The sequence below is a fragment of the Scleropages formosus genome, chromosome 21 (genome assembly GCF_900964775.1).
Source record: "Scleropages formosus chromosome 21, fSclFor1.1, whole genome shotgun sequence".
In the NCBI taxonomy this organism is placed as follows: domain Eukaryota; kingdom Metazoa; phylum Chordata; class Actinopteri; order Osteoglossiformes; family Osteoglossidae; genus Scleropages; species Scleropages formosus.
This window is the reverse complement of record NC_041826.1, coordinates 20523196-20754111: the sequence shown is the minus strand read 5'-3', so window position 1 is coordinate 20754111 and position 230916 is coordinate 20523196. Positions and strand designations below refer to the sequence as shown.

Here is a 230916-nt window from a genome sequence, read left to right as displayed (position 1 = left end):
GAAAGAGAAATACAAGAAGCGAGTGCAGAAACAAGACAGTGCAGTACACAGGCTTGCAACAACGTACACAATATATAATGTATGCTATAATAGGATTTACATAAAATAATATAAACACAGGAAAGGCTATACAGGACATGCCATTTAACCGTGATCTACAACAATTAATACTTTTCACGTGCATTTTGGCTGATCCGGTGTATCTTAGTAGGTGTTCCGGGTGTTTTCAATTGAAACCCTTGGGTAGCTGCATTAAATCGACTTGAAGTCTTATGTACCTACAGGATCTTGTACATCTTTCTCTCACTTGTATAAGTGGGAAAGAGCTGAAATCTTGTAGGTGATGTGTATCTTGGTTCTTCGGTACCGTTTAGTCTCCGGTCACAGAGCCCGCAGGAACAGCTCCTCCTGCCCACCTCCTTCACCACCAAGGATGACCAACTGAGGCTCCTGGAGAAGGGACTGACATCCATCCCCACAGCAAGAAGAACCCAAAAGAGAGAATGGGGGGGAAATGCAGCACTGTCACAGAAGGCTAAAACTGGCAGTCCATTGAGGGGGGGGAGGGCAGAACTGGCCCATTACCCTTCATACCTCTGTTTACCTGGCAGCCAAAAATTGAAAAAAAGCAAATCCCACACTCACAGAGACACTTTTCAGTAGGACCTGGCCATAATGCAGAGCCTCAACACTGGGGAATGCAGGGAAAGTAAAAACATGGTAGGAGAAAAAAAAGCCCGGAAAGAGGTATAATAAAAAAAATTTTAAAAAAAGTATAGAAAATAGTGCCATGAGTGGTTTGAAAGGCCGACGGCTTCGGAACGAGGATGACCACAGAAATCTGGACACAGGTAATAAACAGGTGAGACAACACCTACGGGATGGGACCAAAAAGCAAGTTCCCCCCAGACCCCATCAGACCGAGGATATTATACCTGCTCCCAAAAATTCACATAAACCCTGAAATACCGTATATGAAGTCCAGAGAATCATGCAGAATTGCTCAATACATGGAATTTTTTCTAAACCGCTGTTCCACTATACGTGAAAGACACACACATGGACTTGTCAACAAAGTCAAACCTACAATAGTCAACTTATAAAGAGATACCGATGAGCTAAAAAAGCCCAGTTGGGTGCTGCGGTAGCGAACGGTGACTGAGCCACTGGTGACGTCCTGCTCTTGACCCAGAAAAACTCCGATCGCTCCATCCTGAGCCGGACCGATCGGTACCATGGGTTCGTGCGGGACCATCTCCGGTAACCCTCTCAATCCCTCCAGCTTCCACTCCAGGACAGGTGTGGCTCCATGTAGCGCTTGAAGGTGCCGTCGAGTCTGTCGTGTTGGTCGAGACCGACCCCCCAGGACACGACACGACCGGTTCGCGTCAGTAAACCAATGGACTCGCGAACATCTACTAGACCAAGGCGAGCGGTTGGTCAGCCCGGAATCGAGCTGTCCAGCTGGGGGAGTAACTGCAATCCTGACGTTCTGAAACCCGATCTGACTTCTCAGTCCAAATTTAGGAGTGCGGAAAAGCGTTGGGCTCGGCTCGCCTTGTTAGCGGCTCTGCAAAGATGGATATTTTTATAAAGAGCCTTCGTTTCTCTTCCTACGTCGTCCGCGGCCTGGAGTAGAATTCGCGAAGGACACGCGGTAAGTACCGCGGACAATCAGCCAAGGACATCGATCCACATCTCGACAGCAGAACGTCATGTTCCGTCAAAAGATCTAAATTAAGTATCAGTATTTATGTTTGCATGAGTCCTGAAGTGCGGTTGGGTACTACAGCTAGATGTTTTACCACGGTACTCGCGAGGAATCGCAAGGGACCCTTGAAGGACTGAGTTCTGCGCAAGATTCGATGTTCATTTCCTCAAACCCTTCAAGACATGCAGTTCAACATCTTAGCTTAGCAAGCTCTTGGTTCCGGGTACCACACTAAAACTGGGGTTATTACTGTGCTGACTTTACCATAGTAACCGTACCAGAACTTTGGCTGATCTCTCAGCTCCCAGTAGTTTACGAACTCTTACAAAGCGCTCACGGCAACGTGAGGAAGGCGACAAAGTTCTCCAAAGCTGTCATTTCGATGGGTGCCACACAAAGACCACGGCATCACCAAGGGTCAGAACGACCATAACGATGCACAAGGGCCTGACGGAAGCAACCAGGACTGAGAGCGTGGTATTGTTGGGGTAAAACCCAGCAGCCTTCCAGAGACAAGTTCACATTATAGATGAAAATTCACAGCAAAAATGAGGCTCTTGAGACCAGTAGTTGTGTGGCTGAGAACCCAACTGATGTGAGGAGCTCTTCAACTCAGTTTTCATCTGTTGTGCAACCAGTTTCAGCAGTTTTGCCGTTGGGCGGGGGTCATGAAAGAAGCGGTCTTGCACTCGGGGGAGGCTGCTGAACGACGGGAGCCGTACACCACTGAGTCGGCGAACGATCTGCTCGAGACGCACGTCTACAGGCACCCGACAGAGACGCCATCAGGTGAGGACACGTCGACATCATGGGCGTCGCTACCAGAGCAAAAGCTACGCCAAGCGTCCGCACAGCTCCAGACAAATGATACCGACCCCCCCCGCATCCAGCATCCGCACATGACACTTCCTGGCTCCCGACCCACAGCGAGCCTCTCTGTTCCCACGCTGATCGCATGCTCCGCTGGACACGATGCCAGGCGCGGTACATTTCTACTTTGCTGGCACAGAGCAACAATCCGCGGTGATTTTTAGGGGCTGGGAAACATCAGCCTCCTTTGAGCAGTTGTGACAACGATGAGAAATAGAGGTTTATGTAAGAAAAGAAAGGGGGGCGCAGTGGGTTGGACCGGGTCCTGCTCTCCGGTGGGTCTCGGGTTCAACTCCCACTTGGGGTGCCTTGCGGCGGACTGGTGTCCCGTCCTGGGTGTGTCCCCTCCCCCTCCGGCCTTACGCCCTGTGTTGTCGGGTAGGCTCCGGTTCCCCGTGACCCCGTATGGGACAAGCGGTTCGGAAGTGTGTGCGTATAAGAAGAAGTTTTTCAGCAAAAATGTTATGCTTAAAATACTGAATGGCTTATTAGCATTAAATACTTTTGCATACAGCACATGACTGCTGAAAGGGGACGTTCCGTGTTCCTGACGTGGTCCTGAAGACGGCCCAGTGGCACAGGAAGCAGCGCTACAGTCTCACAGTGTCTGGTTGGTGCGAGAGGATGTGGATTCGATCCCTGCTCAGTCTGTATAGAGTTTGCAGGTTCTCCCTATGGCTGTGTGGGTTTCCTCTGGGTGCTCTGGTTTCCTCCCACAGTCCAAAGACATGCTTGTTCAGGTTCATCAACAGAGTGTGAGCGAAAGCAAGTGTTCTACTGATGTATGGATGAGTGACCCAGTGTAAGTAGTGTACCAAGCAGTGTAAGTCACTGTGGTGAATAAGGTGGGTGGGCTCATAACACTACGGAGTATCCACTGGAAGTTGTAAATTCCAGGTGTAAGAAGAAATGATTGCTTTTCCACCTTCGCTCTCGCCGAGAGGCTCCGCTCTGCCCCACCCCGTTTGGTGAAAGGCTCTTGTTTAGCGCGGCAAACGAACCGAACGGCGACATTTGACGGCGGAAATCCTTCACTCCTCGCGCTTCTGAGATTTGCTACAATTTGCTTTAACAGACGGGCTGCACGCAGGGCGACGCCCCAGGCGCCGCACTCGACACTCAACCATCTGTCGGCGACGTCCTTGCGCTTCCGCTTATCGCATCTGTTACAAATCCCAGATGCGTCCGACCCGATGAACAGATTCACGCTGGAAGGTTCATCCTGTGGATGTGTTGACCCCCCCGCCGACTCCGTGTTCCGTCATCTTTGCGCATCGCAGTTGAGAAACGAGAGTTACTAAGTCTCCTGCCGTCCCCGAGATGAACCGTGTACTCTTGGAGATGTCCTCTGGCGTCACCTTGAAAGACTCACTGCATCATGTCCCAGTTCTGCCAGAACCTACTCCCTTGGGCCATCACTCGGCAGTGTTAAAAATAGGCAGCCTGCGCTGACTCTGCAACACTAATTTCACTTGTGTGCGTGTGTGTGTGTGTGTGTGTGTGTGTGTGTTCTTTCAGGACGACACCCTGTGTCGGGGGGCGATGACGTTGTCTTGAGCCTCGTCCAAGGTGCTGCCCCCATCACACCAGGTGTGGTCCCCGATGTCTTGGTTCGGGGAACGAGGGAGAGCCGAGGAGTCCCCGGCGCGGGTGAGAGTCGACCGCAGCCATCGCTCGGCCGCTGCCGATCTCATCCTCGGTTCCGATTAAAAACGAAACGTAAAAACGGGACCCGAGCCGTCGGGACGTTGACCGAGGACGGCAGGAAGCCGTACGCTGCGCGCCGCCGCATTCCCCTTACCTTGCTCGCGCTCCTCCGCAGGGGTCCCGGCCCCCCTCCTTCAGCTCCCGAGCCCAGACGCCCCGGCGGGGTGCGAGGCGGGCGAGAGTAGCGGACGGCGCCGCGGTCGCTCCGGTCTCCTCCTCGCGTTCCTGCTCCTTGCGGCCGTGGCGCTGATCGCCATCCTGGCCCTGTGCTCCTACGCCGCCCGCCTGATAGGTACCGAACGCTCGGCTCACGGAACACCCGCTCAGTCCACGATCACGCAGCTCAGGCCTCCAAACGGTCGGTGCCTACCGAGCTTTCGGTGCCCGAACACATCGGAAAGCATCGTCAGCTAAATTACTCCAAAAAATAAATTTGAAAATTAAACGCGGTACAGTTTTCATCATGTAAAATTACATTTTTTTTTTTTTACGAGGACCGGAGGTGGGGAAGTCATCCTTCGAAATAACCGCTTAATTATTACGCTCTCTAGTGACGTTTTCTGTCGTATTCAGTGACAGGAAACTAACACTAAGTCAAAAACAAAAACAAAAAAAATAAGGGAAGGTGTGAAATGGCAGTGCAATCAAACACTGGCTTCTCATGGTAAAAAATAAAGTGTTTTCAACACCGTGGTAAACTCACCCCCTAAACGCCAAGGAGTGCGGCAGTTACGGCTGCTGTGTTTCAGCGCAAAGGTTGCAGGTTCAAATCCCACCTCCAGCTGTAGTACCCCTGAGCAAGGTACTTACCCTAAATTGCTCCGGTAAAATTACCACGATATATAAATGGGTAAATAGTAGTAAGTACCTTAAAAGTGTGAGACGATGCCTTGATAATTTAGTTCTCGCAGATGAGCTCGTGTCGTGCTCCGCTCAAGTGGGATATTTCCCGTTTCGTGACGTTCAGCCCGAACTGCGGAGAGGATGGGGACGTTCTGGAGCGGAGACGTGGAAAAGAAGTACCTCGACGAGATGAGGCGGTGGACGGCTTTAGCGGCGCGGCTCCTCAACGGCTCGGCAGGGGACACCGCGCAGTGAGCAGCATCGCGGCGTTGGGTCTCGGCGAGACGAGAAGACCTGCTGGGTTCTGCACAGGGCCTGTAGAATGTGTCCCTGGGGCCAGTGCTGGGATTAGTGGAGGTGTGATGGGGGGGGGGGGTCATTGCATCATTAAAACACCTGCAATTAAATCTGATTAGACATCTTTCATTAAATCTCTCTCTGTCACTCATACACTCACTCACACACACACACGGAGTGACTTGCACCAGTAAGTACCATGGCGGGTGGCGTCGTGGTCACGCCAGTCGCCTTCCGCTCGAAGGGCTCCCCCCTTGATCGAGGCATTTGCCCCGAATCGCTCCTGCAAAATGCACAGCTGCGCAACACGGTAAATCGCTGCAAGGAGCTCGGCGCCCAACACCGTGCGTCGCTGTGGAGAAAAGCGGCAACTAGATGAAAAAATCGGGTTCCGAGCAGCAGGGAGCAGGAGAGCGAAGAATCCGCCGTCCACAGAGATCCCACCGTGGTAAAGTTTACAGTGGTAGAGCGCTGGGGTTTTACCGCTTCCTCTTTTCCTTCCTTCAGAGGTGCAGTTGTAGCCTTTTACTTTACCAGCAGATGGCAAAATTTCACCACTGAAATTCCATACTTCAAATTTACTCTGTTTCCTTCTTCATCACAAGTTTCCCAGAAACTAACAAGGTTTATGAATGGGGGGGTGGGGGTTGGGGGGGGGGGGGTTGCCTTCTTTTGCTTTGATGGGGAAACATATTGACACCACGAGTCTATAGCCTGTATTGTTAATCAGAAATGTTTCAATTTGCTTCTTATGTCAATAAACATTCTGCAGAGTCGCTACCTACTGCTGATCAGTCGCCCTGAGAATAAATGATCCATTATGGGTTCAACGCTCTTTCTTACTCAAGTGGGCTTTCGGCAACAATGAAAGTCGAACCCGGGACAGAAAGGAAATTTTAAAAAAAAGAGTGACCTTTCGGTGACCTTTCTCCCCTCCGGGTCTCTTCATCTTCATCGCTCGCCGGGGGCCGGGGGACTGCCCAACGCGTGTAGGATTACGGAACGTAAAAACTTCACCGTAGAATGAGTTCTAGGACATCTGCAGGGCTGTGGGTTCGAATGCGTCTGAGTCTATGTGAGGGTGCACGTTGCCTCCGAGTGCGCGTGTGCCTGCGACACTTCCAGGTGCTCTGGTTTCCTATCACACCCCAAAAACATGTTTCAGGTGGCCTGGTGACACTAAATTGCCTGTAGTGCGTCAGTGTGTGTGTAATGTCATGCTGACGCTGTACCCTCCCAGGTACCTTCAATCTTAGATAGGCTCCTGACTAGCAGGACCCTGCCCTGGACAAAAGGTCACAGGTGATGGATGCCTGATTATTATTTATGGAAAGTGCGGTAACAAAATACAGCATTTCCCTCAATTCACACCAATAAATTACTCACCTCTGAAATAAAAAGAGCGCAAAGGGCGAAAGCAAACAAAGCGAGACACCACGTCTGAGCCACAGGAGGAAAGCGATCGGTCATCAGTTTCAATCATTCCCGACCGCAGGGACGGCCGCGCGTGCCGCCTCGCCTCGTCCTCAGACGACCCCTGTGAAATCCCGCGGGGCGTAACCGCGGCCACGTTCACCGGAGGACACGATTATATATTTACACACCACCTTCAACCATGTGCACCAGATTAGCCAAGGTCACTTAAGGGAAGGTGACATTATGTGGGGGGGGGTGATGCGCACAAAGGCTCGGCTCCGTATGTCACATATCGTTTCACGCTTCGAAAAAGGCCTCCGTGGCCTTCATTACAGGCTCAATAGGAGCGACGAGCGATGAGCGATGAGTCACCGGGGACTGTCCTCTGATGTGCCAAGCGTCTCTTCAATACACACCTTGTATTTTAGTCATTTGAAAATACGGTGACAGCGCTTATCGAATTACGTCCTCCGTCTGCCACTCTGTGTCACTTTTCCCGTTAAGTTGCGCTGGGTGGTTCTCGCTCTTAATCGTGTCACAGTAGCGGGACGGGGTCACCTACCTCTATCACGCCACTGGTAGCTTAAGGTCCTGCTCCATGCCCCTCCCACTGTTCACTTGGCTTTACCCGTCTCAGGTGGGTACCCTCCGGGCGCTCCTTCTCCTCAGAGCCTAGAACCCTGAGCCGAGCCATCGCTACCTCTCATCCGGGGCTGTTCAACCGGGGGTCCGTGCCCCCCACCCCACGGTCTTCAGGGTGTCTGTGAATCACAGGCTTTTTAATACAATAACACTACGAAGCTAAATGAAAGTTAAAGCAAAAAAAATATATATATCACTATAGTGATACTTTCTATGACATAATTCTATGTGAAGGTGTTTGGTGAAATAAATTCCGTGCAAAACGTGGGCATTTTTTTCAGGTCGGGGTGCGTAGCTTTCATCGGACTCTTAAAGGGCCCCCGTGGCCCAGGGAAGGTGCAGATCCTCAGCTCTATTTGTCGCTCGAACCCGAGTCCGGAGACCTGACCCTAACAGCTACTGCGATGCCAACGCTGGGCCTTTATGTGAGGGATTCTTTAACTTTCCACCTTCACACCTCACCTGAAAGTGAATTTAATGTTTACCTCCCGTTTCCTTCCCAAAATTAATCAAGGAACCAACTGGAATTGATTTTCCGGGAGAAACTTCTCACCTTCTCCGGATGCCCTCTGCACCTTCCCTGGGGAGGGACAGCCCCACAGGGTAAGAACCCCTGCTTTGCATCATCCTAACCATTTTCTACATCAGTCTTTTAAAGAAAACCTGTATTGAACTGAAACGGTTACCAGAACCCTAACCCTAAACCCCAAACCCTAAGCCTTGGCCAAGCCTTAGCTCAACTCCATCATCCAGAGACCTGAGTCTGAAAATTCCTCTCATGCAAAAATTAATTTTTCCCCTTATTCTATCATATCTCTGGACCAAATTTCGACAGTCTTCCCCTATCAGTAAAAGTCACCGTATTCCTAATCCCCGTCACTCAAAAAAAAAAAACTGCATTTAAAATGCTCATCATGAAAATAATCTACTAATCCATGAATAATAATGTATAATAATCCATAAATAATAAAAACTCCATAAATAATTGCTCAATAAACTAGGATTCCAGTCCAGCTCGGTCGTCAGTCCTGAAACACCATTCAGTTCATCGCTCTCAAAAAACACTCCAGAGCCTCACAGAGGCAGTGTAAAATACGGTATTCTGAAGGTACAGCGGCACATTCAAACACTGAGAGTGAAAGACTCTTCCATTGACCTCTGACCTCTCGCCTCTTAATTGCCCTCCACAGGTCCACGCAACCGATGCTTCCTAATTACTCTGTTTCGCGGCGATACTTCACCTCATAAATCATAACTTAAAGGGCAGGAGAGTGCATGGTTATTTCCTCCCTTTTAGTGGCTTCCAGGTATCGAACACAACGTACCCGAGGGCTCCTTTGTCAAGGAGACAAGGCTGGACGATGAACCGGAGAGGAGAACGATCCATCACAGCCCAGCACCATGGGTTCACTGCTATGGGGCAGCTGGTAGAGTAGTAGTAGGTGTGATGGACTAGGGTTCTAAAGGTTGCAGGTTCAAATCCCACCCCTAGTTATAGTAGTCTTGAGCAGGGTACTTAACTTAAATTGCTCCAGTAAAATTACCCAGCTAAGTACCTTAACACTATAAGTCACTTTGGAGAAAAGTGTCAGCTAAATGTGAATGTCCAGGAGGGGTGTGTAGTAGAAACACACCTGGAGCAAAAATAAGTGAACCCCGGTGTGTAAATTATAATCATTTCTTCATTTTATATATCTCTTTTAATATCTTATACAAGAATAAAGACCATCCCTATAGGGTTCACATACTTTTAAGGCGCACTGTAAAGTATGGAAAAATTATCCACCTTATATTTGGCTTTTTGTATTTATTTCCAAGAGATTTAAGAGGTAAATTAATTTGAGTAAAAATACTACGCAGTACAGATGCTCCTCGACAAACGGTGGGGTTTCGTTCCGATAAACCCATCGTAAGTGGAAAAATCGTTAAGCGGAAAAAGACAACAGTTGCGCACTTACCGAACATCAAAGCCTAGATTACCCTACCGTAACCGTGCTCAGAACACTTACCGTAGTCTACAGCTGGGCAAATTTAAGCAGGAGACACACATGGGCGTTTAGTAGACATGATGGGATGGGAAAACGCAAAACAAAAAACGCTGTAAACACAGTATCGCTCGTTTACGCTCGTTGGCGTGATCACTACAGAGACCGCGATCGCGGTCGAGCGGATGCTGAAGCGGAGAGCATCGTACCGCACATCGCAAGCCTGGAAACGGATCGAAACTCAAAAGTCCAACTACGGATTCGAACGCGTATCGCTATCGCACCATCGTAACTTTGGAAAAATCGGAAGTCGAATCACCGTTAATCGAGAAGCATCTCTTATTATGCACTGGTTCATCGGGTAAAGCTCGTGCCTCGCAGCCGTTTCACACTTTCAAGCAGCACCGTACATTCGTTTAGCGTCCTCGTTCCGGCAACGCGGACATGCGAGGCCGGTAATTACGCAGAATAAATAGGATAACTACACGGAATAAATAAACTGTAGGGAGGTGATCGGGAACCGTCTATTCTGAGCGTTATGCACCTACTCGTGCGATGAACATCGGTGCATATAGTGGAAAGAAACTAAGTTTACTTCACACGTCTCCAACTACTGCATCTCTCCTTCTCCTAATGTAACGCACACATTGTATTTCTCCGAGATGCACGTCGCTTTGGAGAAAAGCGTCTGCTAAATGAATAAATGTAAATAGAAATAAAATATGAAGGAGATGGCTTTCTGCAGCAATCCTAATGTGGTCAGGGTACAATCAAGCTGTTCGGTCAACAGGACCAACGTCGGGCGCAGGAAGGTTCGCCAGGTCCTTAATATGATGGCTCAAAGAAGCCCCCCCGCCAAGTTCACACACTCCCACAGTGAGAACGTGGAGCAGGTCTCATACGTAGAGGTGTGACAGTGTCACCTCATGGCATGAGGACGGGCCCCCCCCCCAGTGTGACTACTCACTAATGAGTCTTCACATTATATGTAACTAAAAAGACTCTCCTCCTATATCTCCACTCAGCACACTTTCGTTCGGAACTTCATTAGAGGTCAACGTATCCGTCATCCGAGCCCAATTAACATCCACGTTTAAATATACTTCCAGCGAAACTGGAAAGGCGTCTCTGATGTTATCACGAGCGCAAAAGATGAAGATGAAACACGTTACATAAATTAAAACGGATTACAGAGGCCCCACGCTACCTCTGGGTTATGTTTGACACGTCTGAGGGTTAACACTACAAACGAAAAAGAGCAAACAAAGCAGTATTTGATAGGGAATTTTCTAAGCAGGGTAAGCCTTGTGAATAATTTTGAGTTATATTACATATGAACCCATAGGTCTGTGTCCCACAGTCTCACTACAGACAAAAGTTCCCATTTATGAGCAGCCAGGACCACAGAAGAAGGTACGAGACGACAGCAGCAAACAAAGCTTTCTCCCTCTTACTTATTCCTTTTCTCATTATTTATTCGATCCCATCCATCCTCAAGGCCGCTTAGTCCTTCTAGGGTCACGTTGGCAATAGGGAGAACAGAGAAGCCCAGATGTCCTTGTCCATCGTAACTTCCTCCAGCTCAACCCGGGGGATCCCCAGCCGCTCCCAGGCCAACTGGGAGATATAATCCCTCCAGCGGGTCTTGGGCCGACCTCGGGGTCCCAGTTGGCCGTGCCCAGTATACCTCCAAAAGGGAGGTGCCCAGGAGGCATCCGTACCAGATGCCCGAACCACCTCAACTGGCTCCTCTCAATGTGGAGGAGTAGCGGCTCTACTCCGAGTTCCTCCCGCATGTCCGAACTCCTCACCCTGGGAGAGAGAATCCCAACATCCTGCCGAGAAAACTTATTTCAGCCGTTTGTATCCGTGATCTTATTCTTTCGGTTGTTACCCAGAGTTCTTGACCATAGGTGAAGGTAGGGACGTAGACCAACCGGTAAATAGAGAGCTTTGCCTTATGGCTCAGCTCCCCCTTCACCGCTACAGTCCGGTACAGCGACCGCATTACTGCTGCTCCCAGTGTGCGGCCGATCTCACGCTCCCTTCTTCCCTCACTCGTGAACAAGACCCCAAGATACCTAAACTCCTCCACCTGGGGCAAATTCTCTCCCCTTATCTGGAGGGGGCATGCCATCCGTTTCCGTGAGAGAACCACGGACTCAGACTTGGAGGTGCTGATCCCCACACCAACCGCTTCGCACTCAGCTGCAAACCATTCCAGTGTGTAATAGAGGAATCCGTGCCAAAAGGACATCACGATCTGCAAAAAAGCACACGCGTCACCTTCCGGCCCCCACATAGAATGCCCTCCTGACCTTGGCTGTGCCTTGATATCCTGTTCATGAAAACCACAAAGAGGAGTGGGGACAAGGCACAACCTAGGTGGAATCCAGCACCCACATTGAACGGGCTTGACTTAATGCCCAGTATGCGGACACAGCTCTCGCTCCGTATGTACAGAGACCGAACGGCCTGCAGCAGTGACCCCGGCCCCCCATACTCCCGAAGCACCTCCCACAGAATTTCTCGAGGCACGCAGTCGTAGGCCTTCTCCAATTTTACAAAGCACACGTAGACCAGATTAGTGAACTCCCATGCCCCCTCAATTATCTGTGAGAGGGTAAAAAGCTGGTCCCCTGTTCTATGGCCAGAACAGAATCTGCATTCTTCCGCTTCAGTCTGAAGTTCAACTAGTGGCTGGAGCCTCCTTTCCAGCACCCTCGTATAGACTTTCCCAGGGGGGCTGAGAAGTGCGATACCCCGATAGTTGGCACACACTCTCCGGTCCCCTTTCTTAAAGATAGGGACCACCACCCCAATTTGCCAATCCAAAGGCACTTTCCCCAAGGTTTACTCAATCCCTCATTATTTATTCCACCCCTCATTATTTTCTCTTATTCTCCGGCACTGTCAATGCATCTTTGTACTTGTATGTATGCATGTATGTATGTATGCTGTGTTTTTTTCGGTCTACTTTACACTATGAGCCATTGGGAACCGAAGCCAAATTCCTTGTATGCGTGCACACGCTTGGCCAAATAAATCGCACTGAGATGTCAACATGGGTCATCAATGTTGCTGTTCAAACTATGGCCTCGGGTTCCAGACAAAATCTGGATTTTTTTTTTTTTTTCCCTCTGTATTGATGCTGGGTTTTCACCTAACAAGCAAGGAAACAACATTTAACAGACATCGCTTTGTGAGAAACATAACAGTGGCAATGGAAATCGAGGAAGATTTAGCCGAAACCCGCAAGCAAATGTTTAATTCTTTTGTATTAATTTTCACTTTATTGCCTGGTGCATTATTTAGCTGCAGAAGAATCCAGTTCCATGAATTCAGGGTTGATTTACTCAGACAAACAGGCTGAACACTTGGCCATAGGAGGGGTAGGCAAACACCCGGGGCCCATCCCCCATCTCCCACCCCCAGCAGTAGGACACACCCACGAAGAGCTCTTGTACAATAAGCAGTCTTTGCAATTGATTGCAGGCATTTTATTGCCCACCCCCCGTTGCTCCAAAGGATGTTACTGTAATTAAAATGCGGGGTGCCTGCTGTGACTATAGAGTAAAGCAACAGAGTGGAAAAGTAGGCAATGCAAAGGCCCATAATGCATTGCACCAGTGCAGAACATGCACATATGGGCCAAACTGCTAATGATCATTCCTGATTATGACAGGAATGACTGACCACATAGCAGTGACCCCCACTGCTAGGACACCACCTATTTTCCACACTTCAGGGAAGCATTTTGAGTCGCTGCGGTTAAAGGCACCTGTTAAATAAATGCAAATAAATATAAGCAGCACATGCACCCCAAGAACAGAGTAACTAAAAAGGACATGCAAGTGCGGTCTTGGAATTTACTGCTATAATACCTGAAAAATATAACATAAAATCTGGCACTAGTATGCCTGCTGACACTTCTTAACTGAATGCTTGTGTTTGTGAAGCTGTTACCCAAGACAATGGGTGGCTGTTATGAAGAATCCAAAATTCAGAGAATTTTCTTTTCAAATATTTACAGAAACTTCACACTCACAACTGTTAACTGACTGATTCGGCTCCATCACAGGGTAGTCACACCCACACTCCAGGCAATCCGGAGGCACCATTTAACCTGAAACATGTGTTTGGACTGCGGGAGGAAACCAGAGCACGCAAAAATACACAAACGCTACACAGACCGAGGCCTGTTTGAACCCGTGCCTCAACATGGGTGAACACCATGCAGGTTTAAAGAAATGAACATGAGAGAAAACGTCAATTATGAAAACAGAAGTCCCGTTTCCAGCAAACGTACTTAATCTTTTTTTTTTCCCCTACTGGTTCTGTATACATAAAATGTGCAAATCAAGGAGGACTTCTTGGAAAGATGTCAGCAGACAAAAAGGATCCTTATGGGAAATGGTGGGTCTATTGTGAGCTCTGATGGCAGAAGCCATTGGTGAAAGTTATTGATTGAAGGGATTAAACTGTGTTCTTTTGTCTGCAACTATGAGGAAGGGGACAAAGTCAGAGGGCCTGGAGGAGACAAATGGGAGGACAACTTCCTGGAAAGAGCAAGAGAGCCTCCTCATGTACATTAAGCAGAGATGGGCTTTTGGATGGACCGCTCCGCGTAGCGCATCATCGTGATTTTCTTTGTGCCCGATTCTTTCCGTGCGTCTTCGGTTTTAGCAGGAATTCAGCACATCTCCTCAACACTAAAAGTGCAACTCACAAAGCCTCGGAACAGCAAACCTCGCAACTCTTTTCTTGCGCCATGAGCACAAAAAGGTACCCATGCCAAGCCTCAGTGATTTTTGGAAATGTTTTTCCTGGACTCATTTAACAATTAATTTCACAACTTACAGGCTTAAGGTTACAATTATTTACCCATTTATACAGCTGGGTATTTTTTTTTTTTTTTTTAATTGGAGAAATTTAGGGTAAGTACCTTGCTCAAGGATACTATACCTGGAGGTGAGATCAAACCTGCAACCTTTGGATCCAAAGGCAATAGTTCTAACCACTGCGCTACCAGCTGTCCCAGGGGTTCACAACAGATTCATAACTTACCTAATTATGAATCTGTTGTGAACACCTGCTTTCCATAATGAGGCTGGGCAGCTGCTCAACAGTCAGCCATTTTCATTATAATGTACTTGAAAGCAGCCCCAAAATCTTATTTAACAAAGCACACAATTTTTAGTCAAGAAAAAGTAATGCATGCCCATACATGTCCCATACTTGGGTAAAATGTTAGAGGGCACTCAAACCTTGGTATTTTCTCAGACACATTTATGCTAACAGCCATTTAACACACAAAGTCAAAGATGCTGCTTTTGCCACCCAGGGACTCATGCATAAAAACAGACAAACCTGTAATTAGTTGTCCTAAGAATGGCCACTAAAATAGTTCTCAGAGAAGAGAGCTGCTTAGCAACAGCGGATGCCACGACAACCACATGGTCACCTGGAGAACACAGATCGGAGGTGAAGAGTGTTGTACCTCATATGGACATTCAGTCCTCCACCTCTAAGAGGTGTCTCATTAAATTGAACTGTCTGGTAAGTACTGAGCAATATGAATCTCATTCAATTACCTATCACTCCCATTTCCTGTACAGCTTCCCAGCCATTTTCTTATGTTTGATGATATATTGTAGTGTCAAAAACAAACAGTTCTGCAGATCTGTAAAGTCAAATTTCATTTCTACACACAAGTGTCAGTAGTCCAGGCAAGTCCACTTATAGACAGGGCTGCCAAAACTCAAGCAAGGAAAAGAGATGCTAGTCATATGTTGATTTTTTAATGGGTCTGTATGTAGTTTGAGTCCCTATACAATTTAATTTCTCTTACTGAACCATTCTTCATTATTCATAATGAGCATGACCACAAGCAACTGTCCAAGTTTCACTTGTTTGGCTCCTACATTAGACATTCATCATATCAATTTTAATTTCTCATCAACTGGGATAGAAGAATAAATACGATACAATGCGTGAGTAGTGCCAATAATTCAACTGCATTAATCACATTATTTGTCCCAAAACATGCTCAGAAGTCTAACAATTTTGAGACTTATGTCCAGTCAGGCAACAGCTTCATAAAATACCAGGTGCAAAAGCAAAGCATATAAATAACAACATCAAATTTAAAAATTAGGCATGCACAAATGGCAGGTTATCCCACCCATTGCGCAATCTCCATGGTCAGGTTAAATTCTGATGAAGAGTGTCATGTGTTGGTTCACGTAATTCAAGCTTCATGCCGGGGATAAGGAGTTCTTCAGTGACTTACATCACTGTCTAAAAAAGGATTCTCCAAAAGCTTTTAAACCCAAAGGACATCTCATTCTTGGGGATAGGAAGGGACGTGTGAAAATAAAACATCTGAACGATTGCCCCTGGTGTCTCTTTATACAGAATCTGGGGCATCTCTAGTAGTTTACATGGGGGGAAAAAAGAACATGAAAGTCTCAAAATATCAAAAATCCCAGGAAACGCAGTTCCTATATAGTAAGGATTTTGTTTCTTCTCCGAGTTACAGTCAGTGTTTATCATTATATCCGTCAGAACACAACTGTTTCCAGCAGCTGCACTGGAAATATCTCCTACCTTCCTGTGACGTAACTATGGCCTCGATCTAAAAGAAACCACTAGATAAACAACTATGCAAGATGGCAATTTCACTTCATTGGCTGTTTTTTTTTTTTTTAAATCTTTGCCTCATCTCAGATAAAAATAACTCCTTCCCCCTCCATCCTGGCTACTGTCACAGCCAACACACAGAGGAGATGTGAGCTACAGGGAATAAAACACAAGGTGCTCTCTCTCTCTCTCGCCCACCCCAGTTGTGGGTAACACACAGTGATGCTGCTGTCCTCTGAGTAATATTTATGGTGACCAACACTTGAGAACAGGCCTTCTCCATAGAAACTGTCAGGTCCTACATTTAAAAAAAAAAAAAAAAAAAAACTAAATATGTCAAGCAGCCATGAGTGAACCTAGAACTTCTCAGAAGAGGAGCTTCTTAAGGTTTACCCTGCATTATAGACTTGACAGGGATCACAGGTTATCAACAGATTTAAGTGTAAGAAAGCATAGCGTAAGCCGTTCTATAAAACAGCAGTTTGTACAGGAAGCGAGCAACACAACACATGTGCCTTCGATGTCCACATTTGGTTGCCTTTGTGTTCGTGAAGATAAGTCAAGCCAAGGCTCTATTTGGCACCGCGGAGCTGCTTTTCAACCATTCGCACCTGACTGGTGTTCCAGGAACCTCCTCCTGATCTGCTCCAGGAAACAGTAAAATGACACAACAAAGCAATGCCCACAATGTCAATATTTATAAGGCCTCTGTCAATACAGTTTAATAAAGCTTTTCCTCAACGTGTGGGACATGTCAGTGCATTTCAGCAAAACCCATACTCTTCCCATCCTCCATGGTACACAGTGATCCTCAAGATGTGCCCATCGGAGTTGCACGAATCTGACTTTGAGGCCTTTCATAGTCTCAATAAACTTTATCTAAAGTTTTACCATCAAAACAAATTATGTCCAAGTTACAATAATTTGCCTTGCAAAAGGTTTTTCAGGAACTCGTTACCTCTGTAAGGTGAGTGAAGACCGTACAGTGTCCAGACAGAATACCTTTCCAACCTGAAAGGACAACGAACTTCAAATCCTCCTCTCCATGACACTAATGACTGGCCGGTAAGAGAGGTGTCCATTTTCCATTTATCCCAGGTCCACTAATGCATTTCACTGCCATTATCACAAAGTGCTCTCATTGTGACTGTTTGGAGCTCAGGTCCAGCTGCGCAGGTCCTGTAATAGAAGTACAGTCATTTGGCTGAAAAGGAACAAACCATCAAAGTACGTGGCTGTGGTGTTCATTCTTAGAGAGCCCTAGAGAATTGTAAGAAAATCCTCCATACCACTTCTGCACTTCACTTCCCCAACCATAGGAACACCTTCTCATAAAACTGAACGATCAGCTTGACAAGGGTCAGAACCCGCCTCGGGGCGCCCGGCACTGTGGCCCTCCCCTCTGATGTCGGCAGGAGTTCTGACTCAGCGTCCTACGGTGGGTCTGCTACACGGGCCCTTTTATTACTTAATCCCGAGAGGTGAACCCAGGCATTAACCTAATGCTTGACAATCCTCACTGCTGCACCCAGGATTCAGTCTAAGCACTGAAGTGCAAACTGGGGCTCCTTTTACTTACACTAATGGTCCATGTAAAGCACTCGTTAAACTTTAAAAACTCAGTCAGCATAAACAAACATTCTCACCTGAGATCCCAAAAAAAAAAAAAGTCTGTCCTTCTGGCCTTCGAACCTGATTTTGCGATAGCTCAGGACAACTACGCAGCACATACCTGCAGTCTCTTCTTCATTTGCGGACCGCAAAGAATCTTCACACCGCTGCTTTATAGAAGAAATAATTCCAGACTGGAAGCCATTCAAGACTGAAGCAAAGTTGGTTGTATTTTTCCCTCCAAAAACAGGACAAATGAAGGCCTTTGTAAAGTAACACACACGCATATATCAGGATACTGCCCAGAGCAGGGATGCATTTATATTACTTGCATATATAAGAATATACTTTGGTTAATGTGCAACGTACAGTTCTGTACACACAAGGTCACTTGAGTTATTCTGACTTTGCCGGACCGAGCCCACGCTCTCGGCAGTGGCAAACAGGGCCTTTTCACGGCCAACCTGGACTAGTGTAACACCATCAACCATCTCCTGCTCCATTCACATAAAAACCTTCACAAAACTCAAACTACGTGGGATATTTTGGACCGGGAGCGAAACGCTCCAGTTCACACAAACAAGTAAACGACTGACCATTTCGAAATATCCACACCTAGATTTGAGTGCTTTGTGCTTTCATTTATTTAATGAGCTGGAAAACTCAAATCTGCCACAGTATTTCCCTTAGGTTACAATGCCCAAAAAAAACCAGACTCTAGGTGGTGGCTGGCATTTGGACACTGGCACTGCGGGTCAGGAGGCCACACAGAGAAGCCAAAGGGCAGCATCACTGCTTATGCTGCCATACAGGAAAGAGGGGAGGGGGAAAAAAAGGAAAAAAAAAAAATTATGTAGCTATTGTCACCCTTTTTACTTCCGAAGAAAGAGTATAAAAAGGAAAGAGAAGTATCCTTTATCCACCTTTCTTCCAAAAGCTCTTACAAGGAAAAAAAAAACTGAAAAATTACAATAAACTATGACTGTTTCAAATGTGTGTAGAAAAAAAACATTCTATCAGACTCATTTTGAATGGTCACCAACTGGTAACTTGCTCACATTTCATTCGCAAATAGATGTCTACAAACTAAATCGTGTTTTTATAAAAGGGTATTCAGTAACAACGACAAATTAAAAAAAAAAAAAAAAAAAAAAAAAAAAACTTATGGAGCGTGCCGAGCGGCCCACAGGTGTCACCTGCTGTTCATCAGTACCAAAAGGCTGACGGAGCTCCTGGAAAGGCTGAAAGCAGAGAACCGGGTCCACTGTGTGATGCACATGGCAGCCAGAACCATGCTCTTCTGTAGCAATGGCTGCCAACAAGGCCATTTCTTCATGTGTCAAAACAGAGAACTGACCATCTCTGCAAGATGTCCCGGTATTGCAGAAGGTGTCTAACATGTTAAAAACAAGGGAGAACATTTAACAGGTGCTGTAAAAGGGGCGGGAGCCTCTTGCTGCCTTTTTATGACCTGACCAGCTTAAAACCTTGACCCGTGTCCAGTACAGCTGGGGGGAACCAGGACAGTTTGAGTCGACGGAAGCAGCGCAGGCAGGAGCCACACAGCCACAGCAGGTTGAGTCCCCCGCACCAGTTGGCCAGGTGCACCAGTGGGTAGGTGGCCTGTGGGAAGTGGGCCTTCCAGTGCTTGGCGACATCGCTGCCTGTGGGCAGATGCAGAGTGTAGTCGCTCCAGCACTTCGACACACCATAGATGGCCGCCACGCCGCGGCCTCTCTCTGACCAGCGGATGTCGCTGTTGGGGTTGCAGTTGTACTCAACCCACTCAGCTGTGAAATCCCCAAGCTGTGGGGCAGAGGAGCCCTCGACATCTCTAAAGTGAACGAGCTCAGCGCCCTGCACCGCCACGTGAAGCTCCTCCACCTTCCGCACTTCTCTTACCCACGGCTCCGCGTTCTCACTGTCCAGCACCACGATGAGCCGTGAGCAGAAGCCCGCGTTTTTCTCCTTCCACCATTCCAGGAGCTGCTCCAGACGTAGAGTATCGCCCCCTGGTGGAACGAGACAGTGGGTCATCACAAAAGTCTCACTTTTCGCTGCACCTCATTTTTATACTTGGCCCAAGCGCCTCTTCAGCAAGTGCAATTAACATCCTTCTGCTATACAGCCCACATCCTTAGCCAGTACACAGGTGTCCTAGACCCAAGTATGCCTTAACTAATATCACACTGTTGTTTCTGCCAGGGGTAAAGCTCAGCAAACCGATGGGTTCTACCTCCTTGGAATAAGGCTGGAAAAGCTGTCTGGCACAGATTCCACACTGCAGTTTATAAACCTATGTCGGCAGGCCAGAAATCACAAATGGTCATAGTGGGAGACAGACTTGTGGTCCTTCAAATTAAAAGCAGGTGTAGCGGAACAACATATTTTGGTGCATCTATGTGATCAACACCTTGATTGTTCAGATAAACAAGGCTGAGATAAAAGCAGCACAAACTGTGTCCTCCACTGAGCCACAAGACAGTGACAAACATCCAAAGTTAAAAAGAGGTGGACTTAAGCCGCCAGAGTTTTCCTTTGGCTCTGCAACAGCCTTAGGAGTTTGAGTTCCTTTCCTCACCTACTTACTGGGCTTTCTTCCCAACAGTAACTTTTAATCATATTTCAAGCTAATTGTGTGTACATCTCTGATTGTCACAAATGCCAACTGTTTCTTACGTGGGGAATAAATAAAATAAATGGAACTCACCCGACAACAACACAAGAGAAGACAAATGGCTTTACTTTGGTAAACAAATTTTGGTTTATATTCTGGGAACGCCACTGAAAGGAGTGACATGCTCAAATATTTACGGTGCAAAACTGAATTCCAAAAAAAGCTCTACCTGCGAGATCTTCCAGTGAAAGGTACAATGGAATGGAATGGAATGGAATGCAGCAGCATACTCTCCCCACCTGTCAGGGCCCAGTCTCCAGACCGCAGGGTGTGTCCACTGTAGTAGATGATGTAAGTGTCGTGGCGGGGGCCATCAGCTGTGCGCTGCTCCAGTAAGCCACGCAGCTTGGCCTGCAGAGTCTCCACAGATACGCCGCCTGCAGAGTAGTCGCAGCCGTATGTCTCAATCATGTGATGAGAGAAGAAGCGCTGAATGTTGTTCAGCATGCCTGTGGTGCGTAGGTTCAACTCCTGCACTAGGTCTGGAGGCAGCAGGGTAGGCTGGCCATCAATGCTGTGCGGAAGGCGAAGGAAAGAGAATGAGACAACAGGTCATCTCTTTTCAAGACATTGCATGGCTTTGGAGCCATAGAAAGCTGTTCAGTGAGGCAGTACAGCCCCTAACATGTCCTTAAGTCCAGATGAACCCTGAGAACAGCTTTTTGGTTCAAATTTGCACCACTCTGAAATGACTCGCATTCAATCCAGGGCTGAACCCATAGCGCTTCATGCTGTCGCTGCACAAGTAGCAGCGGACATCTCAATAACGGTCTTCTAGTGAACAAAATCCAAAAAGATTAACCGATGAAGGTACTCTTTTACTCCTACTGGCAGTGCCGAAACCTATCCCAAAACATTAGGCAGCACTAATTCAGTGTGATGACCTTCTGTCACCTGTCAATTTTAAAAGATGGCAACTGCCTGCCTTTCTGCAAACCTGGGTGCTCTTCTGGGTTCTCTAATCAATGACACCACGAAATGAAGGCACCGAGTGCCATGGTGTGTCTTGATGAACCCCATCATGCACTAGAACAGAAGTCAATGAGGTGCCACTACTCAGGAGCTGCTGCTAATGCCATGCAAAGACAAGAGGCTTCTGCTATCCAGTACAACAAAGAGGCAACATCTCCCAACAGTAATCCAACAGAACACCTGGACATCACAGAAATCTAGTGCATATCCAGCTGTAGCATCTTTCCAGAGACATAAATGAACTTGTATACAGCCATTTTTTTGACCTGTCACTTTAAAAGTCAAAACAGCAGAGCCAGTAATTCAAAAGCTAGTTTCTGTGATGCTGACCAGAACCTACAGCATAAAATAGAGTTAACACATACGGCGGGCCATTCAGATCCTTTAGGAGAGAAGTGTAAGAAATCCTGGGGGCTGAGCAACAGCACACCAAAGGGGGCAGTGGACAGGGCCGTACCTGCAGGAGCTGGTGGGAATGACCAAGGCGTAGCCCACACACGTGCCCCCGAGGCAGTTCCCCATCTCGTGGAAGAGGCTGTAGGTCAGGGACTCCAAGGCCAAGACGATGAGAAAGACACTCATGAAGGTACCGTGGTTGGACTGCAGGGGAACACAGTCTATTTAATGGGTTCACATGGTAAAGCATCTGTCAATATACAGTTTGTAAGAGCTGCAATTATAATTGGTCAAAAAAAAAGATTTTATATTTTGTTTACCAAACTAAAAAAAACAAAAAAAATTAAAATAATTAATTTAACTTAAAAATATTACAGCACAAGTATTAAATCACAGTGACATAGTGCTACAGGCAAGAGGGTTTCAAACAAAAGAAAACTGTTGTTCTACCCAGATTTAACTTTTCTCCATATATACAGGTGATGCTTATTTGGCTTTAACAAAAGGACATTTCTACATTTCAATTAACCTATTTAAACTTGTGCAGGAAAAACACTTCACAAACTGCACAGCTTCAATGCCCCATCCTGGTCCTGGTCCTTGACCTGTCTGTAGCGGTTAACGCTCCTGTATTTGCAAAACACTTTAAACCACAAAGCTGGCAGAGCACATCACCCTGCAGCCTCACCACACTTGATGTGGTGTCTTTCAGAGAAGTCCTGCAGCAGGCAGACCGCTGGAGAGCCTGACACACTGCGTGCCTCAACTCCCATCTTCTTGTCTGTCCTGTTTTTGCAGCCAGTCTCCATACTTCTGATTTAACAGCTTGGCACGGAAGCAACGGCACGTGATGTGACCCAACCAGAAAGACAGCCTGCCAGCTCTTGTTGCATTTATCTTATAACTGTCTCCCAGACAAGGAAGTTCTCGTTGCCCGACACCAGCTGTTTCCCAGCAACCCTTTCACCTCTCTACCTGGGCCACCAAAAACGTCCCCTCCCATCTGTCCCACTATCAATTTTCTGTCCTTCCTCATCTCCACTCAGCCACAACCTTGCCTGCAAACTGTTTTTTCCTCAGTCAAAGCCCACTTTTATTTATTTCTGATTTATTTTTCTTTTAAAAGTTCATCCTTATTTCAACCCTGGGCCCCACACCAGACACAGTCTGGTAGGTCAGCCCAGGCTACATCCAGTCCTGGAGGGATGTACCACCAGGTTTACGCTCCAGATCTGCAGGAAGACAATGCTGTAACCAGAAGCACATAGTTGTCTTGACTGAACCGCTTTGAGCAGCTAGAGAACCTTTTCTGCGGGCCAAGCTACTAGCAGGGGGGCTCAGCAGGAGCAGCTCTGCCACACAGGAGTGGAGGATTGGTTGCCTTAGAAGAACTGGCAGTGCCCAGTTACACAGGGGATGAAGAGCCATTATCATTTCCATTAGCTAAGCACACAGAGAACAAGTTCTTTGGCCTCACCTGCCACGATACGGCCCCCAGGATAGCCGTGGACAACAGGCTGAAGAAGAGCAGACGTGTGGAGATGAGACAGAAGTGACGCATGCCCCGGGACGCCATCACTCTGTCCAGGCTCCGGCTTTCGCAGCGCTGAGTGCTGAATACGCGCTGGCAGTCGTTCAGCTTGGTGTGGAAACCCCACAGCGTGACCACAAAGACCACATGGCAGACCAGCCAGAAAACGCTCGAGGCAATCCAGGCAGGAATCACCAGGTACCACTGCTCCAGCTGGCCCAGCTTGAAGGCAGAGAGGACCAGGAAGGCAAACTCCACGAGGGTGAGCGGCAGGAGCGAGAGCCTGCGCCACAAGCGGCCGCGCATCAAGAAAGGCAGCCAGCGTTCGGTGACCGACAGTCCGCTGAAGTACATGTCCAGCAGGGGCTCGCAGATCAGTCGGCCCAAATAGCAGGCCAGACCAAGCGCGTTTGAGGAGACATCCAGCGAGCCGAAGAGCAAGCAGGCGATGCCAACGAAGCAGGCGAGGTTCGGGATGGCAAAGAAGGACTTCATCCGCAAGTTGGCGATGAGCGCGGCCAAGGCCACCGCCAGGAGAATGATGCTGAGGGACTGACGCAACAGCAGCGTGGTGCTGGCCACCGAGAAGCCCACGAGCTCCAGGAACTCGGCAGAGGTCAGCAGGGCCGGTCGGAACTTCACGCAGCCACAGATCCGCACCGCCAGGGCCCACAGGCCCCGGAGCAGCACGCTGGCCAAGAGCAGGTAACCGGTGGCCTGCTCCTTCACATCGCTCGCCAGGGAGGGGCTACTGAGAAAGCAGAGAAGGCCCAACAAGAAGCCGAACCACAGGTGGAGCAGGCTCGCGCTGGCTGTTTCCATGGTGAAATAGTAGCACAGGATGCTGGCGATCCCCAAGACCAAAAGGCCCAAGATGAAAACGACGAGGATCACGGCTTCAGCTGTCTTCTCCCACCGCACGTAAAGGCCTAGGCAGATGGCCACGAGGAGGATGAGGTTGGACAGGAAGCCGAGGCAGCGCAGCGAGGAACGCGCGCCGACCTCGCGGTTCAGCTCCTGCAGTCGCGTCATCGCTGCATGGAGAGAGTGGCTCACAATGTAGCGCAAAGACCTGCACATGAACGTGGAGGAGCAGCAGCAGCTTGGTACATCCGGGAAATGTCCACAGGGAGCGGAGGGCAGCCGCGCACACGCTCCGCTCACAGAGGCATTCTTCAACGACCTTCAGCAACTGCAGAGATGACACGAACAGTGGAAAAGGTCAAAACCCAGTGTAGAGTCTTTTAAAGACTACTCATTTCATTACCATTTTACTTTTATTTAATCCAGCGCTTGAAAGGGTCCGGTCTAAACTGCCTGGACATGATTGCAAGAAATGTGGCGCAACTGCTGACCACTGGCAAAAGCACGATGGTCCAGAGAGCAAGACGTAATTCAAATAAAGCCACTGACCTCCACAGTGCTAAGCAGTGGACGGAAGCAGAAGCAGACGGCTGCGGACAAAGCTAAATAGGGGTGGACGGAGGACGCAGACAGGTATAGGATGTAAGACAATAAGTAGACAGAGAGAGAGAGAGAGAGAGTAGTGGACAGAGGTGGATGGAAGATGCACCGAGATATATAGTTGCAGATAGGGGGGCGAACGAAGGTGGACAGCAGTAGACAAGAGATAGACAAAGGTGGACACAAACCGAGGTAGAAAGTGGTTCACCTTGGATGCAGACAGATATACATTAATTGTAAACAGGGCTGGACAGAGGTGGACAAAGGCAGATGAGATGGACAGAATTAGATGTATGTAGAAACTGGGGGACAGAGGATGAGAACAGAGATATATAATTGTAAATGGGGCTGGACAAAGGTGGAAAGTGGTGGACAAAAAGTGGAGAGAGTCAGACTGCATGTAGACAGTGGTGGACAGAGGATCCAGACAGAGATATATAGCAGTAGATGGGGCTGGACAGACATGGAAAGTGGTGGATAAAGGTAGACAACAGATGGACAAAGGTGGACACGCAGCAATGGACAGATATACATAGTTGAGGATGGGGCTGGAATGAAGCAGAAAGTGGTGGACAAAGATAGAAAAGAAAAGGACAAAGGCGGGCAGAGTCAGAAGTACAGAGGATGAAGACAGAGATATTTGGGCTGGACAGAGATGGAAGCTCTTCTTTCCACTCTCGGTGAGGACACAACAACGTGACTGCCACTGCTCGAAAAGCCGTTTAGCAGCGGTATTATAAACAAACCAATCAGTTAACTAAAATAAATGAAGAAATAAATAAGATAAAGATAAAAAGGAAGACCAGAGCAGACGGGTGAGTGGAACCGAACGAACGGCGAGCGGCTCCGCTCCGCTCCTCTCCGCTCTCTCTCTCTCTCTCTCTCTCTCTCTTCCTCATTTCACACACAGCCTGAAAATCTCACAGGCGCCGCCCAAAGTCGAGCTGTAGTTTTAGCCACGTAAAAAAAATTACTTACAGTGCACACTGGACTTATACAAAGCACTTTACTGCTGAAGCCACATCATCGGTGCCTAACATGTCATGTCTGTCGCCGATCGATCCGCAAATTTTTTTTTTTTCTTTCCGAAACCTGAGGCGGTTTTGCCAGCGTGTGTTTTGTCACGCGCAGCGCACTTAAAAATTCAACCGACTTATTGTTCGACAAGTGCTACAATGTTACCTCTCACGACACGTACTAAAGTTTGAGGAGGAATTCCGCACTTTTCAGTTGGAAAACTTTGAGGTTCCAAATCGCCATGACTGCCGAGCGCCGACTACGGTGGGCAGCGCGGGACAAACCGTGCGGCGGGACGGGCGTCACTCAGTCACTTCTTCTTTCTTTTTACGACACCGCAGCGACTGACGATCACTGTTTGTCGGTCAATATATATTTATTATATATATATAAAATATTTGTACAGCCACCACCTCGATTTATAGCTTTAATAACGACGGACTACAAGCTCAAAAGTGCTAGAAACTTTACCTTTGTTTCAATATTTAAGAAACTGAAAGTTTCTTTAAAAGTGTGTGACAGGATATGAGCCGTATTTTAGCTATATTTACTTTACCTACGCTTGTCCGCGTAAATACGTCAGAAACTGGCAGTTATATTGTAGTTAATATAGTATTACGAGGAATATAAAATGTTTCTGTTCATCTATCAGCCTCTCCCCTACTTACGACCGACCGTAAATATGGCCAAAAAATACCATATAAATGAAAAAAATAAAGAAAAAAATATATGTAAATATAAAAATTACGCTTGGTCGTACGTCCGGCAGTGCTAACGGCTGCGTGCATACAATACGCTTTTACATTTCCACAAAATGCTTTAAGATTATGAAACTAAAAAATTGTATTTTTAAAAAAAAATGATACAGTAAGGAATGATATACTACTGTAATGTGGTGAAGTCATAAAAAGACTAAGATGAGGTAGAAATGAAAAAGATTTTTTCTTTAATCAACCAGTGATTTAAAACCTTAATTCATTAAAAAATTAGATTGAGAACTTTTATAACATAGAAAATAAAAATGAAATTTTAACAAAAGAATCTTAAAAGGTGAAAAAAAAAAAAACTACAGAATCATACAAAAATGTCAAAGTTGGTTAATAAAAAAATTAGATAATTATGACAGAAACTGAGTAGAATTAAAGAATGTTGTCCAGGTCCAAGACAGTCAGAACAGAACTCGGAAGCATGTCGGGGAATGGTTGTACGTGGTTAGGTGAAAAAGTGTTGGTCATGTCCCTTTTACTTTAGCTCCCCACCCCCAAAGTTCATACTTTGTTTAAAAGTCTATAATGCGAACCATAAATCTGCATAGCAGATGCAAAATAAAATTTTTTTAAAAAAAAAAGCCATGCTGATTTGTGACAGTGTGACCTGCCCTGCTATGTGTTGTGTCCCTCATCGCGGTACGCTGGAATGAGCAGTACCCACAATGCCATGTGTGCAGAGAGGAGACAATAAGCCACACAGCAAAGTGCATTCACAGTCATTTATAAAAGGAGAAACACAACGCGAGGAGCACCTCTGTGCCCAGTGGCAATCACAGTCTGTTTACACATAGAATGGAGTCGGTCATGCACAGTGGAACACGCAGAGCAAAGAAATGTGAATTAACCTTGTTTCACCTCCCATCAGTAAACCCACTACGGTTCAGAACCAACCGCCCACAGAGGAGAGAGAGAGGGGGGAGAAAAAAAAAAAAAAAAAAAAACCACACACTCACACATTACATTGTAAAATATCCTTACTATTAAAGGTCAATGCAAATAACCAAATGCAGAGTAAATGCAATCCAGAAAAGAAACTATTAATTCATCTTGAGAATCATATGATCCATGTCCATTTTGTGCTGGCCCTGTAGAACCATACAGTTGTTCAAACATGAGCAAGAAAACAGGAAAAAGGAGTAAACACACACACAGACTGGGTTTAAAAAGGCACCTTATATAATGGCCCACGTACTAATGTCAACCTTCAGCCAAAAAGAAGGCTGTTTCTGAAAATGTTATCAGGCCATTTCCTCTACTTACATTTTACCCAGAAAAAAAAAGCAAACATCTGGACTTTACAGTTTTGGCACCACTGAGCAGGAAAACAAATCCGACAATCACAAACAAGTACACACTTTTCAAAGGTATATTGTAACAAGTGCAACATTAATTTGTTTTGCTAGTGTTATTAAGAACAATAACAAAGCTAATGCAGAACATTATAAGGTGCAGTACTGTACTTCTTTAAGGTCACCACAAGCTTTTTCAAAAAAATGCACTCAAAAGAAAATCAGCTATTATTGAGACCAGACAGCATATTAGTGCAAAACCTCACTGAGGTAAAAGTATTGTAAAGAAGTACAAGACACTGACTACAGGACACAATGCAATTTTTAGAAATGCATTCATATCAAAAGAACTTTTGGCTGACAGGAGCATCTGCATGAAAGTGCAGTTTGAGATTTCAAATGTCTAATCGAGGGAAAGCTGAGCATGAATGAATACAATCACTAAATATTCAATAATCAATTACAGAATGTTAAGCTTGACTGAAAAACATCCTTTCAAAAACAGGCGAGAAAGATACTTTACAATGACCAAATTTCACACCTGAATTCAAACTCAAGACTTGTTTGTCTTCAGCCATCAGTAACTGTATCTAAAAACTGGTTGCCTGAAAACAAAACAGCAAAACAAGACTGCCTGAAGTTTTTTCCATCCCACCACAGCCAAGTAACCTTAATCAGAGGGATGAAAGGGATAAACTGTTTTTCCCCAAATTAACCTGCAGTCATGTTTTTAGAAAGTAAAAGATTAAAATCACACAAAACCTGCCAATCAAATATCCAGCAGCCAAAAGGTCTCATTTTAAAAAAGGCGTTGTCTTTAAAACGGCCAACACCATTTTGTTCAGAAGCGAACTGACAACTCTTATCAGTCAAGAAAATTTAACAGAGCCATAGGCAACAAGAGTAACTTCTTCAGGAAGTTGATGGCCACCCCGACAGAACTGCCCCCCCCCTCCCCCACTTCCACCAATAGCAAAGGCTGCTAAGTTGCTTCTTTCAGACAAGAGGCTCCAAAAGCCCTCAGGGTCACAACCACATTCATCATGTTTGTAATATGATGTGTTTTAAGAAGTTCTGATAAAAGGTAAATGAAAGCAAGAAGCAAACATTAAGGAGCAGGCTAATATTCTACTGTACGGGCATCCTGGACAACCAATCTTTCATTCAAAAGGCGTCCCCTCTCTCACTTACCTCTGTGTGTGTGTGTGTGTGTGTGTGTGTGTGTGTGTGTGAGAGAGAGACAATATCATATTTGGAAAAAAATAAACCTATCTGTGTAAACATCCTTATCTCTCTGTGCAAACGGCACTGATTTTATAGACAAAGAGAATATGGAACACATTTAATGTGGGCAGCCTAGCTCTGCAGCAGGACAGGGTCATCCAGCTCATGGAAGGGTGCGGAACTGCTTTGGCTCTCCCCAGAGTCCGAGTCGTAGGGCGCATCCGGGAGCTCGGCAAAGCAGCGTGCCAGCTGGTCGTCCTCGAACCCGGAGCGCACTGGCACAGGCACATCAGAGTAGTCTTCCTCGTCGGCGTTGTTGAAGTCCTGTGGGATGTACAGCATCTCAGGGTAGTTGCGGCTCACCAGGTCACTGGTGGTCTTGAGCGAAACCTTGCGGAAGGCCATGAGGTGCATGTGGGAGAACTTGACGTATCTGTAGCGCTTAAAGCCCAACGACTCCACGGCCACGCGCCAGCTGCGCATCATGAGCGCGTGCCGGTTCTGGTGCGATGAGTCAGGCGTGATGACCAGCAGCAGGCCGTGTAGCGCCAGCAACTCGTGGGCCTTCTTGCAGCAGATCCAGCGCTGGTAGGGCGAGGGGAAATAGGAGAGCAGGAGCGAGAAGACGACCACGTGGAATAGCTCAGCAGGCAGGGCATCGATAGGACTGCGCAGCTGCAGCAGGAAGGCATTCGTATCATCTGGTGCCAACTGCAGGGGTGGCTGCAGCTGCAGGTTGAGAAAGTCGCACTTGTGTACGCTCTGGGGAAATCCAAAAGTGCGAAAAAGGAGTACTTCACGTTATTCACGTGCCCAGCAAAAGCTTTCAAGAAAAGAAAACACTGACAGCATATAATTCAACATTTTAAACCAATCATGCATTTAACTGAAGCGTATGAATACCTGTTGTGATCGGACAAGATTCCTCACCTTAGAAGGTGAAGTTTTAGAAATTGTTCTCTTATCCTTTAGACCCTTCCCTGTTTCCCACTGTGTACACATCAGAAAGAACAGACAGACACTATTTTCTTTATAAAACTTAGTCTGCCCTCCTCCACTTTCTCCCTCAATCCGAAAGGAACATTTTAAAATGAAAGGAAGGTATTTAATTTTAAAATGTTTACTTTCGAGAATTTTAGCACGCAACATTTCAAACGCAAGGTGAAAACGTTCCTTTCTAACAAACTATACAGACCTCGGTATACTGAAATGCATTATTTATTTGATTTTTAAAATGAGGATAATATCCCTGTTCATTAGTTCTGATAAAGACTTGTCAGGAAGTCCCCGCATCCTCAGACCCGGCTTAGGCAGGAGGTGGTCTGGGGTTACCAAACCCCCGGGTAGGGAAAGGCGTGATTTTGTTTAAATCTACCACATCAGCATCATGTTGGATCAAATCTAATTTCCTGTTTTACAGCTCAGGTGTGACCAAAGATGTAAAGAACAGTGTGTAGTCACAGGAGAGAATAACTAGCCACACACATGCAAAGACACACAGTGTTGCCATGGCAGGTTCGACTCCCGATTAAAAGGACACACAACAGGCGTTATTTTGCGTGTCATGTTACATGTTCTCATCAGTGTTTGCTGCCCTACTACCCATCTCTTGAACTGCACATATTCATCTGCATTGACTCTCACTCCAGCATCCTGTGCTTTGCAGGTGATCCAAAAAAAAAAAAAAAAAAAAAAAAAAAAAAAAAAAAAAAAACTACTACTACAAGTAAAATAGCCTCAACATCCAGCTAAGAAAATGGTTTACAAACTATCTTCTAAACCAAACTACAAAGCCTTCTCACAGACAGTGTTTTAGCCTATGAATTTCAGATTCTGATTTATGAAACAACCAGTGGTATTTTTGACTGCATTATGTCTGGCATACAACATTCACAGCTGAGAATATAATTCTACTCCATATGTTCTGAATTACAAAATTAAGAGTAAGGTATTCCTGTTTGGAAGTGAATTACAGCTCTTGGTCCTTTCTAAATTAATGCAAATTGATCTGGACAAGCAGCATAAAGAGCTTTTCAAGAAAGCTTCAATCAGCTGGAAGAGCTTAAAGGAAAATGTGGAAAGCAGAAAAAAGCACTATTGGGACACCTTGCTTCATCCATGTGGACCACTCCAAACACACTGAACAAACAAACACATTTTGTTGTTGGAAAATGTTTTGTCACATTACTGACATAAATTACATTCGCTCCATAATGTTTTTTTTATGACAGACACCTATTTTTAAAGGCATTTCGCATCCATGGCTTCATGTTCCAAGAAAAAATGCAGGAACCATCACCTAAAAAGCTCAGTCCCATCCATCCTGCATCCTGAATTTTATTAAAAGAGAATTTTCTTCTACAAAATTTACAATATAAATAAGAGATTAAAGAGCTGAATGTCAGAAAATGCAGAAGACATACATATAGTCAGAGGCACAGGAGTATACAGATGCTTAATGTTTTAGTATCTCTATGAAATCAGTTGGATCAATGAGCATGTGGAAGTTACGCAGTCGACCATGTGCTCCACATATCATGTGTGATAACCAAAAACCAAATCATCCAATCCGTCACACGATGAAGAATCTTGCCATGGTACAGTTCAGTCAAGACTGCTTTGGTGTGACAGTGAGTACAGCACATGTAAGAGAAGTGATGAGTGTTAAACTGGAAGTAAAGCTTGTTGCGCTGCGTAAGACGCAATCTGCCTGTCCTGTCAGCTTGGGAAAGAGTGCAGGTCCAAAGGAGGAGCACTCATCACTCTCTGGGACTGTTTGTAGCCTCGACCTTCCTGCCATTTGTTACTGAGACAGACCATTAGGCCGCTTCATAGCTCAAAACGTAAACAAATTTCTAAAAAAAAGGGGGTGAAATTGATGGCGTTATCACTTCCATCCAAGCAGTCCATTTCTCCAGCACAAACACCTGTCAGTGCATCGGCCTGCTTGTCATTTGTGTTGGTGCCTGAGGGCTAAAGGAGCTTCACAGCTCTTTTCAGTCTCAACCAACAGAAGGAAGCATGGTCATGGTGGGACGACTACAGACAACTCATATGTCACGCCAGACCTTAACTAAAATCTGAAATACAAAAGAAATCCAGTATTTTACTTTAAAACCGTGTATATAGCCAAGTTCGTAAGTCGGTAGATAGTTAAACGCATGAAGGTTGCGTGGGCAAAGAGGTTAGCGCTTCAAGTCTGGCAGAACGAATCAAGTGCCGTGTGGATTCTGAGCTCAGCTGACCCAAGCTCGTGTCCAGAGCCATCCCCTCTTCTCTGGCCCCGACAAACTTAATTTTGTCCAGTACTTAGGTCAGGTCTTCCACTCATTCAGCATCTATGCCAGGCAAAGGCAGACCGACTGAGTCTAGTGGTCCCTCTACAGCACAACCTTTGGCCTCTCGCTGCACTCTTCCATATGCTAGCACCTCCAAGCCAAGAGCCCCCTGAGCCATGAAAGCAGAAAATGTTTGGTTGGAGAGTTTCAGCAGGACATATTACCCCCATACTTCACTCACAATCAGAGCCACACACCAGCATGACGGGTAATGTTGATTTCCAAAAATGCCACTGCGTTGTTTTGCTGAGAAACGTGCATTTATATGCAAAAGAGGCGCTTTGCTGAGTTACTAACACAAATCTTGGTTTTGTTTCCCCCTCCTCGGTTGCCTCTCACTCTGTCCTACACTTAGTTTTGACTGTGTATCAAGGTCAATATGCAACTTGTTGCATATCTGTGCTTTTTGTATTATTTTGTTAACCTGACAGCAAAAGTACTGTTTTAAAAAAAAAAAAAAAAACTAATACGAACCAAGTTTTGATGTGTTCATTTGAAAATCGCAGGTGAAATTTCAAATATGTCCCATAGATCAAACATTAAAATAAACCAGAGTCAAAGAAAGGACCATACCTCAACTGCAGGCACAATGTCAATGCCGACAGTAACAAATTCATCAAACTTCAGGAAGGGGTTAAAACAGCTGCCAACATCCAGTAAACGAACCTTCCCTGATTGATGGTTCATCCTGGAAGACAGGGACACAGATCACAAGTCATTGCCATGTCTGGAAAAAACTAAATTAAAAAAGCATATCTATTCAGACGCAGAACAACTGTGAAAGGCCAAAATGACAAAATAAAAAAAAAAAAAAAAAAATATGGTAAGCAGTTGAGGAAGCAGCAGCAGCAGCAATGGATGGACATGGGCGACAGACAGAGGTTCAGAGTGGCTGAGGGGTATGTGCGTAGAGCGGGATGGGGCTCTCCTCATCCACACCAAAAACTAACCCACCAGTGTCCACAGGTCAGGAAACCCAACACGCGACTCACCTTGGTTGTGTCAATCAGAACCTGTCCGGGTGGTTCACAGATATGTGTAACATATTAAAAAATTAACCTCCACGGTCCAGTGCTAAGGTAGAGTTCCAGAAGCTACAGTCAATGCCCTTGGGTTGGGACAAGAGCTTAAGCATCCAGACTGATAACCCCTAACCCCAACTAACTAGGCAAAGTATGACTCCATTCTCTGACTTCCTTGTGCCATATCAACCAGTTATTTTGTCTCAAACAAAATTTCTCTTTATACACAACAAAGCACACTTTTCCAACATAAGTCTCCACAACATTGAGATCACATTTGAATTCAGCTGGCACCGTATAATTTTCTGGCTTTTCTGCCTTATGACGATACAATATCAATCACAAATTATGGCTGAATGGAAAATCTAACAGAACAGATTCCTAAAGATGTCTTCCAACTGTGCAATCATAGGCCTCCTTCTTTCCTGTCTGAGTCATTTTAGTGCAGCTTGGAGTCTTTGGACGGATCTTCAAAGGACCAACAATCCCATCTGAGTCAGCATCAGTGATGTAAGCGACTACAATAAAGAACTGGGAATAAAGAAGCACTGCCTCTGTGTGTGTGTGTGTGTGTGTGTGTGTGTGTGTGTGAGAGCATAAAACTTTAACCCACTGAAATTCCACTGGGTTGCAGCAGCATAAAATATGCAACATATACAGACTAATGCACAACATACATACATATAGTGACAAAGACATAAATAAGTAGACAAGTAAATAAATAAGAATATTTACACAAAAGTCAAATGGGGTGGTGTAGTGAGACAGGCATTTGCATGCATACATAATATATAAATTATAAATATATAGATTATAGACACACAGAGAGAGATGCACATAAAATTTGTACATTATTGTAGGGTACAAAGTAGAACTTAAAACTGCTTTGGATAAAAAAAATTGTCAAACTTTTTTATTTGGTTAAAATTCAGTAGTCAGTTAATATTTTATATATTAATTCTTTTTATAAGAATGTAAGAACTGCGCATATGAAATAACCCGATTTGTACCTAATCATACAGTATAATGTCCTTTCTCATGTCCTGCCCCATTTCTAGCTGAGGATCTGGATGTCAGCCCAGCTAGGTGTAAATCACTGGGAGGATTTAGTCGCTCTGAAAGTGGTGAGATGCCAGGCCCTTGCAACACATGGTGGTGTGGACTGGAGTGGGCTGACGTGGCGCAGCAGGAGTCTGCCATCCATTCTCACCTCTCGTCACCTTGACAGCCACACAGCCCACACTTTTGAATATGCCCTGGCCATCAAACCCCAGATGAGAACAAATCCCTGACTATCACCAAATGCCATTTAATTTAACATCATCATTAGTCATACCCAGTGGAGCTGGAAACAGCACTTTTTACAAAAATTAAAGACAAATAAGTGTCCCTTTCTAACGAATCAGATTAAGGTTTCGGTTATGTACAAAATCCATTCGCTTAAGATAGTGTCTCCTACAGTGTCCTTACAATTTTTTTTTAGTCTCCAGATATCTAGCAGCACTTAAATCTGCTGTCAAACACATTACAATCAAATGCACAAATCTTAAGAGTCAGTTCAAAACACTTGAGGTAATTAGACTGCACTGCAAAACACTGAAACTAACATGATGGAGTGTCACCATGACAACCTCTATTACAGGATTCCTACAATGGCTTTTAAAACCCTGTATGATTAAGCACATCCTTAGCTGCCGAAGCTTCACAGGATGAAAACGCTACTCGTAACCAAAAGGGACTTGCTATTCTGATGAAGTACATCAGTCCTGATACACACAACATCAGAAGGCCAACCACAATTCAAACACTACTAATTATACACTCATATGTAAACATATGGCACTAACACCTGTAGAGAGAAACTGCAACTTGTAACATCAAGCAAAGGGGTACAGAGATCATACGAAAAAAGATCCACCAATTGCTAAACACAGGCATCAAGGGTAAGTGTAGAATAAGGACCAAGCAATGATGACCTCATCTTACCTGGGATCATTAATTCTCACATTTCTTCACTTTGCTTTACTCCTGAATAAAAAAATATTTCCCCACTTATACAGCTGGGTAATTTTACGAGAACAATTTTAGGCAAGTACCTTGCTCAAGGGTACTACATATATTCAATTTAGCAGACGCTTTTCTCCAAAGCGACGTACATCTCAGAGAAATACAATGTGTGCATTACATTAGGAGAAAGAGAGACACTTGCAGACGTGTGATTCTTAGTTTGTCTCCTTCCACTTTATGCATCGATGTTCATTGCATGAGTAGGTGCATAAAACTCAGAACAGATGAATCCTGATCACCTTCCTACCATTTTTTTTAAAAAGGTACACAAACATTTACACACAATACAGGAGTAGCAGTTGCGTAAAGGCTTAACTGGGCATGATCATAAAATTACGGTGCATGAACATTTACACTATATATGAAGTACTACTGCTGGAGGTGTGATTCGAACGCGTGACCTTCGGGTCTAGAGGCAGCAGCTCTAACCACTACGTGACCAGCTTGTCACATAAAAAATGGAAGCTAACCTCTTAAATAATAAAAGTATGATAAACAGCGAGATAATGACTAAACTGATGAGATGAAATGTTAGAAAAGGAACCTGCATCCCAGAGGAAGTAAGGACACGGAATGGAGTCTGCAGCCCCTCTTACAGCACAGGCTGATTTTCTCTGTCAGACATATTGACAAACCCTATCAGTTTATTTAATCTTTTTTTTTCTTTTTAAAAGCAAGAACTTAGAGAGAAAAAAAAAACGAACAAATCCGTCTGCCAATATTTCCGGCATGATTTATACCATCTCAGTTGTAAGAAACTAGAGCACCGCATTTGCTCCAGAAAAACATAATACGAGTTCGATCTCTCATTTCAGAGGTGCATATGGCTTTACAATTTCATTCCAAAAATGACTGCCAGGCATTTGAGTTTATTGGTAGCCTTGGAAACGACAGTTAACAATTCATCAAAGGAGCCATGGAAATGTCAAATGCTGAACATGCAACTCATCAGTAAAGACCCTGCAGAACTGCTATTAGTAACACTTAGGCACACTTTGTGAAAGTGGACTCATCAAAGTGACAAAAAAAAATGACGACGTTAACATTCGGTCAAGGGGCTTGATTGAACAAGAGGTCGACTGTGGTGGGAACCGTAAGTACTGTGGGGGTTGGGGGGGGGATAGTGACAGCAGTTGTCCGGCAATTCTGTTGATGACTGAGCGCGAACACATAAACAAGTCATTTCAATAACATCAGCCACACACTCGTCGGGCGACTGCACTTCTCACACACATCTCTTCCTGGAACACAATCCCCAGTCCAGCTTTTGATGTTGAAATAAACATCCACACAACAGCTGTACAGCTACACTATTTCACTGATGAGGGCAACCTGTGCGTGTCCTTTTAGAGAGTGCTGTCTGCACCCCAGACGAGCTGCGGGTGCGAGAGGGAGGAGAACAGATGGAGGACGCGGACTTTGTGCGGAGGCCATGCTACGAGGCATTTCCAAGTCACTCGCTCGGGACTAACCCATCTCCCAAGCGTTGCCTCCCATGCTGTTTTGCCCCCTATTTCTTCCCATCTACTTCTCTCAGTCAATTGTCCTTTATGTGCCACTTCTAGACACAGTGAAGAAAGCTGATGAATTAAAAAAATAATAAACTGGTTCCTCATATGCAGTAAAATGCTAAACCAAAAACATTTTGCTCCACTGGCTTTCACGCCTTTAATGTTTATGTCAGGAAAATGGAAAAACAATAATGACCAAGGCAGCGAGATGGACTGCAAACAGATGGCAAAAACAAAAAAGTAACGCACTGAATCAAAGCTACCGACCTATAATACAAACTCCATTATCCTGTGAGAAGTACCTGTTACTTGGCTGCCAAGTCAGTCAGTCCTTTACATCTCATCAATGCGAATACTGTTATTCATAGACTAATTACACAACACAGGTACAAAATGAACTGTGTAACTGACAGTCACGATAAGGACAAGAAAATGCTTTGTTATCTTTCAGCCCATCATAGTCATTCCAAGTAAAAAATGTCAAAGGCATACCGCATGACTCAGCTCAAGGCGAAGTGATGAGTACCGAATGAGCTGTAGCACATCTGCCCGACACACTGCTCCACACTATGAAAATGACCCACGTGTTGGGCGCCCGTGGTCCAGATCAGCCACACGTCCAGGAAAGGCTCGAAGGGCACGTCCTCCCACGTGCGGGGCTCAGAAGGCAACGTGAGCCGAGAACAAAAGGCAAGCCCTAACCTGAACACCAACGCCAACCCAAACATCAACCCTGATTTCCACACCATTCATAGCTCCAACCTCAACAGCAGCAATGAACCCAAATAAATAAATTATCAATCCACCCCTGCAACAACCCCAAGGTGAATAAACATTCCAGAAGTCAAGGATGACCCCTCCCAGGTCCAATGTACAACTGCTAGAAGCTTACGGAGAGGGACTAGGTGAAGAGCTTCACAGCACCACCGACGGGTCAAGAGGACAGAGGAGCCAGTGTCATTCAGAGCTCCACGGCTCACTGTCACAGCATGTGAGAATAACACAGTATGCATGTCCCAGGATTGAAACTTAATCATGTGTATGAATCATAACTATTACATTTTGCTCCATCCTACATGAACTCCCTCTTAGTAAGTTGATTTAAAACCAAACCTTTTTTTTTTAATTGGCCTTTTGAAATAATATCGGTGAACAGATTACGGTTAATCGGTGTCATGCTGTTAGAGGCAACGCTGTTTACGTACACACGCTCACCAGGGGCAAGCCATACCATGTGGTACACAGCATCGAGCCAAGCACTTGACGTGGTGCCCCCCCCACACACCCCTCCACTCCGAATGTATAGCTCCCCTCCTCCCCAGGGATTCGCAAGCACAGCCACATGGTACAGCAGACAGCCGTCATACAAAATCCAAGCCCACCGGGCAAAGTCTATTAATTTGTAAAGCTGTGCTGGAAATGGGATGTAGTGTTCTATTACCTTGGGAAAGACGCGTGGGGGTTAACGTTCGTGTTGAAATTTCTAAATGACGGGGTTAGTTCTTGTGGAAGCAGGAAAATCGATAGGGGATTTCAGGGATTGTGTGGAAAAGAATTTTTGTGGGGGTTTTGGTGTGGAAAATGACTGTTGGGAGAAGGAGTAGCATTTGTGTGGAATTAAACAACTGGATGGCAAGCTGTGTTTGTGTGGAAATGAAGAGTCTGGAAAGCTTCTTCACTTTGTAGCGGGAGCAGCAATGCGCAGAGATGCACAGTCGCCTGCAGAGCTCTGACCCACCCACACACTGCAGAAAAACCCCACCCAGACTATTTCAGGAGTCCTGTCTGAATATTACATAAAGGCAACTGTAACAAGACTGTCAGACCAGCACTGGGTTAATGTGTGCAAAATTAGAGAGGGAATTTTGAGAAAGAAAAGAAGGGGGGGGGGGGGGGGGAGAGAAAACTACAGTGCTTCAAAAGTTACCTTATGATTAATGATCATCTAAATTCACAGGACTTTAATATTTTATGAACTTTTCTCTCAGGAAAAAAAGAAAAAAGATTCTACCTCTCTGAATGCAGCTTCATAAAACCACCAATGAAGGGCAAAATCATATCGTAGTCAAAATGTAAATGAATACTTGGCTTGTGCGGTTTCACATTTATCTGACGTTTTTCTCCAAAACGACTTACAAGTTCAAGCTAATTACAATTATTTAGCTATTCATACAGGTGGGTAATTTTACTGGAGCAACTTAAGTACCTTGCTCAAGGGAACTACAACTGGAGATGGGACTCGAACCTGCAACTTTTGGGTCCAAAGGCAGCAGCACTAACCACAATGGCACCAAACTATTTTCCTTCTTTAAGAAAATTTGCTTATCTTCCTCCAGGAAGAAAAACACAGCTTTGTTTTTATTTATTTTTTTTTTTTTTTAACAGTGTGCGAGTGTCACGGAGTGTGTGTGTTTCACTGATGCGTGGATGAGTAACCCCTTGTATAAGTAGTGTCCCTAGCAATGTAGTCACCTTGGTGAATAAGGTGTGTGGGCTAGTAACACTACATAGTATCCATTGTTAAGTCGCTTTGGACAAAAGCATCTGCTAAGTGAATAAATGTAAATGTTAACAAAATTAATAAAAACATCTTTAAAAGAAATGAACAGCAGAAGCCCAGTATTTTTCTCAGTGTAAACCAACAGGAAATGAATGTGAGACGACTGCACTTTTGGGGCCCGTAGAAGCTTTTGTGTGCGAGGTACCTGTGGGACTCGTCTTGCTGACAGTGCGGAGCTGCGACCGTTGCGCTCCCCGAGTGTCTGGCGCTCTTCTCGTCTTTCTCCAGGGCCCTCTTCAACCCTCCACCTTGGAAGTACTCCTGACAGACACTGCGGAAGGAGAAACACACGCGCACTCACACAAACGCGCCTGTGTATCACGCTGGGACATCACGCAGACTCCGCTTAACGCCACGACCGAAACCTAACCCCGGCCAAAACAAAACAAATCTTGAAACCAAGATTGATAAAGTTTGTTAGTTTTGGCATTCTCGCCTCCTTTACACAGTTTATATTGTGAGAACAAGAATTTCAAAAGCTCAGTAAGATATTAAAAAGCGCAGGGATATGCGCGCACACAGCAATTTGTGAAAGTCATGCTGCATAAGGAAAGCAGAAACAGATACGACGCTGCTTAATAAGTGAAGCCCAAATTGCATTCATTAAACCAAGTAGGTTAAGTAGCATCAGGTGTGTAAATCATTTATTCATTTCACAGGCTTAACATTTAGATTTCACATATTTATTTTTATATTTTTTTATACAAGAATGACGACCATCTCTATAGGGTTCACATACTTTCAAGCATAACTGTACATAAATTGGAATCTGGAGGGCTGAACCAGCCCAATTTCTCCTTTATAACATATTTACCCAAATTTCAACTAAAGTGTAACTGAACAATTAAAAAAAAAACAGTGATAACTTGTCAGCTCACACTGCATCTTGACTAACTACCTACATGCTGCCAGTTACCCAGTTCTTAATTTATATTAATTAATTTAGCTGACACTTTTCGCCAAAGCGACTTACAATGATAAGGTAACTACAATTATTTACCCATTTACACAGCCGGGTAATTTTTACTAGAGCAATTTTAGGGTAAGTACCTTGCTCAAGGGTACTACAGCCAAAGGTGAAATTTGAACATGTGACCTTTGGATCTAAAGGCAGCGGCTCTAACCACTATGCTACTAGCTGTCCCGTATAATTTACACTACATCAAAATTCATATAATACAATAGAAAGCAAGTCTGGCCAAGTAATTTTGGAAATCACCATTCGGCAGTACGGTAGGGAAAAATGACTACGTTAATGAACAAGATGAAAAGGGCGGGGTGCAGCCTTAATGTTTTTTTTTTTTTTTTTTTTTTTTTAGCTCCCACGTCTGTTTGCCGATATGGCATTCATGCTTTAATCGGACACCTACGTCGCTCAGTTTCTTTTAATGACATTTCCAATGGCAGTCTGGGTAACACACCCCCAGAAAACCCCCGTGAGTCCTGCATGTGTCTGTTTTCGTTGTGACTGAGCGCACCTACGGCACCATTCGATGCGCCCTTCGCCTTCGCAGCTCCGCGCCCAGTGGTGGTCAGCCAGGTTCTTCATCGCCAGGGCGTACTCGCTGAGGGTCTCCTCATCCTCACAATGTTCACGCCAGATCTTCTCAAAGTCTCCCACTGTGAAGAGACAGGACCAGAGTCACTGGCAGAGCTCCATAACCTCAAACCAGACAGCTGAGAAACTAGCAATTTAACTAAATTAGCATTAACTGGACCAGGTCAGTCCCAGCTCAGAGCAGACCTGTACTATTCCCTAGACCAGCGGAGTACAGAGCACATAGGAGTGGCAAATTTAAAATAAACCGAGTGAGATCTTACATTTATTCCATTTAGCTAATGCTTTTCTCCAAAGCAACTTAAAATGTTAAGCTACTTATTTAACCATTTACACATCTGGGTAATTTTTACTGGAGCAATTTAGGCCAAGTACCTTTCTCAAGGGTATTACAACTGGGGGTGAGATTCAAACGTGCAACCTTCGGGTCTAAAGATGGCTCTAACCACAACGCTACCAGCTGCCCCCGCTGACAATTAAATCTGAATTATTTACACAGAAATATATGAGTTATCAGCATCATCCATGACCATAAGCTCAGGTATGCTCGTAAAAACCGTAGATATGCAAAATTAACATGGTACCAAAGCTACTGCCCAGTCCTACAAGTCATGCTGTACTTGGAGTTGCAGGTAAATGAACGAGCATTAAACATCTCGCTGAGAAAACAGCTTAGAACAACCACAGCCAACCAGGCACAACTCTTAAGACAAGACCCTCAAGGCATTTCACCCAGACGCGTGAGCACCAGCGAGACACTCGGCACCACCAGCTATACACACTCTTTAATCCTGCAGCTCAAGGCATCCCATGAGGCAAACACAGCCAGGTCACCGTAAAAACAGCAGCAGAACCAGGAAATACGTGGTAAACCCCATACACCATCACTGCACCTACTTGGATTACTGAGCCCCAAGATGAATTCTGGTTCTTTTCAAAGGTCGGTTTGATCCTCGATGTCTCGGGATCCTAGGCGTGAAACTCCGTGCTGACGTGGTAGGGAGCAGCACCTTACAATCCACTGATGTCTCCTGTTTAAACCCTGTTCTTTAAGAAACCACTTCACCCAAAATCAACAACAACCTCTTAAGAACCATTCATCTGCAGAGCACCAGCTTGCCCCGGAGAACACGTGAGCCAAGTAAGGCTCTCGGTAGCAGACGGAAAATACTACATCAGACTCTCAAAAGCAAAAAATGACAACATCAACATAACCATCAGTAAGAAGAACAAACAACAGTGGTCTTCCACATGAATACTGCAGCACCATGCCAAGTTAACTAGATCATGCCTTACTTATCATCTAATCATGGGTTTTTTTTTTTGCCCCCCTGAAAAGACCCACTGTGCAAAGTCTTGTTTTCGCAAAGCGAGAAAGCCCTGTGGTCATCCGGAAGTCAGAATCACTGGAGGGAGGGGGGCGGGGCTGCAGCACGGGGAACCGATGAACTCCGAGGTCACATTTGCCTCCATCAAGGAATAAACAGACTTGTGTTTTAAATAAATAAATAACTTGGAAGTGTATGTCGAGATTTTAGAAACTGTAAAATTCCAACTCTGAAGAACATTTTCCCCACACAGTAACTTACTGTAAGCAGTTATTGGAAAATTAGTATTTGTAACGTTTTAAAAAAATCCTGTAAAAAGATCATATTTTTCATGTACAAAGTCATGGACACATTACATAAACAAGAATCGGGTGCCAAGTGGACCATAGCAGTGACTGCAACGGTGTGCTTCAGCCTTAGAAGCGGAGAGCTTACAAGGTTCTGAGTTAATGCCCTGGTGGGTCAGTCGGTCGACTTGGCTGGCATTGTCTCGGGCATGGACAAATGGGGGAGAGCCAGGCGAAACGGGCCATTTCAGGACCCGGGTGCCGGCAAGGAGCTGCTTTTCATTGATGGCCACAGTGCAGAAAGAGCACAGATGACATTTCGCTGTCTAACTGCTTGGCATCAAGCCCAGCACCACACACACGAAACACAGCTCTTTCACGGATAAAACTTTTTTTTCTTACTTCTCCAAAACAAAAAAACCTTGAAACCTAACTAAGCGAGGCTAAGGACCTTACTTGGTTTTTTTTCTTTGCCCAGGTGCGAAAGAACATGAGAGCGCAGGTGACAGAAGAGGAAAAATAAAAATCAGCATGTGCTTCTCTGGGAGATGTACAGAAGACCTCTAAATTAAAATGGTCAGAAAGGGGATGAAAACACAACTGAATTGTGTTCCTGTCATGGGTAGTTGGAGGAATAACGCACACACACACAAAAAAAAAAAAAAAAAAAACCCACACGCTTTCAGCTGTCACTCACTTTTACTGGGTTTGTTTTATTATTTTTTTCCAACAAGGAGCAGGACCCAAGTCTTTTTCAATAAGAAGAGAACTGACATTCATCATACTTATCTAGCAGCAGGGTTCAACGCATTCTGTCATAAAACTGCATCGATCTGCAACACAGAAATGGCATTACAAAGTGAGCAGAACCATAATATATTTTAATAGTCATGGGTCACATTCTCACTTTGTATTATTTCTTTGACCTATAGAGCAACCAATTACCTTGCATAAAACAAAGCAACGCAGCATGTTTACCAGTATTTTTGCACAGTTGGGTATCTTTTTTGCTGTGTTAACCATTAGTTAATATCATCATTTCACTGAAGGAATATTCCATTTCTAGGAAACATTAATATACACTAGAGCGCAACTGTGGAACACTTGAGCTGTGGTTTGAAGCACGGTCGCCTTCACATAAGAAATAACCATATAACATGATCCGAGACAGATGCATGTGATTAACTGTTTTTCCCAGTTAACTTCATTGTGTGCCAAATAAGTAGGACAACAATCTGCGAGCACCACACATGCACGTTAAAGCCTTATTACTTAGCATGGCAGGAAAGCATGATTAGACCGAATCACAAAACATGTCATTTAAATTTAAACTGCCCCCAGAGAGCAAAACTGTTCCCATCAGCTGATGCTTTAAAAAAAAAAAAAAAAAAAGCATGAACAATGTGCATCTCCTGAAGCCCAACATGATGTGCTCTCTAAACACACGCAACCGCAGTGTTGTGGAATATAACATGTCTTGCGAAGATGGTTGTCTTGGCTCAGCAGGACTTGTGTCATCTGTGCTACAATGGAGGGAGAAGATGCTAGTTAGACTGGAGAGCAATCATTTTTATTTCAAAATAAAAGGTTTCTCCACTTATCAGGTCTTACATCACGTACAAGACTGGTTGTCATAGCAGTGAGAAACAGGTGCTCCTAATCTTCAACTCCCTTAGAGCCAAGGTCATCATTCATAGCAAAGAGTCGGACAACCTTCCTGCGCTGCTTATCATCGAACCTCTAAACAAGTCGATAGAAACGGAACAAGATATTTACCCTTTCTCTAAGTACCAACACTCTTTCACACAAAGCGCACAAACTCCGTGGGACTGCCACTCATTCCCTCCTCTTAGACACAGACATGGATATTTGCACTTGCTGATTAGCTGCGGTTTCAGTCATATCTGTATTTGGACTAGGGCCTTGTTGAATGAAACAAACACAAAGAGCTTTTAATTCATCTCAACTAGAGTTGATCACAAGAACTTATCAAGAAACAACCTCGTATCGCGTATCAATGATACCACAACGAGCTCATTTCATAACTGAAGGAAGCATTTAACTGAAAAGGACATCTCTAGATATTCAGCATGAACATCTTCAGAAAGCAAGAACCTAGTTATACGACTATTATCAATATGCAATTACACTCAGATTTTTTTCCCCTGTAAGACTTTCTCTCAAAGTATCCTCAACATTCTCTCTGTAAAGGCAGAGGAGAGGGGAGGAAAAAAAAAATAGAAAAAAATTCTCCTCTGGATTGAACATGAAAGTGGCCCTCTCAAACAGCACAAAGCAAGCAGAACTCCAGCAATACTCACACTGCAGCCATGTAAAGTCCTGGCTATTCCAATAAAACTTCTGCATCTTGAAACAAGAGGTTCGGACCTCATGAGGAACGAACATGTTTTCTCGGAGAATTTAAACTAAGAACACCAAGTTCAAAGCACATAAAATACTGCTATGTAGGTCATGGGATTGAGAGCCAGAGCTGACCTACATGTTTTCACTTTGCCCCAAGACTGCCTCATGTTTTTCAAGACTGACCTAGAGGCACTGAGCTAATAGCGTTACACTCAGCAAATGTTATTAGGACAACAAAAACAGACAAAACAATGACTCCTTCACAAATGAAATAAGCAGGTAGCTTCATTTTGCAGCAAACATGAGACTGTTTCTAAAGACCTTGCTCACCATTCCACGTCAGACTTTTTAAACAGTCTATTATTGGAATAGAGTAAGCACAAACTTTCTTCTTACATTGTTAAATTTAGGCTAAACTTCTACTTATTTATATAAAGAAATTGTTTTGTTTTTCTTGGCCTCTTCTATGCTGCTGCTGCTAACAGTGTCAGGACCCCCATAACATATTCAGTGTCTGCAGTGTAACCTCTTCACGAAACCTTTCTCCATGAAGGGCCTGGTGTACATAAATTAATTTTTAAGAAATGACTTCATAAATTAAACTTAACCTGATAGGGTGCAGGGGGGTGCGGTGGCGCAGTGGGTTGGACCAGGTCCTGCTCTCCAGTTGGTCTGGGGTTCGAGTCCAGCTTGGGGTGCCTTGCGACGGACTGGCATCCCATCCTGGGTGTGTCCCCTCCCCCTCCGGCATTGCACCGAGTTGCCAGGTTAGGCTCTGGTTCCCCGCGACCCCGTATGGGACAAGCGGTTCAGAAGATATGTGTGTGTGTGTGTGTGTGTGTGTGTGTGTGTGTGTGTGTGTGTGTGAGAGAAAGAGAGAGATAGGGTGCATGGACTAGCTTGAGGAAGATAAAGGCTATAGTTCACATTGAAATAAATGAATATTAAGAAAATTAAATCGCTGTGCCTGTCACAGTCTCTCTGGCCCAATTTTCAAAAGCAGTCCAAGTTGTGAGCCTTGACCGGGTGCTGCAGACATATGAATGACAATCCGGACTGATCAAAAATAAGTGGCATTAATAGACGGACCAGATGTGTGACAAACCAGATATCGGGGAAATGAGGATGTGTATTCATTAAGAACGTTGTTCTCAAAAACAACACAAAATTAAGGCTACAAAAAAAGTGCGCTTCACAACAGACAAAGAGCTTCAGGAACAAAGAAATGAATGAAAACTTTATTAACCTCAAAGAAAATGATACGAGGTAACACAAGCATACATACAACAATGGTGACAAACAGAATGACAAACTAAAAGACTGGAATCACACCAGAAATATAAATAAATAAGGGTAAATAAAAAAAAAAAAAAAAAGCAGTTAGAGGCAATATACAAAAATTACATTTCACTTAAACGTAACTCACACTTCCAAAAACCAATGCGGGAAAGCAGCATGGCACACTAGTCATCTGTCAGTGCAGTATTCACCCAAATTCTCACTTTAGGTCGCTAATATTTTCTTTCATCTGCCTCCCTTGTCCTCCAGCCTGTATCTCAGACTTATCTACAACACACCTCTCACAATGTCAGCAACTGCAGTGTTCATGAGCTTTTATCTGGAGAAAGGTTTTTTTTTTTTTTTTAAAAAAAAAAAAAAAAAAAACAAGAATTCTTCTGACAGATAAGGACCGGACCTTGGGATTTGTGGATTATCAGCTTAGCTGGGCTGGCAGAACGCCATTCGGAAGGCCGCCTGGCCCATGTTTGGAACACCGCACCAACAAAGTTACATGCAGACACATGGAAGAAAGTGACGCAGATGCCTGGGCCACAGCTCGGCAGAGTGTGGAGTCAATTCAGCTGGGAATGATCACGCACATCAACTAAATGAATCAATATGTACTTTAATGCACGAACTGATGCTGCCAAACTACTCCAAAAGTTCATGAAGTCAAAATTTGCCTTAACGTTTTATTTAGAGGACACCTTTGCCAAAAGGTCCATCTATTATCAACAACCATTTGTTTGTCCAGTGCAGGGCTGCAGTGGTCCAGAGCCTATGTTGGCAGCACAGGAAATGCCCTGGATAGAACGCCAGTCCACTGCAGGACCATCACAGATACATGCACCCACACTAAGGACAAATTAGACTCACCAACTCACCTAAATCATGTCTCTTTGGACCATGGGAGGAAACCAGAGCTCCTGGAGGGAACGCACACAGACACAGGGAGAACATGGGAAAGCAGGCAAACTCCACACTGACAGACAAATCCACTTTGGAGCCCTCGGCACTGAAGCTGCCTCCGCCACCACAATGCTGCCCTTTGTCCAAGGTGACTTACAATATTATACAAGCAGCTTTACAGTAATTTTGACAATTTTGTCCAGGTACCACTTACTTTGACAGCATTCTCCAAGTCCACTGGAACTGAGAAATGCCAGAGGTTGTGTTCCGCTTGGTATTTAGAAGGGCAAGAGCCCTAGTTTGTGATTCTGACATCAGATGACAGTGCAAACTGCCCACTGACCTAGATTTACTTGTGTGGTGCTGTGCACTTCTAAAAACTAGAATACACCATCTACACTTTCCCCCCTGCAACCAAAAAATTTACGAGTACCTCATCTAATCCCTCCTTGTGTACACGAACGAACAAAAAAAAAAAAAAAAAACCCTTTTTTCAAAAGCAGTTTGCCAGTTTTTTTTTTTCCCTTTCAGTAGTTTACCCATTCAAACGTTAATTGCATAATATGATGGGAAAATCTCACCTCAACTCATTAATTCATTCAGACACTTTTTCCAAAGCAATTTGGAATGAACACTCCATTACGTTTTAGCTGACACCTTTTCATCCAGGTATCTCAGTGCAGACAATGTAAGATACACAACAGCACAGTACACTACCTACAGTTAATCACTCAACACACACGGGGCAATTAAGAGTCACCAATTCAACCAAAACACATGTTGGAGTGTGTGAAGAAACCAGAGCACCGAGGAACCTCACAGGAACACAGTAATGCGGAAACTCCACACAGACTGAGCGGGGATGGAACCCACTTTCTCTCGGACCATCCAGGCACCGAGAAACATTTCTGATCGGATTTGATTTGCGAAAATCACGCCTCAACAAAACCAAGAAGGCGCCAATAAAATGACCAACGCGCAAACATTTGAAATTCCCCAGTCGGTGAACAATTTATGATCCTTACAATCTAGGCGGGGATTTCAGTGAGCTTTACAATCCAAAGCAGCTTGCGATCATTTCCAAAATCTTCTTAAAATTAACTGTTAACACTGACAGTCAACCAATTAACCAGACATAAGAATATATTTCACTGCAAAAGGAGCAACAGTATCATTTATCATAAAAGAGGTTCTTAACCTTTTCTAGGCCACAGATTCTTAAAAAAAAAAAAAAAAAAGGCTACTCTGGGGCCTTTTTTTCAAATGATGATGAACTCTGAGGAACCCCTGCAAGAAGAAAAAAAAAAAAAAATTGAAAAAAATATTGTACTCAGTCAGTCTTCTGATCCCCTTCCAACAGAATATGCTGCCGACAGTAACACAGCACGTTAACATTTCAACTTAGTTAGTGGTATTTTTCAAAGCAGGCCTGCGCAGCTTCATCATGAGCACATATTAATCATATTAATAATGAAGAAGGCCTGATAAAGGGAGGAGGTAGAAAATAGATCCACTCTGGGTTGCATAATATAAGATTACGAAAAACTCCATCGGAACCCGAGCACAATTGAATTATCACAACGATCACCCACAACACAAGCAGGTCGGTCCAGACCCAAAACAAAACACACACACCGTTCACACCCACACCACCTGAGAGTGTGAGAACGAAATAGTACATGATGAGTGCAGCACTGTTTCAAACTGTTAGTGTTTGTGTCCAGCCTCAGACAGTCAGACTAGAAAGAAACACACGACACGGTCACGGTGGTGACGGACCTCAGTCACGTCGTCAGCTCTGAGGCGGCTGGTTCCCAACACTAAGTTCTACCTCAGCTGGTTGTCATGCGGCTAAGCGCAGTTGTGGGTCGAAAAACAGCCCGCGTTTCGTCTGAGCAGCACAGCAGCTAGGCTATCTATTCCTCACCACGGGGCCTAGTCTATCAGTGATGATGTGTGTGTGAGAGAGAGGCTGTCGCGAGTTCCTCCTCCGCTACCTTCTCTGTATTTCCTGCGCAGCTTTCTGTGGACGCCCTTGACCACACCGGAGAGCTTCTCCTGCTCCAGCTTGCTGCTCGACGGCCCCGCAGACGCGGCTACGCGCACCGGCTCGCGCTCGCCTTCCCGCTTCCCGAACTGCGCACTACCTACGAGCTCCATGGCATCGCACCGCTCCCGCTTCCGGTGCCGGCGCTCAGCACCGGAGAAGCAGCAACGGTGCTCCTCATTGGCTGCTTCTCACAGCGTGCGGCACGCGACTGGCAGCCGGGCAACCAATAGGCGAGCTTGGAGGGGAAGAGGCGGGGGGCACGCTGTGCGGCAGCGCCTGCAGGCCTGTAGCGCGTGTGGTCTCGACCGCTGCAGCCGAGGACGCGCCTTCACCCGTTAATTCATTGAGCCCCGGAAAATAAAACCAGCAAGTGCGGCCGAAAGCCAAAACTGACAGCTTTCGGAGCAAACATTATGTCCGTACAATATTACTGTCCTCGACTATGTATACTTCTTGAAAAGCAAGTGACAGGTTGCTTGTTGAATGGTTGTTCGCCGGTTGGTCACGTGTGCGGTGAGCTGTCAAAAAAGTACCTCAAAATCCACCGTGTTTGGGAATTGTGAAGGGATGGGCCACATTGCCTCATTAATGTATGCTTGCTGACATTTTCTCCGCTATTGTCTTGCCTGTTTTTCCTCATTATCTTTTGTGTGCATTGGAACATCCATCCTGTCCTGGTCAGGGTCAAGTGGGTCCAGAGCCTATCTCAGAATCACTGGGCAGAAGTCCAAGGAGAACATTTACATTTGTTCATTTAGCTGACTCTTTTCTCCAAAGGAACTTACAGTTATTCACCCATTTATACAGCTGGGTAATTTAACTGGAGCAATTTAGGGTAAGTACCTTGCTCAAGGGTACTACAGCCAGAGGGGGGGATCAAACATGCGACCTTTTGGAGCCAAAGGCAGTGGCTCTAACCACTATGCTATCAGCTGTCCCTTAGGTACACCCTGGAGGGGATGCCAGTCCATTGCAAGGTAGCCACACACACTACAAGCAGTTTATTTATGCCTGAACTGTATGTCCTTGGACTGTGGGAGGAAACCCATGCAGACACGGGAGAACATTTAAACTGTACACAAACTGAGCTGCATGTCAGCCTACGCCTGAACAGCCTAGGCACTGTGAGGGGGCCATTGATATGCTTTCACGAGCCTGAATGTACTGAGATTTGCATTGTGTAGGCTGTGGAGGGCCCAAATTCTGTCAACAAAACACCAGTTGAAAAATGTTTTATCCATGATCATTAATCATCAATATTCCCAGCATCCTCACATTATTTTCCATTTACCCACCCTCCCACTGTTTGACATATCAGCCAGTGGTGCTGTTATGCCTGTTTACCACATAGTAATGTTATGGGATTCCAGAAAAAGGTTTCAGGAAAAGGTTTTGAACAAAATTGTGATAATTATGAAACAATGGTAAGGATGAACAGAAATTTTTGTTGGTATAAGGAACAGAATCCGACAAATAGAGAAACACCATACTGTACGTCATTGTCTTCTGAGGGAGGGTGATGACTACCTTGGGATTAATAACCCCACAATCATGTTAGTCCCACAGTCCAAAAACACTAAAATCGTACCGTATATGAATAAAAATCAATTTGCAAAGATAGCTCTTCTCAAGAAAACATTTATTTTGCTACTTTTAAATTGATGTTACATTTTTACATTACATAGTTTTATTTTCCACTTGATTAATGGTAATTAAAAAAATAGTTTGATATATTTTATCAACTGGATGAATTGGAATAATGCCTTCATGCTAACAAACGTGACTCCGTTTGGAGTTTTCAAATTTGTCTGAGAAAGGAAAAAGAAAAACAGAAGTTGTTTGAGAAAGTAAACTCTTGACTAGTGTTCAAATACATATTCTGAATTTATTTGTTCATAATGTAACGTTTCTTAGGTGTAGCCATGGCATCTTCTTAGAAACTCAAGAAATTCTGAAAAATTCTTAGAAATTCAAGCCTGAATTCCTTTAATAAGATCTTTCAATCAAGCTGAAATTAAACGGACAGTATCTTTTTAATGCTTGAACTAAGTATAGCAGCGATAGTTGAATCCTTCAAATAGAGGAAGCTGATAACCACTCCCAAAGGATTTATTTTCACAATGAACAAAAACCTGGATTGCTTTTCAGTACAATGGGTATTAAAAAACCTCAAAATTATTGACATGATGTTTTGGCAAGTATTCAGTGAGACCTACAGAGATGCTTTTCTGCAAAGCAACTTATAGTGAGCTGCTTGCAGTGATTTACCCATTTACACAGCTGAGTCATTTTTTTGTTGAAGCAATGCAAAGTAAATTTCTGGCTCAAAGGTACCACTGCAGGAATGCAGATTTGAACTTGAGTAAAGGCAACAGCTTCTACTTCTACACTACCCGCGGTCTCCACACGTACAACGTCTACAGCCCTTCGTCCCATGGCGAGCTGGAGCCTAACCCGGCAACACAGGGCGCAAGGCTGGAGGAGGAGGGGACGCACCCAGGACGGGACGCCAGTTCACCGCAAGGCACCCAAAGCGGGACTCGAACCCCAGCCCCACCAGAGAGCAGGCCCCAGCAAAACCCGCTGTACCCCTGCTGCCCCCAGTTTATGTTAATTGTGTGGATGAGTTATACATATGTTTTTCTTTAAACACACAGCATTAGCACTCGCGAAAAACACAGATGGACAACACTTCATTATTTAATCTCTTACTTTCTAGCTCTAAAAATACCTAACACTAGAAAACATGTTCCCACACTTTATAGATACAGCTATCTATTCTGCCAGACTGGTATAATATCAGTTCATTATCAGTGAACCAAGAATTTTGCTCTGGATATGAGAAGCTATTATCAACACGCAATCAGATTCCTGTTCAACTTTCAAATGACCTAAATATTTCTTTTTTTTTTTCTGCTGACTGAATATATTCAGATCTCTATTCCACACGACACAGAGCGCCTGAGAAAAAAAAAAAGACTCCCACTATTTAAGATGGTAATCTCCTCAGCAGCGTCGTATGGCTTCCTCTTTCTCTGTACTCGCCGTCAATTTCTGCTTCATTTTGTTAATCCTTTTGCTTTCCGCGATGCCATATTGAAGCAGTGATTTTATAATTGGGACCTTTCGGATTTGCTACACGTATGAGATTTTTTGTGTGTAAGAGAGGGTGGGAAAATGCATCTTATAAGAAATTTGCCAGGATGAAAACATGTGCCCATGGATGGTACTGTGGAAGTCATTCATAAACAAACATCAACGAGGGATCCTCTGGTTTCGCAGATGCACCATACCTAGTGCTAATGAGGTGCAACGAAGCCCTGCGGGGATGACCACCTGCCCTCTTGAGCTCCTCGACACAGCGCAGCCCGCTTGCTCATTGCAGGTGGCAGTTTGTGGAGGATGCAACCGTGCAATGACTGTATAAGTCCTTGGGGGGGGGGGGGCTATGGAAGCCCCTCTGTGCAGCACGGGGTCCAGACAAAACCCCCTCTATGAAAAACAAAGTAGGAGAAAACCTTAATTAAATAAAAAAAAATTACAAAAGCCCCGTTTTTTTCTGTTTTTTACACTTTAATGCCATTTAATACCCATATAATTGGAAGAGAAAATATAAATTAAGTAATTTAATACTGAAGTAATCCTAAAAATATTATCTTTCTCTGCTAAACTGTTGTAAAACAGTGAGCTGTATATTTATAATGCATGCATTAATGTGTGCTACAATACAGTACTTATGTCTTCCTTATTGCAGTCTCATTATATAATAAATGTAGTATTTATTTTTTTAAAAAAATTAATTACTTGGAAGGTGATCAGGAATCGTTTAGGGATTTTCATCATGGTCTTTTTTTTTTTTATATTGAAAGACCTGCTCTCTATGTTGTCATTTTGTTTCAGTTTAGTAGATGTAGTAAAAGAACACCAGGTTTTGATTTTCAGCTATCCCCCTCACACTCAGAACTGCTGAATCCCCGTCTACATGTAAAAAGGGTCTTAAAACTCACCTCTTCCAGACTCGCTTTTCCCATCATCTCTTAAGTTCATATAAGGTGTAAGTGTTCATGCTCTATAACTTTGAGCTCATAACTGTTAAAAAACGGATGAACCTTCACACAGTTGCTTGTGTTATTTTTTTAAAAACACATTATATATTAGGAATGTGATTAGGAATTGTCGGTTATTGCAATAAACCTTTATGCACCTACTCGTGTGATGAACGTCGGTTCATATGGTGGAAAGAAGCAAAAAAACTGCACTTAAGAATCACACGTCTGCATCTAAGTGTCTCTTCCTGCTAATGTAATGAACACGTTGGATTCTCTATGAGATGTACATCGCTTTGGAGAAAAGTGTCCGATAAATGAATAAATGTAAAATGTAAATGTAGTGTTTTAAAATTCGGAAAAGTCTTCATAAACTACAAATCATCAGAAGAATAAAAATTTGGTTAATTATTTGTCCGAAGGGGGTGTTGTCCTACACTGGGAAATAAACAGCTCTGAGACAAAGTCTTGATGCGGGAGGGAAAACAGCACCTCCAGTGGCCCCTGGAGGAACTGCACGGCACTTACCCTTTGTACCGCTAATTTTAAAGCCAGATGAGATGAATCCCCTCCGCTAGGCGTGATAAATCTAATGCAAATGATCACAGCTCCCTTCTTTAATCCTACATTAGAGAGAAATGTTGTTAAAATATTCAAGGGAAACCTTTGAAGCTTCATCCGCAGTTAGCCGCTTTATATTTAAAGCCAGACTATTCTTCTAAAGCCAAGAGAATGGCGAATTGAAAAATGTTTGGCTATTACTGACAGGACTTGTCTCGCTCTCTTCGTTTAAATGCTCCTGGGAGTGTCTGACAGATCATTTGCACTCAGCGGTCGGAACCTTCCACAATGGGCACCGAACCATCCTGGCGATACGTACAGGAACATTTTCTTAATGAGGACTTAAAGGGGCTGTGGTTTCTCTTAGTTATAGGAGTCTAATTCCACTTTTACATCAGCCTTGCATATTCCAGCAAGCTTTTTAGTAGATATAACATTCATAATCAGCAAAAATAAATAAATAAAAATACAACATAAGACCTGACTGCTTAAAGGAACCTTTCTGTTGTTTGATTACAAAAATCTATGCTATCATTCCCTATATAGCTTGGTCATGAACAACATAAAAAAAACCCTACAATAACAATAGTGAGACACACCAAGTGTTTCAAACACAAGTGATTTTTTTTGTCCCTCGCTGCTGTCATCTGGCTATATCCTGGCTAAATCTAGTACATTTATATTGCCCAGACACGATGACCGCTTGTGTCCAAGTAGGGTTTTAACGGTGGTGGTTGAACTCTTCTTCCGAAGACATTGAATGGAGGCAGGAACTCCTTTGAGCAACTTATTAACATTTCCACACTTTCATAACAAAAGCAGCTACTGTATATTTACATTTACATTTATTAATCTAGCAGACACTTTTCCCCAAAGCAATGCACATCTCATAAACTATATATATATATACTCCCTCCCTACCTCCTCTCTCATGTTGACAGTCTTTACCAATCATAACTATTGATTAAGGTAAATATGAACCACAACTGAAAAAGCAAATTGATTAGTTTTTTAATTAATTCAGCTTATGTTTTTCCAGGAAGCAAACTAAAGTCTCAAGCTGCTTAGTTATTTACCCCTTCATACAGTAAGATCATTTTTACTGTCTCAGTTCAGGGTAAGTACCTTATTAAATGGGTACTGCAGCAGAACCAGGATTAGAGGGTTCTTTCAGTGCAATGTGGTGGTACTAACAAATACACCAGCTGTTGCCCCTTAATATTATATTTTAGAAAAAAAAAGATAAACGTGTCAATACTAACTCAAAGCTTTTATGGTAAGAGAAACCTTATACTACAGTAAATAAAGACTTAATTACACAATCTCCATCTCGAAATGAACACCATTTAATGTCGAGGGTACAGCAGCGATGCCGCAGTGTCTCCGATGGCGACGTGTACGTACGATCTGCAGACTGAATGACGCAGTCGACGATCTTGCGAACTTCATTTCTTTCTATCACAAACAACCGTGAACCCAGCTATGAAAATGTCTGTCCAAGATGTACCCCGCCTCACACCCTCTGCTTCCAGGACAGGCTCCGAGACCCCGTATCGGGACAAGCGGTGATCGATAATGTATGAAGGCAGCTCTTTAGGCCTCCGATTGTTTCATAATGTTAAGATAGACACATCCCCAAGTACCGTAACATTAAATGATGATTTTTCCTTCGGCTTTCAAAAATTCGTTCCTCTTAAGGAGGGACTCAGATGTGTTTTCTGTAATATTAATTCATTTAGACATTGATTCTGACTGCCGCACAAAGCTGAAATCTTGCAGCAAGAATGCAGACAGACCGATCGGAATTGCTGAAATCCGCGAGCAACACCCGCCGATCGATAACTGTTAAACACCGCTGCTGACGGGACTCTAATTGCAGGTGTGGTAGTGCCGCGATACCTGCACTGAGCACTTTTCATCAACCTATGCTTTTCTTGGCCCGGAAGGTAACATGAATCAAATGTAAACCACTGGCAGCGTTAGGTCACCTGTAGCTGTTTAATACTCTAATTTTTCATCCCTATTTTTCATGGCTGGGATTGTATTTAGCCACATCCTCTGTATTTAATCTCAGAAAAAAAAAAAAAAAAAAAAAAAAAAATCTTAGAGCTGCAAGCCAATGGAAAAATTCAAAACAACTATTATTTTACAAATACCAGCATTTACATTTTTTTTTTTCATAACACACGAATTTACAGTGCAGGGAAACAGTTACATTATACATAAATTTTGGTCACGCAATAAACAAACACACATATGGTAAAATATTCCTTTTACTCAGACTGTCTTTACATTTCTCTTCTCATTGAAAAAAAAAACTGATATAGTTGATAAGGGCACCATTACTTTGTTCTGCATTTCATCTACAGGTCATTCAGTCCTTCCCTTTATTGCACAGCAACACCAACAGAACTGAATACACCCATACACATACACGTTGTTGCCCTATGTGGGTAAATAAAGTACAAACAAAAATCAGGGATGCGGCTCTTCTACACACACACACACACACACACACACACACACACACATTTTCAGAACCGCTTGTCCCATACCGGGTCGCAGGGAACCGGAGCCTAACCTGGCAACACAGGGCATGAGGCTGGAGGGGACACACCCAGGACAGGACGCCAGTCCATCGCAAGGCACCCCAAGCGGGACTCGAACTCCAGCCCCACCAGAGAGCAGGACCCGGTCCAACCCACTGCACCCCCCACAGCTCTTATAATGAAAAAAAAAAATCCATACTGTTACAAAATGAACACCAATAATGGTGCCCAAAAAACAGGGAGAACTGCATAAAAAATACCACCATGACCAGGCAACCATTCCCACCCTGGGCAAGCTGCCTTATATAAGAGTCTTAATTGTCTCTTTAATTTAGGGCAGCTGGTCGTCACTCTTTGTGAGAACTGGCACACAATGGGCCTTGGGTAGTGCACTGTCAAGTGTTTCTCTGCCCCTGTACCACGTTTATACCTTCAGCTGTCTCACAACATATAGGAACAGTATAAAAAGTGTCAATATTCTTCTAATCAAGTAACTGAACCTACACAAAAAAAAAAAAAGTAGTGTGTGAGTGACAGAGAGTGTCTGTGTGTGTGTTCCACTGATGTTTGGATGAGTGACCCAGTGTAAGTAGTGTATCTAGCAGTGTAAGTCACCGCGGTGAATAAGGTGTGTGGGCTGGTAACACTACATAGTATCCGTCTATAATTCTTCCATGTGTATAACCTATATATTTTTGGGCATATACTGGTGATCTGGTTAAGAAGGAACCAATTTTGTCACCGGAAGGTAAAATTAGATTTAGCAGGGAGAATTTTCCACCGCATCTTTTAAGGACAGTTCTACTATTACCGAGTAACTTCAGGAAACAGGAGAAGCGCATTCTTTTCTCAGTCATTAGGCAAGGTACATTTGTCTGTAGCCCATTTTCTCTCTGGACTTGTTTAGCACGAAAAGCATCACCATGCAACGTTGCGCTTGAACATGCAGTTTGTCCACAGGAAAAACAAATATAAAAAGAGAAATCAGAGAGCGGAGTCCCCGGGTTGCCTCTCAGCCCGCTGCGCTGGGCCTCTTTTCATCAGCCTGGAACACCCAGACGCTGACTTTCCACTTCTCCTCGGATTACCCAACCCGTAGAGATGATGATATTCCGCTTCGTCACGACTCGCGCCTGGACGCGAATGCGACGCAAAGGTACGGTATGTAACGTACCGCCCAAACCCTCAGTAATCCGGCACGCGGACGTACGTTTCGATAAGCGCGAGAACCCGAGTCGAGACCGACATCCACAACGCGTTCTATTTGAGAATTCAAAGTGCCGTCGAGTCGGAATCGGCTTGTACGTTCTCTCTGCGGGTAAGCGAAGCATTTCCAAACGGCATCTCGAGCCCCGGTCAGCGAGGCTGGCGCAGCCAGGTTGTTACCATAAACAGGGTAACAACCCAGCTGCGGCCTGGCTCCCATCTAGTGCACTTACTCTTCCTTTGTGTCAGCAGGGCAGCTCACCTGCTCTTTAAACGGATCGAGATCCCGCCGCACCAACCAAGGAGCACGCGACGCGTCACGAAGGGAGCCGATGTCTTTCGGCCTCATCTATGACTCGACGCCCTCGCATTTCGCGGCGAACAGATTTATTTTCGTCGGGATACGAAGGCATAAGAGCAGTCACGAGACGGGCGGACACAGAGCACACCGATAAATAGTTTGCCATGATATGAAGCGGCATTTTAAGGATTTTAAATAAGCTTTGTGAAGTTTCAATTTCACTGTAGTTTTTTTTTTTTTTTGGGGGGGGGATTTCGTTTTAAAAAAACAGACTGGTACATTCCGGTTAATCTGACGATGAGCTGTGCGGATGTGTCTACGAGAGGAGCGAAAATTCCGTTTGGGCCAATATAGCGACGAAACGCAATCCAATCAGCAAAAAGACGACAATCGAAGACGACAGGCAAAATGGGGATCCGTTGCACGCGCTCAGACGAGATGTTAACGGGAAAATATTGCTCTGGGTTTATAAATAAACATTTCACCATATACACATGGATGAGAATTTCTGGCAGCGAAAAAAAAAAAAAAAAAAAAACCCACAATATCACAACCGTACACTGCTTTGTTTCTAATGTGTGGTCGATTGAATGGAAACCGTGGCAAGTGTGTCAGAAGTGTAGGAGGAGCATTTTAAATCCCGAATTAATCGACACGAAGTTTTCAGTAGCTTGGCCTTGGCTTGGAAACCCAGGAGCTTCAGCTGAGATTGCCTTCAGCAGACATTTGTGGGCCACAGATGTTGTGGATGCGACTTGTCTAATTATTCTACCAACAGACATTATGCAGCGGATTAGAAACAGCAAACTGGGGTGAGAAGTAGCACAGAGGGCTTCGGAATGCCACGTGGAGGAATGTTCACGATCGCATTTTTCACCGTTTCTCGCCCTTCGACCCACGAGAGCACCTCGTGCCGCAAGATACGGATTTCTTGGCGCGAATGAAAAAAAGTAAGATTTTGAAAATGTCAGATTTTATTTTCAAAAAAATGTAAGCAACATATTACACAAGTATCGTTTTGCAAATGCAATCTCACGTCCAACTGTACCACCCATATCCGGACCTTCAAAATGAAAGACTTGCACGCTTACACTCTAACTACCTGTAAATACAAAAAAAAGGAAAAAATAATAAGGAATAAATATCAAAACGGCCACAAGAGAAAAAGTAACTGGAAACAATCAGTAGAGAGCAAATCTACAGAAAGTAAAAACAAGACAGTGTGCCTTTGATACAAGGTTCTTTTTTTTTTTTACTTTTTTTTTTTCTTACAAATTGTGCAATATTCCGTACTAAGGCTCTGGTCTCAACATGAAAAACGTCCAGCGCATAGCAACACCCCCAAGCTCCCGTGTCTGAAGTACACTAGTGCAGGTACGTATGTACACTCGGATGGGAAAGGACACCGGGGCAGGTAAGTAGACTAGTGCGCACACAATACAAACACTAGGGCAGGTACTGAGAGCAATGCAGGTAAAAACCAGCAAGTACAACTGGGCAGGTAAGTGCACTAGTGTTGGTATATATGCCACAGCAGGTAAAGAAGGGTACATACACTACTGCAGGTACACACAGCAGTGCAGGTGCGTACAGAAGGAAAGGTACGTTGAAGTAACTACGTCAGGGTAGGCAATTAAGATCAGCAAAAAGCTAAGGGTAACTACATCCGTTACATCAGGGCCAGTAAGTGCACTACTGGTGCAGGAATGTACTTTAGGACAGGTGAGTGTATGCGAGTACACACAGAGGGGTATGCCGACCGGGCCAGACAAGTACAGTAGGACAGGTAAGGGTTGGCAAGCAGGCTAGGACAGGTAAGTGACATTAGGACATCCGCAAAGGTAAGAACAATAGTAGAAGTAAGTACACTAGTGCAGGTACATACACCAGAGCAGGTAAGTGCACCAGGCCCAGGTAAATGTAGGTAAGTACACTCGGGCAGGTAGGTACACTAGTGCAGACAGCACACTTTACTAAGAATTAGAGCAGCGCTGCTGTGTTGGAGTTCAGAGTGGAAAAGTCTTAAAACAGCCTTGTACTTCTGAGTGTTGCTAAAGAGCTCTTTATACCTACAGTTTTCTCCATAAAAAGAAAAAAAAAAAAAAAAAAAACTATATTATAACCTTTAAGGCAAGAATACCCAGAGCTGTCTCACCAAGACTGTAACTACACTTCTGTCATTTGGTACAGAAATAGACAAATATGATACATTAAACAATTATTCACTGAGGGTTTTTTTTTTTTTTTTCCCGGTTTATTTTGGATTTTTTTTTCGTTTTTCCCCCCAAAATCAAAGTTCTACCTGGACATCATCAGTCTGTTTCCGTACAGAAATTGTAGAGAAAAAATAACGATGTCGGTCAGTCAAAGGGGAAACGTGACTAATAAATTTACAATAAGGAGGTTCTAATTAATGTTGCAGTTTTAACAGCACACAATGTTATCCCTTTAAATCCCCCAAAATAAAAGTAACACTTACATTGATTTTTATTCCTCCCGTGAAGGTGTATTCCAACTGTGTTGGCCACCAAGGACAGGCTTTGCTTTACTCACAGCCAATGAAACGTCTGTTGTGAAATAAAGCATTCGCTGTTCTGATTGACACAGAACACAAAAAGTTGTTCTTTCTATGCAACAAGTGACCACAAAAATCCTCTCTATGTCTCCTCTTTAGTGCAACTTTTAAAAGTGAAACAAATCCAATGATTTCTCAGAGGTATTTGCTAATTTCTTTATTTCTTTTTAACTCACGTTAGTCATTAAATATCCAGCGGATGAAGGGTCAAGCCGTCCGAGTTGGCCTTTTTCTCCTGTTTTTTTTTTTTTCCCCCCCCATGACCTTCCACAGCAATGGTTTACTAGAACATAAACGCAGGGCTTTCTACTGCCTCTACTTAGACATGTCTTCACACCCTCCAAACTCTTCACAATGTCTAAACCGTAATTTTTTTTTTTTCCCCCCCTAGTATTTTGAAGTGAGTGATAACACAGTCCACCTGCTGCCTTCCATAGCGAAGAGGGGAGGAGTAGGGAAAACAACAGAGATCAATAACAGGAATCTAAACCCTCATATAACACAGTAGGGTTCCCTCGGCAACCTGGATTTCCTGCAGTAGAGCAGTGTGGTGCTGAAGCAGCGGCGCAGCTCACGGTTGGAGAAGATGCAGATGAATGGGTTGACTCCGGCCTGGGCAAAGCTCATCCAGACGGCAGCTGTCAGGTAACCCCCAGGCACAGCCAAACCCCTAGCAAACACCCTCCAGTAGCATGCCACCAGGTAGGGTCCCCAAAGGATCAGGAAAAAGAAGGTCATGGCGTAGAACATCCTGCTGATCCTCTTCTCCGTCTTGAACTCGTCCAGCACCAGCAAGCGCCTTCGGCCTGCCGGGTTGGTGTTCTGTCGGATTCCCAGCAAAGTGGGCGGAGTCGGACCCCTCCCGAAGCCAGCCAGCCAATTGGCGGCGGCCTGACCGCTGGCCCCGGGGCCGTGAAAGGTCCAGTTCTGGCTCACGGCCGGCACGAACTGGACGGGCTTCATCTTCCGCCGGTCATGGACAAAGAAGATCAGCTTGAGGTAGACGAGCTGGGTGGCCAGGAGGATGAGGGCCAGGAGCAGCATGAAGCCCAAGGAGTCGTTGGCCCTGAAGGACCGGTGCTGGAACGTGCACTGGTCCTCCTCGCGGATGAAGGAGTAAGTCCCCACGTCCAGCACGGGAGGGAAGGCCATGGCCACCGACAGCGTCCACACCATGCAAATGACGGCTAAGCAGGTCCAGAAGGTGAGCCTCTTCGTGTAGAAGCGGTGGTGGGCGATGGCCAAATAGCGGGTCACGCTGACACAAAACAGCATGAAGGCGGTGTGGAAGCAGGAGAGGACGCCCAGGAAAGCGATCACTTTGCAGGTGAGCGTGCCGTACGTCCACGCCGACCCGTTCTTGACGGACGTGAAGACAAAGGGAAAACAGATAGCGGACCGCAACACGTCTGAAGCGCAGAGGTCTAGGAGAAAGTAATAGGGGGCTCGGTGAAGGCTCTTGTCTTTCACAAGCAGGATAGAGATCAGGAGGTTTCCCACCACGCCAATACCAATAATGAAGCCCAGGGAGGTCAGCTTGAGGAACGTGACAAGAGGAGAGACATTCTGCAAGACGTTGTGGTCACCTGCATGGCTAAAGTTCGCCATAGATAGAAGGATCATAAAGATTATCGCTTCAGTCAAGTTTCATGATCTCGAGGCACGAGGAAAAGACAGATCCATCGGCGCCGGTCTTCGGAAACACCACCCAGCCTGGGAAGCGGTCTCTCTTCTAAGGCATCCTTTGTTCTTTTGTTTCATCGCACCTAAATCCCTGGAAAAAGATGACCCACCAATCAGAATGGTCTCTCACACACACCAAACTGCTTTCATTTATTATGTTGTCGGGCTACATCGGGTGTGCCACAGCTGCATAAAGACGATCATTCTCATCATTTCTCTCCTTTTTTTTTTTCTTTTTTTTTTACGTGCCCCTTTCTGGAGGGTGGCATATTGCATTTAAAATGGTAGAGCCTTAATGCAGGGCGACAGCTCCGACTCGCACCGGCAGCTTCCCGGGCTCAGCAGAAACACCTCCATCCATCCGGCATCGGTCCGGACCGCAATCGCCGCCGCCGTCTGCGCACCAACACGATGTCGACGAACAAACATCCGCGCGTTGTTATACAACGAGTAAAACATTTACATAATCACTTATTCGCGCTGCTGGAAAGGTTGGGATTTTTTTTTTCGCCCCCCCAACCCCCCACCGCCGCCACGCAGAGCCCAATGCGAGCGCAGCGCTGCGCAGGGCTGCGCAGCGCAGCGCAGCGCAGCGCAGACAGAAAATGGGGCTTAACCCGGTTTGATGGCACGGCGGCGGGCTCTGGGTCTCACAGCCAGGCATCCTGCGGGTCTGCGCGCATCCAGCCATGAGACGCGTCTGGAAAACTCCTCCGCTCCCCTCCACGGATAGAATAGATACTGAGAGATACACAGTTTTACCCTGCTCTTACCGTGCTCTGCCTCTGGGATACTCGGCGCCCCGAACAAAAGCAATCCGGGCACAGACCCCTCGGGAGGAGAGCAGAATAAAACTTGCCAGCATAATTTAAAAAAAAAAGAAAAAAAAAAAAAAAACATTCGTCGGTGATAAACGATTCGTCAAGTATTGCTTATTAATTTTTACTTCAGGGTCTCAACTGCATTTACTATTTCACTTGCTCAATTCTTAACAGCGACGCACACACATCATGACATACCACCCCGGTTTCCAAGTACTAATCGCAGTCGAGCATAATGTAGGAAAATAACTGTTCCCTTAATCTTTTATTATTATTATTATTATTATCATCATTGTTAATTTATCGCCCGTACACTCTTTCATTAGATAAAATGAAAAAGAATTATTATAACTGCGAATGAGACTTGAATTTCGTTATGCGACGACGTACATGATGATTATTCTCGTGACGCTGCTGCTCGGTGTCTCAACTAATAAAACGCGGCGCCGAGACGCGCGCGCGGTGACAAAACGTCCATTAAGGCGAACAATTTGTACGCGCGAGGCAGCGACGCACTGACTGCGATTTATGGCACATTTTTTCCCCCCCAAGGCCGACGGATTGAAACGACAGCCCTCATCATGATATTAATTAAAATCATACCTGTTGATTTTCCTCTTCGATTCCCTGGCGGTTTTTTTAATATTTGCAAAAGCCACTTTGCCGGGGGTGGGGGGGGGGGAATGGCAAAAAAAAAAATAAAAAAAAAAAAAGAAGAAAAAAAACCACACACACACACAGACACACACTCACACACACAGCTTGGTTTTGTTGCCCGTTGCCTTTCCTCGCACTGTGAATATACAGTAAACGGTGCGCAGGGCGCATGCGCGCTACTCCTGTTTGTGATCCGAGCCGCGTCTCGTCTCGTGCTACAGCGGCACGCTCTCTCCCGGCAACATCTGCTGCGCGCGGGGGCAGCGGCAGCCCTACATTTCCTCATCAATTATACAGCCGGGCTTGTGTCACCTGGCCGGTCCCTCTCCCTACAAGTGGCCCGAAACGGGGTCAGTTCATTCTCACATCCGCTTATTTGCACAATATACACGGATGTAGATCATTAAAAGCACGTTTTTTCACCTTTCCGTGGGGGGGGGACGACGACGAAGCGGACCTTTTACAGCGATCGTGAATAGAGATGAAGTGAAAGCGAACAGGGAGGGATCACGGGACCGGCGTATGAAAACGGACCCGATTCATCCAGGCGTTGCAATTTTTCATCCACGTGCGCTCCTTCTCCTTCTCCGCAGCGCGAGAGCGATCCTTCCCGTCTCACAGTGCTGCTCCAGCGCTGAGCACCTGTATGGGAGGCCCCTCCTGGCCCACGTGAGCTCAGAGAATCACGCTTTCACGCAATTGCTTTGCAAGTTATAGGATTCGCTTGAAAAGCGCATTACGGAAATCAAGTCGACAGAGGGCTAATCGCAGGTAGGGACAATCCACGCCAGTATGGCAAAACCAAAAGTTCTCATGGGCACCTTTCGGGTGTGGAAGCACCTATAGGGGATGTGAGGGGTACCTGCTGCGTGTGGAAGCACCTGTAGGGGACGTGAGGGGTACCTGCTGGGTGTGGAAGCACCTGTAGGGGACCTGAGGGGTACCTTTCGGGTGTGGAAGCACCTATAGGGGATGTGAGGGGTACCTGCTCGGTATGGAAGCACCTGTAGGGGACGTGAGGGGTACCTGCTGGGTGTGGAAGCACCTGTAGGGGACCTGAGGGGTACCTTTCGGGTGTGGAAGCACCTGTAGGGGACCTGAGGGGTACCTGTCAGGTTTGGAAGCACCTGTAGGTATATGAGGAGTACCTGTCAGGTATACAGGTACATGTCAGGATACAGAAGCACCTGTGGGGCCATGAGGGCTACACGTTGGGATACAGAAGCACATTTAGGGATATGAGGGGTACCTGTCAGGGTATAGAAGCACCTGTAAGGTCATAAGGGGTACACAGTGGGGTACAGAAGAACCTGTAGGAATATGACGGATACCCGTCAGGTGTAGAAGTACCTGTAGATACGGGAGCACCTGTAGGTACACGAGGGGTAACCATCAGGGTACGACAGAACCCATGGGGTATACGGGAAAACTGGTTAACAACAAGGAGCGTATTGTTTGACAGTTGGATTTTGCGAAAGATTTAACAGTTAATAAAAAATTACGAGTGCAGTTTTTTAACAAAAATCATCAGTGCAGTTATATATTTATCAAGGAATTCCAAGAAATGCAAACTTAAATGCCTAGCAGAGCAAATGCTTAACAAGAGGGGAGGAAAAAAAAAAAAAAAAAAAAAAACATCAAGAGAGGCAATGTCGCTAAAAAGCCAGTCCAAGAAGGACCTGTCACAGCTGTCCACGAGGGATGGAATGAAGATCGTGTCCATGAGACTTTTCCAGAAACAACTCATTTCGACGACTAGTCCGGAGCACAGGCGAGCGATGGATTAGAACGTACACCTATTACCTTCATATCAGGTTCCATCGTATGAGTTCATGAAGAGTCCCAAACAGAAAAGTGTCATTAAAGACCATTATTATTTAGGTACAATATTTCAGAGGAAATCAAATCAAATCAAATCAAATCAGCAAGAAAAGGCCCAGTTTGTGTAAATGCAATAAGTTGTCTGTTGCTGCTAAGATGAGAACTGGCAAGAAAGTGCAAAACGCCGCAGTGGGTTTAAGGAGCGGTCAAGAAAGAGAAGAGGCCTTTTACAGGAAATGGAATTACCCGTACAGTGCGCTCGTGCTCGCGCTCTTCAGAGGCGCTATGGACACGCGCACACACACCGCCACGTCTCATCTCCACATGATGGGAGCGCAGTGCGGGCCGTGTTTCGAGGGAAAGATCGTTTCAGCGCGGAGAGTCTCGAGGACAGGTGACGGGTGGGACACGCGGGTCAGTCAGCGGAGGAGGAAGCGAGCGCGAGGCGAATTGGGGGGGGGTGTAAATCGGGTCACCGCGTTCGTCGTAACTCGACAAGACAGAGCCCACGTCCACGGAGCTCCACGCCGTCCCACGATGTGTCCCAATGGCGACGGAGTCCCTCCGTCAGTGTCGTTCGATGGAAACCTCTTCCCCCCCCCCTCTCTGGCTCGTGTCGTGGGTGTGTTCCGCTCGCTGCGTCACGTGGGACGACGTTCATCTTGTTCTTCCCGCTTCCTCCTCCGGTCTCTTCGTGGTCGGGGCATGAAATCCTTTTTCCATTAGGGCTCCGTCTTGGGAGGAGGGGGAGGGTCACCGTGGAGCCCGCGGCGCGGGTGTCTCTCTGCAGCCGGCGCTCCACGGAACACACGCGCGCGCGCGCGCTCCCGCCGCCGCCGCCGCCGGCGCCGCCGGGCCGTAAGCGTAGCATCGAGCGAGGCCGCGGGCGGGGCGCACCGAGTCAGCGCGCTGCTCAGTCACTCACACTCACAGGCGGCCGTCCCTCGACCGGGCGTACCAGCCCAGGCAGGCGCAGAAGCCCAGCACGGCGATGACCACCCCTATGAGCAGAGCCACGGCGTCGCCGCCGTCCAGCGCGTCCGCGCCCGGCACGAGCGAGAGCACGAGCGCCAGTAGCGCGCAGAGCAGCGCGCGGGGAGCCATGTTGTTCCAGCGCCCGTCAGATGACGCGAGTGACGCAGAAGTCAGGTGATCGCGGCGCGCGGCCGGCGGAGGGGTCGGGGAGCGCGCGTGCGCAGCGGCACGCCTCGAGCCCGCGCTCCGTCGCTCCGGCAGGGGAGGCCGCGGCGCGCGCGTTCACGGAGCTTTGCTACTGTCAGCGTTTGTTTGCGTGACGTGGACGCTGAGTAGAGCGGAATGGACTCGACTGGACTGGACTGGATGGGACTGAACTGCACTGGACGTGACAGGACGGAATGGGACTGGACTGGACTGGACGGGATGGGGTGGGACTGGACTGGACGGGATGGGGTGGGACTGGACCAGACTGCACTGCACTGGGCGGGACGGGACCGGACTGCAGTGGACTGGATGGGACTGGACCGGACTGGACCAGATTCGACTAGATTGGACTGCACTGTCTGGACGGGACTGGGGTGGGACTGCACTGCACTGGACGTGACAGGACGGAATGGGACTGGACATGGACTGGACGGGATGGGATGGGGTGGGACTGGACCGGACCGGACTGGACCAGACTGCACTGCACTGCACTGCACTGGGACGGGACTGGACTGCAGTGGACTGGATGGGACTGGACCGGACTGGACCAGATTCGACTAGATTGGACTGCACTGGACGGGACTGGGGTGGGACTGGACCGAACGGGACAGGACTGGACCACCTGTAGCCATTCTAGCAGCGCAGTGCTGCGCCGCCCTCAGCCAGTGGACCGTCGTGATGGCGCCTCCTGGATTTACCATCATTTCAGATTAGGAAGCAGGAGTGTCTGTATTGAACACCCGCACAGATATTTATTCTCTTACATTCTGACACAAAACCTGTCCGGATAAAAACGTGCTTTTAAAGAAATCTCCTCTCGCCACGTGTTCTGCAAACTTTCGAAATGAACGTTCGATGAAGAAGGGGGAAAAGTTCACCCACCTCTTCTGAAACGCCCTCATTTCGCAGAGCTGGAGGTGGCAACTCCATTGAGGGACCTTGTGTGTGTGTGTGTGTGTGTGTGTGTGTGTCTTGTCCAAGGCAACTTGCAGTGTTAAATAATCACCTTCATTATGATTTGCCCATTTTTGCAGCACGGTATTCTTACTGCACCACTTCAGGCTAAGTATCTTGATCAACACAACTGCAGCGAGCGGGATTCGAACCCTAACCTTTCAGGCTGCAAGGTGACATGTCTGATCATTATGCCACTTTACACACTCAGACACTAAACTTATTACCATCTGAAACTCTTTTGTATTCATTCCAGATTATATTTAAATCGCTCGACAGCCTGTTTGTAGCACCTGCGGGGCTGGGGTGACAGTTTTGTTCCTACGGCACAAATCGTTTGAAAAGGTTTATCTGCATTCTGTAAGAGGAGAAAAATATTTTTCAGCGTATTATCGTGTGCTCAGAGGCTACTTTTTTACTCTGGTTAACTTCTTTTTTTACACTGGTTCAGATCTGACGCGCTGTCGCATTTTTTCTCCCTATTTTTGCACGCAGTGATATGAGTTGATCAGCATCAACTTTATGAGAAGTCCAGGAACCCATTATTACGCTGACAAAGCAAGTGTCCGTGAGTTTGCATGTTCTCCCTGTGTCTGTGTGGGTTTCCTCCGGGTGCTCTGGTTTCCCCCCACACTCCAAAGACATGCCGTTCGCGTTTACCCATAGTGTGTGAGCGACAGAAAGCGTGTTCCACTGATGTATGGATGAGTGACGTAGTGTATCTAGCAGTGTAAGACACCGCGGTGAATAATGTGTGTGGGCTGATAACACTACATAGAGTTCACTGGAAGTTGCTTTGGAGAAAAGTATCTGCTAAGTAAATAAATATAATGTGGTGTCACAATATGTGTTCGTGACTCTTGGAGCGAAACACAGGAGCAGCTTGTGTTTTATGTCAGCGTCACATATGTTTTTAATCCATTTGTCAGCAGCATCCATATGGCTTTTCGCAGGAGCTCCCAGAATTTCCGTTTTTTACTGTATTGCCGTCTCATTTGAGGGCTACTGGGAGAATCGGGGATTACATTGTCTTACGACTGCATTGAGCGTGTGTGTTTCGATCATCCTTGGGCTGTTTTTGTGTTCGCTTCATATATAGCCCACGCATTCTGGTTTCTTACTGGGATCTGCTCGTTTTCTGCCACGGCTCTGAAACGATTTTACCTCCTGGGTTTACGGCTTTAAATTCTCATAATGTCTCACGTTAAGTTCCTCAGCGGGGACTTTTGTCCAGAATAACGTACAGCTGACAGGGACGAGAGCGAGTTGCAGTCTCCGAAGAATTCCCTTTCGCGGGGCCGGCGGGGGACCGGCGTTCCAGGGTATCGGCGCGTGTTTCCGAACAGGCGATGACTAATTTTCTCACCCAAACACAGTGACCAGCTTGGCACTTCAGTTGCCTTTGTGACTTGTAGTGACAGAGTCATCTACTGTCTTTAAAACGGAACAAAAAGCATCCGCTGAAAAGACGAATTATATATTGCAAAGAGTTCTTTAGAAGAAGGTGAGAAAAGGGCTGCCTTACATTACATTTATTCATTAACTGATTCTTTTCTCCAAAGTGACTGACAGTGTTAGTCCACCTACAGTTATTTACCCATTTATACAGCTGGGTCATTTTACGGGAGCAATTTTAGGGTAAGTACCTTGCTCGAGGGTGCAATATGTAGAGTTGGGATTCAAACCTGCAACCTTTGGGTCCCAAGGCAAAAGCGCTAGCTACTACAGTACGATCTGTCTGCTTAAAATAAAAGCATCGGTGCTTTTGTTGTGAGTCTTTAAAACTTCTATAACGTTTTTCTTCAGAGTGACATGACTGGTATACCCAGCTGTGACCTTTTTTTTTTTTTTTAACCACGACCTTAATGACAAGGACCTGGCAGCAGTGCGAATGGGTAGTGGTGCACATTTTTACAGCGTAACTCAGCTAGCACATGGGTTTGATCCCTGCTCAGTCTGTGTGGCGTTTGCATGTTCTCCCCCTGTCTGCGTGGGTTTCCTCTGAGTGCTCTGGTTTCCTCTCACACTCCAAAGACATGCTGTTCAGTTTCCCCATAGTGTGTGACAGAGAGAGAGAGAGAGAGTGAGAGTGAGTGTGTTCATTCCACTGATGTATGGATGAGGGACCCAGTCTAAGTAGTGGCTGATAACACTACATAGAGTTCACTGGAAGTCGCTTTGGAGAAAAGCGTCTGCTAAAAAAATAAATCTAATTATGACGGTATGAACGATATGGTTTGTCTTCATTTATTGTGATGATACTAGTTTTAGGCACAATATTTATCACCTGTTTCCAGGCCCAGTTGGCAGGAAATGTAACATCTGGTTGCCTAAATGGGATTAGACGAAATCATTTCATCCAGCAGCTCTGGCACTAACTGTGTCAATAAAACATATGTCATCAGCTGCTGCGCATGTGTGTGTTGCTGACCTTCGACTCCTGCTGCCCACCTGGGTGTTTGGTACCGTGAAGTGGTGCGGCATTTCCGCCTGGAGGTGCAGGGAGCGTTTCTGCTGCTATTTCTAAAGACTCAAGTTTTTCCAGACTCACACTATCTTATTGTGTTTATTTCTGCAATCTGTTACAGTTTATATCATATTTACACTCTAAAAACAAACCCACACTAGACATGACAGGTTTTTTGTTGTCATGACAACTTAACATGAAAAGTGGTTATTTTAGATAGTATCCATCAGTGTCGGTGCACAAAACCAGATGTGTATTTCATAGGTTTAAAAAAGAAACAAATTAATTTCATGAATAATTGCAGATTTTATTTGAGTGCATAGCATGCTTGTAGATTTTTTGTATACCTTGTGTCAGTGCAGGAATATGCACATTAATGTGAATTAGAGATGCAAAGGAGATGTGATCTAATTTCGCTGTATTGCTATTGAAAGTTACTGCTGTAGGTTCATAGAAGATCAATCCTCTTGCAGCCTCGACCAAATATGACCCGTAGTGTTTGATGGCTATGGCCGCAGACTTTTTAAACTGTGAGTAACCGGTTACAATAAAGTCTCCTCTAAATTCTCATTTTGCAGATTATTTAAGGAAATCACCAGACAGAGATTTCACTACTTCTTAAAGTAGGAAAAATACATTTTGCACATTCAGAAATATTTCAGATTAATGACAGCTACAGACCCACAAGCCAAAAACTTTTAGTAATTGCTATCATTAAATCAAACATTCAAAATCCAAATTTAGTCTATAATCAATATGAAATTGGCAGAATGATGCTTTCATCAATACGTTTTCACATGTACAGTAAGTTCTTCTAAAAGCTCAGATTGGTTATACAGAAAATTACAGCCCTGACTACACTTCATTGGATAATATCTACTTTATCCATAGACAAGAAAGCTATGTTATAGATGCAATAACCTACTTAGATTATACAGGTCGCCCCCGACTTACGATGCGGTGACGTCCTGCAACACCCATCGGAAGTGGAAAATATCGTAAAACGAAAATGGATTTAATACACTTAATACACACCTCTGTGTGACAGACTGGGAAATGCGGATCGCTGGCGCTGCTCAGCATCGCAAGAGTATTGTACCGCGTATCACTTGTCCGGGGGAAAAAAAAAATCATAATTCAAAGTATGGTTTCTACTGAATGTCTATCACCATCTCACCATCGTAAAGTCGAAAAAAATCGTAAGTCGAACCACCGTAAGTCGGGGGCAACCTGTATTGCATTCTGCAATGCTGGACTGTGCCAGGCCTTTGACCTTCTCCTCTGCTCATAGCAATGTGGGCATCGGCGAGGCTTCCCTAACTGCTCTACTCAGTCATCGCAGATCCGCCGTCTCTGTAAAGTCTGGCTAGCGTACGTTGGCCCCGCTCAGCTGGACTCGGCCAGTTGGCCCCGGTCTGCTGGCTCCATTCAGTCAGCCCCGCTCACATGGCCCTGTTCAGTCACACTTGCTCAGGTGGTTCCATCTCATTCAGATTTGCTCAGCCAGATTCACTCACCTGACTCCACTCAGCGGAACTTGTTCAGGTGAATTTGCTCATCCAGACTTGCTCACCTGCCTCTGCTCTGCCTGACTCACTCAGAGAGCCCAGACTCATTGGCCTCATTCAGTCAGACTTGCTCGGTTGGCTCTTCACGCACCTCCTCCAGGATTGTGTTGACCAGAACTCTAAACACCCTTTCATGTATTATAATAACACATTAACCATAACAGGCCCACAGACATCAATTTCTGTAGTGAAGCATCTCTTCCAGCTGAATATAATCCACCTTCTTGAAATTATCCTCTGAAATGTGGCCCTTCCTATTATTGTAACAATATCACTCAAATTACTGAGGGAAAGTAAAGACAGACATGTTGATCATCCCTTTAAGGGTCTTTCAAGTGAATCACAATGACTGAAAGGGCTGTAATTGGCATTGAACTCTTGTTTTTTATCTTTGTGCAAATCATTTTTCTTTTTAATTTTTTGAGGACAGGCTATGCAGTTGACCCATAAACCAGCAGGCTGACCGTGCAACAAATGTTTAATTTTGACCAACTGCACTGTCATTAACTGTGAATTTAAGTGTTGCTGACAAGAGTTCAAGGCTTTTTTTGTGTCATTGGTGTGAACTCACTGGTTCCTAAGCTCACAGACCTTTTCTTCATGTCGCTCCTTTTGTCTCGCTGTTCACTGCAATATTCTGTAGGAGCTGAAAATAGACCATTCAGATACATCAATAAGTATTACTATGGTAACTCAAGCTCCTATGGAAAGTTGGTGTTTTACCTCTTCACTGTTGCCCATTGACTTGAAACGAAGACTTTCTACAAAAAGCTGGATCAGCACCTGCCTAGCAACTGGGGAGGAGCACAGGTGGAAGGTATGGCATGTAAGGAGCATAACCATCCCCACCTCTGGGACCATTGGCAGCACCTGGCTGATGAGGGTCACTTGCGGTGATGCTGTCTAAGTTGGAAATCAGCACTGTAGCAATTCTCCTGTGGATCTCAGACCTAAAGCAGATGCTGTTTTTACATCTTGTTTATTTTCTATTTTAATGAAATCTGTTAGTCCACCCCATACCAGCTCACGCCTGGTAACTTCTCTGAACTGGGCATGAGCATCGTGCCAAAGGCAGCAATTGGGATCTGTCAGCCAGAAAAATACTTTAGTACACACACATGCATTCAGTAAAACATTTAATTTATACCACGAATACCATGAATTAGGTCTCTGGTAGTGGTACTCATCGGTACAAAAAGAAATAGTTTCAGTTCAGGCTGTTTCACATTGTGCCTTTGACTCCTACAGTCAGCTGATTGGTTTGTGCCTGATCTGATCATTGTTAGAAATACAGGAGGGAGGGAGGCACTGCGTCTTGTTATGAGACCGAAAACAAGCAGATGAGTCAGCACAGCCAGCACGACTCAGCCCTTCAGAGAACCGAACAGCACTTTTTGTCCAAGCTGTCAAAAAGTCATCGTATCACCGACCCACCGTGCGTCTGTTGTTAAACGGCTGCCTGATGTGCAGCAAGAATTGCATCTGTGATTTATAGGGACAGAGGGGGGGAGTGCAGGGACATGGTAGTATGGTGGTATGGTGGCGTAGTGGGTTTGGCCTGTGCCTGCCCTCTAGTGGGTCTGGAGTTCGAGTCCTGGTTTCGGTGCCTTGTGATGGACTGGCGTTCTGTCCGGGGTGTGTCCCCTCCCCCTGCATCCTGTGTTGCCAGGTTAGGCTCAGGTTTGCCACCACCCTGCTTGGGACAAGTGGTTTCAGACAGTGTGTGTGTGTGATTTCTAGGGACACGGCCACAGTCTGGATATATTGTGTTTTCAGGTGACGTGACGACTGGGATTTTAGTTAGTGATACATCTGCTTCGAGTTCAAAGGCAGATTGAATATCAGATCCACCAGATCCTACGTTCCTCTCCAGAACAGACCGGAATCAAAGGACTTATTGAGTAGAACTTACCAGAAAGTTTGGCAAAACCCCTTGTCTTCCCCTCTCACCAATCTCTCCCCACTGGTGTTCTGCAGGGTTCAGTGCCAGGCTCCTTCCTCTTGTGCATCTACATTGTTTTCACTAGACTTCTCCATTTCCTCTTCTATCATTGTTGGCTGATGATTTTCAGTCCTTCTTCTCATGTCCCCTAACCACCACAAATGTATCCTCTGTTATTGCAGCTTGCCTCTAAGACACCTGTGCTTGGATGACTGACTGCCTTCTACAATTCAGTTTGTTCAAGAGTGAGATCTTCCATCTTCAAGCAACAGTGAAGCCATATCCAGATTCTGCAGATACCTCCTGTGTAGCATTTGCAGGATCTGCCTAAATTTCACAACACTCTTTACACAGCTCCTGGTTGAGGCCATGGTGATACCTTCTTTGAACTACCACAACTCTCTCTTGTTCCTCCTTTTTGGATGTGTTGAAAATATACTTTTTCCCAGGGAACCAGTTACTTCCCCAAAGACTACAGTCCCTTGTAGAGATCTCTGGGCACGTTCAGTCAGAGCCTGTCCTAGAGATGCTCACAATTAAACACAGTATAAATGAGCTCACAATAGTGCGTGAACAAACATGGTAGGAGATGCAAGTATCTCCAAGCTTACTGATAGAGAGAGGAGTGAAACCTCACGAATCTGCAGCACTAAGAAAGGTACAGTATGTGGTGTATCGATGAAGGAAGCTCGTCAGCTGAAGTCTCAGGAAAGGAAAGATTACAGAATTAGGCAAATAGCTTCCGTAAAATGGTCAGTGGAGGAGAACCATGTTGGCCAGCTTTGTTATGAAGGCATGGATTAATATTATTCCTGTGTCCCGCTCTTTGCGATCTGATTTTGGCCTAGCCTATGTAAGCAATTCGACATTCTCTCATCACTTTGGTCCCAACTGCACCACCAAGCAATGCTCTTTGTGAGACTAATGGAAGGAGAAAAGGCCAAGTAGCTCAGCAAATGGATGATGCTTTCTTCACTTAACAGCATTGCATAGAAAATGTATATAATTAGTGCATCTGCAATAATAAAATGTAGCAATTACTCCATAATGAAAATGGCACAGCGTTGCAGCATGTGTGCTCAGAATTTCCAGCATGAGCTATAATGAGAGAAAATTCATGTAAGGCTGAATTACCACAAAAGTCTCAGTGAAGTGGATCTGGAACCTGGAGCTACAGGGAACACAGGCATCGAATGTGACAGCTTTGTGGCTGAAGCTCTGCCTGTGTTTTGGGTGATGTCAGAGAGGGGTGTAGGCAGCACTTTCAGAGGATTCAGAGTCTAGTCCAGCTGTCAGTCAAACATAGTTCAGGATCAATGAGTGGAACCCTTGGTCACCAACCTGTTCTGGTGGATTGAAACCATAGGCCTGTCCTGCTCCTCCATGTCCTCCATGCTACCGATCTTCTCTGTACATCATTTACAACGTTGGGTCCAAAAACAAAGCCACTAATGCACAGACAAGATCGCAGACTTTCTAGGGCAACCAGAACAATGAGGCAGCACAGCACAGGAAAACCATGAGGCACAACTGAAGAGCTGACATCTCTGACCAGGTACCGTTCATGTTTGTCTTGCAACGATGGATGGCTGCCAGCTGGACACTGGGTTCAAATGAAAGTGGAGCGTCTCCATAAATCAAACGACACATTTCAGATGAAACACGCAAATCAAACGGATGCGGTATGTTTCAGCCAACATCGCAAGGACCAGGCTGTCAGCTGTGGTGGCGGCCCATTGATCTACTAAATGTGCGTTAATGGTCACTTATGCTGCACTGACTTTGGAACAGAGACAAGGTTTCTCATCGAGCAACTTAGCGCAAATCTGCATTTACCCACACTGCTGTGCGTGAGGCTACGGCAAATGTATGGGAGCATGCATGGATTAGTGTGGGTGGCACACCTCTGTCAGGACTGAAGGGTTGCCATAGTGACACTCTTTGCATCGTGCCGGTAGGAGCAAGATGCTTGCACGCGCTGCTCCACAGAAGGCATGTTTGCTGAAATACCTTTGTTTGGCCAGGTGAGCCAATGACGCAGATGCTGTAAAAACAAACAGCTTAAATTAGAAATGTTGCATTTTCAAGGTTGAGCTCCTCTCTGGTTGGTCTCAACTTAAAATGGGCTAATGAACGAACTTTTGAAAAGGTATCAAAAGACTTGTTTCTGATGCTGCTGAATGGAAAGAAGTATTCAAAAGAATCCTAAAGCTTTGACACAACAGAACACGGCACAAACGAAACAGGAGGAAAACTGGGTGTTCTTTGGTGTATTTGAATCCACCACACAACTGCAGTCCTTCTGCCAGCAGTAGCTCAGTAGCTGTGTGTGGACAGCTGGTAGCTTTGGACCCAGAGGTCACCAGTTTGGTCCCCACCTCTGGCTGTAGTACCCTTGTGCAAGGTACTTACTCTAAATTGCTCTGGTAAATTACCCAGCTGTATAAATGGGTGAATAATTGTAAGGTGCTTTGGAGAAAAGCATCAGCTAAATGAATAAATGTAAATGCGTCAGTGCAAGGCCCTGGTGACCTGTATCAGGTCTGCTGAACACAAGTGCATTGGACCCATTCAATAAGGAGAGACAGAAATTATCTAAATGAACAGCAAATCCACTGTTTCAAGGAGCAATTACTGACATATTAATTTCTCTTTGAGACAAAAACCTGGGGATGGTCTTGAAGCAACCAAAATGACAGTGCAACAGAAATTATTTAAAATGCTTATTTTCTGCTGTGAATGCTAAACTGGCATTGCATTTAAAAACAGCTGCTTACAATATACTAATTTGCATAACATTACCATTAATTCAAATTTAAGAACAAGTGCTTGTGAGATAAAAGTCAATCATCTAGACAGACTGTTAATCACAGGACCACAATTGTCCCACATTCCACCACTTCTTGTCTAACTGATGTACGGGGAGCGAACAAATGTATTAGGATGCATACGCTTGAACACTGGCCTTCTCTGTCTTTCTGACATCTCGAACAGGTTCTCCACTGGGCTTCCCAGCAGGGCCCTTGTGCCTCCCCTTTCACTGACACACCTCTCAAGCTTGTCCTTTAGGATTGTGACTGTTTCTGTGCACCACATACCCAAACTACAGACACATTTTCCTGTTTTTAAGAAGACTCTTTTTTTAGCACTTCAGATTGTAAAGCATTTCCAATTGTAAGACTTGCAATGATGACCATCTTACATGTTCTGAAAAGCATCAAGAAAGCATGCAGCTCCTAGGCTAGATGTTCTGCACTGAAGCGTCTCCAAACATTTTAGTAACTCAAGTTGGCCTGGATGAATCTCTTTTAATTTGGATTATCCTGCAACGTATAATTAGAGCTGAAAAAAAAGGTCAAAAGAAGGCGTGGGTGCAGGGAAATGGGATGTATGTCGGCTCTCTCCATCATCAGGACTGTGAACCAGAAAGGCTAAGGGGTCATGCTAACTTCTTACCTTAGAGGTTTGATGTAGAGGACTTCTACTGCCATGTTACTAACTAGTGATCCTGACTCTCTTTTCGAGACAGGCCTCTCGGCAAGACCTCAATGAGCTCCTTCCTGAATGCCCTGTTGAGTTTTAAGCGTCTCACCAATCAGCACTAACATATGTCCACACTTTGGACCAATAAAACATGACAGGCTTCAGCAGTTGCTGTCCGACCTGAAGGCAGGAAGGTATGCAGACGTAGCACTCTCAGGGTACATCAGCGAGGCTAAAAAACGCAACGAAGAACTCAGTGACTTAAATGGTCCTGTGAAAGCACGACTGTGTAACTGTAATGGATGGTCTGAAAATCACAGGCCTTCGTCAATTTCTTTCCTACAAAATGAGGCTTTACCCCCTTCCGAAAAACAGCGGTTGCTCTGCTGTGCGCTATTCTCTGCTCTGCCTCCACAAATGGTTTGTCTGCCTAATGAGGCAAGTCTTCCCCGCCTGGAGAGCAAGTGCTTGGCCAGCATCCACCATGTTTCAGGCGCTGCACCCCGCTGTCAGCCGCTCCAGCTCCCTCGTACCGCAAGAGAACAGTAAAGCCTGCTTTTAATTACGTTCGGCTTCCACAGCCCTCAGCCCCGCGCTGGGCGTAAGGAGAGCAAATGCCACATCGATCTGGCACTGACCAAGGACATCAGTACAAATGTTCAGCTGTTTGCAGAAGCTTGAGGAAGATGGGAGGAGGTCAGGTGGAAGAGCAGCAGCGAGGTGCTGTGTGCCAAATTTGGGATGAGCCACTGTGCTCTCTAAACAGTTCTGCATTTGTGCCAGAAGGATACGAACACAAAGAGCAATACGTGCTCAGTACCCAGGAGATGTGAACATTTATCGAAGCCGGCAGCGTGCACAAACTTCACAAAGCTCATGCGGTATGCACATACTCCGGACCGCGTGAATTAACGCGCAGAGCTGCGTTCAGGTCCACACTCCTTGCTCAGACACGTTATGAACTCTCGAACATACTTGGCAACACTGATGCTAATGGTCTTCCGAGGACAACAGAGCCACGATGAGAAAACAGCGAGCGGAGAAAGCGTGCTGGAACTCTGAATCGACCCCGTCTGTCCACAGACCTCGTGACACCAGGACTCCACGCCATGTGGTGGATTGAAAGTGAAGTCGTGTTGTTTTTAATCCCAATTCTCAGTGGCACTTTAAAAGGGGGGTAAAAAGCCAGATGGGGCATGGCCTGGATATTCTCAGAGCCACGCTATCGACAGAATAGGTAGATTGATGATCATCCTACGTTCACCCTCCCCTGGTTTGACTAAAGGGAAGAATGCATTCACCTGTTTCCTGTGACATCACAGCAGGTTGCGGGATCAAACGAGGCTGTAATCCTACAAGCAATCAACTGATAGATGGGCTGTGCCCCACAGGCTCAGCGAAAGGGGCTGTGAGGCGGTGCTGTTGCCTTGTCGACTCGCATCAGGGACCGAAGGCCTGCGTAGGAGACACCTCGGTACGATTCACTCGACAGTTCTCGCTGCAGGGACGGAACGGATGGGGGGCAGGGCGCTCCCTCTACATCACTGTCAGTCAGCGCTGGGCCGATAAAATTCCATGCATAACACGAATTCTCCGTGTTCTCCCTGGAGGTGATGCTGTGGCAGACTGCCTTCCTCACATCCTCTCCGTCTTCACTTTATCTCTACTCCTTCTCCAAGGGGCACGGCTCAGTGTCTCCACATTGCCGGTAGGATTGTGGACTCCACCATTCTCTACTCAACAGTGATCCCAGGGGCCACAAAGAAGCCGCGCTCTACAGTTATCTAGATAGCTCCAGGTGAGTGATTTTACATGGGAGATGAACTGACCAGTACGACAGACACATCAAGCTCACAGTCAACCGAAGCGGCCTTATTTCAACACCAAAAACACCAACTAACACCAGTTAACCAAAAACCAATTCATATAGCATCTACTATGAATGCAGCACCCAGGGAAAGTTACTGCATGTCAGGATTCCGGCATCATGAAATTGGAGAAACTGCCATAATTTCAGCTGGGGGACATGTGAAGTGACAGAATCCGTTAAAATGAAAACGGGCCCCAGGGGCGACTGAGAAAGACGTAACCCAGATCTGTGCTCCGACAAGCCGGTGGGCGCAGACTGACGCCCCGGTCCATGGCACAGAGGTGCTGGAGACATTCTCTTTCTCCTGTCCCATCAGCTCCCAAGTACAGATGTGGAGGCATCTGGGCTTTTAGGCACACTGGCTTTGTTCAGTAGCTCAATCTAATCTCATAAAAGCATTAAATTGCACTAAAGAATTCTAAACAACAACAATCCAAGAAACCTCAAACTCCTTTCTACATGATGTTACTATCATGAATCTCGTGGGCAGCACAGCAAGTAGCGCTGCTGTCTCACAGTGCCTGGGTGGTGCGAGAGGACATGGGTTCGATCCCCACTCAGTCTTTGTGGAGTTTGCATGTTGTCTGCATGGGTTTCTTCTGGGTGCTCTGGTTTCCTCCCACAGTCCAAAGAAATGCTGTTCAGGTTCACCTATAGTGAGTGAGAGAGAGTGTGTGTGTTCCACTGATGTATAAATGGAGTGACCCAGTGTAAACAGTGTATCTAGCAGTGTAAGTCACTGCAATGAATAAGGTGTGTGGGCTGATAACACTACATAGAGTTCACTGGAAGTCACGTTGGACAAAAACATCTGCTAAATAAATCAATGTAAAATGCTATGGTACGAAGACAAACCGCTCCTCCCTGCTTGGCAAAGAAATACTTTAAAATACATTTTTCTGTAAGCATGCAGATGACAAAAGTGTCAAAAGGAATTTCTCAAACTTAAAGAACTCACACTTGATGGTTTGCATTGCAGCTCCAGTGAATTCTGGACTAGTATCTGGAAGTTACTAGAAGCGCTGTATGATCATAGCTGTGCTATAATATTGTCATCTTTTGACCAAGCCCTCGCTCCACGTACATGGACATATTTGCTCATATTTGCTTTTCCTCGCTGTTCTCTCTCTGTTTATCCGTCTATGTGTCCATCCGTCCATCTGTACGCTGTTTTGTGACCTTGTTGTGCGCGGTTTATAAAAACCAAAACAAAAACAGAATTCTAAAACCTGCTATGAGAAGGCGCTTTATCCTTTTACACAGGGAGGGATGAGTAGTTTACTCGGACCGAGGTGATACTGAGGACACATTTTGTGCCTGAGAGCAGTTTGTGCTTGAAAGTACGAACGACCTTCTTCTCGAGGCGCCCGTTCAAGAAAAAAATGGCGGCGGCGCGCGCTGAGTCACAGGTTCCCCCCTTCGCGCTGCAGGGAGAGCCGCGCGCGCGCGCTCCGCAGCCTCGTTCCCAGCGCACCGGAAGCCCAAATCCAGTGTTGCAGCACCACCTGCTGGTCACAAGCAGGTTTGCATTTCGGTCAATTGGGCCTCGGAGTCCAGCCGCTGCTTGAGTGACTGATGATTTTACTTTCTCCGCAGAGCAGGAAAAAAAGAGCAATAAACATCATCGAGTTCACGGGAGCAATTCATACTCAGGCCAAAAGAAGCGTGCGCTGGTTAAATGGTGGTATTATGCGCATTGGTCCTCGAGAATCCGTATCTATCTGCTGGTGGAGTGCATTTTTGTGTTTTTTTTTTTTTTTTCCCCCAAGTTGTGCATCAACTAAATGGAGAGAATCTGCTAAAGAAACACACACACACACACACACACACACACACACACACACTATCTGAACCACTTGTCCCATACAGGGTCGCGGGGAGCCAGAGCCTAACCCGGCAACACAGGGTGTAAGGCTGGAGGGGGAGGCGACACACCCAGGATGGGACGCCAGTCCATCACAAGGCACACCAAGCGGGACTCGAACCCCAGACCCACCAGAGAGCAGGACCTGGTCCAATCCACTGCTCCACCGCACCCTCCTAAACAAATACATGTTACAGTAAAATGTAAAATGCCTCTTGGTTTGCTTGTTAAAAACAATGACTTCACTAAGCCAGAGTCACATTTTGCCCGGACCATATATGATGAAGCAGTCCTGCTTGGCCACTAAAACAGCAGAATGGTTTCTAAATTACAGTATTTTGAACCGAATCTGGTGTAGCTCACAGCTCTGTATATAATTTTAGTAATATCAGCAGAGATATTACTGCTCCTGTCAATCATTGAAACATTTCCCTCAAGTCTGAGCAGGTACAGTCATGTGCTGAGAGGCACGACATTGTTTCAAAGGCTTTGGAAGGAGCTAAAAATGTGTTCCCAGCTGGATCTTCTGCGGAGTCTGCTCCTGAAAATAACCCTGTCCTGTGGGCAGCTCTCAGCTGAAACGTTATTTATAGACCGTGATCTCACAGCCGACTCCTTTTGTTCTCATCTGGAGCGGGTTCTCGTTTCCCGACCTGATGATCATCGTTACCGTCATTGCAATTTGGCGGAAGGTTTTATTCGGTGAAATCTTCACGGCTTATAATTTAGATCCATTCATAGAGTTAGATATTTCAGGGAAACGGCGTCAGGTTAAGAACTTAACTCAAGGGTAGAGTAGCGGACCGGCTCTTGGAAAGGGGCGATATTTCGATGCAAGTTCCAAGCTGCTAACCACCACTTGAGAACAGTACAAGAGCCTCTCTGGGAATTCATTTGCAGCAAAAACGTAGTGTGAAATTTCATTCGACCTGAATGAAACCAGTCGTTTATCAGAGTAAAGTCCGACACCTGTGTCCACACGCTTATCTGTTTTTTTGCACCTGGACAATCGTAGTCAGTCTGGATGCCTTCCACCAGGCATTCTTTAAGCAGCAAAGGAATGGAAGTCAAACTCGGCTGAATAAACAGTGCATTTGAATGCGAAAGAAAGGATAATATTTGACTACATGCATGTATGTGGGCCTTGAAAACAGATCCTGGGTATTAGTGAGCGATAAATGATAAATGAGGGTTTGTTCCACGCCCAGCTTGCTTCATCTTGTTGCTTTGTCATTTTGCTTTCAGTTGAGTTCTTTTCCAGCAGGACACAAGCGCAATGCTAGCAGTATTAATTTCTGTAATTATTTAAATAAATATTGCATAGTACTCACCTTTGAGCTGACGTGTTGACACCTCCTCAGGATTCATGACTGCAGTAAAGATGCCTAAAATTAATTAAGTATGAACAAAAGTCAGTACAGAGGATTTTTCGTGCACCTAATGCAGAGAAATCCACAAAGAAAAAAAAAAAATCTGGACTGATTCAGCATGTTCCAGAAAGTGTAACACAGAAAAACCAAAATTCTGTGATTTCCGATGGTTCGGTCAAAGATTTAGAATGTAGGGTGCAAGTTTGATAAGTATTTCAAAGTTTTGAGCATACAGAGCCAAGGTTTTTGTTATAAGGCCAAAACCTTGGAAAAAAACTCAAAACCTTGAAAATATTTCACGATTTTATTGATGAGATAATGTCCTCATAAATTAAAAAAACAAAACAACTGTAAAAACAAATATGAACGAAAGTAAAACGTTCCTGTTTGAGACAGATATAAAGGTACCACAGAACACTGTAAAACAAGAGCAGAACATGTAGTTATTTTATAGGATTTTACTTTAATAATTAGTACCATTGATCCATTCAGCTACTGGTCCTCTAAACATCATTCCTCCTCTGGTCATTTTCTTGGTTTCTCTATTTCTTTCTGCTTAAATTATTACAAACAATGTGCGACAAGGTACAAAACAGGGTACATAACAGGGCAATCACACACTCTCGCTGACAAACATGCACACACTCAGGATAATTTGCAGTAGCAAAGTTCACGCAAAACACACGTCTGTGGGAGAAACTGAAGCACATATGAGATCACGGTGAGAAGATACAAACAGTCTGAGCTGCAGTAAAACCCGTGCCCAAACTCACAGGCCAGGAACTGTGAGTCTCCAGCACTGCTGATGGTGCCGTCCTGGACTGCGGTTTATACATGTGGTAAAAAGAGCCATTAAAGACTAAAGGTGTCGTTGAATCTAGGGCCACGTAAAATTATTCCTTCATGTGACGATCAATTACCTGTAAAACAGACCTCTGTGTTATACTGCTGTGCTCTTTTTACCAATGGGTTGCAGCAACAGCAGCACCACACGGTGGCCAGTCTTGGAACTTTTTGACTGTTCCACATACAGTATATTAATGCAGCATCATATCTTTCTCATGTCTAAAATTGTCAAAGAACCCACATATTTTGGAGAGAATAGGTCAGAACAGACAAATACGTGCTTTGAAAAAAGGACCTAAAAACATTGCTAGCTGTTTGTTTTTATGTTCATATGTGATAATGAAAGCACATTTTGATATTTTGCATATATGTGAAGTGTTTCTAAGTCACATGCTTGTAACAACATGCTTAACGGGAATAAATGTGTTCTATTTTATTAGCATTGGCTAAATAGAGTTGATATAGTAATGTTCCTTTTAAGCTTTGCTCAGATTTAATTGAAATAACATTTCATTGTTTATCGCAGTTTGACTTCTCCGAACTCGTATTTAATGAAATTTGTTTATACAGTAAATTGCTTTCGGTTTTGTATTTTTTATCTTAAACTGACTTTCCGAATTTTTCAGCTCAGAAAAGAAAAAAAAATCACAAATAAAATTATTTTTTTATATAATTTCCTTCGAGATGAGATTTCTTCTCCACACTATGAATTTTACTGTCAAAAGAAACCAATTTTTCCTCCACATTCGCTCTCCTTTGGACCTTCATAACACTCCATGAAGCACAAACATGAACCAACCCTGAAGAAGAAAACAAACTGTCACAAAAGATAAAGAAGGCTCTTTTATATGGTGCTGTACTCTACTGTATTCTGTCAGCTCCTTTCAACCTGTCCTTCTCCCCATGGCAGCATAACCAGTACACAGAAAACAGGTACAGTGCAAAACAGGCAAAGAAGTCATAATAATAAGCTGTCACAAGGAAGAGAGACGACAGAAGCCCACAGAGAAGCAGTCGTGAAAAATCGCGAGTGGTGAATGAATCTCTCCACCGTAGCAGATCTCTTATGAGGTCACATCCTTCTTTAGACCTTCCTGGTTTCCTCAGAGATGAACCTTCTCGTTCCTCCTCCTCGGTGTCACACTCTTCATTCAGGGACTCGCTGATTGAGGACAAGGCCATAAGTGACAACCTGCCTCTGCTTATTGAGGGCCTTTGGCCAGCAGACAACAGCATATCCTTTTGGTGTCCAGTGACTACGTGGGAGGTGTTATGGAGGGTCTTCACCCTTAGCAGGTGTTGCTCCATCTCGTCGTCACTGAGCGAATCAGGGGAACTGCCATCCTCCTCCTCCTCCTCCTCCTCCATCTCTCTGCCCAGATCATCCATTCCTGCAATGATGTTCTCTCCATTTCCCCTCATCAGTCCTTCTCTCTTCTTGGTGTCCTGTTGCTCTTCTCTGCACAGCATCTCCCCAACATGGATATTTACCTTATCTCTAAGCATAGCTCCTTCATCCATACTCATCTCTTCATTTTTATGCACCATTTCATTGGCAATGCCCTCAACTTTATGTCTTTCTCTGCTTTTTCTTTCATGCACATGGATATCGTTGAGTCTGAATATGTCTTCCCTCCCTTCATTGTCCTTATTTAAATATTCTTTATTATTTGCATGTTCATCCCCTCCGAAGAAAATGTAATCACTTTTATAAGCATATTCTTCTTTTATACTGCATGTTGTTTCCCTCTCTATGTGGAAATTAACCTCCTTTTCTTGTAACATATCCCTGTCACTTTCCTTTCCATTTTCCTTTGGAATATATTGATATATTTTTGGTTCTTCTTCAGCATCTTCTTCTACGTCTTCATCTTCTCTGCAGAATACTTCTGCTGTTTCATACAGTTGGCATGCCTCTTCCATAAATACTCCTTCTCGTTCTTTTCCCTCTTCATGCACACGGTCTTCCTTTTCCCCATAGACCTCTCTGTCTCCTTCCTCAAGATCTTCTCTTTTCAGCGATACATCCACTCCTACATCTCCGCTTTCTGTTATTTCGTTCCTTTCTCTTTTTTCTTGGTCATTCATGAGTGACTTCTCTTTCCCATGACTTTCTTTGTCTACGGATGTCTCTTTTTCCCCTTCCGCCTCTTCTAAAAATGATTTCTCTTTATCCTCCTTGAGTGCCACTTCAATTGCTGTTAGAAACTCTTTCTGTGTATTTATTATTCCTTCCACATGTATTAAAACTAGGCTTTGTAGTCTGGGCACCTCTTTTTCTCTTTCCTTGTGTTTTTCCTCTCCTTTCACTTTGTTCTTTATATCTTTGGGTTCTTTATTTTCTTTTTCCTCACCAATATGTTCCTTATTTTGCTCTACAAGAGCTATGCTGTTGGACAGAGGTCTATCTGAAGTGTTCTTTGGCTCCTGACATGTTTTGAAGACACCGGCGGCTGACTCGTCAGCCGACTCATCCACATCCACTTTTACCTCTAATGAATTTTCTATTAATTCATCAGCATTATTTGCGAAGGTGTCCTCTGTATTCCCGCCGCTGTATCTGTCTACACTCAGTGACTGGCCAGTGGCGTTCTGGTCCTCAGGCTCATAAACAGGAAACGCCAGCATATCTGTTGGCCCCTCTTTATCACTGTCTGTCAAATGACCACAGTGATGATCAATACTCAAAGCATTGGTTTGGGTGATACACAACTGACTCTCATCTTCCATTTCCTCAGATCCTTCCCCTTCCTCCTCTTCATCTTCCCCAAAATCCAGATTCTCAGTTTCCACTCTGCAGAACGCCTGCTGGTAGAGAGGTGCCACAAATGTCTCAAAGGTAAAGGGAGGGTCAATGCTATAGATGTTGCTGTCAGATGGCAGCGTCGTCTTAGCTGTATTGTCACTGGTGATTCTGCTGTCTTGTGTGCATAGTTCCCTGTTAGTATCACTGCTGATGTCACTCCTTGTATTTGTGCCCCACTCTCTTACCTGCTGGACATTAGAGGTTCTGAGTTCAGGGGGACCTTCATCTGACTGGTCACCTAAAGGCACCTGATTAGCCCATGAACTGCACCTGATTGGCTGACAAAATACATCTGGGTTGCTGACTAACCGCATCTGACTGGTTCCGCCACACTGGACTCCTGAGCCTAGATGGTGCCCCAGAGATTCAGGAACTTCACATGTCACTGCACTAGACATTGTGTCTATCCCCTTGGCACAAGTAAGTGCCTCCCATGGACCACTTCCTGCTAGTTTGAGGATTTCACCTTGTGGGACATCAGGAGAGGCATCCTCTTGCTGTTTATTTACAGAACCATTCCAGATGTCACCGGCTCCCAGCTCTAACACCGCTGTTCTCTCGTCCTCTCTTTCTGGGGGCAGCGGAGGAGTGGTTTCACATAACAGTGTCAGCTCCTTGCCACTTGTTTCCGCTGCTATGTCTTTGTTTTCCCCGGCAGCCAGCATCTCCCTTTGGGCAAAATATTCTCGTATCTGGGCGAGACGGGCTGCACGGCGCTGGCTCCTCCTACGGCAGTTCAGGTTATTATCCACCTGTCAGTCAAAGAGGAGGGAAGAAGAGATACACTGCTGAACAATACCCAAAATTTCCTTTATATACAAAGGCCCTGTTGCTTCAAAGAAGGAAAGACTGAATACATACACAGAATATAAAATATAAAAGGGTGCAGGATACAGACAGAATATAAAATATGAAACAGTGCGGGATGCAGACACAAAATATGAAATGTGCTTGTATATGAAATATAATGAGATGCACTTGCACATATTGTTGGAAAACCAACACCAGTATGGAACAAGGGCACGTGTCATGTGATATAACATTCTTTTCAAGAGCCTTTTATCCTCTTTAATTTTAGCCTTGCGCCACAGAACCCAGTACCGGATCTGTATCTGCGGGCTGCTGAACTCTGAAGAATTCGGCCGTTCATCTTATGTTGCGATGGCACGAACGTTTGTTGCATTTTTCGCCATTTTTGTCAATAAATACGCTAGATGTTCAGAGCCTATTTCCAAATCAAGGAGAGCAGCTTTTGGCAGCTACTGAAAGTGAGTACAATGTTTGTGACAGTTTTAAAGCATGCGTGTAGTGGTATGTTCCCCCCACTGGGCTCCCCCAGCTCAGGTCATGAGACATTCTTCCAGAAAGGTCACTGTGGTTCACAGCATCCCCCACCCCCACCCCTACCCTATCCCCCTTGCATTACAGTTAACACACAGGCCTCAGATGCCTGGCTCTTGACATTTGCAGACCAGAGTGCTCCATTCCCATCAACCCCCTGAGTGTGCAGTCACCGGATAGCGTCACGCTGTCGATGGCGCACAGCTGGAAAATGATCACACGGTTCCTAATATATATATCATTATCTTCATGCAAGTATCTTGCTCAGGCCTAGAAGAAAAGCAAATATTCACATGACATTTGTAATCTTTATTGATAATTTTTCTATACTTTATTGAGTTTATCATCTACATTTACGAGGGATAAAGTGTTAGGTGTATGGACTGTCTTGTCTGTGAGGAGAATGCACTGTTATAATGTAAAGGTTAGAAAAAAATTGCAGATGACCTAACTGCAATATTTTGAATATTTTTGTTACAAAGCCTCATCCATTGCTTTCCTGTCATACCCACCTCCTCCTTTACCCATCCATACCTACACACACAAAAAACACACACACGCACTGTCTGAACCGCTTGTCCCATACAGGGTACCAGGGAGCCAGGGCCTAACCCGGTAACACAGGGTGTAAGGCTGGGCTGAGGAGGGAGGGGACACACCCAGGACGGGACACCAGTCCATCACAAGGCACCCCAAGCGAGACTCGAACCCCGGACCCACCGGAGAGGAGGACGAGGTCCAACCCACTGCGCCACCGCGCCCCCCGCATGAAAAACAATCAAATTAAAAAAAACAACACACAATAACACGTGTACAATACAAACAAGCATATTGCTGTGATAAGGCCTGTACAAGATCACGCTCACCTTTGTTTGCTGATCTTCATCATCCTGAATAACCTCTGAAAGTTGTATTTCCAGCATTTCTTTGGCGGCCAGTACTTTGTTATCTTTGGGCTCATCTGGAAGAAAAAAAATCTTCCATGATTACAGAAAAATGGCCTCGTGGATTAAAATGGTTGGAATCTCAAAGCGAGTGCTTACCTTGAATTGCAGCAAACAGTGTGGGTGGACATGCATCTGATGGAGGTTCCTTGCTGTACATAAATTGAAAAAATTGAAAACTGAGAAAAAAACTTCAGTAATCAAAAGACTTTAAATTCATCAATCATTGTGCTGCTGCAGGTTCTTTGATATGAGTGATGAATATATCAAAGATATTGAATGGTCAGGAAGCACTCATAAACGGAGTTCTTCCAGATGACATTTCCCATGCTCTTTAACTGAGCTTAAATCTTAGAGCAGTTGTTTATGGTATTCTCACTATGTGCACGTGCTTCTGTCATAAATGCCAGAGACAAGCTGTTGGCACCATTCGTAAACCAGGAAAAAAGATGTATTCCACTTCCTTTGACATAGAACATGTAGCTTTGTTAAATCCTGCGGCGGCTCCTGTTTCCACGCAGCGCAGAGAATATTGGGTTAAATAAGCGGACCACTAAGTAATCCTTTATCCCACTAATCTAATATGCAATGTTATTAATAATCAATACATGCGTGGATGAACACTCACATCAAAATTATCTTAACATTTGTAATCAATCATACATGCATATTGATTGATACGAACACCAAACCTGACCCATAATTTAACCTAACATTACAGATGCATGTCATCTATTATATTAATATAGTTACTATTGTCCTGGATTCTTAAGTGAATATTAAGTTGTTCTAAGAGCTTTTGCAATGCACTTGCACATATCTCATGGCATCATGTCTACATGTCTACACACCTGTAGGAATGACCGACACGTTGCAGAAACCAAAATGCGTTCAGAAAACTAGGCCTCACCTGACCGCTTTCAAACAGCTTCTCTTGGGCCGGTCGGGGACGTCTGTCTGTTGAAGTCTGTCCATCGTCTCCTCTTTCTTCTTACAGAACAACACATAATTCATCCCTCTGTTGTTTGCCCAGAAAGTGCCGACTGGCGTCTCATACCGGAGACAGAACTCAACTCTGGCTCCCTCTCTCTCGAATGGAGGCACCAGGGTGAGCCTGAAGGAGAATCGATCTGTCTGGCCATTGCTAGAACCAGGCACAAACTCTGCCAGCAGGTCAAAGTGGCTGGTCCAGCTGTCGAGCGTGGTGCGCACATACACTGTCTTGTGGAAGCAGAGGTTCAGCACCTGGACAAGCCCCCTCAGCGTGGTGGACCCTGGAAGCAGCTCCACGCTTTCCAGCTCTACCTTCTGCTCCCAAAGTATCTTTGCGAGTTCAGTCTCAGAGTTCGGCAATGTGAACAGGCATGACAGGGAGTACTCTTCTTGTGCTTGGGCCTCACCCTCTATGGGGTCAAAAGCTGAGGGGGTTGGCACGACCCAGGCGTCAAACTCCTTGACCGATACGAGATTCAGGCCGAAGGCGTCGGCGAAGGAGACCCTCCTGGACTGGGTGGGTGGTGGCCCCAGGTCCGAGTCATCTGACGAAGAGGAGCTCTTCCTTCGAGGAAGTGGGGAGGATTTGGGTTTGATTCCACCGACCAGGTCATCCTCGTCCCAATCCCAAGAGTTGGGGTCCACCACCTCCAGGAGGCAGGTGTCACCAGCCTGTCGTGGTACTCCTCCGTGCTCCATGGGGCTGAGTGAAACACGCTGTACAGGAGGCACCGCTCTACTGACATTTGAAACTTGTGGACCGAACAGCCGAGATCAAGTTACAGTCAACATTGTGCAAAGAGACTTGGCTATAAATAGTTTCGATGGCTTTTACACTGCGGCTCTCTGAGCGCTCTGGCCTCTCTCTTAGGTTATGAATCATTCTTCTGCTTTAATTAATTAATAAACTAATTAATTAACAAACAATAACAATGCTTCCTAAACTAAACAATTTCACTGCAGGACCAGGAAGAGTATGTACGCTATCTCAGACTGATTTGTGTGTATATTTTGCAATGCAAATCTAAAGATTACACACATTCATCAGCAAAGTTTATCAACGAAACACTATTTGTTACAAGATGACGTTGATAGAATAGTTTAGAGTGCGAGTACGGTCAGATGTGTGGAAATATCGGCACGCTCACATACTCAGCTCAGCTTATCTCAGGCACGACTTTAACTGCACTTTATCGCCATCCACTAATAAATATACAATATTTGAATCCTGAACTTCTTACTTAGAGCTGCTCTTGCGTAACTCTGTGTTTGCCAAGACGTTGCTGGAGATACTGACAAAAGGTGATATTCAGCCTCAGAACACACAGACAGCTTTGTCAACACGGCCAGTTCACCGTGTAAACGTCTGGACTGTGTGAAGCAAGAGGTATAAAAGTGAAGCCCTCGCTAGCGAAGAAGCCCACAAGGTTTACGGCGATGACTCTTACGGGATAGATAGGAGAGCAGTTAAAGCTCGGCTGTCAAACTTCCCCCGGTGAGAATCCCGGCAATGGAGGAAGAGGCAGAATTCAAGAGGACTGGCTTCATTAGCAAGGACAGCTCTTCGGGGCAGGGCGATCAGCGCGAATCTGGTGAAAACGCGATGTGGCCGGAGTGCGACGGGGGAGACCCGGCAGTGAAGCCCGCCCTGTCCTACATCGCACTGATCGCCACGGTAATCCTGTCCTCCCCGCAGCAGCGTCTCAACCTGGCCTCCATCTACCGGGACATCCAGGAGCGCTTCCCTTACTTCAGGGCCCGGGGGCAGGGCTGGAAGAACAGCGTGCGCCACAACCTGTCGCTCAACGACTGCTTCGTCAAGCTGGGCCGCTGCGAAGATGGGAAGGGCAGCTACTGGGGGGTGCACCCTGCCCACCGGGCTGGCTTCCTGCGAGGCGACTTCCGACAGCACAGGAAGGCCGGACGCAGCCGCCTGCAGAGGGCACTGCAGGGTACGGCCAGAGTGACACTTTCTCCGTGCTCCTTTCTGCCCCAGTGCGCCATGGGAACGTACTCGTACAACCCCTCCGTCGTGACGGCTCCGGGACCCTGCTGCGAGCGTCCGAGCTGTACGCTGTTCTCCTGGAGGTCTCCGGAGCCCTTCCTGGGTGGGGTGGGGGAGCCGTGCTGTGGCCTGTACCTCCGACGCCCCCTCCCTCTCCCCGCCTGGCAGTGGGCTCAGTCTGCCTTCGCCGATGCAGGCTACTCCTGCTCATGGTCCTCAGGTCCCTGTTTCCCCCTCTGAGACAGCAGGATGAAGGGCGTCACCGGCGGTCTTCAACCCATTTACATATTTAGTAAGAGTGAAAAATGTCTGTTTGATAATTTTCTTCATTTTGATTTGAATGTCTGCCAAATATATACAGGCAACTCGAGATAATCTAGTAGTGCATAAGTAAAAATACAAATACAGTATGTATACACAGTGCTGCTTCAAAGTATATGAACCCAACAGGGATGGTCATTATTCGTGCATAAAATATTAAACTAATTAGCAAACATGCTTCCTCGGATGCCACAGTGTTGAGCCCACCTTGCTGCTGCTTGACAGGTGGTCTCCGTGCCAATGGATTCGGGCTCAGACGGGCTGAAGACCATTAGTGAGGACACGGTGAGAGCAGCAACTGGGCTGATGATGAAGGGCAATATTGTAAATGTGCCATCAACATTTTTTGCTAAAAATGACATGTGACAAACAGCTCTTACCAGTCTTCCTTCTTACATGGTACGGTCAGTAAATTCTGAGACAGAATGCTGTGTGGCACTGCTGTGCTGCATGCGCCAGCTGTATCAGGCATACAGCAGTATATTTAGATGATGTGATGCTGTGTAGAGGAAAGTAATTTTCATTATTACTATTAATTGTACTGGTTTTTATTAAGACACTGTCAAATATTTGCCCCAATAAAAAATTGCTTATAATGTTTCATAAGACTGGATAATTTTAACAACACCTTTAACATCACAAATAACATAATTTACACACTGGAATGAACAGATGTTACATTGAACAGGCTTCTTACTTTATTGTTTATTAAGCGGGTGTGAAGATAATGTGTTATGCTCGTTTTCTTATTTTTGATACTTTATTGTTGTGCATAAATTGAAAGCTGGATGTCTTCTAACTGCATGCACAGAGAGAAACTCCTACGGGTAGCAGATTAAGGTTGGTAATTTATTATACGAAATACCTTTCAATTGTTTCCTTTTGCTCGCAGAAGAATCTAAACAAACTTGTGCCACGAAAAAATATCTGTGAACAAATACGCAATGAACAGCATCCGGCATGGACTTTCAATATGTTTGTGACCAGAAATTATGTGTAGTATGTCACCAATGTACAGGCAAACAGGTAAAGTAAAATAATGATAAAAAATGTTCTTCATACTAACAGGACAAGCATCACAATAACATAAAGACAGTTCTGCAGGAGTGGATGAAATTTTGCAACGCGTGAAAAATTATTTAAGAATTAGCGGCGGCTGCAGGTGGCATAGCGGTTAGTGACATGTACTTTTAACCAGGGTGATGGGAGTGGTAGTGGTAAAAGAGGCCTTGATGCTGTTCCTTTGACCAAGATATTTAATTGGAACATTCCAGTAAAATGTTCAGCAGAATAAATGGGCAAAATTCTATGTCTTACTCATTAATTCTTAGGGACAGCTGGTACCCTAGTGGTTAGAATTAGTGCTTTTATACCCAAAGGTCATAGGTGCAATTCCTACGTGCAGCTGTAGGACCCTTGAGCAAGGTAGTTACCCTAAAAAAAGTTCCAGTAAATTTGCCCATCTGCGTAAATGGCTTTAAAAAAAAGGAACCTGACATTGAAAGTCGCTTTGGAGAAAAGCAGCAGCTAAATGGATAAATGTGTCACATGAGCGAACCATCAGACGCCTGACTAATGTAAGAATATTTTCGTACATAAAACAAAGCGCCACTAGATGGCGACAAACCCCAGGTTTTCAGCCCTGCGCGACTCGTCGCTCGTTGTTCGCTCTGCGCCCGGCGGAGACGTTGCAGCGCCGTTTGCCAACCTGCGGAAAAAAAAGGAGAAAAATCCGCAATACATTCATCAAAGTAAACAATTTTAGTATCTTGCTTTAGCCATTTTGGGGAGCAAACAGAAGAACAAAACTAGGCTCATGCGAACTCTTAGTATGTAATGTATAGAATATATATAATAGGAACTGCGACTGTTTTTTTTATCAATGTACTTTCTCACAAATCAAGAGCTTGTTTGGTCACCAGCGGCACAACAGACTCATCATTCATTGTGTTACCAGAATTATCTGTGTGTCGTGTGGGTGATTGTATTTTTATTTGGCTGTTTCCAAAATCTAAAACAAAATCACTAAATTTTACTGATGGCTAAACATGAAAGATAAAAAGCAAAAAAAAAAAAAATTCCTCAGCACCGCACACGTTCGCTGCTGCATATGCATATATTAAAATGACCTTTGTCTGATAAGCAAAACACAATCTAGTCATCTTTCGGTCTTCTTTTGTTGTTTCATCATAATTTTTACCAAATAAGTATCCATCCACATATTTGTCCACACAAACTTAGAAATAAACATTTGTTGGCTAGTCCTGCAACAAACTGTAAGAGGCATAGATGGATAAATAAAATATGTGTAATGATAGGACAAATATATACATATCTATATTATATATAACTGTAAAAATGTAAATACTGTATGTAAGTAATTGCCAGGTAACTGCAGTAAACTGTTAAAAGGAAGGTATGACGGTTCCCAAAGCTGCCGCAAGGTGGCGGTGTAAAACCACCAAGACTCGTGTATCGCAGCAGCTTTTGGGCACTAATTTTTTTTTTTTCTTCAATAAACCTGAATCTCCATTTCTATTTTGCAAGTCTGACAGTGATGGAATGTACAAATTTCCAGCGTAGCTCAAAATACTGTTATTCCATTTCATTACTTTTTCAAATAAATGTGGCCATACGTCTCGCATTTGTTCTGCGTAACATAGTTTCATAACAAAAAAAAAGACTATTGTCATTTTTAGTGCGAATTACATTAGGTCTAGTAATTATTGCATCAATAACACTCCCAAGTTTTAATAAAAGTCTCGCAAACAAACCTAAAAATAGATCAAAATTAAGCAAGAATTTTGAAGAATTACTTTCTAGTACATTTCTAAATCGGGCATTTTTGTGTCTGAGCGCCAAAACATCACAGACATTGGCTTTTTGCACATATTCGTGTACATTTCCACAGAAATATTATTCGACTCCCGTTTTTTTCTTCAGAGTAACAACGACACGAAAAAATGCACACGAGAAGCCAACGTTAAAATACATCCAAAATCAGAATGAAACCGCATTACGGTGAGGGAATTACACTTCTTACTGTGATTCTACTTATTCGTTATGGTCAATAATAACAATTAAAAGACATTCTTTGCTTTTTGTCGAGCTCTGATCGATTAGAAATATTTTCAATGTATAGAAGTTGCTTGGGAAGGGTCGTTATTAATACGGGGAGCGTGTCGAGTGTCGTGTGTGTGTGTGTGTGTGTGTGTGTGTGTGTGTGTGTGTGTGTGTGTGTGTGTGTGTGTGTCACCGTGTGTGTCCTTCTTGTGAACTTTCACCTCCTGAACCTGTCCGGGGCGGGTGTCTCTTCTCTCGCTCACGGCCGGTAAAAACCGCACTTCGGCACAGTTTTAAAAAAGTGACACAGTTAAAATCGAATGTACGCGTAGCCGAGTTTCCTAACGAAAAAGTGAAAGCTGCTGGAATGAGAGTTTTCACTACGACAAACGCATCTTTTACAACGACACACACACCACACGCGTCGGTGGGGGGCTTTGATCTGATTTTTAGGATGTTTCCTGTCAAAATGCGAGGTTATTGAGAAAAGATACAGGTAGAGAGCCTATACATTTTATTCATTTTTTTTTTTTAAATGGTGTTAAAAAAACAATTACGTTGACGAAGAAACGCGAGCGCTTTTGGAACGAAAGGCGGGAGGCGCGCGACGAAGCAGCCGGTGGGCGCGGGACACCTGTGAATGTGTAACCGCGCGCGGGGCCTCGTGTCCGCCCTCGCGCCCGTTCACCTTCACCCGGGCAAACAACGCGGCGGCGCGAGAGCTCGGCGCGCGAGACGCGGCGCGGAAAACCCCGAGAACCCGGCCAATGACGGGCACAAAGTCCAATCCTTTTGGTGTAAACCGTTTGCGCGAGATAAATAATATTTTGCAAACTAATACCCAGGCTTTGAAGTACTAACGAACATTCACAGCGGGTGACACGCGACAAGCAGTAAGTGAGAAGCTCAAATAGGGGCGGGTGTCCTGGCGTTAGGGGTAAAAAGTGGACACACTGTGGACAAACACACGACCGGTCGTGTCCTCCGGCTCATTCGAAGTTCACCGAACACGGCGGTGTGTCGGGTGGGCAACACGAATCTCAACATTAACTTCTCGTTCATGATTCAACGAGAGACCAGACCGGCGGGCCGTTCCCGTACGAGTTGCGCGTGCACGAGTACATTGAGCGTTTCTCCCTTCTGCACCACTGCTGCGTGTGAGTGTGAGTGTGTGTGTCTGTGTTCGCTTTCTGGCCATTTTCTTTACTAGAAAACTTATTTGAGGGACAAAGAGCTCGTGTCATTATCGCAGCCGTAAAGAAATAGCTGCGACGGTTAACAACCACTGGCACTGCTATTAAAGAGGGCAAAGCTTGACCGACCATAAGTTTATGCGAGAAAAAGACAAAACAAACAACTTGAAAAGACTTTTTGTTTACATAGCAGGTGGACGTGACGTAATCTCGGGTCGCGGAACTCCAAAAAATAACAAATATCCGAGTCCGCGCGCGTGCCTCCCCCGGGGGCCGTATTCTAATAAGCTAGTCCCAAACACTTCACAGAATACATTTTGATATATCGAATCCTAATGCAAAAACACGCTACATCTTCCTTCTCCGAGTCATGTGAGAGCAATCTAACAGGAGTTAGTGTATAGTTTTTTTTTCTGTTGCATTAATAATAACAGCAGCGGTTGCTGAAGAAGGGCAGCGCGAGACAACGCAACGTGCATCTCCGGCGAGTGCAGCTCCAGCGGAGGAATATCATACATAGTTGTTATTTATTCTTCGTCTTGTTGTTCGTTTTCTGTTTTTTTTTTTTTTTTTTTTTTTCCCTCCTCCACACAACCTGCACTCTTAACGCGTGAGCCCTTCCAAACACAAGAAAGTCACGACTTGTTACCACCTGGCGGCTTCGTTCTTTTTATTTCATTCGGGAAATATCCGCGCATTTCGGTAAGTTTGCTCTGCGTTGCTGAGCTTCTTCTTTCTTTCTTTTTTTTTTTTTCCCTTTCCCCTCACACTTTCACTCTGTTCTTAACCGATGCAAACTTGGCTCGCGGAGAGAGCGCGCGTGCGAGAAGCGGCGCCGTGCAGCACGAGTCGAGCCTCTCGTCCGCGAGCCGCTAGCCCGCCCGCCTGCCCGCCTGCCCGGGCTCCCCGGACCCGCACCCGCACCCGCACCGCTCCTCTCGCGCCGTGTCCTCGCACCGTCACCGTGTCACCGCGCCACCGCGCCGACTTCACTTACACTCTTATTTTCACACTATCCACACTCCGTGCATTTTCTCCTCCTCTTTTTCTTGTGTCTTCGAGCTATATTGTTGAAACGCCGTACTAGATAGATAAAGACACCGCAGTGTGTGACACATTTTAACCGGATTGCTTTTCAAAATATTCCCACATCTTCACTGTTTTTTTCTTTTTTGGGGGGGAGGGGGGGTAATAACACAGTCTACTACACCACCATGGAAACAAAACTCGGAATGGTAACACTTGGGAGGTGTTGGTTTCGCGTAGTGATGTCTGTCTGTGACTGAGTGTTCGGGGGAAGCGAGTGTCGGGCTGGACGGCGGTGTGTCGCGGGGCTGCCGGGCTGTGCTCTAGGTTCGGTTCGGTTCGGTTCGACTGGCTGCAGGTCCGAACCTCAGCAGCTCCCTTCCTTTCCTTCCCAGCAGCATCATCGCCGGGGCTGACTCGGCGTGCGGAGCTCTTCCTTCCCCTCCTTTTCTCCGCACAACCGAGACTCCTTTTTTAAAATATAATAAATGAAGCGCATTTATGGACGGATATTTTCCTTCATCCTCCTTCCTTCCTTCCTTCCTTGTTGCACAGATTTAAGGTTTCGAGCTTCGTCAGCGGACAGTCAGTCAGTCCGAGGAGCGCAAACACCTCCTCCTAGTTGTGTGTCTGCAGCGAAAACTTTCCTTTTCTTTAACTCTTATTTATTATATTTGTCTACCCCCCCTCCCCTTCCTTTTTTAACTATTTTGAAAGATGATTGAAAATAAGCGGATGACTTGTGAGACGGAAAAGAGCTCCCGCGCGTAGTGCTGCTGAGGTGTCGTGTGAGATTATTATTATTATTATTATTATTATTCTTGTTATTATTACTGTTATTATATTTTAATAAGAGCTCCGTTGTTCGTGTGCATCGCGTTACGAGGGGAGACCGCGGCTCGCAGCCCTTCGCCACCCCCTTACACATCACTAAAATACATTTCCTTATCTCATTTTTATTGTTAATGTTGTTGTTATTGTTATTATTTTACAAATATAAACGGGGCGACACTGTAGATGACGGCTGGCTGAGGAGTTTCTCTTGTGCTGCAGCCCAGAGAGTCACACACTCCATGGACGTGGAAAAAAAAAAAAGGTACACATTATTAAGTGTTAAGGTGCATGTGTGTGTGTGTCACACCAACTCAATTTAAAATTTAAATACACACATTTTCCTTGTGTGTGATGTACATGATCAGACTGTTTCTCTTCATTTTAGCTCTTGGCTGACTATTATTATAAGGAGTAGCCCATAATAAAAATGGTTGTCAGTAGTATAATAATCATAATGCTGGCTTAATTTGTTATTAAATGCGCTGAAGAAGGAGAAACGGCTTACCTTCGGGTTCTTGGTGTCTTCAGTTGCCACCCTTTAAGGGAAAAGTTTAAAGTGGTACCAGAATGTGGGCAGTGGATTTTTAATCAGTGAATCAGAAGCTCTTGACCTCTTCCTTATGTGCGGGGGGCTTTAGTGGTAAGTTTACACTGAGCCAGTGCGAACGGTCTCGGCTCCCCGACCTGGTCTTTGTGACCCAATCTCTCATCACCGGTCAGTTTTGCCCGTTCAGGTGACCGGGGTTAAATCACGGTATTAAACCAACGCTGCACAGGTTCCTTTGGTGCGAGGGGCTTCAAGTGCAGGTGTGTTCGATGGCTTCTTACAGCACGTCGCACTTATTTATTTATTTCCAAAGTCTGGAAAGCATAAAACACCTTTAGTGCTTACTTTATTGGTCCTTTAAAAATCTTTCTGTACTTGGAAATTGTACCTTTGCTGCCCAAGACTGTACTCACCAGGTGCCTTTGATTGTGAAACTGCAGCTAGAGAGCTCATTTGTTGAATGGAATTCGCTTAATATTTCACTAGTGACCTGCTTTAGACAAATGATCAGTCCGCCTTTGAAATTTAGTTAAAACATTTCCTTTTTTTTAATTGAACCAACTGTTTATTGCTGCGATGTTTTATTGTGTTTTTTTTAACATGAGGGCACCCAGTTTTTTTGCATATGGTTTTGCTTCGCTGTCAGACACCCAACAAGTGTTTAGTTTTTTTAAAAAATGTTTTTTTCCCCCCCTTTCACTTGCAGAAGGGCTAAACTGATGTGTACGTATGCCGAATGTCCTGGAGAAGTGTGCTGGACAACTCGAGCTCTAAAACTGTACATGAGGTTTCCTTGGTACCATTCGATGAAGCATACATTGTTTTCGGGGAAGTTTCCTTTGTTTGACTTGGGCCTTTTTTGTTTCTTGGTACAAATGGTGTTCACCACTGCTGCTCTGGGCAAGAAGCTTGCTTCTTTTCATCCAGTGAACCCCAAATTCCCTCATCCTTTCTTTTTTTCTTAACCACCACCCCATCCCCCAACACCTTTTTTCATAAAACGGACTGCTTATTCAACCTTAGAGGTGTCAGTGGTGTGAAATTTTAAAAGGGGATCTGGTGTTCCATAGTTTGTTGTGTTAAAACATCGTGGCACGTGTGATATTCTGTTGTTTTAATGTATTGGTGTGGGGTGGAAAATAAACTCAGGTATGAAACCTCATAGCAATTAAACTGGAAATTGTCCTGTTTTTATCACTGGGAACTTCATAGAAATGTTTCCATGACAACCTCCATGCTAGTTAAGGCAACCGGAGGTGATCAACAGTTTATTTTTTTTTCCCCCCAGTAAGAATGGAATTTGTGTTGACAGTTCTGGCCTTTATTGGTACTTTGGTACCATGTGAAAGTATTTGTTTACCATATCATATGCTGTTAGCTGTCAGCCTGGGATAGATTGACTTCTTTTGATGAAAGACTTTATTACACGCTTAGGCAGCTTCTGCACTTTAATTATCCACATAAGCGTAATAATGCTTTGTGTGCCTCACTGCATTTACAATGACAACTTCTCTGACTTACACACTCTGGATTACTTCTTAAGTCTGACTTTTTTCTTCTTTTTTTTTTTTACCCTTTTTACCAAAGTGCTGTAATCTTGGCCATTTATGCCTACTTGTTATGCATGCGCACTTAGACTGGGGGTATGTTTTTCCAGAATGGGTTATATGGGTTATTTTTTTTAAATTTATACCAGGTTTTTGTTATTTTAGTTAAATATAAGGTAAAATGTTTACATGTAAAATACAGTAAGGTTTTTGTAGGATAATTAAAAGAACTGGTCTCAGTGCTGCTTGGCCAGAATATTTAAGGCATGGTAAATTTGTGACATTGTCAGAAGGGAGTCGTGCAGTGCAGTGACAGGTCACACAAATTCATTATTGTGTCTGTCATCGCCACGCCAGGCGCAAGAGAGACAGAATACAGGCATTGCAGACCTTCAGTGTTAACATCATGTAAGTAAAGATTTTATTGGAATATTGCTCTGTTGTCAGTACTAGAGAAGTCAGAGGGAACTGAAATATGAATTTGTTTCGTGCTGTAATTTTACATAACAGTGCACCTAGTATATGGTCGCTAGCAAAACGTTTCCTCTGCAGTTCCTGTTGGATCGATTTTTTCGAACTGATAATGAAATGGCCAAATTTGGCTAAGGAGCTTAATGAACAGTGCCACATGTATTAAGTGTGAAAGAGGGGAACTGCACCTTTGTCTCTGTCATCGGTGAACGCCCCGTGTGCTTCGTGATGAAATGTTGACGTGTTTCTCCGAGTAACGACAAGACCGTGCCTTTATTTGCACCACTGAACTTGAATAATTATTTTGCTAAATATATTTGTTAGTTTTGCAATTGGAGGTCTGTAGACCAACTCTTACCTGTGACAAGTATTGTTGCAGGAGCTGTAAATTGACTCGATGAGAAAAGACCTCCAGTTAATTCCCAAGTAATAAATGTGAAAGATGTATTTAGCAGTGCGCATCCATAGTGCATCGTTGTCTGCATTTTGGAAGGGAATGGACCTGCAATGTGAATTTTCATTGCTGCGAGTGCTTTGTGTGTGTGTGTGTGTGTGTGTGTGTGTGTGTGTGTGTGTGTGTGTGTGTGTGTGTGTGTTGTTTTGGGCAACACAGGACATCTAGGTTTATGTTGACTAACAGCAGCATTAAGCCACGTCACCTCCCAGTTAGTGTGAACTGATGGGAAGTCATGTAATGACCTTGTTGTCCTGGAGAATAAAGGTCAAGTGAATGGCCCTTATTAGGCTGATTTATGAACGTCAAATGGAAACTCCCAGGGTTCATTTATTTATTGTTGGTTTTTTTTTTTTTTTTTATTTCTGTGTGTCCCAAGGCCCCTTTAATGCATATTTTAATATCAAACCTCTTAAGTAGCTGTTCCCATACTCGCTGAGACCCTTAACTGCGCAGACGGTACTACTACTGAGGTCTTAATTAATCGGTTGGCATGGGGAGGAGAGGCGTGTGTGAGCCTCACAAGCCCGCTGCTGGTGGGTAGTCGCCACGTCAAGGCACAGATCCACAGGCTTCTTAGGATTTCACGTTTCTCTTTCTCCCTCCTCGGGTTATCTTGTTTTGCCTGTGCTTTTTTTTTTTTTTTTTTTTTTCTTTTCTATAAATTGAATCTTGTCAGGGTGTGAAAGGGAGATTAGTGCAGGAATCGTTAGCTGTTTGATGTACAGCTGGGGGGGGGGCAAACAAGTTTACGCTGAGCAAAATGAGTCCTCAAAACAAAAACAAAACCTGTTTAAAAACTGAGTCAAGTTCAGAGAGTAGCACCCAAAGGGCCATTCCCACAGGGCTACCTCAAACATGCAGATCGTGGTAGACTGTGGTAGACTGTGGTATATGACCCTGCTCTTTCTATCTGCAGCACTAGATGAGTTCTTCTGGCATCTCCTGGTAGCTCTGCTGTTCTGGACTAACAGCATCTCATTATGAAGTCTCCTTTGTGACATAAGAAAGGCGGTTTAAATACATAACATTAGTCAGCTCAGTGAAGTTTGTTGCCTTTCAAAGTCGCTCAGTCAGTTCACTGGAGCTTCAGCTGGTCTGTTCAGACACCAGGCTTTTATTTTTTTCTTTAAAAAATTTCTTTTAAATTCTTTTTTCTGTTTTTAATGAACCTGACATGAACCGATTTATAGCTTGTCTTCAAAAATTGTTGGCACCTTGTGATTTAAAGGTGCATCTCTAGGCAGTTCCCTTCTCTTCGCCCCTCGTTCCATGAAGTGGGTTGCAAGCCGTGATGCTTCTCGGTGTTCTGCTGCGGACCGATGGATGAAGTGTCATTTTGCCAGAAACGGCAAGGTCGTGGTGGCTTGGGATGACATGGCCAGCAGATAAGTGTGTTCTGTAAACCCTGACCCACATTGGCTGACGGAGGAGAAGCCTGCAGATACGTTTTCTTTTTTTTTAAAAAAAAAAAAAAAAAAAAAAAAGGGGGGGGGGGGGGGATCTGCTCTCTTTTCAGGCTTTTATTTCACAATGTTAATTTTACACATGGAGATGATGCTGCTGTGAAACAGCTGTGCAGTGAGCTTTCGGAATTTTGTATTCTTAACATGCAGTGTTGGCAAAGTTTATAAATAAAGCAGTCTTTTCTCAGATGCTGAAAGGCACTGTCAACATTGACATTTGATTTAATTTGTAACATTTGCTTTTTTTTGTCTGCCTTTCCTTTACTGTACATGCATTTCTCTGAAGCTCAGAGGCAAAATGCTAAATGAACTGTTCTGGGGTGATCCATGTGTAACTGTTTCATATTTTTATTCTACGGCAATCTTATCAAGTTTAGTTTTTAAGCTCCGTTATAGTCACGTCTGGTGCTTTACATGCAAACTTTTTTACCAGTTTTAAAAAAAAAAAGAAGGTGTAAGGAAAAGACATATGCCTCCAGCTGTGCACTTCCTGCTTAATCAGCTGATTGCCGCTGTCCGTTGACTTGGTCTTGTCAGTTTTGCGTCACTCACTTGTGCTTCAAATACATGTTCTTAACAAGCATTAAGGCTGAAAGCTGATTCAAGGCCGTTAGTAACTGCTGACAATTACCCTTTATTGTGTTGTGTGCCACTGTTTAGATTATAACGCATTTTGTGTCATGCTTTTTTAAAAAAAAACAAAAAAAACCATTAATGTGAACAGGAACGAGGGATGAATATGGAATCGGTGTTGATGGCATTAAGTAAAATCGCGGTACAAGACAGCGCTGCGACCCTTGTTAAGGGCTTTTGGTTTATTTGTATCGTTTTTCCACACTCTTTGGACGCGAGAACTCGGAACAGGTATTTGGGACATGTTTGCTGAGCTCCCCTTTAATCCTGAAGTTGTCATGACTCTGTGCTTCTGATCCAGTTTGTGTTTCTCGTCATCCTTAAAACGCAGCCTTTGCGAAGCAAAATAAAATCAGTTATTTGTGGAAGAGTCATTGGTTATTGCCCGTGGGAAGTTGTTGGTGCAGATCAGCCGTTCTCCTGGAGTTGCTTCGAGACTGCAGTTGCGCATGATGAACGGCAGCGGAAGTGATTTCGTGACTCTTAACTGCAAGCCCACGAAAGAAGACATTTTTTCCGGCTGGGGTCTAGTGCATAACCCAGCTGTCATCTTGCACTGTGTCTGGACTGATGACATCAGGATTCCCCCCCCCCCCCCCCCCCCCGTCCTGATACAGTCCTTTAACCAACACATTTAAATGCCATTAAATAACGTTTTTGGCAGTGAAGGAGACGCGTAATAACTAGATTTTCAATTTGAAGCGACGATAAAAGCTACTACATTAATCCATTTAAGATGGTCAAGAAATTTAAAAAAAAAAAAAAAAAGAAGAAGGTTCACAAATTAATTTAGCTTGTGCTGCTTGGATTTCAGGAACAGGAACTAGCATTCCATTTTATGGGTCTTTGTTAATGCGCTTCATTTCAGTGGCTGAGGACATTAAATGTCTGCTGGAATATATGTACTCGCATCAAAAAAGTAAATCACTGTGACCTTCTCAGGAGTTTGAAGCATTTCAATATTTTGTACGCAACTGTAGTATTTCACGACATGATAGCCACTGAACTATTTCCCTTTTATCGGCACCATCATTCAGATTTAGTGGTGATGGGCAGAGTCACCTGATATGTTCAGTCGATGGCCAACTGTGCGTGGTGACTTTCTCTTAACTTACCGCGCTGACAGTGAGCATTTTACTATATTCCCAAACTGATTTCGGTCAACAGTCACAAGAGGGGAAACTCGCACAGCTGCTTCAGAACCGAACATGTAAATCTGGCATGAAAATTTATACGTACCTGTAATCATGTCGAAATGCCAGTGATTGGGTATGAATATGCAGAAATTCAACCATTTTTACTGCATTGTTTGGTTTTGAAAACGAAACGGTTGGGTTTAGCTTTATTTCAAGTTTGGTTAAAAAAGATGAATCCCCCCCCCAGCAAGTTTAAAAAAAAAAAAAAAAAGTTTCAATGAAATTTCAGAACTATGCAAAGTAAAATTTAAGATAGAAGCCAAACAACTGTTGTTTACATTTTACACGTTACAAAAAATGTTTAGGTTTTCAGAAAAGCTCTGTGACGCTAACGTTTCTTGACAAGCACATCAGGCAGCGGAAAGAGCATCGGGCTCACGGCTCGGGGCATCTGGTGGTACCTTCTGCTCGCGCGGCTCAGGAACAGGCTGCAGCGCTCCAGCTGGGTCACGTCGGTCTCGGATTTGCCCCTCCGCCTCCGCGTGCTCCTCTAAATAAACACAGCGGAGCACAAAGGACAAAAAAAACGCTCGCTCAGGTTCTTCATACGTACGCCGAGCGCTTCTGTAACGTGGGCCGGCATGTTATGGAAACGGGATATTACCTGGCTCTCCGGAAACGAGCAAGGGCTGTCACGTGAAATCTGGAGCAAGTGGATTTTAAACTGCGGTTTGACTTTAAAATGTAGAAGGAGCGCGTTCATGTCGCGCTCGCGAAACGTCAAGTTGGCAAATTTCGCCCGAACGAACGCAACTTTGATGCGGCGTTTGCGAACGAGGTGTCATTTTGAGCGTTCCGTTTCATTTTATCAGCAAAAGGCGTCCGTAATTGTCAGCGTCATTTAATCTATTTACTTCCCCCTTCTTGCAGATCAGTTCCCCTTGAAAATTTTTCACCACAGCTGGGGGAAAAAGTAAAGAGCATGTTTAATAACGTTTATATAACGAGATGCGAAATACGAACATCTTGGAAAGTTTGCCGCGCGAATTTTTCTCTCGCGCACATTTTGTCGTTTGAAAAAGAAATGCTACAACTGGACGCTGTCATTTGGCATTTGAGCATGGGCTTTATTGCACCATTTGCGCCCCCCCCCCCCCCCAAAAAAAAAGCCCCCATCCAGGACCTTTCTGACTTGTTGTACTTCATGTTTTTAACACCGCAATTTTGCACTTGATCTCGTTCGCCACCCGCGTGCGCGGTGTTTGTCATTTTTGTTTTTAACGTCTGTGAGAGAGCACGTAATGGCTCGCGCGCCGCGCCACAGCCGCTGTTTGCATCTCTCCTGGTTTTGGATGATGGAGCGAAACGGTGGCTCGGGGACGAGGGTTGCAATATAGTGCACGCCTGGCGTAAAACGAGGGAGCTGATGGGGGTAATTATACGGTGAGGGTCTGAGAGTAATGACGGGTCAGAGGGCCGCCGTTCTCATTCCGCCGCTTTTCAGATAAACAGGGCTGGCATATGGATCCAGCAACACAATGGTTTATTTTTATGATGTTTGATGAGTGGTTTTTAATTTGGATTGTCACTTCTGGCAACCAGCAACACAGATGGCGTAGATTTGAGTACCCATCAGAGGCCAAATACCTCGGGGCAGCTGTTGCTTATAAACTTTTTTTTATTACATTCTTTTTTCCTTTCCTCCCCCAACATGGTTTAGGTCAAGCGGAGTCAAACCTGTTACAACACCTGTTTTTGCATATGTAAATCTGTTGTTTTGTCATTTCATTAAACAAGAAAAAAGGCAGCGGTCCCTTGTGGTTGCGTGCACGACTGGCAGGGCGCCCGTTTGGCACGCGGTGTGCCGTGGAGCTAAGACAACTGTGCTTCTCGCATCCGAGCTTCTGCCCTCCCACCCCCCCCCCCCATGGCTCTGCTCCTGGAACGCTGCCTGAGAGAGAGCAGCCAAGGTCTGGGATAACCAGGGTGGGGGGGGAGTTGGGGTCGGAGGTGGGGGCAGGAGGACGACGGTGTTCCCTGGTGCGGGCTAAGGGGGGCCCGGGAGGGCTGCCACATGCGGGACACCCTGTCCTCATCCTTGTGGTCTGGGGAGGCCGGGGGGGGGGGGCCGTGGCCAGATCCTCAGCCACATGTGCCCGTCACGCATCCCTGCTGCTGCTGCATGCCTTGTGGGCTTCAGGAATCTCACACACCCCTTAAAATAAAATAAATAAATGTATACGTACCATGTTGGGGTGGGGGTGCCGCGTGTGCGTAGGTTCTTGGCTGATGACGCTTTAGAATGGCACGTACCCCTATGGCAGAAGCCCATGTCCTATCTAGGCCGCCACGTTTTAAAGCTTAAAATATTGTAATTAATTATGATGAATAATTAATGGTTACAGCAGCGGTTGGGTTTCCATGGAGCGCCCGTACTCGGTTTCACTTTTGTGGAACCCCTGCCTGCCCCCACCCCACCCCCAATGTGGATTTTGCATGTGCGTTTACATGTGTCTGCATGCATGCGTGTGTGCGCGCGCGCGCGCGTGTTAAATGAGCCTTTATCGTTTACCCAGAAAGCCATTACTGGGTCGTGGCGTTGTCGCGCCAGGGGCCCGCGGTGGGCTAATCTCATCAGGGCACGTAGGCAGTTGCTTCCGCCGGCCGTCCTGATTGGTGGCTCTTCCTTTTCACGCCAGCTTTAAATACCAAAACCTCTCTGATATGGAGGTTCATTAGAGATCTGTCTTTGATGGCAGCCCTTTCAGGGTTCCAGTTTCAAATACCTTGATGTAAAGCTTAAGAAGCCATTGTGTTGTAAGCCCTCCTTGATGTGTCTTATTTAGATCTGCATAGTAAATCAAGGAAAGTAAATAACATGCCGGCAGATGGAAGCAGGGAGATAAGGCCAGGGAACAATTGTATTTGTGTTTTGTTATGATGTTGACAGCAGCTAAAATTCACTAATCTAGTTCCACTGATCTGCATTTCAAAGAAATCTCATTTAGCAGCAAGGCCAAGGTTTGGGGGATAAAGTTCTTTTATTGTGTCTTTTATTGCATTCTTCGCTAATTTATCTGGCGCAGATTTACCATTGCCTGCTAAGAGCAGCGTGCACGTTGCAAGGGGTCTTAAATACTGTGAAAGCGGTAACGTCTAGACTATGAACTGAGGATAATTACACGTCCAGCAATGAATAGAATGAGTTTGAAGCCCCTCTTTGTTCAGACTGAATTGCTCAACTAACACAGATAAGGCGTTTGCCCCCTTTAGCGAACGCTGCAGCGACTTCTTCGTAAGACCTTATAGCAGGGGTATGTTATTTATCGAACGGATAAAATTATTGTGTACAGTAATCGGACTTGTTGGCATTAAGACTCCTTCCCCAGGCCGCCGGGGTTCCGCTTTACGTGAGCCGCGCGCGGAGGCTGCGAGCAGCCGTTAACGGACGCTTTCGGAGCCTCGGCGCTCAGGATAGGCGGGCTTGTGATATTGTTTGAATTTTCACAGCTATTCTCAATGCACCGTTAGGAGCAATGTGCGTTCTTGATCTCCCCCCCCCCCACCCCCTTTCTTTTTTTTTGAGGGTTTATCTTGACTTAGAATGGAACTTTATGGCGATTAAGATGTAAATGTTATGGCCTTATTAGGCTGAAATGTTTCGCATAGTGAGCATAAACAGATTAGGATGGATCTCCATTGTTTGATGTTTAGGGCTGTGTCGTCCCGGCACGTTTCCCGTGTTTGTAATCTCCTATCATCCCTGCTCCTGTAGCGATGTGGCATTGTTAGCGAGGGAATTTAATTTTCAGTTTACAAGGCCCAGAAGTGTCGCCGCATTGAATGTTAACAGAAACAACATTCTTCTATCACAATAGTGTGGGGCTTCTGCGTAATGTTGTATTCCGAAGGTTTGTTCGCCCGGGTCTGGACATTATAGTCTACCGGAATGTGGTGTACCTGAGACTTGAAACAATATTCCTAAAACTAATTTCCACTGAGAAATTCCTGCAGGACGGGGGGGGGAGTGCCGCGCCGCACCATTATTGTGATCGGTTTACCCCGGTACTTCGGAAACACAAGCCTCTAAATCGAAGGATCTCCAAGCTTGGGCTCTATGCCGGAACCCTTCTTGCCAATTTGTCTAATTTTTGTGCATCTTTTGTGCTAACAGAAAATTTGAGATATCATAAACACACACACACACACACATTTTCAGAACCGCTTGTCCCTTACGGGGTCACGGGGAACCGGAGCCTACCCGGCAACACAGGGCGTAAGGCCGGAGGGGGAGGGGACACACCCAGGACGGGACGCCAGTCCGTCGCAAGGTACCCCAAGCGGGACTCGAACCCCAGACCCACCAGACAGCAGGACTGCGGCCCAACCCACTGCGCCACCGCACCCCCATCATAAACATTACTTTTGAAAATCTTGATTTTCATTCTTTTAAGTAACGTCGCAATGTGTCGCGCAAGTCGAAACGGGTAAAGTCGCCGCGTCATCAGACGTCGGGTGGAGTCGTCGTGTAGCTACCGTTACGGCGAAATTGGATTTTTACCGATTTCCCTCAGTCCACCTAAAACCAGCTCGGGAGTTTTAATTTAATTTAATAGGGTCAAAGACTGGAATTTTTTCTATCTTGTCAGTTGTGTAATTTGTACCAGATTCGCGGTAATGTAATCGCGACTTTCTCTCGTCGCCTCCGGTTGTTTGGATGCCATGAAAGGGACGGGGTATTTTATACTGTGCAAATGCGGCCGCGCAGACAGAAATGCGCGCAACACTTCCGTAAACCCAGCCGTTAGCAGTAATTGCACTTGGCAGTTTCTGTTTGCAGCGGTGCGCTTCGGGCTGAAGGCTTTTGTACAGTTCAGAGAGCACATTCCGTCGGACCCGGCAGTTGTCAGTTGCCTGTAGGGGTCATTTGAATTCTCGGGGAGGGGGGAAGAAGAAGAAGAAGAAGAAGGAGGGAGAAGAAAAAAAATAAATAAATAAAAACGGAAGGAATCTGAGGAGCAACCGGGCCGTTTGCTCGAGTTTCCTTTGTGTCGCTGGTTTGGCTCGGAAAATATTCCACCGAAGGCAGTCAGACGTTGCAACCTAACAAACTTTGTGGATTAAAAGGCCCCAATTTGGACAGCTCTGAGTTACCGTTGCGTTCAGTGGACCTGCGTAGAGCACAGAGAACGTGGTCGTCTTGTGAGCAGTACATCTGGCTTTATGTTGTTTTATTTAGCTCTGGAGGGGGCCATTTGTTTCCCCCACAACTGGCAATGCTCATATATTAATAAACAGTTAAACAACCTCACTTGGCACAAATATGTGAGGGGAAAAAAATGTGATCGCTTGTCCAGATAAAATATTCATGGCACGGTGATGGTTTGTTATTTGTGGAGCTGCTCTTCATTGCCTTGCGTAGACAATTTAATGCTTTTTTTTTTTTTGAAAGTGTGTTTCAAATGGTCTTTATGACTAAATAAGACTGATTTTTAAAAAGCTGGTGTACCTACTGAATGTATTATTATGTAGGTGGATTAAGCCTTCTGCTTTTAAGCAACCCCCCCCCCCCCGGTTAAGGTGGTACACTGTAGACTGGACTTAAAATCTACCATAACCGCATAAAGTATGGAACATGAGAAATTGTGTGTTTTGATAGATGAGCTATTTTTATGCAAGTAAAACCTGTTTAATTTTTTTTTTCTTCTCCCCGAAGCGCACGCTTCTCTGCTACCCACCGCTTTTCCACTCATTCCACCTGCATGCGCCTTTGCTTGACAGCTCCTATACACACCGCCGCTCGCACGGCAGCATGCAGGCAGGTAAGGTAGTGTTACATCCTGCAGCTCGGTAACCTGCGGACACCTGAGCAACGTGGAACATCCTGTGACAGGCTGTGGAACTCATGGAACCCACAGTTATACGATTCGTGACCAAATGTTGACGCGAACCACAGTCTTCGCCGCTTTGCATATGTCTGCTGTTGAGCTACTTGTAGTAGTTTCTGCAGAAAAATTATGTGTATTAACGATACCGGAGTACAACTTTAAAAACTTGATTAGTTTTTTCTCACTCGGACTCCTATGGTCGGCCACTGTGTGAAGTGTTAAATGGAAGTTTGGACACGGCGGCTAGTGTAGCGGTTAGAGCTGCTGCCTTTGGACCCCAAAGGTCGCAGGTTTGAACCTCCCCTCTAGCTGTTACACCCTTGAGCAATGTACTTACCCTAAAAGTTGCTCCAGTAAAAGAAAAAGATAAAAAAAAATAATAATTACCCAGCTATATAAATGGGTAAATAACTGTAAATAGCTTAACGTTGTAAGTAGCTTTGGAGAAAAGTGTCGACTAAATGAACGTAAGCTTCTGAAAGAAGTATTAGACTCCCCCATTCAGAGCAATAACCTGTCCATTGCTAATAAAATATTTAAACAAACATTCACAGCACTGCCTGTGCATCTCGCAGCACCCGGCCAGGTCGCCTCCTATCTTCTGTCAAAGCTGTCCCGGTCGGGGGGGGGGGGGGCTCAGCCGCATCGCGCACGGCAGGTGCGATCCCTCCGACGACTCCAGCTGAAAGTGGAAGTACGTGCCAGCATTCCCTCGCAGCCACTGCCGTGCCTTAATGCCCTTAGGTACGGACCTTTGTCATTCCCTTGTGTTTCTCGTACGGACGTGTACAGTGCTCGCTTACATTTATGCCCTTTATGAGTTTTCTCTTGGAAGAGTAAAGGCGACTGGAAGACTGCAAGTTGGTCAAGTCAAAGTGAAGCCTGAGAAAGTTGTTCCAGGAAGGTCGAAATAACCATGCAGGCTTTTTCCCCAAATCATCTGTAGCTTAATTACTCCAACCAGTAATTGTTTGCCTGTGATGGACTGGTACCAGGTCCAGTTTATACCGTAACTAGCCCAGTTTCCCGTACTTCTGGGATAGGCTCCGGTCGCAGCGGCCCTCACCTAGGCAGTCGTTTAGCGAGAGTCACTGAGTAAATATGGCCCCTCCTCATGCGTGGGGAAAAAAATGGGTTTTTCTACATGTGTTTCATGACAATAAAGAAGACATATGCGTGAAATGATTTAATAATAATCAGGGACCTCGGTGTCAATCACAAAGGGTTTTATTATTTTCATAAAAACACAATTGAAATATAGCGTTTGTTTTTAAGAGAGAAAATGTTGACTTAATGTTTAAAAATGAGTTACAGGCACAAATACAAGGCATCCTAGGTGGCCTGCCCAGGGCGTTCGCTGAAAGGCAGCCAGTCGGTACTACGATTTCAGGATGCAACACTGTGTATCTGAATAAAGCAGTCTTGATTGTTAGAATCATACCGTAATGCCTACTGATATATTCGGTGTGTTTTCCCCCCAAGCTTAATCCGTACTGTGTCCATATACATTTAGAAAAAAAATATTGATCCATTTACTACAATACGATCAACGTTGTTTTGTTTTGTTTTTTTTTTCTATAAATTAAAATTTCATTCCGGTGTTTTGGGACCATTTTTGGAATTTGGCCTGTGACCTTTACTCGTCTTCCAGAATGTGATTACTTGATGACAAGGAAGGTATTGGAGATATATGTAGTTAATTTTCAAATGGTAATTAGAGACATTAAGATGGTCTTAGTGCTGCTTTGTGTCACTGTCGGAGATGCAACCTGTTCTTTAGTCCCTAACTATACGTCAGGCTGGATTTACGAAGAGTACGCCGAAGCCCTCTGGGCTCATTGTGGAACCTGCAAAGTACCCTGCTGCTGCACAGCCTTCAGGCGCACAGGTTAACCATGTTGAGCTGTGCTTAAGCAGCCTTTCTGGGTTCAAAAGACACACACTTGTCATATGTTTGTTTCACTTGAGCTATTTCATAGGCATATTTTTTAATGAGTTCATGGACGGTATTGGTATTAAGTGAAGATTCTTTTCAGTTCTCCATTACAACACTAAACTCCCAGGTTTTGCACGGACGGTTCCGCTCCCAGTCTAATTCGAGGCCCTTCTACGCGACGATTCTTTGTAGCTTATTTCACTTTTTCGCGAAAGCATGTGGCAGTTCTGATTGTGTCCGTGAGCTTTTTATTGCCACCTTAAGTCTGCACAGCTTCCTTTGCAGAAGTATGTGTTTAAGGACATTGTTGGCATTTGAAGATGTGAGCACATGAGATCTCAGCCGAGCATCGGTGAATGATTTTTGCCTAAATATGGGGCAGAGTGGTAGCGTAGCAGTTAAAACTGCTGCCTTTGGACTCAAAGGTCACATGTTCCATTCCCCCTCTGGCTATAGTACCCTTGAGCAAGGTACTTACCCTAAATTGCTCCAATAAAATTGCCTGGCTGTGTACAAGAGTAAATAGCTTAACATCGTAAGTCGATTTGGAGCAAAGCATCAGCTAAATGAATAAGTGTAAATGTTACCCAAATACATTTGCTCCTTTTTCGCTGGTTCAGCCACAATGCCACACAATTCCACTGTGTTCAGTGTTGGCACATCACCCTTGGAGGTTATTGCTCGGATTCAACAAACCGCGTTTGGTCGCCCCAACTTTTGTCAGCTATCCGTGGCATCCATGGTTGTGGTTCTACGTGTTTTTATTGGGAAACTCATGGGAAGTCATGGACAGTGTCTGTTGATCCAGAGGAGGAGGCCAGCTCTGTAGAACATTACAGAAACGGAAGCGCAGCGCATGTTAAAGAATCTAAATAAACAAAAGAATGAAGAAACGTTAGTACCCAACCCGGCTCCAACGTCAACATTTGTTTGTTTCAGCTGCTGGTTTTTCCTATACTTTCCTAATAGATTCTCGTTGTCTCGCAGATTTCTGCTTCTGAGTCTTACAGTCAAGCAAAAAACATTTTTTTTTTTTTTTTTTGTATTGTTTTTCTATTTTTTTAAGTTGGAAAATATCATCAGAAAGGAATGACTGGTGACTTGAACTATGAGAATTAGACAAGTTGCGAAGGTAGCCTGTGATGGCAGTGTGGGCACTGAATGATCTGAAAGCACATTACATGTGGGACTTGTATTGAGAAGCGCTTCGCGTGCTGCCTTCACCGGCTGCTTTAGCTCCTCTTCAGCGGCAGAATCTCTGCATCGCTGCAGTAATAGAATTTTCTGCCACTGGAGGAGCAATCAGCTTCTTGATTGTGCCAGTACCACATGATAACTTTTCAATCAGCCATAGTCAATTGGTGGCTTAAAAGTACTACTGGACCATGTTTTGATAAAATGGTGTGCGTCTTCTGGGGAGAGAAAAAAAAAATAATAATGCGATGTACTCTCTCCAAGGGGCATGTAGTCACCGAGTGGGAGTGTGAGTGACACATTGTACATGTTTCCTCTCTTTTGAGTCCCATGTCAACTGCTTAGGCAAATATACCATTAAATTCTAAAATGTGTCACGAGATTCTTCAGGCATTCGGTGAAAATTAATGTTATAATGGGGATACTTATGATGACCCTACCTTTTTTTTTTTTTTTTTTTTTTTTTTTTTTTTTAATTAATATTAAAAAAAGGTTATTCGGCTCTTGCAGTCATAAAAAGAAATTCTTGGTTTTTGTCCTACGTTTCCTGACTGGGGTCAGGAATCAAAGTGTGATCATTAAGACACAGAATCGCCCGATCGCGATGCGCTCAGCTTGTGTTGAGCAGCATGTGCTGACTGAGTGGCCAGTCTAATGAAAGGGTTCCTGAGGGGCTGGGGGTGGCGGCGGGGGTGGGGGTGTGGGGGGAGTGCGCGAGAGTCGAGAGAGAGGCGTACGTACGAAGGTGCACAATGACAGGTATGGTTATTGAAGGCTTATAATCTGCAGTCAAATGAGAAAATTGTCATTTAAGCGCAAATGTGGCAGTCCTCGAGAAAACCAACACAAGATGTTGTGCAGACGGATCACCTGTCTCAGCCACATCTGTTTTTAACCTCTCCCTTGTTCACGAATGAAAATACCTCATGTTAAACACAGCGCAAGATGGATTCAGTTTTTCGCTTCAACGGCTACGCATTCCGTCTGCGTTAAGATCGTTGAAACGGTAACATGTAAACGACAGACTTTGTGTCGATTTAAATCTCCAGTCGTCTCGTGTTAAGTCATCATTGTCATGGAATCTGCAGTGGAGCTGTGTGTCTCATTCCTTCGTTCTCGTCTTTGGTCACACAGGATGAACTATGGAGCAGCTTTTATCACAGTAAAAGGCTGAACACACGAACAGAACGCAGAAGTCCGGGTCATCGGTGAGTCGCTCTCTTCTTCGCTGTCGGTGTCAAGGGTTCACGGGCGTTATTTTGATGTTGAGGATGTGTCTGATCTGGTAGCGACATTGGGGTACACAACTGGTGTTTTTAATAGGATTGGGATGTCAAAAGGCTTCTGCTGGAAGTTGAGAGAGACCGCAAAGATTTTCAGAGTTTTTTTTTTTTTTTTGTGAATTCTGAGAAGTTGTTATTGGGGCAGTATGAGTAAGACAACCAGTGTTGAGTTTCCACAGAAGGCTTATATTATATTTAGCTGTATGTGTCACTGCAGTGAGCTGTGCACTACCTACCGACCAGAAAAGCGCTGGCAGCCGTTATGAGATCATGACACATGTGGCTTTGAGAAGGGAGAAGAGTATTTCTATGGCCCCCATGTTCAGCCAGCCCTCCCATCTGCTCCCAGACCGATGCACGTGGTCAGCATGTCAAAAAGAAATCTGCAAAGCTTCGGCAGAGGAAATATACATTGTTGATCCGTTGTGACATCATGGCTACTTGTTTGCAATTCTAGCTCATGTTTTACCCGTAAATGACCGAAAAGCTGTTTTTGCGTTGGCGACGAAAGCATCCTACCGCGGAGACGGAGAGAGCAGGCTGAAGAAGTAGCACCTCTACCAACACAAGACAGAGTAGGCAGAACTTAGACCTTGCAGACCAACAGGATTGTTTTGACAGACACCCCCCCACCCCATTTTTTTTTGTTGCTAGCTTTATGCCCTTTGAAGTTTCCACTCCCTCAAAGAATGCACCTTTCCCGTATTGACATGGCAGATGTGTGCCTGTGGCAAGTGCTCTTATTCTGCAATTTGATGTTACATATAAGCAATAGTAAAAATGTAAATATTGTAAAGATCATCCAGTTGCAAAATGCCAGCAGTTGATTTCTCTTGATGTAGCTATCCGTCGTGAAAGCTTAAGATCTTGCATTATTCTAGTGTATTTTATATTGGTTTTTAAGTTTTTGTCGTAACTTTAAGTGCCACAATACAGAACGTATGTCCTTCACATCTGTATTTCTTTGGTAAATTTTGTCGGTTGTTTCTGCCTTTATTTCTTGCCTTTATTTTTTGAACGTTCTGTCCCGGGGCAAAGTATGGTGCTCTGAATTCAGCCCTAGAGTCTTCCCTCCAAAACTCAGGTATGATTAAAGCTGTGTGCGGTGAGGCTTGGCTGAAGGCCCCAGCTAATATCCCTAGTACTGTCCTTCCACACTCTTCCTTCCCCTGAAAGAAATTCCCATAGAACTTTTTTTAATCTGTCAAGTGTCCAGTTAAATCTTCAAAGATTGACTCTTAAATGTATCTGTTCTCAAACAAGCCATCTGATCAGTGTGGGGAAGAAAAATGTAATTGCCTGGATCTCAGACTTTGAATATACATAAAATCTATAGTAATTACGCATATCTTGCTGCATTTTAAAGAAGTTGGAATGGACAGCTTTGCTGAAATTCAATTTAAAGTGAAATTCTTGCAATATTGAAGCTACCATTTCCTCTCCCAGATGGTTTTCCAAGGGCTCTGCTCTGGAAAAAGGGAGGCCATTAAACTGCTGGACTTATACTCTGATCATTATGAATAGTCGAAGAGCAGTGGAATCAAAAGATATTAGCCCCCCTCCAACTGGGGCTGGACAGGGGTGGAGATCAAGGAATGGCTGTTTTAATCTTTATCCACCATTGGGCACAGGATCAGGTCACTGGCCCAGTCTCTTTTTGATGCCCTCAAGAACAGTTTAAAGTTAAGCCTTGTGAACAAAGGTCTCAGTCATCAGAGGTTGACCGTGCTCTCACTCACCCTCTCGGTGCTGACACTCCGTTCCTCTAGACTGCTTTTTGACACCGCTTCCATTTTAGCCCTGATGATTTATTGACCGTCATTAATTATTTCAGTTGCTTAAGTTTTTTTTTTTTTTTTTTTTTTTTTTCCCTCTCTCTGTAGCAAATTACACAGTTTACAATTTAGCCTTAAAAATAATTTAAGAAATATTAATGTGCTGCACAAGGGAAGTTCCTGAAGGATGGGGCAATGAGAAGGTGGAAGGGAAGGCAGAAGGAAGATACCAGCGCTGTGAATGGGGAGGGACTGACCTAGAAAGACAACAGACTCAATAAGCCCATTGATCTGAGGAGGACACTATGCTAATTAACCCCTGACTGCCCTGATGGATGACTGACTGCAGCATCCCATTCTGAGTCTTTGAGATGGGAATGAATGGGGTGTTATATTTCACTCTTATCTATTACGTCAAACCTCGAAAGAGTGGAATTATTAGACTTATGGGTGAATTCCTCTTTGGTTTTAACCGGATTTTCTTCAGCTTTCTTGTATTTTTTTTTTTTTTTTTTTTTTTCCTGAGCATTTAGTATGTGGAGATGCATATTATTCATGGGTATGCTTATGCTTTTATAAAAACCTCTGGTTTTTCAGCCGGTGGTATAATTATATATCTTGCTATAAAACTTACTCATTCGCTTTTCATCAGCTGCTCGTCCTCTGCAGTGTTGTTGTGTTCTAGAGCCTCTACTGGAAGTATGGTGAGTGAGACAGGATACACCTTGGAGGGTTTATTTTATCTTTTATTAACTTGAAAAAACATGCCGTATTCATCGACATTTGGTCGTTCTTGGTCTGCTTTACCATTTATAAAATCAGTAAAAGCATAATAACAGGGACATTCCTCAATTTATGCACTGGGTAGGTCCTGTAAAAGTCTCTACGGCTATAATTAACAAAAACATTTTAAATTTTTAAATTATAATTAACAAAAAACATTAAAATTAAGACAAATTTTAAATGACTGAAAATAAAACCTATTTTGCTTCCATAAGCTCCTGTTTAATGTTGTGCATATAAATATGTATGTGTAAAGGCTTATATTCACACATATATGCAATATGGGCATTTCCCTGTAGCGTACTCTGAAAATCGTTGCAAAGTTGATAGGTTTGATTGATTTCGCATGACGATCAAACCCAGCACTTGTTTATTGTATGACTGCTGATTGTCAACAGACATTTTTCTATGTTTTTTTTATTTGGCCAACTAAAGGAGTCCCCTTGAGGAGGTTTGGGAGATAGGGAACGGTTATGTTTGAATGAGCGCTTCAATAGATCAGGGACTACATTGTACTTCTTATTTTCAAGTTACAAATACAGTATCTCTTGCAATCATGTACACTTTTTAAGACCGCAGATACAGATTGAGAGCCTTTGATTAAGATTGGCGGGTGCCACATTGCACCAAATGTCTTTTGTCTTTTCTGCGTTTTGTATCAGATAAACCACAATTTCAGCATGTGTATGGAAGCTGCATTTATATAGTGAACCAGGCCTCCGTATGAAATGAAATGAAAGATTGCATCACGTTGTCACTGTTAAGTTTTAGCATGTTGACGAGGCTCAGTGTTTTCTGAGGCAGAATGGCCAATGATGCCCCCAGGGTGACGGGTTTAGGTTAAAGAAAATACTCCTGGATTAATTTTATTTGGAAGTTTATACTCTAGTCAAGTTATGCAAGAAAGGTTGCACAAATCATGTCACTGTTCTATAAATTAAATACACTATTAGCAGAAACTGATATTGGAGAAACATTTGATTTTTAAATCGTTTTTGATTGCATTGAAAGGATTCTGGTCCCCTGCAGAGTTATGAGACTTATAGATTATAGGAATAATTGGCTAGTGAAAAAGGTTCATATAAATGTAAATTAGATTAGTTGAGTATGCCATATTTTTGACAAAGTTTCTTACAGGAAATGCATATATTTTTAATCCACTTAGTCCAAAATTATACTGTCTTACTTTGACAGATCTTTTGGAACATAAATAACTCCTATTCTTTTCCTGTCATTCTAAAGTCATTGTAGTATCGGAACGAAAAACACCACAGTAAACATATTAAAAGTGAATGTATAATTTGTGCATGTGTTTTTTAACATATATGTTTTTGTATTGTTGGAAGCATTATTCTGTGAACATGAGTTGTGTCCTTTGTAACGCTGACATTTTGAGAGCCCTTGAAGTTAAAGGTTGGGTAGGAGAATGAAATGTCAGTATTCACATTTCTCACCAATGAGGAAAATGTGGTTCCCTGGATTAGGCTTCGAGTTGGTTGTTTTTTTTTTTTTTTTTTTTCTCTCCTCCTCTTCAAACTTAATGTAAACTTGCAGTTGATGTCATCTTTAGGTAATCATCCAGATGTGTAATTAATTTGTTTATCGCTCCTTTTTGTTGCGATATTGAAGCTATTTATAGCGGTTATACATTAAGATAGTCAGTTGGAATTAATGTATGTAATAATTGTAAAAAAAAAAAAAAAAAAAAAAAAAACCTTGTTCTGTGTAAGAATGAAATGGCATAGAAAAGAGTATCATTAAATAGTGCTTGGACTTTGTGATTTACATTTTTGCTGCTGCTTCTGTTTTGCTTATGCGATTTCATCAAACATCTTGCAGTTGCTCAAATAGGTTTGCTATCCATTATTTCAGCCATTATCACAAAGCCTGAAATACAGAATACACTGGACAGTTGCTTGGAACTGCATGTGTCAGTGGATCATTTTCTCAAAAGACGTGTGGTTTAGAAGCAATCAGCCACCGAAACAAACCTTAATATTGCTGTTTACTACAGTATGAGATGGTAATTCATAAACGGTGGTGAGCTTTTTCACTCTTGTTATACTGTTGCAAAGGATGAAAATTTTTAATGGAATTCCTAATGGGACTGCTAAGTTCACAAGACCTGTCCACACTACATTTCCCAGAATGCCTTTCAGCATCACGGTCACTTATTCAGTTGCTATTCCAGTGCTTGCTGGGACTGATAAGTGGTGCCCAGGGCTGTCCTTTAAACTTGAAACCAGAAAGATCAACCATTATACAGATGCTGGAGCTTAGAGTCATTGGGTCAGGTATAGAACATGTACCCATGTGACTTTTGTGTTCCACATTACCTGCCAAACCATGGCCAGAGCACTTGGGTCAGAACTGGAGTGTGCCGATGGACCTTTGTTGTGCGGCTTCTGATCTGCAGTACCTTTGAATAATTCATGGCACAGCAGACAGGACATTGGTTATGGTACCGGAATAGTGACCGGAAGGGATGCTGTTTCCTAACTTTGTTAGGATAACTACCAGCAAATATCTTTCTCTAGAACAATCTAAAAGTTTTGTATAGAGCAAAATGTAATGGTTGAGTTGGTAGGTGGTAGTGCAGTAGTTAGAGCTGCCGCCTTTGGATCCAAAGGTTGTGGGTTTAAATCCTTCCTCCAGATGTAGTACCCTTAAACAAGGTACATTACTGTAATTGGCTCCAGTAAAATGACCTAGTTGTGTAAATGGATAAATTGTAAGTATCTTAACATTGTAAGTGAATTTGGAGAAAAGCATCTGATAAATGTGAAATAATTCTGTCTGTATGAAGGTGGCTAGGTTGGGTTCTTTGTTGGAACTGAAAAGTAGATGAGTGTTTTGATATAGAATGTGCTTTTCAGATATACTCTGGGTATTTTTTTCCTTTAAACCCCCCCCCCCCCTTTGTGGGGAGATGCCATTCGGCGGCTCTATGTCAGGTCATCTCCAACCATCTAGACCGACCAGGTGGACCCGTTACTCACTCTGTCCTATCTGTGATCCACTGGAATGCAAAACATCTACACTAGACCTCTATGAAAAGTACAACGTGTATCATGCATTCGTGTCGTGGTGCCGGTGCTCGCTGCTCACAGCTGTAAAACGGTAACGGTCACGGTGAGCTCTTCAGAATCCCACACAAGCTCGCTGTACTGTACCTCTACTGTATTGTTATATTTGGTTCAGTTACTGTGGTGCAGAGAGCTCTTTACCTGAAAATACTTTAATAGCCGGGGGGTGAATATAAAAATTTGAGTCTTGGGAAGCATGGTCTGTGAACTTCTCAGGGCTGTGTGTGTGTGTGTGTGTGTGTGTGTGTGTGTGTGTGTGTGTGTGTACAGTATGCACGGGGCTGCTGCTTCCACGTCGCTGCCGACTTCCCTAAGATGATCTTCAGCCAAATTCCGCGTGCTGCTTTTTGTCGGCTTTTGTGTTGTGTTATATGTAATTTATTTCAATCCTCCGTAGTCCTGCAGCAGGTGAGTCGAGGCTTGTGTCACGTCCAATAAAGCGGGAGGCTGAGAGTTCCTCCACCTGTCAGTCAGCGTGAAGGGGAGGCACCGGGGCGCGGAGCCGTCCGCCCGAGTTTGTTGCGCCGCGCCCGGGGGCGGCGCGCCTCTCCGCGGCGCTGCTCCGTCGGGCTCGCTCGTGGGCCGCTCCGTCAGCCCCCGGCTCCACGCCTTTAATGCAGATTGACGCCTTCGCCCAGGACTGATTGAAACCTGTGTCTCGGAGTTGCTAATGCTCACTGAACCATTTTATTGAAGATAAAGTAAATAAAATAGGTTGCCATATGAGAATTCTGTGGAATAGAATGGAATGATCTGCCAGGTAAAAAGAAGAGAAAAAAAAAAAGGGGTGGGGGGGAAAGAAAAAAACAGCAGAGGCACAACACCAGTTCACACAGAGTGAGTCTGTGTGTGTGTTCATGGTAGTTTTTATTTTGGTGTAATTAAAAACCAGTTGTGTCGCAGCGTTAAGCAGTTTCGCTGTGCGAATGTAACGTTACGGTTCTTTTCATATTCGCGGCGTCATTAACGCTGCTCATCATCATTGGTACCTTAGCGGTCGATCAATCGCTCTGCTGCGAACGGGGCCTGGCTCTGGACTTTATTTTCTGAAGGGGTTTTTCCTTTCGATACTAGACATTTTGCTCGGTAAAATGACCTCTCCAAATCCGTACCGCCACGTTTCCGATTTATATGGAAATTTAATTAATGCACTTTGCAAATAGGCCAAGGTGGACAATGGCAGTTGTGGCTTCACTTTAGTGATATGTGTAACCTGTGCGTATGTCTACCGTCTGATCGTTCGCTCGTGATTAAGGGTTTCTTTTTTTTTTTTTTTTTTTTGGGTCTTCTTAAAGCCTGGCTACACATCGTATGAACATTGTGTTCATTTTCAAACACTGTGAATGTAAAACACCCTCTTACGGAGTTAAAGCCACTTTTAAATACCTTTTATAAACCTCCCATTTTCTGCAAGAATTGTGTTAAATCTCTAGTGGTCGATGTTATTTCTCCGGGTTTCTAAAGTGGTATGGGTGACATGGTGATACATTTGCATTGTGCTCAATAATTATTCTTCAAGGTCCTTTTTCAGTCAGCTGCTTCAGAATGTGTTTGAACTGTATCTGCATTGTTGGAAGCACATGGTCAGCCTGGATTCCAGACTTTCCCTTTGTCAAATATTTCAAACGCCATGATAGTTTTCTCATTCATTTTTTGTGTGTAGCGAGGGAAAACTGTTTTCCATTATGTAAATGCTGGAATGGGTTTTGTAATCTTGCATGTATTCATTATTGCACACTTTGGAGCTCATGATACTGCCGTCTGCTTGGCTTTTCTCAACGCTTCTGCCCCCCCCCCCCCCCTTTTTTTTTTAAACCGCTTCTTTTCGTCACGCTCTAATCCTGGTTGGTCTTTTCCTTTCGACGTTGTCTTACTTCTTCCCACGTCTTCAGAAACTGGTCTAAATCTGTTTTTATGGTCAGATTCGTTAGTTATTGTTTTCCTTATGAAGATGCTTAGAAATGGACCTGGGTGGTTCTTGTATAGCATGAAGCCACATGACGTGCAATGACGTTTTAGCCTGGTAAAATGTGGCTTGGTTGGGGTCAGTTCAGGAAATTTGATGTTGTGCAGATGATGATCCTTTTTTTTTTTCCTCGTGAGCAGACGTCAACATTGAGAAGTGGAAATGCTGAGAACGAACATTGACCTGATGCTGCACGCACATATTGGGGAGCTGTGATTTTCTTTAATTTCAGGCAGAAAAAACATGTTGTCAATGTTTGTCACTAATACCCAGTTGGCAGGATCAATCCTTCAAAATAAAGAGGAAATGGGTTCTGAATGTTTCTGGTTTTAAAATATGCGCGGTAACGGAACACACACGGAAAACATCGAGCGCAATATTTTTTTTTAATTCGGTCCGAGAACATGCGTGGATCCATGCCTACGTTAATTAGATTTCTAAATATATCGCGTAATAAATGTTTCATAATGCGAAGCCATTGTATCGGTTGTTCAGTTGTTTTTCTTTCTGAGCCTGGAGAGCAGAAAGGCTGTTATTAGCTGCTAAAAGCACTGCAAGGGCTTTCCCTGTTATCCCCTCAACTCCATCTCCATGACAAATAAAAATGAATAACAGTCACAACAGACCCCAAGTGACCTGTTTGACGTACAGTCGGCTAAATGGTTTGTAAGATGTTTAATTACCAAATGGTATAATCGTTATTCGTCTCATCATTAGATATATAACATCAAGTGAATTACCTCCCTGGAGTGGTCTGTTTCACAGATCAATAGCTTTAGTGAGAGCTGGAAAGAGAGGGCTAAGTGATTCCAAGCACTTAAAATATAACAAGAAATCTACCTGTAATGGGGAGCAGCGGAGCAGGTATTAATTAATAAATTTGTCCGTCTTAGTTTACGCCTGATTAAATTAAGGCAGATTTGGAGAACCGCGGTACATTTAATCTTTACTTTGCGCTTTACTTAATTGAAGTGCCTATGGATACGTTAGCTGCTGATGGATCGAAACGTATTTGTTTGCGGTGTCATTTTGAAACGCTGTCCACATAGGACACCGTACCTGTTCCGTACGCCGCGCTGCTCACCGCTGCCTCTCGAACTTGACCTCTCCCCCCAACGCGCGTTGTGCCTGCTCGGCACTTGATCGCAATCTACTCGTACCCGCCGCAGCGGGGCTGTGGAATTGGAATATTGGCTGTATTGGCTGCTCCCCCCCCCCCACCCATTCACCCACCCCCCGTAAATTCTCGAGCTGTCAGACAAATTTCACAGTTTAAGTCTTTCATTATGGAAAACGCGCGCGCACCCCGACGTACTTCACATCGTGCGTCGATGCGCTCGTGCGTTGTGTTGGGCTGTCCGGGCCCTTAGCCCTTAGTGCTCCTTTCAGGTTTCGCCTTCGGTTCGTAGGGGTCCGAATCGGGTCCGCCGGCGCCGTGGAGCTCAAGGATGCTGGGAAACATCGCCGGATGGCAGTGTTTCCACCGCCTGCTCCGCAGCGATCGCCGGAGCAACAGTTTGGACCGACGGCTTGCGCCGCACGGCGACGGAGGCCCGTGCCTTCGGCTCCGGCGACGCTGTACAGAAATGCAGGAACGCGGTAAAGGCCTTTTTCCATGCAGACGGGAGCAGGAGCTGCGTCGCTGTGACATTTTCAACTGCGCGGAAGCCGCTCGACTTGCAGTCACAGCATTATGACCGAAGTCGTCAATTTCTCACAATTTCTACTAATGGTAGAATGTCAAAGGCAACTTTTCACTTAAAACATCTGACCAGACAGGTGTGGTACACAGGTTAAATATGCTTTAAGGTAATAAGGTAGTGTTAACGTTGTGTGTCTTGTTTACAGAGTCAAGTCTAATATAATTCTGTGGCCTTCCCCCCCCCCACCCCCTCCTTTAAGAATTACATGCATTAGCACAGTTTCAGCTGCTGATACAAGTTAAGCAAAGTTTTTTTTTTATTTTTAATATTTGCGTACTCTGTTTTTGATCCGCACGCATTTCCATTGTTTCATGTTAAAGTGCTTGTTTAAAATATGTGATCATCATCGTATCCGTTTTGTCCGGAAGCATTGTGTCAAGAAAAAGCAAAAATGGCTCCGTGGTATACATGGTATTTAAAAGAGAAAGATGGTAAAAGGCAACGCAGCGGGATTTTTGTCTCGCGCACTTTTTGCCTTTTTTTGTGATGCAGATCACTGTCAATTTCCAATTTGCCACTTTCATTTCTCAGGACAAATTCCATCCAACAGGAATTCAGTGATTATTCATCCGGTAAAATTAATTCAATTAAAGTATTCTGATGCCGTCTGGCCTCCTTTTTTTTTTTTTTTTTTATAATTACATCAGCATCCAGATACCTAATAAGAGTGTTTCTAAGGCTGCAGTTCATTTCGATCCCAAATCTGCTACTCGACTTCATTTGCTATAGATTATCTTCCTGTAATATTTTAGTAATGGCCATGCGGAGACGGGTTTTAATTATGTGCGCCGGATCTCTCAAGTGCAGGTGTAATGGTTTAAAACGGAAGCTGTTCGGGAGGGAGTGACCTTTTTCCATTACTTTTCTTCCTGTCATTATTTCATACACACACACACACACACACACACACACATATATACACATACATACTCTTCTCTTGGCAGCTATGACTCAAGCCTTGTTACGCTGCATTAGAAGGTACACGTTTCTAAGTAAGGCAGGTAAAGTTTGAACGGGCGAGCTTGTAAAGACAAAGAGATGCACGATATGCGTTTGTTGACCATGAGTGTCCGTGTAAAGAATAGTATGTCGCCGCGAAAAATCCCGGTAATTGCATTCCGCTCATATGACTGTCATAAGTGAGCGTGAGGTGGCAGCGCAGGCAGGCAGGCAGGCAGGCAGGCAGGCAGGCAGGCAGGCACAGCCAGCTGGGATGGAGGTGGGGACCGAAAACCTGTGTACTGGTAAATAGATAATCACACAAAAGTAATTGAGGTTTTCAAACCCCAATCTATCCTGCCAGCATGAGCTCGTTTGCATGTTAATCACAGAAGTGATTTCCTTCATCACATGGAAGTCCACACTCTTTCATAACCAGCTTTAATTGCATTTAAAATGTCACAGAGGTGGAACATATGTAATTTAGCCATAACTGTGTCAAATTAATAGGCACTACAGAGCGGCTGCAGTGAGTGCTTGGAACAGAGTGAGGCTGTTTACAATTACTGTTTATTTTTTATTTATTTATTTTTTTTTTTTTTATGTTGCCAAAGGACAATGCTGCATATTTTGACAGAGGAATGTCGTACTGGACAAAACGCACAGTTGCACACGTTGAGTTTTAAGTTTTCCCCGTTTTACCTTCGCTAATGATTCTCGGTATCAGCCGGATAAATTACCGCGGTGGTGTTCTGGGGCAGCGTAATGCCTGCAGATATTTCTGAGGTTTCAGCACCCGATTTCAGTGACCGCTTACAGAGTCAGCAACACATTTCTAACAATGTACATAGTTAAATGCATAACCTTATTTTTATTCAGCTTAGCAAAATTTCACTTTTTTCCCCACTTGGCATATGGACACAGTGTCAGAATATTTTATGTTGTGTATTTAATTTATTATTAAAGAGTGTAGAACAAGGTCACTGACTTGGCGTAAGTTTTTTTTTTTTTTTTTTTTTTTTTTTTTTTTCCTGGGAAGAGACGGCTCCAGTGACCGTCTGTCCGTCCGACGGTCCGCGTGTCTGTCGTCTGACTGACTGTCTCTGATCGTCTGTCGTCCGTCTGTAATCTGACTGACTCTCGTCTGTCTGTAAGCCTGATTGTCTGTGTTCTGTCTGTCTGACTGTCCACATGTCTGTTGCCTGACTGTCTCTCTGACTGCAGACTGTCTTTCTGGCTGTCTGTCTGTCTGCCCGCCTGTCCACGTGTCTGTCGTCCGACTGTCTGATTTCTGTCTGTCTGACTGTCTGACAGCCCCTTTCCCCAGCATTCAGCCCCATACATGACATGACATGACAGGCAGGCAGACAGAACAGACAATCGGGCAGACGCACAGACGGCAGTCGGACGGCCAGCGAGACGACAGACACCCGGACGGTCATACGACAGAGAAACGGGACACGGACAGTCAGGCGGACGCACGCGGACAGACGAGAGTCGGTCAGATTACGGACGGGCGACAGCGTCGGCGGCCGAATAAGGTGCAGTAAAGGCGGTCGGGGGTTAAAGCGATGAAAGGCGTGAGATTAGAGAGCGGGGAAAAGTCAGCGGACTGGCTTTGAAAGCGGTTTACTTTCCTTCGCCACCAGGTGTTCCATCACATAAATTACTGAAATTACTCAAATGATGTTTCCATAACTTGGGGTGCTCCAGAGAGGAAAACCGGCAAAACAGGACTATTTAATTTTTCATAGCGAAGGACCATCAGGAGTAATAAGGCAATATTCCCTCTCCCCTTTTCCAGATGCTCCCTCTGATTCTGCATCTTTCTAAACCTAACCCATACATTTTTCCAGAAAAAGAGGTTCTGCAGAGACCAAGATGAAAGGCGAGAGCTGTTGAAATGTTAATTTTACCATCTGCTGTTGAGGTCTGCTACCTTTTTTGTGTGTTTTTTTTTTTTTTTTTTTTTTTTCTTCTTCTCCCTCCCCCCCTTTCCTCTTTTAATTCCCAGTAGTTCAGTTCTGTTTTATGAATGCTGTGGTATTTCAGATGTTTGAAGTTAAGAAAGTAGGAGCACGAGTCCGACTTAGGAAAACAGAATGCCGCGTGGCGTCGCACACGCACGGTACATGTTTGATGCCCATTCGAAGCAGCGCTCCTCCTCTGTCCTCCTCTTTGATTTGCACCGCGACCTCCTCCGTGGTCCTTTCCGTCCACTTGTCCCTTTTTGTCTCCTCGACCTCGGTCTGTCCTCCTCTCCCTCCTCCTCCCGTTTCTGCCCTTTCCAGCGCCGTGCTCTCGGTAGCGCCTCTTGAACGTCCACGTTCTGCACATCCATGGGGCTTCTGCCGTCCGCGCTGTAGGTTCAGACACCAACCTTTTCTTGTAAAAAAAAAAAAAAAAAAAAAAGCAAAAACATATTATTATATATATAAAGAGAGGAGGCAGTCTGTAATAAGGTGGTAGAATTTTTTTTTTATTCCCCCTCCAAATGCAGTTTTCACAGTCTGACCCTTTCGCATATTTATTTTCTGAACCCCCCCCAAACCTGTTGTGTTTGTTTGACCTCCAGACTCGTGTTTAGCCCTTTTGAACGATTCCCACTAAATGGTCCTCATGTGCTGCTCAGAGGTTGACACCTAAAAAGCAACATTTTGGCAGGAAAATTGCCATGAGTTTTTTGCCAAATGGACAAATTCCATTGTGAGATTTGATAGTTGGCAATTAAGGAACGACTTTCTGCAATGTTACTGTATGTCTGGAGTTACTTGGTATTTTTTTTGGCCAAAGTGTCATTGTTTAGTCTGCTCTTTCAGTGGGCTTGTACTGTTTCCGAGTAGCAGTTAGCTGTTGTTTGCAAAGCAGAAGGAAAATATGAAAAGGCATTCTTTAGCAATTTTTTTTTTTTTTGTTTCCTCCCCCCCTGTGCTGGCAACCAAAATCCGAGTTGCGCTTGTTTAATTTTCGTTTTTTGTGACTTTAAGGCAGACTGTTGAAAGCGGCTCTCGGTATGACCTCATCGCGCGGCCTGTTTTTCATTAATGAGCGCCCACGTTCGGGGGCGTTCGGGGGCGTTCGGGGCTCGGGGAGGGGAATAGTTTTCACATGACACCGCCTCTCCAGCGCGGGGCACCAGCTGCTCGAACCGCAGGCCCATCTGACTCGCTTTTGCGGGGTGTGAAAAGTTCACTGGCCTTCTGCGGGCCCTGAATTCTCATGTTAGATTTGTACGGAAACAGAACTACCGTAGACTTGTGCGGTAAATAACGGTGATGATGCACGGTTTACTTTTTCGTAGTTTCTTGTAAGAAAAAAAAAAAGAAACATTTTAAGGAGAGAGTAGCCGGTGTCCCTAATGATACATACATAATGATACATAATTGTGTTAATTTTTTCATTCTTTTTCGGTACTTTATTTTCAGATGAAAGGCTTTATGAAAAGATTAAAACTTGTCAAATGTTTTTTTTTCTTTATATACACTTGTACATGGGTGAAATTAATTGCTGTTTTTAGGGGAACTTTTATTTTGGATCTTTCCTACTGTTCCCATGCCATTAAAAGGGTGGCTGGTTGCGTAGCGGTTAAAGCTGCTACATTTGGACCTAAAGGTTGCAGGTTCCAATCCCACTTCTAGCTGTGGTACCAGTGCGTGAGGTACTAATGCTGAGTCGCTCCAGTTAAATTACCCAGCTGTGTAAATGGATAAATAATTGTCAGTAGTTCAACATTGTAAGTCATTTCAGAGAAAAGCATCCACCTAGGGGGTGCGGTGGCGCAGTGGGTTGGACCGGGTCCTGCTCTCCGGTGGGTCTGGGGTTCGAGTCCCGCTTGGGGTGCCTTGCGACGGACTGGCGTCCCGTCCTGGGTGTGTCCCCTCCCCCTCCGGCCTTACGCCCTGTGTTGCCGGGTTAGGCTCCGGTTCCCCGAGACCCCGTATGGGACGAGCGGTTCAGAAAGTGTGTGTGCATCCACCTAATGAATAAATATAATGTAAAGATTCAAGAAGACTGGCAACACAGAGCTTTATATAAGCAACATATGCTGAATAATGGTAATTTAAGATGTAATGGTACACTCACTTTTGAATTTCATTTATTTCATTTCACCACCATGGATCACACCCATGGAGTGTAACGTGATGCCCAGTGTGGACACTTCTACGCGCCGTGCCTTCAGAAGCAGGGTTTCTCTCTGTGCTCCTGAACCGCTGAGTGGAGCCTTGTCGTCTGGTGACCCAGGAGGTAGACCTGGGGGCGGAAACTGTGCGGACGCTTAAAGCACAGGAGGAGCGGTATGAACTGAGAGACCCCGCTTGCTCCGTTCCGTCTCGACGATAGTGTTTCGGGTCGCAACCCCACCATCCCAGCATGTTAACGTTGCCCTTAAAAGCGAGAAGGGGAAATGAAGTGATGCAGAGCTCTGATTGGAAGGAAGATGCCCTGCGCTATAAATGCCCCCGCTGCGGAAAAGCTCAGTACAGCCGCACGTCTGATATACATGTGCTGAACTGGCGTTTTAGCATGAATGCTGAACTGGTAAGATCTTTAACTCTGTAATGATGATGACGATGATGATGGCCAGCTTTATCAAGATGACGGTTTCTTTGGCTGAGTTAGAGGACGTTTCCTTTGTGGGGAAAGAGACGTTTTTGCTGTGGAAAGTCCTGAAAAATCGCTCAACTTCCGCAACAAGTGTTTAAGGTCCTCGGGAATTGATGCGTCTCTTTGTAACAGGTGAATTTTAGAAATGGTTGCCTTTGGTCTCTCTACACTTTGCCGGTAAGTGACGTACAGTGGCTGATCGCATTTTTATTTCTACAAACCTGTCCAGTGGTGAAAGAACTGTACCGTTAATGGACGTGTCGGTCGCCCTGCGGTTTCGCTCTCCTGTTGGAGAGCGAGGGGGCAGCGGGATGTTTGTTGCTGAAGTTTCCCTCATGTCGGTGCTGAGGATGATCTAATAGTCCTGCTATGTGTTTGAAGAGCAGCTTGCTCTGTGGGCGGACGCCCGCGGAGCGCCAGACGTTTCGCACAACGCAGGTGCCTCATGTCCACATTGTCACAAATGCACGTCCTTTCCCCACCTCTTCAGATTGCCGCAGAGGTTCTAGCTCAACGACGTAAAGGTCGACATATTTACGATGTCCGGGTTGTCCAGGCCTTAAGACTTAGGGTGGCCTATGCGACTGTCAGCGTGAAGTAAATATAGTAAATACAGTTTAAATATCACGCAGGGCAGTTCAGCATAGCTAATTCGGTTAAAATACAGGTGGTCCCCAACTTACGATTTTTCAACTTTACGATGATGAGCTAGGCGATAGACGTTCAGTAGAAACCGTACTTCGAATTTTGACCCCCCCCCCCCCCCCAGGCAAGTGATATATATTAGGTGTATTAAATGCATTTCCGACTTACGATATTTTCAAATTATGATGGGTTGCGCGGAACGTAACCCCGTCGTTAATCGGGGACCACCTGTATACGGTTAGCTAATGTGGTTAATATAGCTAATATAGTTCCATACTGTATAGGAGGTATAAAAATTCTTTATTCCGGCTCAGTCAGCCATCAGTGTTATGGCAAAATATCTGACCTTGTTACCTGCACACATCCCTTCTTATGAAAGAACACTTTTGCCTCTGGTTGTACTATTAAAACGCAGCCAAATTAATAACCAGGACTTGGAACTCAGTGCGTTTGAGCTTGTCCAAATGTCAGTCACACTTGAGGAATACTTTTAATTATTCAGTGGAAAAACATGAAGAACCCTACCTAAAATGTTTAAAGTAGTTAGATGGGAATGCTGTATTGAAGATGTGACTGAATTATATGTGTTTGTAAACAAACCACAAGATTATGCTTTGGAATAATCCTCTCTGCTATTATACACCCACAAAGAAATCATTTTTAATCATCAAACGTTAGCAAAGCTTTCCAAAATTGTTTAATTACATTCTCTTGTTCGTGGGCTAAGACGCAGGTTCAGGGAAAATGTGTAACTGTAGTTAAGGAATGCAGACATCTTTAAAATTTTAATATATGTTCTCAAAACTGAGCAAATACACGGTAACAGATCAAACTTATTATTTTCCGTTCTTTGTTCATTAAGGTCAGAAATGTTTTCTTTCAATATTATATACTGTTGTTTTTTTTTTTTTTAAATAAGCTTGCATTTGAAATGTCCAATTTTGGAAGATATATCGAAATGTCAACGTATTGGGTATCTGATCACTTATGCTTATTGATCAACTCATTTATTAATTTTTCTGTTGCTGGACTTAAAATGCTTTCAACAACTATGTGAAAGTTCTGTTTTATTTGCATTTGAAATGGAATATTGGGGTTATCCTAGACCGTGTGTCGTTTTATTTATTTTTTTATCTCTCTTTGTGGTTGTGAACAAACAATTAAATGCCGTGATTCACCCAAGAATGTAATATGTTGCTGTTTTCAACACTGGAAAGGGATCCATTTGCGTCTTACCAAAGTGAACATCCAGTAATGTTTTTAACGTCGCATCGGAGCGCACTTTTTGCGAGTCAAATTGCATACCCGGGCTGCTTTTAAGGTAAAAAGGAGGCTGGCTGATAAGTGGTTTATTTCACTTCTAAAGGCTTTTTATTGCAATTTTAATAATGGCAGAAAAAAACAAAATTATAATATATTCCTGTATTTCACCAGTGGTCTCCTGATTTCTGCACTGTGCTTTGGCTAAAAAAATAACCTCTTTATTTGAATGCCTTTTTTTAAAAAAAAAGGCATATTTTTCAACGTAACCTCTTTATTTCAGTGCGTTAAATGAAAGAAAAATACATGTTTTTCAACGGAATTTGCTCTCGAATGTACCTTTTAGCCCCTCCATTCTCTCATCGTGTGTCTGTATCACTCGAGGGTTAAAATTTCTATTGTTATTGCAATGACAGCCTTTCTTCCTCACCGGCGACCTTCACTCCTTACGAGGGAGACCAGGTTGCTCCGTGCGATCTTGTGATGATGGAGTCGTTGGGTGGACTATTCGTCCCACCTAGCGCCGAAGACCACACGCTCAGCTGTCTTAGCCATGGCGTCCTCTGCACAGCTACTGCAAATTCGCTAATGCAGCAACAGGGACCAAAGTTGGCAATTTCGTTTTTCTTTTTTGCTTTTTATTTACACAGTTTTTCCAGAGTGGCCAGCCGTGTCACCAAGAACAGCTGTCGGTGTCCCGTATTGTACCTCGCCTGGCGTACAATATCGCGGCTATATTAGTCAGCCTCGGGAAATACGGGATTTTTAAAAATATTTCATTTTAATTTATTCCCGAATGATAGATGTGGAACTTTGGGTCTGATTCTGCTTGCATGGCCACAATGCGTTGTTAATTTCAACTGATGGAAAGTTTTGCTGAATTTGGTGTTAAAAGTGGTGTTCTTCATCACTTGAAAATTGCTGGGCAGGCAGTTGGGGAAAATATGTCTGAGCATCCTTTCTACCTGGGAAAGATTGCCTTTCGGTGAGCAAAGTTGCGAAAAGAAGCATGATTTAAAGGGACGCAGGGAAGGCTTTATCACTCCGCAGGAAATTGTGCCATTTAAGAAGATGTAAAAAACAGTAATTTTATTACCCGCATATCTCCTCATGCAAGTGATTTCATTTCTCTTTTCACCCTCCACACAACCCTTTATTTGATCTCGCTTTCCTAGGTTTAACTGCTTCAAACTTGCTCGCCCAAGTTTATTTTCATTTGGAAAACAGATTTTCTGTATGAAAGGGCGGGAAACTGGAATTGCACATGGACTTTTTTTTGTCGAATGTAAATGTCCCCTTTGAGCAACTTTACATGCAGGACCGCTAGAACCAAAACTTACATTTCCGTCCCACCAGGCTGGTTCGCAAAGGACTCAATTTGGCGTGATTTGCCGCACTCACGTTTTCATGAATGTCTCTCTTCATCGTTGTGCTGCGCGAACGTGGCATTGTGGGATATATATTGGCACATGTTGGAGGATGAACATCGAATTATGGGATGCATTATGCTGCATGCGGTAGAATGACATTGAAATGAAATCGGGGGGCTTCATGTGGTTCGGGAACGGCCCGTTTTCCACGAATTTGATGTTTTCTAGCAGCGCGTTCACTTTTTCTGTTTCCAAATAAGTTTTTGTATGCGAACTGCAACTAATTTTGCGTAAATTGGCAGTAGCTAGTGCCGCGACAGGCAGGGCTGCAGCAAAGGGCATTGACTTTTAATCCAAGGGTAGCTGGTCCAAGCTGTAGTACCCTTGATCAAACTACACCGATTTGTTGCAGTCAGAATTTCTCAGCTGTATTAATAGGTCAAATAATGGACGTTGCTTTGGGTACATGTGTCAGCTGAATAAAATGATCTTTTTATCTACAAATGAAACCGTGTGTCATGTATCAATACATTTCTGTTCAGTTTCAGTGTACGAAATTTTGAGGAATCAATTAATGAATCTTATGTTTTTACACTACAGCTTCCTGTTTCTATTAGCTATAATTTTTTTATTACTTTCTGTTTTAATTACTTTCAAGTGAACAATGGGAACAGTGCGATGTGGAAGCTTTATTTTAGGGGTGAAGCATCTTTTTCTTGATCGTAATCACTGTTGTTGGTTGGGTTTTCGTGGGGTATGATATTTCTGTAGGTGAATAACTAAGTATGTTGGTGAACAGAGGGTTTTTATTTATTTAAATTAAGTGATTGCTAACTGTAATAAATGTCAATTGATGGGTTTTTGAATGCCCATCATATCACAGGTGTACAATCCACTTGTAGGTAGACTCATTAGGCTGTTTATGACCCCTGTACCTGTTGAGGTGCTGCTGACCTCTTATTGCCCATGTGATGCTGAGCTCCGTGTTACTAGATTTTACTTGAATTTATTTGCACGCTTCCTGAATGTGGTATTCACTTTTTCCAGTGTTATTACAGTGTCTTCTGTCACTGCTTTGTTTTAAATGTGCTGATGTGGCCTTATGCAATTTCCTTGGGGATCAGTAAAGTTTTTATTGTCCGTCAGTAAGTCTCTAAGTCTGTCTGTCTGCCTTTGAGAAGGATCCATGCCGGACTCCATCGGCCCACTGGCAGCCGATAGTTGTTCGTAGTTGAAGCGGTTAGGGCCGCTGCCTTGCAACGCGAAGGTTGCTGGTTTGAATCCTCGTCCTACTCCAGTCCACTTGATCAAGGCACTTATTATGAATGGCGCCGGTAAGAATACGCTGTTGTATCGAGGGTACTTGGATATGACAGAAATGGACCAGGTGTCGGTGCTTTCCACATAAAGAAATTTGAACATATGTATGGAGGACAGTTGAAAGAAGGGCACCGTTTGACTCCATCTGGCCAAAGTTGCAGATGGCATCGGTGAAGATGCCTTCGCTCCGAGGTTTGAATTTGAAATCCGAGACACGCCTCCCTCTCTGCATGCGCGCGCGTTTAAGAAAGCCGCCTTTATTTCGCAGGACGAAAACACACTGTGAGGAAGAACCGGGCAGCACACTTTCATCTGACTACAATCCGCTCCGTAATGGGGAGGCTGCTGGGAGCTGCACTTGCTTGTTTAAATTTACTCACAGGAAAGGCTTTTGATTCCATCAAATGGCCTAATTCAAATGCAGTTTTGAAGAAATGCACGTTTTGATGGAAAGCACGAGAGCTAATTTAACCTGGAGTGTCTGTGCCACTCTTCTGGTCTCCGTTTGAAGAGCCCGGCCAGGTTGAACTGCCTGACTCCGTCCACGTCTTCCGTCTCTGTCTGCTAATACTCGCTTCGGTTCCCTACCGCTCGTGTCCTTTTAATGAGCACCTATCAGTCATTCGGCTAGAACCCTTTGCGCGAACCTTAGATAAACCTTGCGAAAAGCACGAGGTAGATGAAATGTGGCGACGGTAGCCAGCAACACTCTGATGTTTTCACGTAAAAGTGTCATTTCAACTTGCGGAAAAGTCTGACTGAAGAAACCATCGTCTTGGCGGACTGCATGGTAGCAAAGAGCTGGTGGTGCCAACCGTGCAGAAGTTCCGGTGGTCTCAGAGCTCAGGTTTAACGTGTTCCATTTAACTTGGTCTGCAAGGAGAAAAGCGTTCTTACGGTAGATAAGACCAGCATTCCAACACCCACACAGAACATTGTGAAACATTTCGTCTGCTTCAATTACTGATTAATTACAGCAATTATGGATAAAATATAAACAAATTATCTGTGATCACATTTGTTTTTGGTGTATTTTGCGCATGTTTTTTTTTTTTCTTCTTCTTTTCTTTCCCCAACCTCATCTTCATTTAATGGAGCTCACCTTGGCACAGCGGAGGCCTTACCTGTGGTCGCCTTCACAGCCATGTGATGTTATGTCACTGTCAGAGTGGAGGACTTTTAATTCTCATTAACTTCACGCTTACGGTAGGCGGTGGGGCTGCAGCTTCCCGAGTGAAAGTCACCCCCCCCCCCCCCCCGCCTGTTTTATTTGACCAGCGAATGTGTAGAAAAGCACAAAAGAAGTTTCGGTTGAGATTCGCAGTTGGCTTTGGGTCGTGGGCTTCCGATGTCGGGACACAATGACGGCGAAACTCCGCGTCAGGGTTTGGCATTGTGCACGTCTCAGTCAGAGAGCATGGAGGGTCTTTAACCTTTAATGGATGTGAGGAGATGTGGATTTGAGTGGGGGCTGGGATCACTGGATGACTTAATCCTCTTATGGAAAGGTCTCTTTAAATGTAATCTAGGATGCGACTCGGGAACCACAGCGGAGCCTTGTGCGGAGCTCCCGCTGCTCTCTCTGCTTGTTTGATGTCCCGCTTCGTATGAATGCACTTGGGTTTGTTTTTAAAGGGAACCTGGGGCTGGGTGGGGCTGTGCGAGTACCTCATATTTACTCGAGCAAACACTCACTCGGGGATGTCCTGTTGGGCAGCCAGCCATCACCCGCCCTGCCCGTGGGGATCCAGGAAGCAGGACTCACGTGACCTGGTCTACATTTGGGGCCAGTGAAGTATAGGCCGCCGCCAACTAGCATACCTTTGCTCCTTAACGCAAGGTGCTCATATTTATTTGTTTATCTGTCTTTAACACTGGTTACCGGGTCGTTTCTGGTTGCCGTTCCACTGCTTATGGGCATTTCTTTGAAAACAGACCCGTAAATGAATGACCAACAAGACTTTGTTCACTTGTCACGGTTCTTCACATAGTTTTTGAGGCTTTTTTTTGTTGTTCTTATTGTTTTTCTTCTTTAATTTGGAGCTACCTACAGTTTTTCACTCGTTTGTATAGCTGGATAATTTTTACTGAAGCAATTCAGGGTGGGTCCCTCAGTCAGGGCTGCTTCACGGGTGGTGGGAGCCAGTAGGTCTATACCCCTTGTAGCCCGTGTGAACCACTAGGTCTATACCCTTAACCCTTACGTTACCTTTTGGCTGTGTGGGTGCTGTTATTACCGTTCCTCTCTACCTTGGTCAGGCTTCTGTTTACAGGAAGGAAAGAAAGCGCAGTAAGGGATATGCAAACGTTTGGACATTGTCAAGGGCTCTTTAACAGGGATTCGCAAAGCATGGCCACGCAAAGTTACCATGGATACTACCAAAGTACAGTTTATAAAACGATAATTACCTTGTCATATAATCAGTGTACAATAATTACCCATTTTGGTCATACTAATAATACTAATAATGTGATCAGCAAGATAATAAAGTCGTAACTTTATGATAGATTGTGACGGATAGACGCTATGATTCATCAGGCAAATTTTTTTTTTGGTACCGGCTATAAACCAATGTTTAAATGTGGTTTTCGGAGAGCAGCGTAGAATACATGTGCGTTAGGATGTGTGGTTTTTTTTTTTTTTATTTTGACTGATCTGCGTTTCACAGCTACACATCTCCTATAATGGTGAAAAGAATGACAAAGGATGGCAGTGACTTTCCAGGTTCGGTTTATTCAGAGCGTTTGACAGCACCGTTCTTATTGTTGACTTGCAAAGGGATGGAAACAAGAAGCTTCAGGTCTTGTGACTGTCGCACGTTGACTGGAACAAACAAAAAAGCCTCAGTCTGCGTACGCAAACTAGCACGGCTTCCTGTCTTCTCGATGAACGCGGCCCGTTTAATTTTCCCTCCAAAAATATCATGTGAGCATATACCAAAATGAGGGGTCCCCCCCTCCCCCCAGTCCTCTCCACACATGCCACACATATATGTTTCTGTGTTTTCTGAGCGCGGTTGAGGACTCTAATGGTGATTTATTATGGACGGGAGCAAAGGTTAACCTGCGTTTAACGAGGCCGGGCTGCCGCGGCTCCGACGCGGCCTGGTGGCCGAGATGCTAACAGCCGGCCGGGCAGGAGACGAGCCTAGGGGGCTGTCCGCGCTCTCGCTCCACTCTAATTGAAAATTAATAGTTAGAGGGTTGCTATGGAGATTACAGCAGCGCTCGCAGACGGAAACCATGCAGCCCCCCCCCCCCCCCCAACCCCATCACCAGAACCCTTTATACTTTCTTTCTTTCTTTCTTTTTTTTTGCGCCTCTAGAGACTGGTGTTTACTGTGTGTCCTCATTGACCTTGTCTGTCCAGAGCCCTGCAGGGAGACATGCATGCAGAATTGAGACGGAGAAGGGATGAAGATGAGGATGAGGAGGGAGATGAAGTTGGCGGGCCGGCCGGCTCCCCGACGGTCCCGGTGCGCTGAGTTTACACTGCAGCCTGGGGAGTCGCGTGGGGAGTCGCAACAATACGTTCCTCGTCTGAGAGGATTAGAAGGCGCGAGTCTGATGTAAGATGCTGCACTGGGATTGTGGGAAATCATTGATCTCATTGATTGCTCTGTTCGCAGATCATAATTACTATTTACAACTGCAAATACTAGTGTCTCTTGGAGGATGGCAGAATTATGTCCCATTTAATATTGCTTAATTGATCCGGTGCTCGAGGTTAAAGATACATTATCGATCGACTTTGCGTTACGTGTTTACGGCGCTCTCGGGCGAAAGCCTTTCGTCCCGATTCGCCAGCATCGGCGGTTCTTCCTCGCACGTGTGTTTCGACAAGGTGGGGCAGACCCAGGGCCTCGTGAACCTCTGTGAACAGATCCCTCTCATGGAGGTGCTGTCAAAATGGAGACCGAAGGCCTTGGACGGCACGCGAGCGTTGGGTGCGGCGGAGCGGTTTATATCGCTTACCCGAGACCCGACCGGAGCCCGAGCTTGGAGGTGCCCGTCCTTCTTGCGTCCCGTGCCTTCCCCTCCTCCTCGTTCAGACTCACTCGAGGCTTCGCCTCAAACGAGAACCGGGCTCGAGCGGCGCCATTCCTGGCCCCGGGTCTCGAGTAGCCCGCAATGATGATATCACACGGCTGAAATACGCTCCAGCAGAATTAGCAGATAATGTGGCGTTCAAAGCCTGCTTCATCGCGCCAGAGCACAGCTTCAAGCTGTGAGTTTGAACAGGCTCGCCTCGAGTCGGGGGCCGTATCTTTTACAAAATAAATCTGTCACGCTCGCCTGGGGTGGAACTCGGAGAACCCGAAAGTTCCCGCTCGCCACGCGCTAGGTGTGCGTGCGCGCGCATGTCGGGGTGAGTTTTCCGTCGCTCTCACATGGATGTTTTTTACTGCGGGAAAAGTGGGGGGAATAAAGCTGGCGTGCGCATTGCAATTTTATTTATTTATTTTTCCCTGCGCGCGCGTGTGAGCGCAGGAACGCGCTCGGCCCCCGCGTCTGCAGCCCCGTCCGTCGGCCGTGTAAGTTGTACTCACCCCTTTGTAGTTTCGGAGCGGCCCCCATTTCATTCCAGCGATTTCTGCACAAACGCAGGCCGGCCGGCCGCAGCATTAAATCTTCCAGGTCCATGTGGCGTTGCGGGCCGGTAGCAGATGGACCGCCGTTCGCATCTGCTGCGTACACACTTGGCTTTGTACTTCTTTCCTGGGGGAGATGCTCTTTCTTCTCTGCTAGTTGGTTCCTGTTTTGTGAAGCAGCTAAGAAAAACATCTGTGGCAGGCTGAAGGGGGGGGGGGCCTGGAGGCAAAAAAAAAAAAAAAGGGAAAAAAAATTGACAAAGGGTTGACAAACACCATTAGGTGAAAATGTTCCGTCTCACTGCGAGTGTGTATTGTTTACAGTGTGAGAGTCGCCTGCGTCCGTACGCCGGCGGAGAGACCGGAGCGCCGCGTTTCTAATTAAGGTTAGTAATTGATTGAATCTCGCCTTCGGGGGGGGGGCAGCTCACTTTGAATCTCTTAAGAGAAAGTCTCGGTGCTATATGGTTTTCGAAGCACGTGGGAGAATATTTGTAAAGTTTTGCTCAGTCGCACTACTGTGAAATTTTTTCCCTCCTTTTTTTTTTTTTTCCTTTTTCTCCCCTCCGTTTCATTTTTATTTTTTCCGCCGGCCTCCTCTGCGCTGTGCGGCGTTTCGCGTTTCTCCGAGCGCATGCGACGGTACTGCCCGCTTGCCCCGCTAAGGGAGCCACGAGGCATATTTATCAGGAGCTGAGCGCCGGTAGAGGGGCTGGGGGACTCGCCGAGCATGTTTCCCTCACTCACTTTGGGAAGATTACGGCTCGGCGCGGAGCCCCCGTCGCCCCTCGCGCCTCCACGCCAAAGACACACCCCGCCGATTAAGCGCGGCTTTTTTTTGTGCGCGTGTGTACGTGTCTCTGTGATTGTCCTCGGGTGCCAAAACAATCAGAGATGCTTGATTTGTTTTAATTACCAGCTCAAGATGTCATCAGTGTGGGATGCGAACGGCCAGAGTCCGCCTGCAGTAGAGTAAATACCGCTGTAAACACTTCCTTCGCAATTGCTTTGACAGGTAACTAGATCCTGACTTTTTTTTTTCTTTTTCTTTCTTTTTTCCCCTCCTTTTTTGCTTTTGAACATTTTTTTGAAGCCCAATATTGCTGTGAGGCTTGTGAGAATTTCTTCACGCGATGCATTCGGTGGGGATTGCTCTTTTCTCCCTCGTCATTTAAAAGGTAGGTCCTTTTCCTTCGCTTTGGCGGGGGGGAACGAGCGCACGCTATCCCCCGAGTCGGTGCGTGCGTGTGCGCCGCGTGGGGCGGACGCCGCCTTCTGCGCGCGGCGCTCGGACAAATGCGATTACCTGTTTCGAGGAACTCTCGTCGTTCGCGGAGCGCCCTTCCCAGGCTGAGAAGTGCGGCGAGCGGCGCCGCTAATGTAATTCAGCCTCCTGTGACGGCAGGGGAGAAAGGCAGCGCTCGTTCGCTGGAAGAATGAAACGGGTACAAATACCTTCGCGGTGCAGAAGAAGCGGGCGTCTGCGACGCGGCGCGGTCCTGCTCACTCTCGGCTCCGGGCGCGAGGCGAGGGCTCGCCGGGAAGCGGGGCTCTAGAGCGAGGGGGCTTCCGGGCGCGCGAGCGGTGCGAGCGGCGCGGACGGCGGCCGGCGGAGGACGAGCCGCTCGGCAAAGTGGCGCGCGGGCGGCAGAGGTCCGTCGCCGCGTGCGCGCACAGCCCGCACACGCCCGCACACGCACACACGCGCGCGCACACACACACGCGTGCGCCGCTCACACGGGGGGGAAAAAAAGAAGAATCAGATTTGAAGGTCATTTTCAGATCAGAGAACGAGGAATAATTGTAATGTGTTTCCGGCAATAAAATGTGAATTAAATGATAAGTAGTGTTTTCAAATAATTGCGTTATATTTCATCGGACAGGAACGAGAGTCTAATTATTTCCAGTGTGTCAGGAGAGGAGCAGCTCTGTCTGGACTATAAATTTCCATTTTCTGGTCTTTTCACTCTGTCTGTGAAAGCAGCCGTAGCGCCACGGTGGCGATTGGGCCCGTGGCGGAGCGCCGGTAATTGCCCGATGACAACTGGAAATGATAGAATAATTGTCAGGAGAGACGTTTTTAATGGGCAAGGTGATTTAAGTATGCATGAACGGGCTACAAGGGGAGAAGAGCTTGTTTATGATGCAAGCCACTATAAACACAGTCGGAGTGGTGACACAGATAGCAGCAGATTGGCCAGTGACACACAGAGCGTCTCGCCCGCAAACACCGGCTGCCTCTGCCACTGGCCAGTGTGACACTGCTCACCTGCAGGTAATAAAGCCACCAATCCATCCATCCATCCGTTCCATCTTCACACCACATTAATGTCACTTTTTATCACCGGCTGCTCGTGCGTTGTGCCGCGTTGGTGGGGGGTGGGGGGGGGTGGTCGGGGGGTGTGTGATAAGGATGCGTTTTGTCGGTTGTTTAATTGTTCCAAATAATGGTAATAAAAGCCTTGGGAATTGCTGCGTGGGGCTGCGATGGTGCTTTTACTCTGATTTTAAAAATGCATCTTCTTCCCTTTGGGTCATACATATATATATTTTTTTTTTTTTTTTTTTTTCCCTCCCCTGCTTTTAGTAAAAATGAGGACAGCAGTTTAAACACAGTGATAAAGAAATCTGAAATTGCACATGAGGAAGGGAAGCAGTGTTTCGGTCGTGCTTCGCAGCGTCGTGGGTATGAAAGGAGCGCGGCAGTCGTGCGTTAATTTTCATAAGCCCGGAAACGTAAAGTAGTAATGAGTTGCAGGTGTCCATTTTTACTGGTGTCCTCCTTTATTTGATGTTTGATTTTATTTAGGTTTCGCAGAGATTCGAACTTTATAGAGCAGATCCCCATTTGGATGGGAGAGGTCAGTGGAATTACATGCAGGGAAATACTAATAATCGTTATCAAAGGTGGGTGGATAATTTGTTTACTTTATTATTCATGAAGGCAAGTAAAGCACGGTATCCTGCTATTGTGGGCATATTATTAACATTTCATAGGGATTTGTGCTGGAATGTGGAATGCTGCTTCTTCATAATTTAATACTGCAGTGCATAATGAGCTTTGTGATTAGTTGATATAGAGAATTGGCTCAACTCTGTTCTGAAGGCAGATAATTTGCATTGTTCTCTAGAGTCTGCAATGTAATAGGTCCTTTAGTGCAATAAAATTAAATGCTACATATTTGAAATTTCATCTTACAAATCCCCTCGGCGTACTTTGTTTTCAGCCGGAGTTCCCCTTATTTATTTCCGGTTTATTGTTGTTTCCTTGGAAAACTGTTTGCAAAACACATATTTACCTACATGTTTTATTTAGAGCCTATGAGCCAATTAACAGCGTTCATTAGCAGAACTGGCTATTTGTTTTAAAGTTTAACCAATCACTTTGATATGCTAATTATGATGTAATTTAATTTAAGTCCTGTAATGATGATGCTGCTATTATCGACATAAATGATGCAGTTAAGCAGCAGAGCCTCATTTGCATATGCTTGAAGCAAACCGAATGAGGCGGATCCAGTATCACTTTGCTTTAATTTTCCACCCCTGCTCACTGCCAGCCTTTGGGTTTTCCAGCCCGTCGTTTGACATTGATGATCAGCACTTTTATCTGTGTCTTTTTTTTTCTTTTTTTTTTTCTTTTAAAGTGACAAAGAGGGTCCAAACTGATTACCAGAACTGTACAAGGGAAAATGAAATAATTGAAACATGAGACTATTAAAAAATGTAAATGGTTCCTGAACGCTCATATTAAGCATTAAATGAAGACCAAGAGAAACGAATAGAATCTTTTTTTTAAACTCATTGTTTTAGTTTTTTTTTTCTTTCTTTCTTTCTTTAAAAAAAAAAAAAAAAAAAAAAAAAAAGGAAGAAAAAATGATCACCCTTTGCTTGGAATAGAGTGTTTGCACATGAGTGTGTAGGCTTGTTCAGGTTTTTTTTTTTTTTTTTTTTTTTTTTTTTTTTTGTGGCTGAGAGATTATGCAGATGTGGCCACTTAGAATTTCAGTAGGAAAGTGGTGCCACCACAGCCGACTGACTAAATTTTAACCAAATTCCCAGGCCGGAGTGAACGCACCTCGTTCGCTGCGAAACGTTAGACGGCCCATTATCTGTTTTGTACAGGGTTACACTTTGGTCATTTTTTTTCAGGAAAGATTATTTTTCTTCTCACCAATTTCTCCTGTTATGTCCTAATTGGCTACATAAATCTTGTCTGCTATGAATGAGAAATGTTTCAGTGTTGTCAAGTGCAATCTTTATCCTTATTTACCAATTCATTAAGATCTATTGATGCAGGACTGGCGATGGGGAATGACAGCATAAATCAGAGCTCCGCCATAATGAACCTAATCAGCTTGGAATAACTGGAAATGTCGGCACGGCGCGGCTCGCGGCGGCCCGGGTTCGTGTCTGGTTCCGTCATTAACTTCCCGTTTGCTCACCTTCTTCCGCACAACTTGTACGCCCCCCCCCCCCATCCCCACCCAGCCCGTTAGAGTGAGCAGGTTGGTCCCCAAGACCTTTTAATCTCAGCGAGTGGAAGGAGAGCAGGCGTCCCAGCACATAATTACAATGGAACAATGAAATGTAAAGTGGAACGCACATTGGATAGGGTAATAGTCAGAGAGCCAAAGGGGAAAGGGTGGGGGGGACGACAAAAGAAAAAATTTAAAAATTAAAAAAAGAAAAAGAAATGGCTCTGGGAAAGCTGGTGGTGATGCGCGTTCCTCGGTGGAAGTGACGGGCAGCAGACAGACTGTCTTTTTTATAGGTCAATTACTCCAGATTAGGTAGGGTGAATAAATTAAAGAAATTAATAAAAATGCGCGGAGAGGCTGAGGATCTGACGGGCGGAGGCCGCGGCAGTGACACCGCACCCATTGTTGTATCACTTCCTCGGCGAGGGGCTTGATGTGAAAAATTTTAATTATAAGGGGAGGACCGAGAAGGAGATGGAACCTAGAGCGCGGTGGGAGGGTCGCGTGGCGAGGACTGTCCTGTGGCACAGCCTCCGCTCGTGGGGAACGCACAAAACGAACGTCCTTTGCGCTGCTCTGTCTTTATTCCTCTAATTGACTTGTCCCTAGTTTGTTTATTTAAACGTGCCATTTTTATTTTTATTTGCATGATTAATATGCATGAAGAATCAATATATGTAGACAGGGACTGTTTTACCAAAGGGTTAAGACATTTTCTCCCCCCCCCTTACATTTTTTTTTTTTCTTCCTTTTTCATTCTTGTCTAAAACAGTGTGTTTCCTAAACCCTCTAATTTTGGGAATACATTTTTTTTTCTGTACAAAATGAGTTTGCATTTAGTATAAACTGACAGACTGGGATACTGGTGACTAAACCACTCCCCCCCCCCAAGGAAAAAAAAACACACACATCTGCGTACGCACACGTGTAGAACGGTTAACTGCGAATTAGCTACTGTAAATACTGTAGCTCCGTTATTTATCGTCCAGCACCGAATTTAAAAGGAGAGGTTATTCGGTGTTGTGCTATAGATACTTTGAATTTGAATTTCTTTGCCTTAATCTTACAGAACAAAGTCTGGAGTGGTGATTCTATTCTCCTTCTCTTTTCTGTTCCTGATTTTCCTAAATGTGAAGTTTTTTTTTTTTCTTCTTCTTCTTCTTCTTCTTTTCTCCCCCCTCCCCCCTTTCAAATTTCTTTTGAAACGTCCCTATCTGCCAAAGCTATTACTATTATTACTATTATACACAGGCTATGAAAGAGTTATTAATGTTTTTTATGCTTTCCCATCAGAGCCGAAAGGAGGCTTTTGCTTTTTGAAGCAGGTCTGCCCGGCTTCCCGTACTTAATCTTCAGGAGTGTTTTGTGCGAAGCGCCGCTTTACAAGTGACCGCTGTTCTAATTCCGGCTGCTCTGCCTAATGCTCTCTGCCTTCTATCTCGGGGAATTCATTGAGCTTCACGCGACGCTCTGCGCGAATCTGTGAATGACATCTTGACCGGAAACGAGGTTGACGTCCTCGGACGGGGAATTTCTCAAAGCGTTTGTCGAAATCGAGAAGTCGGTTGGGGGGGAAAAAAAGGAAAAAAGTGTGCATCTGTATATGTTTGTGTGTGTTTATATGTATATACACACACATATATTGTATGTCTTGGGACATGCATCTCTATAGATAGAGAGAGAGAGAGAGAGAGATAGTATATATATGCAGAAAGTAGCGAGTGTGCGTTTATATCTTGTACGTCTACATGGACAGGCATACGCACGCACGCACGCCCGCACACGAACTCGCTACTTTCTCCTTTCACCTCGAGATGGCATTAACACGTTCAAGTCGCGTGCTCGGTTGGCATTGTTTCGCCGCGGCCCTTCGTTTGTGGCATTTTGATGTATTAGGCAATTTGAAGTGTTAAAGATTTGCGCACAATCGCCGTGGCACTACTTTATTTTGTATGCATTGTAACCCGTGTCAATGATGAATTAATTTCAGTGGAGCACAGAAGTTGTGATTATTTCGGCACTGGCCCTGCCTGAGCGTAAACGCGTAGGCCAAGTGAGGAGACAAGTAGACTGTAAAATGTAATTATCATTTTTAAGCATTACGCGATTTCCACCGGCACATCCCGTGATCTGGTAATTAATATCATTTGCGAATCGCGGATTTTTCTGGTGCTTTGTTCACAAACGTGTGTTTTTCCTGCTTATTTCGTTTGCGAAATGCCTTTTTATGCAATGTCTCGGATACCCCTGGTAGCCTCTTATTGCCTTAAGCGTTTCCGCCGTTCGTCGTCCTCGAAGCCCGTGCCGGTGCGTGGGGTGCGAATAAGCCCCTGTGTGTATCCTGGAAAGTAAACCATCTTACTCGAGTCCTGGAACGAGTCACATGTCACGTGTTTCGAACACTCAAATGGGTTACGAGGCTGGATGTGTTTTTCCTCATCGTGATTTTTTATTTTTTTTCTTTCCTTCATATAAATATATGTCGGCAAGTCAGCGTGTCGCCCGTCCGGGGGTTACAGATCTCGGCTTTCGTTCTTATTTATTTTAAATTTCAGAACACTTTTTTTCATACCAGCTTGTTGGTCGCTGACTGTAAAAGACTCTCTTTTTTGGATGACAGTGTTGAACGGAGCTCTGAATGCCATGTAAGGCCAAGCACGGTATTTGGAGGTAAATGTGGTTTCGGGTGGCCTGCTGTCTGTCGGTGTGTATTAATTTAAGTGAAGCTTTCCTTCAACTCGACTTACCGGCCGTTTGGCTACTCAGACAGTTAATGAGGTTACCTTAATGGGTCCAAGTGGAGAGGGGCCTGTTCTCGGTGACGGGCAGCGCGGACGAGGCGGAGCCCGTGGACGTCTTCGCGTTTGGTCGTCAACAGATGTGTCGTCCCGAACAACCAGGCTAGTGTTCCTGTTCCGTTCGGGGCCTCTTGGCGGAGGGAGGCGAACGGGCCGTCCCTGCTGACGGACGTGACGGATCTGTGCCGTGTAGGACTGAAAAGTGTGGTTTTATGGAGTAAACGGAATGACAAGTAGGCCTATTGTTCTCCTCGGGGAAAAAGTGCCGCTTAAGAACGTCAAATATTTGTCTTTGACGGCAAGTTGGGCGGTTCTTTTCACCAGGCCCTTTCTCCTTCGTTTCGGGGGGTTCCCGCGATGGGCCGCGAGCCAACGCTGCAGGTCACGTGCCTCGACTCCTGCGCGTTAACGCACTCTCCGAAGGTGCGATGACGGCACGCTTTCGGCGAAAATGGCGGAATTCTTCTTATTTTTTTTTTTTGTTTTTTTTTTTTTTTTTTCGGGAAGAGGAACTGTCGTGACGACAGCCAGCAGCCGTGCGTTCATTTCCGCAGCGAACGGTCGGCCGCGTTTTATTGGAAGATTAAAGGCTGCGGGAGAAGGCCTGAATTGCTGGGTGTGTTTACAGGTGGATTATAGCAATTTAAAACATGTCAAACGCACGGCGAATGCCTCATGCTTCACTCAGCCTTGCGTAAACGCCGGCTAGCTGGCGTCCAATACACTCCCGGCGAGGGCACGCTCCTACGAGTAAATATCGTCACGCCGGGTGAGCGTCGGTTTGATGCCGCGCGGCACTTCGGGGAAGGGGGACTTCCAGGGGAGCGGGCTCCCCTCGCGTGAGCCGTCCGGGACGCTGGGGGTCTCTCTCATCGATTTCCCTCGGCGCCGCCTCCCGTGACTTCATTAGCAGGGGGGCCGCGTGTTGTCTTGGACTGTGGACATGTCCTCTGGTTACCTCCCAGCATACGTACACACGCACACACACACAGAGAGAGAGAGAGAGAGAGAGAGAGAGAGAGAGAGCACTCTTGAAGCTCAAGTCGAGTCTTGAGATGCTGCTCATTATACACTGCTGTTACTGATAGGCCCCCCCCCATCTCCACCAACCCCCCCGTTTTGTTTGTTTCACCTCCCGCATCTACAGAGACAGAACTGGGTGTTAAGGTATAATTTCATTGTGTAACTTTCCCTCCAGTACTGCGAATTTAAACCAGAGTGGGAATGGTGGTCTAATTGTTGGGGAGGGGGCGGCGGTGGTGGGGGTTGGGTTGGGTTGGGTTGGGTTGTGTTTCTCAGTTTTTGCAGAATGGAAAAAAGGGGGGGGGGGGAAGGAAGCCGAGTTAAATGGCCTCAAGTCCTAATTTGCAATTTTAAGTGCCTCTGAAAAATACTATTCATTGAATTCACCTGTTAATAAAAGACTCTCCTCTTCTACATATATCTTCAAGTTTGCAGCACGTTCATTGTTGTTAAAAGACTCCATTAGAATTTTCGTGTAACTAGTAACGGCAATCAGACCCTCTTTCTCTGAATATTTTAAACATTGCGCATGTAAAATTTATGCCTAATTTGAATACTTATTAGTCGCCTGATCTGAGCGCGGGCTTTTGTGTTCTTCTGCCCAGATTCATCACCGCTTGTCACGGCTGCTGTTTGTACTCTCCCAGCTAAAGCCGGGGCGCCGTGTTTAAAAAGGCGTGTTTGTTCATAAACACGTGCGGCCGGGCCGCTCTTCGCCGGAGCCTCCGTGTAACCTGCATCCTGTTTGTTCTCGGCGCCGGGGAACGGCGGACACGCTCCGCGTGCGCATATTAAAACGCCATTGGCTGACGTTTAAAAGCAGCCGTTTATTAAGCATCCCTTTGTTGCGCGGAGCCTTCGATGATCGTGATTATTCCGAGTCCGGAGCAGTCATGCTAGAGTATGCTCTAATTCAATACTTGAAATGAATTACTGATCCATAGAATGTGACAAAATTGATGTATTTAGCCTCACAATGGAAGAGCGGGAAGCGCCGGCAGAGGGGTAGAGCGGGATACTGTAACCTCAAATATTAATTCCCTTTTACCTGCACAATGGATGGAAATATTACATGCATAAACATTTAATACGCAGCGCAATCTGAACTGGAAATGTGCTGCGATAAGCATGCTGGTTCACAAAAATGGATTGAAAAGGCCGCAAAAAGGGGGAGGAAGAAAAGGAGGGGGGAAAAAAAAAAAAACACACGCACCGTTTTTAAGGATGTATATTACAGCGTCTGAGAGCACCTTGAATGTGCGACTGTACGGTCAGAGTGCTGCTTTATTTATCGCCCGGGTTTCAACTGATCTTGGCAGGACGCCTCATTGCTCTCTTGAAAGTACAGTACATTTATGCGGGGAAAATGATAAAACATTTATTACTGTAGAGGAGGTAATATGCATAATTTATGCTGTTTTTAGCACAATCATTAGTGATATTCCTGATAGATTTTTATTTTCAGCATTCATATCTAATACATGCCAGGAAAATTAATTTTCTGTCTTTCATTTATTTGCCCAAGTTAAAATTGAGGTTTAAGTCATCTCCAGCAGAACAGTTTGATTACAGCTCACGCTGTAGCTTAATTACCTCCTAGGAAGGACAGTATTTAATGTTTTAAATGTCACAAATATAAATGAATATTTCTGGTTTGATTAAAAAATAGCCGATATGTGACAGCAAGACCCCCCCCCCAGTTTCTTTCTTCTTTTCTTTAAGGAAGCCTCCAAGGCAAATTTTATTTAGCCACAGAAAAAAAAAAAAAAAAGGAAGCATCCCATTAAACCATTTATCACTGGGCGATGCAATATGATTTTTAACTCCCTTACAAAATTTTAATTTTGCATGATTAGCTGTGCATCGTTAAGCAACCCCCGTTCGCATGAGATGTGCTACCGAATTGCCGGCAGAGTCCCGGCAGCCAGCGTTTTAAGGGTGGAACGTAGGCTGTACCTTGCCTTTGTTGTCCGAATAACAGGGTAACGCGGTCCTAGTTCGTGCGCTCGTACCAGAGTCCCTTACTCTGCTCCTCTGCCTGTTAATTGTGACTCAAACAAGGGGAGTGCATGAGATTGATTTTTCCATTTAGTAAAGCCAAAAAAAGCACCATATGTTGTCTTTAAATTCTTGAAACGCATTTAGTGCTTGTTTTTAAACGCTCGCTTATTTTTTTTTTTTTTTTTTTTGTTTTATTGTCTTTATGCTTCCATTTATCCAGTGACCGTGTGATGTTGTGCCCCACGTCGTGGCCCTGCCCTCCCTAATGCTTTAATTTGCGGAAAGGGACCGCAGCCTTCTAATGGACGCGCAAAAGCGGTAACAAGAGCATTAATTGATGCCTCTTAATCACTTCTAGGTTTTAAGTCATGATGCAGGAGTCCGCGACAGAGGCAATAAGCAACAGTTCAATGAATCAAAATGGAACGAGCATTCTGAGCAGCCAATTAGATGCCGGCACTCGAGATGGAAGATCAAGTGGTGACACGGGCGGTGAAGTAAGCACAGTCGAGCTGCTGCATCTGCAACAACAGCAGGTAAGTTGTGTTTTCACGCTGCTAGGGGTTGGAGTTGGGATTGGGGCTGGGGCTGGGGCTGGGGCTGGGGCTGGGGCTGGGGCTCCGGGGGGGGGTGGGACTTTGCTTCTTCGCTCGTTTTTGTTGAACAGCCCGGTTGTTTTCGGCGGGTGCGTTTGAAGGGGGGGGGGGGTTTGGTTTGTCTCATTTGTGCGCTCACTTGTTTTCGGAGGGGTTACCGGTTTGGCCCCTTCTGCGTCTCCGCGAGAACTGCAGGGTCGCCGCCGTCGCTTTGTGCGCGTGTGCCGTCGCCCAGGACGCCTTTGTGTTCGGCTGTTATTTGTGCGTGCGTGCGGCGCGGGGCGAGGCGAGGCGAGGCGGGGTCGGGGGGGGGGCAAGCTGCCGCCAAGGCCGAGTGCGAGTCGTGCGCGAGCTGCCCGGCCGGTGCCCTGAGCGCTAGTGCCGCGCCGGCCACCAGAGGGCGTAGAAACGCAGCTTGAACCCTCTCTGCGGGGTACCAGCACACTCGTGTGCGGGCAGGGAAGTCGAAGTGAACTGGGCCACCTAAGGATGAGGAGCTCGCCGTGCGTTGCTGCACGTGGCTGTTTTTTGTGCTTAAACGTTGGCGACGTGCCCACGAGAGCAGGACTGCGTGGGACTCGTGAAAGGCGCCATTAATGCGCTTCGAAAATTGTTTTGCGTAACTTTCGTGCGCTGGAGGAAAGGGGATGTTGGTGACGCTTACCGTGCCGAGTGACTTGCTGAGTTGAGCGGTAGCGTTAGGCTCAAGGACTGGTCGGGGCTTCCCGGATGTGCGTGCGTTCGACTGTACGTAGGCTCCCGCGTGCGTGTTTCTGTCTGCTGGTGGTGGAAGACAAAGCCTCGCTGCGGATTGGACCGTGTAACAGAATGGTTCCTGCAGCCGTCGGCGCCGCGCAGCCCCCGTGACCCCGCTCGTCCGTGCTGGCGGAGAAGTACACGACGCTGCCACGTTGCGAGGGCTGCTGTTGCGCTACTTTCTTCCGCTGCCTGTAAAAGCAAGAGGGAAGGGCGAATGCTACGATATGAGTTCTGCTCTTTGGAGTCACGGCTGCGTTTGTTATCGTTCCTGCCGTCATTGCGTTTCTTCGAGTTGCGCGTTGCCTCGGCCAGGCGTCTGCCAAATGAGTGACGTCAGCGTCGCGATCGCAGCCGTCGTCAACTACCTCGCCCCTAGGGGGTGTAGTGCGCGTCAAGCCTTGCGCAAAACTCCAAAATGCGCAGTGAAGCGACTGGAGAGGAAACGGTTTGAGCGTCGGAAGGAGACGCGTTGAGGATTCGGAGGTAATTTAAGCATGACCTCCCCCCCGTATGGAGGCAAGAACAGGCAGGCCGGGAAACGTATAATTCCGCGGAAGGACGGGCACGGGGACGTCGCTAATGCCCCCCCCAATCGGGTGGAGGGGGGCCCCGGCCTTGATAGGGACCTGAGGGGCCTCCATCCCAATGGATGGCAGGAGGGGCTCGTCTCCACATCTGCATCCTTCTGGGGACTCGGTTCCTTAATCGCAATCTTCCAGTGGTGTGTGTGTATGTGTGTGTGTGTGTGCTTGAGAGAGAGAGAGAACGTATCTCTGTCAATCAACACATGTAACATTTCACTGTACCGGTAAATGCCACTATTTTGAGAAAGAGACACGTTATTTGTGCTTTACCAGTGCCCAGGGCTGTGACTGGATACAACTAATAAGTTATAGTGAGAAAGAACAAAAGCAACAACAATAAACAAACAACAAAAGAGGTAAAAATAAGGAAAATTTGGCCACTCGGGTCGTCGCGCAGCTGCGTTCTCACGTGACTTGTAGCCACTCGGCAATGTCTTAAATTGTGAGATGGCTGAAAATCATAATTGACGTGAAATATATATATATATTTTTTTACATTCTTTAACACATTTCATTACAGCTGTTTAAACAGAAGGAAACTCCTCCGCTTTAGGAGGTAGAACAGGTGAAAACCACCAGAACGCATTTTCGAAACGGCAGCCTGCCTGCCGGATGCCGAGAGTTTCCACGTAAAATGTCCCCGATCCTTTAACTCGGGATGTCGCCGCGCGTTCTTGGCGGGCGGTGTGTCGTCTCGCGTGAAGATGTGCGCGAACGTGACCAATTAAAGTGCGCTTAACTTGCGAAATTAGCATTCGCGGATGTTCACCGGCTGTCTCATAAACAGCAGAGGTGATGTATATACTTTCTATTTCGGTCGACCTGTCAGTGCGTTCTTGGAGTATTGTGGGTTCTGATCCAGCGCACTTGGATTAATCTTTGTGAGAGAGAGAGAAAGGGTTTATTCAGACATGAGGAATTCCTTTCTTACCCCCCAAATATGTCTTTGCGTGAAGAAGTAGCTGCGCTCTTGATCGTCCGCGGTAGAACTCCCGCTACGATGGGCCCGGAGGCGTCGCGCACGGTGGAGCGACGAGGTCCAGCGACCGACACGTTTCTCCCCTCTGCTCTTTTTCTTCCTTTCTTTTTTACGTATCGGTGTTTGCGTTCCGCTTCCTCGCGCGTCTTACCACGGTTCTTCTCCTTCCAATACTTGTGGGCCCGCTTTGCGACTCTTCTGCGAGTATAAAAGGACAGCAGTTAAACGGGCTTTGTGGCGGCGGGGTGGGCAGCGGGTTCGAGCAAATCAAGCAGGCGTCGCTGTCTAGCGATGCTGCAGATGACAGCGAGCAGAAGGCGCCGTGTTTTGTCTGCGGTGAGCGTCAGCCGAACGTCTCGCTCGATCAACACACGTGGCGCTCTTACTGCGGTTTGAGTGGCGTGCGACGTTTCGGTGACCTATACCGTCAGTGGCCAAAGTGAATTTAAATATCGCTGTAGGGACAGCTGGCGGCGTAGCGGTTAGAGCTGCTTTTGGACCCGAAGGCCGCGGGCTCAATTCCCACCTCCGGCCGTAGTACCGTCGAGCAAGGTACTTATCTTCAGTTGCTCCAGTAAAAATACCCAGCTGTATAAATGGGTGAATAATAATTAACTGCTTTGGAGGAAACTGTCAGCTAAATGAGTCAACGTAAGTATAACTTCGGGAGTTCACGTTCTGGAGTCTTCTAAGATTGGCTGCTATGTGGTGCTGCTGTGCCACTTGCACCAATAGCAGAGTGTCTTGGCGACTGCAGCGTTCGTACCTGTGGTCCATCCTGTAATTATTTTCAGTGCATTTAATTGTATTATGTGAGAAACATTTAGTTCGGAGGGTGTAGGACTCCCCCGTAGCGTATTGGTAGAAGCTTCCTTTCCATTACTCTTTGATTGCTATTTTTCGGCTTGCGGTTTTAATGCAGGTGATCACAGACGACGCCTCCCTTACTCCTTTTACCCGTTTACCCCATGGGGCCATCAGGGGGATCTTTCGCTACGCTCAGCCAGGACGACACGCCGCCCGGGTGGCGTAGCGGCGCTCCGGCTTCCTGCTTCCAGGTGGCGTGAAGGGAGGAGGTACCCTGCTGCTTACCGCGCACGAGCCCTCGTCTGCGCTTCCGTTTGCCTTCGAGCGTCATTTCGAAGGCCTCGTCATCAAGGGCTCCCGCTCCACACCTAGCGGAAGGGCCGCGCCCGTCGGCCCAGCGTTACTCCCAGAACCTCGTCGCGTTTCTCTCGGAGTGCGACGCTGTGCCTTTCTGCTAGGACGCGAAATAAAACCCCTTCAGAGTCGCCTGCATTTGTAACGCGGGACTTCAGCATTCACGTTCGGCGCAGCTGGTGCGCAGGTGTTAGAACGGCTGCTGCCTTTGCACCCAAAGGTCGCAGGTTCAAATCCCACCTCCCGGTGGAGTAGCCTTGGGCGAGGTATTCGCTCTGAATTGCTCCAGTAAAATTACCCAGCTGTATAAATGGGTAGATCAGCGTAAGCAGTTCAACGCTGTAAGTCACTTCAGAGGAAAGTGTCGGATAAACGAGTGAAATCCTAGCGTCGTCGTCACGTGTCGAAGGGTGGAACGAAAAGAAGCGCCGGCTGAGAGAAAAGCATTTTGTTCGTTGCCCGACTCTTCCGCTTAATTTCCCCGCGTATGCACGCGCCGTATACGTAAACGCTGCGCGGCGAACGGCCCTTTGGCTCCCGTCAGCCCCTCTAAGGTACGTCGCACTTGACATATAGAGTTGTGGCGCGCGCCGCGATGATGCCGGAGATATGCGATACGAGTGACAGCGAAGTGGATGTTCGCTCCTCTTCCCCAGACTAAACAGATGGCATTTTTCCATTATCTCTCCGTACGGCGCTGCCTCCGCTTGTCCATCTGCGTTAGGACATGTTACGCGGCTCCGGTTCGCGCCACAGCTCCATTTCACTTCCCTGTCTCCCGAGACTGAACAAAATGTCAAGCTGTAGCTTCAGAGGTGGGGTGACGGGGGAGGGGACACGTGAAATCTGCTGGAAACAAACACTTAGAAGCATTTCATGCCTGAGCTCTCAGGTTTTGGCGGTTGGGGGGGGGCGTTGCAGGTGAGCTCAGACCCGCATGAAGCCCATGCCTTCGTTCTCCGGTGCTACACTTATATTTATACGTTTATCTGACGTTTTTCTTCAAAGCAACTTAGCATTAACCTCCCAGCAATTATTTACCCATTTATACAGCTGGGTACTTTTACTGGAACAATTGAGGGTAAGTACCTTGCTCAAGGGTACTACAGCTGGAGGTGGGATTCGAACCACTGGGTCCAAAGGCAGTGATTGTGACCAGTACGCTACCAGCTCTTCGTCGAGAAAATGACCCGGCAGGGAGGTGTCGTGGTCTTTAGGTCAGAGCTCTGCGGTGCTGGCGTGGGGGGATTTGAACCTGCAACCTTTGGGTCCGAAGGCAGCAGCGGCCCCAGCAGCTCTAACCACTACATAGCAGCAGTCCTATTTTTGTGCATTGTGGGTCCTGCAGGTTTTAGGACCTGCCACGATCCTTAATTCCCAGGGTATAATGGGGTAAGATCCTTGCAAAAAGGTATGAGCTTAATAATAATAATAATTAATAATAAGCTCAGTGGAACGTTTGTAGTTAGACATCTCTGTTCAGACTGCTGCCCAGTAACTAATGTGTGTCTCTATCGTACCCTGTAGAACAGAGCAGGTGGGTTTCAGGTGGTCATATTTAACTGTAGTGTGTGTGTGTGTGTGTGTGTGTGTGTGTGTGTGTGTGTGTGTGGGGGGGGGTCATTCTCACGTTGGGTTGCTGTGTGAAGTTAAAGGGAGCAGCACTGACTGGTCTGTAAATGGGTCCAGAACTGTTGTGCCCAAAGGGGTCCATGGGCATTTCGCCATCTGTTCCCTTCTGTGATTCTCGACGGGGCCCGTCACACACGTACCTGCGCGCGCGCGCGCACACACACACACACGTTTGTTTTCATGTCGTTAAGAGATCTCACGTTGACATCTGCTTGATGACATGAAACGCTTCTAACTCCACGCCATGGAAGCCCAAGCGCACTAAAACATATGACACGTGCTCTTTTCAAGTTTAGTTTTTTAGCATAATTTAAAATAAAAAAAAACTTAAGTGTTGAAGTGATAAAACATTTTATTTTTCAGCGTTTTTACAGTCCTACCCTTAATTTTTTTTATTATAGGGTTGCGCCCCAGATGTTTGCTTAAGGTGTAGAGCAACGCACCTACAGGTGTACACATGTCACATGCTTAGCCACGTTCACACATACACACATCGATAGGAACGTGAGCTTTCTCTCTCTCACACTCACACACACACACACACACACACACACACACACACACACACACACACACACACACACACACAGACAGATTCTCCACTCATCAGAATTTAAATGTGACACCATTGGGGCGTGTCCTTGAAGGGTGTTGGAGAGTCACAGCAGCAGGTGCCCCGTTCCGAGGGGCTTTTTTGCCCAAGCCCGCGTCGACGCGCACCCCCTCGCCGTTCCCCGGGGGGGGGGGGCGCTAACCGCGGGCGGCGGCATCCCTGACCCCTTGTAGCAGGACGCGACGCCTTCGCCGCTATGCTCAGGTAGGTTCGGAGTCTATCAGAGGAGCTCGCGCTCCGCGGCAGCCTTTCGACACCGGGCTCGCAAATCCCACGGCCGCCGATGCTGCCGGTGCTAAGCTGACAACTGAGAGGCAGGATTTGCCAGAAGGCAGCTTTGGAGTGTTGTGAATTTAACAAGCGTGTCTAGTAGTTCCGTTTTTCTCTGCATAAGCCATGAATAATAGCCATATACGAGCAGCCGAAATAAACGCCTACGGTTGAGATGATGTTATTTATTTATTTACATCTTTTCCCTCCCGTTCATTCCTTCATTTGTTCGTTTTTGTCACAGTTACCGAAACGCACGTGGGGAAAGAGTAGCCGGCGCTCGGTTCGCCTGCCGCCCTGGGGTGTTGTCCCTGGTAATTTCGGGAAAACGAGCAGGTTTACGTTCTTCTGACGCGTCTCTCCGAAGCGACTTGCGGTCTTAAGGTACTTAGTTATTTACCCTTTTATACAGCTGGGTAATTTTACAGGGCCGTTTAGGGTAAGTACCTTGTTCGAGGGTACTATGGGCAGCGGTGGGAGTTGAACCTGCGACCTTTGGGTATCATTACACGACCAGCTGTTTGTCGAAAAGATGACCTGTCCGGAACGGAGGGGTTGCGTTCATAAGGTCAGAGCGCTGCAGCGTTGCCGTGGTGTCGCGGCGCAGGTGTGACGTGTCCTCGGAGCGCTCCGCGGCTCACTTACGCGCCCAAGGTACGACCCCCCTCGCAGCAATACCCCGGTAATAAGCCATATTTACTTTAAAGAGTCGTTTCGTACAGCAAAGAGCTTCTGTGCAGGAAGAGGTAGTACCACGCAGGACTTTGGAGCGTGTCGCTCTGTGAGGCCCCCGGGCCTCAAGTTGTGCTCCCTAAAGACCCCGAGACACACTAGACGAGCGTCACGGATGTCGTTGAGGGCTACGCTCCTGCACTCCGCCCTCCCTTGTCCCGGGGCCAAGCCCTTCACAGCACACGTGGAGCCCCTACCGCCCCAGTTCCATGCCGCTCGGTGCTGCAGTAGTTAAGGAAGCGGAGTACAGGAGTACCTTCCTCTCTCGGCTGACTGCCTGCCTGCTGCTTGTGGAGCAGTTCTCTGTGTGTGTGTGTGTGTGTGTGTGTGTGTGTGTGTGTGTGTGTGTGTGTGTGTGTGTTCGCGTTCGCAGCACTTGGGTTATGGTCGTCGGACCGTGTGGCCTTGTCACAACTGTCAGAACGAGTCCAACAGAACCATTCTTTGAGTTCAGTCTCCAATGGGGTCCAGGGCCCCCCCCGTTCTGCAAGCACAAGTGGAAGCTAATGGCAACAGCCGTGTGTTTTATTGTTACCTGTGCAGTAAAAACTCAAAGGTGAATAAACAAACAGTAACAATTATCGTTACTGTGACCGTTCATAAGCCTACTGAGAGCTTGTGAGTTTTTCTTACTCCGTTTGTGTGTAAATCCGCGGCCCACGGCACTGCATTCAGCCCCCAATCCTCCCTGTCGCTCCAAGCTTCTTACACTTTTCTTGAGGGGGGGGTATGACCCCTCCCTTGCAGTAATACCCTGGTAATAAGCCATATTTACTTTAAACAGTCATTTCATACAATAGAAAAAAAATGTGCGGCAACACTCATATTTCAGATGTAAACATCTTCCCCGGAGACTCGCTTCTCCAGCTGTCTGTAGAATATGTACTTGTACGTCTGCGCCGGCATGTTGTCCCCCCCCCCCCCCCCATCTCTCATGGCCGTCAGCGAGGCATTTACTTCACATATTGTCTTGGTTGTGTGGAATCTGGTTGACTTAATAAAGTGCCTGCTGCATTGTAGAGTGTTGTGGTTGGCTGTTTGTTTTAGATGTGACCGCTGGTCCAACTCCAGACACCATTATCCGGCCTTGGCTGAGTGAGGGCCTGTCGTCCGAGGGGCCCGACGGGGTGGGGGAGCGGGGGGGAGCTGATAGACGGGGACGCCTAGCTTGACTTGAGACAGGCAAATTGTATAAAATCTTCCATGGCCTAATGCTCGCTCATTTTTGGGTGCAGCTTCCTCCTTTCCCCTCCCATCGCGGCGAAGACTCTTCATTTGTTTACTCCGCTTTTCCTCATTTGTTACTTGGGTTTTAAAAAAGGAAAACGCAGAGACGCCAGTTCCCGGTGTCCGTAGCGACGCTCTGAAACCCTTTGAGCGAGCTTGTTGAGGGGAGGAGATGAGTTGATGTTGCACTAAGATTTTGAAAAGCGTGAAGAAAGATTTTCATTTGTCTGTCTAGTTGATGCTTTTCGGCAAAGAAACTCACAATTATTTATACAGCCGGCCAATTCGGGGCGAGTACCTCACTCAAGGTGAGGCTTGAACCTGCAACTTTTGGGTCCAAAGGCGTCAGCAGCAGCAGCTTTAAGCACTACGCCGCCAGCTGTCCGAAGGTATCCGCGCTTTGCAGAGGAGTGCCTGCATTCTTATATTTTTAACACCAGTGTAAAACATGGCCTTGTACCCTTGTACCCTTGCTTCAGTCAAGTCCCTGGCTGTGTCGGTCTCCCATTTCAAGGTCCTTCACCCTCGGAGCGGTGGGAGAGTTGTTGATCGATCGAGCGGCGAGATTAGAGGGGGATAGGTTGTGGACCGGTGACTATCGCGGGGGGGAGCCGCTAATCTCTTCATCTATACAGGTTCGCCCCCCCCAGTTGAGCTTCATGAGCAGATTAAATGCAAACCCTGTCTTGCCTCATCTCTCTTCTGAGTAAACTCTTTATCCTGATTTATTCTCTTGATCCAGTCGTGGAGCGTAAAGTAATTGTAACTATACGTGTTTAGATACTCGAAGGAGTGTGTCCTAAAATGAATGTTTTTCTAAGATTACCACATCTTACTGCCTTTTTTTTTTTGGATCCCCTCTCCAGTCACTGTTCCTTGACTTTTTGCCTTTTTTTCCATTCCGTCCATCCTTCTTTCCTTCCTTCCTTCCTTCCTTCCTTCCTTCCTTCCTTCCAGTTGACTGTGCAACATCACCGGCTGTGGAACGGGCATGACCGCTTTGCACAGAATAATAAAAAAACAGGCCATTACTGTTGGCCTACAAGGAGCGCCCTCACCCTCCGATGCTTTCGGATGCTTCGTGTGTAAATGTGCAGTCGGTTCCGGTAGCTGGCTGTGTGGCGGGGCCCAGTAAATAAGCGGGCTTCACCGCCGAAGTCGGAGGTGCCTTTGATGAGGGCCTCCTCTGATGCTTTGCGGCGGCTTCTGGTCGGCTGTGATTGGCCTCCAAATTCTTGTTCCATTTCTACAGCTGTCAGCTCCAGGCAAACATCTTCATTGGCTGAGGGCGCTCAGGAACGGAGGCCCCCCAGCTGGGCGCGTGGGGTTTGAAGGGTGGAGGGACGCGCTGCTCGCACCTCGAAGAACAGACCTCGGTCTGTAGCCCGGCGCTGCTGAGAGGGAGCAGGCCGGCATGGTATGAAGGTGTGTGTGAGTGTGCGTGCGTGTCTGCCGAAACGCCATCGTGAGCCTTTGCTCCAAGCACTAAAGGATTTTAATACGGGCAGAGCTCAACAATTTACACCGTTTCAGCCGCACGCATGGACAGGTCAGAATGTGTGTGCGGATTGTACCCGGTTAACGTACCGCGTTTTTCAGTGGTTTCCTGACGTTTGAGTTCAGGAGGTCAGCCATCCTTTGCTTTCCAATGTCCGCGTCATGGAACGATTTAAAAATCGTCCAGATATTTTACATCCAACCCATGCTAGCACTGGGACCTGGTGAGGATGTGCCGCACGGCCTGCGAAAGGAAACCGAGGTCCGCCACGTTTTCCTATATTTTTCCAGATTAAAAGTAAATAATAAATAAAATTGCACAAAATCTGGGAAGCAGCTGCAATGTCTGCCTCTTGCTGTGTTAATACCCTCTTGACCTTCAACAGGCTGTCTGCACGCTTTCAGTAAATTGTTTGTTTTAATTTAGACCTTATTTCAGAGGATATCATGTTGGAGCGATAATGTCAAAGCATTTTTGGCAGTTACAGGTAGACAAATTTGTTATTTTTGTCATATTTCTTCCATTATTGACACCAGGATCACAAATGACCCCGGGGGGTTTCGGCAACTTTTCCAACATCATCTTCATTTGTTCAGTGGTGGAAAAATAGAAATAATGATCAGTAGTATGGTCCATACTGGAAAAGCTGAAAAATTTGCGTTTGCTATAATTTTTCCAGCAATTCTCAGAGTACGCCTCAGTACTATAATAAATCCTTGAATTAATATTGGAAAAACATAAAATTAATCTCGCTGACACAGTTACAAAGTCTCCTGTCTACTCACCTCTTAAATGCCGGAAGTTATTCACTTTTATTCATTTATCTGACGCTTTTTGCAAAAGCACTTTACAATGTTACCTAACTTACCCGTTTTTTTTACAGCTGGGTAATTGTACTAGGACAATGTAGGGTAAGTACCTCGCTCAAGGGTCCTACAGCTGGAGGTGGGATTCGAACCTCTGACCGCTGGGTTGAAAGGCAGCAGCTCTAAGCGCTAGGGTACCAGTTGTCCCGGTTACACTTTCGTTTCAGATGAGTAGACTTGGCCTTACAGTTTTCCAAGACACAGTAGTGGTCTTAAAGCTGGTTTTCCCCACAGTTACGTGAAGGATGACGCTTTACGGAACATCTGGCCACCGTCTCGTGGACGTACCTTGGGAAGCGCATGCGGGAACTTCTCCGTCGAGGAAAAGTACAGTAACCGAGCCGCAGGGTGATACATTTTCGCATTCGGCGAGATTACTGCTGCTAACATGAGCTACTTCAGCATGAAATTGGAAAAGAAACGTTCCTTGCGAATTAGCATTCTTGATTCAACGCAACGTTTCGATTAGCCCTTGGAGAAAAAAGTAGCTTAAGAAGTACAATAATTACGCTACTCAGTGAGTGCAGTGTGTTCTTTAGTTCTTTATGAAAGGCTCCTATTTCGCTACTTGTTTAAACTGCTATGATTGTGTTCTGCTCTTCTACCCGTGCACTTTTTTTTTTTTTTTTCTTTTTTGGAACATCTTCATAAATGCCTCATGTGTCTCATTTCGCACCTATGGCATGCAAAGCTTTTTCTCATCAAAACCACTGGGCTGCGGTTTCGCTCCGCTGGCCGTGGAATCCGGCTTTCGCCTTAAATAAATTGCAGGGGAAACGTTGATTGATAGATGCTGCGTGTCAAAAGAGAAGATAACTGTATCTTCCGCAGCTTACTAAAAGGTCAGGCGCGCGCCGTAATTGGAATGTTCACCAACAACTTAGAGATAAAGTGGATCAGGGAGCGAGGTACGCGGCCCCGTAAGCAGTGAAACCGAGACTAAGATGCATCGCCCCCCCGCCGAAAGTGATGCTGTGCCCATTAACTCCCCGCGATCGTCCGCCAGCGCCGGTGTTGGGGAGATCGGGCAGAAAGATCCATCACCCCCGTGCTGAGCCGAGGAGGGCCGCGGGGTCTAATGGCACCGCTGGGCCTCGGGTAAACGAAGGTTCCGGAAGCAGGGCTCGCAGCTGAACTTGCCTCGGTTTACTCTCTATATTAATTTCTGTTTGGCAGGCGCGCAAACAATATCAGGTTGCTGTTTTATTGTTTGCCGTCCACAGTTTTCCCTTGGTTTTTTTTTTTTTTTTTTCTTATTTTATTTTTGAGATCCCACACCAATAATCTTTGGGGCCTTGGAGTTGTGCAGTTTTGCTTGCAGAGAAGCGGAAAGTTATTGCTCCAGGAAATGCAGTTTAATGTTGTCCTACTCCTGTTCTGCGCCGTCCCCCCCACACTTGGGTATATCGCGAATTCAGCCTGCGCTCGCTCAGCAGCTGTTCCTGCCTGCCGCTGACACGAAGACAGAAGAAAATAATGAAAAGCACCTATTGTTTCACAAACAACAACAACAACGACGACGGGAGGGGGGGAACGGCATCCAGTTCGATGCCGCATAGTAGTCTTCCAGGTAATTAAAGTTCCCTCTAATTGGCAGCTCCCTGACATCAGAGTGCTGTGTTATTGAGGCTCGGAGTAATTCTATAACCACAATCTCGGAGCCTCAAAAGAGACAGACGGGGAGTATTGACACAGCTAGGGCATCCTGCGTGTGGCCATAGCGGGTACGCGCAGCGGATCGATTGCAGCCTCCCTTCCTGCCTAACAGACATGAAGGGGCTCAGCCGCTGCATTATTTATATGCTTCGCAGACACTCCTGTCCAGGCAGACATACATGACCTGTGTTTGCACCAAGACGTCTGACTGAAACGGCACAGGATAAGTAACTTTCGTTTATTCCTTTAACTGACGCTTCCCTGCGATACACCTTACAATTATTTACCCGTTTATACAGCCGGGTGATTTTTACCCGAGCGGTTTAGGGTTAGTACCTCGCTCAAGGGCGCAGCAGCCGGAGGAGGGATTCTCACCTGCGATCCTTGGGTGTAAAGGCAGCAGCTCTAACTACTACGCTCCCAGCACTCATGGGTCCAACAGAAGGAGCCCCTCTTCTCCTGGGAGACAACAGCAGGAGCTGTCCTCTCCGGGGAGTCGGCGCTTCGGTTTATGGGTCGTACTCAGCGTGACGTTACTTTATTCCTCTAAATTATTGCTCCTGTTAAGGCGTTGCCAGGAATACTTTCATGTGTATTTTGACACATCGGTTTCAAGATGCTAATTATATTGTTCGGTGGCCTTGACCCTGCACAGGTGTGTTCGTGTGTTTGCATCACTGCTAACTACGTGCATATTTTTACATCACCGTATTCCCATCTGTTGATATTGGTATGGACACCTTGCACAAACACATCTGCTTTTGTTGTTGTTTTTCAAAGGCTCGTGGTTCTTCAGCTCCACAGTAAGAGTCCTGCTCCCCTCCAGCTACGTTCTGTGGTCTCGCAGTCTCCGAGCGAGCGCTCGTCAACGACGACGGGCGCAAACGCGGAGCGGCTTCGTTCTTTCGCTGCCGCTTCGCGGCGCTAATTGAAGGAAAACCCGCAACGCTTTAAACGCGTTCGGGGCTTTTTAGCAGCAACTAACAGCTACCGATGGGTTATAATCGCACAGGTGCTGCTGGAGGAAGGAAAACATCTGACGTGTTTCGGTAACGCGACGGCCGAACTAACGAATGGTTCGTTGAATGAGCTCTTATAGATCTGCGGACCGGTGCGGTGACGCTGGGGTGTTGTCCCACTGTTGGTGCAGTGAAGCTGATCGTGGGTTGGTCTCTGAGCTTGTTGGAGACTTGGTGGTTGGACCAGTAAACTCGTTGTCTTACGAGCGCGAACGTGGATTCTCCGTTTGCGTCCATGCGTCTGTGCGGAAGAACCTCACCAGACAGCCGAGCGAAATGCTGAGAACTTTGCAGGGAAAGGTTCCAGTACGTGGCGTGAGGCAGCAGAAATACAAAGCGAATTTTCGGCTTGAAAGAATGAAGATATATCTGTTCCAATCAAGATTTGTATTTTTTTTTTTTTTTTTTTTAAAAAAGACTGTAGTGCAGTCTGCGAAGGACCTCTTACGGGAGCATGTAAAAAGGGCCGAAATGGCCCAGGAACGACCCTCGCGACACCCTGTGATATGCGGGAGTTTAAAGCGAGAGCTTTAGCTAAGCCACCGGCAGAGAATGGGCATAAATTCAATTTCATAACCGAGGAAGCAAAGGGCCCGTTTCCCGAGACAATGGCACACTTCTTATATTGAGTTATTTATCATAGTCTGAGATACGCGATACAGCCACAGCACTCGATGGTAATAGTAAATCAGCGTATTCTTATTGTTGTTTTTATTGCGAAGTTGTATTTTCAGTATTTACAGTTTTGGCTTTTGCCCGTGTTTTCGAGCCGCCATTCTTTTTGCCCGAACACAAAGATTCCCTTGTTTCGGGTGGCGGCGGACCGTTTTCTTAACTGTTTTTGAGACGGCCGAGTCGGTGTGATTGCAGCTGTAGCGAATGGCAGCGCCGGGTCCGTCGTTTGTTTCTTCTGGCCCCGGTTCTCTTTGCTGGAGCGGAGAGGCCCACAGAAAGAGCGGCTGTCGGAGCGGAGATTTGCACCCTTTTAGAGATGAACTAAACAGCCCCGTGTTTTTCTTCTCCGCGTTGGAAAAGCGAGCGGTTACACAATGCGCCAGCCTTCCAGCCTTCCCGTAACGGAGCACATTCCTAGGATATAAATGACTGAATTCATCACCAATTCATCAGGGAGGGAGAGCTATGCAGTTCTGTTTACAGTGGCAGAAAGTTAATATAAATTTTCATCAGAAGGGGAAGTTTACACATATGATTCTATTTGTCCTTCATTATTAGCACCTGAGTCTGTGCTGGCAGGCGTAATTGTCTACAGGAACAGGCCAAACAGATGCAAGGGAAAGGCAAATAAGCACACCAAAAATAATTTTATGGTTGTCTGTTACAATCCCCTCCCTGGGATTCTTAATCTAGAAAATCAATAAACAACGTGAGCGAGACGGCTTTGCAGCGCCGGGTCGCGCCACCAGTCAGCGAGGCCCACAGAAGCCCATTGTTCCTCCCGGTTAGCGCTCCCTCGCTCCGGACCACGGCGGATTCTCCGGGACCCGGTCACACATCAGAGCAGTTGCTCATTTATTGAGTTATAAATAAAAGCGCTCATTATTCCGGCGGCTTTTGATTCGCGGGCACTGATGTTCTGCTTGCGGACGCAGCTGCTTTGGTTCTTCCCTGTTCTCGCTGGCTCATTGTAATCTTCGCATTCGTATTTTCATTCGCAGCGCGGATGGGAATTTCAGCCGCTTATTTTCCGTTGCTTCTTGCGGCGTTAAATATGGTGCCGTGGTTTTTCTCTGCCAAGTGTATAGTTGGGGATCATTTAGTTATCAGCGGGGAAGTAGATCTTTCACTTTGCTGTGAATGAGCTCTTTGAATGGTTAGTTATCACCTGAGCATCAGTGCCATGGTAGTTGGGGGCCAGCAGGCAGCGTAGTGGGTAGAGCTGCTGCTTTTTACCCAAAGCTTGCAGGTTCAAATCTCACCTCCGGCTGTAGTACCCTTGAGCAAGGTACTTACCCTAAAATGCGCCAGTAAAAATGACCCAGCTGTATAAATATGGCCAGCACAGTGGCACAGCAAGTAGTGCTGCTGTCTCACAGTGCCTGGGTGGTGCAAGAGGATGTGGGTTCGATCCCCGCTCAGTCTGTGTGGAGTTTGTATGTTCTCCCTGTGTCAGTCTCTCTTGGGTTCTCTGGTTTCCTCCCACACTCCAACAACATACTGTTCCAGTTCACCCATAGTGTGTGAGTGACACAGAGAGAGTGAGAGAGTGAGTGAGAGAGTGAGAGAGAGAGAGAGTGTGTGTGTGTTCCACTGATGCATGGATGAGTGACCCAGTATAAGTAGTGTATCTAGCAGTGTAAGTCACCGTGGTGAATAAGGTGAGTGAGCTGATACGCACGCACGCACGCACGCACACACACACAGGGTCGCAGGGAACCGGAGCCAAACCCGGCAACACAGGGCGTAAGGCCAGAGGGGAGGGGACACACCCAGGACGGGACGTCAGTCTGTTGCAAGGCACCCTAAGCGGGACTCAAACCCCAGACCCACCTGAGAGCAGGACCTGGTCCAGCCCACTGTTCCACTGCGCCACCCAGCTGATAACACTATATAGTTAATTCAAAGTTGCTTTGGAGAAAAGTGTATGCTAAGTAAATAAAGGCAAAATGTAAATAATTGCTGGTAGATTAATACAGGTGGTCCCTGATTTATGGTGGGGTTACATTCCCCAAAACCCATCATAAGTTGAAAATGCATTTAATACATCTAATACACACCTCTGCATGACAGACTGGGAGATACGGATCGCTGCCACTGCCCAGCATCACAAGAGAGTATCGCTTGCCCAGGAAAAAAAAAAAAAATTAAATTCAAAATTTGAAGTACGGTTTCTACTGAATGTCTATCGCCAGCTCACCATCGTGAAGTCAACAAAATCGCAGTTCGAACCATCGTAAATTGAAGACCACCTGTATTGCAGGTTGTTTTGGAGAGAAGTGTCAAATAAGTGGTAAATGTTGTTGCAGTACCTAGAGAACATCAAAGTTGTCCTGTAACACTTCTCTGCTGTAGCTCTGATACAGCCTTAATGGAGTAGAAACGGCGTATTACCAGCCCCCGTTAAGGAGTAAAGTGCTTCGGCACAAACGGATATAACGTCCGTTGGACGTAGATTCACAAGCAGTCGTCAACTCGCGACATGACGACCCTACCTACGAAGACCGGCGCTTACGGCGGCCGTTAACTTCGTATTCTTTTCGGCTCCACGTGTTGGGTTGTAGCTGATGAGAACTGCTTCGTGTGGTGTACGATACCTTCGGCTGGTCCTCCTGCTGCAAGGCGCCCAGGGTTCTGCAAGGTTCTTAGTAAGTGTGTCCATCAGACAGTGTGTTCTATTTACAAAACACTGTTTTCTTTGATTCCATTCAAGGTCCTTTTGTTTTTTCCTTTTTGCAGTTGCTAGCAAGCAAAAACAGAGTAAAAGCAAACAAACTGATTTTGAAATGAGAATGAAAATAAAAGTGCATCATGAAAATATTTTATCTATTTATATTAGTATCATTTTAACATGAATAATATGTGAAATTTGTGAGTCAGTTGTATTGTCATGGTTGATATTATACAGTTTAAGGGGTTTGTGACTCAGGACTCTTCGTCAACGTACAATAAAGTCAGTGGAATGGAACCCCGTCTTAAGTTGACTGCTTGTAGTTTTCTAGTGTAATTTACTGTTAATATTTCACAAGAACACAGCTGGGATTATAAAAGCTGAAAAAGTGCATTGCGTATTCCTGCGGGGCCTCGTCTGAACGCACCTGCACAGGAGAGGCAACGCGCGCTCGCCGTACGGACGTCCGGGCGATGAGCTGATTGTTCGTCGCTCTTCGCTGCGGGGCCTCGATCCGATCAACGTGTTAGTTTGTGCAGCTTAAACTCTTCCAACCCTGCTTTTACCTCCGAGAAAAGCTCGCTCGGTCCTGCTTCCCGCACCGACCGCCAAAGCGCAGTTCCTGCTCCTCACCCTCGCCTGGTACAGCACTGTCGCTACCGCACGCGACGGGGAAACGCGTGTGTTCCTGCTCGCTGATAAAGTGCAGCTCCTGCCCGCCAGTGAAGTGCTGTTTCCAGGTGCAGAGATAAGTCGTGATTTAACACGCGTGTCCTCACAGCGGCCCCGGGGCAGCCGTTGCCAGCCGGTCCGTACCGAGTGGCCGCTAAGTAGCCTTGTGGGGGTGGCCGCTGCTGCATCGGGACCCGAGATCATCTCTCCGGCACTACGGAGTAATTACCGTGCAAGGCGACGCATGTAGCGCTCCGCGTTCTGCACTGCCAGCATCACCCCCGCTCAATTCATTACTGTCCAGTCACTAGTAGAGCTCTGATGTTGGGTGTGCAGTAATTGTGCTTTAATAACACGTTAATAATGCTCTCATTAAGGGGAAATGGGTTTAGTGCAGTTGGCCCTGTCTTCAGAGCAAGGCCCATTACAATACATCTCCTCCCACCAAACAATTACGTGGGGTTCAGAGCGGTCGCCCAGGCGTCGGCAGGTGGTAGCGCATTATCTTCGTAGCGCTGTCGTACGTTTAATCGATGTTTGCACACTGTTTCTTCTCTTCGTTCTCGAGCGCCGCGTTCTTGGAACGGTCAACTTATGGCACGAAAAGACAGTTTCCCTTGGCAGAGGTGGCTGTGGGGGTTCGGTTGTCCACCCGCTGGTTTCGACCCAGCTTGGTGTGTGAGAAGTAGGGGTGTTACGGGAGCCGATGAGAATCGGCATCCGTCAAATGCAGATTTCGACGTATAAATTCGGCCGATTTTGGGTCTGCTAAAAGCATTGAGTTGGACAACGTTTGAATTGTAACTTCGTCTCATCTCTAGCTAGGGATGTGACAAAGCTGATCAAAATCCGCATCCGTCGAATGTGGATTTCGACGTATAAATCCGATGGATGCAGATTTTAATGAAAATTGAAGCGGAAAGTATTCTTAATAAGGATAAAAAGGAATATTATTTGATTTCAACTTTACACACAGGAGTCATTTTCCTTTTCAGCAATTTGAAAAACTTTGGTTTATACCCAAATTCAATATTAGTAACAATATGAGCATTCATTTATATCAGTGCGAGTATTTCCACTTGACTTGAACCAAGCTGCATATATGTGAATTTATACAAATAGTTTTATGCCACAAAAAAGACCACAATGACATACATGGTATGCGAAGTGTTAAAGTAGGAATAATGCATTTCACTGCATAACTGATATGTGAATATAGGCGCAAATCACCGAACAGTGATTCGCATATAAAGGTGTATAGCGGTGCGCATGTAATATTGTAGTGTAGTACGTACTGTACAGTCATTGAAAATCACAGTCTCCATCAAGCGTGCCTACATTTGTGGACAGCAACGCAGATACATACAAAATAAAGCTTATGAGCTGCGCTGCTTTGACTGCTTTTTCCCCGCGTCCGACGAAAAAGCGCCAATAAAATTTGTTGGATTCCGGATCTGCCAAAACATTTGAATTCGAAATTGAACTCCGTTACATCCCTGAAAACTTCCATTTCCGCTCTAACGTGCGGACGCACCGTCCTCCATTTCCCTGTTCCACCGCAATGAGACACGCAGAAAGAGAAAATAACCTTCTTCAGAACTGGGTTGCCAAGAGCCATGTTGTCAAGGCAAAAAGAATGTGGCCATTTAACCCGGGTTGCCATGAGCCTTCGAACGACAAGGAAGGCCATCTCCAGCACCCAAGCCCGCGATGCAGAAACAGAGCGGGGGCGCATTCCCGAGAGCACGGGGCTCGGATACCCCTTGTCGGAACACAAATAACGAGCCACTCGGCAGCATATTTGCTGTTGATATCCATCTCGGCAGCTCGCGCTCTCTATGAAGCAGATGGAGACCCAAATGGATCTCTGGTAATTGGTTTCAGATAGTGGGGTCACGAGGAATACGATACCAACAGCCAGCTGGGGGGTGGGTGTGGGACAAATGTTTACACAGGCACCGCACAGCTACGTCTGGAGCCAGGCGGAGGCACCGAGCAGTAGAGAATCCCGCGTCGGTGGCGGTAGAGGAACCGTCGGCAGCCATGACGACTCCCCGCCTTGTGTCCAAACCTGCAGCGATGAGCACGGAGCCAAAGCCTCAGAAGTTTTGTCCGCCGTGTGCCTGTTGGGTCTTAGGTCTTGGTGCTATTTGTTGTATATATTGTCCTCCCATCGCCGGTGCCAAGCTGAACCTAACCGATAAGATGTGTTGCCTCTCCTTCTCTACGTGTTGCGTCATTTGCTGTTGTCTCTGAGTCTCGGGGACCGTCGAGCCCTGTGCTGTGGGCGTGTGTCCCGTTCCGCGCATCGGTACTCGAGCTGTTAGATCCTTCGCCGAGGGAGTAGGCCGCGCTGGGACCTGCGCCGGGGGGAGCGGCTCGGCGACGCCCGTGCTCCTCTTCTCCTTCGTCATATTCTTCAGCCCTCGTTCGCGGCCTCCATCTCTGGTCCAATTGGCATCTCCGTTGCGTGAGGGTGGCCGCAGCGCATGCGGTCCGGCGTGTCTGCAATAGGCAGGACCGACAAGTTGCGTCGGCGTGTTTCTGCGCGCGTGAAAGCGTTACTGCAATTTATTCCGCAGTTCCTTAGCTATTCGAGTGAACTTTCTCGCTTTACCTTGGGTGTAACCAGTTCAGGTGGGAAATCTTACGTCGGTGAAATGACTTCTTTCAAATCGTCAGCGTTAATGCTCCCGGTCGAGGAACTCCAGGACAAATGGCAGGAACTTCTAAACTGGGGAAGGGCAGAAAATTGCCCCTTCGCCAGGTGTTGTGCTGCATCCATTAGCCAAGCTTCTTCTGGACAGCAGGACCCTTTTGTGGAAATGGTGTGGTTTGGTTGGCTAGTTTTGAAATGACTTCCATTTGCATTCCCCATCAGCTGTGTTAGCGGCATGTTTTGAGTAGTCGGGGAATAAATTGAAATGGGGATGGCGTTAGATTCTGAGTGCTCACATTCGCTTCCCATTAATGCCTTCTTAATTTCATTCTTTTCAAGAGACATGAATATTTAAGGTAGGAGTTGAGATCCCCCCAACACACACACACACACACACACACACACGCAACCTCAGCTCCCACCCCCCATTCCCACAGCTGAGGAATATTTAACCTACTGGCTGATGTGAAACACATTGCACGAAAACTACGAATTTTGGGGGGGTGATTTTTTTTTTCCCTCTTTTTTTTTTTTCTTTTTTATTTTTCAAGGTTGAGCTGGTGTCGATTTTTAGATACCCTCCTCTCATTTCGTTTTTTGCTCAGAGACGCACATTTTAGTTATGGCTTCTTTACAGTTGTTCGTTACCCTAATCATAGAACGAGAATTTCCGCCCGGAATGGATGGTAAATGAATCCAGTTGGCTGAGAGAACAATAAGCGGTTCTTCTTATTCCACACTCGTGTGGGTATTTTGCTGTATGTGTAGCCAGCGTAAACAGTACGGTAAATTAACAAGAAAATTGCTAATTCTCTTTTTAACGTTAGATTCCTTTTTTTCCCCTCTCAACTTTCACCTTTTGTTACTCCGTCCGAATGAGTTGAACTCCTTCCGTTGGGCAACTACGTGAGCCCGAGCTCCCCGAAAACACCCTCTACAATATGGTGCGACACACTGTGGTATTTGTTAAAGTGTTGTACTGGCCCAGCATCGCTCTCGGTGTGCATCTCATAATGACCGCCAGTGGCAAGACAATCTCAAGTCGTCCCTTGCGAGCAAAGGAAAACAAAGTGAAGGAATGAAGGAGTCGCTCTCCCCTCCCAGGGTCTCCTGAAGTTAGGCCTGGCCTTCCAGGCTGGTACCAGATCCTTTTCTGGGGAGACAAATCAATGTTGTTAGGACAGTGTGCCACTGCCTGCAGTTTGTTTACTTTGGTTTTGGGTGTCTGTCTGCCTCCCTCGGAAAGCCCCCGGAGCCAGACTGCAGCGGCCCCCGCTCTGTCTTTTCATAATTGATCAGGGGACGGCTGCCTTCCCCCAGGGTTAAGACGTGGCAACTTTTTTTTCCGTTTGCTCAGCATCTCAATGTAGTAGTTCAAACATTGTTCACACCAGCTGCCAGTGTAATGCCATATGAGCAACCTGTCAAAGCAACTGTTGTCATGGATACCAGAGAGCTCAAAAAAAAAAAAAAAAAAAAAACCTTGATTCTTATGGAAAAATTGTCTTTCGCTATCTGAAGTGGGTTTTTCTTTTTTCCACCCCCCTTCTCCTTTCTCTCAAAGAAACGCCACTGAAGTTGTTTTTTGTGTGTGCATCTATGGTTTTTGGGGATAAGCCTGGGAAAGTTGTTTTTGCAGCTGCGCTTCAATGTCACCGGGCCTATTTACATTTGCTAGCGGAGTTGTTAAAGACGTTGGAAAGGGTACGGCCGGCATGGATCTCGCAGCCACGATGCTGCTGCTGCTGCTTCTTCTTCCTTTGCTTCCTTCGCTTTTGTTTTGTTTTTCGTTGTTTCTCGTGTATTCTTACGACCGTTTTCTCGTGTCGGTACTGATTTCAAGCGAATTGTCTTTGGTTGGGGTACCATGGATGGTGGAGGCACATCCGGTGTTTGGGAATTCTACGAGAGCACCTGGGACTGGTGTAGAGTTCCCCGTTCCTTGTGTTCGGTACGCTGCCAAGCGCCCCATCTGTTGGAGCCTCCCGGGTGAAGAACTTAGCGGGTAGGCGACAGTAGCCATCGCACCTGCCGTGGTTCTCGTTGTGTTACCGCGTTTAAATGAGGCGGTCAGGTTGTGCTTTACTGCATGTTGAACTCTGCACCTCTCCAGGTTAGAGCCTTGTTATGAATCGTTTTAAATTTGTTATTTTCGTTCACTTCCGACTCGTCCGACGTCCATTTGTTACATTTAATTACAGCTTCACGTAACACTTCACGTCGCCTGTTTCAAATTGATATTACGAATATGTAAATGAGAGGTAATTTGCAGAGAAGTGGACGTTTCACTGGAGTGCGTACTAGACCGGTCAGTTCCGCAGATGAGGCACCTTTCTTCCTTCGAGTGCTTTTCGTCAAACCAGCTGTGATTTTAACTCTCATCAGAGCCTTATCAAGTACGAAAAAGTGCAAAATCCACATTTTGTGTTTTTAATACCCCATGCATGTAAAAAAAAAAAAAAAAAAAAAAAAAGGTGTACCTCCCCAAGATGGGGAGCACTGTACTACATTTGAAATAGAGTACTAAACCTGATTCCCCGCGACCCCGTATGGGACAAGCGGTTCAGACTGTGTGCGTGCGTGCGTGCGTACTAAACCTGATTTCTTTCGCTAAGCAATTCTGCTGCTTGAAAACTGCAAAGCTATATGGATATTGAGTGAAGTATAGATTAAGACTCACCAATAAATAAATCTTTTTAGGCTGCATTTCTATGTTCAACTGATGCTTTTCTCCAAAGTATCTTAGTGTTAAGCTACTTATAATTATTTACCCATTTTTACAGCTGTGTAATTTTACTGGAGCAATTGAGGTAAGTATCTTGCTCAAGGGGACCTTCAGCAGCAGGTGGGATTCGAACCTGGGTCCTTCAAGCGGCAGGCAGCAGCTCTAACCACTGTGCGACCTTTTGCCCTCTAATTGCAGTCCTTTTTATTAGCACTAACGTTATTCCTTTTGTGACTTCCTTTGCAGGCACTACAAGCAGCAAGACAGTTACTGCTCCAGCAGCAGAGCAGCGGCCTCAAGTCTCCAAAGCACAGCGACAAACAGCGTCCACAACAAGTGAGCAGGACTACTTACCTCCTAAACGCTTGTATTTGTCACACTTCCCCCCCCCCCCCAGAAATACGCACGCGCGTGTTTATTTGATTCGTCTCTGAACGGCACTCTGAAGCTAACGCTTGGTTTCCCGCGTTTGTGGAACAGTTCTTTATATCATTTAGCTGATGCTTCTCTCAAAAGTGACTTACAATGTTAGGCTTCTTACAATTATTTACCCATTTATACAGCTGGGTACTTTTTTTCTGGAGCAATTTTGGGTAAGGACCTTGCTCGAGGGTACTGCAGCCGGAGGTGAGATTTGACCGTGCGGCCTTTTGGGGCCGAAGGGAAGATCTCTACCACTACCTGCTGTTCAATATGAAGTAGCGAAAGTTGTTCTCATTTCTGGGTTTGTGTAGTGTAGCTCTGTTACTCTGCTTGTCCCTGGCTGTCGTAGCGGTCCTCCTGCCCTGGTGTGTACCGTCAGTTGGCTGTTGAGGAGCAGCTGGGCCTCAGCCCCCGACAGAAGGACCCTTGTAGATGGCGAGATCCGTAACGTCTGCTGTTCTGCCGGCGATGCCGTTTTCTCCATCCGTCAAGAAACGCGTAGAAAGTTTAGCGTACTTTTATCTCGATTTGCAGCGCAGCCGGTCTCAAGATGTCTGGCGAATTATCCACCAAATGCAATGGATTTAAGATTTATTGGCTTAGGACATAACTAGAGAATATTGAACGGTGTGAGTTTCTAGAACAGTGATCGGAGAAGTTCTTCAACACAAGACGCATCGTAATTAAGAAAATACGCACGACTTCGTGAGCAATCTTCAATTGCGTCAACACAAAATCGTAGGTAATTGAAAGACAAGCGTGTGACAGAATGCTTTATTGTACTTTAGCTAATTTTAACTGTCGGTTTGAGTCCTCATGCCGTTGGGCATGTTGATTTCTCACACAATAGTGTCTTTATTGGCTTGTCAGAGGTGTGGAAAAGGTCATAGTCGCACTTCATTTAATGTATTCTTTTCAAGGCCCTTTGAAACAGCTGATCTTACAGAAGAAGAAATATATTTTCTTATTAAGTCGGCGTTGTGTGCCGCTTCAAATTATGTCAGCAATTAACATATTTTCCACTTTTATTTTTAGGTTTAAATTGCAGTGTGAGCGCGAGTTCTCCGAAGCTAATAAGTGCTATCAAGGAACAGTGGGTTACCTCATTACTACACTGTGCATTTAATTAAAGAAGAGAAAAGTGGAGTTAACCGCGTAGCTGGTGTTTTCGCGGAACGCTACAATGCCGACACCTTGAGCACAAGTCACACCCTTGTGTTCCTAATTACGAGGTGGTGCGAGATGAGGTTATCGAGGCTAACGCCATGCTTCTTCCCCCGGGTGTATACTTTGTGTCCGTTGACTGGCTGTGTGAAGTCGCGGTGTTTGTCGAAACATCTTCGTACCGTTTCGAAGTACCGACGGTGCCCTTTTCGCTGGCGTTCCGTTTCGGCCGATTTAAGTGAAAGCTCGGCGAGAAGGTGCGTGGCCCTCGCGTTTCGCTGCATGCCTCTGTGTTGCCATTTCACTTTTGCGTTGTTAATTTGGCGTTAAGGGCGTCCTTGTGCGGTGCCGAAGACGGATTTCCTGCTCTCAGGCACATGCTGCAGCCTCGTGGAAACCACCTCTTCATTAGTCGCCTGCACTTGCGCAGATACATCAGTCGTTTTGCCCTTATGCAAAGATGCTGTTTTGTCGTGTTCTACATTCCTTAACCTGCAATTTGGAGGAAGGAAAAGCTAAGTGCGTGAAAAACAGAAGTGATAAACAAACTGTGCCGGGTGGTAAACTGGTTAATTGTAAATAATGCAGAACAACAGGGCTACTTTTCTCTTGTGTGCTAACGTTGGGGTCGTGCTGCAAGGCTTTGTAAGGCCATGCATTTTCTTAGACAGAATGTGGAATATTAATCTTTTTCTTCTTAGACTATTTAAAAGAAGAGCTCTTAAAATATGTTTTTTTTTAAAATACCTTTGTAATTGCCAAATGAAAATTAACTATATGTTAATGTGTATCTTATAAATGATGTAATAAGTTATATAATTATTGCAGATTTCTCTGTGAATGAAAATGCACCAGCCTGTCGAGAAGGATGTTCTCCCAGCTTCGGGAGCTGTCAATGGGCCCTGGTCACGGCTTTATATTGATGTGAGCAGATTTCTATGTATCGCGCACACTGGTTGTCGCAGAACTGCTGGCCCGCAACCGACCCTCTCGGTTCCAGTAACACCAGAGGACAGTAAATATTGAATATTTACATTTACATAGTCTGCCTTATCATCATGTTGCCAATAGGAATCAATCTGAAACTGGTCTGGTAAGTGGTGTGCGGTGGTTTTTCTTCACTTAATCCACCTGCCTATTATTAACATATTCATACTTAAACGAATAAATGATAAAAAAAAAAATGAATTCTTCATGTTGGTAGGCAGTGTGTGTTTTGCACTGTTAGCTTTAGTGCTGTCCTTCTGTACTGACCGTTCGTTTCACTTTATCTGTTCTCCGCCGTTGTCCCACAATTGTACAGTCTATTGCCATAATCTCTAATAATTGGCCGTAATCTCTAATAATACTGTGTACAAGCAGGGCGGCAGCTGCAGGTTCGCTCTGTGAATTTTTTGTTAGTGTTTTTTGTCTTCCAGCTGTTGTGGAAGTCATGATGGACGGGGGGGAGAAAAAAAAAAATCCTTCGTACTGCACCATTTCGTGGCGGTTCCACGCATGACCCGTGCGGCCCGCACTTCCAAGTGCATTTGTGCCTTTATTCATCAATGGGAGTGGGAACTTTTGCCAAACTTTCCTTTCCGTAAGACGCGAGTTGGAACGCCGGTGCGGGAGCACATGGAAGTTACGCATCTGTGAAATCATCTTGCTTTAAGCAGACAGCAGTAGATCTTTACTTGTTTCATTGTGAACGGTGCAGGGAAATTATCCATAGACAATGCCATATAAATTACTGGCGGTACAGGCCTTTTAAGTGCTACGCTTTGCTGCTTTAATTACTTGCAGCATTTGCATCCGAAGCCTTTCACTTTGCTAATTTCATCTCGTGGCGGTGTTGAGGCATGCGCGAGTTGTTTTCCACATTTGCGTAATGTGACAGGTCTATTATTACCCAATAAGCCCACGGGAGTGCTCAATAAACACCTATTTCTCCCAGTAAATCCCCTCGCCGTCACACGCTGCTCACACGGATTCCCATGGCGCCAAACAGCCGTGCTCATGTTACTCTTTCATTGTGGCAATATCTGAGATGCGCCGCGCGCTGACATTTCAAATACAAATAAGAAATAGAATGTAAAATAAAGGCAAATCTCTGGCCAGGGAATGCAGGGGCGACGGAGGCCCGCTATGCTGCTCCTCACCCATTTACCGAGCCTCTCTGTGATTTTTTTTTTTTTTTTTTTTTTCTTTCCCTCTTCTCTCCCCTCCAGTTGCCCCTCCTTCGCTGTTGTCATTTTGTGTACTCTTTGATTTCGCAGTGCATCTTAAGAGCTTCAATAATGCTTGTAATCCCTGAGAATTTTGAAAGGATCCCACGAGCAGGTGGTATTTACTGTCGCAGTAACAGTAGCACCACTCAGCAGTCCATGTGCTCTTATTGATAGAGATTCGCTCCCTTACTTCCAGCGGGGTTACATTGATGAAAGCAGCAGACAATTTCCTTTCCTTTTCTTTTTTTTTAATGGCATACAGTATGTAGAAATGTGTACTGTACAGGGACCAGATCCAAAGTACAGCGTCTGTGTCCTTTACGCCAGTACAAAGACATAGCAGAGTGTTCAAGGTGCCACGTCTGAACGGAACCATTGTTGCAGGTAAGGTCTTTATAATATCGCAGGGCTCCCAGCTTTGAGTAGACACTTGAATTCCTCTGAGGTTTAAAGGCTGTGCATGGCAGACAAAGTAACGGGATTTCATTGAACTAAGTCAACATTAGCAGTGAATTCCAGCTTCTCTGGACGCTCGTCTTTGCATCGGTATCGGGCTTCTTTCCTGGATGAATTTGATGAAAAAAATGAAATGGGGGGGGAGGAAACAGAAAACCTAGGAAATCTTCTGGAATTTATAAATTTGCTCAGATCCTCTGTAAATATGCCCCATGTTTATTTGACAGCGTGAAGTGGCTGCGTTTCCTCACCTGCACCTAAATACGGTTTTGCGTGGAATCCCCTTGTAAGTTAATATTTAAATGAATATGCCGCGACATTTAATTTTACTTCGGGATACATTGTGTGCGGCTGTCGGCCGCACAAGCTGAGCGGCACGAGCACTGGGGGGGAAAGTGTGTATATAGAGAGTCGGAATGAAAAACAAAACGTACTTGAACCTTTTCATTTCATGGTTTAATAGATTGGTGTGTGTCAGTGGTGTTTTTCTGTTCGGGCTACATAAACATATTTGTTGTAATGTGATCATGTAATTGGTCTTTGCTGCCCTTTGCCGCGTATGGAAATGAAATGGGCAAACTGCATTGTGGGATGCCGCTGTTTATTTGCTGGCGCTTAGGCCCTCTGGCCACGGTGGCTTGGTTAATATTCTGCGGGTGTTTTCGCCGAATAATTCGCGTAACCTTCCATTAAAAGATGCAAGATGCATGTAATTATCCCGTTAATTAAAAGTTAACCCACTTCCATTTCCAAACCTGTCGTTTCGCTCGAAACAGAGGAGACGGGCACTTAATACCGTCACGTCGTCCTTTGTTTTGCTTTCACCTTATGAACCACCTCCCAGTCGTTTTATGACACTTCTGCCGATCGTGCGTAATCAAAAACCGCAAACATTTAATCGCTTGCGTCCAAATTCTGTTAGTCTAAACCAGGAAATCGGAGCTACAAGTTAGAGGTTGTAAAGATCGTCATTCTTTCGTTAGAGGGAAGGGAGGGGAAAAAAAAAAAAAAAAAAAACTTTCCGTCTGCCTGTAGAGGACGATATTAAAAAGCTATCTGGAATCGCCATCCGATTGACTGACGGTTAAATCGGATAAACCATTTTTTTATTCCCGGCGTGTAAATAGCACGAGAAATGGAGCATCCTATAAAACCAATGACGGATGATTATCGTTACATGATAATTCAATAAGGTTCTTTGCGCGCAGTAAGTGTTGTTTGAGTAATCTACAGCAGAATGTAAAGGCGTTTCGCTTAGCGACTTTCTGCGGCAAAGGCAATCTATTTTGACAGTGTGTAAAAAATCGTTTGCATATTTTGCTTTGATGGTTTTCTATTTACTGTTGATGTAAAACTGCGGGCGAACAAGCAATTTTTCAGTGTGTAATACCTACAGGACAAGATTGCTAAATTGCTGGGACATGCAAGGTTCGTCACCGTGGTGCAGGAGAAGCTGAAATACATCCCCAGGGCTGCGGCGAGAGTGATTCAGAGCTTTGATGTACCAGTAACACATTTACTCGCAGACAGAAGATGCATAGAACCAATAAACGAATTACACCAGTCCTGCACGTGCAATCTGATTACTCTGGCCGGAGTGTTAATTGAATCCTAACTGACAGATCAGATATGTGCAGCCTGGCACTGAGAAGTGATGAACTGTAATTCAGCGAACTGCTTGAAGCCCTTGTAATTTACTGCATGTCATGCAATGAAGAGCCTGACCTAATAGACTCCCTATTACCTGCAAGACTAGAAACTTTTCAGAGGAGACTAAGCACCTCGGACCACTGGAAGGCACTTGTTATAATGGAGTCGCGGGTTCTCGGGAGCGGACTACGCTGCGGCTCGCCTCTGCCGCTTTGTTTCTGCAGGCCCGTGCCGTTATTAATCTTATGTTCAGCTGATGCATCTATCTGAGTCGACTCGCGATGTTAGGTACTTGACCGTGCGATGATTTACCGGTTTGTGCAGCGGGGTGTTTGTGCCGGAGCGATTCGGGGTCGCTGCCTTGGTCAGGGTACTACGGTAGGAATGGCGTTCAAACCGGGAGCTTCCCGTTTCAAGGTGACAGTCATCACCGCTCTGCTACGTTCTTTTCTTTCTGTATTTCCAAATTTTCACAATATTTAATCTTTTTTTTTTTTTTTTTTTTTTTTTTTTCACACTTGCTTTGGGTCCGTGACAAAACGAAAATGGACGCAGATAAATCGCTCAAATCAATGAAGATATGCGCCCAAGAACAGAACTCTTCGTAACCCCAGAGGTTAAGTCGTCGAGCATCCGGAGTTTTCCGTGGCCCGTCGCTCCGGCAGAGTCTGTTTCGGTGACTCACCTGAATTCTGCAGTATTGTACACGCAGAGCGTAGCCTTTGAAACGTTAACGTTGCAGCCGCATCCACTTGAGATGTTCATTACAAGCTGTGCCGTACGCTCAATTCGGAGCAGTTATTGCGCGTTGAAATGCTTTTTATTTGCCCGACGTGCATCGCTCCTGTTCCACCTTGTGCGGTGAAGGTCGGTGAAACACTCACACTTACGCAGAGGGTTGCTCCTGTGACAAAGTGTAGCCGATGAGCCCCCGCGTTCCACCTGCAGCCCGAACCGTCGGACGCGGTCGCTCGGGTTTTTCGTCCGAAGGTCAGAGGTCGGCGCGGGATCTGCCGTCCGCGCCGTGCCAGACGTTAACCTGAATCGGCGAGCAAATTAGCACTGTCAGATGGAGAAGACCGCAGGGGGCCAGCGGCGGCACCGAGTGGGCCCACGGGGCTCCTCTGAGCTCAGGAGGGGGGATGAATTAACGGGACAGTGAAGGAACTCCATTCTCACTTCTCCAGCACAGTCATCCCACACTTTAATTAACACTCAAGTACTTTGCCAAGCAGCAGAAATAATTAGCTCTTTCCCCTTTCGCTCCTCGTTGTATTTATCTTTGCAGTGTCTGCGACACCGAAACACTTCCTCCTGAAGTGGACCCATTGCTCACCCCGACTGCATGCCGTCTGTTTACGCTGGAACTCCCCGCCTTGCTTAACGGAAGGGAAATAAACTGAGAATCGAATGTTCCGAGTTGTGAAACGCGCCGCTTTTCGCGGCCTGCGCATTCGGGATTTCCGTTTCGGCCGGTTTGCGGTCCCGAAAGCTGAAAGAAAGATTTATTATGAGCTGGTGTTTTGCTTCGAATGCCGTGAACTGTTCCGACTTGAGCCGAAGACGGTGGCGTCACCGCGACTTTGCGGTCGTGACCCTGAGCCGCTCGTGCATCTTGGGTTAGAACCCAAGTTGAAAGTTGCGTCCTGCATTAGAACCGGTCACTGGCTTTCCCGGATGGGAGAAATCGGCGAGACAATAAGAGGGGGTGAGGCTTTATTGAGCTGTTTAAATATAAATAGCAGCCGTTATTGCTTATTAGAATAGCTGCCTCGATGTGAATCCGCAGCAAACATATGAAAGTGAGCATATGGGGGAGGACGGCTTGATTTCCGTAATTAATGTCTCCTGTATTTCGCTTTCAATTGTTGTGGATTTCAAACCATCTGACAAAAAAGGCATTAAGCATTTTGTAATAAATGATTGGGCAACGTGCCGCATGTCAGCTGTATTACAGACGAGATTGTTTTGTGGAATATCAAAGAGGAGTTTGAAATAATAAAAAAAAAAAAAATGTTCATTGACTGCGAATGTTTACTGCCCGGCAGTATAAATGCGGCTCCGTAAATGCTTATTAATGTTGGCCCTTCCTGGTACGAACGTTCTGAAGAGATGAAGTTTAAAAAAAAAAAAAAAAAAAAAAAATCTTCAATTCAGCCTCCATTCCTCTCTATTCACCACACCTGTCAATCAGGCCCCTGCTGCACAGTGTGGAATGGAGGTGTTATATTCCAGCAATTATCATGTCATATACTTGAAAATGTAAATGAATGTGTGTGTGAAATTAAATTTATGGGTTGTCAGCGAAGAATAAGAACCAGGAGAGCAATTACTTATCCGCTTTCATCTTTCAAGCCCTGATACATCAAGCAGAAAAGCATGCAGTTAAATGCTGGAATTAGCATTGTGCAGGTCTCCGAATGAATAGACCGCGGCCTCTCCCTGCCTTCTCTGGCTTTTTGTTTGCAAGAGTAATGAAATAAAGATGATTATCATCCATCACTCTGCTTAAAAAAAAAGAAAACAGCTAATGAAAGCATGAAGGGTGCCTCCTTCCCGGATTTGTTTGGGATTTTCTGTGCTCCATTATCAGGATGGAATCATTTCTTTTCAAACAAATATTATTTTCGTAATTTTTCTCTTTTCTTTTTTTTTTTTTTTTTTTTTCCTGCGCACATACATAAAAGATGCTTTTTCACGGTGTCCATATTCCCTGCAGAAAGTGCAGCGGTGAGGCTCGTACTCCGAATGCACCACGACACTCGCACTGTAGTAATTGCGTAGTATGGTAACACGTCTGGTGTTTCGTAGAGAGCGGTTGAACACGAAGCGTCTGCTTTGGCGGGTACAACCCTGTTAACCCCCCCCGGTGCCCTCCTTTACAAACGGCATAAGTAGGAGGGAGAGGAGAGCGCGAAACATTTGCATCGCACTTTGAAATGAAAGGATCGTTTCGTTTGTATCTCTGAATTACTTCGGAGAATGAGATGTACTGTAGTGCAGGTCAGGCTCACCGTGCCTCCAAGTCTGAATGTGTGTGAATGCAAAATTGATTGTGAGGCTATTTATGGGTGTCGAGTGTGTTTCGGAGCAAGGGTGTGAGTGTACGCTTGGCTTGTGTTGTTTTCATAATGTGAGTCTGGGTTTCTCTCTCTCTCTCTCTCTGTGTGTGTGTGTGTGTGTGTGTGTGTGTGTGTGTGTGTGTGTGTGTGTGTGTGTGTGTGTGTGTGTGTGGGGCTACCCTGCAATGGACTGGCCTCGGACTGTACCCCCACGGGTGCGTGGGCCCTGGACGGCCGTGACCCTGACAAGGACAGGCGGTTAACGGAAGCGTGCGAGTAAGATACAAGTGTGAGCGTAAATATGAATGTGAGTATAAATGAGAATGAGCGCCAGGCTTCAGTTTGACCTTCAGCTGAAAATTCCGTTCATCAGGATTAGTCAAGCTGGGCGATCAGGACCGCTAATGCATAATGACTTACAAAATGAAAAATGTGTAGTGACCATGCAAATGTTTCAGCTAATCAAAGAGGGGAACTTTTGTGTTGAGGGGACAGAAAAACAAGGACGAGTGAAGGCCTAGGACACTCGGGGACGTGCGTGTCGCTGCCCCCTCGCGAAGGATTTCGAAGGCTGGAGGACCCAACAATGACGACAACTTCTCTTCGTACAACAGCATTTTACCTGTCATTTTTACATTTTATTCGGCTGCTGGGCAGTCACGTTCTAATCGGCTGAAATAGTTAGTTCTCATATAATCAGGTCCTGTACAACAAAAACAACAACAAGGGATTATGAAAGCGCGCACACACGCACGCTGTCTGAAACCGCTTGTCCCGAGAGGGGTCGCGGCGAACCGGATCCTAACCCAGCAACACAGGGTGCAAGGCTGGGCGGGAGGGAGGCACCCAGGATGGGACGCCAGTCTCTCGCAAGGCATCCCCCAAGCAGGACTTGAACCCCAGACCCGCTATAGAGCAGGACCTGGTCAAACCCGCTGCCCCGCTGTGCCACCGCGCCCCCCTTTTATGAAAACATAACCGCCCTTTTTCATACAACAGGCTTGTTATTCGGTACGGTGGTATTTTTGCCCGTTATGCTGTCATTTTACTTCCGCAACGGATGCAGGTGGTACCCGATTTACGATGGGGTTACGTTCTGCGAAACCCATCATAAGTCGAAAGTATGGTAAGTGGAAAATGCATTTAACGCACCTAACCTACCGAACATCATCGCTTCTTCTCCTTTAAGATGGCCGATACGGTCAATTGCGAAAGTCCAAGTTCGCGTGCGATGGCCGTTAGGGACTTGCCGCCTTCGTTATGAACAATTATCTTGAGCTTCTCCTCATGAGTAATTTCTTCCTTTCCTTCTTCCCACCAGTAGCAGGAGACACAGATGGGCGTTTCATAGACGTGATGGATGCATAAAACACAGCGTAGATATGGAGGAAGTATTCGAAAAAAACTCTGGCAACACAGAACACTGTAGAGTATCGGTTGTATACACTAGCGACCCCATGACAGACTGGGAGATTGAGATCGCTGTCATTGCTCAGCATCATGAGAGAGTATCGTACCGCATGTCGCTTACCAGGGGAAAAAAATCAAAATTTAAAGTACGGTTTCTACTGAATGTCTACTGCTATCGCGCCATCGTAAAGTTGAAAAATCGTAAGTCGAGGAGCATTTATATTTTACTCAATGGCTTGTGTTAGACGTTTTAGGACAGACATGTACACTTGTCTCAAACCCAAAAGGTTTTTGTCCCTCATCGGTTTCAGTCGGGCTGTTTTTAAGCTAAATCTACTGTTTTAACCTCTGTACTCCCTTGAAAGCATTGCCTCCGGTGTAGCCGTAGGGTTCGAGTGGTGGTGGTTGGTCCCATCTTTTTCGGTAAAGGCGCTGTATGGAGACAGTCGCTCGTTCAAGCCAATTATTAACACAGTCGCGCTTCTTCCGTTGCAAAACCGACTACTGCAAATAGTTCCTGCTCTGTATCGCATTTGTAAGTTTCCTCCAATCACAAGCATCATTTAAGGTCAATTGAATTTCATAGCTGAAGCACAAGATTGTGTTGTTGTTATTATTTAGCTGACACTTTTCTGTAAAGCAGTTTACACCTTTAAGTTTCTTACAGTTATTTGCCCGTTCATAGTGCTGGGTAATTTTTGCTGAAGCGGCTCAAGGTTAATATCTCACTAAAAGGTCCTATGGGGAGAGCAGAATTTAAGCATTTGTCCTTTGAGTCTGTGTAGAAATAAACTGTAAGCATGTGTTAACTCTTGGTTTAAATAAATAACCAAGTAGTAAAACCAGCTTTTATGTCCATCAAGGGATCTGCTCCCTGATACACGCAAGACTCGATGGCTCTCCGTGCTCCAGCCAGATTGCTGCCCTCCTCGACCTCTGCCGGCTTGGTGCTCCCCCACTCAAGAGGTGTGAAATCAGGAGCGCAAAGGTTCTCGTTTCTGTCTCCAGTGTGATGGAATAGTGCCCCTCAGTCTCTCAGAATTGCTGAATCTTTCTCAGTATACAAACAGGGTCTCTAAACACATCTCTTTCAGGCTCACTTCTCCGCTGAACTCCTGAGTGCTCAGTAAAGGTGTTCTACATTGTCTGTTAAAAATCCAGATGCTGCCAGTGCTCTGGAGTTGGAAGCAATTGTTGGGTTGCTGGAGTCGGTAAAAATGTACTGACTTGGACTAAATGTACTGTATGTGCGAGCGTATGAGTCGACCCCCAAAAATTAGAGGCGTAGTATAGGTTTAGGTCTATATTCATCGGATAAGTCGACCCCCAAAATAATGTGCAACTTTTGGGCAGTGCTGTGGAGTCGGAAGCAATTTTTGGCTTACCGGAGTCGGATTCAAAGGTTTTGCTTAACGGCTCCACAGCCTTTGATGCTGCTACCTATGTAACGTATACCATTTTATACTGTGGTAAGTGACACATTGACTGTAGCCAAGAGTCGCACATCTGCGTCCAGATTTCTCCACCTGTTGGTGTCACGCGCTTTTGGGGTGTTCTCCGAGCTGTATGTTGCTTTGGACAGTAAGTGTAAATGTAAAATAAGGTGAACACACCTTCGCTAATGTAAATAAGTCCTCAGTGTCAGTCAGATGAAGATCATAGTGAAACGTTTGTTAGTAACATCACACAGCACCTCAGATGGCGCAACGTCTACATGCTCTGCTGAGTGGAAGACAAAGGCAGTGATTTTGCCAACTTTGTCATAAACATGAAGGCACATTTTCAAAATGTCTCTGTCCCATGTGTACTCTGTCTTAAAACCCGTTCTTCCTGCATACATTCCAGACCAATTTTCCCACCGTAAGAAATAATGACAGTTTGAGCCCCCGCAGTTATGACGTGGTGATTCAAGGAACAAATTTAACGTTATGCGAGGAATGGGTGTACAGTGCAGCTCTATTACAAGAGATAAACCTGGTAGATACTTCATGAGCTACTAAAGCATGAAGGTTCTCGGTTCTGGCTCTGTTGTGGTGGAACGACATCTCAAAATAAAATTATTACTAGGAAGGTGATTAGGAATTGTGGATTTTCAGATAGTTTTATGCAGCTACTCGTGTGATGAACGATGCTTTATTTGTGTTCATTTTCGTTTCATCGTCGGCTCAAGGCAAGTGAAAATTTGGAAATCCAGAAAAGGAACTGCTGATGTTGCCCAGCAATCTGAAGGTCGTCAGTTCAAATACCACTCCTCTTAATATAACCCTGGATCAAGGTCCTCAACCTGTATTGCTCCAGTAAGAATACCCTGCTGTATGAATGGGTAAATCACTGTTTTACCTAGCGTTGTTGGTTCCATTGAAGAAAGATGTCACCTAAATTAATAATAATTTGTGTGGAAGCGCATCGAGTGAATAGACAGTTATGATGATAACTGTGAATTCCTGTGCAAGAGTGGCACAGAATGCCTGTTCCCAGTAAAGTCCCAACACATTGCATCGTTGTCAATACCCTCATTCTGTACGCTGATAAACGATGTCGTGTTGCTGTTTTCTACTTTACTGATCCATTTTATGGGGTGATATGGTGATGAGAAGGAAGCACGTATGCTTCAGAGCTCCTGGGCTATAGGTTCAAATCAGAGACTCGTATCTTGCTCTCTCTTTGCAGAATCTTTAGGTGGGTTTCTGCTGTGTGTTTAAGTTTCATCCCAAGTCCAGAAACATGCATTCTAGCTGAACTGGTCAATTTAAGTTGTCCCTTAATACCCTTTGCATATGTGATCCCCCTCTGATGGCCTGATATCCCATCCATGGTGCACTGGTGGACTTGCCCAGTCCACTGTGACCATGTACTTGATAAGTGAGTTCTGAGGATGGATGGATGGATGGATGGATGGATGGATGGATGGATGGATGTCAGTCTGGGAGCACATTAAAAGTTTTCCTTGCAGGAATAATAGGACCAGCCTCTTCTTCAGTGTCTTGACTTTGCCCTTCTGAACAGATCTTGGTCACATGAATTAGGCTTGGATTCTTACTATGAATCTATTCCTAGTCAGTTTGTTTTCACTGGTTGCTCTGTTGCTTGATTGTCTACATGTATGGGAGGGTCAATCCGTTCTCACGTTCACCCCCACACACTGTCCAGCCTGTCATATTCTGGTTAAATTTGATACCCTACCACCAATGAAGCCGGAGAAATAATGCCGGTAAACTAACCACAGCTACACCAGTGATGATTTCTCCAAATTTTATGTTGAATTATAAAATGTCTGTTCATTCATATACGTATGCATTCTTTTTCTCCGTTCATCGTTGGGTTTTTGCCCTCATAAGTCATTGTCATTGATGTATAGAGCAAAGAACTAGAGAAATCTGGCAATGAAGTTCTATCTTGTCATATACAATATGTGTATTTTCAAAATCTCCATTGCTGAAACCTAATATTTAATGATTAGTTTAAGGTGGAGTGACGAATAAGTACTTGTTACTAGTAAGTAAAAAATGAAAACCTTCAGCCTGCAGTACAAGCTCTATCCCGTTCCAGGATTTGCGTGAGAGGCTTCAGTCTTCGGCTTTAATGCCGGTGGTGTTCATCTGGCCATAGGAATAATCTCACCATTTCACGTAGAAAATGCTTTCGGGTAATAATATTTAACCGCGGACCCATTTGCACAGGAACTGCTCTGAGAACTGAAAACGAACATTTTTCAAAACAGGCGACTGCAAACTAGGATGAATGCAAGTTCTGGAATATCGGTGGATGGATTATAATGAGGAGTACCGTGATTAATCAAGGTTTTCAATAATTCTTCTCGTCTCCCCTTTAGTCAAGTGAGGGGCGGCTGCGGTGTCCCCTGTCAGTGTTGGTCACTGCTCACATGGTGTGTGCGTGTGTGTGTGTGTGTGTGTGTGTGTGTGTGTGTGTGTGTGTGCAGGTTCCCGTATCGGCGGCCATGATGAGTCCAGGGGTGATCACCCCCCAGCAGATGCAGCAGCTCCTTCAGCAGCAGGTGCTCTCCCCCCAGCAGCTCCAAGCCCTGCTCCAACAACAGCAGGCTGTCATGCTGCAGCAGGTATGGAGACCCTGCTCGTAAAACCCTGCACCTCAACATTCCTCCCCACTGTTTCATCCCCCATGTACACCTGTGTACACCCTAGTGCGTATCGCTGCGTCCTCTCACCGGTCCGCATGTACGCACGCTTACTGTATGCGTATCCAATCCATCAACAGGCATTTTCACGCACCTTTCGGCACATATACCTGTCTGTCACCACGTAACGCCCACCAGTTGGTGTAAACGCCATCATTTTCAATAGTCTGTCTGTTATTGTGGAGCGTTTCTCTACCGGTGTGTGGAGAAGAGTCCAGTTTTTGTCTTCAGCAACCACATGACCGTATCCCCGTTGTACCCACCCACCCACCCACCGCCGCACCCGCCTGACGTACGCAGAAGTGCGTCGCGTCCAATTAGCCGTTTCCCCGGGAGCGACTGCGGAAGACGGACAGCCGAGTGACGGGTTAAAAAAGAAAACGAGAAGAGCGTGGGATCCAAGAGTGAGAGAAGAGTTGTCATTCATGAAACGGCGATAAGGTTCTGCGTTGCCAAACAAGATCGTTCCCGTGCAAACGCACGGTTCGAGCAGCCGTTCGTTCTGGCACAGAGCGAGTGTGTTAGTCAAATTTCACACATGGAGGTCGCTCTGCGTCGGTGACATCAAGCTTAGCTTCATTGTGAGAAAACCTTTTTAACACTCTGGTGCCTCAAGTGCCTCTGCAGTGGTCTTTAAGAAAGCTTTTAAATTTGTGTTTCTGGTCTTCTTTCCCCCCCCTTTTTTTTTATGACATCATCATACAGTATGCAGACAGCATGACTGATAAGTGAGTGTGTGTGTGACAAAACTGGCTCTTATGACTATGTTGGATTAACTGCAATATTGGATTTTTGTGTGTGTGTGTGTGTGTGTGTGTGTGTGTGTGTTTTGGGTAAATCCATCTTGTTCTGACTACAATCGGTTAATCAGTTAATCAGTTCCTGCCATCTTCCCAGACAAAAAATATATTTTCATATGATTAATATGATATGATTAATTGTCCAACCAGAGTAATGTGCAGGGCTATTTAATATCCATATAGAGAACTGATGAAGTAAGTTCTGAACAAAGTGTCAAAAAGAAAATGAAGACTTTTACTTATAGCACACACAGCATTATTTCCATACAGCTGAGCACTGATTCAAGTAGTTACTGGTGGTGCTTGCTTGTTTTTTAGAAAATTTTTTACTTTTTGTTGGTTTTTTTTTTTTTTTCTTTTCATGATCCAACACTTTGGTTTGTAAAATAACGTAATGTGTTCAAGTGTTTAAAACGTACATTGTTTGGGTAAGGTTCCTCGTCCTAAAACCAAACTAAGTTCTGATTTTGATTCGGGCAAAACTGTTTTTATCCCGATTGATTAACTTAGATATTATCCGTTGCCATTTTCTGTTTCTGGGAGGTCCGAGCACAAGTACCGCGTATGGCGCGAAACGTGCGGCGGAACTCAGCCGCGTGGCGTAAACACACAGTGGAAAGGGTGAGGAAGCTGGAGGGCAGGAGGCAACAGCGGGAGCAGAAGTGCAATGGGATGTGACGACAGCAAGAAAACTGGACATCGAGAGGAGTGGACGATGGGGCTGTTGGGGCGGCGGATTTATGAGAAGGTTTAGGTTTGGGGCGAACTACGGTGGTGCAGTGGAATGTTGGGAAGATTGGAGGGTCTGGCTACATATGACATGTCACACCGGGACAAAGTGGGTTTCGCCACCGCGGATATGAAATGAAGTTTAAATCAATCCCCCGGAGAGGTGTGGCATCACTTGTTTTCCCTCCTTTTTTATTTTGTCCTAGCAACACCTGCAGGAGTTCTACAAGAAACAGCAAGAGCAGTTACACCTTCAGCTCCTCCAGCAGCAACACCCGGGCAAGCAAGCAAAAGAGGTACCGGTCCTGTTTCGAGAGGTGAAGGGGTGGGGTGACGGGCCGCCGAGAGCCGCAGCGGTGCCTATTTTTAACAGTCCGGCAATCTGCTGTGCCCCAGCCCGGGGGGATCCTGGGTGGTGCGTCTGTTGTTTGCCGCTCGGGGTCAAAGGGCACGTCCCACACTCCAAGGTGAGCGCTTCACCCTGTCCGCTAATGGGGCGGCACGCATAAGGGAGATTTTGCATAATTGTGGCGGCGGGCATCGGAATTTGTCCGAGTCAAACGCGCCCTCCCCGCCCGGCCGCCACCTTACGCTGCTCAGAGAGCATGCAAATTTAGCCTAATGTTAAAAGCTTGGGCTGAGCTCACACTTCAGAGTCCGGGGCCTCTGATTAATGAAGTGGGGCTGTAGGTTTGGGCCGGTGAGCAGGAAGTTCCATTTTGACGTGGCCATAAATCAAGCAGACAGGCGGCCTTCCTCCGCCCGGCCCCGCGTCTTGTCAGGGAGACAGCGTTGAGCGCGCGCCTAATCTAAACAAAACATGCTGAAGCGGTTAAATTGATCAGTAGGATTGGGAGGTGTCCCCCCCCACCCCCCACCCCGCTCCACGCAGGCCATTATGCAGGCCTACAGGAAGCGCCGCTCACCCCCCAGGGTGTGTTCCTGTTTGGATTTGTGAATAGAATTTCAGGCTGCCATCAAATATGGAATAGAAATTGCTCCCTTATTTCTCCAGAGACGCGGGGCAGTCCACATGGCTGCCTCCATTATGCAGTCTGTTTTCCAGTGAGCGCATCGCAAGTTTTCGCTTTTCCCCGAACCGCGCGGAAAGGTCTTCCGCAGCTGCTTGTCTTCCTCTGAAGTGTGACTGCCTCTGCCTATCCTCTTGAGTCTCGAGAACGCCGCTTTGTCTTGTAATTCCTCAAAAAATTGGAAGTTGGACTTTTCTCACTTGTAATAGGGCACTTCCTTTCCTTGAATGAATTCCTGCTTCTAATGTATTCCGACAGGATGGAGGAGGGGGCTGCCAGGGCGGCGGGATAAAGGCTACATCCCTGTTTGCTAATAGACCACTGGAGACCGGCTTCACAGCCTGCTGAGGATCCAACTTATTCAGTTGCAAAAATACAGGAGGGGGAAAAAAAAAGACGAGAGTTCCTAAAAGGAACGATAATGAAATGATGCACGGGGTGGTGAAATTGCAGCCTTCCGGACGGCGGGAAACGCAAAAACAACCGGTCGGACCCGGGATGCCGTATAGGCCCGTGGCCCATCTCCCCCCCAGGTTGCCGGTTGTAATTCGGCTATAAAGCGACCTTCTTAACAAGCCGTAAGTCAGCCGTTGCCAGGGCAGATAAAGAATAGTGCCCCCTGGTGGCGAGTATAACTTTGAGCACACAACAGCCCGATGAGTCCCTTCGGCCTCATAACCTCCAACAGACGATTAGGAACGGAGCCAATTAGCAGCGGTAACCGGTAGGTGGAGCGGCGGGGGGGGTTTAGTGGCCCGCGGTTTAATGGCGGTAACTTCGCAGAGCTGTGGCGTCGCGGATCAGGCGCGCCGCGTCGGAAAAGGAGGTTTGGCGCCGCTTGGTTTTGGGTATGAGGCCGAGTGGGGGGAGGGTGCGGGGAACCGACAGCGTAGCGGAGAAAGGAAGTCGGATCATGTGCTGCGCGTGTCGCTCTGCCTGTTAATTTGTGTAATTTTCCCTCTCTATAGCAACAGCAGCAGCAGCAGCAGCAGCAGCAGTTGGCCGCCCAGCAGCTCGTCTTCCAGCAGCAGCTCCTCCAGATGCAGCAGCTCCAGCAGCAGCAGCACCTGCTCAGCCTGCAACGCCAGGGCCTCCTCTCCCTACCCCCCGGCCAGGCCGCGCTGCCCAGCCAGCCGCTGCCGCCAGGTAGGGCCCCTGGTGTGCGACACCCTCCTGGGTGTGTGTCGGGGAGGGGGGCGAATCACCACGCTTGCATTCCTCTCTTCTTGGTCTCCTGGATGCCTTCCTCGCTGTTTCCCGCTCCTTGCTCTTCTCATTCTGGTTCCGACGTTTTCTACCGCTGTTGCCGCTGCCACCATCCTTTCGGGCGTCACTATGGTTTGCGTTGTTGCCGTGTTCATTGCTGCTCTTAACGCTGCCGCTCTTGCTCTTGGTCTTATTCTTATTACTACTATTGTTTTTCTGCTAGGAGAAAGGCAAGGAAGGGTTTTGCTGTTTGTCGGAGGCATTCGAACCTGCCGCTCTCATATTTACCGCGGTAGAGAGCTGGGGATCGCCAATGGCCAGCACGCTAATAGAAGCGAAATTGAGCCTGAGCTGAGTTTCGAGCTGAATTCTATCATCTCCACCAGTTCCTATTATTGCTCCAATAGTGTTGTTTCTGTAACAGAAATGCGACGTCGCGCCGTGTAGAGCGATGTGTTTTGATCGCGATCCACGGTCAGACTGGGGTAAGCGATCCCGGCGATTCCTTCGCTCTCACTGGCCACGTGTCCTCTTACCTCACCTATCTCAGCTTCGATGGCCCAAGTGTGTTCTGATACAGGGAGGCGAACGTACAGCGGCAGGATTAGTGTGTGCGTGCGAGCGTGCGTATAATGGCACGTGTGCATAATGGCACGTGTGCACTCCCACTGTCACTGGGACTGGATCGTGCTCCCGTTCCTTTACCCACAGCTGGTCTGAGCCCTGGGGAACTGCAACAGCTGTGGAAAGAGGTGACGGGAACCCACAACATGGAAGACAACGGCATCAAGCACAGCGGCCTGGACCTCACCACCACCAACACCTCCTCGACTACCTCCTCAACCACTTCCAAAGCGTCGCCGCCCATCTCCCACCACTCCGTGGTGAACGGCCAGTCCCCGATTCTCAACACGAGGAGAGAGAGGTGCGTTGCGTTGCGTTCCGTTTGGGGTTTCCGCCTTCCCGATGTTCAAAGGCTGCCAGGCGGAGGAGGGAACGCTCGAGCATCCGTCCTCGTTCGTCGCGACGGCGCGTGTTTGTCTCCGGCGCCGACGGCGGGCGTTTTGTTTGTTTGTTCGACGGCCGATTAATGTTTCAGCGACAGCCACAGCAGCACGGTCCCCTGCGATGGCGTCTGGGTTTAATCGCACGCTTAGGCAGAATCAAAACCACGGAGATGCAGTGCGCAACAGCATGAAGAGCGAGGTAACCTCGGTGTACATTAAGAATTTAGTGTTTTTTCTTTTTTTTCTTTTTTTTTTTTTTTTTTTACACCCCCCCCCCCCTCTTTGAAATTACTTTGCTGTACAGGTTGTCATATAAACAGAATACACGATGCCAAGAAGGCTTTTTATAATGTTTATACTTGTGTTGGACCTTTTATATACAGTTCTGCTGATATAAAAGTGTGTTCACATTTCTCTCTACCTCCCTTATGCATTATTTAAGCATCTCCACAATATAATAAGTATGTAGAAACAGTGCAGGCCCGGGTAGAGGTGGAGGGGGTGTGTAATTGATTTAAAACAGACGCCATGTGAGGCGAAGCTGCGAAACGCGGAGATGCTCACGTCTACAGGAGGAGAGGATGGCCTTTGGCGCGAGGGAGGGCGAGGGGATGAGAAGCGTCCCCGGGGAGGAGCGCTGTCGATGAAGGTTTCTCCGTTACACCCCACAGGTCTGTGTGTGTGTGCGCGCGCGTGCAGGGGTGCTTCGGTAAACCCGTTTGACTTCTCCTATTCCTGCCACAGACGCGTTGCAGCCGAAGCGTAGAGGTTCACCGTAGATGGGGGTGGGTGGCGGCAGCGACTTCATTCGAAGCCACTTCAAAGTAGACCTGTCTCTTTAAAACATGAGCTACAGTCTGTTGTAAACTGTACGCCGCTGATGTCTTATCGTTCCCCGGGTGCTTTTAAAGTTGTTTACACAAAGTCTTGTACGGGCTTTACGGAGTCGTTTTTAAAAGGCGTATTTTCTCTGGCAAACAGGGGAGTGTTTACCCGCGCATTTTGCTTGACTAATAATATGTTGGAGATGAAACATCTGGTTGAACGCTCAGGTGCTAGCCCAGCACCGGTGCGTCTTATTTTTCTTTTCTTTATTAGCGGCCTTTTCGGCTCCGTTTCTGTCTTAATTAGAGCGTCAGCCGTCCTTTGAGCTCCGCTATTCATGGGAATGATTAATTCTCCCCGACTGACTGCTCCCTGCCAGCCTGACCTGCCGTGACCCCGCTGTCGCCGTTTGTAACCTGACAGCGGCTGGCAGCCATACAGAGGATTCTGGCTCCGGTCTCTGATTGTCCTGTCTCCCCCCCCCCCCCCCCCCCGCCCAACTCTGTTCCTATCTCCCCTGCAGCTCGCATCACGAGGATTCGGGTCCTTCCCACCCCCTCTATGGTCACGGCGTGTGTAAGTGGCCCGGCTGTGAGAGCATTTGCGAGGACTTTGGCCAGTTCCTCAAGTAAGTGGTCACACCGGTTTGCTCTCCCATGCCCCTTCAGGACCCTACGCTCACTGGGACTTGGGGGGGGGGGGGGGGGGGGGTGTCTTTGTGCCTTTATTATTATTTCCTTTGTGTCTTTACTGTGAGCTTTGGCTGTGGGCCCATATATAGGGGTAATGCTTATATATCTGACACTTTTCTTGCTTCTTACAGTTGCTAACCCATTTATACAACTGGGTAGTTTTACTGGAGAAATTTAGGGTAAGTACCTTGCTCAAGGCGACTGCGGCTGGAGGTGCGAATCGAACCTGTGGCCAGCAGCTCTAACCACTACGCCACCCGCTGTCCGGCATTTCTGCAAGAGAGCCCATATGAAGAGCCTGAGCGTAAATCCGCTCTTACTCGAGGGCAGCTCGTGTTTGCTTTTAGAGAACAAGAACTCTTTCCACCGGGGTCACGTGCCACAGAAAGTCCAGAACGTTCCCCGGTTCTGTAATAAAAATAGGCGCTCGAGGTGAAATGACGCCGAGACGACTTCTCGCTCCTCTTCTGCTTAACATGCCGACGTTTCGCTGCGGACGCCGGTTTCGCGGCGTTTCCCAATGAAGGGTTAAGCGAGAGGGTGTGTGTTTAAAGGGAGAATGAAACGGTTACACCTTCTGGTTTGGATGCACGAAGAATTCCCCCCCCTTATTCGCACACTGTTCTTGCCTTGTACTGTGGTAAACGAATGCAAGCAAGTGGCACTTTTTTGTGTGTCTTGCACAACATTTTTCCATATACTCATTAACCACCAAATGTGTGTTCTGTAAGTAATGGGGGGGAGGGGGGAAGGTAACGCTCGCTCTTCAGCGAAAGTTAAGTACTGACGCTGTGGCAGCGTAATTGAAGCAGGGCCTCCGACCAGCGTCTCAAAAAGCCTCTTAGCAGCATAAAATGTTGATGGGTTCGTGAAAATGTGAAAAGCTAATGGCAGGTTGTACAGAATCATAGCCTCACAATGGCTGAATTTGGTGTTGTCATGGTGCAGCTAACAGAGTGAATGAACTCTTCATGCTCCATCAACAATTTAGTTAATTAGCTCATTTGTAATTGGTCTGCATTGTTGCTAGGATGTTAGTGGGGGCATCAAAGAAGAGGTGTTTGCGCTGCCGCAGATTATAGGTTATCACGTTGCCACTCAGAAGAGAGCATGCATCGAAGAAAGACAAATTATTCATTTGAATATTTTAATTAGATTTGTAATTAATTCTCAAATAAAGATCTTGCTGCTTGATGTAGGTGTTAAGCCACCATGCAAATTCTCAGAAAGGATTGCTGAAATATGGGCCGTATTTACATCTTTCTTCTGTGCAGCAAATGAAAATGAATTATTTAAAAAAAAAAAAAAAAAAAAACATAAATAAGGGAACGTAGTTATTGACAGTGGGCTGTATTTGGGTTTCATTTATAATTTTTATCCATCTATGAAAGACTTGAGTTGTATAAAATTGTCTACCTGCAATATTTCCTTAGCATGTGGTGTGGCACATTAACTAATTTATATCATTTTTCTTTTTTGTGGAATATTTTGTGATATAGATCCTGATTTTTATTACGCTCCCTGCTTTCCTTTATTTACACGCGTCATAGATACTGTGGTTGTGGAAACAAATAATTTTGGGGTTGCGGACAAGTGTCTTTATTTGGGTTCCTTGACAGGTTTGGGTGTCCTCTCCGGTCAGTTAGTTGGAGGAAACACAGTGTTTGTGATCAGAAATAACTGCTTCTTGTGGATTATTCACTTCAAAGTCCAGGGATAAATTGATAATTCTGTTTGTGTTGATGGAAAATATGGAGGAGTAATAAAAAAAAATTGACATTTTCCGAACAGACAGGTACTCTTAGCCCGTTTGTCTCGCTCTCCGTCTGCTCTTTGTCAGGGAGCCCGTTTGTCTTTTTCTCTCTCCGTCTCTCGCTCTCCTCTTCCCTCTCATCGTCGCCGCTCGTACCACTTTTGAAGTTCTACCCTTTGCCTACATCCCGGGGAGAAATTTTCCGTTCGTTGTTTAACTCAATAATGTTAAGAGTGCATGCAGATTGTACTTAACACAAGTGTTAGTGCAGCTTAACACTTGTTTCCCTTTCAAAGACTCGCTTTCGCTGCTGTTGACATGGGGGGGGGGGGTGTTCTAGCGTCGTCTTTGAGAGCCGAAGCAGACGGCAGCAAACGGAGCCTGACGTACAGAACAAAGATGGCTAATGCTCGGTACCACGGAGGTGCGATTTGTGATGTCAGGGAGACCCTTTTCATGCTGCCAGAGACGTGTCAGTTATCCACGGGTTCCGTCGACTTGGTTGTTGGCTCCGCGAGCGCGTAGCTTAAGACGGTTTACGCGCGGAAGGCCCACGGTGGCGCGTGTCAAACGAGTGACTCACCTTTGTTTTGTTGCGGAGGCGCTTGTCAAGATCACCGCCGGCGAATCGCTGCTAAAGCTCTTTTTCTAATGTGTAATTATTCGGAGAGCTTAAGGTGGCTCATTACAGGGCTGAAATATAACTGTCACATTGTGTATGTGTGTGTGCGTGAGTGTGTGCGCATATATTAATGACTGCTGAATACGCGTATAAAAAAAAATGCGGTTGGAAATCTGACCGCTGATTATGAATCCCTGTCTCCTGACCAGTTGTGTGATTAAGGTTAAAGGTCGGTTGGTATCGTGGTCAACAGACACCGTTCACCGGTGTCATTCGTTACACTGCTACAGTGTTTTTTTTTTTTTTTTTTAAACTTCCCTTCCTGTTCACTCGTGTTTAAGTGCCAACTTGGGGACAGCTGGTAGCAAAGTGGTGCCTTTGGACCCGAAGGTCGCAGGTTCGAGTCTCACCTCTGGTTGCAGTACTCTTGAGCAAGGTACTTACCCAAGACTGCTCCAGTGAAAAGAAATTACCCAACTGTATAAATGGGTAAATAATTTTTGATTAACATTGTAAGTCGCTTTGGGGAAAAGCATCAGCTAGATGAATAGGTTTAACCAAATAAGCATAAGTACCAGGTTGCATCCTTATCAGGGAAGTGCTCATGTTTGGACAGGTTTGGATGTGTGCTTTTTTAACCATCCACTTACGTTCTTTCACCGCCTCCTTATTACCCATCAGCCTGAGCGAGCAGCAGGCAATGCCACTAAGTTGACCGACAGCCTCTCTAACTGAGAGTTAATTAAACCCTGAAAGCGGCCCGGACGGTTCTCCAGAGGGCTGCCGGGCACCAGGCGAGCCGTGACAGGACCTTTAGATCGGTCCGTGTTTTGCGCACTCGGGTTCCACCTTTGGACATTCACCAGTGACACTGACAAGCATTTAGCCCCCTTTACTGACACTCCTGTACTTTGCTCACATAACTGGTCTCCCAGGAAACATCAAGTGGTTTTTTCATAATATTTTTTTTTCTGATTGTTTTGTTTTGCATTTCTCACTTTTATTTCATTGTATTTTTTACTGTCAGTACTGTCAAAAAATTGACAGAAAGGACAGCTGGTGGCATAATGGTTAGAGCTGCTGCCTTTGGACCCAAAGGTTCAAATCCCACCTACAGCTGTAGTACCCTTGAGCAAGGTACTTATCCTGAATTGCTCGAGTAAAATTATTCAATTGTATAAACGGGTAAATAATTGCTGGTGGATTAATTTTGTAAGTCGCTTTGGAAAAAATTACCAGATAAATGAGTAAAAGTAAATACAGTAGGGCTGCTGATGAAACTAACACCTGCAGAGACCTAAAGTGCACCTCGCGGTTATGTCCGTGAGGTCCGTAGACTAGTGTCGTCCTCTACCCTTCGTGTCAGTCATACCGCTTTCCTCCAGCAGATTTAAAAAAGAAAAAAAAAAATCAATAGAGCTGTACGGTGACCCATAAATTAGGGGCGGCTGTTTGTTCATAGCTGCCGTGTGGAAGGGGTATCTGCGTGGGGACGGCAGCGCTTCATTAGGAGCCGAACCCCACGCTCTGGCATTGGCCCGCCGTTATTAATGCACAGCAGCCCGGGACACACTTAAATATTTCATAGGTGTGAAGTAATTTGCGCGTAATTGTCTTGTTACCAGGCCGGCAGAAGGAAAAAGATTCCCCAAAAGTGTGTGATGTTAGGTGACACACCTTCAATACAGACTGCCCTTTCACCAAAAATAAAGGTAGCTGACAGCATTAAAAAAGACTAAATAAAGATTTTGCAAGGAGGTACCATAGGCACACCCTCTTAGTCCTTTCCTAGCACTTATAATTTATGACATGTGCCATATATCAAGAGCATAAGATGCCGTTATGAGCATTGAAATGAAAAGGGTATTTGCAACATTAGTTCCAACTTCCTGCAAGGGACGTGATTAAATGATTAATGAAACGTCCCTTTGCATATGCGTCTGGAAACAGCAATTAGGCACCGGCTGGAGAAACCCACCACTCGCTCTCTTACACATCCCCCCCCCCCCCCCCCCCCGCACTATCTCATTCCTGATTTATATCGAATTTTAAAGCAGCAGACCTGAAATGCTTACAAAAGCCCAAACCGGAATAAAATAAGATTATCATAAATGTACCCCATCGTAATTGAATGGTAATGCGCTACGGAGTGATGGAGTCCTTCGCCATTGTGCCTACCTGTCCCCTGCTTTCTCCCGCCTTTGATTGGCGTAATTAGTGAGGGTAATGAATAGGTAGTGTTATTTTGCATATCACGGATAAACAATAGTAAGGCAAGAAAGGGGTGTACGGCAGATATATATGAATATATGAGTGTATCACCCGCCCCCCCCCCCCCCTCCCGGAAGGCACTGACAGTGCTATAAATGATAGCCGAGGCACTGCAAGCTAGCCTGTAATTACAGGAAAGGAAGTGTCAGCTCTGGCATTTCATCGCCACGTGTCCTCAGAAAGCGCTTTGTGAGTTTGTCACCAATGATAATTTAGATAGAGGCTCATTACTGAACATCACAACACGTTTAAAACCTTTCGCCAGCGCCAGGGAGAATAAAGGTCCCCTTTAATGGCACGGCCCTTTGTGGTTCCGCAGACAGAAATCCAATGACGGCAGACCCGGTCTTGGGAGCGTGCGGAGTCCCGCCCGCGTCTGTTTAATGCGCTTCCTGAAGAATATGCTCTTGGAGGGAAGCGCTTTGTAAACGCGTTTCAAGTTAAACAGCTGCTTGTGGTTACGCTCAGGAAACGGACGACACCGGAGGAGCGGCTCTCTCGGAAAGCGTGCGACGCGCCTGCGCGTCCTTACGCTTCGTTTGTTCTCGTAGCCTGTCCAGATTGCGCGTGATGCGCGTACGACTTCCTGAAGCTGCGGCACGGGACGAAAGGGGCCTTCGGTCCTTCGCAGACAGGATGGATGCACTTTGCGTCCCGGATCGTGCTGCTCCGGTTTTGCTTCCGCTACGGATGTCTTACCGAGCCTTCCTTCCTTCTTTCTCCCAGGCACCTTAACAACGAGCACGCGTTGGACGACCGCAGCACTGCACAGTGTCGCGTCCAGATGCAGGTGGTGCAGCAGCTGGAGATACAGGTGTGTGTCGGCCGCCCCCCCCCCCCGGTCCGTGCTGCCAGTTGGTACTTGCCAGTAACAGCCATTGTTACTTGTTTAATTGAATTAGGCCTGCGCTTCTTTTCTTTTCCTGTCCGCTTGATACATGTGCCCTTCACGTCCGGGGTGGTTAAAGTCAGCGAACCCGGAGAATGCAAAAATAAATAAATAAATACGCTATTTTCAGGAACTCCGCAATCTTTCGAGGGAACTTTAATTACACGTGGCGGTCTTAACGTTTTAGCTCCTCGAGCATGACCGTGTCGTTTATATCGAAGTTAACCGAATTCGTACAGTAAAAACACGCCGGACGACACAAAACACCGTTTTTATGTTAATGGGCGTGCGGCCTTTTCCGATGCGCCGTAAGCCGACTTTGTGCCTATCAGAATACATCCCAAGCGTTTCGCTCGTAGGGTTCATGCTTTATGGAACACTTTGTATTTATTTGTTGGATTTGAATCTGAAACGGCAGAACAGAACTCTGCTTTGCATGCGGAAATGTGTGTTGCTCACACATAACACTACATGCCAGCAGTGTGACCAATTAGAGTAGTTTGGGTGTTTTTTTTCCCCTTTCTTTCCCTCCCCCCCCCCACCCCCACCCTTCTTTTCTGTATTATTTTCTATTTTTTGGCCAGTGTCCGTCAGCTGTAATGAGACCCCAGTGCGTTGTGGGAGCTGGCTGTGTGGCGCAGTTCAGCCCCCTGTCTCCCACACCTCCTGGTCCCTGTCAGTCCACTCACTTAGATTGATGATGGCAGGTTGAGGGGGGCACTAACTGGACCTCGGAGGGAACGGGATGGGGGAAGGCGGCGCAGGCGGGGCCTCGGCCCTCTGGACCCCTCGCCCCTTACGCAGCTGCCGAGCTCCGGGCCGCGCCTAACAGCGTCCACAGGACTTTGCCTGGGCGTTTGCCGCCGTCTAATTTACTGCCTGAGTAACTTGTTACTGTCATGGTGTCCGTGACCTAAATTCTTCTATTGACAAAAAGATGAAGTGTTATTTGTTTTCTCTGACCTTTTTGCTCCCCGCACTTCTCGGTTTCTTTTTTTTTTCTCCCCCCCTCCGTTCTGTTCCCAGCCAGTGTTATGAGGGCGAGTTCAGATCTGGTGTGGTGTGCCGGCAGCGTCGCTGGCGAAGTCGCTCTAAAACTGTGCCACGGTGCTCACCAGCACCCCTCTTTCCAAACCTGCTCATGCATCCCCTCCCCACCGCACCTTGTGTGTTAACAGCTTTCGAAGGAGCGCGAGCGCCTTCAGGCAATGATGACCCACTTGCACATGCGACCCTCAGAGCCCAAGCTGTCTCCAAAACCGGTGAGTGCATATTGCTGCGCAAACAGTAAATAGAGCTCGTGGCCGCAGCCAGAGTCACGACATAGCCACCGGAAAATGAGCCGTTTATCGGGCACGGTTAAAAACGCCAAAAGCGATGAAGCGTGGGACGACGCGCGACGAGACGGTAGGTGATATGAGCTGAAATTGCACGGCCCTTTACAAGTAATACCGTTCCATACAAATCCTATCAGACCCGCGGAGCGAGTGACACTAAGCACAACATAGCCCTGCGAGCGCAAATCACAGCCTTGGGTGTGTTGCCGGAGCGCTGGACCATCTCCTGGTGATGGATTTACTGTAGAAAACAACCTGTTGGCCTGCAATTGCTGTTTAGCTCCATGACCAAAGTAGCACTTAGAGCTGTCTGAGCTAAAATAAAGATCTGTCATTTGGATCATTTACGCAGCATAATGTGCCGAAGACTCCGTGGAATAAAATAACAGTGTTATGGATGCGATTTTTTTGCATACGGTCCAAAACTGATATTCTCATTTTGGGGGCGGGGGGGGGGGGGTCAAATTACAAATAAAACTCCAACGCACTTTTATATGAGGTAGTTTTATTTTGGGCCCTCGCTTATTGCGACGTGAAAGTCGACGCATGGATGCAGCGTTTCGGATGCTCTTGGATCGGCCGTGAGCTCATTGCATGCGTAAAGTATGAAACAGGTATTTTTGTTCTAATTATTTATTTGACAATATGAGGCACTTGAAATATTTTGGGGGAGAAAACATTGTTATTATGTTACTGCTACAGATCTACAATCTCATCTCAGTAGAATAATTTTCCTCATCACCTCCTATCACATAAAGTAGATAATCACAAGATAGAATAATTACCCTGTAAATCCATCAGGAATCTACTGCTCGTTTTTTCCAATTAATTATTCAATCAGTAATTTTTTTCAAAACTCCAGCAGTGCAGTAACATCCACGCTAATAAAGAATTTTCAGGCTGTAATCCAAAACAGAATATGAATGAATAATGTAAATGAAGTATTACATTACATAAAGCACACATGAAAGAATTGCTAATTGCATTTGATGGTGGGCAATTAATACAGAAAGGAAGATGAACGGCCTGAAAGGAACCCGGGGTTTAAGGTTCCCATCGGACCTGGAGTGACGCACTGCGCTGGCACTCCCTTAAAGAGGTTTAAAAAGAATGAAAGTGGCTAATATACAAAAAATATAGAATTTATATGCTGCACAAAAGAAGCTCCATAATTGATATCATTGCACAGATTTATGCCCTTATATGCACAGGCAGAGTTGAAACAGCCCCCGCATTTGATAAATATTAATAGTATGAATTTATTACCGGGACGGAATGGGCGCTGTTGGTCCATCGCCGCACCCTTAACGGCTATCAGAACACGAACACAGGGGTGCGGGCACGCTGTCTGTTATATGACCCCGTTTAGTCCCTGAATGGTACTTCATTAAATGTTACCTTTCGGCCATGCGACGGATGGATGGAAATCAAAGTTATCAAGGCTGCTGGTCCTGAGTAATGAGTTTTAGCCAACCTTGAACGTATTCCGATGAGCTGCGGTGGCAGAGTGCTCGTCCGGGCCGTTCGCCGTCGCGCTCCCGCCGCCACCGCCGCCGCCGCTCGCTCGGCCCTAATGAATTCCATTCTGCTGATGTCGGCTAGTGTGCCTGCAAACACGTTACGCTTGTTACCGGCCTGGCACAGAAACGTGTTAGCTTAACACTATAAATATACATGCTCCACACATTCTTTATGGGATTTATCACGAACGGCTGTCTTGCCGCTGAACGGCGCATCGAAAACCATAGCTGCTTGAGAGCCGAACATTCCGGACGTGATTGGAGCGCCCGCTTTATTTTGCCGGCGCGTTGCGCCATTCCCTAAATGGAGGATTAAATGGAATGCATTTTAAAGACAGAGTTTGTCCCCCGTAACATGATATTTCATAGATTATCTGAAGATTTTTTTTTTTATTATTTTGCTTTCAGAGTACACAGAAACTTTTACTGGACTCCTACGCTAATGACCTTGCGTCACAAGTTGTCCCTGCTGTGGCAAGTTGAGTTGAAAATACGGACGGTTTGAATATGCAGCACTTGAACTTGTATAACCACAACATAATGCATTCATAATGGCTGATAAAACTCGATGTTTCAGACCACTTGAAACAGACCCTCATAAATGTTAATTAAAGCGTATGATAACATTACGTGTAACTGCTCGTAACACATGACGTTATTGTCAATTAACACTCGAAAACATTTATGAATGCTTCTGTTAAGCAATCCATAGCAATATACAGGCAATAGGTTGTAATGGATGGTACCGTGTCTTAATAGCATCCTTCGGGGAAATGTTATCAAATGTTTTATTGATCCGTCGATGCGGAGCCATTATAGTTTATGTAAGTAATTGATATCATAAATAAATGAATTTTTAATTTAGAATAATGCCTCGTCACAGTTAAATTGTTACATTTCCCACATGCGGTACAGCCACATCTGGACCCTGGTATAACCCTGTACTGCTTTAATACGTTTTTGTACATTGAGGCAGGCTTTAAAGGTGTCCGGCAGGCCTTTGTCAAAGTCTCTTTACGGCAGCATAGCAAACGCGCATCTCCCGGTGAAGTTCAGCAGTGTAACGGTAGAAGGGAAAAAAACGTACAGTTGAAGCAGCAGACTAAGGCGTGCGAGGAACCAGAGCCATCGGGGGCTACGTTTGGGGGTGCCTGGTCCCTTACCGTAGTGCAGCTAACGCGCAGCGCCTGGCCGTGGCCCAAGAAAGAACAATTAGCTAGCACGTGTTCGTTCGTGTTCCCTAACAATTCCCGTATTTGTTGCACGTGTAAGACATTGCCACGAAGAAAGATCGGCGCACCCCCCCATTAACAATGCCCTGTTTGTGTAGCCAGATGCCGCGCTGGGGGAGGGGGGGGGCCTCGGACGCCTGTCCTCGACCGCTCAGATTCGAGCCGAGTTTTCCCGTCTTCGCGTCTCCTGTCTCGTTTGCGCACTTGAGGTTGACCAGAGTGGCTGTACTCGGATAAATCACTTTTACATTACTGCGTTACATCTGTCCGAGAAAGGTGTAAACGCGCAAAGCGTCCTTTCTCGCGTTTTCATTCCCCGCGTCCCTTTCTCGGCGACACCGCGGTCGCGTGGAGAGAATGACGCTTCCAGAAGAGCTGGCCAACTTGATGTCTCCTCCTGTCACCTGGCACAGGCCAAGAGTGATTGTTAACAAGGGAGACTTCTTTCCCCGTTCACCATTGCCAATCGCATTTAATTTGAACATTTTCAGCGTCCTCTAGCTAATTTGCAATTAAGACAATTTAGTTTAAATGTGTAGTAATGTCATTACCGTTCCACCAAATTAGCGCGCGGGCCAAAAGGTCGGCGCAGGATTTTCCAGCTGACTGGATCGTCTCGGCGGAGATCCGAAACCGAGACGCGGAAGGGTCCGGTCTCGCGTGTCGGGTTCCGCGCGGTCCGGGCGACGCTGCGGAACCGGCGCGCTTCGACTCGCGGGAGACGAACGGACGGGCCGCTTCCGTGTGGGATTAGGCAAAAGGTCACGACCCTGGGCTTGCCGAAGTCAGGGGGCCAACTTGCGCAGGGCTCCGTACGCAGCGGCCCTGCTCGGATCGAGATGCCGTTGGGTAACGGCGAAGCAGATCATTAGATAATCTCGAACAGCGTGCTCTAATTAGGATTCGTATGATACAATTTCATCGTGTAATTACTGGAGATTGGCCACTTCCTTTGCAGCTTGTTAGTGGAAACCCAGCTGTAGGATTGAACCTTCGCTCATTTGTGAGAGTCTTTTTAAAGCCGCTCCCTCCCTCCCTCTCTCCCTCACCCCCACCTCACATCTGCGCCTCCCTTCGGGGGAACTGCAGCTCAACTTGGTGTCGAGCGTCACCATGTCAAAGAACCTGCCGTCGGCGTCCCCGCCGAATTTACCTCAGACGCCCACCACGCCGACGGCACCCGTCACCCCGCTGACCCAGGTGCCGCCGGTGCTCAGCCCCGCCAGCCTGCCCAGCGTGGGAGCCGTACGAAGACGCCACTCGGACAAATTCTCGATGCCCATGTCCTCAGGTACGGGCCGCGGGGTCCGGACCGCGGCATTCTGGGAGTTTTTTTACGCGGAAGGCCGCGCTCCCAGCTCCGGCCGCATCTTGCCGCACGTAACGCCGAGCGTTTTTGCACGTTGTGCTTTTGAGAAAGTAGCTGCATGTGTACGCGTTACCACTGGGTGGTGGGGGGGCGGCGGCGATATCGATTTACAAAGATACATGAAATGTGTGTAAATAAATAATGCCTCCATTTACATAAATATCGCTGTGCATTTTAAATGTCTGCCGCTTGATGTTTATATTGACTAGTTGTGGCTCATTAGTATGTAAGGACATAGATTATTCAAATAGATACAAAATATCTGCATGGCTCTAATTTCATTGCTGCATAAGTGTTTAAGATTCCTCCTGAGAGGAATTAATTAAAATTGCATTTTGCCAGACATGTAAAATGCTGATTTAATGTTATCTCTTGCCGTTTTTTAATTTGATAAAAATCCAGTGTGGATTCTATACCGGAAGGATTCAAATTTACCAATTATTTTCAGGTGATGACAGAGTATTTATTTTTGCAGAGATCGCCCCAAACTATGAGTTCTATAAGAATGCAGACGTGAGGCCTCCGTTTACTTATGCAACTCTCATAAGGCAGGTAAGTGGAAAATAAATTAACTCTGCCTGATTAGATTAAAATTAATTAATTGTATGCGCTCTCTTTAGTAAACCGCAGTTTGACTCGTCTCCCTCCTCTCAGGCCATCATGGAGGCGGCCGACATGCAGCTAACGCTCAACGAAATCTACAGCTGGTTCACGCGGACGTTCGCCTACTTCAGGCGCAACGCGGCCACCTGGAAGGTAACGTTTCGAAGAGAAGCCGGGAGCCGTTTGTTTAGCCGACGTCGGCCGATTGAAATCTCGCTCCCCTCCTTTTAACCCGCCTCCCGAACGGAACGAATCCCCTCTCTCGAAACGACAAGCGAAAGGATCATTTTGCCTCTGATATCGTTTTCTAATTTGGCTAAATTAATGGGCGAGGCTTGGCGCGAGAGCGGGGTCCCGACACGCTAATTACAGCGCGGGCGCTCCGTCATCAACACCTTTGTTAGCCGCCCCGTGTTTCGTACCCCCATCCCCCATCTCTCGCGTCCCATTGGCTAATTAGTTTGAAAAATGGCTGTTTGCCTTGCGCAACAAATGGAGGCGGCGGGTTTTTGTCTTGGCGCGTGCCTGTCTGCGCACGTCGCACGTCGCCGGCCAGCCCGGCCCCCGTCCTCGCCGCCACCGGAGTCGCGGGCTTGTGTCCGGTGGGCCGGAACCGAAGGCCAGTTAAGTGAAAATTATCCCGTCGGAGGAGAAACGCAGTTTATTTACTTAGACAAAAGGCCTCATTTATATCGCCTGTCCAAACAACTCCATTGTCTGTCTGCGTTCCCTCAAAGGGTCCTGGGAGAAACGGCGTCTTCCTGGCTCTTTCTGGAAGGGAGTGCTGTCGTGGAGGACGAGAGCTCTCCCTCAAGCCCCAAATGCACCGTTTTATTTTCATTTCAAAAAGGGGACTGAGACATCAATTAGCCACGAGCCGTTCGAGGCGCCGAGGAGGATCGGCGGGGGGGGGGGGGGTGTGTTTGCAGCCTCGTAGCCACTCATCTGGATGCTCGCCATTTCAGAGCCCTAGATTGAGTACAGTGAATTAATTTGGATTTAGAATGCAAATGATTCAGCCGAGTGGTTTCGGATCCGCGGGGGGTGCGAGGAAGGCAAGGAGACCGTTTTTCACGTGGCGTTCGTTTTCTGGTGGCGTCACGCTGCACCGACGGCGGATTGTCCTTGTTTACACAGGTAACCGTATACACGTGTGTGTTTTATTTTTTTAAAGGATTGGCATCCTTCTTTGAGAACCTGCCAGTCACTTTGTGTAGATTTTATTTGCACTTTTACATTTTAGTTTCATATTTCCTTAGTAACTTATTAGAGAAATGATCCGTGATGGGCCTGTCATTTGATTAACTGAGAGAAATTTTTAAAAGAAATGAAAGGTGATTTAATATCTCAGCCTGGTCTCATCAACCGGGTTGGGGAATCCAGCTCTCATTCCGAACAGCTTATTAGTTCTAACTATATAGCATGCATAATAAAACTGTTCATTTGCTCATTAATATTAAAATTATCATATTCAGAGCCATGGGCATTAAGATCAATCAAATCCTTGGGTTTTCAGGTCAGATGTGAGATCTGCTTATGAGTTTTCATAGAATCCTTTTCTTAAAGCAATACCAATGCAGCTGCCTGGCGAAATGATGGGGGGGGGAAATTAACGTGAAAATTAAACAATGCGGCGTTTGTGGATTTGCCTTTTTCTTATAATTGAGTGTATTTAAGTATTTGAAGGCTGTGTTGCAAATAACTACTGTTCTTTTTTTAAGGGGGAAATGCATGCATTTATGTTGGGTTTTTAATAAAAGAATGCAGCGCCTTCACAGGCTTGATGTTTATGTATTTAACGACGTTTCATTCTGAAATGCCAAGCAGTTTTTGAAAAGGATGGCAGCAGCTTCATCTGTTACGATAGAAACTGGAGGACGGCAGCAGTGGCTGATGTGTGTTTGTGTATGAATGTGGGCCTTGTAAAAATTAATGTTTCTGGAAGCATTTTAATTATTCTTCAACTCGATATTGTTGTTGTGCGGTCGGTCCCCAATCGCCGCTGGTTTACAAACACGCAAATTTCAACACTTAAATGGTTTTTGAAATTTCACGTATAGGTAGGTCTCTGCTCAGGATCAGTCTGGAAAATAATGAATAATTTTTAAAACAAAAAAAAAAGAGTGATAAATAAAACCAAAAGTTAAACAATGCATACCTGGCATCAATGTCGAGACCAGGCAATTATATTAAAAGCTGCAATGAATGTTTGACTTAAATCGCTGCCTTTAAATGCTTCTGTGAACCAAACCGTGTTTGACGACTCCTTTCTCGCATGCAGAACGCTGTCCGACACAACCTGAGTCTGCACAAGTGCTTCGTGCGCGTGGAGAACGTGAAGGGGGCCGTTTGGACCGTCGATGAGGTCGAGTACCAGAAGCGGCGGTCGCAGAAGATAACTGGGTGTGTTCGCCGTGGGTTTCCCGTGTCACGCGTGCGCTCCTTGCGTGTCTTCAGATGCTATTCCAAACCGGCACCCACCATCTAGGAGGGCGAAACGGTTACGCCGGGGAGTGGTGGCATTTCAGATAATGTTTCTTTCATTCATTCATTCATTCATTCATTCATTCAAAAAAATCTGCAACAAATTCTCTAGGACTGTTTGAAATGCATTGTCCAGCTTCTTTGTGTTCCACATAATTTTTTTTTTTTTTTTTTTTTTGTTAATTTACAGTTTGGTGTAATTTGTTGGATTGTTTTCAGACACTGAGAGTAATTCTGCCGCGTGACTCATGACATAGATTTCCTTGTATACCTATTTGTATAGAATTAATGAAGTCAGTAGACAGCGCTGTTTGATCTCACTCAGCTTTTTGTTCTGTGCAAAGAATTTTGTCGGTGAATGAATCGCTCCCTCATTTTTAAATCACTCCTACTGCAGTCTGAACGCACAATGAATTCAAAATGATTCCACCCTCCCCCCCACCCCCCCCTTTCTATTTATTGTATTTCTGTTCATTTTAATTTTCAGGAGTCCAACGCTAGTTAAAAACCTGCCCTCCAGCCTGGGTTATGGAACAGCTCTCAATGCAAGCTTGCAGGTAAATGTGCTCACCCCTCCCACCCTACACATGCTCCAAAGCAGTCTGGAAATTGTGTGTGTGTGTGTGTGTGTGTGTGTGTGTGTGTGTGTGTGTGTGTGTGTGTGAGAGAGAGAGAGAGATTGCGAGTCAGCTCTTGTAGCTTCGCCTGTCTGGGCACCGTGGCGGACTTTTGAGTCTCCACAGCCCAGCCCGCCCACCCCCTATCCCCCCCTCCCCCCCCCGTGTGGGAGCGACGAGAAGGACACCCTGTGGCAGGGACAGGAAGCTCTACTCCAGCCGTAAACGCCGCGCTCATAGCGGCCTCTGCAGATGCAAGCGGATGAGCATTAATATTTATCCCGCCTGTCATAAATGATTTCTCATCAGAGTGGGGGTGAGCGAGGTGCTCATGGCAAAAACCTGAAAATTTAATTACTCAATGTAATTTTTATGCGCAGGAGGCAAAATGTCAGGACTTTTTATTTTGAGGTAAAGTTTTGCTAATTTTAATAGGCATGAAGCAACTTGTTTTTCATGTGTAAATGTTGGGTTCACTGACAGTGTCGCTGGAGTGTAGAACCTGTTGGGTTCGGCTCCAGCGTACCGGTTAGCGGCAGTGGGTCACCAAGGTGATTCTTCTCCGGCTCCCGCAGTCCGGCATGCGGTGGACGTTCAGGACGTAACGTGTACTTATGTCGCATCAAAGCCCATGTCTGAAGCGTCCAATTTACATGAGACGCAAGAAATCGCAGACATCTGGCTTCCAGATTTGCTTGAGTGTGGTCTCATTCATTAGCCGTTCCCCCGCCGTCACGGGAGCTGCTCGTCCCCCCCCAGGACAAACCCTCATCTTCACCGCTGCCCTGCAAATGAGCAGCTGCGCTAACCCAGGCCCCCCCCCACACTGTCTAGCTGAGGTCATGGGGTGGACCGTCATTGACTGGGTGTCGGACAGTTGACGCCTTTTCTCTCTTTTTCTCTCTCTGTGCGTGTGCGTGCATGTCCTTTTGCCAGGCGGCGCTGGCAGAGAGCAGTCTGCCTCTACTGGGATCTCCAGGCCTGGTCAGTGGGACCTGCACAGGGCTGCAGCAGACGACACAGGAAGACCTCAACGGTACACTCGACCACCTGGACACCAATGGCCACAGCAGCCCCGGCTACTCGCCGCAGAACCACCTGTGAGTACCGTTTGGAGGCCTCCGGCACTCAGTTGACCCCCCCCAAGCCCGTCGATGCACGGTGATTTGTGTAGGAAGGTGCTCTTTGGTACAGTCACAGTTCCCATTGTGATGATGCCCACCTCCAGAGGCTGCCGTTCATACGCTGTTAACCTCATTTTGTGCACACTGTCCATATTTGGGCTCCACTATTTTTAATTTGTATGATGTTTGTGTAGCTGCCCTTGTAGTATTATACATTGAAAAAATGTGACTCCCATTTTATGAAACCTTAAATAAGTTTACAGTTAGCTTTAGGATCATTCTGATCTATAAATAGCGGTAATTACGGATTCAGTTTTAATTACTCCGATGTCGGCGTTGTAGAGGTTTAGATGTTATATTTTATGCAAGACTGTTCCTATTAATATTTAGCAGCTAACCGTATCATTAATTACTTTACAATCTTTGCCTTTCCATCTTTTTTAATGGAGCAGACAGAGGAGGACTATTAAAAATTAATGTCTTGTGGGTTTCAGAAATGTGTTTGTAAGGAAGGGCTCTCCCTCATCAGTGATGTCACTGGTGTCAGTGCTGCGTTTACTGATCCGATCCAGAGGTGGAAGGTAGGCAAAGTCTGTGGGGTTTTTTTTTTTTTTTTTTTTTTTCCCTCCTTTCTCTTCTCCTCCGAGGATGTGACGTAAGCGTCAGGTTAGCACCGCTGCTCTTACGCAGGGCAAGAATGTACACATTGCTCTTAATTCTTGTGTGATGACAAGTGGCATTGAAATTGATCACTGGAGGAGCTGCAGCACAGTGGCATGTAATTCACAGAGTAGTTGGGCTGACTTTTGGCGAAAATGGTGTCGAAAAAAGCAAGATAAAGCAAAAAATGCGCATTTTTAAAATGAGCCTGAATGCTGCGTTGGGCACGGCCTCACCCGAGCGTACTTAGGTGCGGTAATGGGCGGGAGACCTTCCTGTGGAGACGCCTACTTCCTCTATGACATCGGGGAGCTCTGCCCCCCACCCCTTTGCACACACTCTACATCCTCAAAATGGAAGAAATGTGTTTTTGTGAGTGCGATTTCGGGAGCTGTGATGAATAATACAGATGCGCTAATAAAAACTAAGGAGTAAAATGAGAAATGGCGCTGCAGAATTGAGCAAAACTGACAATTAGAGGAGCCTTTTCCGCTTCTCGGTTAGTGCCGTTTACCCGACAGTGGCTAACTTGGCTTTGGGTCGCTTCGTCTGCCAAGCTGTGGCTAAATTAGGCTTCTGACACGACTGTTGCCGTTCGGTTTTTTGCATTCTCTCTGGGTAAAGGCGGGGAAAAAAAAAAACACAGCTGAGAAAACGTGAAAACGGCACGGGCTAAACACTGCACACGGGTAAAAAGAATTCGGTACGAGTAAGTAATGTTTCTTTTATAAGTTGCTCCAGATCTTGGCTTATGAATTTATATTTTATAATTAAATGCATTTTTTAATCTGTGTGTTTTTGCTCTTTAAAATTCGTGCAATTACGTCATCTACCACGAGGGCAGCTCTTTGGGTGTAATTTGTGAAAGTGCTTGTAGAAGGAGCGACAGAACGTGCAGCGGTGGGCAGGGGATGGTACCCAGCTCGCAGAATCCCCCACCCCCCTCTCAGGCGCCGTTTGCATTCGGTGGGACGACGTGCGCGCCGTTCGCCGACCCACCGAAGACTCCGCCCCTCCTCGGTGACCGTGGAAACCGCAGTTGACCACAGATGGTCACAATAGGGCCAGGACGGTGCGTGTCGTGCCGTCCTGTGATTAAGCGCACGCTGCCGGTACAATACACAGCTAATGATGCTATTTGCATCCCCTGCATTTCTATGCATGATTGCCGGTAATAATCCTGTCATAATATGCATGCGTCCCAGTCCAATTGCAGTTATGAATTCAAAGATACATAGCTGGCATTTATTTCTGACTTCATAATGCTTGCTACTCATTAAATACTAAACGACTAATCCAGACATCTTAATACACTGTAAAGTGACTGTGAGAACTAATCATTTCGCTCGCCTTTTTTTTCTCCCCCCCCCCCCCCAAACCACACAAGCATGTTACTGATTTATAATTAATGCAAATTAAAGCTGTGAGCTATGCTTTTCGCATTAAGAGGAAGCCTCGCCATGTTTTATGTCCGCTGCTGCCCGCCACAGTCCAGCTTCATCTATCTCTCTTTAATGTTTTTAAGTACGTATCTCTGGGATTGTTTGTTATTGTATGATAAATACAAGTGACAGTGCTTTTAGAAGGCTTTCTTTGTCATCAAGCTCAGGGGACGCCGTCACACCAAAGGAAAATTTACATCCCGGGCCCATTATTCATTTCTTGAAGTTAATTGCGAGCAGAAATCAAATTGCAGGGCCATAATAATTAATTTATGATCAGAGTGCAGGAATTTAAAATAAATCTCCGGTGCCGTTTGCTTCGGCTCATGGGTCAGCTGGGCTCGGGTCCGGGCCGCCGCCTCACCTCTGCGGCCACTGTGATAAAATCCACGGCAGTTCGAGTCTCTCGAACCCTCGTCCGCGCTCAAGTCTGCTCGCTTCCCGCCCCCTTCGAATGCACGCGTTCGGCGGGGAAAGGAGTGCGAGTAATTGGCCGGCGTTCTCCGAAGACGAGCCTTCCCAACAAGATCTGAATATTAAGTTATTTTGCTATAAATATTAAAGTAATCTGTACCTTTTAAAATTCTTTTCAAATTCAAAGTTACTTCTGCCATTGATGTCTGTAACCCAGGAGATGAGGAGACAGATACGCTGTAATACTGAGACTACTTGATAAGGTTTTTCCCCCCACCCCACAGGGATTCCCTGATGCATCTTATGTGTCAAAAATAATTAGCTTTTGTCAGATTTATCATTGTAGCACAAACCTTTCCCCGAGTAGGGCCGGCTCGCGTTAAGCCTTGTTTGCGTGTGACAGCGTTATTATTCTTGTTAGGAGACGGCTTCCTCTGTCACCCTGTTGTGTTGGGAAATTTCCCCCCCTCCGGTTGTGTTCCGCGCCCGTGTTTTTCTCCCCTTTATTGACACTCAGTGAAGATATTCATTCATTTGGAGTTAAAAACATGTATCATCGCGTGTGACGGAACTGCCGGGCTCAACTTGATTAATGACACAGTCTGGCTAGAGGTTCTCTTTCTTTGCCCCCCCCCTCCACCCGCCCATCCCACCTCGAAACACCATGCCGGCCCTGCATATTAATGAGAGATTGCAGTTTCTATTAACAAGATAAAAAAAAAAAAAAAAAGAAGGCAAGACTCCTCTTGCTTCAGGGGCAAGAGGATGAGAAATTCTCGATTATTTATAATGCTGCATTTTTCAGCCAGGTGCCATCGGTAAACTTTTCCAAGCCCCTTCCCCCAGTCTCCACTTCCCTCCCAGCAAAATTAGCCTCTCATTCTTCTTTTCTCCTCTTTGCCAGTCAGAGGTTCTGTGTTCTGTGACATGCTTGCTGCGCTCTTAAATAAGAACGTGAATGTACCGGTGTGCCGCTAAGCACATTTGTCCTTTTGTCTTGGGTTGGGATTTAAAGTTGCTCCAGGAAGAATTACCCAGCTGTGTGAATTGGTAAATTGCTGCAAGTGGCCCAACGTTGACAGTAACTCGCTTTGGAGTAGAGCTTCAGGTGAATGAATGTGCGTAAAGTCTTGCGGTGGTCTGTCACCCGCTGCATTGTGGGACGCGGAGGACGTGTGAAAGGGTGTCGATCCCGCCTCCCCCCGCATGTCGTCTGGGGCGTGGCAGGACATCCCCGTGCCCCCCGCTACCGCCTCGCCCCACCCCCGTTCGCCAGCCCTCGTCTTGTCTGCATTTCCCCCCACGCAGCATTTCTAATTACCTTTTCTAAATAGCAGCGTGAAAACGGGGTATTCGCGGCCCGGCGAAATGCCAGCCGGGCCTGTAAGCAAACATTTCAATAATTTATGAAAAGGATGCCCCTGCTTCACACCACTTAATCCTCTGGCCGCTCTGACGGGGAGATGGGGCCTATCGAGCATGCCTAATGAGATGGAGGAAGACATTACCTTAACTCAGCCTGCGTCTGTGTTACTGAGTAAATCGCTCAATAATCGCCATACATCAGGTATCATCCTTTTGCAGTCATGTCTTTTTTTTTTTTTTTTTCTCTCCTCCTCCCCAGAACTGACCGACCGACTGACTGACTGACTTTGTTTATCTATTTCAGGCCACCGGTTCACATCAAGGAAGAGCCGCTAAACCTGGATGACGAGGAGGGTCCGATGTCTCTGGTCACAACGGCCAATCACAGTCCGGAGCTGGAGGACGACAGAGAGCTGGAGGAAGGGAATTTATCGGAGGACCTGGAGTAAGGAGGCCCATTGCTAGGTTCTCACCACCACACCACTACCAACACTACATGGCTGACTCTTACTGGGACAACTTCCTCAGCATGCATCACCAAGACAGCCCCAAGGAACTATTTCATAGAGCCCTTTGGGAAGCAGAAATGACAGGCATAAAAATGCTTGGTTTTTAACCACGAGACTCCTTTCCTTATAAACTCAAATAGCTTGGCTGTACATTAGAGGAACAAATGGCTAATATGAGCTCATTGCTTGGAAGGAGAAACAAGGAAGTCTGTTGTGTAGAAAGCTAATGGCGTCGTATGTTGCCAAAAAATAGTTTTAGTTCCATTCAGTGTGACGTTCCAACCTGCGTTCATTGTTGATATTAGAAACAGTTGCTGGTCCAATTCAAGTTGTTGCTCTTCTATCATTTGCACAGGAGTAGTGTCAGAACCCGGAGCCACCAGCTGCTTGTGGCCGACATTCGAAGACCAGTGTTTTTCATTTTCCAACATGCTTTCGGTTGTTGACTCATTCTTTTGGCAGTCTTAGCTGTAACGGACATCCCTTGAGTTACGTACACCTGAAATGCAGAATCAGACTGTTGCTCTTGCCCAAAAAAAAGAAAAAAAAAAGGAAAAAAAAAAAATTCTCAGTTTGTGCCGAAACAACAAGATGTTGAAACCCAACCATTTGAGAAAGCACCACGACAAATGAGAAGCTTACCTGCATATCCTACTACTGTTCTCTTTACCTCCTTGTTCTGAAGCTTTGTCTACCTGCAAACAGTCAAAGGCAACAGCTAGAAACCAAAGCCAACTCTATCAATGGCCAATAGCGCAGACAGAAGCGGCCAGCCTCCTCAGTCAGCCTTCTGTAACTTTAATTATTGCGAAGGGAAGCTTTCCACGAACTACCTTCTAATGACCTCTGGGATCGTTTGATTTGGGCCCTGTACAAAGAGAAAGGACTGACCCGAAGGTGCGTCACCCTGTCACCTGGCTCAGACTTTGCCTGACGCGTTGCTGGTGCGGAAACGTGGCCGGGTGCTGGGGGGCCGGCGAGGCAGCCTATACGTGGATCAAAAAGTACAAACTGACCAAAACAAGCTTTGTGTATTTAATGGAAGTGCAGAATTTGTACTGTTGTGAATTTCCTTTTCTCTCTCTCTCTCTCTCTCTCTCTCTCTCTCTCTCTCTCTTTTTTTTTTTCCCAGTTTGTTTGTTTTACTTTTTTAACTTTCATTTCTCATGATGTCATTGTTTTCCAGTGAGTGTGTAATGTTAGTTGGACTGTTGCGTCTGTCAAAATTTTTTTTAATTCTATTTTTTTAATTTCTTCAAAGCTGTGTTAAATGAAACTGAAAACATAGTAACCAAACATTAAAAGATCTAGCAAAGCCAAAAAATAATAATAATAATTTCAAGTTGATATGAAATGATCTGGCTTGGTTATCAAGTAAGAGTAATGAATATAGCCATTGTAGAATAGGATGTCAAAGGTGAAAATAACCTTTTCTAGGTGATATTTGCTTTGTAACATAGTGGAAACATTACTTGTGTAATAAGTACTCATCCATAGCAACAGCTGTCTATGAGGATGCAGTGGAAAATAGCTGTGGATTGATAGGTTTTGTAGTTCCATCATGTATTCAATTGAAATATTTTATATCACATTTGTAAATTTACAACAATTTGGACTAAAGTGGGGGAAAAAGTAGCTAACTTGTCTGTTGTATTGATTTTATCTCAGCCAATGTCATCTAGAAAAGTGGATATGGTTGCTTTAATAATGGTCATTTCTGTTTTCAGTCAAACCAAAGCTACACAAAGTTCTGCCTCTTCTTGTATGGGACAGTAAGGCTAACATTACCCTCCCTTCTAAAGACTTGCACACAGTCCAAATTTTGGTACGCTGGCTTTCCTGGTCCTTGTTTTGCTAAAAAGAAGAAACTACCAATACATAAAAATGAATTTTCTAATGATTAATGATAATGCATTGAATTGTATTTGAAATACCAAGGTAATTCTGCTTTGTGCATAAAAAGGAAAAAAAACATACTGTACATATCTTGCTTTTTACGTGCTGTGTCAGGTCTTCGTAAAATCTTACTCTTTCTCCCCAACCAAGGGACCTCACAACCCCATTATGGTTATCGCTTTACCAACAGTTGAATAAAGGCGGCTGCTAAAGCAGAAGTGAAAAACACACACACACACACAGCCCATACTTCCTCTACACGTGGACGCAAACACAGACAGGTTTCTCACTGAGGAATTTGGGGACGTGTAAACAAGCTCATCGCTCATCCTCTGCTGAAGTCAGCCTGCGGATGGAAAGACCTTCCCGATCACCCGTCACACCAAATATTTAAAAAGGACGCGACGTCTTTGCCCGTTTATCCAAAAGGCTTTCTGGAAGCTTCTACCTCTGTCCGACAAAATTCCCGACAAACGTGTCAAGACTGCATGAGATATTAGAATGCCACAATAGTTGCTACATTTTATTGCGTTCTCTAATTGTGATGCAGCCACCGCTGGGGGTCTCATTCCCGACATCAGAAACGGAAGATTCGCAGTGTAATAGGTTGTCCTCAAATATTTGTTGAATGATCAATTTAAAAGATTACCTGTAAAGGAGAGTATTGTGTTTTAAAATGCATGTCTAAAATTGTTGGTGGACTGGAAATAAAATTTAATCAAAGAAAACATTTTGTGTAATAATTCTCATCAGGAAGGTTGCCGACGTGTACAACGCTAAAGTATCCATACCTCAGCCACATCGTTTTTGGGAAGGAAAACTAAATGATCTCAGCCACAGAATGCATATAATCTGTAGATTTTTGCATGGGTTTTTATAAGAAAAGAACAAAAAAAAAGAAAGAAAAATTGAGGAAGAAAAAAAAAAAAAAAAAGAAAACCTTTTAAAATAGCTGCTTGCACATAATACCAGAAAAACCTCCAGAACTGCAGTTTGCGTATCCCCTAGAGTTTAGGTTTGTTGGGGTTTTCTGAGTTGCTTTTGTCTGTATTTTGATAATTGTGCATATAATGTAAAAATGTTGGTGGACCCATTCAAAGCAACCAGACCTTTTTTTCTAAGAAAAGAAAAAGAAAAACTATGTTGCTTTTCTGCATTTCTTGAGTTTCTACTCCTCTGTCAGTGCTTGCTAAGAATAGCAAATCCGCTTTCTTCTGCATCTGCTTTGCGTAGCTGTTGTAAGGCTTTAAACGAATATGTGTATTTATTGCTTGTACTTTTGTGCATACCTTATGGAGCATTATGTCTGCCAGTTGATCATGTATCCTTTCTACTTTCATTTGCTGATGACAGGGAATATGATCCTCTATGTATACAGTAAATTTTAACTGTAGCAAGAACATCTGTTTATGTATTTGGTGGAAACCTTTTTTGTTTATTTATCTTTTATTGAGGTTAAAAAAAAAATAATAATTTTTGATACTTTTCATTACTGTGTACTGTGTCCATACCTTGAATTCTCTGACATTTAGAAGTCATGGTTGAGAATTGTAACAGCTGTTATTTGTTCTGTATTCATGGCTTTTCACTGCTGAATAAAATAAAGGACCAAAACTAGGCGTTGAAAAGCAACTGTCTACCTCCAACTTTGAGGAGTTCCACGTTTTTTTGTATAGATACACGCAAACACTTTGGTTCCCCCCCCCCTCCGCTTTTTTTTTTGTTTTTCCTCTGTGAAACTCATTAATATAATGTACAGCCACTCATTCGTTTATGAAATTAATAAATAAAGAGCGGGATTTTTACGCAGGTGTCGAGAAGGCTTTGGCCGGGGGATGAGCCGAGCGTCCTCGGTTCTGCCGAGACGGCTGGGGCTCCGCGGGCGGATCGGGACCCGCGGGGCTCCGTAATGGGCCGCGTCCGCCAGTTCACGCCATCCTTTGATCGGGAGCAGAGCGGCCCGGAATGAGCCGCTTGAAAGGTTATGTTGAGCCGAGACTGGGTGTCCTCTCCGGAAGCAAAAGATGCTGAAAAATGCATGCGCGTCTCCGGGACTGCCTTTGAACCCGGGCCGCGTGGGCTCCCGAGCACTAAATGCCACGCGCTGCGTGTTTGCAGGCTGAACGTCCAAGGGAAGTAGAACGCGCAGCACTCCAAGGGGGCCTCCGATCGTCGACGTATGAACCGGAACGGGACGCGGCGCGTTCCTCTTGTCCTCCTCCCGCTGTCTCTTCTTCGTCTGCCTCTTCCTATCGTCTTCACGTTGACCTCGTGTCTCTTCTTGTTTTCCTCTCCCTCTTCCTGTTGTCTTCGCAGTGTTGTCCTCTGTCCGTTTCCATCGTCTTCCAGTTGATCTTCTGTCCCTTCCTTTCGTCTTCATGACGTCATCTGTCCCCGTTCTGTCCGTTCCTATTGTTTCTCACCACCTTCTCTGTCTTTTGCTGCCGTTCCTGTTCTCTTCCGTCTCTTCTGTTGCTTCCTGTTTTTCGCTGCTCTGCGTCCTTTTCCTTCCGTGCTGCCGTCTTCTGTCTCGCCCTGCTCTCTCCCTGACGCCGCCTCTCCGGGGTCCTGCCGGCGCTCTTCGCCGGTGACATTTCCATAGTGCCGCTTCCGTGATCTTGGCAGACGGGCCGAGGAAGGAAGAGCTACGTGCATTTCCATGGTTTCCATGCATCGGTGTTCCAGTCACGTGCCAGAAAATCTCAAAGAGCTTTCATTTACCACAGATAGCATAATCGTGATGGTCCGGAGCCTATTCTGGAATCGCAGGGCGCAAGGCTGTACAGCGCACCCCTGAGACGAGATGCCAGTCCATCGCGGTATCCAAACGCAGTCGCGCACTACGGACACCGAACGGGTCGAAAAACAGCCGTAAACAGGAGAAAAGCCATACAGATGGTCCCCGATTTACGACGGTTCGACTTACGGTTTTTTTGACTTCACGATGGCGAGCTGGCGATAGACATCCAGTAGAAACCATACTTTGAATTTTGATTTTTCCCAGGCAAGCGATGTGCAGTATGATACTCTCTCGTGATGCTGGGCAGCAGTAACGATCCGCACGTCCCGTTCTGTCATGCAGAGGTGTGTATTAAATGCGTTTTCGATATTTTCGCGGAACGTAACCCCATCGTAAATCGGGGACCACCTGTACCGTGTAACCGGTGATGTGTTTCATCAATTTGTCATGTACTCTAAATGTTGTGCGCTCCACATCGACTTGCTCTGGTACAGACTCCCTTACAGGGAATAAACAGAAGGATCTGTGTGCAGCTGTGGAGACCAATAGTCCATCAACAGTGAAACCATGAATAGTAGAAAAATGGACCTTTGCTTAGAAATGTTTAGGGTTAAACCAAGAACTAGTGTGGGCAGAGCAGTCATGTGATACCCTACAGTATGTGACACTGTTCATCAGTAGGGACACAGAGTGGCCCTCGTAGGCCGAGAACTTGAGGTTCCCACGTGATCGACAGCGGCTAACCCGAGTAAATTCTTCTTCTGCTGGAAGGAAAGCTACTGGTCTATGTCTCACGTTTATTCGTTTTTCTCCCAAAAAATACATGGGGTCCCCGATTTACAATGATTTGATTTGTAATTTTTTTGACTTTACAATGGTGAGCTGGCGATAGACACTCAGTAGAAACCATACTTCGAATTGTTGATTTTTCCCAGGCAGGCTACGGGGGGAGCGATACTCTTTACGATGCTGGGCAAGGATCCGCACCTCCCGGTCTGTCATGGAGAGGTGTGTATTAGGTATACTAAATGCATTTTTGATGGGTTTCAGGGAAGGTAACCCCATCATAAATCAGGGACCATCTCTAATGTTAAGCCACCTAGAATTATTTACCCATTTATACAACTGGGTAGTTTTACTTCAGAAACTTACGGTTAGTACCTTGATCAAGGGTACTACAATTGGATTTGAACCTGTGATCTTCAGGTCCAAAGAGATCAGCTCAAACCACTGTGCTACTAGTTGTCTTTGATGCTCTCGATTCTTAATCGACCATCGCTGTTGGGCTGTTCCCAGGTACAGTCCCCAACAACACACACACACGTAGTCAACATTCCACCAAAAAACACGTCTTTGACCGCTGGAGGAAACCCCTCCGAACACGAGGAGAACACACAGACTCCACAGGCCCGGAGGGATCCGAACAGGACGAAGCGCTGTCCTGTAAAGCATACGTCGGTCGCCTTTTGCGCAAAAAAAAACATGTTTTTATGGCCATCAAACTGGCACGGTTCACGTTTTTAAGGTAACCGCCCAACTGGCAGCGTTGCTCAGGGCGGCACGCATTAATTTCGCTACAGGTCATGTTTGTTGAGGTTCGAGTGCCACCGTAACGTCTATAATTGCACAAGACTGGTGTCGCTGTAACTGCCAGTATATCGACGGCAGGTCCCACCGACGAACGAGCTGCGGGGTTTCGAAGCATCTCGGCTTCTCTCGCTTTTTCCTGGAAATAATCGCAGTCCGAAACCATTATTAATTCCTCAGTCAGCCTCAGACTCGAACCCGTTCGCGCGGGGTGCGGAGAGGTTTCGCTTGCCTCCGGACACTTAATATTGCAGTTTGAGTTTTTTTTTTTAAACTTGTGGAGCGTTGAAGTAAATGCGGTTTTTGGTGTGTTAAATAACCCTGCGAAAGAGCGACGGTGATGCTGTGACTGCAATCCCCTAGACGGCGCCGCCTATTGTACGGGCCCTCGCACCCTGTGCTCTTCGTATAATGTCTGTGCAGCCAAGCGAGGAGGTGCATATGGAGAGCAACAAGAAACGGTGTGTACAACACAAGGACGGGCTCTTCTGCAGCCACGCCGCACCTCCTCTGCGGGGAGAGCACAATAAAATCGTGTACTGCAGCTCCTGCGATGCACTTTACCACGATGATGTAAAAGAGCTGTGCTGCATTTTCCCGTTTACGCAGCACAGCTCTTTTACGTGAGAATTAAAGTTAACGTTAAGTGCACTGAGTATTCTTTTGTGAACATGAACTCACACACACTTTCTGAACCGCTTGTCCCATTCGGGGTCACGGGGGGCCGGAGCCTAACCCGGCAACACAGGGCGTAAGGCCGGAGGGGGAGGGGACACACCCAGGACGGGACGCCAGTCCATCTCAAGGCACCCCAAGCGGGACTCAAACCCCAGACCCACCGGAGAGCAGGACCCGGTCCAACCCACTGCACCACCGCACCCCCCTTGAATGTGAACTCTTAAAGCTTTAAAAATTTGTGCGGCGTAAATCATGTAAATATTCAACAGTTCTTCACCTTAACGTGCTAAAAAATGTTTGATAACAGAAAATATAATAGAAAAATTCCATGAATCCAAAGTAAATGCAGGAAATACAAACACGCCAAATTATTTATGTATTATTATTATTATCATTATTTATTTTTAGATATATGAGGGAAAGTCAAAAGGTATCCATAATAAAGGTGTATTTAAAAAGTAAAAACATCGTTCTGGGAACCTTTTGGCCGACCCTCATATTTTACGTCGAGATGGATTGCGTGGATTTACAGACCTTGAACTTATTTTTTTTACAGCGTTTTCGTGTCGTAAATCGTTACTCCAGCAGAACGTAGTCACCCGCTGTGTCACGAAAATCACTGGTGTGGGTGTCACCGCAATAGCTCTCATGGCGAGCGGCACAGCGCCCCCTTGAGGGGTGGAGGCCTCAAAGTGGGAACGCCCACTCCCACTCCCACTCCCACTCCCACTCCATAAAAGTCACCATTTGGGTAAACCATGGAACTGGCGGGACTCAAAGTGCAACAATTTCCTAGTTCTCTTACCTTCATGAGAATTATTTTATCTCCAGTTGCTAGAAGCATAAAACCATTTTAAAATAATTCAGATACTTGGATGTTTTGATGAAGAAAGTATTGTTTAAGCGAGTAGCAAATTGACTTTTATTGTTTGTTCATCCCAAAGCATGTTTCTCCCCACCTGACAAGGGCTGTCAGTTTGCCTGAATTACCGCAGCCCTGCCTGGTGAAATTGGCCTCTGAATAGGCTGAGGAAATGGCAAAGCTAATTGAGATCATCATTATTATAATTGCAGCTCCTGAGAAGTGCGTCTTAAATAAATTGCATTGGTCTTGAGTTCACATTTGACGCAGTTGCAAAATAATTGCATGGCTGTGAGGCATGAAGGGGTCTTTGCGGACGCAGTTTAATTTTTTTTTTTTTTTTTTTTTAAATGTTTGCAACATGCATTTTATTTTTACTGCAAATGCGGCCATGGTCGCTACGGATTCTTGTTTTAAAATCGTCATTTTATAACGTGGCTGAAGGCCTTTATCAGATACCCTTTGGGACTTGCCCACTACTGAAATGATAAGAGCAATTTATGAGATCATTTTAATGTAAGTATTTACAGCGTGATATTATATGTATACTTTCCGTGGGTGCAGTAAAATAATTTAGTGTGATTCAAGTGTGCTACAGCAGAAATATCATATGTTCGAAGCACCCTAGAGAGTTAGATGGGTTTATCTTGTGTGAAATAATATTATTTAACATTTTATAACGCTGGCATGAATCAAAACGCAGATGTTATGCAATTAAAATAACTGCAGATATTACTGAATATTCATTTTCATAAGCTCTTACATTCCCTCCTCCCAGTTTCGTGTAAACTAGCAATGGTTAATAATTCCACCCAAGCCCACTTGTTTAGGGCGCGTTGACTGCTGTGAACAACAACAAATTTATCGTTTTATTTAATTAAATTAATTAATTAATTTATTTATTTATTTATTTTTCTCACCCCCAGCAAGCATTAAGGTGCTCATGGAGAAAGCACACAAATATGTCAGGTGAGAGTGTAAAACCAGTGAATTTGCACATGATAAACAGCCATCGCTTTTCCCGTACGTCCCGTTAGACAGGAGACAACAGCAAGTGTCCAAAAGCAAAGTGTCTCCAAGACCTCAGTATCAGTTTCCAACCATTTCATGGGGATGAGATCAGGACCTAATTGTCATTTCATGTGAATTTAATAAAAAAGAGATTTTGGCTACAAACCACTACTGAATTTGATTCACCAAATTAAATTAGGGTTCTCGATTGTATCTGCGCCTTAAGTCCAGATGTATTTTAAAAGGCTTTTTTTTCATAACTTCACAAGAGCAACTTTCTGTTCTGTTAGCTTCTAAAAATCCAGCATTAGTGAGAAATAGTAGGTTAAATCACTTACTGAAGACTTTTAATGACATTTCAGTGTTCCCCGTATAATTACTCTTCATCTAAGATATCCTGTAATGATGTTGGACAGTAGTGGTTCAGGCTCACTGGCTCCCTTCATTAGCATGTCATCCCTATTTCACATCACTGGATTTAATTGTGATGCTGAATATGCACAGCTCTCCATAGAAGTCTAATCAAAGTGGATCCACTTCTATTATTCATACCAAAAATCAGTCCACTTGCTATTTTTATAAATAAAAGAATACAGATACATAAATCAGCTGTCATTTATTAGCGTGTTACTGGCGTATCTGCCAGACATGTGAGCAAGCCTATCTCTGCTCCTCAAGATTATTTTCATCAAGATTAAAAAAAAAAAAACCTTCTACATTAAATATACATACTAATTCCTCCACGAAGTAATCAGATTACAAAGCAGGTGACATGGCGCTCCGAAAATGAAATGAATGGCAATAATGAGCGGGAGGAAGGTGCACCCACGGCCAGCGGCGGGGGCAGGTGGGGGGTGGGGGTCAAAGAAAGGAGGGAACTGGGGAAGAAAGAAGGAGGATTAAGGCTTTATATTAAAAGGAACCACCACCACCACCACCACCACCACCACCCACCCCAACCCATGGAGGAAATACCAGCCACGGCTGCAGCAAGGATGGTTCTCCCAGCTTCTGCTGACCAGCCAGAAACAGCCTGATCTGGGACCGTGGCGTCCGCTGGGTGTGGGGTTTGTGTAGTGGGACGCGGGGAGTGGGACCGAGGGGTAAGACCGCGGTATTCGCTGTGCTGTGGGACTCTGGGCCGGGACTCCGGCTCGCCGCGGCACCGCCTTGCCGCCTCGCCGCCTCGCCGCCCTGCTCCGAGTAGCTCCAGGATAATGACTGCAGGCTTTTAAAGGGCAGGACTGTTACAAAAATCTTCAGAGATTATGGAAAATGTCATTTTGAAAAATTAACTCCCGAGCGTCGATGCGTAAATATATACACACGCTGCTTTAGTAGCTTTCTTGATTTGCACACATAATCAGACAACTTGTTTTTTTTTTTCCCCCCATTTCACTATTTGAATAAGACATTACCGTATAAAGACGTTTCAATGAATGTATTTCTTCTTTAAGTGGCCTAAGATTAAATAGCCGACTGATTCGTGATTATCGGCAGAACGGAGACATGCTGACAACTGAATTGACCACGTCTCCGCTTTATGGCGGTATAAAAATAGCACGCTACTTGTAACAGGGCACATTACTTATGAAGGTGCACTAAAGTGCTAAGCAGACCTCATTTATCCAGAACAAGGGCTCCCTGCCTCGGCTCCGCCGCCTCGCTCGAAAGCTGTTTCGGCTACGCGCCTCCTCTAAGGTACAAGAGCGGAGTGCCCGCCGGAGTCGAACCCGCCGGCTTTCGGTCACGTCTGCATTTTTCCACTGCCCGTGGGTGTGAGGGCGCCTCGAAGAGGATGGGCGCAAGGAGAGGAGACGGCCCCCCCCCACCCTCGGTGGCGTCGCTCAAAAATCCACAACGGCATCTGCGTGTTTGATGATATACACACCGTGTTTCCTCCTCTTCTCCTGGTCAGGGCTCCTTTGATCTCTTATTTGCATTTTGGTGGCCATGGGGAAGCCTCTTCCCCGAAAACCACTCAGATGGGATTTTTTCAGCCTCTTTTCACCCTACCTGCGGCTGTCGGGACCCCCTCCCCCGACACAGACACGCACACCCCGTAACACCCCCCCACCCCCAGGACGAAACCCTCCGATTCCATTTAGGCCGCGCCGAAACAAACAAGGCGCGCGCGAGGGTGGCGTTGGCTTTAATCTGCCTGCTCCGCCATCGCTCGTACCTGGGGCGAGCAGGGGAGCCGCACGGCGACGGCGAGGAAACTGCGAGAGTGCGAGATGCGGCGTGTCGTCGGGCGATGGCCGGGAGCCGTGGGGCGGCGCGGGGAGACCCGCTCCTCCGCAGCGAATCCCAGCGAGTCCCCCATTCAGGGTACGTCACTCCTGGGTAGATTAACTCCATGACAGTCTGCTTTTTAGCTTTCCTTGTATTTGATGTTTTTAAACAATTTATATTTGTTATCATATCAAAGGGAGGCGTGTGGTTTTCAAAAGGGAGAGGAGAACACGACGCCGAGGGCTCTTCCCGCACTGCATTCCTTATTCTATTTTATCTTTCTTGGTTTTGACTAATGTCAGTAACAGCTACCGGTAATAAACTGCTTGTTAGAGTCCGCGGCTGCCTGGAAGCGCCGGCTTTGATACGCTGTCAGCCAATTGGAGCCACTTCCTGATTACCTTACCAAACAGCATGTTTATCGATCGGAGGCTAATAAACCACGAGACAGCTCTACAGCTTCATTTGGGAAGAGCGCTCGGCTTTGATGTGCGGGCGATGCGCGGCAAGACGCGGAACCCGCGTGTCCTAATTGCGGCGCGAGGCTCCACGCGGCCCCGTTACCGCTCGGCCGCACTCGAAAGCGCGCGCGTTGGCGCCAGGCCCGCGGGGTGCGCTCGGTGCTTTCACGTCTCGGAGCGCATTCGCCACGCACCTTTCCGAAGCCGTGTACTGCATTCGCCAAGGATTCTCCGCCTCCGTGTACAATGTTCCGCGCATTCCCCGCGGTCACCCCGGCGTGGGACATGTGGTCCCGCAGCGGCCCATAAGGCAGCGCTTGTTCCCCAAAATTAGGGGAACAGAATCATAAACTGTTGCTGCTTTTGCGCTGCTTTTTTATCCATGTTGAACCCATTGTTTTTGTGCAGTTTTGCTTAAGGATTTGCAAGAAAGCGGACAAAGCATTCGTGGTAAGAGAACCGAGTCGGCGACGTTGCGCGTTGGACTGTCCGGCTGCAGCCGCGCTGCCGATGGAAAGGGTCGAGCCGCTGTCCTAATGAGTAGCATCGTGCTTCGCGTGTGGGGCAGCGTTAAAACACACAGGAGCGCCAGCCGGCCCAAAGTGCATCGTGCCAACTCTGCGGTGTTGCCGAAGCGCTCGTCGATGAAGGGCGCCGCGCCATTAAAGACAGAGTCGTCCTCGCCCAAGCGCTTTGCCGGGATGTGCCTTTCTGCTTTAGCGGCCTCTGCTCATCGCCGTGACACGCAGCACGTGCGCCTGCAATGGAAACGCTTTCTCTCGGCATATTTACATGCTTGTTTGGCGTCAGCTTTCGAGGGTCACACCAAAGTGCCGTGCCTTGGGCTTGCTGGGAGGCTGTGTGTCGGGTGTCTGCTGAACATTTTCACGCTTCATCATGCCAGCTTGGTTTGCTGCCTTCTTCTCCCAAATTAGTTATTATAAGATACCCAGTGGCGTTTTCACTGGCAGCGCACATCTGAAATAATATGTAAATACATTGTAGTGAAAGTTCAGTTGGAATACACCATGAGTGCTAAAGAATTCCAGCCCCCCCCAGATCCTCGATCTCCCGCATCCCTTCGTATTGCTGTCACACGAACCGTTCTCCGTCTCTTGGATCTTTCCCAAAAATTCGTCATCGGTGTCAAAAAGCATTACGAGCATCAAAACATTTCTGTTTACAGCATCACAGTCGTGTCAATTAAGTCTGTTAAATAATTCAAACATTTATTTTTCTAGCCAGGGGACTTTTTAATCAAGCCTCATATTTGCTTTAAATTAGCACTGTCAAGTGTGCATTTGTATAAAATCCCTCAAATCATTAAAGATTTATCAATTGAAATCTGTTTAGATTATTCTCCTGTTAACCGGCTGCACGGAATCTCTTGACAGGCTTTTCTGCAACAAGTGGACGCCAGGACAAGTGGCGTAAGGGCTGACCGCCCGGACAGATGGACTAGTGCAAAAGGACCCGTCTCCGGACCCGCGCAAAGCGGCCTCGATGGTGCGCCACGGGTTCGGACATCCTATCCTACGGTTTCACACATTTCGCTTGCTTTGATTTTCACCCTTTCCTACAGCTTTACCCCTTTAATACCGCTTTACTCGGGTGATTCAGGTTAAGTACCGTATTTTAAGTGTCCCCCTTCTGGGACTTTAACATTCAGTGTTTTGATCACAAGATCAGCCTTTTCGCCACCACACCAACAGCCCTTTTTTGTCTTGTGGGCCCGGGCCTGTCTAAATAAGCACCCTCAAGGGACTGTCCTTATTCTGAAAGGCGGACCATGTCTCAAATGGCTTCGCTGGGTCCTGCGGTCAAGACGCGTGGTCCCTGTGAACGCAAGGTTCAGAACAGCGCGGAGAGAAGAGGGCCTGAGCACCGAAGCGACGCCCGTGACGCCCGCACCCTCGACACATGGACGCTCCATGAGTAGGAACCGGACTCTTCCCGGAATCAGGAGCCTCCGGAGGAAATGTGAACCAGCAGGAGCGTCGAAGCTGCCGCACTCTGATGACGCTCGTGCGCAAGCCCTCGCCGGAGGTACCGCCACGTAATAGACAACAGCAATATTTCCACTGTGCCCTACTGGACCGGTGCCGCACGTGGGAAAAGCCGGCGCGTTTCGACGTTTCGCCCAGGCTCCCGCTGAAAACCACAGTGCTCAACAGCGCAGCTTGACACACGTGTAGGTTTTAAAGTTCCTGCCTCCTGCGGAGATTATTGTTTGTTGTTTCTGTCAGCAGCGACGCCGTTCTAATGATGGCAGGTGTAAAAGTGTGTACGGATCCTGCGATGATCTCCAGCCTTTGTTATGCTAATAGCAGCGGTTTTGCCAGCACTACAGGAGGAGCCTTTAGAACTGCGTGGTACCAAAGCAAGACACACTGGAGTCAAATGAACTTGTGGAAAACCTTTTACTAAAGGAGCGCTTTAGTAAATGTTGCATGTGGTGCTTGGCATCTTAAAACAAGGTAAAACATGATGTCTTCACTATAATCTCAGTGAAACGGTGGGAAATGAAGAATTGAAACTTTCCAAAAATCCAATTAAAATCCATCTATTTTGACATTTATTTCTTTATCAAAAGCTTTTCTCCAAAGCGACTTGCAATGAATTCTACGTAGTGTTATCAACCCACACACCTTTTCACCGCGGTGACTTACACTGCTAGATACACTCCTTACACTGGGTCACTCATCCATGCATCAGTGGAACACACACTCTCTCTCTCTCTCTGTCAGTCACACACTATGGGTGAACCTGAAAAGCATGGCTTTGGACAGTGGGAGGAAACCAGAGCACCCGGAGGAAACCCACGCAGACAACATGCAAACTCCACACAGACTGAGCAGGGGTTGAACCTAAGTCTTCTCGCACCACACAGGCGCTGTGAGACAGCAGCACTACTCGCTGTCACACCGTTCCACCTGACATTTTCGAAGTTTCACTGATGGCAGTGCGGACGCAATGTTATTGCGCTGAAAATGCAGAGCTGGAATGAAATGTTTTTACACAGCTAGGTTTCTGACCGCACCGCACACTCAGGCCTCGCGCAACGTGCGCGTGCTCTTCGCTCGCACGCGGCTCGGCCCTCGTGCTGAGGTTCCAAATCCGAGTCGCGCGTATCCAGACGAGAACGGGTCCGCCGAGTTTTCGGACCCGGATGCAGCGGGCTGCTCCGTGGAGCCGCGAACGGGAAACGAGAGCGTGCGGAGTGGGTGGGGCTGCGGGGTGGCCTTTTCGCGAGTCAGCATCCTGTTCCCGAGGGAGGGCCCTTAGCCACACAATAGCGGAGGGACAGGATGCTTTTAGAGACGTGGCGAAACCAATATAAATTAATGCATTCATTATGTTTATTTATTTAAATATATTCATGAGGGAATAACCCACAGGGAGTGGTCGCCATCCTCCTAATGACATGCAAATGGAGAGTAATACCCAATGTTTTGTTCTGTCTCAAGTTTACCGGCGTGCAGGGCGACAGACCAGGGTACACAGAGGGCCGCAGGCGGGATCTTTAATTCATTCCGAAGAGGCTGCGACGCCGACGGCCGGAAAGGAACGAGGCAAGAACCGGAGAGGAACCGCACAGGACCGGAAAGCATGTTCCGAAGCATTTTCAAGCATTTATAAAAGCTCGCACACCGACAGCCTCCGGAGATGTCAGCCAGACGGTACCCGTACTGGATCTCTCTTTCACCTAGATCACGATCCCAGCGTAAAATCCTGGCCACCGCTTCCGCAGTCAGCGTCACCCCGAGTTCAACATTTATAATTTTGTGGGAATAAAGCTCTCGAACCGCTATGCTATTCACCAGGCTGCTCCATCGACTATCATTCAATTTGTCATATTACCATAATGCGCACATTCCAATTTATTTTTTATTTATTTTAAATTAGAGCTACATTACAGAAATAAACTCTATTTTTAATTAATAAGAAACATAAATTACTTGAAAATGATTCTGGCGTTACCTAAGGAAACCCTGTGGTTCTTGCCTAAATATGCAATCTGTCTAATTATGTCTCTCCAAGGGGCTAACGGTATAATCTTCAGCTTTTAGGCGGCATGAAACCAATGAAATAAAAGCCCTCTGTTATTTTAGCCTTAGAAACATATTTTAAACACAGCCTGTGAGAAATGAGCGTATCGCAAGAGTTTAGGGCCATGTTTTTACCAAAAAAAAAAAAAAAAAAAAGAAAGGGAGACAATAAAAACGGAAATAAAGGCACGGTTGCCGCGTGACGTTGAGCAATTTGCGTAGGACGGTTTTTCTGGAAGATCTTGCAGCGCTTATGAGAATCTTCCCGGTCGCATTTTATTTCGCGGTAGAAAACAGGAATCACAAGAATGACTTTCGCTCAGTCTTGTTTTGCTGCAAGTTTCAGCCGGTTTAGGCGACTGATTCTTCCATCAAGGGTTTTTTTTTTTTTTTCCCCTTTTCTTTTTTATTATCAGGTTGCTCTCCATTACACTTCAGCTGGCAAATTATGTAAAATGTAAAATAGGTCAGGCAGCCATCTAAACTTTTAGCAAAGCACAGATTGCCAAATTTGCATTCCACTGTCACCGGAATGTCAGGCGCGGGCCCGTGTGCCAGGCAGTTTGCGCACAGGAGCACCTCTCAGGCTGCGCTCACCGCGACCAAATTGAGGGGAAAATCTGCTGCTTTTTGATACCGAGAGTTGATGCGGTCGTTAGGGATATTTCCAAACACTCCTGATATTTCCGAGCTCCTCTTCGGCGCGATTTTCGTGCGCGCTTTTCGTACCATTTAACCCACATTTGTCTTCATTTCAGAAAATATTTTTTCACGCTCGACGATTGCTACATAATTGTCCGTTTCGCGAAGGAAAACCGCTGGTTTTAATTGATGTAATTCTGGCCCTAATCACATTTTTCTCAGATTGCAGATTCGTTTCTTGCGCGCTTTGTTCCGGTACTTTCTTGTTTTGCTCGCGCGCGGCCGTATAACCGCACAAATGTGCGGCGCAGCTATTTTCTCAATGGACGTCGTTTCGGCTTCGATTCTCGCGCTGATTGGTGCCTTATTATTTACGTATGGAAATGCAGAGCTGCCCTAGCAATGCTGACATTTGGAAAATTCATGATTCGAGTAATTAGGCGACCGGATAGGACATTCGTAAATCCTGTTCCTCCGCGCTGACTTTTTCGCATACACAGCTCACACCTCAATTTTAATCCCCCTAGTCCCTGGCTCACATGTGACATTTAAATTACCGTGTTTAACTGAACGCTCCTCTTTGCAACCACGAACCTGTGCCTTGCTAAGGGCCGCACAAGTATCTGTATACAACTGGAGCATCCAGCGTTCGCTTATATATTCGAAGCGGAACGCATCTTGGTGCCGTACGCCCGACAACTCGCAAGAACACGTACCCGTAACTCGGAAACAGAACGCGATGCCCGCAGCGGTTTTCGGTCTTCGGGTGGAGTTCTCAACACGTCGCCCCTCGATACTGGTTTGCGGTACAGGCAGTCCCTGGGTTACGAACGTCGAACTTACGTACGATCCCTAGTTACGAACTACCCCCCGTAAAGCGTACTCTATTAAAAATGCGAGTTACATACACACACGTTGTCCGAAACCGCTCGTCCCAAGCGGGGTAGCGGCGAGCCGGAGCTTAACCCAGCAACGCGGGGAGTAAGGTTGGAGGGGGAGGGTCCACACCCAGGATGGGACGCCAGTCCATCGCAAGGCACCCCGAGTGAGACTCGAATCCCAGACCCAACCGAGAGCAGGACTGGGCCAAACCCGCTGCGCCCCCTGAGTTACATACAATGATTCATAATAACAATCAGGCGCTACTTTGCGACACGCATGAAAACATTGAACGTCTACACCACTTCGTCAGTTCGCGATCCCGAGGCGGGACAAAGACTTCCTTCTGTCCGGTCGGACCACGTTGTTAACCGCGTGTCGTGTGCGTTACTGCATTTGACTTTAATGTTGTTGTTTTGAATGGCACGTAAATGTGATACAACTGACAGCGATGCATCAAAGGAAAGGAAAACGATCACGACCGAAACTAAAGTGGAAATAATAAAGCGATCAGAGAAAGGTGAAACGCCAACGAACGTTGGAAAAGCGTCCGGCTACAGCTAGTCAACGATCGGGACCATTTTAAAGGACAAAGCGGAAATAATGGAGCGCGTAAAAGGCTCTGCTCCGATGTGTGTGTTATTTTTATTACTGTATTATTATGTTAAAGATGTTTTAGTGTATCTGGAAGTTTCATGTTTTTATGCAGAGAAAAGCACACTATATACTATATAACAAGACAAACATTTGACTAACTGACATTAGACACGAACTGTACCAAACTGTTCCGACTTACGTACAAATCTGACTTAAAGGCAGATTTAGGGACGGAACTCGTTCGTAATCTGGGGGCTGCCTGGAGTCTAAGGGTCACTAGCTCAGCTCCACTGGTCTTACAGCCCCCTTGGCTGTTCTATTCCCACACAGAGATACCGTGTTACAAATTCTATATTGCGCGTAGACTTCAATAGTACAGATGCACTGTACACTCTCGGACGCATTTTGGTCCGGCCGATTTGACAAAAAGCACCTGGAAAAAATAACGCGGCATAAAGACCTAGTGTTCTCCAAGAAAACGGGGCCAATCAGGGGTGACGTGACAAATAAGTACATATCAGACAAACTTAATAATACATACTCCTCCCCATCCTAAGAGCAGAAGAACCGTCTTCCACGTGTCATGCCAGATTACTTTTTTCGATTAGTCTATACGTAAGCCGGACGGAAATTAGAGGTGGCATTCACCGTATGCCGGCAAGGCCAAGACTGCTCCTTTGTCTCAGAGAGGACGAACGCGCAATCCTATCTGACTATACT

General features: G+C 45.9%; 6 protein-coding genes across 15 annotated transcripts; 1 reads left to right on the top strand and 5 right to left on the bottom strand.

Moving 5' to 3' along the window:
* Window positions 1-18898: 18898 nt before the first annotated feature.
* On the bottom strand, window positions 18899-26074 carry tmem168b (transmembrane protein 168b). Of its 3 annotated transcripts, none has more exons than XM_018729905.2 (5): window positions 25947-26074; window positions 23247-24492; window positions 21831-21973; window positions 20641-20915; window positions 18899-19736 (listed from the first exon to the last, which is right to left on the bottom strand). In XM_018729905.2, exons 2-5 carry the CDS (start codon window positions 24378-24380, stop codon window positions 19189-19191), a joined length of 2100 nt encoding a protein of 699 aa, XP_018585421.1. In that variant the 5' UTR covers window positions 24381-24492; window positions 25947-26074; the 3' UTR covers window positions 18899-19188. The 3 variants fall into 3 exon arrangements, with proteins under 3 accessions (XP_018585421.1, XP_018585419.1, XP_018585420.1); XM_018729903.2 differs by having other exon boundaries at window positions 25963-26074; XM_018729904.2 differs by lacking the exon at window positions 25947-26074 and adding an exon at window positions 25743-25926.
* Window positions 26075-26885: 811 nt separating this feature from the next.
* samtor (S-adenosylmethionine sensor upstream of mTORC1) lies at window positions 26886-63835 on the bottom strand. 2 transcript variants are annotated; one of them, XM_018730040.2, is made up of 6 exons: window positions 63825-63835; window positions 46526-46676; window positions 41041-41182; window positions 39708-39833; window positions 32976-33090; window positions 26886-29826 (listed from the first exon to the last, which is right to left on the bottom strand). In XM_018730040.2, exons 2-6 carry the CDS (start codon window positions 46554-46556, stop codon window positions 29197-29199), a joined length of 1044 nt encoding a protein of 347 aa, XP_018585556.1. In that variant the 5' UTR covers window positions 46557-46676; window positions 63825-63835; the 3' UTR covers window positions 26886-29196. The 2 variants fall into 2 exon arrangements, with proteins under 2 accessions (XP_018585556.1, XP_018585555.2); XM_018730039.2 differs by lacking the exons at window positions 46526-46676; window positions 63825-63835 and adding an exon at window positions 49287-49472 and having other exon boundaries at window positions 26887-29826.
* On the bottom strand, window positions 59247-62206 carry gpr85 (G protein-coupled receptor 85). The gene has a single exon (XM_029247167.1). The coding sequence runs from the start codon at window positions 62198-62200 to the stop codon at window positions 61070-61072; it is 1131 nt and encodes a 376-aa protein (XP_029103000.1). The 5' UTR covers window positions 62201-62206; the 3' UTR covers window positions 59247-61069.
* A 2630-nt stretch (window positions 63836-66465) lies between the features above and the next one.
* On the bottom strand, window positions 66466-66712 carry LOC114909271 (small integral membrane protein 30). The gene has a single exon (XM_029247168.1). It carries the CDS (start codon window positions 66661-66663, stop codon window positions 66487-66489), a length of 177 nt encoding a protein of 58 aa, XP_029103001.1. The 5' UTR covers window positions 66664-66712; the 3' UTR covers window positions 66466-66486.
* A 17254-nt stretch (window positions 66713-83966) lies between these two features.
* Window positions 83967-89891, bottom strand: LOC108920813 (uncharacterized). The gene is made up of 5 exons (XM_029247498.1): window positions 89107-89891; window positions 88296-88348; window positions 88119-88213; window positions 84182-86663; window positions 83967-84076 (listed from the first exon to the last, which is right to left on the bottom strand). Exons 1-5 carry the CDS (start codon window positions 89886-89888, stop codon window positions 83967-83969), a joined length of 3522 nt encoding a protein of 1173 aa, XP_029103331.1. The 5' UTR covers window positions 89889-89891.
* Window positions 89892-95710: 5819 nt separating this feature from the next.
* Window positions 95711-213641, top strand: LOC108920812 (forkhead box protein P2-like). 7 transcript variants are annotated; one of them, XM_029247113.1, is made up of 19 exons: window positions 95711-96473; window positions 114038-114111; window positions 148892-149069; window positions 171774-171863; window positions 185843-185980; window positions 187794-187883; window positions 189587-189764; window positions 190536-190749; window positions 192180-192284; window positions 197721-197808; window positions 199062-199145; window positions 203062-203263; window positions 203817-203893; window positions 203996-204097; window positions 206226-206347; window positions 206916-206985; window positions 207982-208145; window positions 212355-212495; window positions 212915-213641. In XM_029247113.1, exons 3-19 carry the CDS (start codon window positions 148902-148904, stop codon window positions 213003-213005), a joined length of 2124 nt encoding a protein of 707 aa, XP_029102946.1. In that variant the 5' UTR covers window positions 95711-96473; window positions 114038-114111; window positions 148892-148901; the 3' UTR covers window positions 213006-213641. The 7 variants fall into 7 exon arrangements, with proteins under 7 accessions (XP_029102946.1, XP_029102951.1, XP_029102952.1 ...); XM_029247116.1 differs by lacking the exon at window positions 95711-96473 and adding an exon at window positions 109688-109707; XM_029247118.1 differs by lacking the exon at window positions 114038-114111.
* The last annotated feature ends 17275 nt before the right edge of the window (window positions 213642-230916 follow it).

Coding starts and splice junctions, on each gene's coding strand:
- LOC108920813 (XM_029247498.1), bottom strand. CDS start 89,888: ATGGAGCACGGAGGAGTACCACGACAGGCTGGTGACACCTGCCTCCTG. Junction 88,214..88,295: donor ACTGTTTGCTGCAATTCAAG/GTAAGCACTCGC, acceptor TTTTTCTTCCAG/ATGAGCCCAAAGATAACAAA. Junction 84,077..84,181: donor AGGAAGGTCTAAAGAAGGAT/GTGACCTCATAA, acceptor TCCTTGTGACAG/CTTATTATTATGACTTCTTT.
- tmem168b (XM_018729905.2), bottom strand. CDS start 24,380: ATGTGCAGGTCTTTGCGCTACATTGTGAGCCACTCTCTCCATGCAGCG. Junction 21,974..23,246: donor TGGGGGCCGTATCGTGGCAG/GTGAGGCCAAAG, acceptor GTTCCCCTGCAG/TCCAACCACGGTACCTTCAT. Junction 20,916..21,830: donor ATTCCCACCAGCTCCTGCAG/GTACGGCCCTGT, acceptor CCTTCCGCACAG/CATTGATGGCCAGCCTACCC.
- samtor (XM_018730039.2), bottom strand. CDS start 49,449: ATGGAGCTCGTAGGTAGTGCGCAGTTCGGGAAGCGGGAAGGCGAGCGC. Junction 39,834..41,040: donor CGCATCGAATGGTGCCGTAG/GTGCGCTCAGTC, acceptor CTCCTTCCGCAG/TGTCTGTCAGGAGTACTTCC. Junction 29,827..32,975: donor ACATTGTGCCTGCAGTTGAG/GTATGGTCCTTT, acceptor GGATTTCCCCAG/AGCGTACACAAGTGCGACTT.
- gpr85 (XM_029247167.1), bottom strand. CDS start 62,200: ATGATCCTTCTATCTATGGCGAACTTTAGCCATGCAGGTGACCACAAC.
- LOC114909271 (XM_029247168.1), bottom strand. CDS start 66,663: ATGGCTCCCCGCGCGCTGCTCTGCGCGCTACTGGCGCTCGTGCTCTCG.
- LOC108920812 (XM_029247118.1), top strand. CDS start 148,902: ATGATGCAGGAGTCCGCGACAGAGGCAATAAGCAACAGTTCAATGAAT. Junction 185,981..187,793: donor AGGCTGTCATGCTGCAGCAG/GTATGGAGACCC, acceptor ATTTTGTCCTAG/CAACACCTGCAGGAGTTCTA. Junction 187,884..189,586: donor CGGGCAAGCAAGCAAAAGAG/GTACCGGTCCTG, acceptor CCCTCTCTATAG/CAACAGCAGCAGCAGCAGCA.